The 288,358-nt window shown below is 42.6% G+C and overlaps 2 protein-coding genes and 1 long non-coding RNA gene across 23 annotated transcripts; 2 read left to right on the forward strand and 1 right to left on the reverse strand.

The window, feature by feature from the left end:
• Window positions 1-27,576: 27,576 nt before the first annotated feature.
• Window positions 27,577-52,521, reverse strand: LOC118649795. The gene is made up of 4 exons (XR_004965746.1): window positions 52,462-52,521; window positions 39,996-40,075; window positions 33,217-33,325; window positions 27,577-29,574 (listed from the first exon to the last, which is right to left on the reverse strand). It is a non-coding gene; the product is annotated as an uncharacterized LOC118649795 (long non-coding RNA).
• A 153-nt stretch (window positions 52,522-52,674) lies between these two features.
• POC1B (POC1 centriolar protein B) lies at window positions 52,675-193,180 on the forward strand. Of its 20 annotated transcripts, XM_036297174.1 has the most exons (13): window positions 52,675-52,834; window positions 53,429-53,513; window positions 81,603-81,774; window positions 85,815-85,994; window positions 91,025-91,099; window positions 100,844-100,951; window positions 101,081-101,196; window positions 102,306-102,439; window positions 104,850-104,918; window positions 105,592-105,744; window positions 113,782-113,862; window positions 152,802-153,020; window positions 157,102-158,604. In XM_036297174.1, the coding sequence occupies exons 1-13, from the start codon at window positions 52,820-52,822 to the stop codon at window positions 157,204-157,206; spliced, it is 1,512 nt and encodes a 503-aa protein (XP_036153067.1). In that variant the 5' UTR covers window positions 52,675-52,819; the 3' UTR covers window positions 157,207-158,604. The 20 variants fall into 20 exon arrangements, 14 of the variants coding, with proteins under 14 accessions (XP_036153067.1, XP_036153070.1, XP_036153057.1 ...); XM_036297177.1 differs by lacking the exon at window positions 91,025-91,099; XM_036297164.1 differs by lacking the exons at window positions 52,675-52,834; window positions 53,429-53,513; window positions 157,102-158,604 and adding exons at window positions 53,807-55,450; window positions 193,091-193,180.
• Window positions 193,181-226,703: 33,523 nt separating this feature from the next.
• Window positions 226,704-231,158, forward strand: DUSP6 (dual specificity phosphatase 6). Of its 2 annotated transcripts, XM_036298770.1 has the most exons (3): window positions 226,705-227,588; window positions 228,159-228,596; window positions 229,637-231,158. In XM_036298770.1, exons 1-3 carry the CDS (start codon window positions 227,189-227,191, stop codon window positions 229,942-229,944), a joined length of 1,146 nt encoding a protein of 381 aa, XP_036154663.1. In that variant the 5' UTR covers window positions 226,705-227,188; the 3' UTR covers window positions 229,945-231,158. The 2 variants fall into 2 exon arrangements, with proteins under 2 accessions (XP_036154664.1, XP_036154663.1); XM_036298771.1 differs by lacking the exon at window positions 228,159-228,596 and having other exon boundaries at window positions 226,704-227,588.
• Window positions 231,159-288,358: the final 57,200 nt, after the last annotated feature.

Raw genomic sequence — 288,358 nt, forward strand, 5'->3', positions numbered from 1 at the left:
GGAAAAAGAAACAGATGAAATAATTTTAATAGTATAGTTCCCAACATGTCCTAAGTATTATCAACATGCAATCAATAGAAAAGTTATTAAGACATTTTAAACAATGTTTTCAAAATCTGTTGGGTTTTTTTACACTTGGAGCATATCTCAATGCAGACATTAAATTTTCATTGGAAATAGATTTTTAGTTATTTAAATTTCATAAAATTAACAACTGAAAAGACAGGTTTACAAGTTGTTCCCAGTATATTAAAAATTATTTTTGAATAACAATTTGAAATAACTGAACCAAGTATCAGTTTTAAAAAATGAATTAAAGTGAAGTATCCCATTTTTTAGGTGCACAAGCCCCCATTTCAAGGGCGTCATAGTTACCTGTGGCTGGTGACTACCATACTGACAGCACAGAATGGTAACCTTGCTACTTAAATATGGTCCACAAAATGACAGCATCGGCATCACCTGGGGTTTTATTAGAAATGCAGAATCTCGGGCCTCCCCCAGATCTACTCGATCAGAATGTACATTTTGACAAGATCCTTAGGTGATTCATGTGCACAAGACAGTATGGAACACAGTGATCTATTTAACACACGAGGAAAAAATGGTATTGCACCCATTTTACAGATGGGTATACTGAGGCTCAGAGAGGTTATATAATGTGCATAACATCAGAGCTCATAAGTGTGGGAGGTGGAATTCAAACTCAAATTCTGCCCATTTTTTAGCCCACACACGTTCTAATATTTATCACTCTAAGCGTAAACAGGTACTACCAATGTTATAAAAGTTCATTTTAAATTGTGCCCAGAGAGCATTTTAAAAAGTACTAAAATACAAATTTTGAAAATCTGTCCGTCTCCCATCCTCTTTTAATTTTTCTAATAAGGATGAGTATAAAGTCTCTGTTTGGTGCTACTTTGTTTTCAGTAGCTAACACTTGCTAACAGTAGACCACAGCCCCAGGACCTTGGGCAAAGTAGCTAGCTAGATCAGAACTTTGTTTCATTTCATTGTAGTTATTCAGCTTTTACCTTCTGTGCATGGCCAGTGCTGCTGGCTTTCCATTTGCAGTTGTGATACATAAAACAGGTGTATTTAAGTCCGAGAGAGTGGCTAGATGTGAGTCCAGATGTGAGATGGCCACCTGGGGAAGGAGGCACAGGAAAGACGGCGGGAAACACTGTCCGGTTGAAGCTGCCGTCCCAAGAGGCAGTGCCAGCAGCAGTTCAAGCCCCAGGGAAGACTGTGAAGCACCAAAATACTGTGTTTTGTTGCCGGTGCCCCTTGACAGCACTTCACATTCGTTATTATTTTTCCTTTGTGCGTGTTATGGATACTAATTCGATTTAGCTGGTCGGTTGACTGTCCAGCATTTCCTACCTTCCAGCGCAGAAAACAAAAAGATCCTCCTTTAACCTCAATCCCACAGCAAGGCTGTGTGCATAAGGCTGTGGGCTCAGCCAACTGGCTGCTGCTGCTCATGGATGAATATAGAGCGAGTGCCATGAAGAAGCAAGGCAGCTTAGGGCTCGTGGCCACAGTGGTAGCGGTGCAGGGCCTGCACTGTCGCCTCGCGGTGGCAGTGACTCTGTAGAGGACTCAGTGTGGACAGCAGGAATGCCCTGACCGGGCTTTCTCCTGGTTCAGGGGCCCAGGCTCCCTTAGCAACACTCCATTTTCTAAGTGAGATGGCTCTCCAGTTTCCTATGGTATCCATGGGGTATGCAGCATCATTCCAAAACTGCCTCTTCCTCCTATGGTAGCCAAAGTTGGTTTCTGTCTTTTGCACCTATAAGCCATGATTGTTAGTATGGGATTATCTAGACTCCCAAATCCCATGAGAGGAGAATTGGTATGTGCCCATTCACACAGCATAATCCTTGGGGCCTGTCTCAATGCTTCAAACAAGGTTGGTGCTCCATACATAGAATGAATGGATGAATGAACAAATGAACAAACGAATGAACGAATGAATGAATGAGTTAATGTTGAGTATATAGTAGATGCCAATACACAATGTGAAAGTCATGCTTTTACTTTCTCAAAATCAACTAAATATATTCTATGACAAGAGCATCTATGGAAAAAAAACTTCAAAGATAACTAATAATAATATCTAAATTAAAAGAACCTTTGACTTCACAAACTGATTCACCCAAGATTCTTCCCTGATTTTTTAGTTTTGTTTTCTAACTATGAACTATTAGAGAAGCTTAAACAGAACAGAACACAAAGGTAAAAGTTAGTTTTTAGTATTAGGTAATGCTTTCAAAATTAAAAAAAATATAAATTATTTGAAAAATAATATATGCAGAGCCATTGGAAACACGACATGCTTCCACCGTGAACATCAGTCTGAAATAGAAATGTCAGTCACGGAATTTTCAGAAATTGGCATGAGGCGTGCTAAATCGCAAAGCTGTGTGAAACAGCTTACCAACATTATTAAGCCTCACAACAACGCAGGAGTTACCTACATTTGTGGCCTTTTTCCCCGCTGAGGAAACTGATAAATGCAGCAAAGAAACGAAGCAGTTTGCCTAAGGTCAAAGAGTTTATAAGAATCGCATAGCTAAAGGGCTAGAGTTTGGATGCCATCCTGACTCCAGCGCGTAGGATTTTCAGTGCTGCGCTCTAGTTATTGCCTAACAGACCTGCGGCATATATTTGTAATGAAGGCTCGGACCCCGCTTTTGATGTGTGACAGCTGACATCTTTTAGGTCCCACCCCTCCCCCTTCCTCCTTTCTGCTCCACATCTGAGCAAGCCTATATGGAAGCCAGTGCCTTCCTTCTCTTGCTGCCAGTGAGGAAGTTCACCGCATTCCAACCCTGCCTCCTAACCATGCACACACACAAGCCACCCCCCTCCCCTTCTCTCCAGCATTTTCAGCCCAGCTTGGGCGACAGCACTGTTTTCCCCAGAAAGCCTTGATGTGAGTCATATCTCTTCACATTCTCTGGGCGTTCAACTGTCAACATCCAGATACATTTTTGGGTAGGGGGTGTTATTCCCACGCTCCGTGGGACAACCGCAAGACAATATCAAATGTCAGCACTGTTCCTTGCCATAGGAAGCCAGAAACCTTCTATGAAGGCTATTATAACGAAATGGACTCTGTGAAACTCCTGACTGCATTTATTGCACAAAGTATTTATCGCCTTGTCTAATTTTTGTGAACATTCCTGGCAAGGGTGGTACTTCTGTCTTCCTCTCACTCCAAGCTTGCTTCTGTTTTTCCCTAAAAAATTTCCAACCCAAAGGAGTAAGAATCGATTACCTAATTGGTACAGTCATAAAACTGGATTTTCCTAGGGGACAAAGTAACCAGTATAAAAGTTAGACCTCAAATAAGACGCTCTTCTGTTCCTTGCCCACTGAGACATTCAATGATCCTACAAACATATTGTCTTTCACCCTCTGGACATGGCCTCACGTTCCTTCCTTATTCAGCTTAAATTCCTTAGCCAGTCATTATAATCACCCCTTTGCTCATATCCCCATCTCTCATTTCATAATGCCCTGGTTAAATCTGCCTCTGCCTACTCACACCTATGCTTGACGTGGATGGAGAAAACAGATCACAGTGACTGACCTCACTTTGAATGGGAGATGACAACCCTCAGGCCCCATGATGCTGACGGTGCTTCGCCAATCCATTCACTCTCCCATGCTGTAAAGTGCCTATTCTACAGCTTTTCCTCTGTTCAAATCTCCAATCTATCCTCCCTCATTCTCACTTTCAGCTGATGACCTTGCTTCCTTCTTCACTGGAAAAATTGAATCAATTAGAAGAGAATTTTAACTGTCCCCTCAACACCACATGAACTTGCCAGTACCTGCACCCGTACACTCTGGCTTCCTGCCAGGGAATTATATGTGTTTCTACTAACGCCCTGTGTACCAGACCCTAGGTCCCCTCACCTATGCAAAGAAATTGCTTCAGCAACTTGCCACCTCTCTCTTAACCACCAGCCTTTTATTTTTTTACTGTCTATTCCTATGGGCACATAAACCTTCTCTTGAACTCACTAGTTACCACACCACTCTTTTACTACTTTGCAGCCAAATTCCTCAGAGATAACTTTACTATCTCCAATTCCTTTCACATTCTCTCTCAAAGGCACTGCATTCAGCCTTTCAGCCCTATGATTCTATCCAAACAGTTCTTGTCAAGAAAAACTAATGCCCTCCATGTTGCTTAACCCAGTGGTCAGATCCTGGATCCTCATCTTACTGGACTGAGTGACCGCATTGGACAGTTGATGACTCTTTCCTCCATGACACACTTTCTTCACTTGCTTCCCAGACACCACGCACTCTTGGGTTTTATTGAATTTTATTTGCTACTCCCTCTCAGCCTCTTAATGCTGGGGTGCCTTAATTCTTGATTCTCTTCTGTATTTTCATTCATTTCCTCAGTGATCTCATTATGACCTGAAGTATAAATCTCTATACAATCACATACAAATGGATATTTTCAGCCCAGACTCCTTTCCTGAACTTCAGGTTTGTACACCCAAGGCTTACTTGACATCTCTAGTTTGATGTCTAATAGACATCTGGAAATCAACATTTCCAAAAGTAAGCTCCAGATTTTCCCCCCATCCATAGTCATCTCAATTGATACCAACTTCATCCCTGAAGTTTCTCAGGCCAAACTTTGAAGTCACACTTGATTTCCCTCTCTCCCTCATCCCATCTCTAATCATCTCTCTCTCTCCATCTCCCCATCCCTGTCTATCTGTTGGAGCACTTGCTCTTGGATCCAGCTGTCATGCTCTAATATGTCCAGTGCACATGGAGAAGCCTGGTATAGGTGTCCCAGCTGGCAATCCCAGCCACAGTCTCAAATGATGGCCAACATCAACCACATGTGTGTGTGTGTGAGGATGCCTCTGAGATGATTTCAGTCCCAGCCACCACCTGACTGAAACAGCGTCAGAAACCCTGAGTGGGAACTGCCTAGCTGAGCCTAGTCAACCCTCAGAAATATGAGAAGTAATAGTAATGAGAGACTGTTATTGTTTTATGCCTCTACCTTTGGGTGATTTATTCCACCACTAACATCATCCTACTTCCAAGGTTAGCTCTGCCCTGTTCTTTCTCCCACTCCCTGTAGTAGGGGAGGTGAGGAGACTCGGAAAATTTGGGGGAACCTGACTCCCTTTTATAGACACACTACATGTGCACTTTCAGGAGGAGAGTAGAGACCTGACCTCTGCTTCAAGCCTTAACTTTATGGCCAAAGTGGTTTTTACCAGACGGCCTTGATGTGTGGGAACATTGCATGGTGAGCATCTTTAATCAAGTAACAAGTTGATTCCCATTCTGCTTTTTTTTCTTTGTGTATCTAGGGTCCTGAAGAATGAGCTCTGAGTATTGATAGGATCACGTTCAAGAATTTCTGGGTTGTTGTATAATACACTAGAACTCCCCGCCCCTTATAAACTTGTTGGGGGGGGGGGGGCGGGGGGGAATATCTCCCTTGAGTCTCAATACCAGGAATTATGTGTTTCAGAGCAGCAGGTTTGCTTTTGCCTTTTGGACACTGAGACAACTATGTCTATAGTGACCACTCATTGGCTGATAGGAATTTCCAAACTGACTTTACAGCCCACTGCTAGCAAGCGGACCACAACTTGTACACTCTGCATACCCCCTTCTTCTGGCTTCATCTTTATTTTCTGTTGTATAGAATCCCCACTTAACCTATGTGTTTTCTCATAAGCAGCTTTATATTCCTGTTGGAAAGAGGCTATAAATAAAATAGACATACAGATACATAATAATTTCCTCTCACAGAATTAATGCTCAATAGATGAGATTCCTTGGTCTTTGCCTAGTACCTAGAGTTACTGAGATTATATTTCTTCAGCTTGGCCTCTCTCTCTCTCTCTCTCTCTCTCTCTCTCTCTCTCTCTCTCTCTCTTCCCCTCTCTCTCCCCCCCCCCCCCCTTCTCTCTCAATCTCATCTGTGCTGGTGGATTCTAGTAAATGGAGCTGGGAGCAGAATGACCTCTAATAAATCCCCTTTGCCCATTGCATTTCATTCCAAATAAGAGGTGAGCTCCTGCTGGGTGTGGAAGAGGACTGGCCCATTTTGACATGGACTACAGCTGAGTGCACAGCAATTGTGAGTACAAAGTACTTGTACCCTGTGAAATGCATCTTGGAGAGGGGCGTGAATGGGCCCAGTCCAGATCATATCACTGGTCACTTGAAGGCTTAAAAAAGGAATATCCACTTGCTGAATTGGTAGAGTGAGATCTGTAAATTTCTGTAACTCTGAGTCTTTAGTTTCTCCTAAAACAAATACATTATCAGCTTTAACAACCCCACAGAGTAAAGATTTTCTACAAAGTGGAAAATTTTCATAATTTTGTCAAGTTGCTTTATGAGAAAAATAAGGAAGCGTGCTCGGGCTGTCAGAATAATGTAAGACAGCTCGTGGGTTTTTGCCTTGAGTTTGCGTGGGCAGGAACTTTATTCTTTGCTTGGTACATCTTTGAGCTGCACACAGCTGTGTGATCCCAGTTCTTTACAAATTGCTAATAAAGAAGATAATGCCAACGTTTGCACTCTTCTCAAAAGTCAACCACTGAAGATTTAAATCAAGATTTCTGGATAGAAAAATCTTAATCTTTTGAGTCATGTTGCTATGTTTTTAAATTCACTTTCTAACTCTGAAGTGAACTAAAATTGGAATTTGAGATAAGCCAGAGACATAAAATAATTTTCTCATTCATCCATGTACTGACTATATGTATATGCATTTAGAAATTTTTAAAAATGATGACGTGGGTTTGGTCTATATCTACAAGGATTCTATTAAAGTTTGGCAAAAGAGGAAGAAGAAAATTAATATTTGTTGAGCTCTTACCATATGTCAGGCATTTGGCTTGGGTTTATACAACTGCTATGGTAAAAGTATTAGTGATCCCATTTTATATAAGATGCTCAAAGTACATAATCATTAAATAACAAAGTGGGATTTTTAACCTCAGACCAATTGATTCTAGAGTCCACTACCTCCCACTTCCTCCTGTAATCTAAATTATCTTGACTAAACTTTTTATTTTATTTTACCTTTTAAAGAATATTCTCATAAATATTTTAATTCACTTGAAATAAATTTGAATCAGTTGAAACAATAAAGAAAATAAATATATATTTCTGTGACATAATCTTTTATTTTTAAGCTAAAGGGATATTGGACGTGGGTGTGGGAGGTCCAGTGAAATGAAGCACTGAAGCAAAGGCATCTGGTCACCTTTAGCTTATTTGTACTTCCACCCTCCCATTCGCCTTTGTTTCCATTTATCTGCCCATCCATTTCCTTCAGCCCATACTTTGAGCTCCTAACATATTCTAGGTACTGGGGTAGGCATTGGAATGGAGAGATGAAAAGAAATTGACTTTGCTTCCAAATAATTTTCAGGCAAATGAGGGGAAAAGAAGATAAAGCAAGCAATGTAAAAATAACACATACCCTTGAATGAAGTACCAGCAGTAATAAGATATTAAAAGTAGATGTGTATTTGGAAGAAATCAGAAAGTGATGTTTGAAGATTACCCTTGAAGGAGGTTAAGAGATGAATGGAAGCCATTCTGATGGGATGACAAAGGAACGGGGCTGGACTAAACAACTACTATAGCAATAATGACTCACATGCTAGCAATCTGCATGGTAGCCTGAGGCTAACTGCTTACCTTTTATAATCCCAGGCCACATCCAGATGTCAGCTGGTAATACCACCAATTTATGTTTCTTATAGGTTCAAGAATATCTTTACACCCTACCCTTGTAGCCCAATTCATTTTTAAATGCAGACTGTGACATATCTAGGAGAAAGAAAAATCCTGATCCTAGAATATGCCAAGATTCTCCCAAATTCACAGGGACATCCAACCACACCACACCACCAAACGTGGTGATGGGGGAAGGGGAGACCTTTGGAGCTGAAGAGTCTATCTCAAAGGCTGTGCTTCTCAAGTTGGGTCTGAGGACCCCTGGCTCAGAATCCACTGGGGAGGCTCACTAAAAATAAAGTGTCCTTTTTGCCTCTGAATCAGAATCTTTGAGCAGAGGACCCAGAAATCCTCATTTAAACAAAGTCTGTGGGTGAGTCTCATGCTCCAAAGCCACCCTTGAACTGTATCACACTGAGTTTTTCAAGAACTAGTATAAGAAGACATTGAAACTACTCATTTGCACCATGTAAAATCGCCTGTTCCAAAAAAAAGTCAAGAAACTCATTCTGCACAAAATACTGTACCGAGTGTCATGAGGGATAAAAGAATTATGCGAGATGGAAAGTCTCTTGGGGATCGTATGCCAGGGAACAGGGAACTGGAGAGAGTTAAGAGTGTAAGAGAGATCTATTAGGGGCCATGCCTACTAATGATAAAGGGATGAGGGATCAGGAGCTAGCAGGTGAGCCTTTAGACCACACCTATGAGTGTGTGTCTGACATTATGAGAGAAGGAAGAACAGAGAATTGGGTAGGAAGAGCCTCAGGCTGAGGCTCTGAGACCACCCTGGCCAGCCCATTGGAGAGCTCTAGCTCATAGATTTTCTATAAAGGAGTCCCAGGTTGAACAGAAATGGCCAGGCTCTAGCACTCACGCCATGCTGGAACTTGCCTCAAACATGGCTTCCCACCCCGCAGGTTGCTGCAGCTGGAGGCTGTTGCCTGCGTGCATTCCTTGTGGCACTTCCCTCTTGAAGATAGTTCTGAGAGATGCACCTCCATTGCTGCCTCAGAACTTATTCTCTACCTGGAGATTAGAGGGTCTTAATCCTACTGGTGGAATGTTGGGAGGAAGGCATGTGGCAGTAGGGAGGAATCGGGCGTGTGTCCCTGGAGCCAGACAGGCCTGGATTGGAATCTCAGCTCTATCCCTTAGTATGGGACCTCAGGTAACTGACCTAACTCTAAATGACATTCCTCATTGGCCAGAGTGGGATGCTATATATAATAGGACATTTGGGCTGGCCAATGAGAGTAGAGACAATATACTTCTTATTCTCTAAGAATTCACCCATTCACTCACATTCACGTACACCCCCCGCCCTCCCCCCCCCCCAACTCTGCTTCTTGCTTTGCTTGCAAGTTTTGTTTTCTAACAAAAAAGAGAGACCAGAAAACAGGAAAGGCAAGCATGCCAGTAATGCACAATGTCTATTGTTGATCTGGTCCAAATTGGATTTGTATACCCTTGTGGTTGGCACAGGAAAGGGGGTTCATGTGGATGGCTAGATTCAGGACATGATGTTTTCAGAAGTTAATACACTGGGGTTCCTGAAATGAGACTGCTCAAGATTATCTCTAGCCTGTTTTTCTCAGTGGTTAGAGCGTTGGCACATGGACTGAAGGATTGCAGGTTTGATTCCGGTCAAGGGCAGGTACCTCAGTTGCAGGCTCGATCCCTGGCCCAGGTTGGGGTACATGTGGGAGGCAACTAATTGATGTGTCTCTCTCACATCAATGTTTCTCTGTCTTTCCCCCTTCCTTCCACTCTTTAAAAATCAGTGGAAAAAAATATCCTCAGGTGAGCATTAATTAAAAAACAAAACTGCTCAGGTTAAATGCCAGTGCTAGGGCTCCATTCACCCCGCCAGGTTGTCCCAAGTGCCAGGAATATCACCAGCCCTGTAACCGTTATGGTACACTTCTGTGCGGTAATGTGCAGTTGGAGAGCTCTACCATTAGTTCATAGATCTCATCAGGAGACTTGATGAGTCTCTGACCACATGAAGAGCTGCTAAAGGGCTGAGTTGACACAGAGGGAGAAGAGATATCCACTCTATCTCTTCAGCAAATTCAGAGATGTTTAAGCACCCTACCCCCTCCCTCAAGGACCAGACACTTTGTAGCATCCACAGGAAAGATCTTGAATGTAGGTATTGTCATTTTCCCAGTGTTCAGTGACATCTGTGAATGAAAAAAGAAAAAAAGAATAGAACAGACTATGTGGTGACCGAGGCCAACAGATTGGTTTATGGGAAAGAATGAGGCACCCCTTTGGGGACACCCAGAAAAAATGAAGGGACACTTACAGGGAAGGAACTTTTAAGCCAAGAGAGATCTGAGTCACAAGAAAACTGCTTCTCAGAGTGGTTGAGAGGATTAAACAAGAAAAGTCACGTGAAGTCTGGCGCACACACACTAAGTACTTTATTAGTTACATCTCTTTTCTGCAAGTAATAAAAAATAGCTCAAATGTGCTTAAACTGCCACAAAAAAATGTGTGTTTGTGAGTCTGGTGTTTACTGAAGAAAACAGAGTTATCTCATGGGACCTGAGGACAAGAATTTACCTGGCCCTCAGGAGGGACTGGAACCAAGGACTGAAAAACCATTCTGAAAGCAACAACATCAACAAGTGAATTTCTCTACAAACCACTCACTTCTGAGGCCACTCAGTGGGCAAAAATGACACACCACATTCCTGAGTTCATCTCTTCAGTCCACAGGGAGAGCTTCTTAATGCAGACTCCCCAAAAAGAATACCTGATGGCCCTAATTTGGGTTAGGGGTCCAAACATCCTTCCGATAAACCTTGACCAGAATTGTGGGACCCCAGAGCATAAACATAGTGCCCCTTCTGGGATCCAGGTGAGCAGATGCCCAGTGCTTCTCTGATAGAGGACTTAGCAGAGAACAGAGAGCATACTTATCTTACAAAAACTTGAGGAAACTAATAAAAAGACTCTTTGCAAAGGTGTGTGGAGTAAGAATAAGGCAGTACCCAAGCTGGCTTCTCTCCCCACACCCTAAACCCAACCAGAAGAGGAGAGGAAGATGTTATCAGAACCCAAAGACCTAGAGAAGTTGTGAAATTCTTGTGGGTAGTAGCGACCCAAGCTGACCCTGCAAGAAGGGAGCCTGAAAAATAAGTTCCCTCCTATCACCCACCACCCTCCCTTGGATCTCTTGCAAGCCACCTCATTGACCAACCCAGAAGGTAAGGAAGACCCTTGATATTGTAGTCTCCACTGGCTTGTCTTCCAGGGAGGAAAGCAGAAAAAGAAAGATGAAGAGTGTGTCTGGAGGACAGAGGTAACAGCAAAGGAAATTATTCCTCTACCCAATTTTAATGGCCCTCTTTAGAAGGCAAAGCAGCAAGTTTACAGCACTGCACCTGTCGGGGGCCCAATAGCCATAATTCCCACTTCAATCAAAATAGCCTATTAACCATTCTACCTACTCCAAACCCCCATTCCTTCCCACTCACACATCCAAGACAAAAATTCAAATCCCTCCTACTTTCTAAGACCTTCCATCTAACAATCTCTTCCTCCTCTAGTTTCTTTAAGCTGGAATGTTTGCAAAGTTGTATTGAAGAAGGTAGGAGGTGAATTTGGCCAATTGTGTTTTTCCTAAGGTGGTGTTCCTTTATAAAAATTGCTTAATGAATTCTTTAAGCTGAAACTTAGAAATTCACAGTTCAACAAGTTATAACATTTCTGAAAGGATTTATGTTTACCTCACAACACTGGCATGGTTCGCCTATTGCCTGGGGCTACGTTTGAAGAACTTTTATTTATATTTTGACTCCTTCTGGAAAAGTGTTGATATGAATTAGCACAGAAATAAATCATCTCCTATCTCTTATAAAGAGATAAGAGATGGAATTAGAATTATGAAATCCTCTGTGGATTGCATCTTGAGATAGTTAACTTAAAAATCAAGTCACACAAAATAAAATTGGAGGTGGGTATGAAAAATATACATACAGTATCATTTTACAACTTTTAACCTTATCCCAAGTATTCATGTATGGCCTTGGAAATTGCCCAAGTCTCCCTTTTCCAGTCTTATAATCTCAAGATCATCCTCAAGGCTCTGTGTTTATACTCAGACACCCTTTCCTGAATGTGTAGTTGCCACTTAAGGCCACAGTTGAGCTAGAGATTGTTAGCCCTTCCTGTTCAACCTGCCATCCCTCTGTCCTGCTACTTCTATTTTGAATGTATTATTGTTGATCCTCTGTATGCTTCTCTGTTTGCAAATGCAGTCCAAAACCACACCACATCTCTCCCATCTGCTTACAGAGCATGGAATTTTCTTGACCTCAGGATTCTTCCACAAATTGGTGAGTACTTAAGAAAACACAGTAAATCAAATAGGAGTTCAAAGACGGGGGAAGTAATAGCCGGAAAGTTTTGTGAGAAGGAGTAAATGAAGAAACGCACACAAAGCAGCAGCCCCTAGAAGCACATGGTAAATACAAAATAGACTCTAGCTCTATTGTTTGACAAATAACAAGAAAAATGGCCTTCTTCCCCAAGATTATTCATCTTTGAAAGCCAGACAAAACTGCTGTGGTTTGCAATAAGTACAATTGGTACCTCCTCTCCATCCTTATAGACAAGACCTACTTGGCTGATGAGTTAGCAAGTTTAGAAAAGAACAACCTCGGGCTCAGTGAGCTCATGTTCTTTTGCATCGAGCGATAGCATCTAGAAGACAACAGTACTCACCTCCTAAATTTCCTCATCAAAACACTTAGATGGTTCTTATTGACAGATTTCATCTCTCAGGGTTCTAAATTCTTAAACTTTTAAGGTCAAGTTTCTGATATAATCCTAACTCCTGCCTAGGCAACCCTCTTGGGAGGTAAGCAGTGCTTAAATGTTAAGCGCAGAGAGCGTAGCTAGGGAATTACCCCTCTGGCTTTGGTAACCAATCTACTTGGAAACGTACTAGGGACTACCGAAACTTTCAATCCTGAATTTCCAGCTGGTAAGATATTGTGTTTCTTCTCTCTGAATTCTTCAGAGAGATCAGTATAGCACTGATCTTATCTCCTCTTTTCCCATGCCCTAAAGTCCTGTAGTGAATTATAATAATAGCAGTAAATAGCACCAATGGCACCATGATAAACTTTGTCACACACTGTCTCATTCAGTCCTCAAATTAACTCTATGATGCAGGTATTAACATTATTCCTATTTTACAAGTGAACTTCTGAGGTTCAGGAGTTTAATTGCCCAAAGTCAAATCACTAGTAAATAGTGAAGCCAGAGCTTAAACCCATTTCTGAATCCAAAGTCACTACTTTTAATCTCTGTGACTGACAGTACCTGGGATCTTCCCCACGCTAACCTTCATTCTCACCTGGCCAGTGTTTTGGGTGATTCTCATGTAAAGATCTTACTTCTGTCATTTTTAGTCTAGGTTCAAATTTAAATCAGTTTAACGTTATGCTGAACTCTGAAACAGATACAAAGAGTCTGCCCTAATTTTCTTAAAACTTAATTTTCTTTACCCAAGTGAGGTAGGTGTCCATTTGGATAGCAAATCCTTATCTTACTTCCTCCTCTGCACAAAATTATGGGACACATTAGCAAAGCATTGGGACAAGGCATTAATTTTTTGGTTCTGTAAATAACTTATTGGTCAAACAAAGCCAAGTTTATTGTTTAGTGCAGTAAGGACAGCACTCTCTTGACATAATCTCAGTGTGACTCAGAGGGGTCTTTAAGGATGGATATGTATAAAGTGTAGATGGACTAACTTAAGGTGAGATTTTTCGGTGTGGAGACCTGCTGGCGAAGGGGCCAAGTTGTGCTATACTGGTTTAAGATCAGTGAACTCAGCAAGGCATGGGTTTTTAAGTGACTCTCCATGAGCACACAACCCTTTGATGAACAATCTGGTTTTCCATTGCATTATCTTTTTTTCAGATAAAGACATTTTCAGGATAATTTTGAAACTGATATATTGTACCTTTATTTTCTTATGCAAGAAATTCCAAGAATAGAAAGTTATGTTAATGTAGCTTTTTCATGTAGTTGCGAGCAGCTTTTGCTCAATTCTTTGTCTCTTGTTAGTACATGGAGATGATTATAGCACTTACTTCATAGAGGTATTATGAGGTTTACTGAGTTAATGGAGGTAAAGCATTTAGAAGAGTGCCTGCCACACAGAAGGTGCTGTGGCTGTACTTATTATCATGTTTTCAACCTAGTACATTTTAATTAGTTTTGGCCCTTGGCACACCGAGGAAAACTTTTAATCTAAATGCATTTTTCAAGAAGATTTTTATCTGGTAAAGTCAGATTTATAGCAATGATAGTCATTCAACAACTCCATGTGACTTTGATTTTTAAATCATTCTGAATAAATAAAATTTATAGAATTGCATATATTGCCCTAGCTTTATCTCTCCTGAATTCCAGATGTGTATTTCCTCTTTGTAATGAAACTCACTGTGGAACTTCTTACCTTTCCCTTCTAAGTATGATCTTCAGCATTACTGGAGCCACTTTAACAAAGGACTGAAGACAAAAAAAAACATCTCTAATTTATTCATCCTCCTTCCATCCAGGCTAATGACCAAGGTTTCATTCAGTACTAACAAACATTAGTTGAATACCTTTTATGTTCCAGGTGCTGTGACCAGTACAAGGAATAAAATGGTGAGCAAAGTCAGTATGGAGCTACCCTCACAGAGCAGCCTATTGGACATTAATCAAATTTAAAGTTGCAATTGCCACAAATGTTATTGGGGAAGAGGTGATATAAACACGGGTATATCATGAGAACTGAGACTGTTCGTATGTATATTCCTTAACTGGGAATACAGCCATTGCCATAACGTGACTTCATTATTTGGTCTAGTAATTCTTGCACAGGGAGCTAAGGCTCTATACCAATAAATACCTTTATTATTTGTTTAAGAAACTTCCAAAAAGTCAACTTATCTGAACTCTAACTGCTCAAATAGTCAATTTCTCAGGAAAATAGATCACTTAACTGGCAAACTGCTTACTCATCAAGCAATTGTTTGCTTCAAGACTTCCAATCAAGATGGCAGAGTAGGTAAATGCTGTGCTCACTTCATCCCAAATGACATCAAAATTACAACTAAATTATAGAACCACCCAAAGACTAGCTAAGTATAAATCCTATAAATAAGGATATAAAAAAGGAGCCATACCAAGACTGGTAGGAGGGACAGAGATGCAAAACAGGCTGGTCCACACCCAAGAGTGGCAGTTAAAAATTGGGAGGATATCTTGGCTGCAAAAATCCCCTCTTGACCTCCACAGACCAGGGAGGCACAGCCCCACACCAGGCCACCAGTGCCAAGAAAAGGAGTCCCCACAACATCTGGTTGTGAAAATCATTGGGGATGATAACATCTAGGTGAGATGGAGAACTTCTGGAGTCCTGGGTGTTCCTTTTAAAGGGCCCACGCACAAACTTGCTGATGAACTCACATGTGCTGAGCTCCAGCACTGGGGCAGCAGCTCAAAAAGCACCAGGGACATCCTGGGAGGAACTGAATTGTCTGGTCTCAAGGTGAGAGCTGGAGGGGCAGCTCTCCAGGTGCTAGCAGGTGTCATCGTTCTTTTGTTAACCACCCCCCACCCCACTCAGCCAGCAGGTGCAGACGGAAGTATTGGCAGGCACCATTGTTTCGTTGTTGAGCCCTCTCCCCACCCAACTTGCAGGTGCAGACAGGAACCAAACTTGCCCCACCCTGTCGATTCCCAGAGAACCCACCCTGCCCAACCTGAGCACCAGTGTCTATTCCTCAGAAGCTGCTGGCCTTGGCCCATGCTGTGAACTTTCCTAAAATTTCTTAACCATTTGTACACCGTAAGTGTCTATAGACATGAGCAGCGGACCTTTTTTAATTAAATTCAAAATATCGTGGCAGTTAACTGGTTAAAGGTTCACAAACCCCAAACAAACAGCAGCTGGCATTGGCATGCCTGTACTTCTTATTAAGTAGCCCTCGGTAGAAGTGGAAATCAGCCTCAGTTCACATTATAGACTTTCTCAGGTGCCTCCATGTACAGCACAGGCAGCTACCAACCACAGATCACTTTGTAGATCCTCCTAGGTGGCCTTGGGCTGGGCACGGGCAGTGGCTGATCTTGGCTGGCACTGGGGCCCCTACCAAGAGGCCCCAAAACTAACATACCTAGTGGCCAGCTTCAGATCACTGCAGAACACCACCCAGTTAGCTCCACAAGCAAAACACCAGAAGAGTGGGCTCAGCAGGCTCCAGAGCCTCACTAAAGTGAATCCCACTCCATGGGGTCAACCATAGCACAATAGCTTGTCCACTATAGTCACAGCTACTTCTCATAGCCAATCAACCTGAGACTAAATCCCATTCACTGACAGGCTAACAACAAGCAAAGCTCAACTACAATAGGAGGGCACACACCACCCACCCAAGGGACACCCCAGAGCACTCAGCTCAGGTGACCAGGGAGATTGCACCATTTGGACCCACAAGACACTTACTACATAAGGTCACCCTGCCAAGACTGTAGACACAGAAGTTCTACCTAATATGGAGACACACACACATACAGGGAAGCAGCCAAAATGAGGAGACAAACAAATACAGCTCAAATGAAATAATAGAATAGAACTGCAGAAAAAGAACTGGAGGCAAGCAATCTATTAGATGCAGATTTCAAAATGCCCATTATAAGGATTCTCAATGTCCTTAGGAGAAGTACAGGCATGTAGTAAGAACTTACACAAATAGAAACCATAAAAAAGAACCAGTCAGAAATGAAGAATACAATAACAGAAATGAAGAGTACATTAGATGGAATCAACAGCAAATTGTGAAGCAGATAATTGAGTCAGCGATTTGGAAGACAAGGTAGCAAAAAACATCCAATAGGAAAAGCAAAATAAAAAAAAATAAAAATTTTAAAAAGTGAGCATAGTTTTAGGGGCCTTTGGAACAGCTTTAAGTGTAACATCATTCACATTATAGAGGTACCAGAACAGTGGTTCTCAACCTTCTGGCCCTTTAAATACAGTTCCTCATGTTGTGACCCAACCATAAAATTATTTTCGTTGCTACTTCATAACTGTAATGTTGCTACTGTTATGAATCGTAATGTAAATATCTGATATGCAGGATGGTCTTAGGTGACCCCTGTGAAAAGGTCGTTCAACCGCCAAAGGAGTCGTGACCCACAGATTGAGAACCGCTGTACTAGAAAGAGAAGAGAGCAAGGGATTGAAAACCTATTTGAAGAAATAATAACAGAAAACTTTCTTAACCTGACAAAGGAACTAGACATACAAATCCAGGAAAAAACAGAGTGTCCCAAGCAAGATGAATCCAAAGAGGTCCACACCAACAAACATCATAATTAAAATGGCAAAGGTTAAAGACAAAGAGGGAATCTTAAAAGCAGAAAGAGAAAAGCAGTTAGTTACCTACAAAAGAGCTCCCATAAGACTGCCAGCTATTTCTAAACAGAAATTTTGCAGGACATAAGGGATTGGCACAAAATATTCAAAGCAATGAAAAACAATGACCTACAACCAGGATTACTCTACCCAATAAGGTTATAATTTAGAAACAAAGGAGAGATAAAGAGATTCCCAGATAAGAAAAAGCTAAAGGAGTTCATTACCATTAAATCAATATTACAAGAAATGTTAAAGGGACTCCTTGAAGAAGGAGGAGGAGGAGAAGAAGAAGAAGAAGAAGAAGAAGAAGAAGAAGAAGAAGAAGAAGAAGAAGAAGAAGAAGAAGGAGGAGGAGGAGGAGGAGGAGGAGGAGGAGGAGGAGGAGGAGGAGGAGGAGGAGGAGGAGGAGGAGGAGGGGGAGGAGGAGGAGGAGGAAGATTTAAAAATATAAATAACAAAATGGCAATAACTACACAATTACCAATAATTACTTTAAATGTAAATGGAATTAATCCTCTAATTAAAAGACAGGGTTACTGAATAGAGAAGAAAACATGACTCATACATATGCTGCCTACAAAAGGCCCACTTTAGGTCAAAAAACACATACAGACTGAAAATAAAGGTATGGAAAAAAATATTTCATGCAAATGAAACCCCTTAAAAAGATGAGGTAGAAATGCTTATATCAGACAAAATAAGCTTTTAAAACAAAGGCTATAACAAAAGACAAACAAGGGCATTTCATATATAAGATGGAAGCAACCTAAGTGCTTATCAATAAACAATTGGATAAAGAAGATGTGCTACAGTCATGCAATGGGATATGAGTTGGCCATAAAAAAAAGAAATAATAAAGTTTTACCATTTGCAGCAGCATGAATGAACCTAGAGGGTGTTATGCTAAATGAAATAAGTCAGACAGAGAAAGACAAATACCATGTGATTTCACTTATATGTGAAATCTAAAACACAAAATAAACAATCAAAACAAAAACAAACTGATGGTTGCCAGATGGAAAGTGGGTTAAGGGGCTGGATGAAAAGAGTGAAGGGATTAGAAAGTACAAATTGGCAGTTACAAAACAATCACAAGGATATAAAGTACCGCAGAGGGGATATAGTCAATAATGTTGTAATAAATATGTATTGTGCCAAGTGAGTACTAGCCTTATCAGGGGTATCACTTTGGAAGTTACATAAATGTCTCACCATTATACTGTACACCTGAAAACAATAGAATATTGAATGTCAACTACAATTAGAAAAAAAAAATTTTAAGATTTGTTTTAAGACTCTGACCTCTTTCTAACTTCACCAACCCTGAATTAAAAAACTTTGCCTGATATCCCTTAAAATCACTTGAGTCTAGACCTCTATAAATATCAGCTCCTGACTTTTCCCTTCTGATGCATTTCTAAGTTTTATATGAACAACGGCTTATGTTAGTGGTCTTTTGGACCGAGAAGATTTGACTTTAGGTGGTGGGCACATGGTGCAATATACATATCTTGTATCCTAGAAGTCCACACCTGAAACCTATATGTTCATGTTGACCAATGTCACCCCAACCAATTCAATTAACAAATAAATAGACTGATAGGTGTTAGGAAATCAAAACACAGGGACAAAAGTGGAAGACGGAGGGCCAATGCAGAATGAGAGTGGGGAAAGCTCTGGAGGAAATGATGCTGGACTGAGAGCTTACAGCTGAGGAAGAAACAGCTAGATAAGCAGTGAAGAAAGAAGTGTATTTGAGGCAAAGGCTGTGAGTTGGGAGAGAACCATATTTTTCTAGAATGGAAAGAAGGCTATTTGCCTGGAGCAGAGAGAACACAGAGAAGAACAGGAAGACATGAGGCTAGAGCAGTGGTTCTTAACCTTCCTAATGCCGCGACCCTTTAATACAGTTCCTCATGTTGTGGTGACCCCCAACCATAAAATTATTTTCGTTGCTACTTCATAACTATAATTTTGCTACTGTTATGAATCGTAATGTAAACATCTGATATGCAGGATGTATTTTCATTGTTACAAATTGAACATAAGTAAAGCATAGTGATTAATCACAAAAACAATATGTAATTATATATGTGTTTTCCGATGGTCTTAGGCGACCCCTGTGAAAGGGGGTTGAGAACCGCTGGGCTAAAGGCTAGGTAGGGGCCAGCCAGGTCATAAGGACCTTATATATGTTCAGAATCTGGACTTGTATCCCTGAAAGTAGAAGGAAACTATTGAAGGGTTTAAAACAGAAGAGTAATAGGATCTGATATGATACTGCAACAAGATCACTGTGGTTGGTGAGTAAACAGTGGATTGTCAAGGAGCAAAAGTTGAGGAAGAGACAGTTAAGACCTGCTGTAGAACTCCAGAAAAAAACACACAAAAACACACACTAGAATGTATTTGACCTTGGTATTGTAATCCAAACTCATTCAATGCTGCCCCTTTCCAGTGTAGGCTTTCACTACATCCTCTTAAGCTAGTCCACAGAAACCTCCAACTGCTCATTCTCTGATCTCTGTATCCTATTTTATTCAAATGGGGTAATAGCATACATGATCTTAGTTTCATTCAACAAATATTTTTGATCACCTGTTATATATCTAGCACAAGATAATTCTCTGAAATTTACTTGTGAGCAAGACAAACATATACCCAGCTCCCCAACACTATAGGATAAGTAAAATAATGGGTATGAAAGCTTCAGATTTTGAATGTAGTTTTCTTTTTCTGTATATTATGATGCTTTGATATCTTTTTAAAAAATAACGTTTCTGGCTGCCCATCCCAAGGTTAGCAAATTCTTAGAGAGAGCAAATGACCCAGGTTGGAACATGCCCTTGCATACTAACTAACCCATCCAGAGCTCAGACTCCTCTATCAAGCCCTATACCTAAGGTTCAATATTCCTTTGCTTCATCATTCTAGGCCAAGTGTCAGGCAATAAAAGACCACCCCTGTAGTGTAGAGCCCACCAAAATTAATCAAACTAGCCCATTCGAGACAGTTTACCCTGCACTGTCTTGCCTTTCCTACCCAAACTCAAAGAGGCTCTACCCTCAGCTTTTCCATTGCTCTAGTCATCTGCTTGACTCTGTGTGGCAAGCAGGGAGCTCCCCTCTAGACCTGTGAGTAAATGAACTTTGTTTTCTTGTGCCTCTCCTATGTCTCTTCTTGTAGTCACACTTGACTGACCATCACATAAAAAAACATAGAACGATGCATTAGAACTTTTGATTGCAAATAACGGAAACACAAATCAACTAGTATGAGCAAAAAGGAAATTTATTAGCTCTTGTATCTGAAAAGTCTAGGAGTAGCCTGGTTTGGGCATCTTTGGATGTAGGAAATCATATAATGACATCAGGGACCCATACATTTCTCTAATTCTTACATAGATTACTTCCACATGGTGAACAAATGGCCACATGGCAGTTCAAGGACAATCTTGGCAGAAAGAGTACATCTTTCGTGAAAGCACCGATAGGAAAGTTTGGGGCAAAATTCTGATTGTTCTGGCTTAGGTGATATGCCCACCTTTGTTTCAACCTGAGGCCAGTGCCAACCTTGATGTAGAATTCTGGCCGCGCCTGGATCATGTGCCCATTCTTGAAGGAAGGAATTGGGGAGTCAGTGCTCCTGAAATATATACACTAAACAGTGTTTCAGTGGGATGGTGTGGGGAACATTTGTTCCCCAGTGGAAGGTCTTTCAGGCAGATAACAACTACAACATATGCTCATAACAAAGATGTTGCAAACAAATATTAGACTTTATAAAAGACCCAAATATCTGATGTGTCTTTGATAGCCTTTATAGGTCTCCACGTAAATACAAGACAGGAAAAAAAATAAGAAGGGAAAAAGAAAAATGGACTAATAGCTAGAGGACAGCATAGCATAAGTCAAGTAGATGCACTTCAGGATGAAAGAGACCTGCAGATGCTTTAGTCTGAGAGAGGTAGAATTGAAAACACTGGAGAGAAAGAAAAAAAATCAATGGAAAAAGGTCAAAGAGGAGAAAAAAAATAAAGAACATAGAAAGAGGGTTTTAGTTTTGAGAAGGGATACTTCACTTTTTGGCAAAGGAAGGGAAGAAGTTTTGATGGGTGTGTATGTGCCATATTTTAAAAATTATTTGTACAGCATAGTCAATAATATTGTAATAACTACGTATGGTGCTAGGTGGGGATCACTTTGTAAAGTGTATGATTGTCCAACCACTATGCTGTACACCTGAAACTAATACAAAATAATATTGAATATAAACTGTAATTAAAATTAATGTTTTAAAATGATAACAATAATCATTAATTTTTCTACACAGTTTATTTTTACCATAAAACATCTCAAACAGGAACTATCTTAATATTGTTTCATAATATAATTGAAACATTTGTTAGGGTTATATGGGAAAATGGGGCTTCTTATAACCAACAGTCTTTCAGGTTTGATGAAATTTGGCTGGTAACTTTGTCAGCAATCTGGGGGCTTTCATGTTTGACCACCTCCACACTCTTGGTTTTCTGAGCACATGAAATAGGGGATGAGGAGAGGGGTTTGCCAGTACAGAGGAGGCAGAGGTTTGGATTAGGTGAGTACAGCCTGGCTCTGGATTGACACTTAGCTTCCTCAGTTACCAATGGGGTCCTTGGTCAAGTTGCTTGACCTCTCTAAGCTTCAGTTTTCTCATCTATAAAATAACAGTATCTAACCTATATGTTTCAGGGGAAAACTAAATGAGATAGATCTATGGAAAAAAAAAAAAAACCCAGCATGCTGCCTGGGTCATAGAAAGTGTGAATAAAAGTAAGTTGTTGCAGTTGTTGTTATTATTTTTGGTTCGGTGAAGTGTGGATGTTTGAAATAGCTGCCAGGCCAGTGGCAGGAGTTAAGAACAATAGCAACAGTGCTGAGTGAAAAGGCGAGTCATCGCGGGGCCTACGTGGGCCGGCCGCCAGGCCCCATGAGGCACAGCCTGACCACACTGCTGGCGGCCTCGGGCACCGACTCCCCAGCCCACGGCAGGAGCCCGGTGCAGGCCACCCGCCCGCCGCCCCCGGACCAGACCCACGCGGCAGCCAGCGGTAGCGGCGGTGGGGCGGGGCGTGTGCCCTTGCCCGAGGAGATGGAGGAGGAGGCGATCGCCGGCGCCCCCGGGGACAAAACGGAGGATGTGGACTTCCTGTCTGGGCTGGAACTGATCGATCTGCTGGACCCCCGGCAACCGGACTGGCCCCTGGAGCCCAGGCTCAGCTCGCCCTTGGTGGGGCGAGGACTGCGCCCTCCATCTTGCCCTGGGTCCTCCATTTTGGGGCAGAGCCATGTGCTCAGCGGGGGCTTTTTCCCAGAGGCCCAGGCCTCTGCTGGCCACGCCCAGGATTTCTCTGGACTAACCAATGATAATCAAGGGAAGTGCACGCCATCAATATGACCACATCCTGTGTAACAAGACCCGACTCACGCCTGGCCAATCGGCGGGGCCCACAGTCCCCTCCCCTGCCCTTACTATAAAACCCACAATCCATCAGGCCTCTCTCTCGCGGCCACTGGGCTTACTGTTGTTGCATCGGTGAGTGTGGTCGGGGAGCCGAACTAGTTCGAAATGAAGGACTCTGCTTTTGCATCGGACTCGCTGGCTCCCTGATGGGCTTTTTGGGAACCTTGAAATCTGGGCACAACACTGAGAACCATCCAAGAGTAGAAACGCTAGATCTCCAGTGCCGTGGTCTGCCTGCTGACATGAGTACCTCCAGCAGAGGTCGGCAATCAGGTGTAGGTGTAGCAGTGGCAGGTTGCAATTCGTGATGTTTGGTTGGGTGCGTGCAGCTACATGCCAATCATGCCATTTAACAAAAGACAAATTTAAAAAAGAAAAAAACCCACAAGATTTATTAACATTATATCTCATACATACATGGGGAAAACTTGAGGACAAGTAACTCAAGGAGGTGGTTTAGAACTTGGTCTTAAGCACCATCTTCAGCTAAAACAAAGGAAGGAGAGTGTGGGGAGGCAAGTTATGGGAAAGTGACCAGGAAAAGTGTGGTAAACAAGGGTAAGGTTTGTTATGCAGATTTAAGTAGGTGCCTTCTTCTCTGTGATGAGTCTTCTGTGATTTCCTTCCTGGTAGAGAGGAGACAAGCTTTACAAATGGAGATTTCCTTTATAAATGTGTCTCTTACTAAAGTGTATCTTTTACTTTTTCAGAGCTCCTCCTGTCTGCTGCTTCTCAAAATAATCAGCTCAAAATAATCCTATGTCAAAAAGGCATATTTTGGGGCATATTCTGGTTTCCTACAGTCACATTTTGGGATGGCACATGCTGGTATCCGATAGCATATAACATTAGAGTACATTTTTAGTTGTTGATGTATTCATTGCCCGCCTTCCTGTCAAGTAAGGAGATACTGACTTAGTTTTGTTGAAAGCTCTACGTCCCATTTCTGGTACAGAAGAGACATAAATAATTGTTGAACAGACAAATGAATAAATGAATGAATGAGGATGAGAGGGTAATTCAGGTGATCAATAGAATTTGAGGTTGCAATGGAAAGAAATGAAGTCAGAAGGCAGCTGGCACACACTTGCTTTTTTTCATTGAAAACAACTTCTTTTTAAAAAGTGTGTTTTTTTCGGCCTTGATCCTGGCAGCGAGCGGCCTCACCCATGAGATCCCTAGCCTGGGCTCCACGCAGGCCAGGAGGAGGCTCAACGCCCGCAGGAGGGGAATTGGGCTTCAGTGAGGACAGTACTGATGAGGACCCTGGCACTAGAGCACTTGGTAACTGTAAGAACATTTACTAGCCAGTGAGAAAGTCCAGAGCCAAGTGGGGCTAGATGTGCTAGGGGACAGGAGAGCAGGAACAGAATAGAGAATGCCCCTAAAAGAAGTGGGGTGAGTAAATAGAAAACTAAATGTGCCAAGCTGGCAGTTTAGAAAAAATTAATTAGGTCAAACTACTTGTAGTTAGGGGGCAGTACAATCCCCAAAACTAATAAGGATGAGTCCAAGATTTGACTCATGTACATAAAACCAGTGGGGAATGAAGTATGGAAGCAATCAACTCAGGTAGAAACTATAGTTTAACTTTAAACCTGCTGTTTGGTTTCTATACTTATTTGCTTGCTAAAATAATAGAAAAGTTATTTTGATTTTCTGAATTATATAAATCATCCCATTCGATTAAATACCCTATTGATTATAATGTGAATATTCCATTGGTTGTGATCATACTGGTCTTAGAAAGCACATTCTTCTGTACCTGGAAAGGACAGCACAATTATCCCAAAGCCCAAGGGCTCCAGATAATGTGTCCTTGTTGACTCAGTGGTCCCAAGACCCGAGGGCTCTAGATAATGTGTTTCTGTCAACTTAGTGATCCGGAGACCCAAAACTGTAATTTAGATAACATGCTGCTTTGCTTCTGTAAACTGATTTTTTGCAAACCAGGTTCCTCATTCCAAAGCCTGGATGTAATCAATACCTTTGTGATCTTTGCCTATATAAATCTGGTGTTGTGGCCATCTTATCACTATGAGATTTGGGAAATGGCCCCTCATAGTCCTGGATTGCAATAAATGTGACTCTTTAATTCGAAAAAAAAAAGTGTGTTTTTTTACTTTTTATGATGATGATGATGATGATGATGATGATTTCAGCTCAAAATAATCCTATGTCAAAAAGGCATATTTTGGGGCATATTCTGGTCTCCTACAGTCACATTTTGGGATGGCACATGCTGGTATCCAATAGCATCTAACATTAGAGAGATAGAAACATCAATAATGAGAGAGAATCATGGATTGGCTGCCTCCTGCCAACTGGGAATCGAGCCTGCAACTCAGGTATGTGAATGAATCAAACCATGACCTCCTGCTTTATAGGTCAACACTCAACCACTGAGCCACACCAGCCAGGCTTAAATATGTTTTTTATTGATTTCATTTTTTTTTCCTTCCCAGACATTTTATTTTTTTATTTTTTTGATTAGTTAAATCTTTATTGTTCAGATTATTACATTTGTTCCTCTTTTTTCCTCCCATACCTCCCCTCCACCCAGTTCCCATCCCACCCTCCTCCCTCACTCCCCACCCACTGTCCTCATCCATAGGTGCACAATTTTTTTCCAGTCTCTTCCCGAATCCTCCTCACTCCTTTCCCCTCCAAGAATAGTCAGTCCACTCCCTTTTTATGCCCCTGATTCTATTATAATCACCAGTTCATTCTGTTCATCAGATTATTCACTTGATTTTCAGATTCACTTGGTGATAGATGTGTATTTGTTGTTCATAATTTGAAATCTTTACCTTTTTCTTCTTCTTCCTCTTCTTAAAGGATACCTTTCAGCATTTCATATAATACTGGTTTATTGGTGATGAACTCCTTTAGCTTTTTCTTATCTGTGACACTCTTTACCTGACCTTCAATTCTGAATGATAGCTTTGCTGGATAAAGTAATCTTGGTTGTAGGTTCTTGGCATTCGTCACTTTGAATATTTCTTGCCACTCCCTTCTGGCCTGCAAAGTTTCTGTTGAGAAATCAGCTGACAGTTGTATGGGTACTCCCTTGTAGGTAACTGAGTTTCTTTCTCTTGCTGCTTTTAAGATTCTCTCTTTGTCTTTTGCTCTTGGCATTTTAATTATAATGTGTCTTGGTGTGGTCCTCTTTGGATTCCTTTTGTTTGGGGTTTTCTGTGCTTCCTGGACTTGTAAGTCTATTTCTTTCACCAGGTAGGGGAAGTTTTCTGTCATTATTTCTTCAAATAGGTTTTCAATATCTTGCTCTCTCTCATCTTCTGGCACCCCTATAATTCTGATGTTGGTAACCTTGAAGCTGTCCCAGAGGCTCCTTATACTATCTTCGTATTTCGGATTCTTTTTTCATTTTGCTTTTCCAGTTGGGTGTTTTTTGCTTCTTCACATTTCAAATCTTTGACTTGATTCTTGCGCTCCTATGGTCTGCTGTTTGGAGTCCGTATAATATTCTTTATTTCAGTCCGTGTATGCTTAATTTCCAGTTGGTCCTTTATCACAACCTCGAGGGTCTCATTAGATTTCTTGTAGGTCTCATTAAGTTTATTGGCAGTTTCTAGAAAATTCTTGAAAAACCTTAAAAGTGTGGTTTTGAACTCTATATCCAGTAGTTTGCTTTCCTCCATTTCTGTCATTTGTGTCCTTTTTCTTTGTCTCCGCATTTTTTATGCTTCCCTATGTTGATAAAGTGGTTTTCTGTGCTAAGTGTCCACTAGGACCCAGTGGTTCGGCCTCCCCAATTACCTAAGGAGGACACTCTTGGTGCACCCCCTTGTGGTCTTTGTGCACAGTCTTGTTGTAGTTAAGCCTTGATTGTTGTTGGTATCACTGGGAGGAATTGACCTCCAGGCCAATTGGCCGTGAGAATCAGCTGTGTCTGCAGTGGGAGAACTTCTGTGCTGGAGACACCCCTCCGGGACAAGACTTGCTTCAATGGGGCTTTGGTGCTCACTGAGTCTGCCCCCTGAGTGTGTCCTTTATGGTTCCACGGAGCTGCAAACTGGATGGTCCCACTCTGACCTCTGGGTACATTGGCTCCTGGATCTCTAGGGAGGTGCTAATCTAGCCTCTGCCTTAGGCTATCCAGCAAAAGCCTCTCTGAAGGGCTTGGGCGGGGCTGGTCCCACGGGATCAACAGGGCAGGGCTAGCAGTTATGGCTGCTCTCAGAGGCTCTGCTTCTCAATGTCCTGGTAATTGCTGCAAGCCCCTCTGAGAGAAAGCTGCCCTCGAGTTCTGACTGATGCCAGACAGTCCCGCTTCTCCCGTATGAGTCTGGGTCCCCAGAGACTCGCCCAGAACTGGAGCTCAGAGCCTGAGACTCCCTCCCGATTGAAAACAACAACCGTGCCCTCAGCCGCTAGCCCGCTCCGCACGCACCTCCGCACCTTAGTATTTGACTTCTGCACCACACCTCCTCTGAGTCTCGGTATGCTTTTCTTTTTCCTTCTAGTTGTAGAATTTTCACTCAGCCAGCCTTCCTGTGGTTCTGGATGATGTCCATTCTGTCTTTTAGTTGTATTTTTGAAGTGGTTGTGCGAGGCAGCAATCTCCGGTGTTTATCTATGCCGCCATCTTGGTTTTTGCCTTCCCAGACATTTTTATTGATTTTAGAGAAAGGAAGAAAGAGAGAGAGAGAGAGAGAGAGAGAGAGAGAGAGAGAGAGAGAATCTATGAGAAAAAGAAACATCAATTGGCTGCCTCCTGCAGGCCCCCTACTGTGGATAGAGCCCACAACCCAGGCATGTGCCCTGACAAGGAATTGAACTGTAACCTCCTGGTTCATGGATCAACACTCAACCACTGAGCCACACTGGCCAGATTCAAAGCAATTTCTTCTTGTGCATCTATTTCATGCCTACTCCTTTATAGGTGCTGAAGCCAGATCAATAAAGACAATAGACAAAAATCCCTCTTCTCTGGGGTTTATATTCTACTGTGGGAGAGAAAACATAGCAAGATCAATAATTAATTATGTACTGAGCTAAAATGGAAAAATAAAGCAGGGCAAAAGGAATCTAGCATGCAGGGAAGAAGGGGAGTGGTTATAATTTTAAACTGAGTAGCAGGGGAAACTACTGAGACAGTAATGTTTTAGCATAGACTGGAAGTTGATCCAAGAAAGAATCTTGAAGCTGTCTGGGTGAAGATGTTTCCAGACAGAAAATACAGCTAGTGCAAGGGGCCTGAATAGGAGGATGCCTGGAGTTTACAGGAATCGCTATGAGGCAGTGTGGCTGCAACAGAGCAAGACATGGGGGAAATCCTGGACATGAGGAGGTATATTTGTTCTGGGAGTTGCCAGCTTGTGTAAGGATTTGAGATGTAATTTTGCACAATGGGAAGCCATGCAGAATTTAGGTAGTAAAGATAACATGGTCTTGATTTTGTTTTAAACAACCTAAGCTAGAATTGTTCCCATTTTATAACTAAAAAAATGTGAAGTTCAGAGGGTGGGAGCTATTTATTCAAAATCACAAACCAAGTGGCCATCCTGAGATTAGAACCCACGACATCCTCACTCATGTTCTTAGCCAACCTGCCCACTGCCTCCCCAAAAGATACATGCAGCAGAGGCACCTCCCATTCTGGACAGCAACATTCCTGAGGGTGCCCAGCCAGCAGCAAGGGCCATATTCTGCCATCTATCTTTGGTAGTTTGTCTTTCCAGCCTAAAGAGAGCCAGTGCCCTTGTCCACCCTCCGTCTGCTGTGTAACATGAAAAGAAGAGAATCACTCAAGCACTATCAGCCCTGGCCCCCAACTCCAGAGGAACCTCTGTCCTGGAATGACAGCTCCTGCCCCTCATACACCCATGTGAAGGGAACTGCTCCAGCTCCAGCTTCAGCCACAGCCCCAGACTTTCGGTGGCACCTTTGTATCTTGTGATCCCAGGGACAGGCACGTATGACCCAAGGGCAGCCCATCCGTTGGCTAGGCTGTGACATATTACTATGACCCAGGAAAATTCCATAATCTGTTGGAACTAGAAAATTCTAAGAGATCTCTCTGTTTAGTGTCCCTGCTGCTCCCAGAAGCTAATACAGAAGCAGATGACCTTGTGGTGAGAGAGAGAAAAATGGAGCAAATGCTTGAGCGCAGCAGCTGTGCCGAGACGGTGCCGGTCTAGGCTGGAGCTGCCTCTGATCCTGGCTGTTTCTGAAAGTAATGCACGTGTAGTCCTGCAATAGCCCCTGCCTTTCCTGAGGTAACTTGAAAACTAACTAAACTAAGGTAAAGCAAGATCCAGCTCACTCCTGATGTTTTCAAAGTTTTTGCCTTTCGCCTAATGTTTGTGGCCATCTCTGCCTGCCTGCGCCCTCTTGGTGGCCCTCTGCTCTGTGATCGCCCCGGCTGGAGCCAAGGCCAATCCTCCTGACTCACGTGGGTGGAATTCTAGATGATGCCTCCCTTTTCTGGTCTGGAACATGATGCTCTAACCACGAGAAGCATTTAACCAAGACCCTCGTTTTTCTCCCAGGCATCTTACTCTTGTTCTTACTGTGACTGCTAACCTTGTCTGGAACTAGGGATCCTAAAACCATCCTAGCAAGTTAAAGCCACTCTCTAATATTCAATTCAATCCAGTAAACACTAAGTGAACGTCTATAATGTGCTCATATTAGGAACAACTATGCATAAGGCAGGTAAGATCTCTGGGAGCATCAGTCTACACCCCCCACCCCCGCCACTCCCAAATCAACAAACCTGTAGTCTTACTTTGGGCTTGGTCGTGCAGTCCTGTTGTATACAGAGTCTTGTTTTGAGGAACATAGAAAGGTAATGGTTCTCTTTCTTATACGCTTCAGAACGTGAAGTTGGCCATTTGCAGACCCAGCAGACCCTTGGAACAGAGTGGAGGAAAAGCGGATTAAAGCTAACGCATGTCTCCTTGTCTTGTGGACTGAATACTTCCATTAAGGTTTGAATGTCCTCCTTGTTCCTTGAAACGCTGGCGTCAGTCCAAGTCATTAGCTTTCTGATAGCCCGTCCCTTCCCCGAGCTATCTGATCCGGATCTGCACTTGATGACTCAAGTTGCAAGCATGCTTTGATGGACGTTGGGACTGAACAAACATGTAGAATATTAAATCTGAAAGTACATTGCCTGCACTGTTTTCTGTCCCAGATAAATGGGAAAGAAAAATTGAGTAAAATGATGATGTTCTGCCTTGCAATCTTTGGTGCTTTTTCTAGTCTGATTTTTTAAATTAACATAGAGTAAAATCGGCCTTTTCAGTATGTATAGTTCTATAAGTTTTAGCACCTGTATAAATTCATATAACCGCCACTAGGATTGAGATACAAAAGTTCTATCACCCCCAAAACTCACTCACTCAGGTTATCCCTTTGTCATCACACTCTCCCTCCAATTCTCATCTCTAAAAGGTCAGTAATCATTTATCTGTTTTCTATCCCTATGATTGTGTCCTTTAGTAGAATCATTTAGTATGTAACCTTTGAGACTGGCTCCTTCTACTCAGCTTAATGCCTCTAAGGTTCATCCAAGTTGTTGTATGATTCAGTCGTTGTTTCATTATATTGTTGAGTAGTAGTTCATTATTTAGATGTATCACAATTTATCTACTCACCAGCTAAATGACAGTTGGGTTGTTTCCAATTTTTTGTGATTATGGTTGGATCACTATATAAATAATTGTGTACAAAGGTTGTGTATTTTTTCAGAAACATATTTATTTCTCTGTGATAAATACCCAGGATCAGAATTGCAGGATCTGAGGAATGTAAACATGTTTGGCTTTATTAAACAGTTCCAAACATTTTCCAGAGTGCTTGTATCATTTTGCATTTCCACCAGCAAAATATGAGAATTCCAGTTGCTCTGCATCCTTGCCACCACTTGGCATTTCAGTAATTTTTATGTTAGTCATTCTAATAGATGTGTAATTGTGGTTTGCATTCGCATTTCCTTCATAGCTAATGATGCTGGCATCTTTTTATGGGCTTATTTGCCATCCATACATTCTCTTTGATGAAGTATCTAGTCAAGTCTTTTGCCAATTTAAAAAGTTGGATTCTTTTCTTTTAAAAAATTTTTAAATACATATTTTTATTGATTTCAGAGAGGAATGGAGAGACAGGTGAAAACATCAATGATGAGAGAGAATCATTGATCAGCTGCCTCAGCCCAAAACCCGGGCATGTGCCCTGACTGAGAATCAAACCGTGACCTTCTGGTTCATAGGTCGACACTCAACCATTGAGCCACACTGGCCGGACAGATTATTTTCTTATTGTTGATATCTGAAGGTTCTTTATATATTCTGGATAAAAGTTCTGTGCTGGAAATATGATCTGCAAATATTTTCTCTCAATTTGTAGCTTGTCTTATCATGCTCTTAATGTCTTTTGCAGAGCAAAAGTTTTTATTTTGAAGTCCAATTTATTTTTTTCTTTTACGAATCATGCTCTTGGTATCATGAGTTTTTCACTCTTTAGATTGTTAATATGGTGACTTGCATTGACTGATATTCAATACTGAACTGGAGTTGACTTCGCAGGATAAATTCCATTTGGCATGGTATATATTATTCTTTTTACATATATTAAATTTTATTTTGTTGAGGATTTTTACATTTATTTTCATGAGGAATATTGCTCTCTAGTTTTCTTTTCTTGTACTATCATTGGTTTTTGTGTCAGAGCAATGCAGGAAGTATTACTTCTTCTGTTTTCTGTAAGAGATTTTGTATAGTTGGTATTATTTCTTCTATAAATGTTTGGTAGAATTCACCAATGAAACCATCAGCACCTATAAATTTTCTTTTTTGAATGTTTTAAGCTAGAAATTAGTTCTTTAATAGTTATAGGACTACTTAGGTGATTTAGTTTTTCTTGGGCTTGTGTTGGTAGTTTTATTTATTTTTCTATGAATTGGTCCACTTTTATAATTATTTGTATATGTAGATTTGCTCATAGTATTCCTTTGTTATCCTTTTAATGTCTTCAGATTCTATAGTGATAACTTTGATAATAATGTCTTTTTTTCAGCTTGCTAGAGGTGTGTGTGTATATATATATATGTGTGTGTATCTTATTTTAAAGAACTAGGTTTGGATTTCATTGACTTTTCAATTGTTTTTCTGTTTTCAAATTTTATTGATATGTACTCTTACCTTTATTATTTATTTTCCTTCTGATTGCTTTAGGTTTATTTTTCTCTTCTCTAGTTTCATGAATTGGAAACTTAGATGGTTGATATGAAACCATTTTTTCCTAACATAAGGGTTTAGTGCTATAAATTTCCCTCTAACCACTGCTTTGCTGAATCTCATATATTTAAATGCATGTACTTTTTGAAATTTGCTTAGAATCAATAATTTACTGCTTAAAGTAGAATAGAGAAACCTGTCCACCACATGGAACACTTTTCCTCCCTGTTTAGTGTTGTAGTTGTCTTATGTACATTGAAAACATCAGCAAAAAATGTTATAATTTTTACTTTCAACCATTAAGCATGTTTTAAAAGTGTTCAATAAAAGAAGAATAGCATATTTTAAAAGATATTTCTTGTGTCTGTTGCTTTTCCTTTATTACTGATGTTATATGTTTCCTTTGGTATCATTTCACTTGTCTGAAGAAATCCGCTTAGCAGTTGTCTCCCCTCCTCTCTTAATTCCTGAAGAATATTTTCACTGGTTATAGAATTATGAATTGACAATTCTTTTCCTTCTGTGCTTTAAAATATTGTTTCATTTTCTTTTCCATGATTTCTGGTGAGAAATCTGTATTCATTCAAATCATTGTTTCCCTGTAAGTAAGGTATTATTTTTCTCTGATTTCTTTCAATATTTTTTATTGTCTTTAGTTTCTAACAGTTTGATTATAATGTATCTAGGAGTGGATTTATTGGATATTATCTTTCTTTGGAGAGAGGCTGCTGTAAGTTTATTTCACTTGTCAAATTTGGGAAGTTTTTAGCTGCTTCTTCTTCTAATATTTTTTTCTGCATCACACTCTTCTTACTCTCCTTCTGAGACTTTGAGGTTTCAAATGTTAAACTTTTTACATTTTTTCTTTGTTATTCAAAATGGATAATTTCTACTAAATTATCTTTAAGTTCACTTTTTTCTGTTAACCTCTTTTGCTGTTGAGACTATCCACTGAGTTTTTATTTTTAAGTTGTTATATTTTTCAGTTCAGACCTTTCAAATGATTCTTTATATATTCTATTTCTTGGCTGAAGTCATCTATCATCCCATTATACGAGTTAAATTCTTTACTTGGTGGAGCATGTTTACAATAGCTTCACTAAGCCTTTGTCTGATCATTCCAACATGTATGTCATCTTGGTGTTGGCATCTCTTGATTGTCTTTTCCTAAATGAGTTGTGGTCTTCCTGGTTCTTTATATGCTTCATACCTTCAGAGTACATTCCAGACATTTTGAAACTGTGATGAGTGAACACAAGAGACAGACAAGTGTGATGAGAGAACACAGAGACAGACAGAGCCGCCGCCACATACCTCATCCCCTGGGGACCACAGAACCCCAAGCGGAGAGCAATGTTCCCCTTCCTCAGAGTTTTTGCCCCTGCACGCTCTTGTTATTGCCACCACTGAGTACTCCTTGGGGCTAAAAGTGAATGAGAGAATTAAGAAAAGAAAAAAATAATTAGAATAATGGTTTTCTCTAGTCCAAGCATGTCAAACTCGTGGCGGGCGGGCCACATGCCTCATTTAAATAAATGAGTTTGACATGCTTGCTCTAGTCTCACCAGTGTTAGGAATTCTCTTTCCCATTTTTTTGAGTGAGAATTCAAGAAATTCTCCTGCAGTTCTCTTCACCTGTGCCTCAGTACCCACTCTGGGTTTCAGGCAGCTTCGAGTTCATGTTGGTCATCTCCAATCTACCTGCTACCATTTACTTTTCAAGTCCGCAGATGCTCCACAAATTCTATCCAGGTTTTAGAGCTGCAATTTAGGGGAAGGGGAAGGGTGGAATTAATGTGCTTTCTCTATTGTATCTACAATTGCACCTCTTCAATATTTTAAAAATTCCTTCAAGAGGCAACAAAATGATAGATGAAGTTCCATTTTCTAAATTTCCTGCCTAACTGAATGTTTTCAGACCTATTAATGCCAGGAAGAGGGAAGATGTAAGTGTGGGTGGGTGAGGTGGGACTATCATGTAGTCATGTGAAACATTTTAAAGCCAAAAAAAGAAAAGAAAGTCTTTCAAGCTTTACTTTTACAGGCTTATGTTTTACCCAGTGCCATCTGTGGGAAAGGAAATAAGAAGTGAAAGGCAAGAATTAAAATAAGTTTTGGAATCAGTAAAGGGCTAAAGAAAGTTTTGCTGGGCAAGTTAGTATGGATTTGGGAAAGAAGGAAATGCATTATACTTACTGAGGTTGTTTTGTCCCATCTCCAAGCCAGGGCTTGCCAGGAATTTTCCTTTTTCCATTTACCCTGCTCATAAGCCCACCACAAAGAGCACGTCTTGGGTTTGCCTAGGCCTACGCTTGAGACAGAAATAAAACCCTTTTATCTCCTAGCAGGGGACTGAGCTGTGAGACTCTGAAAGCTTTTCTTATTGCTTATCTTCTTATTTTTTTGTTCCTTTATAATGTTGTATACCCATAATATCATTACCTTTCCCCATACAAATAGCCGTTTTTGGCTCTCATGCTCATAATCCATGGAGTTAGGTCACAATAAAGATCAACCTCTACACAATGTGCCATTCTGTTAGCTGGTTTCAGTCTGAATGTATTAATTCTGGGGTGTGTGTGTGTGTGTGTGTGTGTGTGTGTGTACTTTGGGGACTTTTCAAAGTCAGCGTTTAACCAAGGATATAAGATCTTGAATTGGGAGTCTTCTGACAAGGGAGTGAGGGCTTCTCTCCAGACCCTTTCCTACAAGTGTCTATTAAATAAACTCCCGTTCTATAACTGGTTTGCTCAGAAATCCCATATCCGCTACACTTCAAGGGCCAAGGTTGAGGAAAGGATTGCTGGTTACGGTTTAGAAGACAAAATACAGACTATTCATCCCAGATGAGAAGCTAAATTTACTTTGAAAATCCGCTCTGTTTGCCGGGAGATGACTCTCACTGAAAACACCCTGGAATCTCTGCTAAAATGAGGGTTGTTTTTACGCAGAGCTCTGTCCTCTCTCAGGAGCCTAGCAAGAAACAGGATTTAGAGCTTTAGCAAGTGAACTGTCAGTCTTGCAGAGCAGCCTGACTCAGAGCAATCAAACTGCGGGCTTTTTGTGGACTGGGGACCACGTGTTTGTACTTTGACTCATGCTGAGCATAGGTCCTTTCACAAGGTGGGTAACAAATATAATTATTTAATTCGGTGGTATCTCGACCATATCTGAGAGAGCAGATTTATTCATTGACCTTTAATGAGTTGCCTGCAATGGGTGAGGCTGTGTTCTAGATCTATATAATGAAGATAAAGAATGAAAGGTTCCCTGTTCTAAAGACACTGTTTTAGTAGGAAAGGCAGAAGGTAGCCAACTGTATTAGTTAACTCAGACTGCCATAACAAAATACCACACTGGGTTGCTTACACAATAGAAATTTATTTCTTAAAGTTCTAGAGGTAGAGAAGTGTAAGGTCAAGGCGTTGGCTTATTTGGTTTCTTGGAGTATGCTCGCATGGGAGAGAGAGAGAGAGAGAGAGAGAGAGAGAGAGAGAGAGAGAGAGAGAGAGAACTGGCTCTCTGGTGTCTGTTCTTACAAGGACACTAATCCTATTGGACCAGGACTCCATCCACCCTTCTGACCTCATTTAGCCATAATTGCTTCCTCACTCTAAGTATAAAGGCTTCAACATGCAAATTTTAGGTGGGGTACATTAAGTCCATAGAACCAACCCAACAAATATGATAATATAACAGCAGGTATGGTCAGGGGTATAAGGAGAAAGATAAGTGGGAGACTAGTGCAATTTGAGGCCGAAGGATGGTAATTGGCTTCTCTGAAGAGGTGACTTTAAGCAGAGGTATTAGTGAAGGGAGGAAACCAGCAGTTCTCAACCTGTGGGTCACGAACAATGAAAATACATCCTGCATATCAGATATTTACATTATGATTCATAACAGTAGCAAAATTACAGTTATGAAGTAGCAACAAAAATAATTTTATGGTTGGGGGTCACCACAACATGAGGAACTGTATTAAAGGGTCGCAGCATTAGGAAGGTTGAGAACCACTGACTGTTCAAAGGGGAAATGGTCCAGACTGAGGGACCAGCAAGACAGAAGCTCTGGGGCAGAAGAATGTTTGATTACAGCAGAATAGGTGTTTAAGGACCACAAAGAATTGATTGAGATAGAGTTTATCAGGGTGGAAGAATATATGCTTTGGGGGAAGGGGGGGAAGTTGCCTACAAGCTTCCAGCTTAATCTCAAGTAGGAACTACTTGACCCATCTTCCCCCTGATATGCCTGGTGGCTATAAACGAGAGAAAGTCTAAATGTACTTATAATACCAAGTCTCTCTAATAAGGGCTCAAGCCTCAGGAGATTGTGGGCTATCCCCAGAGCCCTGAAATAATTCATTCAACAATTTGCAATAATTAGGAAGCTCTTCCTGTGTGCCAGGTACTCATGATCATGGCTTGGCAGAGAAACTGGAAAATGTCCTTGGACTTAATTTTCCTGGGAGGTTATTATTACAATGGTAAGTAGTGTTCAGTCAACTAGCCCTATTGCAAGCTGGGAATACCCTAGGACAGAACGGGCTGTCCCTTCTTTCTCCCTGGCTGGGTCCTTCTTACCACTATTTTATGCTCTCTTCTTGGTTATCTCACTCAGTCTTACAAATATAACTGTTGCACTTGCTTCCACACATTTATCCTGGACTCCAAACTCATCCATACTTAACTGGCCACTTGACCTCTCCCTTAGGATGTCTAATGGGCATCTCAAACCTAATGTGCACCGCACTGACCTTCTGCTCTTCCTCCCTAATCCTGCTCTGTGCACAGCCTTCCTCATCTGAATGGGTGACAGCTTCACCCTTGTTCAGGCTTCAAACCTCAAAGTCACGCTGCGCCCCTCTTTTTACTTGAATGTCATATTCAATTCATTCTTAAATTGTGTAAAATATGTTTTTATTGATTTCAGAGACAGAGGAAAGGAGGAGGATAAAGAGATAGAAACATCAATGAAAGGGAAACATAGGTCCGCTGCCTCCTACAAACCCACTACTGGGGATCGAGCCCGCAACCCAGGTGTGTGCCCTGACTGGGAATCAAACCATGACCTCTTGGCTCATGGGTCGATGTTCAACTACTGAGTCACACCAGCCGGGCATATTCAAATTTCTATCTTCAAGATATAGCCAAACCTGGGCATGTCTACTGCTGCCAGCCTGCTCCCAGACACCATCACTTTTCATCTGGATTAATGCAGTAACCTCTTGATCGGCCTCCCTGCTATCACTCTTCCTCCTCAATGATCTGTGCTCAAAATTGCAGACAGATATTTTCAAAATGTAAGTCAGCTGATGTCATTCCCTTACTCAGGTTCCTGCAATGGTGCTCCATTTCATTGAAAGTAAACACCAAAATCTTGCAACAGTTACAATTATCTTTGCCCTCATTAACTTCCTGCCCTCATATCAGCTCCTTTTCCTTTTGCTCACCTCATTCTAATCACACTGGCTTCTTTGCCTTGGTTTTGTCAGGTCCTCTTCTGCCTCCCAGTTCCCTCTGCCGGATTCTCCTCCCCCAGCTATACGCATGGCTAATAGCTTCTCCTTCAAAGCTTTATGAAGGTATCACCCTCTCAGGGATGCCTGCCTGAACATGCTATTTAAAATTGCAAGCTGGCCCCCACAGCACTTCCTATCTCCCTTACCCCGCTCCATTTTTGTGAGTAGATCTTATCACCTTCTAACATATCATGCAATTTACCTATTGTTTGTTGTTAATTGGGTGGCTGTCTCACTGGGCATCAGTTCCACAACGACAGGAGTTCTGCCTGTTTTGCTCACTCATGCAAGCAAACAGGTGCCTAGACTAGTATGCTCAATAAGTATTTGCCTTGTGTGGACATGTAGATATGTTCCCCTCCCCACAAGGCTATAGTTTATATCTAATGCAATTCCTTGCACCTAGGCCTTGAATAAACTATTTTGATGAGCTGACTGTTTAGCAGGAAAAATGCATTAATTGTGTAGCATTTCACAAAATGTTCTAATTTAGTTTCAAGTTCATGGAAACTTTAGCAAGAATTTTATCATTATATAAAATGTACTGAATTTTTTCTTCTCATTGAAGTATAATAGACATAGGTATAGAATAGTACATTTATTAGAAGTGTACAGCTTGTTGTTTCCCATGTAACTGATACCCAGAGGAGGAAATTCAACATTAGCAGCTGTTAGATGTCCCTTTGAGCGTCCCTTCCTGACTTCTAGGATCAACGGTTAGTTTAAACACATTTTATTTTAAAGACTCCATCATGGGGCCTGCCCAGCGTGGCTCAGTTGTTGAGCATCAACCTATGAACCAGGAGGTTACGGTTCGATTCCCGGTCAGGGCACATGCCCAGGTTGTGGGCTCAATTCCCAGTATGGGGCATACAGGAGGCAGCCTACAATGATTCTCTGTTATCATTGATATTTCTATCTCTTTCTTCCTCTCCATTCCTCTCTGAAATCAATAAAAACATATATATTTTTAAAGACTCCATCTTGGGATTTCAACAGTTTCAACAATGCTTGTATAAAACTGATTTTATAGAATTGATCTGATTTTACCCCTCACTGACAAAGAAAGCATAGAACTTGTTTTTAAAAGTACACACATGAGGAATTTATCAAAATTGTACATATCAAGATAGACTGTCTGGCAAAAGTCAATTAAGCAGAGATATCGGATGTATTTTTCTTTACCTCACATACATTTAAGGAGAACTATGAAATATGTTGTCAGAAATATATGTAGAATGCTGAGATATTCCTTTATTGCCTTACTGACTTGTGATATGGATGCTGTTATATCTATAAGGATTTTTCTCACATAAAGTAAGAGGAAACTTGCAGAAGAATCATTCTATTTAAACTGAAGGCTATAGAACTTGCACATATGTGGGTGAACTGCTACTTGTTATCCCCTCACAACCCCAGTTCTATTCTCATCACTTCTCTTCCCTGCAAAAGCAGATGACTCAGACTTTCTATTACTTCCCACCTTTCCCTCAAACTGGACCTCGGGCCTTATGGGGAATTCCCTGCGAGCAATTGATGAGAAGACGGGGGGCTGCTGGCCGGTTTAAGTAAGTGTTTGTATTGGGTGGCTCTGTAAGTCGGGGGGGGGGGGCTCTCCCAGGGAATAGAACTTTGGGCACTACATCTGGTTGGCCACTTAGCATGAAAGAAGAGAGAACCTGAATTTTCCTGGAATGTGCTGATTCATGGATGGTAGCTAATGAATTAGTCAACTGATCAGGGACTTGGTAAGTTTTAAACGTGATTGGAAGATTGGTGCCAAGATCCCCGGAAGGGAAATTGTGTGATGGACCTATGAGAATTGCTCCAGGATTAGAAGCTATTTGAACCTCAGGTAAATGGCCCCAGAGTACACTCGCTGTGTGGAAAGGCAACTAAGAGGTGGCCAAGACGGCCTGTGCTTTGGTTGTCAGTGAGCCTCCTTCCCTGCCCATCTCTGTGCTTGCACAGATGGCCCATACACCAAGAGCTATGGGGACAGAAATAGAGGTAATATACGAGCACTTCTTGTCACCGTGTTTGATCTGGTCACTGCTGTGAGTGCTCAACTTTCTAAAACAGAAGCCAACACTGAGCCCTTATGCAGCTGTTTCCTGGGGGCACCAGCCGTCCAGGTTGATCATCTTGGACCACTTACTATGGGAGGGGCAGTAACTTGCCTTCATAAGGATAGCTGCATATCCTGGAGCGTGATTTTCCTTTCTTACCCATGAAGCTTCTGCTAGCACTACTATTTGTGGTCAATGGATTGCCGTAGTCACCTCCATGGTATCACAAACATCATTATCATGGACTAAGGCACTCATTAACAGTTAAACAACTGTGGTTTGGGGGCTCATATCATAGAATTCATTATTCTTACGTCACCCAGAACCTCTTGGTTTGATGAAACGATGGAATGGCCTATTGAAGGCTCCATTTTGGAGCCAGCACAGAGACAATGTCTTATGAGGTTGGGGTGCTGGTCTTCACGTGGTCAGATCAGTGATCAATACAGGGTACTGAAGACATGGATGACTTCAGGAATACAAGCATGGAGGGAGAAATGGCTTACCTCACTTTTACACTTGATAACTCACTTTAAGAGTATCTCCTCCATGTCCCGGAAACATTGTATCTAGTGAATGGATCCTCCTGTCAAAGAGAGAGGAATATTTTCACCAGGAAACACTGAGAACGTCCCCTGGCCATTTTGATTGTTCGTGCCACTCATCAAGGACAGAGAATTGGGTGCCAGCAGGAGCCAGTGTGATTGATTCCACGTTCAAGGAGCAATTGGGACTGTTGCTACAACACTATGTCTGGAGCCCATGGGATTTATTACACTCCCGTGTCCAATAGCAACAACAGTCAGTGGGAAACAGCAGCAACTCAGTTAGGACAGAGCTGCTCAGCACCGGGGTCTGGTGGGGATGAGCTTTTGGTGAGAGCGTCTCCACTGCAGGGTGCTAGTGGGGAGTAGGGAATCATGGAATGAGTGGTGCGAGAAGGAAGTCAGATTACCGGATTAGATTTGCTCAGATGTGGGACTGTGTCCGCTACATTTTACTGTAACTTTCTTTTTCTTTCTTTCCTTGCTGGGTTGCAGCCTGGTGGTGGCAGCCATGACAGTGTGGCTTCCAGGAAGGCGTATGAGAGCTCTGTCACCCCTCCATGATGAGGCTGATTCCCAGTGTCGGGACCTGAGTTCTTCAGCTGAGTCAAGTGGGAGGGTGGCCTGGGCTGGCTATTCTAAGATCTCTACTCTGCCTTTTCTTGCCGCGCTCTGTGGCCTGGGGGGCTTACCGCTACCAAAGCTGTCGTTTCACTAAACCTGTCATTTCACTGCTTCTGCTTGCCATTTGGCAAGAGGCCAGAATGCAGGAGGCGGGTCTGGGCTCTGTCCTTTCTCCTCCCTCTTCCCAGCAGAGGCCCCAGCTCTGCTCTTTCCCAACTCCAGCTCCTTCCAGACTAGGACAGCACTCCCTCTCCTGGGCCCTTGGCCTCCCTCGGTGAGTGAGGGCTGATCCCTGGGCGTCTCCCAGACCTTGCTGGTTCGGGTACCCCTGCCCACGCCTCTGTAAATAATCCCTGCCTGGGATGCTTTTCAGTGAAACCCCTTTCAGGCTGCCCTCTGCTTCCTGCGCAGGCTTCCGTGGACAGAGCAGGAGAAATGCTGAGAAAGGAGAGAGGCTAGAAGGCTGGCCTGTGACAACAGAATACGATGCATTTTCACAGGCTGACAGTGGCCAAGATCAAAACAATAATCTCCACTGCTCGGAGTCTATGGTTTACTTAGTCATTTATTCTTTCTGAAAAGGTGTTGTCAGGTAGAAAACACTTGTGGCGCTAATTGGGTTGTGCTTCAGACGGAGGGCTTTCCTGGGATGCAGGGTTTCGGTGCTAACGGTTACCTCAATCGGTGACTATCATCAGGACCTACAAGTCCTGCCCAGATGCCCTGCTGATGTGAACTTCCCTGGCAAAAGAACACTGTTCTAGTGCGGCTCCCTCAGTCCTCCGTCAGTGGCAGACGTCATGTATCCCTCATTCTTTCTCAGTAATTCTACATGCAGTCTGCGGGTCTCTCTGAGTACAGTGGTTCAGGCAGCCAGAATGACTGATCACAAGGCCAGGCAAGAGCCTGTCAGTCCTCTCGGAATGAGAGCTTTGACCCTAAATGCAAAAGCTGAAGTAGGCCAAACAGAGCCTCCTTGTAACCTTGGGCTTTGCCAACCTAGCAGGCAGTAACGGCCGTTTCGGCTCCTTTGCACTTGGCCAGGACCCGGATCTTGTCCCCCTCTGTGTCTCTTCATCACGGTGCAAGCTTCAAAGGCTGAGTGTGTGTTATGACAGTAGCGGCTCATATGTTATCAACATGCCTGTCATTGCTCTAAGTGCTTTATATTTATTTATTCCCTGTATTTTAGGGATGAAGGAAACAGTTACATGACGTAAGGGACTGGCCCTGGGTCACACAGGTAGCATGTGTAGACTGGGCCTCAAATCCACTCAGTCAGGCTCTGAAACCTCTCAGGGGCTGTGTTGGTAGCGTCATTCCCCTGGTTCACCCGGGGATTCCTGGCATCTGGCTCAGAGTTTGCCAGGTGGCCAGGACTTGATCACTAAATATGTGCTTAACATTTTTAAATGAAGATAAAGCCTAGCATAGAGAGTTCACTCTCTTCTCAGGTCTCTTTTTTCCTAGAAACTGCATTTCCTTTTCTTTTTAAAAAAAATCCTTACGTGAGGATATGCCTTTTTAATTCATTTTTAGAGAGAAAGAAGGGGGGAGGGAGAGAGGGAGAGGGGGAGAGAGAGAGAGAGAGAGGCATCAATGTGAGAGAGAAACACCGATCAGTTTCCTGCCTTACGTGCCCGGACCAGGGATCAAACCCACAGCCATTTGGGGCACAGGCCAATGCTCCCACCAGCGGAGCCGCCGGGCCAGGACCCTGCCCTGATTCTGTCGGGCCTCCTAAGCAAAGGCAACCTTTGACCCCGTTGACCATACCAGGGAGAAAAAAAAGAGCAGAGAGTGGTCTAGTGTGATATGGGCTCAAATCGAGGCTCTATCAGTCCTAATCTATAAACTGGGAATTGCAATGGCATTTACCTCCAAAAGCTGTACTAAATGAGAATCAATAACTTCGCAGACAGCAATGCTTAGTGTTAGCTTTGATTATATTAAATGCTAGTGTTCTGAATCGATGCAAATGGAGTAAATCTAAGTAAAAAGGGGTCATTTCTCATTGCGGGAACCATCCCTTTCATCTCCTGGCCCCATCCCCTCGCGGAGGGCTCTTTCCTTGGTCGGTGTGGTCCTTAGCCTCTGAACACGTTCTCCTCGAGTGAAAGCAGAGAAGGAGAGAAAGCCTCGAGCGCTCTCTAGAGGCCAGAAACTTCAATGACGTCTCAGGACCACGGGCCGCTTTCTGTTCTTTTCCGCCCGTTCCTTCCGCTGTTGGTCCCTCCTCTGTGCTGGGTGTTTTCTGTGTGTCCCTGGACCTGTCTCCACTCCCTTGCACTCTGCTCTGGGCCTGAGCCCGCTGACCGTGTAGACTGCACTCGGGAGCTCCCTGCCCTCTGACCTCCCGTTTATTTTAAATAGTGGATGTCACCAGCCTTGGGGGTGGGAGGTGGACGGTGCATTTGTAGGTCAGTTTCCTTCCTTCCCCTGTTGGGTTTATGGCACCTCTTTGGGCTCTCAGGTTGCGACCTGCTCTCCCTCTGTCCCATGCAGCGCACATCTGCATGGACATTCCCGCACCTCCCCGCTGTCTTCGTGGGAAGCACTCTGCTCCGGGCAGTCTGGTTTCTGCTCTCTCGGCCCTCAGAGCAGCCGGCCACCCACAGGCCCTTGATTTCATAGGCGTGCGCCACCTCACAGTCACTGTGCTCAGCGAACGCCCAGGCGTGCGTGTCTGAAAGACAGTCTCATCTCTCAGCAGGCCCGAGGGGAGGCGACACAGCCCCGGGCGCGGGCGCGGGAGGAGGCCTGACGCACAAACACACCAATGGAGAGTTTACATTCTGGTGAGAGCTACGTGGTTATTTGTGTTTGTTTAAAGAAACAAAATTATTTTATTTTTAAGTATAAAAGGCAGTGGCTTTTAGTATATTCTTCAAGTTATGAAACTATCACCGTTATTTAATACCAGGCCATTTTCATCAGCCCCCAAAAGAGACCCCTTTCCCATTAGTAGTCACTCTTCATCCCTCTCCCATCCCCCTCCCCCCCAACTCCCTGGCAACCCCTAATCTACTTTCTGTCTATAGGTTTGTCTATTCTGAACGTTTAGTATGAATGGAATAGTGTCTGGCTTCTCTCACTTTGCATAATGTTTTCAAGTTTCATCCACGTTGTAGCATGAATCAGTACTTCATTCTTTTTTGTTACCAGGTAATATTTCATTGTATAAATGTACCGCATTTCATTTACCCATTCATTAGTTGATGGACATTTGGGTTGTTTGTGCTTTTGGCTATTGTAGTGCTGCTATGAACATTTGTGCTCAAGTTTCTGTGTGGCCATATCTGTTTACTTATCATGGGTACATGATAACTGAGTGGGATTTCTGGGTGATAGGATAACCCTATGTTTAACTTTTTGAGGAGAATCCACCTCTAGGTATAAAATAGCTGCATCAGTTTACATTGTCACCATCCACTTATGAGAGTTTCAATTTCTCCACATTCTCACCAACATTTGTTATTAGCCATCTTTTTTGGTCCATCCAGCTTTGTTGAGATGTAATTGGCATGTTATACTGTGTACTGGTATATGGTGTACATTGTGATGATTGATACATGGATATATTGCAAAATGTTTACCACAATAAGGTTCACACATCCTTTTTCTTACATAATTACCATCTTGCTGTGGTGGTGGTGAGAACATGGAAGTGTTATTCTCACAGAAACTTTCAAGTATACAGTATAGTATTGTAAATTATAGTCACCATGCTGTACATCAGATCTCCAGAACTTATCACTGAAAGTTTGTACCCTCTGACCAACATCTCCCCTTTTCTCCCACCCCTCAGCTCCTGAAAAATGTCATTCTATACCTCTCTCTAGCTACTTTTTATTTAATCTGACAATTGACATAGAATGGCTCGTTGATAGCATAAGCAACACACCTAGGAACTTTTTATAAATGCCTACTGAAACAGAAACTTGGGGTGCACCCAGTTGTTTCCACTTTAACAAGCCCTTCAGGTTTGTCTAATGCCCACTAAAATTTGAAAACCATTGTCCTGGCCAGGCGGCTCAGTTGGCTGGAGCATCGTCCCCTACACAAGAAGGTTGTGGGTTCCTGGTAAGAGCACACACCCTGGTTTCAGGTTCAATTTGGGGCATGTATGGGGCAGCCAATCGATGTTTCTCTCTCACATTGATATTTTTCTCTCTCTCTTTTCCCCTCTCTCTAAAATCAATTTTTAAAAATATCCTCTGGTGAGGATTGGGAAAAAAAGCATTTGAAAACCATTGATCAAGTCTAATCTGACCATTTTACTTTATGTTTCAATCTTTTTAAAGGCTTTTATTTTTTTGTTCCTTTTCCCCCCTTTTTATTGAATTTATTGGGGTGACACTGGTTCACAAAATTATACAGGATCAGGTACACAATTCTACAACACATCATCTGTACACTGTTTTGTACACCATCCCAAGTCAAGTCTCTGTCCACCACCATTTATCCCCCTTTTACCCTCCTCATCTCCCTCCACCCCACCCCCTCCAATCACCACCCGCTTGTCCGTGTTCATGAGTTTTTTCTTTTTTTGCTCAATCCCCCACCCCCTCAATGTCCATCTTTCCCTATAATATTGCCCATCTTCTCCTATAACCTTCTCTGATACAAGCACATCATCTCCAAGCACCTCTCACAGGTCTTAAGAATATTTGGCACTATAAAAATACAATCATATGTGCACAATACAGATATTTTGTAGCATTCTTGTGGTCATTATGGACTTGCTGCTTCACATAGTTTTTACGTTGATTCGTTTCACGAATTGTTTCATGTGGGAAGTCTTGTCCTCATAATTAGATTTTAAACTGTTTGAAGGCAAAGAGAATGTTTTCTATTTCCTTTGTAGCCTTTTATGTGAATACAGAGCTGGCCAACCAGAAAACACTGAGCCTCTGGGGTTAGGAGTTGTGGTGGCTGCAGTGACACCAAGATGAGTACAACACAGTCCTTGTCTTTATGGACCTTTCACTACAGTGAGAACTGTTAGAGACAAAAATAATATAGATATAATGTAGCAACATAAAACGTTGCTAAGGACCCTGGCGAGTGCTGCTCAGTGGTTAGAGCGTCAGCTTGCGAACAAAAGGGCTCATACCTGGGTTGCTGGTTTGATTCCCAGCTGGGTCAGGGTGCGTGCAGGAGGTAGCCAATCCACGTGTCTCTTTTACATTCTCTCTCTTTCTCCCTCCCTTCTACTCTCTCTAAAAAATTAATGAGAAAAATATCCTTGGGTGAGGATTAACAAAACAAAAGGAAGAAAGGAAGGAAGGAAGGAAGGAAGGAAGGAAGGAAGGAAGGAAGGAAAGAAGGAAGGAAGGAAGGGAGGGAGGAAAAAAATTACTAAGGAGAATTCTAAGTACATAGCATGCTATGAGGGACCAAAGGAAGAAATGTTATCTAGCTTATCTTATAGAGGGAATATGCAAATTGACTGTCACACTGTCACAAAGATGGTGGCACCCACAGCGGAGGCTGGGTTCCTATAACGAGCCTTAAAGAGCAATCAGCAGGGACCTGAGGCTGTGTAGTGCTGGGCAGGGGACCTGAGGCTGCGTCCCTGCCCAGTGGGGCTTGACAGGGGACCTCAGGCCATGCTTCCTGCCTGGTGGGGCTTGATGGGAAACGCCAAGGCACGCCCCCCGCCCCAGTGCCAGGCCAGGGGACTTCAGGCCATGCTGCCGCCCTGGTGCTGGGTCGAGGGAGCCCAGGTTGTGCCCCCCCGCCCCAGCACTGAGCCAGGGACCTAAGGGTGCACTGGAGGACCTGAGACTGCGCCCCCCACCCGGTGGGGCTTGACAAGGGTGGGGCCGACCGGGTCTGGGTCTCATGTGATTTTGAGATGCACAGGGGTGGGCGGGGACTTGACTCTGGTGTGCCCCAAACTCTGACAGGAGGAAGATTTTCACATACATTTTACTAATTTTCTTTCATCTCTGGCACTTCTATTATAGAGAAAGGGCAAATAGCAATATTAAAATAGTTCCTCTAATTAATCCCCTTTTAATGTGCGTGAATTTCATGCACTGGGCCATTAGGCCTCTCTAATAAAAGAGAAACATGGTAATTAGCCATACGTCCGCTACCCTTCCCATTGGCTAATCAGGGCGATATGCAAATTAACTGCCAGCCAACATGGCGGCCAGCAGCCAGGCAGCTGGAAGCGAACGTGAGGCTTGCTTGCTTGCTTCAGTGACAGAGGACTCCAACGTTCCCTGCCTGCCGCTGCCTCTGAGCTTGCAGTTTGAAACATTCTTACAAATATAGAAGCTAAACAAAACCCCAGAAACCTGCTTTCAGCAGCAGAGGTCTCAGAGCTGGAGCCAAGCCTCAGAGCTAAAGATGGCCCAGAATAAAAAAAAAAAGAAAAAAAGGAGCGGTTGGGAGCTTCAGTCACCCGCCAGCCTGAAAACAGCCCTCAGCCCCTCAGCCAGGCTGGCCAGGCACCCCAGTGGGGACCCCCACCCTGTCAAGGGTGTGTGACCAGCTGCAAACAGCCATCATCCCCTCACCCAGGCTGGCCAGGCACCCCAGTGGGACCCCCACCCTGATCCAGGACACCCTTCAGGGTAAACCAGCCGGCCCCCACACGTGCAAGAGGCCTCTACCCTATATAGTAAAAGGGTAATATGCCTCCCAGCACCGGGATCAGCGGAGTTGCGAGGCCTCCTGGCACCGGGATCAGCGTGACAGGGGGCAGCGCCCAAACCCCGATTGTGCTGCAGCTGTGTGTGACAGAGGGCGGGGCCACAACCTCCCTATCTGCCCTACTCTGTTCGTGACAGGGGAAGGCGACCCAACCCCCTGATCAGCCCTGCTCTGTGCCTGATAGGGGGGAGCTCCCCAACTTCCTGATTGCCCTGCGGCTCTGTGTGTGACAGGGTGCGGCACCCCAACCCCCCCCCCCCCCACGGGCCCTGCTCTGTGTGTGACAGGGTAGAGGCATAACCTCCCCATCAGCCCTGCCCTGAGTGTGACAGGGTGCGGTGCCCCAACCCCCTGATCCACCCCGCTCTGTGTATGACAGGGGGCGGTGCCCCAACTCCCCTATCGGCCCTACTCTGTGAGTGACAGGAGGGAGTTCCTCAACCCCCTAATGGGCCCTGCTCTGTGCGTGACGGGGGGGGGGGGGCAGGGGGGGAGCTCCCCAACCCCCTGATCGACCCTGCTCTGTGTGTGACAGGGTACAGAGCCCCAACCCCCCTGATGGGCCCTGCTCTGTGACAAGGGGCAGCGCCCCAACCCCCTGATTGGCCCTGCTCTGTGCGTGACAGGGGGTGGCGCCGCAACCCCCCCATGGCCCCTGCCTTGAGTGTGACAGGGGGCGGTGCCCCAACCCCCCAATCGGCCCTACGCTGAGTGTGACTGGGGTGGCATCTCAACCTCCGGATCCATCCTGCTCTGTGCATGACAGGGGGCAGCGCCCCATCTCCCCAAGAAAGGAAATAGCTCAAAATTATGGCATCTTCTCAAATCCGGATATAAGTTTCTTTGTGCAGAAGTTGGAGCTGGGAGTTATACAGGCATTCACACTATAGGAATAGTTCTAGAAAAGGCTCCAAAATGTGAATGTGTATAGTTGCCTGTAATGGCTTAAGAATCAGCCTGGGGGAGATGTGTGGTTGAATATGAAATAGGAATTTGTTTTAAGACTCAGACCATAAAGTGAGAAAGCGCATTTTAAAGAAGGCTTGTGGTACGATTTGCCCAATGGCTTCCAAATATTGACGCACATTATAACCACCTGGAAAGCCTGTTTGAGAACATACAGATTCCTAGTATTCACACCAGACTTTCTAAATCAAACCTCTGTGGTGGGGCCCAATAATCAGTACTTTCCGCAAGCTACTCTGGTGCTATTGGCAGTATGCACGGCAGACAGAGGTAAGTCTTGAAGTCAGAAGTAGATTAGGGATTAATGAAATCCCTCGGGGGGGGGGGGGGGCGGGGGCGGTGGAAGAAGAGGGCCTAGACTCTAGGCCCTAGAGAGAGCCAGCAGGCCCAGGAACAGGAAGATGGGAAACAAAATCAATTGTGAGGATATAGTTGATAGGATTTGAAGAATGACTGTTGATTGAAATAAATCATTGATAGTCATAATTAAAAAAGGGTATGATTTAGCCCTGCTGGGTGGCTCAGTTGGAGTATCATCCCATACACCAAAAGGTTGTGGGTTCGATTTCCAGGCACATACCTAGGTTACAGGTTCTATCCCCGCTTGGGGCACATATGGGAGGCAACCAATCTATGTTTCTCACATTGATGCCCCCCTTCTCCTCTTTCTCCCTTCCTCTCTCTCTAAAAATCAATAAACATATCCTTGGGTGAGAATTTTAAAAATAAAACAGGTTAATACTTCAATGATTCAAACATATCTGGAAATGCCCTGACTGGTGTGGCTCAATTGGTTGAGCATGGTCATATCAATGCATCTCTCTCTCTCTCTCTCTCTCTCTCTCTCTCTCTCTCTCTCTCTCCCTCTCTCTCTCTCTCTCTTTTCCTCTCTCTGAAATCAACAAAAATATACTTTTTAAAAAACATATCTGGAAAACTTTCTATGTACTCTCCTATATTTTGGAGCAACTGTGTCCAAAAGAGAGTTACACAGCCTGGAAACAGGCTACAAAATATTTTCACTCCAAGTGCCAAGTAGGACTATGGACAGTAGATGGCACTTTTGTGCTCTGCCTGAAATTTCAATGTTTGAAGTGAATTAATCTAGGAATGATTCGAGCTATAGTACAAACGACCCTTTTTAGTACTCAAGTATATATATCCAGGTTCTGATTTGAGGGATCTGTAAAAGGGGAGCTAATGAAAAGATCAGTTTGCCCTGCCTAGTACTTGGCTTTCAATGATACCTTGCACATTTTTAAATATTGTGAAATAGTGTGGCTCCCATATAGGTTAATAAGTTTGTAGTCTGAGGAGGTCCCTAATAATTACTGCAGCAAGTAGAATTACATGAACTCAAGCACCCTTGAGGTTAGGAAAAATATCCCAAATTTGGCCATATTTCCAAATGTCCATCTGAGCTTTTGCTGTTTGCAAAGGTGAGGGATAGCAAAAAGGAGTAAAATCAAATATGGAAAAGAACCATAGGAAGGGCAGTTTGAAGTAAGAGATGAAGACAGTAGAATGAAAACAAAGCAAAATGGTCTGGCTGGTGTGGCTCAGTGGTTGAGCCACCAGCCAGAGATGCAGGTCTGATTCCTGGTCAGGGCACACACCTGTGCTGTCAGCCCTATCCCCAGAAGGGGTGTGCAGGAGGCGGCCGATCGATGATGTTTCTCTCTCATCAATGTGTCCCTCTAGTCTTCTCTCTCTAAAATTAATAAACATATTTAGAAAATAAAGCAAATGTTACTTTTTTTCTTTTTGTAAAACTTACTCTTAGGCTAAGATACAGAATTCTACATATTTACAATATGGTTGCAATCATGCAAAAGGCATGATGACTTACTCAGTGATTAAGAGAGTGAAGTCTGGAGGCAGCTGTGCCACTTCCTAACTGTGTATGGGGCAAGTAACTCACTGTCTCTGCACATCAATTTCCTTGTCTATAAGATTGAAATGGCAATAACAGCATCTCTATAATAAGATTCTTATGAGGATTAAATGTCAGAATTTGTAAGGTACTGAGAGGAGTATCTGGCATGTAGTGAGCCTACAATGAGTAAATGATGAATTTTATAAAAGTCAACTTTAGGTGATGGGACAATAGGTGATTTTTTTTCTATTTGATTAAAAACATGTATTTTTTGATATTTGGAAAAACATTTAATATTTTTTACTAAAAGACAGAGAAAATCTGTACTTTTGTTTCCTTTTGAGCTAGTTTCTACATCTCCAACTGTTTCTTTTTCTGTAATCTTTTGTACCCCAAATTAGACATATCTTGGCTGTGAGAAATCCTAAGGTTTGGGTTATTCCTCAGAATTCCCAGAATTATTTTTTATTGTAGTTAAATACACATAACATAAAATTACCATTTTAATATGTTTAAGTGTACCGTTCACTGGCATTAAATACATTCATAGTGTTTTGCAACCATCACCATTATCAATTTCCAGAACTTCATCAGCTCAAACAGAAACTTTGCACCCATTGAACAATAACTCCCCATTCTCCCTTTCCCCAGCCCCTGGTAACTCCCATTCCATTTTTCATTTCTATGAATCTACTTATTCAAGGTACCTCATATAAGTAGAATCACAGAGCATATGTTCCATTGTGTCTGACTTAGCATGACGTTTTCAAGTTTCACCTATGTTGTAGTATGTGTCAGAACTTCATTCATCTTTATGACTGAATAACAGTCCATTGTATGTATGTATCACATTTATTTTTCAACTCGTCCATTAAACATGTGAGTTGTTTCCACTTTTTGGCTATGGTGAATAAGGCTGCTATAAACACTGGTGTACAAGCATTTGTTCCAAGCCCCTACTTTCAGCACTTGTTGGTACACATACCTAGGAGGTAACATTTTTAGGAACAGCCAAACTGTTTCCACAGTGCCATGCCATTGTATATTCCCACCAGAATCCAGCATTATTTTTAAGTATGTAAGGCTTAAAAAAAAAAAAGTCATACCTAGATTGGGAATAAATAGCAAAGCTGAGTCTTGCCACTTTGCTGACAAGTTGCGGGTATCAGCACTCTTGATGCATCACCTCCTCTAGACTAAGCAATGTTTCTCATTGTACACAGCTGAGACGCCCATAGCAATCATTAAGGGGCTTATTACATCTGAATGACTCTGATTCCACCCCATATATGATGAATCAGCATCTTTGGGAATGGGGTCCCCTAAATCATCGTAATGTGTGCTAAAATATGAGGCTCAGAAACCTAGATTGTTAAGTGGGCAGGGAAGATATCTCAGTCACCTTTTTATTCCTCAGATATTCAACAAATTTATATTAGAATTAAACTAACACTGCAATCTAAAGCTATTTCCTATCTGCCTAATTGCTCAGTACAGTATTCATTAAAACTAAATTCTATCACATTCAGCAGTTAAACTGTAATTAAGTTATGTAGTATACCTTTCATTTGCATAGAGTATGTATTTTACCAGCTGTGGTCTATTATGCCATCTTATACTGCCAAGAATTCTTATTTTGTATGTAATTTTCCGATGAGTCCTTCATGCTTTGAGGCTGGGTACAAAAGATACGGACTTGGAGTTGGAAGAGCTGTCTCTGTGATTTTTGACAATTACATATAAAATATCTAAGAATCAAGTTTATAATTTGTAAACGTTGGTAACATTTTGTAAGTCTATCACCTGCATACTGTTGCTGAAGTTCGAGTGATATTATGTGTAAAGAAGCTTGCTGCAGAAATGGCTGTAGCTACTATGTAGCCTTAATAATTTAAACAAAACAAAAAGGTTATTCCTACGTGTTGCTAAAGACTAGATATGCTGCTGTATAAGTTGGTTGTTCTAAAACATACAGAAATGAGATTAGAATAGAAAAATAGAAAAACATTAAGTGGATGCACAACATTCACTTAATTCATTCATCACCTTTATCCACAATCTATATTTACATCACGCGGGGCATTGTGTGAAAAATAGTAATTAAGTAAATTTCAATCTGTTCTCCAGAGGCTTAGTTCCTTTGCGCACATTAAAGTCTAGCAAGCTGCTCCCACTTTGATCAAATCTCCCTCCTCCGTCTTAACAAGCAATAGGGAACCCGCTAGAATTCGCGGGCGCTGTCTCTTTAAGGAGTAATAGAACTCCGATTGCATCGATCACAGACTCTTTATTTACCCTCTCGCTCCAAGCGGTTTCATTCCCATCACGGTGACTACTCTCCTTCTGGGTGTCAAGCCTGGAGGGGCGAGAGTGTGAACACATTTTGGCTTTGGCGTGTGGTCGCACCTGACCGTGGGGCGTCCGGCCTGTCAGCTGGAGGACGACCGGCGGTGCCCGGCGCCGCGGAACCTCGGGGCTCGGCTGGCCACGCCTGGAGCGCGGGTGTGACCGGGCCGCCGTTGTTGTAGTGACCGGGAGGCGCCGCCGCTCCCGGCGGACGGTTCCGGGCGCCGCATGGTCCCCCATCGCATCTCATCCCCTTCTTTTCCCCCGTTTCCCCACCCGCAGGAACCGGTAGCCCATCGTTCCCCCCATGGCCTGCGCCCCGGTAAGGACGGGCTGGAAGCGACTCTCCGGAGCCGGTTCTGCGGGCTGCGGGGCCAGGTCCGGGCCGCGCCCCCACCTGCGGGAGGTGGAGGCAGGTGTCCGCCGCCGGGTCCGCAACCGGCCCCTCGCCCCGGGCGCTCGCGTCTCCCCCGCTGCTGCCGGGGCGGCGGGAGCGTCCAGCCCTGGCCCGGCTCGGGACAGAGGCACCGCAGGCGCACCGCCTCCGGAATTCTCCGAGGTTCCCGTGGAGCGCCTGCGTCAGAATCACCGGGAGGTTTTCAAAAAGCGCCGAAGCCGTGGCCCCGCGCGCACCGGTGACCGCGCGCCGCCGGGGGGCCCGGGAGCCCGCATTCCCAGCGCGCGGTCCGGGCGGCTTCTCAGGCCCGCGCGGTTCTGAGCAGCGCGGACCGAGGATGTGGCCGGCTCTGCGGGGGACGGGGGCGCCCCGCGGCTCCCTGTGGGGCCGCCCGCCCGCGGACCCACCGCCCCTGGCCGCTCCCGGGACGGACCCCGCGGGAGGGGACCGCGCGCATCCCCGACCCCCCGAGCTCGCGCTCTGCACCTGCTTTCACACCTTGACAACTTTCCTTCCCAGGAGGACCCCGTTCTGGAGCGGTACTTTAAGGGCCACAAAGCTGCGATCACCTCCTTGGACTTTAGTCCCAACGGCAAACACCTGGGTAAGTTGTATTCGCGCGCGCGCTCTCTCTCTATTTATTTTTTCCTTTTTGTGACGGGCAACGCTCAGCTGGTTGGAAACCTTGCCTGCTGTCCACGCCGGGCCCCCGGGGGACCACCGCGGTCCTAGGTGGGGGGTTGAGGGCGGCCGGGAGCGCGGGGAGCCGGGGAGCGCACGGTCCCGCCGAGGCCCGCGGGCCGGGCCCGAGACTTTCGCGAACTCGCCGCCAGGAGGAGCGAGCGGGAGGGGGAGGGCTTTGTCCGCGCCGGGAGGGAGGGTGGGTGTGGGCCGGGAGTTGGTGAAAAGTTGTGAGCGGCGCGGGAGGAAGTGCGAACGGGACGGGAGCTGGGGCTGCGCCGCGGGCGGCGACGGAGGGCTCGGTGACCCCGGGAGGCCCCGGCCGCCGAGGAGCCGAGGACCTGCCTGCGGGGGAGCAGGGCCCTGCTGGGAGGTGCGCTCCGCCCCGAGCCGCGCACGCCTTGCCCTGCGCCGGCACCGGGGTCCGCGCCCGCGCCCCGGCCATGCGGATCCGGGTGGCCGCGAGGTGGACCTGGGCAGGCAAGAGCTGCCTGCTGCTGGCGCTCCTGACCGTGGCCTACGTGCTGGTGGAACTCTCGGTCTCCACGCTCCATGCCGCCCCGGGAGCGGGCCTGGCCTGGGAGCGGGGGCCGAGGCAGCTCCCGGACCCCGGGGCCGGGGCAGAAGATCTGTCCCGGCCGCTGTACGAGAAGCCGCCCGCAGACCCCCAGGCCCCGGGGGAGTGGGGCAAAGCCAGCCACCTCCAGCTGAGCGAGGCCGAGCGGAAGCAGCAGGAGGAACTCATTGAGAGATATGCCATCAACATCTACCTCAGCGACAGGATCTCCCTGCACCGCCACATCGAGGACAAGAGGATGCCCGAGTGCAGGTCCAAGGCGTTCCGCTACCGGCGGCTGCCCACCACCTCCGTGATCATCGCCTTCTACAACGAGGCCTGGTCCACGCTGCTCCGCACCATCCACAGCGTGTTGGAGACCTCCCCCGCGGTCCTGCTGAAGGAGGTCATCTTGGTGGATGACCTGAGCGACCGCGTCTATTTGAAGGCGCAGCTCGAAACGTACATCAGCAACCTGGAGAGAGTCCGCCTGATCCGGACCAACAAGCGGGAGGGCTTGGTCCGGGCCCGCCTGATCGGGGCCACGTTTGCCACGGGGGACGTGCTCACCTTCCTGGACTGCCACTGTGAGTGTAACTCGGGTTGGTTGGAACCCCTTTTGGAAAGGATCGGCGAGGACGAAACGGCCGTGGTTTGTCCCGTGATAGACACCATTGATTGGAATACTTTCGAATTCTATATGCAGACCGGGGAGCCCATGATTGGTGGGTTTGACTGGCGTCTGACGTTCCAGTGGCACTCTGTCCCCAAACATGAGCGGGACAGGTGGAAATCGAGAATCGAGCCCATCAGGTCGCCCACCATGGCCGGGGGACTGTTTGCTGTCAGCAAGAAATATTTTGAGTACCTTGGAACGTATGACACTGGGATGGAAGTGTGGGGAGGTGAAAACCTGGAGCTGTCTTTCCGGGTGTGGCAGTGCGGAGGGAAACTGGAGATCCACCCGTGTTCCCACGTGGGCCACGTGTTCCCTAAGCGGGCTCCCTATGCGCGGCCCAATTTCCTACAGAACACTGCTCGGGCGGCGGAGGTGTGGATGGATGAGTACAAGGAGCATTTCTACAATCGAAACCCTCCGGCCAGGAAAGAAGCTTACGGAGATATTTCTGAAAGAAAGCTACTACGAGAACGGCTGAAGTGCAAGAGCTTTGACTGGTATTTGAAAAACGTGTTTTCGAACTTACACGTTCCAGAGGATAGGCCAGGCTGGCACGGAGCTGTTCGCAGTATGGGGATCTCCTCTGAATGTTTAGATTATAATGCTCCTGACAACAACCCCACAGGTGCTAACCTTTCACTGTTTGGATGCCATGGTCAAGGGGGCAATCAGTTCTTTGAATACACTTCAAACAAAGAAATCAGGTTTAATTCTGTGACAGAGTTATGTGCAGAGGTTCCTGAGCAAAAAAATCACGTAGGGATGCAAAATTGTCCAAAAGATGGGTTCCCTGTGCCAGCAAACATTATTTGGCATTTTAAAGAAGATGGAACCATTTTTCATCCACACTCAGGACTCTGTCTTAGTGCTTATCGGACACCTGAGGGCCGACCTGATGTGCAGATGAGAACTTGTGATGCTCTGGATAAAAATCAAATCTGGAAGTTTGAGTACTAAAAGAGCACAGCAACACTTTGGTCCTGAGCTGACGGTATATTCAGGAAAGTCAAAGAGCCTCAATGGAGATTATATTTTATCAGAAATCACCCAGTGATCATAGTCTATGAGAGGGCTGTATAACCTGCGGTTCATCTTGGCATAGAACACAAACTGATGCGCAGAGAGCTGCTGTTTCACGTTTGAAAGTGCCTTACTTAGAGGTTGTTTTATTTCAGAGCTCTGTCAGTATGGTTTCTTCTCCTTAAAGAAGTTGACTGTGAATTGAGATATACAAAACATTTAGGTGCCAGATGATATTACAGACTGTAAAAATCCCAAGTAAAATAAGAGATGATTTTTGTGGATGGGTGAGTTCACTGCACATCCCCCCCCCCTTTTTTTTTTTTTACAAACTCTTAAATGTGCAGTTTGAGCTAAAGCTGTTTTGATTATACATAGAATTTGGATATCTTTAGCCAACACATTAACTTTTAGGGTTTGTTTATTTTTCCTAATTTTTTTTAAATGAAATAGAAATCAAAGAAAGTTGATTTTAAGGAGAAAGGCCTGGTTTGGATATGTGTGTCCTTAGAAGAGAGAATTAGTTTGAATGTGAGTTTGGAGGTCTTTTTTTTACATAATTGACATCTCAGAAAAATGTACCCACATTTGAATGAAATGGGGAGATCTTTACATTTCACACTTTGTAAACTTGAGCTATTGGACTTAACTGAGCTGTAGTGATACCTCAAATAGCTTTGATTTCATAACCTGTCCTGTCTGTGAACTTGCTTGTGTGTTAGGGCATTTTCTGATTGCACTTCCTTAAGTTATGAATGTACTGTAGAGGGACTCACTCAGAATACTGTACTTCTTCCCTTTGTTAATGCTTAATCACTTAAAGTAAATACAATTGAGGCCGCTCTGAAGTCAAACCCAACTGTGTTTATTGAAATGTGTGAAACCGAAAGTGGGCCCTGTTTTGCAAAGGCTGTGGAACTCTTCTGTGAGTTCTTGCTGCTTAGGGCATTTCAGGATTAATCTTAAGATAAGGAAAGAAGCCTGTCTTGACAATGGTGAATGCTGCTTCCAGCTTATTTCCACTGAGCCTCGCACTTAGGCAACTTTCCGAAAATGGGAAAAGGACTGAATGAATGAATGAATGGCTCAGCCCAGGAGTGTGACTGGTCAAGTCATTTGACCAAATGACTCAGTTTGGCCCTCACTTTCCTGATCTGTAAAATGTGGATGCTGGATTAGATCGATCCTGAAGATCTCTTCCAGCTCTGAAATGTTATGATTATACATTATATCCGTCTCAGTTTCAATCATTGTGCAATCTTTACAACACTTTTTATCTCTCCACTTTTAACATAGGTAATGTTTTTGAGCAACGTTCAGTCCAGTTATGAAGCTGGGAAAAGAAATGGTTTTATGTGAGCTGAGCTCACCTGCTGCAGTGGTTTATTTTTGGATTGAGTGGAAAGTTGTTGTATTCATTTCATTTTGACAATTGTTGAACCAATTTTTGTTTTTGTCTTTAATCTTTCAAACTGTAAGTAATCTTTTGGGGCAAAGATGTAAATATTTCCCAAACTAAATAATTGGAGAAGTAAACATACTTGAACAAAAGTATTTTTTACTGGTTTTATTGCAATGTTATATCTAGAAATCTAAATTTAGAATTAAATCTCAATTAGTTCACTTTGGCCTAGATTTTTGAAAAATACATGCTTGATAAAGAATTAATCTACAGGCCTTATATGAAAAGTTGTTTTCAGTGTCTACTTAATGACCTAGCAACTTTGCAAAATCTGAATTTAAGAAAAAATTTTAGGATAGTTTTTTCAAAAAGTAAAATTGCTCGGTGTCTTGAATTTTTTTTTTTTTATTTTGCTTCTTAAAATGAAAATGTGTTATTAACTTTCTGTAAGTTATCTGGCAACCTTAAAGTTTACCAGATCCCATGTGCAATTGTGCATGGCCCTGGGTATAATTTAAAGAGGACTTATCATAGTGCTCTGAATTTTACAAAAGGGTTGACTGACAACAGATATTCTCCTAAACCCACCCTCTCCCCATGCTCAGTCTGCTTTTTTTAATTATTAAGTTAGCTTTTCTTTTTTAATTTATTTTTATTATTATTCTTAGCCCCCTATCAAATGGGAGAACTAAAATTGATATATTCTGGAAGTACGTACTGGAATTATTTTTATTCTAGTATCTTGCTGCTCATGTCAAGAGGGAAAAGGAGCATTGAAAAGTAGAGTAGTACTTAATTCTTATTTACTTTTGGTCTAAATTTAGGGCTTTTTGGAAGAAATTTTAGGCTAGTGCTTTATTTACATCAATAATTTGGAAGAGTTAGGTTGTTCATTCCTTACAATCCTGTACATAACTGAAGAATGAGATTTTCAGTTTCGATGCATAGGCATTTCCAATTTAATTAAAAAAACACACTATAAAACTGCAAACAAAATATATTTGGATGCCCTACTTCTAATTTATTGGTACCAAAGCTCTCTTTTGTTGGGGGCAATTAAGAGTTGACCTTTTAAGTTAATTTACATGCTTAACAATAACGTTAGTAAAATATTTGCTAAACAAGTTTCAACTTTAAATGGCCAGTCACTATGTCATTTAGTATATGAGTCTCTGAATAGTTAGACCATCTAACTAGGCAATTTTATAAGTCATTAAAAAAAAAAAAGATAAGCTAGTCATATGCAGGACCTCTATAACTCAAAGTAACTTGTTAATAAAAGAAAATTTGTATTCATTATATGTTGGAAAATCAAGCATTTCTAGATTGAAGACAAGGTTATTTTTAAGTTGTGTAGTCATAGTTGATTTAGGATCTCAATTTGAATTGATAGAACAGTTCTCACTTGTTTGTCTTTTTGAGTTCCTGTTTTAAGAATATTTTTAAATGAGCACAAAGAATGTTGAGATTCAGCCAGGCATGGTTGAGCATCGACCTATGAACCAGGAAGTCCCGGTTCATTTCCCAGTAAGGGCACATGCCCAGATTTCGGGCTCAGTCCCCAGTGGGTGCATGTAGGAGGCAGCTGATCAATGATTCTCTATCATTTATGTTTCTATCTCTCTCTCCCTCTCCCTTCCTCTCTGAAATCAATAAAAGTATATTTTTTAAAAAAGAATGTTGAAGTTCAGATTAATCTGTTTTGAGTGATGAATTTTTTTCTGTGTGATGAGCAGTTTTCATCCTTTTTTTCCCCTTTGTTAATGTATTTGCAATATTGATTAAGACAAAATAAAATGTGTGCCTAATTATTTTTGCAAATGGATTTTGATTGTTATTTTAGTCTATGGGATCACTGTACCTGTATACACGTTTGTTGGTGGTGCAGAAGTAAGTTAAGCTTGTAATTCTTTAACTTAATTGGGAATGCAGACAGTAGACTATAAAAAAGTCAAGTTTTCTATATTATTTTGCAAAGTGTCGTAAACCAGCAAGTATTCTGAAATGGTGTTAGCACTATTTATGCATTAACTACTCAAACAAACTGGGAATAATTAGGGATCTCTCGGACCCACCGAGGGCACTATAAAAGAAAGCAAGTGGGCACCTGTGCACATTAGCACTAATTTCACAGCCCTGGGCTAAAAAAAAAAAAAGAAGAAAAAAAAGTCCTATAAACCTCATTATGTCACACTTTCTCAACCTTCTCTCTCTCATCATCCTGTCCGTATGGGCAATTCCTGTCCAACAGTAGCATCTCTTCTTTAGTGATCCCTGCCTAACACCCTGCCCTCCTGCCTCCACCCAGCCTGACACTGCTGAGAACTACTAGCCAAAGAATTGAGCTTTATGCATCAGGTGTCGTATAGCCACATTGAAGATATGTATAGTTGAGCTAAACATATTTTCACTGATCTCTTGTATTTTATACTGTTTAAAAAGTTGCTATAAATACGTGTGTTATAATCTTGCTTTCTTATGAGATGGCTACAACCCTGTGCAAATCATTTCATGTCTCTGTATTTGTTTCATAAATATGAAAAACAAACGGGAAAATCTATAGAGATGATACATTAGTGGTTGCCAGAGACTGGGGAAGGGAGAAATAGCAAATGATTGCTAATGAGCATGGTCTTTTGCGTTTTGTTTTGTTTTTTGGGGGTGGGGGTCGGAAAGTGGTGGTGATGAGAATGTTCTGGAATTAGATAGTGACAGTGGTGGTACAACTTTGGGCAAAACACTGAATTGTACACTTTAAAAGGGGGAATTTACAGTATGTAAATTATATCTCAATTTAAAAAGTAAACTTCAGGGTAAAAAAGAGGCTGGAGAATTTCATGTGTCCTAGAAAATATTTCTCTTTTCTGTGTCTCTCTGCACACTAGATTTTAAAACAGGCCAGCAGTATTTATTATTAATACTTGAATCATTTTGTGATTTAGTAGAATTGAGAACCTTATATATAATGTGAATCTCCCAGTTAAGTATTAGGCTGCAGTAGGAAATCAGTTGTTATTGGAGTTTCCCCTAAAATTCAGAAAAACCTCAATTAATCCTTTAGAATAGTAGGTAGAGATTATTATAAAAGGCGAATGAGTTCCCGAGGTATACAGTCTGTTCTTGGCAGAATTGAAGAGTAGGGAAAGAATTTGCTAGTAATCGGGTACTACTTTTCCTTTTTACCCAGCTTGGCCTTTCTATCAGGCTGGCCTGGGAGAGAGATCTGCTGCAGGCCTCCTGTCCTCAACTGTCTGGTGATCCTTCTAACCCATTTATTTGTACTTATCTAATCCTGTTCAAAGGGGAATGGGAGGTGCTGTTTTCACTCAGTACTCCTTTATTTAGTTATTGCCACTGTGCCAGGTGCTGGCCCACGCTTGGGTATAGGAAAGGAAGTTGACAAAGCAGGTGTGCCAGAAGTGGTATGAAGAATTCACAGTCCAGTGATAAGAGACAAAGAATAACAAGCAAACACACAAATTATATGCAGGTTCAACTTGGAAACGGGAAAATTAATTGAATGCTGCAAAGAAAAGGAACAAAATGCTTTGAGGGATAACTGTGACAACATACTTAAGTGTACGGGTCAAAAAACACTTCTCTGTGGAAGTTAGATTAAAGTCCAGACCTGAAGGAGGAGTTAGCCAGGCAGACTAGAGAGCATGGTATGGAATAGCATTTAGCAGAAGGATGGGAAAGAGCTTGTCCTCAATCAAGGAAATAAAAGGCAGCCAGCATGGGTAAAGCCGTGCACCAAGAAAGAGAGCTTTGGGAGATGAAGTTGCTCGGGGGAGGCAGAGGCAGCTTGGGTAAGGCCTTGGAGGCTAGGAGGTTATCGTGGGTTAAATGATGGCCCTCCAAAAGATATGCCCATGTCCTAATCCCCGGAACCTGTAAATGTGACAGTATTTGTAAATAAAGGTCTTTGCAAATGCTATTAAGTTAAGGATCTTGAGAAGAAATAATCTAGAATGACCTGGATGGGCCCTAAGTCCAATGATTAGTGTTCTTATAAGACACAAACGAAGGAGATAAGAGAAAGCCACATGAAGCCAGAGATAGAGAATTGGAGTGATTGAGCCACAAGCCAGGGAGATCCCGAAGGCACCAGAAACTGGAAGAGGCAAGGAATCTCTAGTCTTTAGAGCAGGGTGGGGAACCTTATTTCTGCCAAGGGCCATTTGGATGTTTATGACATCATTTGTAGGCCATACAAAATTATCAACTTAAAAAATTAGCCTGCTGTATTTGGTTAAACATTTAATTAACTCACTTCTAATGCGTTGGCAGGGCCAGACCAAATGTTTTCGCACATCTTATGAGGCCCATGGGCTGGACGTTCCCACCCCTGCTTTAGAGGGAGTGTGGTACTGCCAGCACCTTGATTTTAGACTTCCAGTCTCTAGAACTGTGAAAGAATAAATTTCTGTTGTTTTAAGCCTCCAAATTTTTGGTAATGTATTATGGAAGCCTCGGGAAACTAAGAGGCCATTTTTTAGGATTTTTTTCTGAGAGTTGTGGGAAGCCATTGAGAGTTTTAAATAAGGGAATAACATGATCTGATTTATACATCAGATCACTGTGGCTACCATGGGGAGACTGAACTATTAGCAGAGAAATTAAGAGCTATTGTAGTAATATCAGCAGGAGATGATGGTGGTTTTAATCAAAAATGGTGATCTTGAAAGTAAAGAGATGGTCTGGGAAAGAGATTTGGGAGTTATTAGCATACAGATGGTATTTAAAGTCGCGGGAATAGATAAAGTCACCTGGGAAGAACATAGCGCAATGAGGGCAAATGGCCCATATCTGAGTCCAGAAGATCTCCAACCTTTAGATCAGAAGAGGGAATAACAACAAAATCTAAGAAGGAATAATCAGAAAGATAGGAGGGAAAGCCATTATAGTAGGGTATCATGAAAGCTAGGGTCTAGAGTAGGGTAAAAATGTTGAAGAGAATGTAGAAGATACCAAATAGTCATTATTGAGCACTACTGGGCAGTGAAGAAGTTCATTGAAATTAGTGATCATGAATTTACAGTGTTCCCAATCTGTCTGGGGTTGTGTCTAGCATTTCTCACTGGCACAGATATAGTCTCAGAAAAGGCAGAATGATTGGGATTTTGCCAGGCTAGCCTGAAGGAAGGCAGGGTAGTCAAGGGATTGACTGTATGTGTAAGAGGGGAATTGTAAATTGGATAGTTAAACGAAGATGGTAAAAAGAGTCTTAATGGAGAATGTAGGTCAATGGATGAGACTTCCGGATGAGGTGAACAAGTGACCTCTAAGAAAAGCCGAGTTGTCAGAAGGTATGGCAAGTTTCAATTGGTGATATGAGATGTGTTCACGTTCTGCTGGTGACAAGATCCAGGGTGTGAGCACAGAGTTGATTATGGAGGCGGCAAAGAAAGCCTCATTACGCCCTTGGTCTGAAATGTTCTTCACCATCTCACTCTTTGCTTGACTGGCTCCTTCTTACCCTTCATACCCCCACTTAAAAATGCCACTGATCACTCCATTTGAAGTGAGTATTCTGCCCCACACAAAATTCTCATTATGACTTCCTACTTTATCTTCCTACTTGCTTGTTTGTTTTCCTCTTCTCCATGTGAATATAAGCTCAGATTTTGGCTGTTTTGTTACTTAGCACTTCCCCTGACCTACCCACAATGCCTTACATGTCATAGGGGTGAGATATCTGTTGAATCTTCCCTATAATAATAAAAGTGTAATATGCTAATTAGGCTGGCTGTCCTCCGGGGCTGCTGCCTCGGCCCTCGGAGCCCCTTGCATAAATTTTGTGCATCAGGCCTCTAGTGAACTAATAATATCAAGTTTGGAATGGAGAGGAAGACTGTCCTGCAGTAGGTGAGGTGTGAAAGAGAAAATAGTTGTTGCTTGAAAGGGTTTCGGCAATCTTGGTGTCACCAAGCAAGGTTAAGGTTTAAGTAGTTAAGGACAAGGAGGGTCTACTGGTAACTTTTGGGAAGGAGAGAAGGCATGGTGTCAAGTTCAGCTATGGAGATACCTAGCGCATTATGGCAGTGAGAGTACATGATCATTGATGACCAGCGGGGCTTAAGGCTTAAACTTCTGCTCATGATTGGAGAAAATAGAACATGAAGCATGATGGATTTTTAAAAAAACTTTAGTCTTTAGAGTTGACACACAATGTTATATTAGTTTCAGGTGTACAGCATAGTGATTAGATATGTATATACCTTACATAATATTACAGTATTATTGACAATATTCCCTTAACTGTATTTTACATGATTAATTTCTTCTTGATAGCCTTTTCTGGGTTTCACAGGATAGGTTGAGAGGTGATCAGAAGAGAGAGAGGATGGGAGAAAGCAATATCTGTGAAGTGTTATCATCCCTTTTTATGGATGCAGAAGCTGAGAGTTCAGTAACTTTCCTGAAGCTGTGAAGCAAATGAACAGCAGGGCCTGGCTGAGCCTTGTCTGGAGCCAGACTCTGGGGGCACACTCAAGTATACAAACATTAGAAGAGTTTAGAAGTATTTTCACAAAGTTTTCAGAATCCGAGCTGCACTTCAGAAGTTTCCATTTAAAATTATAAAATTTTAACATTGAAGTTGTCAGTTTCCCCCCTTTTTTTCCTTCAGAGTTACCCTGATTGATTCAGTCACTGTTTAACGTGCATGGGTTGTTTGTAGAAGAAATGATTGTAACAAATATGTTAATTTTCCCTGTTTCTGACTGAAAAGAAGCAGAATTAAATTTGGAATTTTTAAGTTATTTTCTTATCATGAAACCGTAATAAAAGTTTGCCAGAAATTCTTTTTCTAATATAGTTGTTGATGGCAGCCATGTAGTGCTTGGTTGAAGCTTCTCTTGTTGTTACAGTTTTAAAAATTACTCCAAGTGCTAAAGTAATCTTATGTTCTCACTGAGAGGTTGTAGCAGAGTGCAGTATTTCTCAAATTTCGGTAATATACACCCAAAGAATGTAAACAACTAGAAGTATGCATTTTCAGGTCCCCAGTAATTCTAATGGAGATAATCCGTAAGTCCCCAGCACTTTGAGAAACACTGATAAATGAGAAACATTAATAAATGCCCAGGCTTTGGAGTCTGATAGCCTCCAAAGTGGAGCTCTACTACTTTCCTTCTATGTGACCTTGGACAAGTTACTTAACCTCACTAAGACTCATTTCCTCATCTGTTAAAGAGGGATAATTATATCTACCAGCCCTGTTGTGAGGATTAAGTAAAAGAATGCTTATGAAGTCTTTAAAGGTACTTGGCCATAATAACAACTCAGTAAAGGCTTGTGTTGATATGATTATCAGTCCTCATGGAGATGTGGAGTTGAGTAAGTTAGATTAAATTTCTACGGATTGATTATTACTAAAGATTATTTTTAAAGTGCCTGTAGCTTCTTTTAGACCATGCTTAAGCTAGCAAGCTAATTACTTAGTGTGAGCTAGTAGGAAAACATGCTAATTATTCCCTCATTCAGGGCAGAGAATTTTTAAGTTTATGCCCTCATCTAATTATACTATTATACAGTTCTAGGATAGTAATAACTACTTCTGAAAGTATTAGGGTAGTAAAGTTTATTTAGTTACGATTAGAATATTGTCTCTTTATTGTGCAACCCTCTTCTGTCTAGGTTTGTAGATGTGTAAGCCTGGGGATTACATTTTATTATTTTTTTTTAAAAAAATATTTATAGAAAACTCCTCTCATAGTTTTCCTTAGAAGGCTTCCTTGTTTATTTTTCCCTGAAGAAGGTAGTCCGGGGCTCTTTTGTGACCTAAAGACTAGCATGAGCCTGGAAATGGAAATGAAAGTACAGAATCATGGTGCTTCAAACTAGAAAGCTGACATTAATTCTGGTAGGTGGCTTTTAAAGCAGGGCATAATGAGGGTAGAAAATATATAGAGGGACTTCTGAAATAACTGAAAATTCAGGAATTTTATATGAAGGTGATTGAATTATTAGGACTTCCTTGAATATGGGATGAAGACTTGAGGGGATATAATCCTGATTTATAAAGTTGTGAAAGATACTACTATATTGTGAACACAAACCTTTTTAGTAAATTCTAAAATGTTCTTTGACCCATCAATAATTCTTTTGGGAATTTGTCACAAAGATATATTGGCACATGTCAGAAATGACACATGTACATCACAGCATCGTTTGTAAAAGCACTGTAAACAACCTAAGTAGCCTAGACCAGCGGTCGGCAAACTGCGGCTCTCGAGCCACATGAGGCTATTTGGCCTCTTGAGTGTGGCTCTTCCTAAGCCTTAGGAGTACTCTAATTAAGTTAATAACAATGTACCTACCTATATAGTTTAAGTTTAAAAAATTTGGCTCTCAAGAGAAATTTCAATCGTTGTACTGTTGATATTTGGCTCTGTTGACGAATGAGTTTGCCGACCACTGGCCTAGACTGGTTAAATTAAGGTGCACAGTAAAATACTATGCAGCTGTTAAAAAGAATAAGGCAGACCTGCCTCGAGCTATGACAGAGTAATTGATTACCAAACTTGCCCTCCAGCTGAAAACAACTGTGAAATAAGACAAAGTATATGAGACAGCTGTTTTCAGAGCAACAAAGAGTACAAAACTGGTCATTTCAAGAAGGAAGGCGTAAGGTGAGCCCCCCATCACTGGGCCTTTTTCCTAGGGGCACTCCACCTGCTACACAGCAGAGAGGTGGAGCCTAAGCAGTGAGAGCCTGGCTGCACTGAGGCAGCAGAGGTATAGTTCTGGCTGCTGGGGTGACCTTTGTGTGGCAGGATACTTGAGATGTTCTTGCTGAGTCAGGTAAGCAGCCACAGAAGTCTGTGGGGGATTGTTACAGTTTTGGCTGAGGGTCCGGCACATTTGTGCAGATTGAGAATCTGTGAAGTTTAGCAAAGATTGCTTAATGCTGGGCTGGGAGCGGATTGATGATTCCAGTGACCATGCAGGGCTGGGTGTCCCTGTACCTCTGGCCGAGACAAACTGGGGAAATCTGGTCAAGCACCTCAGACATGTGGTGGAGACACCAAGGAGGCCAAACCTTAGGAATTAGGACCACACCTGATATAAAAGGCCTGCCCTAAACCTGTATTCAGAACTGAAGTAGATCCACTCCCAGAGAGTAAAACCAAGTTTGACAGACCAGAAAGGAGCAAGACTGAATTCTGAACTACCGATCGTGAGAGTGCTATTTGCAGAGGTGTGGGTTAGTGATGATCACCCTACTCTTTGTGTATTCTAGATTTGAGTAAAATATATTGAGCATAATGAGAGCCAAGTTTTTTTGTGGGGGAAGAGTTATGAAAAGAAGTGGGGCTAGAATGTATTCTGTAGTTTTAGGTTGGAATTGGAGTTATGATTATGAACTCATGGTTTTGAATATTTTTATATTTATACTAGGGTCCCAGTGCATGAATTCGTGCACCTTGAAAGGAACTGTTGGCCGCGAGGCTGTGGTGGGCATAGGGGCGGGTCTCGACCCATCCTCTGTGCCTCCACCCGGCCCCTCCCGCTGTGGTCCCTGGCCCCCTGCCTGCCGGCAGCCCCGCTCCTGCTGCTGTCGCTCCCACATGCTGACGGTGCCGACCCTGCTTGCACTCGCTGATGGTGCGGAGTGATTGGGGCCGGTGCCAGCAACGGGTGCGAGCAGGGCCGGCACCGGCTGAGGGTGTGAGCGGTGGCTGCCAGCCCCAATCACCCCTCAGGAGCAGGGGGAGGTGGAAAAACCTTGAGGGGCGATTGGGGCTGGCAGCTGCCACTTGCACCTGCTGACGGTGCTGAGCGATCGGGGCTGGTGCTGGGCACTGGCAGTGGGTGCAAATGGCGGCTCTAGTGCCGGCAGTGGGTGTGAGCAGGGCAGGTGCTGGCAACAGGTGCGAGCACCTGGCGGGACCGCGGTGCGCAGGAGCAAAGAATTTTCAGGAACTACCAGAGGCTTGCCCCAATGACAACAACCGGTGCCCCACCTTGTTCTGGCGCCCCCGCTCACCTGCTCCACCATCCTGCCTTGACTGATGCCCTCCATGTTCCACGCTCTGCCGCCTGCTGCCAAAACCTGCCATGTTCCGTGCGCACCCCCTGGTGGTCAGCACATGTCTTAGCGACTGGTTGTTTGGTTGTTCCACTGTTCGGTCTATTTGCATATTAGACTTTTATATATATAGACTAGAGGCCCGGTGCACAAAAATTTGTGCACTCGGGGAGGGGGAATCCCTCAGCCTGGCCTGTGCCCTCTCGCAGTCTGGGACCCCTCGGGAGATAATGACCTGCTGGCTTAGGCCTGCTCCCGTGTGGCAGAGGGCAGGCCCAATCCCTAGGTGCAGCCCCTGGTCGGGCTCAGAGCAGGGCCGATTGGGGAGTTGGGGTGCCGCCCCCTGTCATGCACAGAGCAGGGCAGATCGGGAGGTTGTGATACCACCTCAGTCACGCTCAGGGTAGGGCCGATTGGGGGGTTGGGGCACCGCCCCCTGTCACACTCAAGGCAGGGTCCATGGGGAGGTTGCAGCGCCACCGCCTGTCACGCACAGAGCAGGGCCAATCAGGGGGTTGGGGGACTGCCCCCTGTCACGCACAGAGCAGGGCCCATCAGGGGGGTTGGGGCTCCGTACCCTGTCACGCATAGAGCAGGGCCCATCAGGGGGGTTGGGGCTCCATACCCTGTCATGCACAGAGCAGGACCCATCAGGGGGGTTGGGGCTCCATACCCTGTTACGCACAGCGCAGGGCCCATCAGGGGGTTGGGGAGCTCCCCCGTCATGCACAGAACAGGGCAGATTGGGAGGTTGCGATGCCACCCTCAGTCACGCTCAGGGTAGGGCCGATTGGGGGGTTGGGGCACCGCCCCCTGTCACACTCAAGGCAGGGTCCATGGGGAGGTTGCAGCGCCACCGCCTGTCACGCACAGAGCAGGGCCAATCAGGGGGTTGGGGGACTGCCCCCTGTCACGCACAGAGCAGGGCCCATCAGGGGGGTTGGGGCTCCGTACCCTGTCACGCAAAGAGCAGGGCCCATCAGGGGGGGTTGGGGCTCCATACCCTGTCATGCACAGAGCAGGACCCATCAGGGGGGTTGGGGCTCCATACCCTGTCACGCACAGCGCAGGGCCCATCAGGGGGTTGGGGAGCTCCCCCGTCATGCACAGAACAGGGCAGATCGGGAGGTTGCGATGCCACCCTCAGTCACGCTCAGGGTAGGGCCGATTGGGGGGTTGGGGCACCGACCCCTGTCACACTCAAGGCAGGGTCGATGGGGAGGTTGCAGCGCCACCCCCTGTCACGCACAGAGCAGGGCCAATCAGGGTGTTGGGGCACTGCCCCCTGTCACGCACAGAGCAGGGCCCATCAGGGGGGTTGGGGCTCCGTACCCTGTTGCGCACAGAGCAGGGCCCATCAGGGGGTTGGGGAGCTCCCCCCTGTCACGCACAGAGCAGAGTGGATCAGGGGGTCGGGGCGCCGCCACTGTCACACTAAGGGTAGGGCCGATGGGGAGATTATGGCTCTACCCCATCACACACAGAGCAGGGTCCGTGGAGGGGGGGTTGGGGCACCGCCCTCTATCATCTACAGAGCAGGGCCGATCAGGGGGTTGGGGCGCCGCCACTCTCACACTCAGGGCAGGGCCGATGGGGAGGTTATGGCTCTACCCCATCACACACAGAGCAGGACCCATGGGTGGGGGGGGGGGGTTGGGGTGTCGCACCCTGTCACACACAGAGCAGGGCCGATCAGGGGGTTGGGGCACCGCCACTGTCACACTCAGGGCAGGGCTGTTGGGGAGGTTATGGCTCTACCCCATCACACAGCAGAACCCATGGTGGGGGAGGGGTTGGGGCACCGCACCCTGTCACACACAGCAGGGCCCATGGGGGGGTTGGGGCGCCGCACCCTGTCACACACAGAGCTGCAGGGCGATCAGGGGGTTGGGGAGCTCCCCCCTATCAGGCACAGGGCAGGGCTGATCAGGGGGTTGGGGCGCCTTCCCCTGTCACGAACAGAGCAGGGCGGATAGAGAGGTTGTGGCCCTGCCCCCTGTCACACACAGAGCCGCAGGGTGATCAGGGGGTTTGGACGCTGCCCCCTGTCACACTGATCCCGGTGCCAGGAGGCCTCTCAGCTCCGCTGATCCTGGTGCTGGGAGGCCTCACGGCTCCGCTGATCCCGGTGCTGGGAGGCATATTACCCTTTTACTATATAGGATACAGGCCTGGTGCATGACTGGGGGCCGGCTGGTTTGCCTTGAAGGGTGTCCTGGATCAGGGTGGGGGTCCTCACTGGGGTGCCTGGCCAGCCAGGGTGAGGGGATGATGGCTCTTTGCAGCTGGTCTCACACCCTCCAGGGTGGGGGTCCCCACTGGGGTGCCTGGCCAGTCTGGGTGAGGGGCTGAGGGCTGTTTTCAGGCTGGCGGGTGACTGAAGCTCCCAACCGCTCCTTTTTTTTTTTTTTTTTTTTTTTTTATTCTGGGCCAGCTTTAGCTCTGGCTCCAGCTCTGAGGCCTCTGCTGCTGAAAGCAGGTATCTGGTTGTTTGGGTTCTATAATTGAAACACTGTTTCAACTCCAGCTCTGAGATCCCGGCAGGCTGAAAGCAGGTTTCTGGGGTTTTGTTTAGCTTCTATATTTGTAACAATGTTTCAAACTGCAAGCTCAGAGGCTAGCAAGGTAGGCAGGGTGCGTTGGTTTCTTCCGTCACTGAAGCAAGCAAGCCTCATGTTAACTTCAAGCTGCCTGGCTGCCGGCCGCCATCTTGGCTGGCAGTTAATTTGCATATCTCGCTGATTAGCCAATGGGAAGGGTAGCTGACGTACGGCCAATTACCATGTTTCTCTTATTAGGATAGTACAGCCTTCTATTTCTATCTAATTTCTTAGTTCTGTCCACTGAAACTTCCATTTATATCTTATTTCTTTTTTTTTTTAAATATATTTAATTGATTTTTTACTGAGAGGAAGGGAGAGGGATAGAGAGTTAGAAACATCCATGAGAGAGAAACATCGATCAGCTGCCTCCTGCACACTCCCCACTGGGGATGTGCCCGCAGCCAAGGTATATGCCCTTGACAGGAATCGAACCTGGGACCCTTGAGTCGGCAGGCCGCCGCTCTATCCACTGAGCCAAACCAGTTAGGGCTATATCTTATTTCTTAGCTCTGTTCTCTGACACACTGGTAGCAATAAGCAAACATAATCCTCAGATCTCGGTTTCTAAATGTCATTCTCCACTAATAGGCATCAGAGCATCTTGGGGGGAAAGGCCAATTCTAGGGCTGGGGTAGGGAAAATGCATCTTGGAACATTTTGTAATTCTAGAAATAAGGAAATACTCAAAGAATGATGAATTTATATCAGAAGGTCAGCTTTAAGGGTGCTTACTAGCCAAATATAGAACTATATAAGAGTAAAAATAAATGTTAATAAGGATGGATTACAATCCCAGTAAAATAATCTTGAGTTCACACCGATATAAATAAGTGAATAAATAGATAAATGGATAAGGAAAGATTTTACCTTACAATAACAAATTAAGAAATTAAATATTAGTTCATTAAATAATTACTAATTAGTAAATTATAGAAATAATGATGGGTTGGAAAATTATTAAAGGATGCTAAAATTAGTGTGTGATAAGTTTGTTGAGGAAGAGGATATTTATAGTCTTAAAGTATGTCCCCACAAACTACTTATTAATTATTAACTTTACAAGGAAAAGCTCAACTAAACCATGTGATTAAAGTGAATCTCATCAATATTGGGACGGAGAGGTATCACATGCATCCTAATATGATGCACTGATAAGAGAACAACATAAACTTCGTGGATTTCTTATTAAAAAATATATCGTGAATCTGACCCACAAGGTAACATCAGGGGAAAAAATTGTTAAACATATTACAAAAATAACAGGTCTAATCTTCAAGAGCATCAAGGCCAATAAAGACAAAGAATGACCTAGGAAATCTTTCTAATTCACAGGAGACTAAACATTCATGGAAGTTAATGCAATGCATATCCTGGCTTACATGATGGGCGGGAAAATCGCTGTGATTGGCAAATCCATATATAGACTATGGATAATAAAAACATATTAAATAGTACTTAATTTCCTGACAGTTTGTTAATTGTACTATGGTTTATGTTAGTTAATGTCTTTGTTCTTAGGAAATACATACTGATGTATGTGGTGGTAAAAAAATGTTCCTAGCCCTAACTGGTTTGGCTCAGTGGATAGAGCATCAGCCTGGGGACTGAAAGGTCCCAGGTTAGATTCTGGCCAAGGGCATGTACCTTGGTTGCAGGCACATCCCCAGTAGGAGGTGTGCAAAGGCAGCTGATTGATGTTTCTCTCTCATCGATGTTTCTAACTCTCTATCCCTCTCTCTTCCTCGCTGTAAAAAATCAGTAAAATATATTTTTAAAAAAATGTTTCTAACGTTCCAGTTAGCTAAGGAAAAATATCCTATATAAAAAGCAGGGAATATGCAAATTGACTGTCACTTCATCGCAAAAGATGGAGGCTCCCACAGCAGAGGCAGGGTTTCTGTAACACAAGATGGCTGCACCCACAGCAGAGGCCGAGTTCCCGTATGAGCCTTAAGGAGCAATCAGCAGGGACCTGAGCCTGTGCCTCTTCGCCCTGGCAGAGCTTGACGGGGGACCTCAGTCCATGCCCCCCACCACAGCAGGGCTTGATGGGAGACCTCAAGGTGCGCCCCCTGCCCGGCAGGGCTTGACGGGGGACCTTAGTCCGTGCCTTCTGCCCCGGAGCCAGGCCAGGGGACCTCAGGCCGTGCCCCCTTCCCAGCGGGGCTTGATGGGGAACCTCAGGCCGCTCCTCCCGCCCCGGCACCAGGCAAGGGGACCTGAGGCTGCGCCCCCCCACCTGGCGGGGCTTGATGGGACCTCAAGGTGCACCCCCCGCCCCAGTGCCAGGCCAGGGGACCTCAGGCCACGCCCCCCACCTGGCGGGGCTTGACAGGGGACCTCAGGCTGCGCCCCCCACCTGTCACCGGGCCATGGGATCTTCGGCTGCGACCCCGCCGGTGGGGCTTGACAAGGGTGGGACCGGCTGGGTCTAGATCTAGCCCAATGGGGGTGGGGCTGGCCGGGTCTGAGTCTCGCGCGATTTTGAGGCACACATGGGTGGGCGCGGACTTGACTCTGGGTCCTATGGTGCGCCCCAGACTCTGACAAGGAGGAAGATTTTCATATACATTTTACTAATTTTCTTTCATCTCTGGCACTTCTATTATAGAGAAAGGGCACATAGCAATATTAAACTACTTCCTCTAATTAATCCTCTTTTAATGTGCACGAATTTCGTGCACCGGCCACTAGTGCATGTATAAAAGTGTTTATATAGAGAGAGAATGATAAAACAAATGGACAAAATGTCAACAAGAGCAAAATCTAAAGTAGAGAATATAAGAATGTTTTTATTAAATGTATTGAGGTACATTGGTTAATAACATTATATAAATTTCTTATGCTACATTGTAATTGTATTGTAAGCTTGAAATTGTCAAAATAAAAATTTATCAAAAATGGGGTGGGGAGAATAGGCAGCTCTATGTACTAGTAAAGCATAATCTCCAATCTATATATATAAAAGGCTAATGTGCAGAGTGTCCCCTCGGAGGTTCAACTGGGAGACTGGGAGTTCGATCGCTTGCTATGATGTATGCTGACCACCAGGGAGTGGCATGGAATGAAGGGAGGCCCCAGCCAGCAGTCGGCAGCTTGGGGAAGGAAGGCCCCAGGGACCCTACCTGTGCATGAATTTTGTGCACCGGGCCTCTAGTGTATTATATATTAAGCAGGCTGGACAACTGGAGGATGGAGAGGCCAAATGCAGAATGGCCAGAGTAGCATGCTGCTATTTGTATAAAGAATACATGTGAATAAACACACATTTGTTTAAGCATGTAGGAAGATACTCAAGAAAATGGTTAACACTGTTTGTCTCTAGGAAAGGAATCAGGGGCCAAAGGCTGGAAGGAGATTTTGATAAATACTTTTTAGTAACATTAGAATTCTGTACCATGTAAATGTATTTACAATTGAAAAGATAATTTAACTACAAATCCAAAAATGGGAGACAGTACCGTTTCTTTTCAGAAAATACTGGTAGTATTCTTGACAGAGCAGATCTCTAAGAAGTTGATTTTGGTTAAATTAACAAGTAAGAGAGCTTGTGTTGACTACAGAAAGTTATTGCTACTTAGGGTAATACAATAACTGTTGACTTTTTGACATTATGGAGAGCAAACATGTTCTCCATTAGTATGTTCCTTGTGCTATCTTCAGAGCCTAGTTGAACATTGTTTTGTTCTTTCTTTTGTCCTAATGTAGATGTCTTGAAACAATGAATTACTTCATTCAGACAATAAATGTTTTTTTAAAATGGGTAGTTAACCTTTTCTCTTAACTTCCCCCTTTGACATTTTATCTTGAAATAGGCCAGCCAGATGACGAATTGTATGCTTTGACATCTTAAATTACGTGGTAATGTTTACATAGGGTGTTACTCAATGGAAATGTATGAAAGCAAATTCCAAGTTGGCAGTATACAGCATTGACATTGGTAATCAAACACCTTTCATTATCATGGTATTAGGGTTTGGTGGAAAGAGATTAAGGAAGTAAGGAGGAAAATTCAGTGTTAGTTTTCACAGTTTTTAATAAAAATGCATTCCTGGGGTTTTTAGAGATTTTTGGTCTATTTTTCTGTTTTTCTAAAATTTTCAAAAAAAAAAAGTAGAGTCTACGCAGTTGTAGACTGGGCCATCTACAGTTGTAATTGGGACATCTCTGCTCCTGGTGTTTTATAATTAGCAGGCCTCTGGAATGCCACCTTACCCTAAGGTTAGGTTGTCTCTGTCCTTTAAACTATTTGTTCATCCTGCTCTCTGTCACTTCTCCTTAGCAGGCCTCATTGCTAATAATAGCAAGTATTGCTTTAATGTGGGTATGTGCTATCAACTCTAAAGTTATGTTTTGAGTGTCCACTCTAGGTCAGTTGCCCTTTTCCTCTTTTGACAACGCATGACAAAGCCCCTCTTCCATTTACATTTTACAGTAGACCCCACATTATGTAGATGGTCCTGTCCAGGCCTGATCTCAATAAATCTCTTGGCAGCATTTGACACAGCTCATCACCCTCTTGGAATACTTCCTGAACCTCTGGACACCACAATCTCCTCACTTTCTCCTACTTCACTTATGGGTCCAACCTTTGGTCTTTCTTCTCTCAAGGGTGAGTACCTTCACCCTCTTCTTATCTATACTCACTTCCTGGATGATCCCACTCAGGCCCCAGCCTTTAATATATTATCTAGACACTGCTGCTGCTAACAGCAACAAAAACTCTAGAAATCATGGCCACATGAGGCTGTTTTCTATGTGCCAGGTGTGAATTACAGGTGTTATTTCACTTGATACTTTAAATACTTCAGTTTGCAGATGAGTGTCCCAGTCATAGAAAGTTTGGATAGCTTATTCAAGGGCACACAGCTGGTAAGCCTGGATTTCAGTCACAAGTTGAGTTCTATCATTTTCTTTTTAAACCACTACATTGTACACTTAAAACCTCTTCCTGAGCTCCAGGTGAGTATGTCCAACACCCTACTTGGCATTTCAACTTTTAGGTCAAATGGGCATCTTGAAGTTTATATTCTAAAAAGAACTCTTTTTTTTTTTTTTTTTTTTATATATATTTTATTGATTTTTCACAGAGAAGAAGGGAGAGAGATAGAGAGAGTTAGAAACATCGATGAGAGAGAAACATCGATCAGCTGCCTCTTGCACATCCCCCACCGGGGATGTGCCCGCAACCCAGGTACATGCCCTTGACCGGAATCGAACCCGGGACCTCTCAGTCCGCAGGCTGACGCTCTATCCACTGAGCCAAACCGGTTTCGGCATTTCAACTTTTAGGTCAAATGGGCATCTTGAAGTTTATATTCTAAAAAGAACTCTTGATTCTCCACCCCATTCTGCCTCACTCTCAACCTTCTCCTCTTCTGGTCTTTCCAATCTCATTAAATGGCTCTGAAATTTACTTGGGTGGCCAGGCCAGAAGCCTGGTATCTTTGCTTCTTCTCTTTGCTTCTCCCTCACATCTAATCCATCAGCAAGCCTCATAGGCTTCACCTTGACCATGTACCTTCCCCTTCCACGGTCTCTAATCCAGACCACCACCTTCCCCTGACTCAATTATTGCAATAGCAACACCCAGAGAAGAGACACAAGATTACAGTATCCTCAGAGGCCCCTATTGTGTTCCCTTCCAGCTACTGTCCTCCCTCCCTGCCACTCAAATAATCTCTATGCGGACCTCTGACTCCATAGATCAGTTTACTACTTCTTGAACTTTATATAAATGAATTTTAATTACACAGTAGGTACATAGTATCAATGTATCACAATTTATGTATCCATTTTACTTTGATGGATATTTGAGTTTCTAGTTTTGGTCTATTTTTAACACATTTCGTACCACTCAGGAGTTTTCTCGTGTTTCATGCGCCATCTGTTAAGGACCACTCATGAGTGTTCTCATTTTTCACGCCCATGGAAAAAGGAGCGAATCTAGATACTTATGTAAATTTTGTTTGGTCCCTCTTCATAGAGGAAAATGTTTTACGCAGTACCATACGTTAAAAAAGTACTAGGAGCTTTAATTGTTTAATTGTTTTTGTAAATAAAAATGTTATAATTATTGAAAAACAACATCTAAAGTGCATTAAAATGATTTAAATAACGTGCAGTTTGCCCAAAAACGTGCTGTCCCTGGCATATGTCTTAGAGATTTCTATGCGGTACGCAATGTGTTAATAGTACTGCCACAAACATTACTGTACGTCTTTTGCTAAATGTATCTTCTATATATATCTAATCTAATAAAAGGCAAATAGGGTAATTAACCGTACCTCCGACACGCTTCCCATTGGCTAATTAGGGCGATATGCAAATTAACTGCCTACCAAGATGGTGGCCGGCAGCCATGCAGCTGAAGCAAACAGGAGGCTTGGTTGCCCCAGCGATGGATGAAGCCAAGATTCCCCGCCTGCCGCGCAGGGCTCTGAGCTGCACTCTAAGCAACTATGTTGCAATTATAGAAGCTAAACAAAACCCAGATCCCTGCTTTCAGCCAGCCAGGCCTCAGAGCTGGAGCTGCAACAGTGTTTCAATTATAGAAGCTAAACAAACCTCAGATACCTGCTTTCAGCAGCCGAGGCCTCAAGCTGGAGCTGGCTCTCAGCTCCAGTGACAGCCATAGAAGGTAAATAAATCCCAGAATTTAAAAAAAGAAGAAAAAAAGGAGAGGTTGGGAGCTTCAGTCACCCACCAGCCTGAAAACGGCCCTCAGCCCCTCACCCAGACTGGCCAGGCACCCCAGTGGGGAACCCCACCCTGAAGGGGGTGCGACCAGCTGCAAACAGCCATCATCCCCTCATCCAGGCTGGCCAGGCACCCAAGTGGGACCCCCACCCTGATCCGGGACACCCTTCAGGGCAAACCAGCGGGCCCCCACCCGTACACCAGGCCTCTATTCTATATAGTAAAAGGGTAATATGCAAACTGACCCTAACAGCAGAAAGACTGGGAATGACTGGTCACTATGACACACACTGTCCACCAGGGGGCAGATACTCAATGCAGGAGCTGCCTTCTGGTGGTCAGGGCACTCTCACCTGGGGAGCTCTGCTCAGCCACAAGCCAGCCTGATGGCTGCCAGTACAGCGGTGGTTGTGGGAGCCTCTCCTGCCTCCTCAGCAGCGCTAAGGATGTCCAACTGCAGTTTAGGCCTGCTCCCCGCTGGCAAGTGGACATCCCCCGAGGGCTGCCAGGCTGCCAGAGGGATGTCTGATTGCCATCTTAGGCCCAGTCCCCTGGGGAGCAGGCCTAAGCCAGCAAGTGGTCATCTCCTGAGGGGTCCCAGACTACGAGGGGGCACAGGCCGGGCTGAGGGACCTCCCCCATCCCCCCGAGTGCACAAATTTTTGTGCACCGGGCCTCTAGTATATATATAAAAGGCTAAGCGACCGCCTGATCATCCGATCGGCTGGTAGGTATGACGTGCACAGACCACTAGGGGGCAGATGCTTAACGCAAGAGCTGCCGAGCTGCAGTGACTTGGCAACAGCTATTCTAGGGTAACACACCCCGGAACCAGAGAGGAGGGATCCTGATTCTTCGTGGGGTCACGTGATTCCACCTTTGGCCGTGGGTTATGTTGTTGCTGGGGCACTGTCGGCCCTGATTCTGGTTTACTGCCGAGGTTTGGGGACTGCAGACGCCCTTCGAGCCACGGTGTTGCCCCAGGTACTGCCGGCCAGGGAGGGACTGCTGGAGGTTGGCTCCAGGGAGTGTCTGGACCCTTCTTGCTCAGTCCTGCTCCACAGGCCACCTTCTAATTAATTTCCTTTCATTGTGCACGAATCTGTGCACTGGGCCACTAGTATTATATAAGAATTTCTGTCAGGTATATACCTAGGAGTGGAATTGCTGAATCAGATGGTAAGTGTATATTCAGCTTTAGTAGATATTTCAAAAACAATTTTTCTAAGTGGTTATAACCATCAGCATTTTATGAGAGTTCCAATTGTCACATCCTCACCGAGATTTGGTATTTTTTTTTTATTATTATTATAGCCATTCTGATGAGTGTATAATAATATCTCATTGGGGTTTTAATTTGCATTTTTTCAGGTGACCAATGGAATTGAGTACCTTTTTATGTTTATTGGCCATTTGGATATCTTCTTTAATGAAGTGCCTTTTTAAGCTGCTTGCCTGTTTTCCTGCCTTTTCTAATTGATTTGTAGGAATCTTTAAAGATTCTTTGTTAGATGTTGGCTGTATGTATTGTAAATAACTTCTACTCTGTGGCCTGCCTTTTCAGTTACTTAGTGGTATTCTTCCATGAGCAAAATTTCTTAATTTAGTGTAGTACCAATTATTATTCTTTTCCTTTAGTAATTTTCATGTCCTGTTTAAGTAATATTTGACTATCACAACAGCCATGGAAATACCCTCCTATGTTCTTATATAAAAGCTTATTGTTTTACCTATTACATTTAAATCACATTTAAATGGGGGAAAAAATTTTTTTCCATATGGATGGCATAAAATGTATGAGTCAAGTTACTTAAAAAATATATATCCAGTTGATCCAACACTATTTTTTGAAAAGACCATCTTTTTCTCATTGTCAGTGAGGCAATTTTTTTAGATCAGTTCATGAGCTCTCTCTGCTTAAAATCTGTCAATGGTTTCCCCTTGCACTTAGGACAAATATAATAGTACACCTGTTACCATGGCTCCTTGGCTGGCATCTTGCTTGCTTCTCCGCTTCCATCTCAATGTTCTCTTTTCCTCCCCTCCATTGTGGACACCCTGGCCTCCTTACTGCTCCTTGGTCTTCAAGTGCATTATTGTATCAGGCCCTTGCACGTGGGGTGTCTTCTGCCCAGTGTGCTCTTTCTCCATTTCTTAGCCCAGATCACTCCTCCTTTCACTCACATGTCTGCTCATGTGTCCTTTCCTTGGAAAGGACCACTACCCACCCCTTGTAAGATTAAGACTTAATAATATCTAAAAGTCCTTTGAACATGTATGATATTACTAATGAACTTTCTCCCCTACAGTATTGTGATTCCTTGAGGATTATGTCCTATTTTCCTTTTGTAAATCTTATTTGCAACATAATACACTAGAACTCAAATAGGGCCCTAAGTATAAAGCATATGATAAGTCATTGTTTTCCCTATTTTGTCTACATTTGCCTCAGATATTTCAGACCCTGACATAAATATTTAATAATTTGATGAGCTATGGTGGAACATCAACTCTTTGTACTTTTTAAAAAAGGAATAGTAGACAGCATTACAGTTTGAAACTTATAAGGTCACTTTAATTATTTTATGTCTTACATGAAAGCTATGCATAGGCTAAGTAAGCCCAAATGAATTTTATCTGCAGCTAAAGAATTTAGAAGGTTTTTAGTGACTTTATATATTCCATCTGCAATAATATTAATTGCATCTAAATTTTATAAAGTTGCATTTTTTCTTAAGCATTCTACAGTCTAGATTTAGTGATTCTCATTGAGCTGGTTGCTATTATTGGGGCCATTTGGGGGGTTACATGTATATGTAAAATTTAGTTTTGGGCCAAGAGTTAGACCAAACTTTCATTTGTTTATTTGTTCTTTCTTTCTTTTTTTTTTTAATCCTCACCCAAGGATATGTTTTTATTAATTTTAGAGAGAGAGGGAGAAACATCGATGTGAGAGGGATATCAATTGGTTGCCTCCCTTACTCACCCACACTAAGGATCAAACCCACAATCTAGGTATGTGCCCTGACTGGGAATTGAACCGCAACTGTTTCTTTGTGCACAAGACGATGTTCCAGCCAACTGAGCCACCCGGCCACGGCTATTTGTTCATTCTTTGTCCAAGGCATCTAGTTACACTATTGATTGCATTTGTTTTCCTTTTCCTAAAGCCATAAGGTAATGTCTGACACATAATTCTTTTATTAATAGTAGAATGTCATAAACTAACAGAGCAGAAAGAGACTTTAAACTTAATCTTGTCTAGCTATAAAAGACATTAAGGGCCCTGGTTGGGTGTTTCAGTTGGTTGGAGAGTCGTCCCATGTATCAAAAGGTAGTGGGTTTGATTCCTGGTCAGGGCACATACCTAGGTTGCAGGTTTTATCCCTGGTTAAGGTGCTCATGGGAGGTGACTGATCAATGTTTCTCTTTCACATCAATGTCTCTCTCTCTCTCTCTCTCTCTGTCCCTCCCTTCCTCCCTCTCTCTATACATATCCTCACCTGGTGATTGCAGGGTTGGGTTGGGGGGTAGAGGTGGAAGAGGCCATAGAGCAGTGGTTCTCAACCTTCTGGCCCTTTAAAACAGTTCCTCATGTTGTGACCCCCAACCATAAAATTATTTTCGTTGTTACTTCATAACTGTAGTTTTGCTACTGTTATGAATCGTAATGTAAATATCTGATATACAGGATGGTCTTAGGTGACCCCTGTGAAAGGGTCGTTCGACCGCCAAAGGGATCGCGACCCACAGGTTGAGAACCGCTGCCATAGAGGGTATAAATGGTGATGGGAGGAAAAAAAAAAGACATTAGTGGGTCAACTGACAAAATTGGAATACAGTTGGTAGATTAAAGTATTGTCAATGATAAATTTCCTGAAGTTGATAACTGTGCTATGTAAGAGAATACCCTTATTCTTAGAAAAACACACTGAAGTATTTAGGAATCAAAGTGCCATGATAATGTATATACTTACTCCCAGATGGTTCAGGGGAAAAACCTGTGTTTGTGTGCATACTTGAGTAGAGAGAGAGAGAGAGAGAAAGCAAATTATAAACGAAACTAGAGGCCCAGTGCATGAATTCGTGCACCGGTGGAGTCCCTCAGCCTGGCCTGTGGGATTGGGCTGAAACCAGCTCTCTGACATTCCCCGAGGGGTCCCGGATTGTGAGAGGGTGCAGACTAGGCCGAGGGACCCCACTGGTGCACAATTGGGGCTGGGGAGGGATTCAGGAGGTTGGCCAGCCAGGGAGGGACCATGGAAGGGCTCCAGGGTGTGTCCGGCCCGTCTCACTCAGTCCCAATTGGCCGGACCCCAGCAGCAAGCTAACCCTACCGGTCGGAGCATATGCCCCCTGGTTGTCAGCGCACATCATAGCGAGTGGTTGAGCGGCCTTAGCATATAATTAGCATATTACACTTTGATTGGTTGAACCTCAGACCAAAGGACTGGACACTTAGCATATTAGGCTTTTATTATTTAGAATGTGTCAAAATATTAACAAGAGGTGGATCTGGTAGTTTGTATTTAATGTTCTTTCTATTCTTGTAACTTTTTATAAATGTGAAATTATTTCCACACAAAAAACCCACAAAACCAGTTTTAAAAGAATCATCTCATCCAGCCCTCTCCAGAAAACCATTCTGTCCTCGTGACAGAGAGGTTAAGTAACCTTCATCAGTAACCCTGGGAGTTGGAGACAGCACTGACTCCTAGTCCTGTGTTCTCTGTTATGCTGTGCTGTGTTCTCTGCTATGCTGTGCTGCGTTCTTCTAGTAAATAGTCATTGAGCTCTAACCCAACACAGGGGCAGGGACACAACCATGCTTGCATATTCATGGCGTAGCTTTACGTTTCTGTTAAAAATATTTTTGCCGTTACCTGGTCAGCCTTTCAACCTTCAGCCCCTCTATTACCTGGACATCTTGTTATTAGATACGCTGCCCATTGTAACGAGACATGCCTCCGTGTTACATTTTAACAAACAGTGTTTTTATTCTTCTGTTTCTTGATAGCTACTGCTTCTTGGGATACATTCCTCATGCTATGGAATTTCAAGCCACAAGCTAGAGCTTTCAGATACGTGGGTCACAAGGACGTTGTAACCAGCGTGCAGTTTTCTCCTCTTGGAAACTTACTGGCGTCTGCTTCACGAGACAGAACGGTTAGACTCTGGATTCCTGATAAGTAAGGAAACAAACACCTGGTATGCTCTGGATTTAGAAATGTGAAGGAAAGCTGGCCCCGGCTGCTCCTGGTGCACCTCTCGGGCCGGACAGACTCCCGGTTACCTGTGCTCAGTCCGAGTCACACCCGAGCTGTCAAGTCAGACTGCTCCAAAGAGCTTTGTTCTCATCTTTAACTCATAATTAGGTCTTCTATTTGAAAACTATTTCTAACCATGAAAATATGCTTAATATGTATTAAGTTACTGGGGGGGGGGGGGTAGTTATCAATCCCTTAGTAAATTTGATGTAAGCTTTGGACTATCTCCCCAGAGAGATACACATTGGCATGTATAACCAAAAATTGTACAGGTTATTAACCTCCTAAAAGCCCCTTCATGGATCTTCAGGAAACTTTGGATCCTCATTAAAAACCCTTGGGCCCGAACTGTTCTTTGATTCATATCATTCATTATTAGGCTCCAGAATGTTCTTGTTAAAATTTCCTACAAAAGTGTAAATCATTCTTTTGTTTTAAGGCCCAACCAATTATAACAAACCTCTCTGTAAGAGACTTTTCAAACCTTAGTTGATATTTTAGGCAATTATTATTAAGCCATGAGTTTTTTTAAAGTTTTAAAGTCTTAATTATGCATTTTTTCAGACATACTTGAAAAGAGAAACAATAGCACAAAGACCCCTAAACCCATAATCATGGATCAGATTCAACAGTTATCAATATTCAGTCAACTTTATTTCATCTGTCCCCACCCTCCACCCTCCACCCTTTTTTTTCCCTATAGTATTTTTAGAACAAATCCCACACATCACATCATTTCCCCCTGTAAATACTTCAGAGAGTAAGAATTGAGCATTTTCTGACAATTGTGGCAGGATTTGAGTGTTGGTTTGTGCCTGAACAGGCACTCCCAAATGAAAGAAAGTTCACAGGGCATTTCCCGTCCACCACCCAATGGAAACTCCATGCTCAGAAATCTGAATATTATCCTGATAGCAGCAAAAACTCTTGAAGAGAAATGACATGTTATAATGACACTGTGGATGACAATATAAAGGGAAATTGTAAGGGAGAGAGACTGGTTTGTGGTTTAAAAGGTAAGCATTTTCTAAAATCCTTAATTTTGGAAATTGAGAGCCAGCACAACACAGCCTCAGTTACCATTACTAACTCAAGGTAACCTCAGTGAACAAACTATAGAGGGGTACCTGAGCTAAAAGCACACTGCATCATTAATCTGCACTGGCTAATCTAAGTACAATGATTATGCTTGTGTAGCTGTCTCTTGTTCCTCTTTTTAAATCATAGTGGGGCCAGGGCAATAGCGGATCATGGCAATGGGAAGGGAACTCATGCATCAAGTTCTCTGTTGCTGCATAACAATATTCAAAACATAGTGGCTAAATACAGTAACTATCCTTTCTCACAATTTTATGGGTTGTCCGGATGATTCTTCTGCCCCATTTGGGATTGCTGTTAGTGAGGTTGGCTATTACTTTTGCAGCTTCACTAAGCTGACAGTAGGGCTGGCAGATCCAACACCTCGCTCATATGCCAAGGGCCTTGGTGCTGGTTATTGGCTGGGGCACCTTGGTCCTCCATTTGCCCTCTCCCTGGCAGGCTAGAGACTTCTGTATAGCATCGTAGGGCAATAAAGCAGAAGCTGCTAGACCTTGTAAGGGCCAGGCCTGAAACTTGCACAGTGTCACGTCTGCCCCATTCTGTTGGTCAAAGTAATTCACATCAGCCCAGATTCAAAGGGTGGACAAATCAGCAGATTCTACCTCCTGTGGGGAGGAGTGGCGTGTGTGTTCAGAGATGAAATTGTGGGCAGCCATATTTTCAGGCAGACAACTTCAGGTGACTGGGAGGCTAAAAAAGAATAGTGGAAGCAGGTCTGGCCTGGAGTTTGTCATGGTAGACAGTCAAGGGAATGTGGGCAGAAAGGACAGGTAAGCATGTAGGAGGCAGAGTGTCTACATTAAGGCAAGGTAAGGAACTAGAAACCACTTGAGCACTGGCACAATAAACAAGGCTCTCTTATCTCGTGGATTTTTTTCAAACATGCTTCCTGTTGAGACCGGATACAGGCAAGGCCAGCCTACACTGAGAGGAGGGCCTTTAGAAAGAAGGCACGCAGGCTAGCCTGCTGGAGTGCACAGTGTAGAACTAAAGAGCAGGGCGATTTTGATGATACTGGCTATCTCTTGGCTTCCTGGTCATAGCAGATGTCAAGGCTTTTCTTTGTTTTTCTCTGAGTCTTATACCTGAATTGAGCCCCAAATGTATTCTGACCTCTACTCAACAAACTTTCTCTGAAACCTAACTGAACTAGTCCCTGAATGCTACCTCCTATCTTTTTAAATACTGATTTTAGTTATTCCTGCTGTAGAATCATGAAAGTCATCTAGGCCACTAGAAGTATAAGCCAGGATGGATCTAAGGACCTTTAAGTATTGCCTCTTTGCAGTGGAATTCAACAAAACACATTGAGCTCTTTTCATGTGTCTGACAGTACACTAGATTCTGGTCTTATGGAGATGAATAAACCATCATTCCTATCCTCAAAAAACTTACTGCTTAATAGGAGAGAAACAGATCTATTAAAAAAAATGCTACATAATGTAATAAGCAAAATAGATGGAGGAGATGGGGCAATTCAGCCTGTCTGGCTGGTCCAGGAGGTCTGGGGTGGGGAACTAGTTCAGGCTGAGAAAGCAGTGATTTCAGGTGTGTATTCAGCGCTGTGGCTGTTCTCAGAATACAAAGTTCAGAGCAGTGGCAGGATGTCTGCCAAAGACCTTGAGTGCTGTGCCTTTTTCTGGAGGGTGGCCAGTGACACATTGACACTGGGATCTACTAGTCCATGCTTGGAGTTAACAAGGTAGTAAGTACAGTGTGTAAGTGACTGGAGGGGGATAAAAGATTAGAGCAGGGAGACCAGCTAAGAGGCTTTTGCAATAATCAAGGTGAAGGATATTGAGGGCATATCAACCTTAAAGCAAGCATAGCTGGGACCGAAAGAGGAGGAGGGATTCAAAAGATACTTGGGCAGTGACAGTGATAGCACTATCACTCAGTCGGTGTGTGGACCTACTGGGTGTGGGAGGAGAGGCAGTGGGTGGCACTGAATGTGACTTCCAGACTTCTACAAATTCTGTTCCTGATCTTTCTTAAACAGTTATGGTGATTATCCTTCTAAGGTATCACCTGTACAGATATGACTTTATAATGGAAAAATGACTCAGTCTGGATGTGGTGTAAAGTGAAAGTGCCTCGGAAACTTCAGAACACCGGCACAGAGTAGTATTTCCCAAATGTCACCTTGTAACTCCAGTGCTATCTACTCGCCTGCTCTGAGCTGTTTTAAATTTTTTTCCTGCTTCTTAAATGCCACGTGTTATTTTCTCCATCTGTTTTTCATACCCTAGCCAAGAAAAAAAAAATAGCACCTGAAATTTCAAGGTGTTGAGAACGGAAGTGCTATGTTGTTACCATTTATTCTTTGTTTTGCTTCTGAGGTAAGACTGGGCCTGAGGCCAGCCAGGCCTTACATCCACCCAGATCTGAGTTCTCATTGCTGGTGGTGGAAACAGGAAAGTTGGAGGCAAATCTCCCCCTTCCCAGACTTGTGACCCCAGTTTTAAAACATTGCCTTGGTGCTATTCATTTCATCAATCATTAGCTTTTTGAGGGTTCAGGTTCTTTAAACTATATATTGCTATTTTTAGTGGAACAGTGGAATGGCAGGAACTTAAAAGGCACAGTAGAGATTTGTTCACAATATTATTTTCCTAGCTTCCAATGAAAACATAAAGAGCAAATGCATTTCCAGAGTCTCTCTTATTAAGTAACAGTTGTGATCTCAGTTGACAAAAGCAGCTTGAAACGGTATTGAAAAGTGCATACAGTACAACACAACCTTTTCATACTGGTTTAGTTTTACAAGATTTAAGCTGTTTTATGTTTCAGAGTCTATATACTGGTTAGCTATTGATTATACTTAAATCAAATGTTGTAAATATTGAACTGTTTCTTTCCAGGAGAGGGAAGTCCTCTGAATTTAAAGCTCATACAGCTCCAGTTCGAAGTGTGGACTTTTCTGCTGATGGGCAGTACCTAGCTACAGCTTCTGAAGACAAATCCATCAAAGTATGGAACATGTATCGCCAGCGCTTCTTATATTCCTTGTGCCGACATACACACTGGGCACGCTGTGCCAAGTAAGTGCATAAAGTTTCATAAGATTTCCACATTTTCCCTGCCATAGTCTATGTTTGCCCTCCACCTCCCAGAAAAGGAGTTAGTTTTCCTTCTTTTCTTTCTCCCTTCCTCCTTCCCTCCCTCCCATCCAGCAAACATTTATTGTGTGCCTGGGAACACAGCAGGGATGAGGATAATGGTAAACAAAACAGTCACAAACTCGTGCTCTCATGAAGCTTACACTCTAGAGAGGGGAGACAGGCAGCAAACAAATAGGAAAATGGATGTGGTAGGTGAGATGGTGGTAAGTTTTAGAGAACAAAACAACTGGATTAGAAGGGAAGCTGCAATTTTAAGCAGGGTGTTAGGCTGTCCTCACAAAGGGCAGGGGCGGGGGGTGGGGGGGGGTGGAGGCGGGGAGAGAACTTTGAGCCGAGACCTAAAGGAAGATAGGAAAGGAGGCTTGGCGATACTTGGGAAGACAGGGTCTTGGATAGAGGAGCAAGTGCTATAGCCCTGAGGCTGGAGCCTGGGGGCTGGTTGAGGACGAGTAGGAGACTGGTGGGGGCAGAGCTGGGGAGGGAGTAGGAGAGATCCAGAGGAAAATCAGGCCGATCAGGAGTGGCTCTGACGCACCCTGAGAGAGATGAGATGCCACTGGACCAGATTCATTTTCTCAGTTACACTTTAACGGAATCACTAGGAGTGCTATATGAAGAAGAGACTCTAAAGTCAGGGCAGAAGCAAGGAGGTGTTGGGAGGCTGTTGCAATAGTTCCCATCCTGGCCTGGACCGTCCCAGCTGGTGGCACTGGAGATTTTGAGAAGTAGCTGGATTCTAGATGTAGTAGTTTGAAGGTACAGCCAACAATACATGCTGTCACTTTGGATGTGACAGAGAAAGAGAGGGACCAAGAATGACTCCATAATCTTGGCAGTGTTCTATTGGGAGAAGTGCTGCTATAGGTGTTACTGTCAGCTGACAGCCACGGACAAGGGGGACTTATATCCCTACCACAAACAATCATACTGCTGGGCAAAGTAAACTAAACAGCTGTTTTTAGACACTGTACAGAAACAACACAGAGTTTTGAATCCTGACACACGGAAACAAATGAGATGAGCACCAAATCCAAACCAGATTTCTACCTGGGTGCATTTTTCAGTCCATGGCATAAGGACATAGAGCCCAAGGAGACAGCAGCAATCTTGCTGGGCAAAGAAAACAGAAATTAGAATTCAGAACTGCTACCGGGCTGGAGTTTAGAGGGCAGGAAGTGAGAAAGACACTATGAAGAGCAGACCCCCCCGCCCCCCAAAAGATCTGCCTATGAATCCCACTGAGTCTTTGGTCAAATACAAAGCTGCTTATGCACAGGGGACTGAGGCTTGGCAGAGAACAATTACTGGGAGACTGTGAGCTGAACAGATTACATATAAGGGGAGTATCAATAAAAATGATCTCCACCTTCATATTAAAAAATGCAGCCGAAACCGGTTTGGCTCAGTGGATAGAGCGTCGGCCTGCGGACTGAAAGGTCCCAGGTTTGATTCCGGTCAAGGGCATGTACCTGGGTTGCGGGCACATCCCCGGTAGGAGATGTGCAGGAGGCGGCTAATCGATGTTTCTCTCTCATCGATGTTTCTAACTATCTCTCTCCATTCCTCTCTGTAAAAAATCAATAAAATATATTTTTTAAAAAAATGCAAACCAGAAGACACTGGGATGACATATTTAAAGTCCTGAAAGAAAAAGTACCCACTGAACTAGAATTCAACATCTCAGCAAAAATATCCTTTAAAGAGGATCAACAAAAAGTTGAAAGAATTTATTACCAATAGACCTGCGCTACAAGAATAGTAAATAAAGTTTCTTAGGCTGAAGGGAAATGATACCCGATGGAAAATTGGATCTACTAGTACACAAAGGAATAAAGAGAGCTAGAAAAGGTAAATATGGGGGTACATACTATTAATAGACTTTTTGTTTCTTATTTCTTTAAAAAATGGTTGCTTAATGTATTGTGGGCTGATATATAGATATAAGAGGTGGGTAAATGAAGTATATTTTGGTAAGTTCTAACATTAGAACTTTTACAAGTTCTGACATATATAAAATGTCATAAAATTAATTCAAGAGTACAGGGTGCTACATTAAGGATGTATATTATAACTTCTAGAGATTACCAATAAAAAAAACACACAACATGGACAAAGAATAAAGCTGAAAAGCCTGCAGAGGAAATAAAATGGGATACTACGAAATACTCAATCCAAAAGAAAAGCAGGGAAAAGAAATAAACAAATGAGATAAATAGAAAACAAAGAGCAGAAGAATTTATGAAAGGTTGAAAGGTCACCAATTAAGTGAAATTTTGGTCTTCAAAGTATTCCCTTAGGAAGCATAATCCCCAGTCTGTATCACATATCAGTGCTAGGTCTAGAGTTGAAAGAAACAGTATTAGCCTCAAGGAGCTTTTACAGTTCAAGGGTAGGAATAAGATGCCAAATAATTATAAAATGGTGTGTCCTATGAGAAGGTGATACACAAGATGATAAGGGAATCTCTGAGTGGGGCATTGAACTAGACTTGTGTGAGGAAAAGTCAAGGAAGGTATTCCTGGCTCAAAACTGAGGAAAGGAAAGGGGAAGGGGAGACAGCAGCTTATTATCAGATGGGAAGAGGGTGGTAAACCGGTTCATGGAAGGAATCAGCAGGAGTAAGCACTGTAGCCTGGGAGTTCAAAGTGTGCTCTGGGAACATGTATTATTCATTCAGCTATGGCTAGACACAGGAAGCAAAGTGGGACAAGGTCGGGGAGGAGGTGGAGAAGGCTCAGGTTCACTGGATGACATGAAAAGATTTTACTTCATTCTACAGGAAATACAAAGACACGAGGGCTTGGAATTGGGAAGAAACATGATCATTTCTGAGCTCTTTACTAATTGGTCTATTAACCAGCATGACTACAGTTAGAGGGTCCCTGCCAAGATTCGCATGCCTATCTGTACCGCCTTGTTACCACTGGGCAAGTTAGGTTATGGCTCTCAGCCTCTGCAGACTGTTGTGAGGATGAGAAATGCAAGTTGACTGTGTTGGGGACTGAGTGGAGCCCTAGGGCTGCCATTCCTCCATCTGGGCCCCTTTAGATAGGGAGCAGCTTGGGAATGGGAAGGAGCCACTGCAAATGTTATTCCTTATCTATTCATGAAAAGGAAGCGATGGTGGGACTCTTCATGGCTGTCTGCCTGGCATCCATTCCCCATAGGGTGGTAATGGTGCCCGAGTTTTCTCTGAAGAACCAGCCCTCACACACGGCCCATTCCTGTGTTACACCTGTGCTGGAGAGGCCCTATCTCCAGCTCTAGCAGTAGGCTTTCATCTCAGGCCTGCCATGCAGATCAGAGCATCTCCCTCCTCGAGGAGTTAGTCGTGTTGGGACGGCAGGACTTTCCTCTGGGATTGCTTTCTCTAGGCTCAGTTAAGCCTGTAGCTGCTGAGGGATGCCATGGGAATGATGCTGATTCCCAGGAGAGCAGAACTGTGAGATAAAGCAGAATGAATGGCTGTCTAGTTACATAGTGTAGTTTCTGGATACAGCTATACCTGGAATTATTAGCACGTGTGTTGGGGAAGGGAGATATGAGCCTGGAAAAAAATTTCCTTTTGCTTTTATTTTTTAAAGGCACTTTCCAGTTCTACCCGGTTTGGCTCAGTGGATAAAGTGTTGGCCCATGGTCTGAAGGGCTTCGGATTCAATTCCAGTCAAGGGCACCAGGCTCCATCCCCAGCCCCAGTCCGGACATGTGCGGGAGGGCAACCAGTCGATGTCTTCCACATCGATGTTTCTCTCTCCCTGTCTCTCCCCCTCCCACTCTCTCTAAAAATCATTGGAAAAAGTATCCTCCAGTGGGAATTAACAAAAAATAAAATAAAGGCACTTTCCATAGGAAGTGATAGTTTTGTAAAAGTGGGAGTTATCATGTGCACTCAAGACACCTGCTTTATCTCCAGGCCAACACCACTGCCTTAATTTTTAGCATCACTGGTTCTAGTAGAGACTTCTGCAGTGACCTCCTAAATGTTCTCCTTGACTACAGATTTGCCTTCATTCAGCCTTTCTCCCCACCCCCTACTGTTTCCAAAGAGACCTTCTGAAATGTAAATCCCATCATGCTGCTCCTTGGCTTAAAAGCATTCTGACTCCTTGGGCTGGCACATCTGCTTGCCTTTTGTTTCAGCCTCATCTTTTGTCCCTTTCACCATTCACCTTGTTGCAGCTGCCCACGTGTGTGAGGTTCCGTTATGATCTGTGCCTTTCCACATGCTGCCTGAAACACCTGGAATAACCCAGATCCCACCTTCCCTTCACAAGCCTGTCCTGCATCTCTTCCTCCAAGAAGTGTTTGGACTCCCCCAGGCTGAGTTTGTTGATTCCTTATGCTGCCACATTGCTCCGTTTATGAGGTCTGTCAGTTTAGGCCTCCCTTTCCTATTTGAATTACAGATATTTTATTCATGTTGTATCCTCTTTTCAGGCACTGGTCTAAATTGTATAGATACTACAGAGATCAAAGTACAAAATTCCTGTGCTCATGGAGCACCTTCTACCAAAGGGAGATCAGACAGTAAACAAATATACTAGTGATATGTGCTCTGCAGGAAAATACTGTAGGGTAACGTGCTAAAGAGTGATGGGGTGGTCTTTACAGATGGTGGTTGGGGAAGTGTCTTTTCTAAGGAACATTGACTGAAGTGAGGTAGCTAGTGAGGCAGAGTGGGGTATAGTGTTCCGAGGTAGAATCAGATACGGTGGAGGAGCACTGTAGAGTTAGTTATAGAGTGGGGAAGGCTCAGAGTTGTACAAAAACGTGGTTTGAATGAATCGATGAATCGGTAACCAGGTAGCTTTGGTGGGCATTCTCTTGAGGCAGGAGTCATTTTTGTGAATTCTTTGTATAAAATTCAGGATACTGCAGTACATCTTGCATGGAGAATGTTTACATGGCTTTGCTAATTTCTTTTTCCATTTTGCTCTACCTCTGTTCAGGTTGGTAATTTTTATACTCAGCACACCTGGTCTTAATGGAATGCCTGTATCTTGCTGGTACATTGTGGTTCTGAGGTTTGTTTTTAAAAATCATTTGCTTTCTTACTGTTTGGAGGGAGTGATTCATATGAAATACTCCAGAGAACTCTCTGGAAGAATGTTCTTAGATAAATAATTGGGTTAAATTGAATGAATAAAGATTTCATCTTCTTGGCAACTTTCCTTATAGGTGCTCTACAACAAGCTTAGAGATTCTTCTCACGTATTTATTACAGTGTTTTTTTTCTTGGCTCAACTTACTGCTGTGAGAAATAAAGAGAATTGAGAGGATCCAATTGACCGCTCAGGCTCAGCCTCTCAGAGTGTTTGTGCAACTTCCTGTGAAAATACAGTCTTGATAGGGTCATCCTAGTCCAGGACTTTCTTCCAAAGTCTGAAGGACTAGAAGTCCTGTTTCTGCTCTTTACCCAGAGATGAGAAAGCTCAGAGGGAATCTAAGCCCACTTAAGAAATTTAGGAAACATAAATCAAATATCAGTTTACTTATTTACAGTGACAGCACTAACTTTCAAGTGGACTAGAAGATTTGTGTGCCTTGGCCAGGGTCTTCCTTTGCCAAGAAAGTCACAATAAGACTTCAGTGGGCCCTGGAACCAAAGCAAGAGAGTTTGTTGAAAAAAATCATGATGGATGGTTTCCTCGGGTTGGGATAGTGAGGCGGACCTATCTTTGCCACATACACACCTGCCAAGGAATCAGCAGGATCAGTTCTGCTGGCCAGGTGCTCTCTCCCTGGGCCTGACAGGAGACATGCTGTTGCTCTGGCCTCTTGAGTTGCTGGGCACCTCCCTCTTTCAGGTAGTGCAGTTTTGTTGCTTCGTTTCAGCAAAGAGAGAGCAGAAAGTAGCTAAGAGCATGGACTCACCAGCATGTGATCATGGGAACATGACATAACCTCTCAGGGCCTTTGTCTGCTCTTTTGTAATTGAGTACAAAGGGGTACCTTACCTTCTTCATAGTCATCATGAATAAACAGGTTAATGAATGTAACTAATGTCAGCTATTAATTACCCTCACATTCCAATTTTTTCCTCCTCAGGTTATACTGGAGTCATGTTTAGGTTGTGTCTAAAAGTCATTTCACATATTTGCACATAGTTTTAGAGGTTGCTACTATATATAGTAATTACTATCCTCCTTTGAATGCATTTTATATATTTAAACTATTAGAGGATAACTTTATTTTCAAGTACTTGGGTCTGAAAGTCTCCGTCTTTTCATTGGTGTGTGTATTCTGTTTAACTTTATGTAACTAGTACTATGATTAGGTTAAAGTCTACCATTTTGCTCTTTGTTTTCTATTTACTTCATTTGTTTATTTCTTTTCCCTGCTTTTAGATTAATTATTTCTTAGTATCCCATTTTATTTCCTCTGCAGGCTTTTTAGCTTCATTCTTTGTCCATGTTATGTGTTTTTTTATTGGTAATCTCTAAAAGTTACAATATGCATCCTTAACATATCACTCTGTACTCTTGAATTAATTTTATGTGTCAGAACTTGTAAAAGTTCTAATGTTAGAACTTACCAAAATATACTTCATTTACTCACCTCTTAAATCTATATATGATATCAGCCACAATACATTAAGCAACCATTTTTCAAAGAAATAAGAAACAAAAAGTCTATTAATAGTATGTACCCCCATATTTACCTTTTCTAGCTCTCTTTATTCCTTTGTGTAGATCCAAGTCTCCATCTGGTATCATTTCCCTTCAGCCTAAGAAACTTTATTTATTATTCTTGTAGTGCAGGTCTATTGGTAATAAATTCTCTCAACTTTTTGTTGATTCTCTTTAAAGGATATATATTTTTTAAATATAGTTTATTGATTTTTTCACAGGGAGGAAGGGAGAGGGATAGAGAATTAGAAACATCGATGAGAGGGAAACATCTATCAGCTGCCTCCTGCATACTCCCTACTGGGGATGTGCCCGCAACCAAGGTACATGCCCTCGCCCGGAATTGAACTTGGGACCCTTGAGTCCACAGGCCGACGCTCTATCCACTGAGCCAAACCGGTTAGGGCTTTAAAGGATATTTTTGCTGAGATGTTGAATTCTAGTTCAGTGCGTATTTTTTCTTTCAGGACTTTAAATATGTCATCCCAGTGTATTCTGGTTTGCATTTTTTAATATGAAGGTGGAGATCATTTTTATTGATACTCCCCTTATATGTAATCTGTTCAGCTCACAGTCTCCCAGTAATTGTTCTCTGCCAAGCCTCAGTCCCCTGTGCATAAGCAGCTTTGTATTTGACCAAAGACTCAGTGGGATTCATAGGCAGATCTTTTGGGGGGCGTGGGGTCTGCTCTTCATAGTGTCTTTCTCACTTCCTGCCCTCTAAACTCCAGCCCGGTAGCAGTTCTGAATTCTAATTTCTGTTTTCTTTGCCCAGCAAGACTGCTGCTGTCTCCTTGGGCTCTATGTCCTTGTGTCATGGACTGAAAAATGCTCCCAGGTAGAAATCTGGTTTGGATTTGGTGCTTATCTCATTTGTTTCCATGTGTCGGGATTCAAAACCCTGTGTTGTTTCTGTACAGTGTCTAAAAACAGCTGTTTAGTTTACTTTGCCCAGCAGTATGATTGTTTGTGATAGGGATATAAGTCCCCCTTGTCCAGAACTGAAAGTTCTGCCAAAGGAATTTAGTGGAACCTCACTAGCTAATTTCAGTATTCATGAGGATGAGATAAATGTGCAAGAATAATCAAGAAACAGTGACAGGAAAAAAATTAGAAGGAACTCAGTATAAAACTATAGAAATTAAAATATGATGATAATGGTACAGGATTAGGAAAATAGGTCATAGAAAGGCTAGAAGCAGGCCCATATGTATTTTACATTGAAGATAGCATTTCCAACCATTGGGGAAGTGAATGGACTATTTAATATGTAGTTAAGATAGTTGGATTTCTATTTGGAAAAATATAAAATAGGATTTGTATTGCATACCATACATTTACAAAAATTGTAGATGAATTAAGCAATTAAATTCTAAAAATAGTCCAAGTGATACTGTTCTTTCTCCAAATGCATGAACATTGTATTTAAATGAATATAGAGGGTCATTAGAGCAATTGTTTCTCCCTTTAGTCACTGAATTTTGAATATATGCCATGAACTTAATTAATAAAAATTCTGTGTGCCCAGTACTTATGAGCTTTTCCCTGAAGTCCAGACTTACTCCATAGGGCGCAGAGGTGGCATGGTGTCCATTAGTGTAAAAAGAGATGAACAGTTATGTTCTCTGTACTAACCATTGTTTATGACCATTCATCTTAATTTACAGAAATATTTTTAAGATATGCCAGCTATTGGGAAATATATTAATGCTTTTAAAATATAAGTTAGTATAGTCTTTTTAGAAATCAGTGTGCAAAATATATCAGGAGTCTTTGTTGCAGCAATTCCACAACTAGAAATTTATTCTAAATATCCTTTTATATTCAAAGGAAAATGCCTTATACTAAAAAATACTGCTTTCAGTATAATTTATAAAGGCGAAATATTGTAAACAAGCATTTTTTTCTGAGTAAAGAAAACTGGTTAAATAGTTTAGATTATTATGTAGCCATAAAAAAGGGAAATATAAGCAAGTAATTACATTAAAACATGTTTATCTTAGGGGGAGAGGGTGGACAAAATTCAGAACTTATGATTATAATATGGAAGGAGTATACATGAACAAAGGTAAAGTACCTATTACACATAAAATATTAACTGGAACTTGGGTGATGGAACTATGAACTTTTTTACTTACTATATTTCCTAGTTTTTTATCTTTTTTTAATCTTTATTATTAAAAGTATTACAGATGTCCCCTTTTCTAGATTTTTAAACCAAGTAATTTTCCTTTAATGAGTAATGGAGAAAAAACATTTATCTTTTGAAATATATATATGGGTGAGAATTATTACCTATTTTGGGGGCAAAATAATGCTTTTAAAGGTTAGGATTCACAGACAGTAGAGGGGGTGAAGGCCTGTGCTGGGGGGTGGGAGTGGGCAGGGAGAGGTCAATGGGGGGAAAAGGAGACATATGTAATACTTTCAACAATAAAGTATTTTAAAAAATAAAAAGACTCTATTAAAATAAATAAATAGATAAATAAGTAAATGTTAGGATTATTGTAGCCCTGAGTTTTAAACAATAATGTATAATGTGAGATAACTTAGTTATCTTTATGGTATTCTTAGTCAAAAATAAGTAGAACTTAATGAGACTTTTCCAACATTATTGCTTTTACGGCATTAATTTTTAGGGGGAAAATCTGCCTTTAATTTTCAGTTGTTGGTAGTGTTACATGAGATCGTTAGCCATCTAAATTGAAGGTATTTTTGTTATTATGCTAAAATATATATAAGATAAAATTTACCATTTTCAATATATAGTTCAGTGGCATTAAGTATGCTCGTATTGTGTGACAAATGGCAAAGATTTTAAGTATACGCTCTCATTGGCTGTAATTCTAAGTTAGTGCGAATTCCCTTAGGAAGTTTTTTGTCTTGTGCCGTGAATGTTTGCTGAGAATGTAGTCAGTACCGTGCACTGTGCCTGGGGACACACTGTGAATAAGACAGATGTGGCCTTGGAGCTTACATTTTGTTAGGGAAGTAAACAGAACACGTGGCTGTAAGGGAGGCGTGTGCGTATGAGTAATGTTAAGAACACCTCCTGAGGAGTTAACCTGGGGGAGGGGGATATTCAGGAAGGCTTTTCATGAAAAAGTGAGGGGAGCAGAGACTTGAAGGAGTAAGATCCTTTTAGGTAATTCAAACTAGATAAAGAGTAGGGGGAGGTATTTGAGGCATAGGGAACAAACGTGTGTGAGGAAACAGCTGAGGCAGGAGCAAGGTCCTGAGAAAAAAGAGGGGTGTGGTGTCAGAAAGAGGGGGGTGATGAAGATGAAAAGACAGGAGGGCAGATCCAGAGGACCTGATAAGCAGTGGTAAGGGTGTCAGACTTCTTCCCAAGGGAAATGTGAAACCACCAAATGGTTTTAATTTGAAAAATTTGATTTCCAATTTAAAGATCACTTTTCTTGCATGCAGAGAATGACGTAGCGGGGCCCATTGTGGTTTGAAGAGATGGGGCTAATCATGGATTACAATGTAGGGGAGTGGAGGGGAAAGAGGAATCGAGCATGATTGCTAGGTTTCTAACTTCAGAAACTGTTTATTCAGGAAAGTAACACTGGAGAAGAAGCTGTCTGAGGAGGAAGGTGAGTTTAGATTTGGACAAGTTCAGAGTCAGGGGTGCCTAGGGCTATCCAAGAGGAGACACCCAGTAGGCAATTGTACTTAAGGGTGGAGATCCAGGAGAGAAGTCTGGTCACATAAATGATGGATGACCCAACAAATAATTAACATACTTAAATGTTTTTTTACCTCTTTCATCTGTTTTTTGTCTCTCAACAGTTGCAGGAGTGAATCCTGTTACTGCAACAGATGGTTTCTCTTCTAATGCTGACCAGCACTTAAAAAAACATAAATGTTTTGCTTATTGTCTTGAACTTCAACTTCCATATGTAAACACAACCCCATTAAAGCAAACTGAAACTGCTTGTTTTTTGAGTCTATGAAAGTTTGAGGTCTGAATGCAATCGAAAGTCTCACATTATCTAAATAGAAAGTGGTGGCCAGGGGGGTTATGAGTTTCACAAGGTTACAGAGCTGGGCAGTTGCAAAACTCTGTATTAATTGGGCAGTCTTATTTCCACTGCTTTTTGCTGCTTCCCTCTCCTGTTGAATACTGCTGACTTCAGAGTACCACGTACTAATGATTTGTTTCTTAAAGGACATGGACAATGCCCACTCTGGTCTCACAATCCCGAGGGCTAGAAATTTGTTTTTATAGAATACTTATCTAATGATAGAAATATTTAAATGAATATTTTGATTTCTTATGAAACCACTTTAAAACATTTCATGGTTCATGGGCCCATTTGGCTGTGTAATGAATGAATAACTGTTTATGTACATAGAGACATGCAGTTTTAATACAGTTTTGGGAAAATCCATAGATTCCAAGTTAAAGATCTATTATATAACTCTTAGGCTGCTTTCAAGGAAATGTGAACCAGTTTTTCTGGAAAGTGTTCAAGAATTTCCTCATTCTCTTAAATGAGTACCAATACATTTTAAAGGATTGAATAGTAACTAGTTCAATTAACTTTTCAAATGCCTTATAGACAGTCCACATCTCCTGATCCATTAGTCACCATTGACTAATATAATATCCATCTTGGTGACACAGTCCCTGGAAATTTTAAAAGGCTGTTGATGGTACTGAATTAGAGAATTAGAAATCTATTTATGTCTCAGAGCCCTGATCAAAGTCAGGGCAAAGAAAAGCCCATTTTATTGGTGCTTACTTATTTTTTTATGAATCTAATTAAAAGTGAAGGGGAAGGAGAAGATACAAGCCACCATCTTTACTTTTAACCCCTCCAAAGGCAAAAAACATATACAGAAAGCAGGAATTATAATATAGTGTCCAGAGGAGGGGCAGGGCCTTTACCCTGAGTGCCCCTCTGGTCATGTGGAGTTGGAGGTAGAAACCTCTCCCTCTGCTGCCAGCTTCTTCCCACTACCTCCTCTGTCCTCTATCGGATGTTTGCCCTCCCTTCCTTTCTTTAGCATGGGGAAGTTTCTCTCAGACTATAACCCATCCTGCTCTAGATAAATTTCTAGTTTGAAAAATGCCTCTTATTTATAGCCCCTCCTTAGGTTGAATTCTATCTGGCCAGTATACAGTGGGGCCTTGACTTATGAGTTTCCCGACTAACGAGTTTTTTGAGATACCAGCTGTCTTTCAGCCGATTTTTTGCATTGAGTTGATAGAGTAATTTGAGTTAACGAGCTCCTTAATGAGCTCAGTCTCGGAACGAATTAAACTCGTAAGTCAAGGCCCTACTGTACCTCCTTTCTCTTTTTCACAAGTTGCTTTAAAAACATGTTTCTTCGATGGAGTTTCTAATGATAAATTGGCACATTTTTTGTTTTATCACTGTCTACAACATATTATTTGTGTGCCCTCCCTTCTGTTAACTCCCTAGATTGAAAGTTTCCTGGATACAGGGATCTCCATTTCATTTGCCACTATATTCCTGTGACCCAGCACGTTGTCCAGTGCCTGGTTCTGGCAGGTGCTCAGTGAATATTTGAATGAATGAATGTCCTTCCTATAAACTTGTCTGGAACACTGACAGTGTATGGTAATGCAAGCGGATTTTTATTAAAGGATAGTCCAGTGGTTAGCCTGTCAGAGCCGATCACGGAGTGTCTGAGGAGCACTGCCTCAAGCCTCTCCACTTTAGGGCCTTCTGTGGTCACACAGGAGCCACACAGAACTCTATGTGTCCCAAATCCTTTGGCCAGTAGAAGACACTTCCCTTTCAGTAGGGACCCAGCAGAGTGACTGAGAGTTTAGCTATGTAACCAGATTGTCTGGTTCTCATCTTCCTGGTCGTGTGACTCTGGCAGTTACTGATCCTTTATGTGCCCCGTTTATACATCTGTAAATTGAAGCTAGCAGTAGCACCTGTTTTGTAGGGTTGCTTGAGGATTAAAAGAGTTGCTATAGGGTTAGCAGGATAGTGATGGTGGTGGTGGTGGTGGTGGTAGGATTTAGTCAATAATGTAGGGTGAGGATTTCTGTACTTTGTTTTTAATCTGATCATTCCATTTTATTACTTTTTTTCATCATTGCTCTCTTAAAATGTAAGAATCAAGTCATCTCAGAAATATTTTTACCATTTGAAGAAATATCCACATTAGGTAATATTTTTTAAAGATAGCTTCTTTTTTTAAAAAAATATATTTTATTGATTTTTTACAGAGAGGAAGGGAGAGGGATAGAGAGTTAGAAACATTGATGAGAGAAAAACATCGACCAGCCGCCTCCTGCACACCTCCTACTGGGGATGTGCCTGCAACTAAGGTGCATGCCCTTGACCGGAATCGAACCCGGGACCTTTCAGTCCACAGGCCAACGCTCTATCCACTGAGCCAAACCAGTCTGGCAAAGATAGCTTCTTAAGAGATGCAGTTTAATTCATTGAATTAGTTTTTTACATTATTATGTAAAGTTTATTTTCATGGGGATACTGAGTAGGCTTCTTATCCCCAGGGTCTGTGTAAAATAAATTTCATCTGTTTGGAGCATTTCTAGAATATTGTCCTTCATATTTGAATCTTCATCACATATTTTCTGCTGGAAAAGATTAATAATATATTACATTATTATAAAATCACCCTGAACTACCATCATGGAAGATATTTTCTTACAAGATTATTTTCTTGAATTTTAAAGATTATTTTATGTAGAATTTAATTGTGCTTCTGTGTCTTTTCTTTTTTTAATGGTGAATCCATAGGTGCCAGATCCCAAGTTTCTGTCAGGAAGAATTATTCTTAGGTCAGCCTTAAGAACAGGAAGGGAGGAGAGGATCAAATGAGAGAGAATAAAAAGAAAAGCCTTTAATTATAATCCACACCCACAATTGATGACTTATAGCAATCTGGGCCTAGAGAGAAATACCAATAAGATTGAAACATAATCAGTCTGTGACCTAAATTTGTCTTTTTGGGTTTTGTTATTACTAAAATATTAATGACAAAAATACTATTCATAATTTTCTAGTAGTCTAAAAAAAATTTTTTTTTGTCTTCCAGAAAGGCACTTAGGGTAGGGGGAAACTTTGAAAAGGATCTTAAAATGAAAGGAGAGCATAGAAACAGTAGACAAGCCATGTGGGAATTTAGTCATTTGTTTTTTAATGGGGCATGTGGATGATAGGTGTGTCCATGAAGGAGTTTCCGTTCCATGTTAATGAGTTGTCCTACTTTCAGTCCAGTGGAGCTCTCTGGCCTCCTCATGTCCAGGAACTTATGGGTTTGGGGAGCTGGTTCTTTTGTTGATGATATCATTTAATTTTAATTCTAAACACACAAGTCATTTTCTTATAAAAAAAACTTAACTACAGGGTTGGGGGGGTGAACAATAAAGGCTCTCTTGGGTCATATGGATAACACCAAAAAATGACAGATATAGGAGAAAGAAATAAAGATTTTTTAAAAAGCAAGGTACATGGCAAAAAGAAAAAAGGCAAGGTACTTGGCTTGGAAGGAGTGCAGAGATGAACCAAAAAACTACAACAGGTGCCATAAAGCTAAATTATTTAAATAAAAGAATGAAAGGAGAAGAACCTTGGTTAATCTATATCAGCGGTTCTCAACCTGTGGGTCGCGACCCTATGGGGGTCAAATGACCCTTTCACAGGGGTCGCCTAAGACCATCAAAAAACACATATATAATTACATATTTTTGTGATTAATCACTATGCTTTAATTATGTTCAATTTGTAACAATGAAAATATATCCTGCATATCAGATATTTACATTACGATTCATAATAGTAGCAAAATGACAGTTATGAAGTAACAACGAAAATAATTTTATGGTTGGGGATCACCACAACATGAACTGTATTAAAGGGTCGCAGCATTAGGAAGGTTGAGAACCATTGATCTATATGGTGTGATTTGATCTTTTAATGGACTATCAGTGTCCTTTGTCGTGCTTATTTTTCGTTGAAAAGATGGTGGTTGCAGAATAAGACGTTGCTGCATCGTGTGGTAACAGTGGTCTCCAATATTTAATATGTACAGCCTGACTTGTGTATGGTGGGAGTGGGATGGCTGTGATTGTGATTATCGGGAGCCTTTCACAGAAACAGTCTTCTTTCTTGTGCTTTCCAGGTTTTCACCCGATGGAAGACTAATTGTATCATGTAGTGAGGATAAAACTATAAAAATTTGGGATACCACAAGTAAGCAGTGTGTCAGTAATTTCTCAGATTCCGTAGGGTAAGTTCATTCTATTTGTGCATTTATGTGATGTGGTTTAATAAGGAGACATTTAATTTATTACAGTTCAAATAAAGAAATTGAAGTAAAGAAATCAAAATATGAGACCATCTTATCCTTTCCTCCTAGGTTTGCAAATTTTGTGGATTTTAGCCCTAATGGTACATGCATAGCTTCAGCAGGTTCTGATCATACTGTGAAAATCTGGGATATACGATTAAACAAATTACTCCAGCATTATCAAGGTATAGTTTCTATAACAAAAGAATTCAGTTGTTGAGTGGGCTCCGGGGAAACTCTTCAACTGAAAGACTACCCTTCTCAGTGTGGCCTGGCCCTCTTAATAAGAGCCACGGGCTGCCTTTGAACTGACTGAAAGACAGCCCCCTCAGCAGCATGGTCTGAGAAGCTGGGGTAGATGCCAGAGTGGAGAGGGAGGTGGAGGCACCTTAAAAATGATGCCAGGACTATAAAGAAAAAAGAAAGAGATTACTGTGAGACTTGCAAACTCTGGTTATTTGCTGGAGTAACTCTGATTATATAATTATGAGAAGTCGGGGATAGAAATTGGCACAAATACTTGTTATAACTGGTAGAAAACAACATCTGACTGTGCCTATGTATTAAAGTTAAAAGAGAAATAAATCAATTTCTTGGTTTATATTGGGTTTACATTAAGTCCACATTTCTCAGACTTAAGTGTAATATTTACCATGTAGCTACACTGATAAATCACAACAGCCCCAAGAGGCGGTATTATTATTATTACTCCCATTTAAAGATAAGGAAATTGAGGCTTATAGAGGCTTTAAGTGACCTTCTAAAAGAATTGAAAATTGACCTGGGTCTTTCTGTTTACACTTTCCATCACTGTGTTATACTGCCTCCTATTGGAAAGATGGTGAAATGAGAAATGATTGCTCAAACTGGCAAGATTGTGCCCTTCTCCAAATATATCTCCACACTCTTTACCCCTTAGTGCCAAGCTACTAATTGATTACTAAATTTAGCTTAAGGCAAGGTTGTATACCTTATGTGAACTGGTAATAATTAACTGTTGGTTATATTGGTAATATATCTGAAGACTTTTAGTTATGTGGTTAACAAGATCATCTTTCCATGACATATTCTCTTATTAAAAGCTATTCTTTCTCATTAGCTGGATACTCAAGCTATCTGATGCCAAACTACTTATTAGTTTTAGTAAGCTACTTAGAAATTTGGTGCTGTGGGGACATTGCCTCTAATTGATTTTTGTTTTCAACCTAATATTGCTAATAGATTCAAGGGGCATCTTTACCGGTAGAATTAAGAATTGTTCTCTAAAGTTTTTGCTTTATTTTCTACAAATCAGTTCACAGTGGCGGAGTTAATTGTGTATCATTCCATCCTTCGGGTAACTATCTCATCACTGCTTCTTCAGATGGTACACTTAAGATTTTGGATCTACTAGAAGGAAGGCTCATATATACACTTCAAGGACATTCGGTACTAACACTGAGATTTTTGTTTTTTAAATGATATATACTTTAAAGTTTTGATCCATTTTATTATATGCTTTTGTTACTTTTCCAAGTATAACATACATTGCTGCTGTCATAAAAAAATATTTTTGCCTCCAAGATGATGTTTTTATCCTCTAGAACAGGGGTGGGCAAACTTTTTGACTCGAGGGCCACAATGGGTTCTTAAACTGGACCGGAGGGCCGGAACAAAAGCATGAATGGAGTGTTTGTGTAAACTAATATAAATTCACAAAGTAAACATCATTACATAAAAGGGTATGGTCTTTTTTTTTTTTTTTTTTTTAGTTTTATTCATTTCAAACTGGCCGGATCCGGCCCGCGGGCCGTAGTTTGCCCACAGCTGCTCTAGAAGCAACTATTAGAAATAATATTTATTTTAATTCTTGTCAAAATCAATGTGTGTCTTTTATAGCCATTAAATTAATATTTCACTGTTATCTTCATCAGGATGTAGTTTAGGTTTAACTGGTTAAGTGGTGATAGATACATTTTTTCCCAACCTCTGATCTTTCTTCTCATGTGGAGGCTGTCCCACTAGCTCTGACACTCAGCCTCTCACACCCCCGCAGTCATTTCTTTCTCTAGTCTGGTGAGATTAAAAGGAGAAATTTAACAACAAGTAGAGCCCAATGACTTCTGCTCTTGGAAGTAAGCCTGCCCTCACTTTTCCTCTGATACTTATTGTGGGGAGGCCTGCCCTTGTCCAGTCTTGCCTGTGACTGGGCACTCAGATCTGACTCATTCTGGTATTCAGATCTAGAAAGCCCATTTGCACACATAAAGCCACATTCTGTCTTTGCAAACGTTTATCAGTATGAAAGGTGATATTTGGCTCTCATATGCCTTATTTTTTTGTGTTATTTCTCAGTTGGTTTATAACCCAGTGGGGAAGTGAGGTCCTATTATTGAGCTTGTTCAATTACACACACACACACACACACACACACACACACACACACACCCTGGCATATAACACACTAAAGAAAAACTTTTTTAAGTATGTAAACTAGTCCTCCTTTCTGGGTAAATATTCAAACTCCTCTAAATTTTTTAGGATGCATCCTTTTAAAAAAGTACTAGATACTTCCTTTTAACCAAGTATAAGCAGTTTATATCCAGAAATAGAAGGAGAGAAGGGAGAGAAGGTCTAGGGGAGAAGGGTTTTTTTCTGCCTTCATATATCTTGCTTGGCTTCCTGCTTGCTTTGTCATTTGCTCTGCAGCTGTATTAGTGTGAAGCAGAAATAGACACGAACCAGCTCATGTGTGTATTTAAGCTGAATAAATAACCAATAAAAGTAGCCAAGGATTAAAATACCCATGGAAATAGATTAATAGAAAAAAAGATAAACAATATTTTAGAAGAAAAATTTATACACAAAGGTGGAATTTTCACAATGTGGAGGAAAAAGATGTTTATGGGGCTACAATAACCTAAATCTGTGGGGTTGTCTACTTAAAAATATAAGGTGTTTTTCCCCAGAAGTTTTCTTGTATAGATTAAGGACACATTAACAGAACAGAATATACTGGTATTTTGAAATGAGAAATAATTACTCTTATCTGGATTGAAAAGTTCACCTAGAGGCTATGCATGTTGTGACTGTGCCAAGTGTAGTCTTGTCCAACTTCACAGTCATTGCTCAATTTCAAGTTCTCATTACCTCTCACCCAAATAATTGCAGTAACTTCCTAACTGGCCTCCAACCATTCATTCTTACTTCAGTCCATCATCTCACAATTGCAACATCAATTTTCACTCAATATTATTTTGTTTTAGTTTCAGGTACACAGTATAGTGGTTAGACAGTCATATGGTTTACAAAGTTTGTGACATCAGTTTCATCACAGCTCTCCTCCTGTCTATATCCTGCTTTTAAAACTATTAGTGGCTCACTGTTGCCCACATGAAGGGTGACTCAGTGAAGCCTGTTGAAGTCCGAAAATGGGAATATGGCCTTTTTTTCAAGTAGCTTCATTCTTAATCACTCTCAGAGTTATCATTAGTTTCTGCTAGTGATTTGTTGAATAAAGAGTCCAAAGCCAGAGAGTCTTAACAGAAATTCTGTAATTGGAAAAGCTTGTAATTACATATGTACAAGCTCTTCTTTAAAAAGGAAAAAAGGTGTATTTTAAAAATTTTATTAGAATTTCTTTTTCATTTAATATCATCTATATGTGTTTTAATATAATTGGGTTGGTTCTTTGATTACCTTCACTCTACCTGCATTAGTTGCTAGCAGTTGGATATGTTCTCTCAGACTTATTGCATCAATAGTCTACATAAATTAGAAAAAATTAGTATTTACAGTATCCTTGGCCATAAGAAAACATCACCAAGTAACTTTTTTTAAATTTCCATTTATATCTTAGGGACCTGTCTTTACTGTTTCATTTTCAAAAGGTGGAGAGCTATTTTCATCAGGAGGCGCAGATATGCAGGTTTGTACGTCTTTCAGCTCCCTCTTTGATTAGGTTAGGGCAAAGGAGTCCAAGACCTCAGCACAGATTTTCACAACCAGCTAGTTTGTATATGTTCCAATGAATTTATATTTTAACTTAATGCCAGGACGTCTGCTATTTCAGAGCTGAAATCGTGACAGTTTTGATAATTTTTGGAACTCAAATAGCAGTTATTTTCTTTGCTTGTCTCTACACTTATACATGTAACTGACACTTATTGTATGCCAAATATTAATGTGGCACTTTCACTTGAATTGTTGCCTAATATTTTGTCTGTATCTTGTGTTTGAAATGTTAAGATTCTTGAGGATTGTAAATATAAATTGTTTATGCAGCAATTTTGCATTTACTTAAAATAACCAAAAGTCATTCATAGTCAGATTTATTGAATATGGTGGACAACATGGTTTTGGGCTTTGGGGAAAAAAAGAGGATTTTAAGGTAATGTTATTTTCTTAATATGAATTTTAAACAACATGAAGGATGGGTAAATCTCTCACCCTTAAAAAAGTATTGAGAAGTAGTAATGTTGAAATATTTAGTCTTCCTATTTTGAGAGGCATTTTTGTATGTTCATTTTTTTAAAAAATCCGTTCTATTGCTTGTATATGCAAGTAAATAAATTGCCAACTTGTTTAATTTTTTTAAACAGATTTTATTATGGAGGACTAATTTTGATGAACTGAATTCTAAAGATGTTCTTAAAAGAAATCTCAAAAGATTACATTTTGATTCACCACCACATCTTTTGGACATCTATCCAAGAACACCACATTGCCATGAAGGGAAAATCGAGACTGTTGAAGTGAGTACTTTGTACCTATTTGTCCTGCTATTTGTAAGTGCAGATTTTGGGGCTACTGGTCAACTAGATGCTTGAAATCATACTTAATTATAGAAAACCTAGTTCTGCCTTACAACAGCAGAACTTTGAGAAACAATTATTTTTACTCGTAAAACTTTAAATATGACAGTATGTAATCGATCTAAAGGCTCTCATATTTGCTTCTTGAAGACTTAGAAATAAAACTTAAAAACTGTGTTAACAGTAATAGGAAATGACAAATCTAAGGCTTTGGTGACTAAAGTCTGAGCAAGTTTCTTATTCTAGGCATGTGTAGGAAGCTCATGTGATGGCTGCCATGAGAATAGTGCTAAAGGGCAATACTTATGACAGTTATTGAAATAAATATCTTGAAGTTCTTTCATAACAAAGAAGAAAATCTTATGGACAATAAAAAGAAGAGATTTGGGCATTAAACCTAATAATTGGTACTATTTTACTATTTGCTTACATATATTTTCAAATATATAATTATTTAGATGTATTTTTGTTGACAAGTTTCTTTAAGTGCTATAGATTTAAGTGTTCTCTCTTCAAAAAAAAAAAATCATCATTGTTCAGTACTTTCTATTTTGCATGATTCTACATAGCCCCTTTCTCTTCCAAGAGTTAATATTAAATCATTATTTCCCATTCATCTGAATTTTTTCTCACTAACAGAGCCTCTCTTTGGTTTTAAAGTAGCTATTTTGAGTTCCTAAGTGCAAGTTTTTAAAACTTTTAAGTTTTTTGGACTATTTTCTTTCTTTTTTTTTTTTTTTTAATATATTTTATTGATTTTTTACAGAGAGGAAGGGAGAGAGATAGAGAGTTAGAAACATCGATGAGAGAGAAACATCGATCAGCTGCCTCCTGCACATCTCCTACTGGGGATATGCCTGCAACCCAGGTACATGCCCTTGACCGGAATCGAACCTGGGACCTTTCAGTCCGCAGGCCGACGCTCTATCCACTGAGCCAAACCGGTTTCGGCTGGACTATTTTCTATGTTTTGTTTAATCTAGCCACATTTGGGGGTTTCTATCCTAGTTTTTCCTTGGTAATGTTTATTTTCAGTTCTTTGATATAATTTTGGTCCTTTCCAACTTTGACCTTCTTTTCAGTTCTTCTAAGTAAAGTATTTACATTATGCCTTACTACTCCTCTTATTTTTTTGAAAGTATATAATGTAATTTTTGGCTCATCGCATTTGTGTTTCAGTTTCTACAATGATAGATGTATTTTGATCCCCTGTGATTACAAGTATTCACATAAAATATATATGAAGTCTATTTTAATTTGCATTCCCTTTCCTTGTTTAACCCCAGCTGGTTTTGCTAACACTCTCAGTGTTTTCTGTTCTAGCGTTACTGTGGTGTGACTGAGCTAACCATCCATGTAGTTGCTGCCCTGTCATCTGTCCAGCCACCTTTTCACAGGGATGGCTGGCTGGGCTGCAGGCCAAGCTCTGCTCTCCTTACTCCTAATTCAGTGCTATTTCCATGACTCCACACTACCTCAGTGCTGGCACTTCAAGCCATTTTCTCTGTGATTTACTGCCAGTCCCAGGCCATTTAAGAGTGCTGACCCTTCTTCAAAACATCAACAAGTTGTCTGAATAGCTCTGCTCTGACTACAGCCAGAAAGTGAACTGTCCGGTTGCTCTGTATGGCGAGGTCAGGATGACCCAGGCCATGCAAGGCACACTCAACCGTATTTTTCACATACACACTTAAGAATCCTATTAAAAGCTGACTTTTCATCTTGGAATCAGAGTTCAGTTACAGAATGTTAAGCACTGTGGCTGAATTATATTTGTGGCATTAAGAAAGTCAGCCTGAGTGTACGTACTTTAAATTGCCTGTAAGCACTCATGGTTTTTTAAATTAAGTACACAATGAACATGTGTAAAATACCTTCATATTCTGTAATATAAAATACCAGAGAAGTGGTAGGATTCTGCATATGAACAATTGTTTAATTTTTTTAAAATCTCTTACATTGGCCCTCAGACTAGATGCAGTGATGGCAAACCTATGACACGCGTGTCAGAGGTGACACCCAAACTCATTTTTTTGGTTGATTTTTCTTTGTTAAATGGCATTTAAATATGTAAAATAAATATCAAAAATATAAATCTTTGTTTTACTATGGTTGCAAGTATCAAAAAATTTCTATATGTGACACGGCACCAGAGTTAAGTTAGGGTTTTTCAAAATGCTGACATGCCGAGCTCAAAAGGTTCGCCATCACTGGATTAGAGGGTCCTGGGTTCTGGCCAAGGGCACGTGCCATACCTGTGTTGCAGGCTCGATCCCTGAGTGCGGGAAACAACTAATTGATGTGTTTCTCTCTGTCTCTCCCCCTTCCTTCCACTCTCTACAAATCAATGGAAAATTTTTAAAACCACTTAAAAAAATCTCTTATAATAAGTTTTCTAGACAGAGAACATATTTAATATTATTAATAAATAATTATTAAATATCAAATTATTTTTAAACACTTTAAATATCACCTAGAATAGAATAGTATGAGTCAGACTAGATATTATGCAGTGTATTCACTTAGATTAAGTACGTTTTACTTTGAAAGACAAAATTTTGTGGATTGAAGTATTTTTCAAATCTTTAGGCAAACTCAACTTACATGTTACTTTGAAAATGTTTGAAAATTAGCAAAAAAACATTTTTGAGGTTGGAATTCATGATTAAAAGAACAAAAATGTATTATGAAAGGATATGGAATAAATGGCATCTATAATCTGATTAATTTCACTAACTTTTTCTTTCTGCAGTAACCATGAAAGTTTCCTTTCCAAGTTTGAAGCAACATTGCATTTCTGTGATTTAAATTTTATTCTGTTTTCCATGAAACTCATTTGAATTGCATAATTTCAATCTCCTGGGTGAGATTATTTGGCCTTTTTTGCAAAAGCCACCCATTTGCCAGCCTTAAGTGCTCCACTCCTTTGAAGGTGGGGGATCCTGTGGAGTCTTAGACCTTGAGTACCAGCTGACTAAATATATAAATTACTAATTTCTACATGGGTAGACAGGAAGATAGCAGTTTGCTTTTAGAATACATGAGAGAAGAAGGTCACATGAAAGAAGGTATGAGGCATAAAATCCTTACCCCGCTGTGTGAAGCAGGCCCCTCCTGTGTCCTCTCTGTTGATCTAACTGCAGATCCTTTGTAGCACTCCTGTCCTAGGCACTCCATCTTAATTAAAAACATGAGAACAACTTCTTTCTTTTTTTGGTGGGAAAGAAGCCTAATTTCTAAATAATGTGTCTTAGCCCTGCCCACACTGTGCTATGGCACATCACTAGGTCATGCTGACTTCAGGCTGTCAGGAGCTACTATAAATTGCCCAGCTCTGCTCCCAAACAAAAGCAGACTTCACATCTTGAAGAAGGAACTTAATGTGAGTGCATGACGCTTTATCCTGAGCAGTCCCCAACTCTTGTGCATATTTTCATTGGAAGACAATAGTCATTCTAAGGGATGGTGTTAGATCTTGGTGACATTAAGGCATCAAAATAGTTATTCTGGGAGAATTGTAGAATATTATAGGAAGGGATGGTGGTTAATCAGTTTAAGAGTATTAATAAAGTAATTGCTCCATTGGCCTTTAATTTTATAATGGCTATTTAAGACTATCTTAATCTATAAATTGCATTGGAAATTCTGTATGATATTTAGTAGGAAGGAAAACTTCTTTTAACGTAACCAAATATTTGTATAAAAATCTGGACATGATTCATTGTTGAAAACTACAAGTGATCAATTGAAGTCTTCAAGTCTGAGATTGAGCTTTATTTCAATCTTGTATAAAGGTAGAAAACATTATAATTTATGGTAAAAAAATAACATTTCTCTACCAATCTTGTATTTTAGTTCTAGCTGGAGTATATACGGCTATATTATTTTGTTCTGTATTATTGAATTGTTCTTCAGAGATTACATGATAATAATACTAATAATATCTAACACATACAACATTATTTTAATTCCTTCACATAAATTAAGTCATTTAATCTTCCTAAAAACTCTATGAAGTAGTACCATTTTTATTCCATGAGAAATCGAGGCAGTTAAATCATAAAGCTAGTAGGTGGGATCACTAGAATTCAACCCACGCACTCTGGTTCCATTCTGTACTTTTAACCATTTTGATGTAATGGCTCAATAATAATCAAAGTTAACGTATCTATGTGTTGGACATTGTAGTAGCTTTAGGGTGTGCAACAGGGGACAAAGTGGGCAGATTCCTTGCCCTTCAGAATTTGTTGGTAGTGATGTTTGTGTTCATGAATTCCTAAGTATGATGGATACAGAGAATCTCAGAGTGGGGTTCTCACCCTCTGCGGTCATATAGACTAACCTCTCCCTCTTGCATGAATCTCTCAATTATATGCCCTGTGTTCAGTGATAGAGCATTCAGCCTCTCCTAAGGGCCCACTTCATTTTGAGGCAATTCATTATTAAAGGTTTCTCCTTTTAATAAAAATGGAAAGGTAGAAGGTAGTGTTGGTATTCCTGAAGGTCAGCTAGCAAAGAACTTAACTGTGACTGTCACCTTCCCCCCTCCATCCCCAGCATATTTTCTTTATGGAGAAGAATGTGAACTTTTACTTAATAAGAATTTCCTGCTCTAATGTATATGTCAGTAACTTGTGCCACAATACAATAAAATGCTGTTACATCAACAGTTTCCCAACTTGTATCAGCTCAAGCATTTCTCAATGAGAGATGCTGACCATTTATTTCCACGTGATTTAGATTTTTAGAGCAGTTCCAGGTTCAGGTGGTAAAGCCAGATTGTATTTTTCATAGGGAAACAATTTCATATCTACACTAGGTGGCAGTAGATAAAAGAGAATAGAAAGTTTGCAAGAAATTTCTTAGGACAGCTTGTCTTAAGATGGAAAGGAACGCTGTCATCCGCAGATTTCTTGTCTTGCGCCTTAATTCTGGCCTCAGAACTCCTAGGATGGGGCTGTGTGTTCTGCTCTGTGGACAGCCAGGAAGGAGCATGGGTGTTGAGGCTAGTCCCCCTTCTCACCCTGAGGTTCGCATCTCTTCTTACTGTAGCAGGGCGATGACTGGGTGTGTATACCTCTGCCTCTAACACAATTGGCTGAATAACTATAAAAGTTTCTTCATGTTTCCAAAACTACAGCTATATCCTTCAAATAGGATAAGAGCTTTTAAAATCATTCCACTCCTCTAACCTCTGGCTCAGCCCTCACCTCCACTGCCCAGGACTGTTACAATAGTGTCCTCACTCTTATCCCTGCTTTATTCTTGATACCCTGCATGTCTCTGTCCCATTAATCTTTCTAAAGCACATTTTAGCTTCCAGTTTTATTGTGCCTTCCTAAATTCCTCCGCCCTTCACAATTTGACCTTTGCCAACCTCTCTTATTGCTACCCTGTGCAAAAGTCAGCATTCACCTCTCTGCCCAGAAAGGTTTCTTACCTCATTGCTGTGTTGTGTGTGTGTGTGTGTGTGTGTGTGTGTGTGTGTGTGTGTGTGTGTGTGTGTGTTTTCGAAACCTTCTGTAAAGGAGCCGTCTTCAGCTCTGTGTCCTCCATAGGAGGCCTTTCTCACCAGGTGCTCAGACAATAGGTTCTTCTTTGCAGTTCTTCAGTGTCCTTACTCCTATCATTCATTTCATAACAAGTTCTGCTGTCTTTGATGCCCTTTGTTCACTTCTATTCATAATGTGCAATAAATAGTTGGTGGTGATGTCGTTTAATTTTATTTTCTCAAATTCGGAAATAACCTCCCTCAAAAGTAGTCGCCACTCTAGTTAATTATTCCTTTGCTTTTTTTAAAAAAAGTATTATGTTTCACATAAAAGTATGGTTTGATGGTTTTAAACTTTATACAAATGAAATCATACTGAGTATATTTTTCTGTAATCTGCTTTTTAATATAATATTAAAATCCTGAGAATCATGTATGCACTCTGTATTTGTACATTTACATGTTGTTGCATGTAGTTGTAGTTCATTTCTTTCACTGCTGTGTGGGATTCTGATGAATTTATCACAGTAGTAATCTCCATGATTTATGTATCTACCCTACTGTTGATAAACATTTGGGGCTTTCGGCCATGGTTATTTTTTCTTTTTTGCATTACAAACAGTGCTGATATTGATGTTGGCGTCATTGAGCTTTTGAGTATTTTCAGTTTAATAGGTGTCAAGTACTATTTTCCTTTAATCTTTTCTAATTACTAATGTTTCTAAAAACCTCTTTATATGCTGGTAAGCTGTCAGGTTTTCTTTCCTATAATTTTTTTCTTGGGATTTCTGTCTTTTTAATGTTGATTTGTAGGTTTTTCTTACTTGCCCTTTTTAGTTTTAGACATCATAACTACCTCCTTCTGTTCCATCATCTGAGTGTTAACTTTGTGATGTTCATTGTTAAACAGAAATCCTTACTTTTGATATAATCAGATGCATTAATATTTTTTTTCTTTTTCCTTGTGGTTTTGCTTTGCAGCTTTTGTGTAAGTACTAGTAGTCCTTCTCGACCCTGGAGGGTATATAAGAATAAAGATATTCTTATATATTTATCTTTATTAACTTTGTAACGACATAACACTTAGATTTCTAGTTGATATGTTATCTACCTTTGTATGTAGTATATTAGTCAGGGGCCCATATAATGAGCCAGTTTTTTCAACTATAAATCACCTTTCCTCTGTTGATTTGAGGTACCATTTTCCTTTTATATTTATTTTCCGTACATACAGGGCTCTCCATCTGAGCTCATGTTAGAAATTTTTATTTTGTGTCTTTACATGAGTTTGATTATTTTTTCCTGTATAGGTCATATCCATTTTTTAAAAAATATATTTTATTGATTTTTTACAGAGAGGAAGGGAGAGGGATAGAGAGTTAGAAACATTGATGAGAGAGAAACATCGATCAGCTGCCTCCTGCACACCCCTTACTGGGGATGTTCCCACAACCAAGGTACATGCCCTTGACCAGAATCGAACCTGGGACCTTTCAGTCCGCAGGCTGATGCTCTGTCCACTGAGCCAAACCAGTCAGGGCTATATCCATTTTTATATGTTTACTAGTGGCCCAGTGCATGGATTCGTTCACATTAAAAGGGAATCTGGTGCAGCAAGCTAACCCACAGCTGATTCCATGAGGAATTGGGCTCCCTCCCCACTCCTCTCTGGGTCTGGGGTGCAGGTGAATCAGTTTCGGGGCCGACAGGGCCCCAGCAACAAACTAATCCACGGCCAATTCTGTGAGGAATCAGGCTCCCTCTCCCTCCTCTCTGGGTCCAGGGTGCGGTTGAACCAGATTCGGGATTGACAGGGCCCCAGCAGCAACCTAACCTACCAGTCGGAGCGTCTGTCCCCTGGTGGTCATTGCGCATCATAGCTACTGGTCGAATGGTCACTTAGGCTTTTATATATATAGATTCTGATGTATTTATTTTATGGTATTATAAATGTCTTTTTGAAATTTATATTTCTAACTATCTTGGTGCAGACATACAATTTATTTTCAATTTAGTAAACTTTCTTTTAGCTTTAATGATGTAGCAGTAGATTCTTTGGGGATTTCTCCATAGACAATTATATAATATATGATGACAATTTTATTTCTTCTATTCCAATTCTTACATCTTAACAACTTTTGTTTCCTTTTCTTGTGTTAATAAACTGGCTAGGATTTTTTCTGCATTTTGAGGTGGGTCATTTTATTTTGTTTTTAAATCCCCTTATTAGGTGAATTATATTGATTTTCTAATGTAAAATTAACTTTTTATTTCTGGAATAAATTCAACTTGGTCATGATCTTTTCTTATACATTGATAGATTCAATAGGCTAATATTTTTAAAATTTTTATATCCATGTTAATGAATATACTAATGTACTTTAAATTTAGAATATATTAGGAAATGCTCTCTAATTTTTACAAATGTCCTCCAGTTTCTTATAATATAAATTTCTAATATTAACTTTTCTTATGTATATACACAGATTAATCCAAAGATTGAGGTAACTGACTTGCGGACCTCTACTCCCCCTGTTGTGGACATCCTTTCTTTTGGTTCTACCACTGTAAGTTTTCTTTGACATTTAAGTGGCATTTCAGTATTTGGCACAATACATTTTTCTTTAAAAGAGAGGTGATAAAAAGTGGGCTAATAAGTAGCCTAACATTTTAGCATAGAAAAACTTTATACAAAAAGTCATTTCAATGTGTCTACATAGCCACAAGGGGGAGCAGCCCAATTTCTTAAAAAACCTTCATTTTGAGGACCTCAAACTCAGTCTAATCCATACTCACTGTTTCATCTCCTCTCAAGGTGCTACTCAGATGACATTTCACTTGCTGTCACAGAACAGACTTTCTTCTTTGTTAATTGCCTTTCAGAGGTGTTACACTTACTTGTAGTCTCCTTACAAGCAGTTGTTTACCTTTGTTATTTCCTCCTGGTAGACTAAGCAGACATTCAAAAGTATTCCTAATACTTGCAGTTTTGTTTATAAAAATTCCATACAGATAACTTATTTACTCAGTATAGCCAAAGTCTTCAAAAATTGAGTGTCTCAGCATATCAATTTGAGTCTGTTAGTCATTGCAGGGCTGATCATTGTTGATGTCAATTCTGCTAGTCAGTGCAACTAATCATAAGAACAAATGAGAGGAGAGGCATGGTCTTGGTGACACTCCTGTGATGGTGTCACTACTGAAAGGTGTGCTGAAATTCACTAATTCTGGTGAGTTGGGTTTGGTCCCTGTAGTGAGAGAAGGAAAAAGTAGGTGGTTTGGAGATGTGCTGCCTTCTTAGACTACAATTGGGCATTCCTGACTTAGCAGACAGTCCACACTTTGAGACTCACTCTTGCTGCCATTACCTTTCCAGCTTTGCAGAGCTTCATGGCCCGAGGAGTCCAGGTGTTCTCGGTGGACTGTGCTATGGAGGTGGCATAACTGCCACCTAGCAATTGATAGCAGGGAGTCATCCATCCTTGGATGGTAATCCACAGGTGCCAAAGTCAGCTAGTCTATGTTATAGGCAGTGATGGCGAACCTTTTGAGCTCAGCGTGTCAGCATTTTGAAAAACCGTAACTTAACTCTGGTGCCGTGTCACATATAGAAATTTTTTGATATTTGCAACCATAGTAAAACAAAGACTTATATTTTTGATATTTATTTTATATATTTAAATGCCATTTAACAGAGGAAAATCAACCAAAAAAATGAGTTCATGTGTCACCTCTGACACACGTGTCATAGGTTCACCACTGCTCTAGGTCCATGTTGTTACACATGTCACAATATCATTCTTTTTCATTGCTGAATAATTTTCTATTGTGTGGGTGTGTGTGTACCAAATCTTATTTTTCCATTCACCTATTGATGGACATCTAGATTGCTTCTGTATCTTGGCTGTTACTAGTAATGCTGCAGTGAATATAGGGGTGCATATGTATTTTCAAATTAGTGTTTTTATTTCTTTTTGATAAATACCCAGAAGTGGAATTTCAGGACCATATGGCAGCTCTTATTTTAATATTTTCAGGAATCTCCATACTGTTTTCTGTAGTGGCTGCACTAATTTACAATCCCACCAGCAGTGCACGAAAGGGTTCCCTTTTCTCCACATCCTCTCCAGCACTTGTTATTTGTTGATTTAGTGATGATAGCCACTCTGACAGGTGTGAGGTGATAGCTCATTGTGATTCTAATTTGCATTTCCCTAATGATTAGTGATATTGAGCATCTTCTCATATGTCTGTTGGCCATCTGTATGCCCTCTTGGTAGAAATGTCTATTCTGGTTGGATTGTTGGTTTGTTTTTGTTTTTGGTGTCAGGTTGTATGAGTTCCTTATGTATTTTGGATATTGACCCCTTATTGTATAATCATTTACAAATATCTTCTCACATCCAGGTTGGCTCTTCAATGTGAATATGTAATATTTTTAGCTCAGTAATAGATAATTGGTTAGAAAACTAAAGTGAAATCACTTTGAACTGTTTGCTTTCCCATTTATCTACTGGTGAGTAATTCATACTCTGTTGTCTGTGCCTTAACTGCTTTTCTTTGGCTTCTCCACAACAAATCAGACACAATTGTGAGGGAGATTTGTTTCTGCTCTGGCATGAAGCATAATTGCATTAAATATTTATGGTGTGGACTTTGCCTGTGATTATAATTTAAAAACTCAGAGAACTATTGGAATTCAATAAGAGCAGGGCTTACAGATGGGTTTGGCTTTTGTTATTGTGGTTATTATTTATTTTGCAATTTGTTTGGTTTTTGTAAACTGGAAGAAAGTTTCCTTAGAAATTTAATCAAGATGGGACATAAAAAGGTTACTCTTTAAACCTTAATTCGTCAAATTTCTTAGGACAAAAGCAGTTTGTTGTGGTATAAGAAACAGTTGGTTTCCATTTCTACCTTGGCTTGAGTTAATATTATGTGCAGGATGAGTTGAAGATCTCAGTGTACTGATATCTTACCTACACTCTGATGCCTTTTTGCTACACAGAAGGAATTATGGCATGCAGTGTGCCAATTGGTATTTTTGTGGCTTGCACATATGTCTCTAATGCCAGGCAGTAAATTTGATACAATATTTTGGGATCAAAATAAGCTGTTACCAGTCTGCATTTTTAAAGTGTTGTGTGTAAAATAGTGTTTCTGTAAAGGCATATACTGGCTGTCATATAGACATCCTATCTAATAAAATAGAAACATGGTAATTAACCATAACTTCGCTACACTTCCCATTGGCTAATCAGCGAGATATGCAAATTAACTGCCAACTAAGATGGCAGCCGGCAGCCAGGCAGCTGAAGCGAACAGGAAGCTTACTTGCTCCAGTGACAGAGGAAGCCAGGTTCCCCGCCTGCTGCCGCCGGCCTCTCAGCTGCTCTCTAAGAAACAATGTTGCAAATATAGAAGCTAAACAAAACCCAGAAACCTGCAGGGATCTCAGAGCTGGAGTCGCAACAAAGTTTCAAATACAGAAGGTAAACAAAGCCCAGGAACCTGCTTTCAGCAGCCAAGTTTGAGCTGAGCCTCAGAGCTAAAAATAGCTCTCAGCTCCAGTGACAGCCAAAGAAGGTAAATAAATCCCAGAATACAAAAGAAAATAGAAATAAAAGAGAGGTTGGGAGCTTCAGTCACCCGCCAGCCTGAAAACAGCCCTCAGCCCCTCACCCAGACTGGCCAGCCACCCCAGTGGGGACCCCCACCCTGAAGGGGGTGTGACCAGCTGCAAACAGCCATCATCCCCTCATCCAGGCTGGCCAGGCACCCCAGTGGGGACCCCCACCCTGATCCAGGACACCCTTCAGGGCAAATCAGCAGGCCCCCACCCATGCACCAGGCCTCTATCCTATATAGTAAAAGGGCAATATGCCTCCCAGCACTGGGATCAGCGGAGCAGCAAGGCCCCCCCAGCACCGGGATCAGCGGAGCCGCGAGGCCTCCCGAACCCAGGATCAGCGAAGCCGCGAGGCCTCCTAGCACCAGAATCAGTGGAGCAGCGAGGCCTCCCGGCACCGGGATCATCAGAGCCGCGAGGCCTCCCAGCATTGGGATCATCGGAGCCGCGAGTCCTCCCAACCCGGGATCAGCGGAGCCACAAGGCCTCCTGAACCCAGAATCAGCGGAGCCACGAGGCCTCCCAAACCCGGGATCAGCGGAGCTTCGAGGCCTCCCAGCACCGGGATCAGTGGAGCCACGAGGCCTCCTTGCCCTTGGAGCAGCGTGACAGGGGGCAGCGCCCAAACCCCCTGATCGCCCTGCGGCTCTGTGTGTGACAGAGGGCAGGGTCACAACCTCCCTATCTGCCCTGCTCTGTTCCTGACAGGGGAAGGCGCCCCAACCCCCTGATCGGCCCTGCTATGTGCCTGATAGGGGGGAGCTTCCCAACCCCCTGATTGGCCCTGCTCTGTGTGTGACGAGGTGGAGCTGCAACCTCCCCATCGGCCCTGCCTTGAGTGTGACGGGGTGGCGCCCCAACCCCCCAATCGGCCCTACCCTGAGCGTGACTTAGGGTGGCATCGCAACTTCCTGATCCGCCCTGCTCTGTGCATGGCAGAGGGGATCTCCCCAACCCCCTGATGGGCCCTGCTCTGTGGTTGACAGGGGGGAGCTCCCCAACCCCCTGATCGGCCCTGCTCTGTGTGTGACAGGGTATGGAGCCCCAACCTCCCTGATGGGCCCTGCTCTGAGCCCGACCAGGGGCTGCGGGGCAGGCACCTAGGGATTGGGCCTGCCCTCTGCCACCCGGGAGCGGGCCTAAGCCAACAGGTCGTTATCTCCCAAGGGGTCCCAGACCGTGAGAGGGCACAAGTGGGGCTGAGGGATACCCCCCCCCCCCCGCCAGTGCACAAATTTTTGTGCACCGGGCCTCTAGTAGTTTAATAATATGGATCTCAAATTTTTGAATCTTTATTGCAATTATGTTGTCACTTATATGCTGATTTTTTTAAGATTATTTAATTAAAGAATCCAGTGACACTTTTTAATGTTTTCAAATATTCAGTTACAATGAGACCAGGGTTTTGTCATCAAAATTGTACAAGGGCATTTATTGACACGATATAGCTACATAAGATGTTCTAGCATTGCCCCACACCACCTAAAAGGCAAGCAGCACATGAGAATTCCTCTTCTGTATCCTAATATAAAGTGTTTTAAAAAATACTGGCTGTAAATAAAATGTATTTTTAATACTCTGGGATTATTTAAATGTTTTTATATTTAGATAAACCATATTCCTAAGTTTTGAAGTATTAATTTTGTTATTTGTCCCATAAATGAACGAAATGAAATTGACAGTCTTGCCAGTGTTGCTCTGATTGTCAAAACACTGCAGTCTTCTAAGAGAACTGAAACAGTGTTCTCATCTTCATTATGGCCACTGTGTAGAGAATATGAATGTAATGTGTATACCTTTAGAATTAAGGTCAGTATTTCAGGTCAAATGAATTCTCTACAATAAATGGAGAATTTGCAATTACATCATAGAATATCAGTGTCTATATTTTTTTGCTGCTCATCAATCAAAATCCTTAAAGCCATACTGCATGAAGCAATTGCATGAGATGTGGAGTGGACTCAAGCTGACCACCTGACCTCAAGAAATGCCCAACCTCACCAGGCAGAAATCACAGTGTAGGAAACAAGTGGTAGTTTCAGTAAACTAGATTGCCACGTGTACGTGATTGTCAGTTGAAAGGTTGCTAATGGGAGTAGTCAGAAAATACCATTAATGGACTGGAGGAAACAAGGACTTCCCTAGAACCATGGTCGGCAAACTGCGGCTCTTTGGCCCCTTGAGTGTGGCTCTTTCTAAGCCTTAGGAGTACCCTAATTAAGTTAATAACAATGTACCTACCTATATAGTTTAAGTTTAAAAAATTTGGCTCTCAAAAGAAATTTCAATCGTTGTACTGTTGATATTTGGCTCTGTTGACTAATGAGTTTGCCGACCACTGCCCTAGAACCGTGGTCGGCAAACTGTGGCTCGTGAGCCACATGCGGCTCTTTGGCCTCTTGAGTGTGGCTCTTCCACAAAATACCACGTGCGCGCATGTACATACAGTGCGATTGAAACTTAGTGGCCCATGCGCAGAAGTCGGTATTTTGTGGAAGAGCCACACTCAAGGGGCCAAAGAGCCACCTGTGGCTCGCGAGCCGCAGCTTGCCAAGCCGCAGTTTGCCGACCACTGCCCTAGAAGAAAACCTTTGGCCAATTCTTGCCCTGACCAAAGATGGGTAGACTTTTGATAGGGGCATTCCTGGTAGGGACAGCAAGGTATAATTAGATGCCTCCAAAGCCATTGGGCCCTGGCCTGTGTGCTCAGTGGTTAGAGTGTTGGCCCTTGCACTGAAGATTCCCAGTCAAGGACACGTACCTGGCTTATAGGTTAGGTGCCCACCCCAGTGGGGTGTGTGTGGGAGGCAGCCAGTTGATGTGTCTCTTCCACCTCTCTCTCTCTCTCTCTCTCTCTCTCTCTCTCTCTCTGTCTCTGTCTCTCTCACCCCCCCCCCCTTTCCTCCCTTCCTCCCACTCTCTCTAAAAATCAATGGAAAAAATATATATCCTCGGTGAGGATTAACAGAACAAAACAAAATGAGTAATTGAAACTACAACGTGGTAGTAAAAGCGCATCAGTCTCGCTTGTGGTCTTTAGGTTACTTAACTCAGTGGGTGATGGATGTGGCAGACTGCAGGGAGCATGGCCGCTCACAGTTTTGGCTGGCAGTCAGCATTTCTTGAGTAACTATTCTGTGCCACTTACTGTTCTCGACTTTAGAAAAAGTGAACAAAAGAAAAACACCTGCCCTTGAGAAGACTACATTCAAATTCTGGTGGGGGAGGCAAGCAAGTCACAAATTTAAAAATAGACTGTGTAGTAAAGTAGACCAAAAATGCAGAGATGGAAAAAGCACTGCAGGCAGGAAGCGGGTGTGTTTTAGATAGAGGGCCAAGACAAGAATCATGTTGTGGTGACATTTGAGTAAAGGACTGAAGGAATGAAGGGAACAAGTCACGTGAATGTCCGGAAAGAGCAGGCAAGCAGGAGCAATGCTAGATGGCCAGATGGAGAGTGAGATAGGAGTCACCGAGGGTCACCTTCAGAGGAAGGACTGATCTGACATGTTTTAAAGCTTCATTTTGGCTACTGTGTGGAGAATTGGCTGGGGCGGGGGGAGGGGGGGGGGGGGCGGGTAGTGGACAGGGAACGAGGAGACCAATTAGAAAGCTAGTGAAATACTCAGACAGGAGGCAATGACCTGGGGTGCTCACAGAGGAGGTGATGCTAAGTGATGGAAATCTGGATGTATTTTGAAGGCAGAGCCAAAAGGATTTCCTGACAGATTGAATGTCAGCAGTGGGATTCCCTATGTCCTTTCCCCAGGGACAATACGGTGTAACCCTGAGTAATCTCAGGATGGCCCAGATAATCTCCTGGTTTGGCCTTGTTTGCCAGTGGGGTTGCTGAGAGAAAAAGAACTGTGATGTTTCTGTCTTCTTTTCTTGGATCAGTGAAGTGAAGAGCTGAATCAGTGCAAGAGGTACTCTGCTGTTTCTGTGCCTTTGGGAAGTAAAGTGGTAAAACACACCCCTTCCTAGATGTCATTTCACTTCGTATTTTTTAGCAAAGCGTATTGGTTTCCCTTTGGAAAGATTTCTGCATAAGTCTACTTTTAGGAAGAAAAGGGTTTTACATTTCATGGACGTTGTCATATGGAATATGCTATCTGAAAATATTAATGTGTTGACAAAACACAGGGACATATAAAGAGTAAACTTGCAGATACAGAGAGAATGTCTCCACGGATGTTGTGGCAACCGTTTGTCCTGGTTGCTAAACAACATTGCATAACTAGTTCAGTTATTCCAGTTCCCAACTGCTTATGTAAGCAAAGATTTGGAAAGACTTACTTGAAAGAACACAGTGTATGCAAAACTAAATGCCCTAAAACTAAAATTTATAACTTTGAAAGTGTAAGATGGCAATATGCAATTTATTGTCCCCAAACCTCTATTTCCTTTCCCAGGAAAATCAGTAAAAAAAAATGTTGCACAAACCTTTTGCTTTCACTATTTTTCTGTAAGCTAACATTCCTGATTTACATATAAACAGCCTCTAAGTTTGGAGGTAGGTGAGGTTCTTCCTTAATTTCTAAACTTTGCAACGGTTTATAAGGTGGCATTTAGGTTGTAAATGATTTCTGAAGCTGGGTATGTTTGTTTATAACTTCGTTGCTGCTTACTAAGCTTTGGGAAACATGTCTGTGACATCTTCAAGCATTAGTTCAGTGGCCCTGCAGTGGCTGCCTCCTGTTCCCACTCTGAGCATTTGAAAGGACATGAACATAGGCATTTGTAGAACCCATCTTTGTTGCCTTCCACAATACTTTTAGTCTGAATTTCAAACCATAGCGAATATGTCAAGCAATCAGACACAGTAATTTTTTTAATCCAGTGAATAAAAAAGTTGTGTTTCTAAAATGCTTAGTAGGAGTAAAAGAGGAATTCTTATCAGAGCTGAAAAATAATTTAAAACTGACCGGGAAAAAAAAAAAAGTGAGATGTTTAAATTAAATTATGGAGGCAGGAGCATGAGAGAAAGAGACAGAGCATTTAGGTGGTTTGCCTATTAATAACTGGGGACCAGCTGACAAGACTGCTCACATTCCTGTTTGTGTTGGAATTTTGAGTTAATTTCCAGGTGGCTATCTCCACAGTTATCTGAAAGAGAATAGCCAGGTGCCCCGAACCCCAGGAGTCTCAGATTCTTTCTTATACATGAACTTTCCAGGATATTGCCTGCAACCAGCCCAAAGTAGCAAGCACTTCTTCCTATGGACTCTGCACCAGTCCTGAACGCGCCCTCCTCACCTTATCCCATCCCCTTTTATCTGTAGCCAATGTAAATTATTATAGAACAACTTATATCTTCCTTCCCCAAAACGTAGTGTATAAAAGTGCTCCCCAACTCTGGGCCGGTGGGCATGTTGCCTTTTTCACCGATGCTGCAGCCACCGCCACTGGTGGTCTAGACCTTTTGGACCTCAGACCACTGGTTGGTGACCACTGGTCTGGACTTCATGCCCCTCGACCGGGTCCTTCCTGGCTCAATGAGCTCTTCTGAAAAGGCTTGCAGCAAGTTTAGAGGTTAAGTTTTTGTGTTTAACATATTATTGCCCTTTGAATTTTTAAGAAATGAGGTAATTAAATTGTCAAATGCATTTTTAAAATAAGACATACATGATAACAAAAGAAAAGATGAAAAATACAACATTTTCACAAATTTCTTACCATTTCCAAATGAGTTCTATCCTTGCTTTTGAAGTACATCAGGCCCCATATGTTCTAAAAAGTACCAACAGTTGTGAATGTGATAACTGACCTTTAAAAAAAAATGTTTTAGGATTGTAAAATAAAAAAAAAAAATAAAAAACACTAAAACTTTTTCGTTTCTTAAAGGGACATGTTCTTTTGTTTCTTAGAAGATAGAGATCTGGAAATCTATAAAATGTAATGTGGGTCAGAGCCTTTCTTATATTCTCCAAATAAAAGATACTTTTTAATAAAAATCATAATTACTAAGTTCCATGTTTGATGTAGCCATACTGAAAATTTTACTAATTTGAGCTTCATTCCCTTTAAGTCTCAAGGTCACAGGGGGGGAAAGCTTATGTTAATGTTTTCTTTCACTAAAAATTGTATGCTAATTCAAGTTTTAAAAATAACCCTAGTTATGCCGAAACCAGTTTGGCTCAGTGGATAGAGCGTCGGCCTGCGGACTGAAAGGTCCCAGGTTCGATTCCGGTCAAGGGCATGTACCTGGGTTGCGGGCATATCCCCAATAGGAGATGTGCAGGAGGCAGCTGATCGATGTTTCTCTCTCATCGATGTTTCTAACTCTCTATCTCTCTCCCTTCCTCTCTGTAAAAAATCAATAAAATATATTTTAAAAAAAATAACCCTAGTTAAATAATACTTTATACAGTAAAACTGTTACTGAAGTTAGCCAGCTATTAATAGGAAGAGAGCAAGGGGAGTCGGCATTGTTGAGCACCTTCAGCTGGGGAGCGGGGGCCTGTGTGCTTCACTAGGAAGCTACAGCTTCACACCTCCTGCTCCCCACAGATTAATTAGGGATGGGGGGCTGTGCAATAGCAGTCAAATGAGCACTGTCAGACGAGCCTAGGAAAAAGATCATTAACCCAATGCAAACCCGCAAAAGCTTGGGAAGATGATTGGTTACTTTGAAAAATCTCCTGGTTATAATCCCAGAACAAAAAGAGAGCACACACTCTCTCCCTCCCCTCTCTGTCTCCCTCTTTCTCTCTTTCTTTCTTTCCTCTTCTCCTCCCTCCCTCCTCTTTCTTCCTCTTTCCCCCCACTTTCTCCCCCTATCTGTCTCCTTCTCTTTCTCTCCCTCTCCCCAACCTACCTCTCCCCAAACCCCTTTTGCTTCATGACCCAAACTCACCTCATTCATTGGCAAACCTCCCTCCCTCCTGCCAGGAACATGTGACCATGTGGGCCTAACAGCTGGGGGAGGGTGGGGTGGGCAGGCAGCAGACCACATGGGCTCCAAAAGGACTAGCTTTAATATGAAGCAGAAACTGGACACTCACCTTTGTCATGGCCTTGCTTAAGACACAGTTGGACTTTTTTCATGGCCAGATGGATGGAGATTAGACATTGAAAATCCAAGAGGGGAACTCCTTTGATTTTGCATCACAAATAAACCTTACCACACCACAATCTCCCATCTGTAGATCAGTGAAATGCTCTTCTCACTATGTCATGGAAGAGCCTGTTTTCCATGAACAACAAAACTGGTCCCTATACTTATTGAGGAAAGTGATTGAAGAAAGTGTGGGGTCACTAGAGGCCCACTGCATGAAATTTATGCTCAGGTAGGGTCCCTAGCAGCTGCTGGCTGCTGGCCAGGGCCTCCCTTCCCTGGCTGCTTACCGCCACCAGCTGGGGCAGGGCCAGCCTGAGGAAAGGGCCGTGGGCAGTTGGCCAGCTGGCCCTGCCCCCTGGTCGAACTCCTAGTCGAGGGGACAATTTGCATATTGGGCTTTTATTATATAGGATGCTATTTGGGAGCCCAACAGAGTAGATACTTTTTAGAATTTCCTTTAGAAAATTAGCACATTTCTGGAAACTGGAAGTGTTGAAGTTCTAAGTATTATTTCTGCCTTCCAACTTCCTGCGATACTGTATTTCTAAACCGTGACTCCCAACTGCTGCCATAATCTCTATCCACTGCCCCAGGGCTGGGAACCAGAGCCGCATCCCCAGTTCCCACAGCTGAGGCATGCCGAAAATGCCTGACAGCTCTCAGCCCACACATCCAGGAACAACTGGTTCCTTCCTCTTCCTGGGGAAGAGCAACATCCTCTGAGATGATAAGAAATGCACCCTGAGGAATGCAGAACAGCAGTGAGCTTTTCACACAGGAAATTACTACAGTAGCACTCTGAAAAGTGTGTCTGTCTCCTGGACTGTCAGCCCGTAATGGGCTCCCTGCTGACCTAGAGGACGTTCACTGTGGAGCTAAATGCCATTTGCGGTTCTTTCAAATGTTGGAGTTTCTTGGAAAATAGTGAACTTAGCTTGCGGCTGTTCCGTACATCTGTACCCATCTGGTTTAGAGTTATTTGGTACTGCTTATACAGTGCAGCTAAGCTACCTGTGCTTTCTTTATTTAGACCCTTGGCAGCTAATGATTTGGTGGAAGTAGTCAGCAAGTCTGCTAAAGTGAATTTTTCAGTCAGTTCTTTGTGCTTTATGAAGTCAGGTTATGTCAAATATATTAAAGCTTCAGAAAGATTAAAAACCTCATAATCTGAGTGAACTGGCAGCCCAGTGTTGGTCCTTGCCTAGTTCTTTCTGTAGTTATCATTGTCTTTGTTTTTGCTTTCGCAGATTGTCAGATATCAGAAGATATCATATTGTGTACACAATCATACATGCTCAAGAATACATAAAGCTCTGTTGCTTTAAATCCACCAACCTCTGTCATTTAAAAGTTCAAACTGACTTTAATTGACTTACAGTTGAAAAATGGTCTGGTATAATTTGCCCTCCTTCCCGCCCCCCCCCCCCCCCAATTCCTACAGTATTTTCTTTTACTTTTGCTGGAGATAATGATGGCCACTACAAAGCCCAGGGTTTTTTTTGTATGTACTTTTTAAATTGCTTTTCAAATCTCTGCAGAATTTTGGTAGGTTTCAGTGTTTATGGTGGCAAAATTCTTTTTGTTTGGACTGCTTTACCAAAGCACATAAGAGTTACTTGTTGTTTGTTTTCTGTTGAAGGGGGGAAGGAGAAGGAATGCCAGGCATTTCCTCCTCTTTTTCAGAATGTCTTATTAATGTACATTCCTCTTTCCTCCTAGGAACAAACCATCTCAACTCAGTGCGGAGCCTTTAAGTGTCTAACTTCTAATATTCCAGCCTCTTTCCACCCCAGACCTAGAGAGGCAGTTGCTTCATGTGTTTACTGTTCTCACCTCAGGGCTCCCTGTTAACCTTTACAAACTTCCAAACCTGTTTGTCTGGTTCCCTGCATTAAATTCATTCTCTCTGTGAAAATAACTGTTGTGGTTTCCATTTTCCTGCTGGATCCTCAATGATCATCCTAAAGATCCTAAACTATCCTGAAGAAATAAGATGTACAGACAAAGACTTCTACTCAAGGATGCTTATTCTAGCATTATTTAAAATTAAGAAATGGACACAAATCAAATGTCCTTTAAGACAGTATTGTTATTGATGGGGTGTCCTCTTCGTCCCCACCCACCTGTTGCCAGTAGAAGTGGAACTCTTGGGATGCCACGGGAATAGGAAATTCCTGAGGCCTCTGTGGGAGGATGGGTATTGTGGAAAGCTTTATTGAATGATGAGGTAACATTAAGGGAGTTCCTCTTCAAGGTCCCATCTTCCTCCGTGCCCCCGCGGAAAAAGTCCCATTGTGTCTTCAGCAGGGCTAAGATAAAGCCACTGCCCAGTGTTTCGCTCCATACGTGCACAGTCCAGTGCAGCATCTGGCTAGGTTAGCTTGTGTTCCAGCTGCAGTCCATTGTGTATGGAGTCTGCATGGCCCACGTGTGGCTTCTAGGGCCACATGGCTGTGGAGACGCACACGAGGTGCATCATGGAGCAAGTGAGAAACAGGAACACAACGGCAAGAGAGAGAATTCCTTTATCTCTGGGGATTTTAACTAGGAGCTTATCCAATGAATTCAGTGGGATTTTTTGAGCTTGCCACCCTCTTTAGCCAGTTATCTTTTTCCCAAGTTAGACTGCTTTAATTAAAAAAGGTGGGGCGGGGGGGGGGGCGGTGGAGAAGACAAGTGATGACCTCCCCTACAGCACCTGGACTTCACTGCGAATGCATCCATCTTCCCCTTTGTTGGACCCCTTCCCCAGTGATTTGCAGGGAATGGACCTGTGAGCCCCTGGGGAGCATGAAGGTGTAGCTTTCTGGTGAAGCTGCCCAGATGACCATGCTTATAGTGTCTGGCCTCCCCTTTGCTCCTTTCCTATTATTAACACTAGAAAGGCTGAAATTTAGTATTTATACCTATATTGCCCAAAAGCAGTCAAAATGACTGCATCGTGAAAGAATAACTAATGTGTAAAGAAATTTGTTTAAAATTAATTTTTAATATTTTGTATAGTATTTACAGTTATATAACAAGGTATTAGTAAATATTAACAAAAAAAATGTACCTCACTCGGAAAAAAATAATAATTTATGCATTATTATTTGTACATTTCATGCAAATGAAAGTGGAAATCTTTTTATGTGTACATCTTCCGCAAACATACTTTTGACATTTTTCACATATATTATTTGTTTTGTTGTTGTGGCAAAGTCGTACTTGACAAATTTTGCGTTTCTTAGAATGGGTTGCATTTGATGATGTTGCAGTTGATCTTTGTGGGTCTTCATGTTCTGATGAATTTTTCTGTCTTGCAGCTCTGTATTCGGTGGAAAGCTGTTCTGCTAATTGAAACAAGAACTCTTTTCGTTGTATTTGTATTCCTGTCGTTTCTTTGTAAAGGATCCAAGCATTTATAGCAGCCAAATCTAAAATATTGAAAAATATTTGGAGGGGCCATCTATGAGAACTAGCTTTTACTGTGTATTTTCTGGCCATTTGATCCGCCATATCAACTCCAAATTTTGTGCTGTTATAAAATTGAATAGATTCCGGTAACATTTTTTTATTACTCTTATCAATTTTCACAAATTTATGCCTAGAACTTAGAACAGCTACTCTTTTATTTGGTTTGCTTTTATATATTGTAAGTACACAATTCTCTGATTTATATAGCAGAGTGGAAAAACGAGGCATGTTATCCTTTGTTTGGCTGCTTTGGGCAGTTCTCTTTTGTTTCCTCTAATAGTTCCAACTAGAGTTGTTTGTTTGGCCAATAATTTTGTCGCGAGTGACATGCTGATGAAAAAGTTATCGGTCGTGACATTTCTTCCACCGCCTGTATATGGCTCGACAAGTTTCAGAACAACGTGTTCACTGAGAAGCATTGACGATGGTTGCTGTTCATCTTTCCCCAAATAAGGAAAACCATTCAAAACATATTTGCTACTAACATCTGATGCAAGCCAGAATTTGATGCCAAATTTGTTGGGTTTATTAGGCATATACTGTGTAAACCTGCACCTGGCTTTTGACAGAAATAATTGCTCGTCAACTGTTATATTTTGCCCTGGTTGATAGCAAGCTTGACTCTTTTCAATGAACTTGTCCCATACTTCCGAAACCAAGGCAAACTTATTTGTTTGTAGGTGCCTACTTCTTTTGGTTCTTCTTGTCAAAAGGAATAAATCGTAGGATTTGCTTGAACTTTTCTCTGGCCATAGTTTTCCTAAAGAATTCGGGACCCCACTTTGCTGACCATAAATAACTGAGTTTTAAATTTTTTGCCTCGTAGGCTCCACGAGCATATAAAATCCCAATAAATGCACGTATTTCCGGTAATGTTGTTGTCCAATCGTTCCTCAAAATTCGGCGGCCTTTTTCTTCTGTGCACTTCTTTATATGTTTGATAATATAGTTATCTATTATCAACGAGAATGCACTGATAAGATTATCTGCCATAATGTTCCTTTTTGCGTAGCCTGTTGGCCCTTTCACACCCTTGAAAATACAAGTACATGGTAACCTTCCAGGAATACCACCTTCGTCAAATTTTGACCACACAGTACCATCGGCAGCTGTTTCGGTCTCCTGAACGGTGTGTTCAGTTTCTTCATCAGAGTCTGAACTACTTGGCACCCTACACCTTGTCCTGGGCATATTGATGGCACTTTCCTTTTCATCATTGGTGATCGACTCTTCATCGCTATCCTCAGTGTCAGATGTTTCACTTTGAATATAATCCGCTTCATTTTCAGATGATACTTCAGAATTTGCTGCATCTGATTCTATATCGGAGCACTCTTCACTTATGTTCGTTAGCTTTTCCAGTAACTCCCTTCTCTTCGACATTTCTTTCATGAATTTAGGGAGCAAAAGAAACACAATAAACAGCCTATTAGAACAAGTATCACTGCATAAAGATTCGAATACCAAGTACTAGTAGTTTACCTTATTGAGCAACTGCAACTTATCAAGTATCGACAATTTATCATGTACTTGTATGTTATCATGTGACGATAATTGAAAAAAAATGAAAACTGTTATTTTAATACAGAGCCGAACTATTATTACTCAATTCAATAATAAGAGTCATTTGATTATTTAAAACTAGAGGCCCGGTGCACAAAAATTTGTGCACTCGGGGGAAGGGGGGGTCCCTCAAACCGGCCTGTGCCCTCTTGCAGTCTGGGACCCCTCGGGAGATAACGACCTGCTGGCTTAGGCCTGCTCCCGGGTGGCAGAGGGCAGGCCCAGTCCCTAGGTGCAGCCCCTGGTGGGGCTCAGAGCAGGGCCGATTGGGGAGTTGGGGCGCCTTCCCCTGTCATGCACAGAGCAGGGCAGATTGGGAGGTTGCGATGCCACCCTCAGTCACGCTCAGGGTAGGGCTTATTGGGGTGTTGGGGCACCGCCCCCTGTCACACTCAAGGCAGGGTCGATGGGGAGGTTGCGGCGCCACCCCCTGTCACACATAGAGCAGGGCCCATCAGGGGGGTTGGGACTCCATACCCTGTCATGCACAGAGCAGGGTCAGTCGGGGTTGGGGAGCTCCCCTCTGTCATGCACAGAGCAGGGCCGATCAGGGGGTTGAGGAGCTCCCCCCTGTCACTCACAGAGTAGGGCCAATAGGGGAGTTGGGGCACCACCCCCTGTCACACTCAGGGCAGGGGGGATCAGGGGGTTGGGGCGCTGCCACTGTCACACTCAGGGCAGGGCAGATGGGGAGGTTATGACTCTACCCCATCACACACAGAGCAGGGCCCGTGGGGGGAGGGGGGGTTGGGGCGCCGCCCTCTAACACCCACAGAGCAGGGCCAATCCGGTGGTTGGGGCGCCGCCACTCTCATACTCAGGGCAGGGCCAATGGGGAGGTTATGGCTCTACCCTGTCATACACAGAGCAGGGCCCGTGGGGGGTGGGGGGTTGGGGCTCCACCCCCTGTCACACACAGAGCTGCAGCACGATCAGGGGGTTTGGGCGCTGCCCCCTGTCATGCTGATCCCGGTGCCTGGAGGCCTCGCGGCTCCACTGATCCCGGTGCTGGGAGGCATATTACCCTTTTACTATATAGGGTAGAGGCCTGGTGCATGGGTGGGGCTGGCTGGTTTGCCCTGAAGGGTGTCCTGGATCAGGGTGGGGGTCCCCACTGGGGTGCCTGGCCAGCCTGGGTGAGGGGCTGAGGGCTGTTTGCAGCTGGTCACACACCCTTCCGGGTGGGGGTCCCCACTGGGGTGCCTGGCCAGCCTGGGTGAGGGGCTGAGGGCTGTTTGCAGCTGGTCACACACCCTTCAGGGTGGGGGTCCCCACTGGGGTGCCTGGCCAGTCTGGCTGAGGGGCTGAGGGCTGTTTTCAGGCTGGGACTGAAGCTCCCAACCGCTCCTTTTTTTCTTTTTTCTTTTTTTTTTTTTATTCTGGGCCAGCTTTAGCTCTGAGGCCTCGGCTGCTGAAAACAGGTTTCTGGCCTTTGTTTACCGTCTGTATTTGATACAGCGTTGCGGTCCGGCTGGCTGAAGCCCCGCTGAGTAAAGCAGGTTTTTGGGGGTTTTTTAGCTTCTATATTCGCAACATAGTTGCTTAGAGTTGCAGCTGAGAGGCCTGCAAGTCAGGCGGGGAACGTTGGAGTCCTCCGTCACTGAAGCAAGCAAGCCTCCCTGTTCGCATCAGCTGCCTGGCTGCCGGCCGCCATCTTGGCTGCCAGTTAATTTGCATATCTCGGCCCTACTCTGTGAGTGACAAGGGGATTAGCCAATGGGAAGGGTAGCGGTCGTACGCCAATTACCATGTTTCTCTTTTATTAGTGTAGATTTCCCAAGCAGTCAAAGTGACTGCTTTTGGGCAATATAGGTATAACACACATATATATATACCAGAAATGGAGGGAGAGGTAACTACAATTATTAATAAACGCATTTATATGTTGTACAAAAAGTCACAAAATTCTAAGACATTGTGTCCTTATATACATAATTGTTTTTCTAATTGAAATTAAAAAGCAGTCAAAATGACTTCCTTGGGCAATCTAGTGTTAATACATAGTGAGTTACAATGGTAACAGTACTAGTTAAATAAAAGTATAGTATACGAATAGATGGAATATTATGTAGCCATACCATCTTGACCAACAATTAAATGCAATGTGTGAGATTCTGGATTTGACCCTGGGTCAGTGGAAAAATTGATAGGAAGAAAACCATAGTACCCCAGGTTGAGGTTGTGGATCAGAGAGCCTATACAGCGGTTCTCAACCTGTGGGTTGCGAACAATGAAAATACATCCTGCCTATCAGATATTTACATTACGATTCATAACAGTAGCAAAATTACAGTTATGAAGTAGCAACGAAAATAATTTTATGGTTGGGGGTCACCACAACATGAGGAACTGTATTAAAGGGTCGCGGCATTAGGAAGGTTGAGAACCACTGCAAGAGAAGAGGCCCTGCCCCCATCTGCTGCAGCACAGAGGACAGACTTCATGGGGCTGGACCTAACCACTGAGGAGCCTGGGCCAGCTGGTTCTGGTGTATTTGAGGAGAGTGAAAGCTGTTGCTGGGAGTGGCTGACAGGAGCAGCAGCAAACTTGCAGCAATTCCATTCTGGGCTTCTGGTCTCCCTCTCTGTGTCTTCTATTGACAGAGCCTAATAGAACCAACTGGCAAGAGAAAACTGTAGATTGCAGAGTCCAGGTCTCCATATCACAAAACAGATTTTGAAGGGTAGATATGGAACAAGAAGAATTATTGAATTAAAGGATAGAAACTTTTTTTTAAAAGGCTTTATATGGCAAATTCACTCTAGAATATATAAGCAAATATATTTTCTACATTGTAATATATATATGTATATATATTGAGTGTTATATTTATTTAGTTATTGATTATTTAATTTTTTAAAGCCTTTAAAATGTAATAAGCAAGAAATATTAAGTTAATATATTTTTAGTGACTTGTGAGCTTTAACCATTTTTGACAAAATAAAAATTGGATCTATTTAAGGTATATAAAGTAACTTGTGTAGATATACCACAGTCCAAATAACATATCCATTACCTGTTATTGCACTGACTTGTGAACTTTGACTTTTTCTCATAATTGCTGTTCCTTATATTTTTGAGCCTATTTGTATATTCTGCTCATTTTTCTATTTTGTTTATTTTAAAATTGAATTTTAAACTATCATTATAATTTAGAAGGTTAACACCCTTTACCATATACGACAAATATATTTTCCTTGTTTGTCATTTTTCTTGATTTTTGTTTCTGATTGTTGATCAATTTAGTTGCATTCATTTCTTAAAAGATATAATTAAATTTATGACTTCATTGGAGTCTATACAAAGAAAATCCCTTCCTACTCCCCAAAGATATCTTCAACTACTTTTCCTAAGGTTCTATTTTTTACAATTAAATCTTAAATCTTAGATGAATTACTTTTAGTTATAAGGTACAGATTTTTGGTTAACAAAGTACCCTCAATTTGTGTTGTTTTTTTCTTTACTTGTTTGATTTACCTTCAAAAAACATTAAATTCTCATGTTCTTGTATATGTTCAGAGACTTTTACTTCTGTCTTATCGATCCGCTTAATCCATTATCATACCTTGTTAATTATTGTAGCTTTAAAATATTTTTTTAAAATATAGTAAGTACATTGCCCTGGCTGGTGCTGCTCAGTGGTTAAAATGTCAGCCGGCCCGGGCACTGAAGGGTTGTGGGTTCAATTCCCGGTCAAGGACACATACCTGGGACCTGGGTTGCAGGTTCATTCCCCAGTGCATGAGGGAGGCATCCCATCAGTGTTGTGTCTCTCTCACATCGATGTTCTCTCTCTCTCTCTCTCTCTCTCTCTCTCTCTCTCTCTCTCTCTCTCCCTCCCTCCTTCTCTCACTCCCTCCCTCCCTCCCTCCTTTTCTCCATCCCTCACTCCCTTCCACTCTCTAAAACAAATCAATGGAAAAGAATATCCTCTGGTGAGGATTAAATATAGGTGTGTGTGTGTGTATATGTGTGTGTGCATGTGTGTGTGTGTGTGTGTGTGTGTGTGTGTGTGTGTGTATCTTAGAGGCCGAGTGCATGGATTCGTGCACAGGTGGGGTCCCTCAGCCTGGCCTGCACCCTCTCACAGTCCTGGACCCCTTGGGGGGATGTGGCAGTGCCAAAGCGGCAGGTGGCTGGGGAGGAGCCCTAGCCAGGGCCAGGCGCAGCTCTGTTGCCACTCATCCTGGCCCCACTGTGCCGTTGCTACCGCCACCTGGTAGCGCTGTCACAGAGGCAGGAGAGGTGCCTGCTGCCTCAGCTGTGCTTGCCAGCCGTGAGCCCAGCTTCAGGCTGAGCAGCACTCCCACTGTGGGAGCGCACTGACCACCACGGGGCAGCTCCTGCGTTGAGGGTCTGCCCTCTGGTGGTCAGTGCACGTCATAGTGACCGGTTGTTCCGGTCATTCAGTTATAACGGTTACTTAGACTTTTATACACACACACACACATACACACTCAAGTTTTCTTTCAAAAGTTTCTTGGATAGTTTGGCCTATTATTTACCTGCATGAACTATAGAATTATTTTTTCATGTTCTTTATAAACATTGCAATGTTGATTGGCATTGCATTAGATTTATAAAATAATTTGAGAATTGCCAACTTTATTATCCTGCGCTTGCTTTTAAAGTTTAACTGAATCAAATTTAGGAGCATTCTCATTTCATGCCTATGGTTCCCATAAAATAGCCACCTTTTTTAATACTAGTACTACTAAGGAGGTATACTTTACCTCCTTACTAAAGATGCACATAGATTCCACAAGTTAGCCTTAAAGAGGTAAGGTAACTTGCCCAAAGTCACACCAGCTAGGAAGTGATAGAGGCCAACTAGGGCCTAGATTGGACTAAGTTCAGAGCCCAAACCATAAGCCCCTGCACATACTGCTCCCCAGATGCCTAAGATGCCTTGTCTCTGAATGCTGGCTTTAGCCTCCTTGTTATCTGCATGGCTTAGCCTAAGGGAATATTTCTTCACCACAGCATAGTACAGTAACCAAAGGGGCTTGATCAGTATCTCTGCTTAAAAAAAAGAGAGAGAAGACAAGGAATGACCAATTTGGGAGCACATGAGGAAAAGGCTCTAGAGTCAGTACTTGCGATTGGTTGTAGAGGCTGCTTTGGGATTTTGTACATTGCCTGTTCCCACTTGCCAAGTACTCAAATCTTTGGCATGTACCAGACTTTTGTAAGCACAAATCCTTTTTTAAAAATTCATCTTTTTTAATTGATTTCATTAGGGTGACATTGGTTAGTAAAATTATAAAGGTTTCAGATGTACAATTCTATAATACATCATCTGTATATTGCATTGTCTGTTCACCACCCCAAGTCAATTAGTATTTATGATCCTCATAAAAAAGAATTGTGTTTAAGACACATTTGTCTCTTACTGATTATCCAGAAGGTGTTCCATATGGTGTGTTCATCATAGGTTGTTCAAGCCTAATTGTGGGGATATGGCTTCCTCATATGAATAGTTATTTGATCTATCATATCTGTAAATCCGTTTCTTAATGATTTAATGGCTTTACCATCTTGACAGGACTTTGTCATTACTTTTCTTTCACTGCTCCCCATAGACCTCCAACCTCACCCTCTCACTAATTTTCAATTTTTGTTTGTTTGTTTGTTGTTGTTTTTAATCCTCACCCAAAGATATGTTCCATTGATTTTCAAGAGGGAGAGGGGGAGAGAGAGAAAGAGAGCAAGAAACATTGATGTGAGAAGCAGCAATCGCCCCCCCCCCCAGCCTCTTGTATGCACCCCGACTGGGGATCAAACCCACAACCTAAGTATGTGCTCTGACTGGGAATCGAACCCGCAACCTTTTGGTGTACGGGGCAACACTCCAACCAACTAAGCCAGGGCTGTTTGTTGTTTTTAAGAAATGATATTCTTTATAGCAAGAATTGTGTGGGCTTGCGTTTTCTTTGGTGGTGTTACTGTTATTAGTTCTGGTTTGTGCAGGCATTATTTCCTTTGTGGTATAGATGATAACATACATTTTTATCAGATTTGGTTACAGTGTGATTTTTACAAAGTGAGTTCTATTTTCCATTGGCTTTTATTTTAAACGGAGCTATGTTTGGGTTTGTGTGGGGGGTTTTTTTTTTGGGGGGGGAGTGTTGGTAAATATTCTCAATATAATGGGCTAGAAATCTTGTGGGCAAGGTTCAAAAACATAGCCAAACCCATAATATTTAGGGGTTTTTTTCTGGTGATTTGAGACAATTTTATGGTTATGTGCCTATTTGCAAAATCCAGGCCATCTCCTCCAACCTTTCTTTCTCTCTTGATATTCCTCAAATCACGAGTACCCATAGTCCCAGGGGACCCAGTCCTCCATGTTCATGGCCCCGCAGACTCAGTCCCATCTCTTTGGGAGTGATTATGTAGTAGAGCTGTGTTACAGGGTAACACCTTGTCCCCGTAAGTGGAATGTTCAAAGAATTTTCGTAGTTCGCTTGGACAGTTCTTCTGTATGAAGCTTCATGTTCAGTAAAATGAATCTGTGCACTTATTCTCTAAGGCTGACGCTATGTAAAATAAATTTATTTTAAACGACATCTGGCATTAGACAAAGTACCATGCTGACTGAGTAAATGTTATTCTAGATCAGTGGTTCTCAACCTTCTGGCCCTTTAAATACAGTTCCTCATGTTGTGACCCAACCATAAAATTATTTTCGTTGCTATTTCATAACTGCAATGTTGCTACTGTTATGAATCGTAATGTAAATATATGATATGCAGGATGGTCTTAGGCAACCCTGTGAAAGGGTCGTTCGACCGCCAAAGGGGTCGCGACCCACAGGTTGTGAACCGCTGTTCTAGATTCAGAAATATGCATGTTGGGGATGATAATTTAATGAAATTTCAGGATATAAATAACTTAAATAATTATTCATTTTAAATAGAACTAGAAATATATTATTAAGATAAAGTGAAGGCAATTGTGTGCTTTGGAAAATCAGTTGAAAAGTTGAATTTAACCAAGAAATGTACTCCCCCAGATTTGTACTTTTAGAAGATTCTGTGTACTTTTTGTACAATTCAGTACATAGTAAAGTTACTGAAAAAAAAATTCATGACATTAACACTATTTAAAAAGTTATTTTGTCCTTTTTTTAAGAAATCATTTATAAAACGTAAGTGTTCTATGAATTACAAATGCCATAAAACTCTGACTGCTTTACATTTTGGGGACTGAAGTATCAGAGGGTCAATATCCTCTTTCTCCCACCTCTGGAAAAAACCATCTCTTTCTGATATATCATTAAATGACATGAAAAATTTCAAGCAAATAAGATTATGTGGAAAAAATAAATGTCACCATTTTTTGAGTATACTGATAGGTTTGCCAAACACAATTGAGAAAAAAAATTTAACTTCAGAATAAATGACCTGTCCCCTTAAGTATACTTAAAACTTTTTGTTTAGAGAGCAGTTTTCTCCAAGATATTACTAATATTTTAATCAAGTGTTAAGATCTTTTTTTATTTCTGCTAATATGTACTGTGACTATTTTTATGTATTTATTAATCAAGGAAAATGACATTTGTGGAGTTTATATCTCAAACTGTGTTTTATCTGTTTATTTTTAGTTTTTGCTTTGGCACTCTTTGCAGGCAGTTTTCTTGGCAACGGTGGTATTGCTTCTGCCTGTCATGTGGTTTTTGCAATTAATATCTTTCATTATATTCCCCATCACAACTTTTTTCTTTTTTAAAAAAATATATTTTATTGGTTTTTTACAGAGAGGAAGGGAGAGTGATAGTTAGAAACATCGATGAGAGAGAAAGATCCATCAGCTGCCTCCTGCACGCCCCCCACTGGGGATGCGCCGGCAACTAAGATACAGGCCCCTGACCGGAATCGAACCCAGGACCCTTCAGTCTGCAGGCCGATGCTCTATCCACTGAGCCAAACCGGTTCGGCACAACTTTTTTCTTACAGATGTTCTAGCTCTTGTATCTAGCCCTTAACTTATATATTTTTCCTACAGTATTTTAGTCAAAATTATTTTCCTAAACATAAAAGTATGTATTTTATGAGAATTTTGGCAATTAATTTTGAATAGAAAAATATCAGACTGTACTAGAAGTCTGTCTTTTCAACCCACCTCTACCCTTCCTGGTGTCATTTCTTACACCAGGGTGGGAGATTGGATCCCACTCCAATAACCAGGATTTGCTTTTTATACTATGTTCCTTGTATACCTGGCATAAGAGAACCTGGAGTACCAGGGGCCTTCCAAGGAGACTGTGGCCAACCAGCTTGCTAGAGTAGGAAAGCCAGTACATATGGAACCAATTTCTCTCTGACCATAGTTCTACAGCCCCCAGATGAGTGAATCTTGGCAGGAATAGGAAACCTCTGGGAGTGCTAGTCACAGATGAGCTTGGGTTCTGCAGGAGCTTGTGCTGTCATCATGAAAGGAAGTGATTCGACCTAATTTGGAGGCTGGCTCAGCAGACATTGTTCATTCATTTCTCAAAAATGAACATGCCAGGCGCTAGGTCGAAGCAGGGGTCAGGGAAGGAGGCATATGGGCTGTAATGGTAAGCAGAAGCCATCATGGAGATATACATGGTACAATAAGAGTGAATTTGGGGCATTTGACTAAATCAGGAGTGTGGGTGAGGTGGAATCAGAGAAAATTTCCCTGAAAAAACATTTGAGCTAAGATCTAAAACCTCGATATTCAAAATGTGGTCCACACATGGATGGTTTGTCTGGGCATCACTTGAGAAGTTGTTAGAGATGCAGATTCTCAGGTATCACCCCGGACCTCCTGAATCAGACCCTGCATTTAGTATAAGACCACCAGGCAAGTCATGTGTACACTGAAGTGTGGGAAGTGCTGATCTAAAGTCCCAGTAGGAGTTGCGGTGAGGGGATGAAAGGGTGCTGGAGTGTCCTAGGCAGAGGGAACTGTGTATACAAAGAATGTATCTTACGGGAGACCTGGCTATGCTCTAGGGACCCAGAAGATGGGAGCCCAGGGATGGGAGAAGGTGGTGTCATGGCAGCCAAGAGAGGAGTGTTTCAAGAATATGGGAGTTGTCACCATTGCAAGAGCCAAGAGAAATGTCGAAAAATGGTTGGTGAATTTAGCAGATTTGTAGTTAATTGCTGAAGAGCTTTTTTGGTTTAGTAATACAGATGCAAGCCAGTATGTAGTAGGTTGAAGGGGAGAGGTGAGCAAAAGAGACAGCTAAAATTCTTTCTTTTATTCAGTACATTTGCTGAGTATCTTTATATGCTAAGCAATGAAAATGTACAGATGAAAGAATAAGCCCTGTAATAGTGATATATGTGTAAGTAGCTATGGGAGTACATGAGTGAAATAGTTAAATAAGGAGTGTGTGTGTGTGTGTATGTGTGTGTGTGTGTGTAGATAAATTATCATGATTCTTAACCACTCTTTTTACAAAGCTGTGAATCTAGTTCTCATTCTCTTTGACTCATGGCATCTGTGATAAATATTTTTTTAAATTTTATGGTAGTATTTGAATATTATTTCTCCTGGACCATTATTCCCCATGGTAATTGGTTTTAAAAAAAAACAATATTTATAAACACACTGATTGTTTTTATTACCTTTGGTTTCTGAGTTTCTTTCACCAGCAAAATGAAGAGGGGGAAATCCCTACACTTTTCTGCACACAAAAATGTAAGAAAGAAAAACCTAGTATCACTATCAAATAGTATACTGTTATCATAGCATCTTATTTTCAATTATTTGTAATGATCTGTTACTGATTTTCTACTCATAAGCTATTCTTCCTGGAGAATTTATGCCATAATTCTCTAACTATGTCCAGTTACATAATCTTTATCAAGGGGTTAAGTATTTTAGTTGAGATTCATAGGTTTAAATGCTTGATGTTAGATTGGCCTCCTGTATGATTATTAGAAAATTATTTTTCATCCATTAAAATAAGACCAGAATTTTTAAATAGATGTTGGGTCTTTGTCTACTAAGTACTTTTAAAAAGTATTACATATATTTTTCAGGTAGTTGTCTGAAAACAGAAACTTGTTTTCCTTTTAAAAACTACATCTGAAAATGTCTTTTAACATTCTGTTTTGGATTGGTTCAACAGCAAATTTCATTTTAAATGTATAGTTAGTATATACGTATTCATTTACTAGTTAACATTTAGTACAGCTGATTCATTTACTCATTGAACTGCCACCTACCATTAAATAGCTTATTATTTAATGTGAGAAATCAGATACAGAATGGGGAGAGTTTTTAAAAACTTAGAATATAAAGGATAGAAAAATATTTTTAATGCAAAAATGTGTTAATTACTTTGAATGCCTTACACATAGGCATGTTGTCAACTCTCTGAAAGAAGGTAAGCATTGGCTTCTGCCTTCTAGAAAGATGCAATTTAGATTTCAGTGGCATAGATGTAGGACACAGTATGATGATGATAGGTAATTGAATATAAACTGTAGATTAAACTCTTATATTCTCAGAACAACCTCATAATATAGATCAGAATTATCTTCTCCATTTTTAGGTGAGGAAATTCAATTTAGGTCAAGTAATTTGTCCAAGGTCACTTAGTTAACACAGGAAAAGACAGGATTAAACCCAAGTCATTGTGACTTGATGTGCCATTCATATAGCCACCATATTATATGATAACATAAATGTATGATATCACAAATAGCAGAAATGCAACAAAAAATTGATAATTGCCTTAAGAAGTAAAATTGAATTTTTATAGAGATTTAAATGAGTGGTAAATTGCATCTACTTAGGGAAGAAAAGACTTCATTATTCTGCAAATGCAAATTAAAGTCAACTAATATAATGTACACTGTATACTGCATTCACATAGAAAGCTTTCACTCTCCGTTTCATGAATGGTTTAATGAATCATAAATAGACAGAAGGGTGGTTCTCAGCACCCAGCTATGAATATGCATTACTGTTTTAACCACAGTTATCATTAATCAGACTAGAATATTCATATTATTCTAGATGGTGACTAAAACAATGAATATAATATTTGCCCTCTAAAAGATGTTTCCTAAAGCATGCCAGTTTTCTGAATGTAGCTTTGTTAAATGACTGGTTGAATCTTTGCCTTAAAATTGCTTCTTCGTGGCATTAAAACAAATACAATAAGGATGCTAAAGTCGTATTCAAATGAGGAAACCATGATTTACTTTGTGTGTATAATTTAAAATAATTATCTCATGACTTTTAATACACAGCTTATTTCATTTGAACTTGGAATTTGAAGTTTCAAGCAACAGAAAATAGTCTATTAGGAAGACTAAAGAAAGGCATTATTTATCTCAGAGAATAAGCAAGACCAGGAAATAATTTTTCAGAAATGTTAAATATGCTTCTGATTCTGTGATAATTTTATGTTTCACAAAAATAACAAGGATCATTGTTTGAGGATGTAATTTGACTCGATTTGGTTGGCTTTCTGTATATATACATTGTTATGATACTAAAATAGTGGTAGTGTGTTTGCTTTGGAAGTACATATATTAAAATTGAAATGATGCAGAAGATACTAGAGGGGCCTCAATGTGAGGAAAACATGAAATTTGTAAAATAGTTCACATTTTTTTTTTGGAATTTTATATTTGTAGATAAGGAAGCTCAATGTCATCAAGATGATAGTTCTCCTCAAATAAATCAACAAACCCAAGGCAATTCCAATAACTTCACAGTAAGAATTCTAATCACACCTAAAGAGTTCATTTTAAAGCTTATATGAAGGATAAAGGGCCGAAAATAGCCAGGACAATTTTTAAGAAATTTGAAGGTTGTGGATTCGTTAAACACTAAGTGTGATGGTGTTACATTTTCTGTCCATAATTTTGTTAAAATTTGAAATGTCTAACAATTGAATATTGTTGACTTTGTAGGAAAGGGGAGATTTTCTTCTGCTCATAGAACAAGTTAATTCTACCATTTTGGACAATATCTGGTAAAACTATGACTTAACTATTCCATGCTAGGGAAACTCATACCTGTATGCAGGAGACATTTATGAGAATGTTTACTGTAGCATTCAATACTAGTTAACAGTAGAAGGGACACACAAATTGTGGAATAGTCAATGGAATCCTATCTGGCAGTGAAAGTAAATGAACTAGACTTACCTGCATCACTATGGACAAGTCTAAAAATGTTAATTAACAGAAAATACCAAAGGGACCTAATATAATACTAATTACATGTTCTTAAACATGTAAAAGCAATACTACTGTTTAGGGGTGTCTACATGTGTGATAAAAGTAAAGGGACATAGATTGCAATGATAGGTACCGTATTTGAGATGTGGTATGATTTATGAGGGAAAGAATGGGAGATCAATCAGAAAATGGTACACTTTATAACTTAGGATGGAGAGAGGATTGCTTTATTATTCTTTATACCTTCTCATTGAATTTTTTCAGTGAATAAGTATAATTGAAACTTTAAAAATCAGTTGTTATTAGATTTTTTTAAAGTATTGTTGATTCATTCAAAATTGTTAGTGTTGCAGTGAGGTTGCTTTTCTTATTCACTCATAAATTTCACTTGATAGCTCTTGTACATGCAAAGAAGGCGCAGCTTTCTGAGAGGTGCACAGATGGCTTTTTCGAGATTTAACGTGGGTGAAACTAAACCAAATATGGCTTTCAAAGTCTAACTTCCATTTTTTTCATGAGGTAGTACTTACTTGAATATAAAATATTATTTTAAAATATTATTTTATGTGATATCAGCTATTAACTGTGTCAGAATTTAGATTCTCACACACATACACCTTTTTTGGGCAAAGAGTGAAGTATAACTGTTTGTTTCCACCCTAGTCATGTCAGCATGCTGCATAAATTATTCTTGTTGAATTCTATAAGAAAGAGATCATAAGAATGAATCCCTTAGTCTGTACCCCTTTGAGGCGTAACAGTAGGATTCACACAACAATTAATAGCTACTTGTTTTCCTTTTTTAATTTACAGAAAGTTTTGTTATTATTATATTTGACTAGACCAGAGGTGGGGAACCTTTTTTCTGCCAAGAGCCATTTGGATATTTATAACATAATTTGCAGGCCACACAAAATTATCAACTTAAAAATTAGCCTGCTATATTTGGTCAAACATTTAATAAACTCACCCCTAATGTCTTGGCATGGCCAAACCAAATGATTTTGTGGGCCTTATGTGGCCCATAGGCCAGACATTTCCCACCCCTGTTCTAAACTATCAGCAATAATACATACTTGTAGCATTTTTAGTTTAGTATCAATACAAAAGAGAAAGCACTAATTTTATTTCACTGATTACCTACTCTACCACTCATCCCCCAACAATTCTGGTCAGAACTTTATCATTAATCAAGATTTGTCTGATGGAGTACACTATTCTAGATTAGCGTGGGGCATTAGGAGACAGAGCTTCTTTAAGGAATTTATTGTTTATGTTTGCCTAATTATGTCAAAAGTGAAACATAGAAAGCCATTTTTGTACAGATCTTATTTGTCCTTGTCGTGTCCTACCCACTCGTGACTTCAAAATTAATAAGCTTCTGTAGAGATAAGAATAAAGATTAAAGACAAAGACAGACAGATTTGTGACCTCAGCTGTCTTTTCCAAGGGGCGTGAATTAATCATTCAGATATTCCAGTTGATAGCTGCATAGGGATGTGTTTATCAAGTCCTGACAAAAATGAAATTTCTAATGTTGTTTGAAGAAGAAAAATCAAAGCTCTATGTAAAACCTTATCCCCAAAGCCTGAAGGTTTTCTCTTTGAGAAAATGATTCTTTATTTCTCCCAGGAACAAACAGAGGCTTTCTTAGTTCTGCAAATTTAGTTTGGGAGACACAGATTTCACATGACATTCTCTCATTTTATCCTAGAAAACTTTTGAACCAATCAGACTTGATCAGGTGGATATGTCCTTAGAAGGATACACCATGCACTGTGGCAATATACAAAATGGGAGAGATGGGATTCTCTCCTTCAGGATCAGCAGCCTTTTGTTCCTAAAAATTTTAGAAATAGAAAATGAATTCTGTATGGTGGGCCTGTGATAACCCTGTACAGATGACTCTAGCTCTTGTTTCTATTTCCCCCATCTGTCTATCCACTTCTTGGTTAGCACTGGCGTTTGATCTCAAGGAAGGAACCAAAGACAGAGCAACACTCTGAGTCACTTCTGAAAGACAGACATCCTCTCCCTGTCAGGATTCTCAGATGAACTCAGTGACTGTCTGAGTCCTTTGTGCTAATGGTAAACTCAGTGTAAAGCCTCCCACTCTTTGGCCACCACTTCCTCTAGTTCTCCAATTTTGATAATTCCTGAGAGGCTTCTAATTCATTGCGTTTCCTGCCTTTTTACTGCCCACCACCTGTCTGTGTCTCTCCTTTATGTGGCTTACATTCTATATTTCATCAGTACAGCCATGCTCTTGCCTCTTTCTTCCGTTATTGTACTCACCAAAAAAAACTTTAACCTGCTTAAATCTGTGTCTCTGCCTCATCTATGCCTACACCTAAACAACTGATTTTGACTAGGCAGTCATGCTGACTGATCTCACCTTAAATTTATTTACACAAAGCTCCATGGCACTCAGTATTGCCTACCCAACCCGTTTACCTAGCAGTTTTTGCTCACTATCTTGTGACATCAAGACTCTCTCTAGTCTTCCCATCATACACATTTGTAATGTATTTCCCATCATTAAAAAGGAAAATGACATTTGATCCCTCTTCCCTTTCTAGCTCTTCTGTTGCTCTGTTGCTCTGCTGCTCCCTTTTATAGCCAACCTAGAGGCCCGGTGCATGAATTTGTGCACATTGAAAGGAAATTAATTGGAAGAAATATTTTAATACCGCTATTCGCCCTTTCTCTATAATAGAAGTGTCAACCAAATTCACGATCAACAATGACAGATGGAAACACATGCGTGTGATTGGCGCCAGCGAGGGCTTTATATATATAGATAATCTTGCTTAATTAGACGTGCTTTCTGATTTAGCTAAACCTTTTCCAGCCCAGTGAAGCACCCCAACTTCTCTTTCTGGGAATTGTCAGCAACACAGCAGTAAATATCAACACGAAGCAGATTATTATTGTAGATCACACAGGGAGAACAAAGGGTAAAATATGTAACTGCAGCAGTGTTTGACTATATTCTGCATAGTGAGAAAACCTGAAGTCATTTTCAAAGTCCATCATGTCTTATTTCTTTTCATTCGGGTCAAGTTTCTAAATCTCCGTTTTCCAGCTAATGAAAAGAAAATAGGATTCCACTGAGTCTCCCATCTACCTACTCCAGGAGTTCTGTGAGGATCAATTGAGATGAGGCACGGGAAAATGCTTCACAGACATTTGATTAAAGTGTAAAATGTTTGTACCTGGCTATAAAGCAAGTCGTGTTCCTAGGCTAAAGAAACTGCAGGGAGGCTAGTCGCTAGGGAGAGGAAGCCGGGTGTTGATACGTGGTGTCATTACCCAGCACTCACAGCAACCATTTCCTGGCTAGGCTGGGTTGCATTTTGTTCCATGGGGTCTCGGCAGCGTTGGCTGCAATTTGGTGGGGTGTCGCTCTGGGGTGGTGGTGGGGCCTGTATCCCTCTTGGAGGAAGCCGAGTGTTGCTTTGTTGGTGCCAGGTCCATGGTGCCGTTTCTTTGTAAATGGCCAGCAGCTCCTGCATTAAGTGTCTGCCCCCTGGTGGTCAGTGTGCATCATAACAACCGGTCAGAGGGACACTTAGTATATTAGCCTTTTAAATATCGATCCCCCCCAAAGAGTTGCCAATATTCAGTCTTCATTTCTTCAGTTTCCACTTTTCTGAATTAACTTGAATTAAGCTTTTGTCCCCACCAACCTACTCACGTCAAGGTCCCAGTGACTCATCTGAATCAGCCTCTCTGTACTTTGTGGTCCTGGTGATTACTCCCTTCTCCTTGTAACTCTTTTCTCACTTGGCTTTTGGGCCACTACCCCTCCTATCTCACACACCACTAGTCACTATTCCTGCTCCTTCTCTCCCTGTTTCTAAAGTCCTTGCAACTCTTCTCTGTTTGCCTCCTCCATGGTTGACCATAGACCCATGGCTATAAATGTTTATATGCTGAGCACCCCAACTCCAACAGACAGAAACTCCTGTACTTGGGATCTTTCCAAACCTTGTCCTGTGTACTTCTTCATCTGGCTAGTTATTTGTATCTTTTATATAAACTAGTGTATATATCCTAATAACTCTCCACAACCTCACCACAGAAATCTAGAATCCTATATTTCCAAATACATTCATGACTTTGTCCCTTGGAAGTTGAATAGGCATTTCAAATTTAAAATGCCCAAAACTTATTCTCCATCTTCCCATTAAAAAATGCATCATCAATGGAGCTACATCTTAATATAACAACTTACCCAGCTTTATTTTTCTTTATAACCTTTGTCACTACCTGATATTGCATCACATATTTACGTATTTATTTTTCTACTTCATCCACTGGAATGTAACCTTATGTCAACAGGATCTCTTTTGTTTATTCATTCCTTATAGTAGGCAATAAAGATGGCCATGTCCCCATCCCCCAGAATCTCGGAATATGTTTCCTTTTATGGTGAAGGAGACTTTGCAAATGTGATAAAGTTAAGGATCTTGAGCTGGGGAGACAATCTGGATTACCCGGGTGGACCCAAGGGTCCTTATAAGGGAAATACGGAGGCTTGGGAATTAGAGAAGATATGACAATGGAAGCAGGGATTGGAATACATCCATGAGCCGAGGAATGTGGAAAAGGCAAGGAACACATTTCCTCTAGAGCCTCTCAAACAGTGGTTCTCAACCTGTGGGTCGCGACCCCTTTGGGGGTCGAACGACCCTTTCACAGGGGTCGCCTAAGACCATCAGAAAACACATATATAATTACATATTGTTTTGTGATTAATCACTATGCTTTAATTATGTTCAATTTGTAACAATGAAAATACATCCTGCATATCAGATATTTACATTACGATTCATAACAGTAGCAAAATTACAATTATGAAGTAGCAACGAAAATAATCTTATGGTTGGGGGTCACCACAACATGAGGAACTGTATTAAAGGGTCGCAACATTAGGAAGGCTGAGAACCACTGCTCTAGAAGGAACACAGCTCTGCCAGCACCTTCATTTTAGTCCCATAAAACCTGCTTTGGACCTCTGACCTTCCGAACTTGAAGATAGTAAATTTGTGTTGTTTGAAGCCAGTAGACTTGTAATTTGTTATAGCAGTGGTAAGAAATTAATGCACTTCTGTATCTCTGGCACATAGAATTTTCCTGGCATGTAGGTGATGATTCTGTCTTAAATGCCTCTGCAGAGGCACAGTAGGGGAGCAGTGCAAGTGGTTATCACTTAACTACAATGATTCTGTTTGAATGAGTGGTAAATCATCATTATTTTAGTATAGAGATTATTGAAGTTTCTAATCCCTATTTTAAATGTTATTTTTAAAAATAAATGATCCATTCTTTCTTTGAAAAATAATATTTGCTTTTATTTTTCCTAGGCAAAAGATATTTTTTTGTTATCCTAGTCTATTTCAGGCAGGCATTTTATAAGTCTCTCTGTGTGTAGTGATTTAGAAATCTCAGAATGTCAGGAATGGAAAGGACTTTAAAGGGCATTCAGTTGAATTTCCTGATCTAATGTTTGTGTATTTCTCACAATATCCCTGACAAGTGACCATCCCAAGTCTATTTTAGAACCTTCAATGCTGGGAAACTCACTTTAGCTGGAAGGGTCAAGACCACTCTGGATAGACTTTTCTGACTTTTGTCTGTTTTGTTCCCTACTTAAAGAATTAAACCAAGAATAGAAATGTGAGGTTTTAGCCAACACTGACTTATTTAAACCCATTTATTAAAGATATGTCTGATATTTAAGTCACTGATTATCTTTACATGTGAAATGCCTACTTTTGCCTTCACATTTGTCAGGAAGCCCTGATGCTTTTCGATCAGAAATCATCAAATATGATTTTAGGGGATAAAAACTAAGCACTGATTTGTAGTTAAGTGATAACCACTTGCATTGCTCCCCCTTTGTGCCTCTGTGGAGGCAATTAAGACAGAAATTTTTAGTAGAGAATGATAGTGATTTCACCTTGGGTTTATACTTCTCTCCAAATACTGTCAGTTATTTCTATTTTGTGAATGGCTCAGCTGATGTAGGACGTCCATTGAACAGTTCAATAAATGTTGAGCCCTGTCTGTGTCTCATGCACTATGTTATGAGAAAAAAAGATGATAAACGTTTGGCTCATGCTCTGTAAGATAAGAGAGTATGCCTTGCTACTATAGTTTAGTAGGGAATATAGACATGTAGACACAAATATAACAAGGAGTTATAAATGCTCTTCTGATGGCATGAACAAAGACTTCTGGGAGTCAAGGGCAACAGTGATTAGTTCTGCCATGCCAGCCCTGACAGTGGGAGGGTTGGAGGGTAGAAGAAGGAGCAGAAAAGAGAGGAAGAAAGGACATAAATATAACATGTGAGTGCGCATGTAATTGAGCCCCACAGTATCTTGAATGGACCATTGTTAATCATATAAATACTAGTAGTTTACATGTGGAGACCCTGATTACAGTGTTGAATGGTTAATTTCCTAATAAAAATTTGCTTTCAAATGCCACAATTTTCACTTTCTACTGATGCATTAAAAGAATTCATTCTCTATTATAAGTGACATATGAAAAATTATTCATTAAAATTAACCATAGCATTTAAACAACCTGTTGAGAGTCATTTGTTCACAGAAGGTCACAGGTTTTATATGTAGCTCTCAGGATTATCGGAGCTGTTTGCATCAGTCAGCTCTGTATTTTTTTACACTATTTCGTATGTTCAGATGGAAAGGGAAGCTTTTTAGCCTGCAGAGATAAGGATTTCTCAGCCACTTAGACTCATTCCTGCATTTGGTGAGGGTGCGTTTCCCAACTTTGAGGTGGCAGCCATGGCTTACGCAAGAAGAGCTGACTTGCTCTCCACTGTAAGTTGAACACCTGCCATCAGAGGCCTTTGTTGCATAAATTAATGAATGAATTTTTTTAATATATTTTATTGATTTTTTACAGAGAGGAAGGGAGAGAGATAGAGAGTTAGAAACCTCGATGAGAGAGAAACATCGATCAGCTGCCTTCTGCACATCTCCTACTGGGGATGTGCCCACAACCCAGGTACATGCCCTTAACCGAAATCAAACCTGGGACCTTTCAGTCTGCAGGCTGACGCTCTATCCACTGAGCCAAACCTGTTTCGGCTTGAATGAATTCTTGGTACTCCACTGTACTTCAAGTGTCAACAGTAAAAGTAAGAGATGAAGGAACACAGTGTGATTTGGCTGCTTGTGTTTCTTGTTCATGCAGCAGTTCAGTCGGTATGCCAGGCACCGGGGATCTCAGCCTTGTTCTGTCTTCCTTCTCTCACCACAGCAGAGAATGCGCCAGTGCAGGCTTCACATCCTGTTCAATCTAACCCTGGCAAATTCTTCGTATGATGGCATACTCAGTAAGCATTCACCCAAACAATGAGTATTAGCAACTTTGAAATTGGGAGCAGCAGGTACTGAAGCCTCATTTGCCGGATCCCGAATAATAGCCCAAAATTTTAAACATATTTTTTCCTTCCTCAGTTGTTTTGTGTTGTTGTTGTTTTTATGAATGAGCGCATTGAAACTTCCCAAGGTTCTACATCTCACTCCTTCCCTGTATAGACAGGATGTAAAGGCTGGGTTGGTTGGTGAGAAAGAATCTCCTAATATCTAGATTCCAAAACCTTTGAGAGACAGAAAGACAGATATGTCATTTGGCTAATGTGGGGTGGAGATCTATCCCCTTTTCTTCTCTCTGCCTATACTCTTTCCCCTTTTTTCAACTCCATATGTCATAAGATATTAATGTATTTGTTGTTGGTCACAGCAAATAAACCACTATTACGGTGTATTGAAGTTTAGACTGTGATCTTAAATCTTCTTTTTGCCCTTCCTTCACTAACTGCCCTGACTGCAAACCACAGAGTTTAATAGCTGATTGTTAATTAGATTGGGGGTTTTCCTAGGAACAGCTGCAGGTGCTACTACAACACGACTATATTTGCAGCCATGTGTGCACATACTTAGGTATGTTGTGATTGTGTAAAGAAAGACTGTCTTGGTTATAGTTTGGTTTTCGTATGTGAGAGTGGTAGTAAAATCTGCATGTTAGTGGCTAACATATTATATAATTTTCAAGTTCCTGCTAAGTCCAGAGGATCAGTGTTGAGAAGAGTAGGTGTAGCTCAGTCTAGTGAAGGAGACAGTAAGACAAGGAACAAATATATAAACACAAACTCTGATCAGCTCTGGCAGAAGCATTAGGATGCCTTGGTAGAGAAGGGAAAGGCTTCAGGAGGGGGTCAGGGACTGCTGTTCTGGAGTTGTGACAATCATGCTGAAATGGAGCGAACAAAAAGATGCAGTCGTGCTAGGAAGGCAGAGAAGGCCAGTGCAGGCAGAGAAGAATTGTTTGTTTTGGGGGATGGTTGTGCATGGCCATCCCGGCATTGTTCACAGGCAGTGAAGTGGCTGCTGGGATCAAGAATGCAGACAGTGATAGTGAGGCAGGGCTTCTTGGCGAATCCTTTGTATATTCTGCGCTCTATTTAAACCTGCTGCTGTTTCAGTCTTTGCCACTAGCCAGTAGCTGGGCAGGTAAGTAGGTGCTGTATGTTATTTCCTGGTTCCTTTAGCTCAGAGAATGAATAGGTAGAGGTCATGGGTGCTTCTGGGTATGTCTGATGAGAAGCATCTAAAATCCTTTAGGGTAACTTGTGTTTTCATGATCCTGTGCTTGATGAGATTCTGCTTCTGGACATTTTAAGGACAATGTTAGCTTTTCTTTCTCATGTGGAGCTGAGTAATTGCAAGTGATAGTAATGGGATTGTTTTGGGGTGTGGGTTTTAATGAGTGCTTCATCCTCTAAAAAGGCATTCTCTCACAGATATTTTAGGTTCACCCTCTAACATTTCAGGCATATCACAGATGTGGAAAATTTGGGAGTACAAAGCATAACTTCTAAGAGACCAGGATGAATTTTAGAGGTAAATATAGCCTGCTAGACAATAAAACAAAAATATAAGTTAATAAATCTCTGAGGAAGAAAAGATATCAAAAGACTGAAGGCACCAGAAGCTAAACTTCGGGGGAGCAGGGTCTAGGGTTGTGCTGCCCACTGTTAGGTCCTCGCCACTCAGAACAGTACCTGGCACGGAGCCGGCTCCAGAAATGTCCATTGAGTGAACAGACTAGAAGACCCTGATTAGATGAACGTGGCTAAGTAGACGTACTAAAATGCATTTTATACATATTTTAAAATTAAGCTTGAATTCTGAATGTGGATTTTGACTTTGTTTTTATTGTTGTCAACAAATGGTGAATTAATAAGATTATGAGAGAGAGAAACTTGAAAGTTTTTACTTTCATAAAAAATGATTAGAATGATCATGGGGAACAGTGGTGTGATCCCAAAGTTACAGTACCCAGAGTCCTAGCATCTATCTCTGTTTTCTCATTTATGAAGTGGGAATAATAGTAGAACCTTCCTAATAGGATTATTGTGAGGATTAAACCAGTTAAGATGTGTAAAGCAATTGAAATAGTTCATGTGCGCATATATGGTAAGCTCTATAGCAGTGGTTCTCAACCTTCCTAATACCACGACCCTTTAATACAGTTCCTCATGTTGTGGTGACCCCCAACCATAAAATTATTTTCGTTGCTACTTCATAACTGTAATTTTGCTACTGTTATGAATCGTCATGTAAATATCTGCTATGCAGGATGTATTTTCATTGTTTCAAGTTGAACATAATTAAAGCATAGTGATTAATCACAAAAACAATATGTAATTATATATGTGTTTTCTGATGGTCTTAGGCGACCCCTGTGAAAGGGTCATTCGACCCCCAAAGGGGTCGAGACCCACAGGTTGAGAACCGCTGCTCTATGTACTCTAAAGAAGAAAATTTTACTTCTGTGTTTTCTTTTAATACTTTTATAGTCTTTTCCTTATGTATAAGTCTATGATCCATTGTATTATATGGATAAATGAATTAATTTTGTGAATGAGTTAACTTTGTATATGATGTGAGGTAAGGGCCCAAATCCATTCTTTTCCCAGCATCATTTGTTGAAAAGACAACGTTTGTCCCATTAAATTGTAAGGCACCTTTGTCAAAAATCAAATGACCTTCAATGGAAGGTTTTATTTTTAGACTCTGAATTGTAATCCATTGATCTGTGTGTCTGTTTTTATGCCAGTGCCACACTGTCTTGAGTACTGTAGTTTTGTAGTAAGTTTTGAAATTAGGAAGTATGAGTTCTCTAACTTTGTTATTTGGTTCTATGGTGGCTATTCTGGGAACCTTGCATTGCCATATAAATTTTAAGATCAGTTTGCCAATTTCTTTTAGAAAGGCAGCTGGGATTCTGATAAGGATTGGATTGAATCTGTCTATATTAATTTGGGGAGTATTGCCATTTTAACAATACTAAGTCTTGTGGTCTATGAACATGGAATATGGGATGTCTTTCCATTTCTTTAGATCTTAGTTTCTTTCAATGATGGTTTATAATTTTCAGTGTACAAGTCTTGTACTTTTTTTATTAAATTTATTTCTAAGTACTTTTTTATGCTATTGTAAGTGGAATTGTTTTCTTAATTGTATTTGCAGATTGCTCACTGACATATTTTGAGGGTTTTTTTCTGCATCTTTATTTTATTGTGGTAAAATATACATAACATAAAACTTACCATTTTAACCATTTCTAAGTGTAACTCACTGGCATTAAATATTAACAATGCTATGTAACCATTCCCAGTATCTATTTTAAGAACGTTTTCATCATTCCAAACAGAAACTCTGTACCCATTAAACAATAGGTACATAACTCCACATTTCCCTCCTCCCAGCTCATAGTAACCTCTACTCTACTTTCTGTCTCTCAATTTGCTTATTCTAGGTACCACATGTATGTAGAATTATACAGTATTTTCTTTTGTCCTGGCTTATTTCACTTAGAATAATGTTCTTAAGGTTCATCCATGTTGTAGCATATATCAGAATTCCATTTATGTTTATGGCTAAGTAGTAGTCTATTGTTTATACATTTATCTGATGATGGATATTGGGTTGTCTCCATCTTTGGCTATTTTGAATAATGATACTATTCACATTAGTATACAAATATCTGTTCAAGTTCCTGCTTTCAATTATTTTAGATATAAACCTAGAAGTGTAATTGATCATATGGTAATTCTAAGCTTAACTTTTCGAGGAACAGTGAAACTGTTTTTACAGGAACTGCAGTATTTTATATTCACACCAGCAATACATGAGGGTTCCAGTTTCTCTACATCCTCACCAATACTTGCTATTTTCCACTTTTTAAAAATAATAATCACCTTAATGAATGTGATATTTGATTAAGGATTAGAGTGCATCTTACAATCTTTTAATGATGGAATAGCTAATCTCTCAGACAAATACATGCAAAATGCAGTCCATTGAAAAAAAAATCAAGGAAAATTGTGAATTTTCTGTGTTTATTTTTAGCTTTATTTCCTTGTTATAATTGTAATTTCCATACTTTGTCATAGTTGAAGATAAACAATTAAAGGAAAGCTGGGCTTTTAGGAGAATATTGAAAACTTTTACGTATATATCATTTTAAAGTTTGGGCAATGTAACAGTTTCTCTTCTTTCTATGATGTCAAAGACAACGGACACTGTTGTTAGAACTCTACCAGACAAGGATGAAGAGCTGTGCAAGTATTTCTTGAATCCTTCTTTAATGTCATCAGAATATCCACGAACAACCTTGAAAAAGAAATCAGAAGACATAAGCGACCTCCCTTCTGAGAGTCAAAGAAGCATACCACTCGCTGTGACTGAAGCTTTAGAGCATATTATGGAACAGCTCAATGTTTTGACACAGGTGAATTGCTTTGCTTTGTACTGGAGGGCAAGAGATGAGGAACATCCTGGTTACAGCAAGCTGTAGAATTAGCAGAGTAGGGGAAAATTCTTTTTTCTTAGAAAGGCAAGCTCAAGGTGGCAGTCAGTATAACAAGGAATGCTCTGCTGAGCTGCTCTAGCAAGATCTTGTGGAGATAAAGTCAGAGCATATCTCTCTCTCTCTCTCTCTCTCTCTCTCTCTCTCTCTCTCTCTCTCTCTCTCTCTCTCTCTCTCTCTTCTCTCCCTTTCTTCTCTCTCTCCCGTATCTTGCATCCAGGGGCCAGAAGGGAGCAGTAGAGACTATGAAGAATAGAGGTGGCAGCATTTTGATCTGGGCAGTAGAAGTTTTGATATGTTCAGATTAGGACATTTTCAGTGGCATATTTAGGGCCATAAGACAAATGTATTGGGATTAATTATTTCTGGTTAGAAAGAACTATTGGCAGTGTTTACAGTTCTTCACTCTGAGGATATTCTTGCTATCCCCTATTTCCAGAGCTGCTTGCATTGATGCTGAGTTCTTCTGCAGGTGATGGGGTTTGCATTCCCATTTTAGAATCTTACCAGTTTACCTTTGCGAAGAAGGAACACCATGGATGTTAATATACCAAAGGTCTTCCAACTCTTGGTCAGGAGATATAGACGTCATTTAAGGGGAGTGTTGTGTGGAAACCACCAAAGGTTTCTCTTCCAGCTTTGCTGATTCAGTGTTTCCTTTGAAGAAGTTTTCTGTAGTTCCTCTTTGATACATAGACTAAGAATACCAGTATTTGTCAGAGCGGACTTGTCACAGTTATAAGAAAGGAGGCTTTAATGTGATCTAGAGATGTCAATTACTTTTCCAGAATAGATATTTTAAGTTGTAATAGGTCTTACATAGAAATAATCTAATTCTGTTCTCAGCCCTGTCTGTACATTATAATCACCTGGGTAGTTCATAAGCATTCAGATGTCCTATTCTCATCTCCAGAGAATTCATTTACATTGGGCTAGGATAAGGTCTTTCAATCACCCCATATGATTTTGAATGATAGCCAGGGTTTAGAGCCACTAACTACAGAGTAAAAACATTCAGCTCCATGCAAAGTCCGTCCGGCTGGTGCTTGTTCCCACATTGCCACGACTGCCTGAGCTACCCTATTGCGTGCAGGGTGGAGTCCTTAGCATCTCTCCCGCGTGAATCCTTTCATTCTCCACGCTTTCAGCTTCACAATCCATTTCTACTTCCTTTGGCCTGATTCACAGATAAATGATTCACTTTCAGCTTTATTGAATGTCTGAATGATTTTTTTATCTTCAGTTTTGAAGAGCTGGATGGCTTTTACGTATGAAAGTGGTTAAAAGCAGGCACAGCACACTTGCAAAACACGAACAGTGAATCTGTGGGCCAGTACCAAGTAACACAAACATGTTCTTACTCACTTTATTTACAGATGACTGGACTTCTAACTCAGCTGCAGTGTTACTAACTATCTTTACTGAACTATAATTAGAAATAAATTAAAATGAAATTATGTTTAGATGGTAGATAAATGGAGTCTATTGTTAAAGGTGTTGATAATATTTTTAACAGCTTTAGCATGTGGAAATGTGAAAATGTATGTAAAGTATCTGATAAAATGCTTGACTCAGTAGGCACTCAAGAAATAGCAGAATATATTACCAGCATCACTGTTATTTTTAACTAGTCATGATCTGTAGTATCAAGTATGAAAGCAAAAGTTATAAATAATGACAGTTTTAAAAATTGGTTACCTTCAAAGGATAATAGGGCACTAATTCATTATCTTGAAACTTGCTGCTGAAATAACCAAGCATTTACCCAGCCTTTCCCCTATTAACTCTACCACTGCATAACCAAATAGTAGATGAGGGAAATGCCTCTTATTTATAAATTATCCTAACTAATATATTTTTATCTTTTTTTAAAAATATATTTTATTGATTTTACAGAGAGGAAGGGAGAGAGATAGAGAGTTAGAAACATCAATGAGAGAGAAACATCTATCAGTTGCCTCCTGCACACCTCCTACTGGGGATGTGCCCACAACCAAGGTACATGCCCTTGACCAGAATCGAACCTGGGACCTTTCAGTCCGCAGGCCGATGCTCTATCCACTGAGCCAAACCGGTTAGGGCAACTAATATATTTTTAAAGATGGAATTAGAATATCATCATTTACAACTCCCAAGAATTAAAGAGCTCTCAGCATTGAGTAGTTACTAACATTATGAAAAGACAAACAACCAAATCTTAGTAATGTGCCTTCTAATGAAAGAACAGACCACCACTTATAGTCTTACCAAGGGATCTAGCCCAAGTCTTATCAGCCTTTCTAAAGTCCAGACTGGTGGGAACTCTGCCTTCACATGGCCTGAGCCTGACAGAAAACAACTTGTAAAGAAAAGGAGGGGAAGGGATAGCAGCCTATCCTATATAATAAAAGGCTAATATGCAAATTGTCCCCTCGACCAGGAGTTAGACCAGTTCAACCAGGGGCGGGGCCAGCTGGCCAACCACCCTCGGCCCCTCCCCCCAGCCAGCCCCGCCCCCAACCCCCCTTCCTGAGGTCAAGGGCAGGGCCCTGATTGGTCCCTCCACCCTGATTGGGGTGGGCTGGCCGGACCCCACCTGTGCACGAATTCATACACCAGGCCTCTAGTTGATTAATAAATGATGAAATGCATATCAACTCTTGAAAATAGGTAGGACAAAATTAAAGTGTCTAGGGATATACACCCAAAAAATAAAATGATAAAGAAATAAAAGAAAGTAATACTGTAATGGTCAGGATAGTAACTGTTAAGAGGGTAGGCAGGAGTGGTGATTCTGACAGACACCTGGAAAGGCACCTGGGTGGTTGGCAGAGTTCTAGTGCTGGACCTGGGTGCTGATTAGAAGAATGTTTTTCTCATGAGAATTCATTGTAACACGTGCTTTATGCGGCTTCCTGAATCTGTTTTATCCTGTATAATAAAAGGCCAATATGCAAATTGACCAAACGGCCGAACGACTGGTCGCTATGAGGTGCACTGACCACCAGGGGGCAGATGCTGAATGCAGGAGCTGCCCCCTGGTGGTCACTGTGCTCCCACGGGGGAGCGCCGCTCAGCCAGAAGCCCTGAGCCGGGCTCACGGCTGGCGCAGCAGTGGTGGCAGGAGCCTCTCCGTCCTCTGCGGCAGCACTAAGGATGTCCAACTGATGGCTTAGGCCCGCTCCCCACTCCTCATGGGGAGTGGGCCTAAGCCATCAGTCAGACATCCCCCAAGGGCTCCCAGACTGCGAGAGTGCACAGGCCGGGCTGAGGGGACCCCCCCTCCCACCCCCAAGTGCACAAATTTCGTGCACTGGGCCTCTAGTTTTATAATAAAAGTTGTTTTAAAAGATGTAAAAGACTGAAGATGAAGTCAATATCACAAAAAATTAGATTTCCCAAATTTAAGAGTAGTCATTGTGTGTGTGTGTGTGTGTGTGTAGTCATATACTTATTTATTAGCTGAAGGGGTTAGACTAGCTAAGATTCATCATTTCCTGTATGCCCGGCACTAGCTGAGGCATTTTTGATGCATCTTTTCATTCAGTCTTCCTAACAACCCTTTGAAGTGCTATTATCATCTTTGGGGCATGAGAACTAGAGGCAATCATTATGGTTTTTTCAAAGTAAACTAGGTAGTCAGCTGTCTAAGGTGGTATAGATATGATCTATCATTGACTGTGATAGAATGACCAATGATGGCATTAAAAGTAGCACCTGGGCTAGGCATGTGACATTGTACCCCCACCCCACTCCCCATACCACTTAGATCTCCACATGTGGCCTCTTTCCTGGCATCGATGCTTTTCTGTTTTTCCTCAAATGCATCAGTTTTTGTTTTTTTCTTCAAACTACTTGACAGTGCTTTGCCCTGGAGTAGAGCCAGAGGCAGAGCAAGTTCTGGGGCCCATTTTTGAGCCAACTTCCTGGCAAAAGGGTAGGCATTCTAGTTCTAAAAGAATCTCCTCTGCAGAGATTATCATCATTGTCCTCATCATCGTTGATTACTTTGCTCTTTTTGCAGACTGTTTCAATCCTGGAGCAGCGATTGACTTTGACAGAGGACAAACTGAAAGACTGCCTTGCAAATCAGCAGAGGCTTTGCCACGCCATGCGCCACAAAATGTAACAGAAAAGTGTGAGCAGAGGCACGCTGAGTGAGCGCCTGCGCACAGGAAGGCAGTGCAGGGTCTCCATGGGACACAGCCATGCGCTAGTCATCGTGGCGTTTCTTACAAGAGTGAGCAACAGAAGAAAGGGCGTAATAGATGACGAATTAGATTCACAAATCAACGTCAAGGACTGTTTCAGATCATTACCGTTTATGATTGCAGTAATAAAGTGATACGCATTCAAGTGGCTCTGTATTTTCCCCATATTATTCTAAATGTCAGTTTTCATTTGTCGTCTAAACCCCACCAGAAAAGTAACCAGATCTTTGGGTTGCATTGTTAAGTCATTTCAGATTAACCATGTTCATGCAATTCCTTAAAGCAATTAATGTATTTTTTTAGTGAGCACTTTTAGGGTGAAATAACTCACCTCTAAAATAGCATCCTATATGTTCAAAGAAAACATTTATCCTTTCTTACCAATACCTTGAAAAGATGACTGTATAAATATTTCCAAAATACAGAATTTCCACAGCAAGAGTACACTTATTTTAATTAGCAACAGTACAGGTATGACATAGGTCAGTGGGCTTTTATTTAATGTATGCTTTATATTGTTTATCTTTGACCAACCTGAAAGAAAATGAAGTTAAAAATATGTGGTGAAGCACACAGCTTTCTTTCATAGCTGAATGCAGTGAATGATTTGAGTTGTATTTTAACTTGTAATCCCAGTTTACAAAGATTATGTTACTGTGATTTCATTCAGCTCAAAAGCCAGAATGATGCAGCAGCAATACTTACAGATATACACCATGTATGTTCACATGCTTCAGAAATGTTGCTTAGTATGATTTTGGCAGCTGAATAATAGGTACTTTAAAAAATACGTTCACATCATCACAGTTAAATGATTTGTGATTTGAAACTAAATGAAAATGAGCCAGGTGTGCTAAAAGATCTTGGATACAAGTTAAGAATTTTGTTTTAGCTTAAGCAAAATAAGAGATTAAATTGGAAAAAAAAGCAACATGAATTTTAGCTTGCTTTTCTGTTAACCTATATCAAGGACAAAGAAGGTGTGAGAAGATGGTCTGTAGGCAACATGGGGAAAATGCTATGTATGTGTTGGAAAACAAGAAAAAGTGAAGTCCTATTTATGTAGGAGTCTGTCTATATGTAGAAATTTTTCTCAAATCAACTTCAGTTGTATCAGTGAGGTGGTTTTTTATTATCTCATGTTTTAAGTGCCTTTTTATATCATATATAAACTTCTAGACATTTTCAAGAGTCTATAGACTAAGTGGCAAGTATTTTTATAAGCTCATTGAGAAGACTAAGAAATGAAATGTCATACTGGCTTTGTTCACTCTTTTTTATGCTTCAAACAATAAAGACATTTTACCCATAAAAAATGTTGTTCCTTTCTTTTTTGTTTTAATGATTGAAACCTAGAAATACTAAACTTGTTGTTATCTGGCTGATTCCATTTTAATGTGCATAACAGCCTCCTGGAAAACCTGTCAGAACGGTTTCCTGGGCCGCATTCCCAGAGTTAATGATTCAGTAGGTCGCTGGGGCCAGTAACGTGCATCTCTAAGAAGCTCACGGGTGAGGCAGATGTTTGTTGGCCTGAAGCCCACACTTTAGAAACCATTGATCTAGCTATAGCCACTGTTTACAGCATGCTGCTGCCACACAGTTCACAGTCATCACAGGCCTTTATGAGTAAAATGCCTTGAAACTTTTTCAAGAGAGTCATTTAATTCCCACCCCCCCCCACCCCATTTTTTAAGCTTTTGCAGATTCTCCTTGCTGTTTACCGGATTCCAGCCTCTCATCTTTTCTGACTTGTATATTCAGCTGCCTGATGAACATCTCCACTTAGATTAGTAGGCATCTCTAAATATGTCCAAAACTAAACTCTACTGCCCACAGTCCCGCCTCCTCCACCAGCCAGTTCCTCTCTAGTCGTCCCATCTCAATAAGTGGCAACCCCCCTTCCTGGTGCTCAGGCTGAAGACCTGGAAGTGAGTCATCCTCGACCCTTCTCTCACCCCACGCTCCACTCCTTCAGCCTATCTTGTCAGAACAGATGAAAACCCACCCACATCTCACCACCTACATCACCCACCATCACCTCTTACCTGAACGACTGAAGTTACCTTCCAGCTGGTCTCCCTCCTGTCACCTTGCACAGCTGGCCAGAGTGGTTCTTGAAAACCCGAGTTAAAACCGTGGCTCTGTGCCCCCAAGCCCTTCAGGTGTTCCCATCATAATAGCCCAGAACGTTGTAGTGATGTGCTCCCTTTCCAGCTCCTCTTGGACCTGCACCCCTCCCCCTGAGTCACCCTCACTCCCTCACTGACCTCTGGCCATAGTGGCCTCTTTGCTTCCATTTGAAGAAGCAAATAAGCTCCCATCTGAGGGCATTTGTGCTTGCTATTTCCTCTGCCCGAACGCTCTGTTCTCGGGTATCCCTCACAACACTCCAGCCTGCTCACCGTGGCCGCTCACAGACTGCCTTTCCAGCAGGCTCTCCCAATGGCCCTGTGTGAAACAATAACCCTCCGTCCGCTCCCTGCGGATCAGGTACAACAGATTGCAATAGAACACAGTTCTGCCTCTCCCACTGCGATGTGACCTCAAACAGCTGTCACCTAACTGTCATCGTTAGATTCCCCACCTCACACCTTGCATCACCCATAGGAAAAGCTAAACAAATTGTTGCATAAGTGAGGATTTTCACTTATTCAAGGGGCTTTAAAACATTGCTCTCTACTTCACTTAGAGCCAAAAGCAGTAAAAACTAGACTGAGTGGACTAGAGGAGGTGACATGTCTACGTTAGATGCTTTAGATCTAAATTTAGATGTAAATTTTAGATGCTTGGTGTTGGGGGCTGAATGGGCATGGTTCTGGCCTGCTATTTGTTTTATAGATCTTGAGTGCAAATTCCAGCTTTGCTTTTCTGTAGTAGTGTGATTTTCAGGGAAGATACAAAGCAGAAATTAGGTGAAAACAATAATGTGAATTGTGTCTGTGAAATGATTAGCACAAGTTCAGTAAGAGTTAAGTACTCAATAAATGTAGCTATTATTACTATTAATCATTTTTGTTTACTGGACTGCATTTCTAAATAATATGATTTCAACTATAACTATGGAAAAGATACAAAGACTAATATTAAGTGGTGTGGACAAAAAACGGGGTGATTCTGTGCAAGGTGACCTCATAGAATGATCTGTTGATACATTACTAACTGCACAGGTTTTGGTGGATAGTCATAGGCATATAACTTCTTTATTAAAAAGCTTGTCTTTGCCCAGCCAGTGTTGCTCAGTGGTTGAGCGTCAACCCAGGAACCAAAGTGGTCGCCAGTTCGATTCCTGGTCAGGGCACATGCCCAGGTTGTGGCCTCAATCCCCAGTAAGAGGGCATGCAGGAGGCAGCCAATCAATGATTCTCTCTCATCATTGCTCTCTCCCTCTCCCTTCCTCTCTCTCTAAAAATCAATAAAAAATATATTAAAGTGCACTTTCTTTTAACCTTATTTTTAAAAAAAGAAAACACCTCATCTTTGCCTTAAGCAAGCCCTGTCCATTGTTTCTGTGCATCTAGGTTAAAACACCTTTGAAATGGCCCCTTTCAGACCTTCCTTCTTATAGTCCAATCCTGGTCTTGCTTTCCCCCACCCTCATGCAATCTGCCTTACATTCCCTCTTTAATTTCAAATTTTGCATGAAGGAAACTGCAAAACTTCTTCTCCAGAGCATTTGAGATCTTGCTCTCTTGCATGTCATCAGCTTTGACTCAAACTCATAAAAATGCTCTACAAGTTTGGAAATTCTTACACTGACAGTGGTAACAAATGAAAGCATGGTACTTAATCCAAAGTTAGTATTTTATTTTTAAAAGTTCAACAACAATAATAAATCTATTAGGAGATTAGGCTTTCATACACAGAAAACTGAAAGGTTCAGGCCAAATGCTGGCCATTGAATGACTCCAGCGGAACTCAACCTGAGAATAAATTTGCTATAATTATATATGTAAAAGGCTAATATGCTAAGTGTCTGACCGTCCAACTGGTCGCTATGATGCACACTGACCACCAAGGGGCAGATGCTCAACGCAGGAGCTGCCAAGTTGCAGTGACTTGGCAGCAGCAGTTCTCGGGTGACGCACCCCAGAAGCAGAAAGGAGGGAGCCCTATTCCTTGCAGGGTCACTCGATTCCACCTTTGGCCGTGGGTTAAGTTGCTGGGGCACTGTCAGCCCTGAATCTGGTTTACTGCACACTTAACGTTTGCATTCCACACCCTGTACCACAGCAACTTTGCAGAGTGCCCTCTAGCACTCCGGGCCCCTTTGGGGGATGTTGGAGAGCCAGTTTCGGCCTGATCCCCTCAGGCCAAGGGACCTCACCTGCTGGAGGGACCCCGCTCACTCCGCAGACGCCAGGGAGGGACCATGGGAGGTTGGCTCCAGGGCGTGTCTGGCCCATCTTGCCCAATCCTTCTAATTAATTTCCTTTCAATGTGCATGAATCCATGCACTGGGTCACTAGTCCTAAATAAAGATAAGGCAAAAACAGGAAGTAGGAGAACCGGCTTACGACCCCTACCATCCTGGCCCTTTGGCCACTTGGAGAACAGGTATTATTATTATTATTACTGCCTTTTCTCTAAAGACAAGGCAGTCCAGATCCTCACTTAACTCTTCATTCATATTTAGAGCAAACTTGGGAGTTTATTATTCCCAAGATAAATTCTATATATCTAAAAGAATTGGGAGCTAAACCATCTATCCCTGGGTAGCTGAGGAAAAAAAATTACTCTAATATTCAGAAGTATTGACAAATAATCATGCTCAATTCAATCGCAAATTTAATTATTAAAACAGATGGATCTATCTTAGTATTCACATGGAATTATACCATCAATACACTATATGCTTCATTTACCCTTATGGCTTACTCAATGTTTTGCCTTAGCAAGTCACGAGATTTCAACGTCATGCACCAGAGGATTTATGAATGTACACTGAGTCTAGGAACACAGTGTGATTGCCAGGTTGTCCTCTATAAGCCCTAACTGTGACTCAGCCAGGTACACAATGGTAGCCTGGGTTTAGGAAAATAGGTCGATGTTTTGCCAAGAGGCAGAGGTTAATGGAGGTGAGGAGAGTGTGCACAGCTCCTTTTTTCTTTGTGGAATACTACAGCCATTGCATTTTCTTTTGGGTTAAATCTGAAACTTGTTCCTATTAAAAAATAAAGACTCTGATTTAAGATTTTGTTCATATTAAAGTAGATTTCACAACAAAAGCAGTAGGAGAAATAACTTGATCAGCTAAAACTTCTAAAGGTATAAAGCAAAAAGTACATGAATAGAAAAAAATGTCAGAAATGCAACACATAATTGGGAATATCAACAGTTTATAAGTAGAATTTAGTTAATCCATGTGATATAAAATTACACAAAATTAATAAGAGATTTAAAATGTATAAAGAACAACATGGTGCCCTGGCCAGGGGGCTCAGTTGGTTGGAGCATCACCCCATACACCAAAAGTTTGCAGGTTTGATTCCCAGTCAGGGAATACATACCGAGGTTATAGGTTCGATCCTGATCGGGACACATATGGGAGGCAACCGATCAATGTTTCTTTTCTCTCTCTCTCTCTCTCTCTCTCTCTCTCTCTCTCTCTCTCTCTCTCTCTCTCTCGTTAAAAAACAAACAAACATATCCTTGTGTGAGGATTGAAAAAAAAACACACACCTACGTGGTAATATGAGTAAATATGCTTTTTTTTTGCCCAAGTATATTATGAACAAAAATTTTCCATGTTCTGGACCACACAATATAAGTAAGTCATAAGTCTATCCTCCATATATCCAGAAAATGAAATGCTCAATAATATAGAAAATATGGGAAAGAAAACTTAATATCCACTAAATAATATTTGGGCCAGAGACAAACCCCCAAAAGGTTGTGATTTTTAAATACAAATAGAAATGCAATGTGTCAAATTAAACGGAATACAGCTAAAACAGTGAAAGTATGGCCAAGCATCTTCCTAAAAGTGTAAAGTGTAGTCATAATAAGCAAAAGCAAAATATAACAAAGTTAAAATAAGAAATATGAAAAACAGTATCCCTTTGAAACTTTTAAAGTTAAAATTGAACCAAGAAACTTGTTTTACTTCAAGAGTAATTAATAAAAACATCGTTAACTTAGAATTCAGCCATTCGGGTGAGCACTGAACGTTTTAAAAGTAAATCTCAACCGCAAATCAGAATGTAAACATTTCAGAAACAAATCTAGTAGAAATGCGACTTATGTTCCTGTTTATTTCAAGATTTTTTTAGTAGTTCTGGAGTAGTACCTATTAAGTAGTACTTTGACCTCGCCCTGTGTGGACAGGAGATGCAGATGTCAGGTGAGCACTGGCGTAGCTGCTTTGACACAAACCCTTTCCCTCTGCTGCCATGCCCTCATCCTTCTGCGGACTCCCGGTGCAGAACAAACGTCTGTCCTAGTCCGCGAACAGGGAACGCTTCACTCTCATCTCAGTCTTTGTACAGCTCTGTCATTAAGAACATGTATCATCGGCATTGTTCTTGGCCCCTGTTCATTCCAGTGACTCCAAACCATGGCTTGGCAGGATGAGGATGGCTCCTGTCAAAATTTAAAATAGATATTTCAAAATGATGCAGTGTTGACAAAATAAGACTTGTAAAATTATTTGAAAAATACAAAGAAATAGGAAAAAAAAAAGCATGTATAACTTTCTCATCCCTTTTGGATCACTGCTCTGCCTACTCAAGAAACCACCCTGTTTGCCCAGGTGCCCCTGGGGCTAGGAGGAAGGGCAGTGAGGATGGAGCTCCCTGCTGGACAGGCCCTGGGCGCATCCCAGACAGAAGGGAGCATCTTGCTGGGCCGACTTCAGGACACTTGTGTATCCCATAATTCTAATGAAACACTATCGCTACCTTAGGCTGTTTCCCCTGCTTAATCCCCAAAGGAAATCCCTTTGCTTTTCAGAGATAAAAGTTAGTAGAACAAAGAGAAAGTCAGGGGAAGCGCAGGGCCTTTTGCTATAGAATTTCACTGAAGCCGGTCCAAGCCCGCAGGACGGAACCCGAGGGCTATACTGTTTATTCCTACACCTGGATTGAATATCAAGGTCTGTGAGGAGATGAATCATTTAGAAACCTGATGTTCTTGTAGGGACTGCTGCTTTTTCAGAACTCTTAATGACAGCTGTGTCAAAGGCAAAAATCACATAAAGAGTTCAAAGTTTTTAAATCCTCTTTCTGCACCACTTTCAGCGAGCGAGAGTCAGAATTGCCAAGACCAAAGGCCACGGTGCTGGGCGATTTGATCACTCTTGAGAAAGAGAGAGCAAGGACGTAACATTCAAGGCAGAAGGCAATAAACTGCTCAAGGTGAACACCTTGTTCTTGCTCAAGGGAACACCTGTCTAAGGCTTTCATCATTTTCACCTTAAACTGAGTGATGAAGGCAAAAGACGCAGGACTTGATTTTGAAGCAGATGGGATCATGAAAAATACACATAAAAGGGGCTGTGTCTTCAGAGGTCCAGACTTAATTGTTTCCAACACAGTACATGCTTATTTAAGCTCAGCTCAGACCTGGGACATTTGGAACTATAGACAGGAAGTAATTATACTGTCAATGTAAAAACCCAGAGTTGATAAAATTCTGGACTGTATTCATCATTAATATAAGCATTTGATGTTTCAACTGTAATAACCCAATTGCTATAGAGCCAAAATGTCTTATGAGCAACTCTTCTTTAAAATGTTATTAATTTTTAAAATCTTTATTGATGAGAGTATTACAGATGTTTCCCTTTTTCCCCCCATTGCTCCTCTTCACCCAGTTCCCACCCGCCCCAGGCCTTTATTACCCTACTAGAGGCCTGGTACACGGATTCCTGCACCAGTGGGATCCCTCAGCCTGGCCTGCACCCTCTCGAAATCCGGGACCCTTCAGGGGATGTCAGAGAGCTAGTTTCAGCCCAATCCCTGCAGACCAGGCTGAGGGACCCCACCGGTGAGGAATCCATGCACCAGGCCTCAGTATGCATATTAAGATCTTTGGTTAATCTCTTTCCACCCTCCCCCTTCCCGCTTCCCTCTGAGATTCATCAGTCTATTATTCCATGTTTCCATGCTTTCGGTTTCTGCTCCTGCATTGAACGTCTGCCCCCTGGTGGTCAGTGTGTGTCATAGCTACCAGCCATTGGCTGGTTGCTTAGGCTTTTATATATATACTAGAGGCCCGGTGCACAAAAATTTGTGCCCTTGGGGGGGAGGGAGGGTCCCTCAGCCCGGCCTGTGCCCTCTTGCAGTCTGGGACACCTCAGGGGATGACCACCTGTTGGCTTAGGCCCGCTTCCCAGGGGATTGGGCCTAAGTGGGCAATCAGACATCCCTTGGGGGATGTCCACTTGCCAGCGGGGAGCAGGCCTAAGCTGCAGTTGGACATCCTTAGCACTGCTGAGGAGGCAGGAGAGGCTCCCACCACCACCACTGTACTGGCAGCCATCACCCTGGCTTGTGGCTGAGCAGAGCTCCTCCCATGTGAGAGTGCCCTGACCACCAGAGGGCAGCTCCTGCATTGAGCATCTGCCCCCTGGTGGTCAGTGTGTGTCATAGTGACCAGTCATTCCCAGCTCTTCTGCTGTTAGGGTCAGTTTGCATATTACCCTTTTACTATATAGGATAGAGGCCTGGTCATGGGTGGGGGCCGGCTGGTTTTCCCTGAAGGGTGTCCCAGATCAGGGCGGGGATTCCGCTTGGATGCCTGGCCAGCATGGGTAAGGGGATGATGGCTGTTTGCAGCTGGTCACACCCCCTTCAGGGTGGGGGTCCCCATTGGGGTCCCAGGGGGATTGGGCCTAAGATGGCAATCAGACATCCCTCTGGCAGCCCGGCAGCCCTCGGGGGATGTCCACTTTCCAGCGGGGAGCAGGCCTAAACTGCAGTCGGACATCCTTAGCGCTGCTGAGGAGGCAGGAGAGGCTCCCACCACCACCGCTGTACTGGAAGCAGAGCTCCTCCCATGTGTGAGCACCCTGACCACCAGAGGGCAGCTCTGCATTGAGCGTCTGTCCCCTGGTGGTCAGTGTGTGTCATAGTGACCAGTCATTCCAAGTCCTTCTGCTGTTAGGGTCAATTTGCATATTACCCTTTTATATAGGATAGAGGCCTGGTCATGGGTGGGGGCCGGCTGGTTTTCCCTGAAGGGTGTCCCGGATCAGGGTGGGGGTCCCACTTGGGTGCCTGGTCAGCTTGGATGAGGGGATGATGGCTGTTTGCAGCTGGTCACACCCCTTTCAGGGTGGGGGTCCCCACTGGGGTGCCTGGCCAGTCTGGGTGAGGGGCTGAGGGCCGTTTTCAGGCTGGCAGGTGACTGAAGCTCCCAACCTCTCCTTTTTTTCTTTTTTTTTAATTCTGGGATTTATTTACCTTCTATGGCTGTCACTGGAACTGAGAGCCAGCTTTAGCTCTGAGGCTTGGCTCCAGCTCTGAGACCTCGGCTGCTGAAAGCAGGTATCTGGGTTTGTTTGGCTTCTATAATTGAAACACTGTTGCAGCTCCAGCTCTGAGGCTCGGCTGGCTGAAAAGCAGGTTTCTGGGGTTTGTTTAGCTTCTATAATTGCAACATTGTTTCTTAGAGTGCAGCTCAGAGGCCGGCAGCGGCAGGCAGGGAACCTTGGCTTCCTCTATCACTGGAGCAAGCAAACCTCCTGTTCGCTTCAAGCTGCCTGGCTGCCAGCCGCCATCTTGGTTGGCAGTTAATTTGCATATCTCGCTGATTAGCCAATGGGAAGGGTAGCGAAGTTATGGTTAATTACCATGTTTCTCTATTATTAGATAGCATATAGATCGTCTATGTCCATAGGTAATGCATATATATATATATATAAGATCTTTGGTTAATCTCTTCCCACCTCCTCCTCCCTCCTTCCCTCTGAGATTCCTCACTCTGTTCCATGTATCTATGCCTCTGGTTCTATTTTATTCATTAGATTCCTTGTTCATTTATTTTAATTTTTAGATTCAATTATTGATAGATATGTATTTATTGTCATGTTATTGTTCATATTTTTTATCTTTTTTTTTTCCTTTTTCTTAAAGAAGAGCCTTTAACATTTATTGGTGGTGGTGAATTCCTTGAGCTTTTTCTTGTCTGTGAAGCTCTTTATTGACCTTTGATTCTAAATGATAGCTTTGTTGGATAGAATAATCTTGGTTATAGGTCCTTGCTTTTCATCACTTCGAATATTTCTTGCCACTCCCTTCTGGCCTGCAAAGTTTCTGTTGAGAAATCAACTGACAGTCATATGGGTGCTCCTTTATAGGTAACTAACTGCTTTTCTCTTGAGCTTTTAAGATTCTCTCTTTGTCTTTAACCCTTGGCATTTTAATTATGATGTATCTTGGTGTGGCCTCTTTGGATTCCTCTTGTTTGGAATTCTCTGCACTTCCTGGACTTGTAAGTCTATTTCTTTCACCAGGTAGGGGAAGTTTTCTGACATTATTTCTTCAAATAGGTTTTCAATTTGCTCCCTCTCTTCTCCTTCTGTCATCCCCCCATGATGTGAATGTTGGTAGCCTTGAAGTTGTCTCAGAGGCTTCTTATACTATCTTCATATTTTTTTTCTTTTTGCTCTTCTAATTGGGTGTTTTTTTGCTTCCTCATATTTCAAATCACAGATTTGATTCTCAGTGTCCTCTACTGTTGATTCCCTGTAAATTATTCTTCATGTCAGTTAGTGTGTGCTTTATTTTTGACTGGTCCTTTTTTATGTCTTTGATGTTCTCACTAAGTTTCTGGAAATTCTCACTAAGTTCCTTGAAGCTCTCGTTAAGTTCCTTGAGCATCCTTATAATCATGGCTTTGAACTCTGTATCTAATGGTTTGCTTGCTTCCATTTCATTTAGTTCTTTTTCTGGAGATTTCTTCAGTTCTTTTATTTGTGACATTTTTCTTTGTCTCCACATTTTGGCTGTTTCCTTGTGTTTGTTTCTATGTGTTAGAGCTGCTATGTCTTCTGGAATTGGTAGAGTGGCCTGGGGAAGTAGGTGTCCTGTAGGGCCCAGTGGCTCAGCCTCCCTGCAGAGGCTGACTGGCAGACCCTGAGCAATGGATGAACAGATTGCTCTGACACATGTTTCTGTGAAAGAGAGGGCTAAGGGACTTCAGAAGTAAAATGCAGTCCTGTTCGCCTGCCTTCTTAGGCTTTTATGGTTACAACAGCTTGAACTAAAATGAACCTCTAGATACAATCAGCAGGGTAAGTATCCTTGGGAAAGTATATGCTTCTACAAGGTCGGGTTTAAAAGACTAAACATAGAGATTCTAGCAAAACACTCCGGGGGATTGGACTTATTTGGAAAAGTCAAGGTAGGGGCTGCCACCTTCGGCAAGGTCCCCTCAGAAGCCCCCGACCTTTTGGAGAATCCTCCTTACAGGCATTCAAACCAAGTTTCATGCTTCCCCACACCTGAGCTGGGCTCTAGGTGCACCCCTATGTGGGATGTGTGCACAGTCTTGTTGTAGCTGAGCTTTCATTGCTGTTGGCGTCACTGGGAGGAACTGACCTCCAGGCCAATTGGCTGTGAGGAACACCTGTGACTACAGTGGAAGAGCTGCTGTGCAGGAGGCACCTCTGTGGAGCAGGACTTGTTTCAGTGAGGCTTTGGTGCTCACTGAGCCTATCCCTTGAGTGTGCTGCTCGTGGATGTGTAGAGCTGTAATATGGCATGATTTGAAGCTGCCCACCAGGTGCACTGGCTCTGGGGCCTCCCAGTAAGCAGCTCTTTTTAACCTTCTTCTGTATACCCTCTACCTGATGTTGATCAACTTGGCTACTGGTTTAGCTGGAGAGGCAAACGGGCATTCCACACACGTGTGTTTGGCCTCTACAGTATTTTGTTTTTCAAATCAGGTGCCTATATTTAAAAATCAAACAATTTTACACAAAAATCCAGATTTTTTTGCTTCTGTTGAAAAATTGGAAGAGCCAGTATATATTGTTGCCATACATGACATATTACATATTGTATGTTACAGTATTATATGTTGGACATCAATTTCACACGGCAACAACTTCAAGCTCATAAGTAAAACACAGTCCTGTTCGCCTGCCTTCTTAGGCTTTTATAGTTACAACAACTTGAACTAAAATTAACCTCTAGATACAATCAGCAGGAGGATTGGACACATTTGGAAAAGTCAAGGTAGGGGTCTGCTTGTCTTGGTGGCTGTGACCTGCTATGTCCAATCATTATCTGAACAGTATGGCTTTGTGTGTCTCAAAGGCACAGTTCTCATAATTTTATAGTCTTGGAACTGATAGAACTAAGGAAAACACACGTCTTTATTTATTTTTATTGATTTTAGAGATAGGAAGAGAGAGAGAGAGAGAGAGAGAGAGAGAGAGAGAGAGAGAGAGAGAGACCCATCGGCTGCCTCCGGCACTAGCCCTGACTGGAAATTGAACCACCACCTTCTGATTTCTGGGCCGCTTCAACCAGCTGAGCTACACCAGCCAGAGCACTTCTTGATTGTGAGGAAAGGGAGATATAGTGACAGATTAGTGTCAGGACCTGGGCCATAAGAACAGTCTCATCACTCATGAATCAGCCCTCTACTATGTTGTGCTGCCTCCTTTCATTTACATTATATCTCAAAATGGTAAATCTATTTCAAAAACCATACAGCCTTCATCATACGTTAAATGGAAAAAAAGAACACACTATGTACAATACGACGAAACTGTTAAAATAGTGCATTGAGAGAAGACTTTGGGTAGTGGCCCTAAGGAATTATTTTTCTGTGTTCCAAACTTTCTTTACTGTAGTAAAATAAAACCCTATTTTTAAACACATTGAAGCAGACGCTTTGCTTGGTCATGACAATCCCAGTTTTCTTTGCCAGAAACTCACTTCCTCACTTCCTTTGTAGCTCAGGTTGGCCATATGCCTGCATCCTGACTAATGAGACGGAAGGGGAAGTCTCCTGGTGGCTCAAGATATTAGACTTTCAGTCTTGAACATAGTTTTATGAAAATGCCAAGCAAAATTCTGAAGGCAGAAGTACAGATTCTAACCTTGAATGGAAAAAAACATACAAAAACATAGACCTTGCACCTGGTTTTAAATACCTCATTAAATAATATTTTATAGTCTTACACACTACTAGGTTTTCTCTTACTTGCCTCCAAAAAATGGCTGCATGTAAGAACATTTACATGTTCTTTCAGTTGATCAACTTAATTTATAAGTTCTTTCAGACAATCATGTTCTTTCAGATAATCATGTTCTTTCAGATAATCAACTTCAGAACATTTACATGTTCTTTCAGATAATCAAGTTGAGTTTAGTTTTCTTTCTTTCTTTTCCCAATAGTGCCAAGTAAATTGAAATGAAAGCTAATACTTTTGATTATTTAATCCAATGAAGGGGTAGTCAGGAGATCAAAAGAAGACTTCACACTTTTACCTTCAAGATAGTCATCCACTTTAGTTCATTTTCACACATTTGTTCTAATAATTCTTGGGTTCCCTGGGGCTGATCAGGCAGGGAAATCTTTAGTCTAATCATTCAAAAAAATGGAAAGAAATGTGTGTTTCATTTCATAAAAGTGTTCTGTTTGTGCTGAAGATGCAGAGCACATGCTTAGCATAGGTTGCCATTTCATCTACTTCACTTGTGATGCTGATCATTAGGTGTGAGAAGGTGGGACTGAAGGATTTAGAGAGAGGAGTTGGGCATGAGAGGGAGACAGAGAAGCGGAAGAGACTGGAAGCCATTTCATCATAATGAGGTAAATGTTTAGAGATCTTTAATCTGGAGAAAAGAGACTTGGAAAACGTGAGAACTCAGTTTAATTTTTATGGGTTCAATGATTAGAGAGATTCGTTTGGTTTATTTCAAGCAATGCAGGAAATTTTGGAAGAATATATGTAAAAATAAAAAAGGCAAGAATCTTGCCCAGCTGGAGTGGCTCAGTTGGTTGAGCATTGTCCTGTGCACCTAAAGGTTGCCGGTTCAATTCCTGGTCAGGGCACACACCTGGGTTGTGGGTTCAATCCCCGGCACATGCGAAGACAGATGATTGGTTTCTTTCTCACATTGATGTTTCTCTCTCTTTCCCTCTCCTTCTCCCTCTCCCTCTCTCCCTTTCTCTCCCTTCCTCTTTCTAAGCATGTCCTTGGGTAAAGATTTTTTTTTAAGGTAAGAATCTCAATTACAATGCCAGGAAGAGCTCACAGTTAAATTTATTGGAAAGGAAACGAATCATGGTCTAACTGGGCCCATCTGAGTCTAGAACTAGATTTAGAGCAGAAAACCATTAAAATTATTGAGAACATCATCAGAAATAGGTGGCCTGGTTGCTATCTCATCGCCCCAGCAGTGGGTCTCAATCCTGGTGCTTCATTTAACATTACGTGGCTATTTTGATTTTGTCTCTACTTTGCAAATGTTACTAACGGACCTGGCCCCATTTTTCTAGTCCAAATATTGATTGAAAGAACCTCATTGATGCATTTAATTATCATCATCCCTAGCAAGACAGACATTTGTGCTAGGCCCACTCACAAGACACAGATCAGTCCACAGGTCAACCAGGATGGTGGAGTCCCAAGGCCACTTAGGTACAAGGAAATACATTGCTTCCCTCAGCTGGGAATGGTGGGCATGGCGGGTTCACCCCCTCAACCATAAGATTCTTCCATAGGGAATAGCTGACTCTGGGTATTTAAAAGTCTACCACATAGAAGTTCTGGACCTTTTTTATATTGTTCCAGGAGGTAGAAGAAGGTTTAAGAAATAGTAGAAGGGTAGACTTGAACCAGACCTAATGAAAACTTTCAGCAATTAGTACTATCTGAAGTCAAAAAATGGTCCTCCTTTAGAAGTAGAGGGTAGCTCATCCCTACGAATGTTTTAGGGGAGGCTCCATTACCAGTTGGCCAGCATTTGTAGCTTAGAACAGAGGATAGAGTCTTTAAGGTCATCCCCTACCCTAAGACTCCATGATCCTGTGGTTTATACCTGCTGAGTGGGTAAGTGTCGAAGTTGTTCTGGGTCTAAGATGGCCTGGAGGGGAATTTGGGCTTCAAGAAACTCTCAGAATTGTCAGGCTCTGACTCTCCCATGAGGCAGATAGTTGACAGCAGGCTTTAAAGGGTCACTCGTGCGCCAAAGTGACCCCCCAGAAACGTCAAGCTCCTTTCTCTTCTCAGGTTGATTTAAGAGAGTAGCCCCTGATGGTGAGGAGAACGATTCTCAGCTCTTGTCACTATTTTGAGATGAGGCATCGAAGACTCACATTGAAAATGTGTGTGTGTGTGTGTGTGTGTGTGTGTGTGTGTGTGTGTGATACACTTTATCACATAGTAATTTATCAAGTGAATTAGGCAGTAACCTAATGGCTGCTGACTTGGGCAGAGCAACAAGCAAGTAGCTGTAGAGGGTAACGCCTCACATTGATTTTCAGGAATTTCTTGGGGGGTTTTTTCTGGGGCAGTGTTTAGGAGAAGGAAGAAGGGAAGGAAGGAGAGAGGTAACTCTTAATTGGACACCTGCCCTGGGACAGGTGCCAGGCACTTCCCGAGGCATCCAGCTGTGAGCAGGCCTAAGCCTTAGAATCCCTCTCTCATCGCCTTTGGGTGAGAACTGGGTGTGCCTACGATATTTCCCGGGCTAAGAGGGAATCTCCATCCTGTATGATTTCTGTTCATTGTTTGAACTAAAGCTCCAGTGTTAAGCCAGCATTGGAGTCTTCTTCGTGGCGGCCTGGCTGGCCCATGCAACGTCACTTACAAATATTTGCATTTGCCAATGCGCTTCAGGAATTACTGCAAGTGTAATGACGGCACCATGTTCAGTTCTTAGCACTTGGAGAAGACCTGTCTTGAGAAGGATTTTACTTCAAAATTCTGAGGCAAAAGGTCTAGATTAAGGCTTAAAGAAAATAAACAACCTTTGGAACTCAAGATCCAGTGGAAGAACTGGAAGCAATCTGTGTTCACTGTTTTTCAGGACTGCCTTGAATGTAGGTTTGCTCCTGGAGACCAGGACTTGCAGGAAATTGGAGTGGGGCTAAAGGAAAAGAAAAATCCAGTCGTGGAAAGCATGAGAATAAAAATAAAAAAAGAAGAAGGCAACTCAATATACTGGTTTTCTCATCTGTCTCTCAGTTCTTGCCTGTGCCTCTGCCCCTGCCCTCTGCTCTCCACCTCAGAGGAGGGGACTGCGCTGAGGAGGCCCCTTCCTAGCCGAGGACAGACCAGCCCCAGGTGAAGAACGGGCTGAGGAAACAGGGTCACCTGGGGGCCTGGTGCAGAAAGGCTTACCTGAGCCAGAGAAGGCCTTTCGGTCTCTGCTGATTGGAATTGCACATTGTGGAAGACATTCCCCTCAACCCCCCTGCCTTCCACCCCTTGCCCTCTGGGTAGCCACCGTGGATGAGTGAGACCCTCCCAGCTGGTCCACGCTCACAGGGCAACCTGTTTCCCTGGACCTAGTGCCAGGCTCAGGGCAGTCTAAGCAAGATGGGCACAGCTGTTGTCTGCCTGGCTGTGAAGGGAGAAGAAGTAGATCCTGCTGCTGCTCACAGCATCGTGAACACTCCGAGGGAAGACACCCTGCAGGGAAAGCTGAGACATGCAAGAAGGCAGAGCTGTAAGGACAGCAAAGTACTTGAGGGCCACCTGCCTTTAGGTGTCCCCCTTCAGTATCCCCAGTGATTCACACCACAGCCTCAGAGAGTAGGTGAACCCAGAGAAACATGGCGTCCCTGGGTGAGCCGGGATGGGAAAGCACCCCACGGCCAAAAATATTTGCAACATACGGAATTACACAAAATGCATCCATTTGTAAACGAATGCATGCTGCAAATGTCCAGAATCAAGTTGCTATATGACTCATTATAATGGACTCACTCAACCCAAGAACCAGATAGGGTTTTTACTTTTGTTTTTATTTGTTTTCAGAGACCACATTCGAGTTTATACACAGGGATGGGGAACCTTTTCTCTGCCAAGGGCCATTTGGATATTGATTGATTGATTTTTAATAGTTTTATTGATTTCAGAGAGGAAGCAAGAGGGAGAGAGAGATAGAAACATCAATGATGAGATAGAATCATTGATCCGGCTGCCCCCTGCATGCTCCATACTGGGGATTGAGCCCACAACCCAGACATGTTGACCTCTTGGTTCATAGGTTGACACTCAACCACTGAGCCACACCAGCCAGGCCCATTTGGATATTTATAATATCATTTGCGGGCCACACAAAATTACCACCCTAAAAGTTAGCCTGCTATATTTGGTCAAACATTTAATTAACTCACCCCTAATGCATTGGTGGGGCCAGACCAAATGGTTTTGCAGGCCTTATACCTCCTTGGGTCGGACATTTCCCAGCCATGGAGAGGAACACAGCTTTGCCAAGTCATTATGTAATATTTTACACCTTCGTGTGTGAAGTAGCAAGAGAGAGGAGACAGTGGGTGCTGGACTTAGAACGGGAGAGAAACAAGTGCAAGAAGCAGACCTACCCAAGACCTCCTGGAACTTAGAGGACCTGTTAGAAGGGCTATGTGTGTACTACAATCCCCTCTGGAGCTTCTAGGAGACCCTCCCCCATATTATAATTCAGCAGGTCTGCAGGATCCCAGGCAAATTATATACAGTTACATATATAAGATAGAGACTACATATCATATATAAAAATACATACAGATATTTGTAATTTGTTTTAGGGTGATAGTGAACATTCTTATTTTTTGAAAATATATTTTATTGATTTTTTACAGAGAGGAAGGGAAAGGAATAGAGAGTTAGAAACATCGATGAGAGAGAAACATTGATCAGCTGCCTCCTGCACGCCCCCTACTGGGGATGTGCCCACAACCAAGGTACATGCGTTGACTGGAATCAAACCAGGGCCCCTTCAATCTGCAGGCTGACGCTCTATCCACTGAGCCAAACCGGCTAGGGCTGAACATTCTTATTTTAATGACTCTTGCTTTAAGGTAGTCCTTAATATTTCTTTCTCTTTTTTTAACTTTTATTTTAAAACTAGAGGCCCGGTGCATGAATTTGTGCACGGGTGGGGTCCGGCTGACCTGCCCTGATCAGGGTGATCCAGCTGGGCTGTCCAGGAGGAGGGGCCATGGGAGGTTGGCTGGCCTTCCCCATCCCAATCAAGGTTGGGGGGACCGATTGGGGACTGGCCCAGCTGGGGGGAGGCCTGGAGAAGACCCACTGAGCTGGAGCTGAGCTTGGGCCCCAGGCTTCCCAGGGAAGACAGCCTTGCAAGGAAACAGAAGCCACCAGAAGGCTCTGCAAACAGGCCCTGAGCTCCCTTTGGCCAGGCGGACTCGGAGCTGGTGTCTCCATGTGAACCTTAGACACAGCCCGGCACTCACCTTTGTCTGTTGGTCAAATCCATTGCATCGAAAAACTTGTTCCCCTTCTTCTCTTTGACCCTTACAGCAAATACGGCCAATAGGAAGACATGGGCCCCAGTGGCAGAGCCAAGCCCCACAATCACCTGGGATTTAGGCCTAAGACAACTGGGTAGCAATCTCCACGGAACAGAACACACTGTTTTAGAGTCTTAATTCTCCCTTAAATGTGCCCAGCTGCTCCTCTTTAGCCGGGATAGACTGAACTGAGGAACCAAAGACCGAGTTTCCTTTGAGGTGGGATCCACCGGGAGCAGGCTGGTGGCAAGGCCCCTCACAGGCGGCTGCCTTCCCCCCAAGCTCGGTGTGCTCTGAGCAGTGCCAGGTCCTGAGCTGCTAGTCAGGCAGCAGGTCCACAGAGTTTCTCTCCACCGCCTTCCTGGTCTCCCGAACAGTACCCTCCTGCCCCGAGATGGACAGCTGGGCTGTCGCTAAAGCTGGGACTCAGAGAGCAAAGGAGCTGGCCGGCGCCAAGAGGGACCCGCTGGTGGCCAGGCCGCGCCCCCTACCCTGCTTCTCAGCCTTGCTCCTGTGGATCAGGCCAAAGCCCAGCTGCTGGAGACTGGCACCATGTGGGGAGGGTCGCAGCGGGGAGAGGGATGCCCTGACCGCCAGCCTTGGTGACGATCATCTCAGTGCCCAGCTGATTAAATTCGTCCCACAGAGCCTCCATCTCAAGCCGCACGCTCACGCTGGCCACCTTCGCGTTCTTCACCGGTGCCTTGGCGGCGGCTGCACAACTGGCCCTCGGCCCTCGGGCTCGGCAGCGGCACTGGTGATTGCCCCTGTGGAGGGAGCGTCATAGCCACCGGTCGTTGGGCTTTTATTACATAGATAATTTCAAACTTACAGAAAGTTTAAAGAATAATATAAAGAACTGCCATATAGCTCTGGTCAGTTGCTCAGTGGTTAGAGCATCAGCCTGTGGACCCAAGGGTCTCGGGTTGCATTCCCGATCAAGGGCTCATACCTAGGTTGCAGATTTGATTCCCAACTCTGGTTGGGGCACATGTGGGAAGCAACCAATTGATGTGTCTCTCTTACATTAATGTTTCTCTCTCTCTCTACCCCCCTCCTCCCTCCCTTCCACTCTCTCTAAAAATCAATGGAAAAATCTAGTGAGTCTTAACAACAACAAGAAAACCTGCCATAAATTTTTACCCAGGTTCCCTAATTGTTAATATTTTGCCACTTTTGATATATATCTTTCTATTTTCATCTCTCGTCTATTTTCCTGAAACCACTGAAAGTTACAGACATAATGCCCCAGTCCCACTGGAAATATTAATGTGTGTTTATTAAAAGACAAGGACATCCCCAGCTGGTTTGGCTCAGTAGATAGAACGCTGGCCTGAGGACTGAAGGGTCCTGGGTTCGATTCCAGTCAGGGGCATGGACCTTGGTTGCAGGCTCTATCCCCAACATTGGTCAGGGCGAGTGCAGGAGGCAACCAATAGATGACACATTGTTGTTTCTCTCTGTCTCTCCCCCTCCCTTCCACTCTTTAAAAAAATCAATGGAAAAATATCCTTGGGTGAGGATTAACAACAATAACAACAAAAAAGGACATTCTCCTACAGAAACCATAGTTCAGGCATCAAAAGCAGGAAGTTGACATTTATACAGTACCACCATGTAATTTTACCTATTGTAAAGAAAAAAATTTTTTTCCTTCTGTTTCTGGATCCAACCTAGGATAAAGCACCTCACTTACTTTTGATGTCTCTTTAGTCTCTTTCAACCTGGAATGATTCTTCAGTCTTCTCTGTCTTTCATGACCTCAATATTTTTGAGGATTTCACACCAGTTATTTTGTAGAATCTCCCTCATTTTGGGTCTGTATATTTCCTTAGGATTTGTTGATGTATTCTGCCGGGAATATCAGGGCAATGTTGCTGTGTTCCTCTCAGCCTGTCATATGAAAGGTCACACACTGTCAATCCATCCCATTCTTGTGATGTTCATTTCGATCTCTGGGCAGAGTCAGGCAGATGTACTAAAAATCATGACCTTGAGGTTGAATGCCACCACTCCAGGTATGAAGGTGCCTTTGCTTCATTCAGCCCCGCACAGGAAAATGGAAAAAGAACAAGGACACAAAGAAAAGCTCAAGAAAGTTTACTACCAAGGGCAACTGGATTTTCTCTGTTTCATAATATCTTTGATTATGAATGAGAGAAAAGCTTTTTCTTTTCCTCCCTTCTAACAGAAAAGTGTGTGTAATGGTTGACACATTCAGGAAGTACCAAGTTTGCTGTTACACAGATTCCAAGACGTGTTCATGCAATATCAAACCAGGAGATTATGCTAGGTCATGTCTCTATTGCTTATTCATTCATGTGCATGAATCGATTCTAACCTCCGGAATTATCCAATGTAATCCAAACATTAATAGTGCATAAGTTGCAAATGGGTCAGAGAAACACCAACTTGGGGCTGGAAATTCAAATTCTGGAGCAGCCGATTGAAAGTTAACAGCACATTGTGGCAATAAGGCAGGTGGTCTTTTAAAGAATATTCAGAATCCCTGTGGCCAGGAGGTGTGGAGGGAAGGGGAGATGCCAGAATCTCTATAGAGCAGAGCTTGGGGCAATAATCTGGTTAAAAGAGGGATGGCAAAGGTTGTCTTAAAGCTATGTCATAGGTAGCACAGTTTTTAAACTTAAAGTATAGACATCAGATCAATGAAAGTAATAAAATTGCTAAATATGCTTTTGCACTCACCTAATATACTACTGAGACAACATCCATTATACCTACCAAAGAATATGATTATTTTTATTTGCAGCAAATGGCCTAACCCAATCTGGCCAACAGATGGTTGCAAGGTTCTTCCTAGTAAATTTTCGTAGTTTCTTCTAACGGGTCGGTGGGCATTATTTGTTCCAAACCAGTTGCTGTATCACAATCCAAGCAAGTGTGAGCACAAATTGGCCAAACATATGCACACATTTTAGCAGACAGGAGAGCTCGTGCTTTGCACAGCTCCCTCTCTGCTCCTATGTTGTCAAATGGCATCCTAAAGGAAAGACATAGTTCAAGGTGGACTTGCTGGCATACTCCCAGCAGGACTGTGCAGGTGACATTTGAGTTGGATCAGGCAAGAGTATCCTTGGAGTGGAGGGACCCAGGGCTAAGAGACCCCAGACCTGAGTGGGTGTGGGCCACTGGGCTTTGCCCATGCAAGGTCAATGGCTCCTGCCTCACCACTGCTAACTCACCATTTCACCATAAACATTGTTTCCAACATTTATGCTAATTAGTGTTGATTCATGTAAGTGTACTCTGCATACTAAGTAATCAACCGTAAGATGTAGATTTCGATTCAGACCCTTCATATGCTAATTAGAGTTACTGCTCACACACAATCTCCCTATACTAAAGTAGTTTAAAAATAAATTATCACAGATATTTTTATTTGGGGTAGTTTTAGTAGTAATGGTGTGGATGGTGGAGATTTTAGGTAGGGATGTAGCCATGCTGTGGTGTTAGCAGGGTTTGCTTTATATTTAAGGACATTCAGAGGAGGCTGAGGCAGCATAGAAAGCAGGCTGCCGGGCACCTTGAAAATCACAGTAAAAACCCAGAGGTGCCACACAGTACAGAAACAGTGAGCAGGTTCTTTTTTAAAAAAAAAAAAAAAAATCCTCACCCGAGGATATGTTTACTGACTTTGAGAGAGCTAGAGAGACAGAGAGAGAGAGAGAGACATCGATATGAGAGAGAAACATAGATTGGTTGCCTCATGTATGTGCCTCAACTAGGGATCGAACCTGAAACCTAGGTACGTGTGCTCACCAGAAATCAAACCCTCAACCTTTTGGGTGTAGAGGGACGACTCTCCAACCAGCTGAGCCATCTGGCCAGGGCAAACAAGTTCTTATGTTGTTTTGCAATTACAAATTTCTCATTCTGCTTATTATGGAAAAACCAGAAAACATAATGAACAAAAAGAATTGGCAATCGATAATTTAGTTTGGCAAGGATTATCACTTTTACACACCTAGATACATATAGATAGAGACAAATATAGATATACAGATAAATATATTTTTCTACAAACATGGGAACTTTCTTTTTCTTCTAAATATATGGTCAATAGCTTTCAGGATCGATGTATACTGATTAATAAATTGATTAAATGTAACCCATGTGCTATTGTGCAGCTCTTAGATTGTTTTTAACTTCTTGCTCTTACAGTCTTGCCAGAGAACATTCTGGCAAAATTCTTTAATCATTTCCTTAAGAAAAATTCCCGGAAGTGGTTTTGCCAAATGAAAGTTCATGCATATTTAAGTTTTCTTTCTTTCCTTATTTCCTTGTCCTTCAGTAATATCTGTTCATCGCCTTACTACTTCTCAGTAATCATGTCACATTTTCTTTTCTTTTTTGATTAATCCTCACCTGATGATATTTTTACATTGATTTTTAGAGACAGTGGAACGGAGGGGTGGAGGGAAAGAGGAGGGGAAGAAATATCCATGTGAGAGAGACACATCAATTGGCTGCCTCCCACATGTGCCCTAACCAGGGGCAGGGATTGAACCTGCAATTCAGGTATGTGCTCTTGACAGGGAATCGAACCTGAGACCCTCCAGGGCTCGGTCAGACGCTCTAACACTGAGCCACACTGGCCAGGGCTCACATTTTCTTAGTTGATTCATTCTCCCAGTCTTTCTGATTCCCTATTCTCTGCTGACAGGATTGCTCCCTATTTGGTGAGAAAACAGATGCCACTAGAAGATCATTCCTGTGATCCCCACCACCACTCCTGCCCACCTTTCAATGACTGTGACCATAGCCCTGCCTTCCCTTTCCTTGCAGTAGAACTGGCCTCACTCTGGGCATTGGATCCCAGCCCCTCTTGCCCATCCATGGACGCTGCTCCAGCAAGTCCCTTCTCTTCTTCCTGCACCATCATTTTTCTCTCTCTCCTGTGAATACAAACAAACCTTACTTTTTCCACCTTAAAACCAAATAAGAAAAACCCTTCTCTTGGCCCATTTCCACTTCTAATTACAGAACTGTTTCTCTTCTCCCTTTGCAACAGAACTGAAAAAGTTGTCTTCATTCACGGTTTCTAATGATTTCCTTTTTTTTTTTTTTTTCTTAAACCCACTCCAATCAGGCTTTCGTCTGCACACTCTGCCAAATCCATTCTATTCAAGGTCACCAATGACCTCCCACCTGCTATAGCCAGTGGACAGCTTTCAGTCCCATCTTACCTAATCAATCAGCAGCAGCTGGAACAGATCATCAGGTCTCTTCCTTGAAAGAATTCTTTACTAGGCTGCAGAACCTCATGAGCTCATGGCTTCCTTCTTCTGTCTCAGCACCTCATGCTGCCTCCTCCTCCTCTCTGTGGCCTTAACTCTAGAGTGTTCCAGGAGGCAGGGTACCTCTTCACTGTTTAAACTCAGTCTCCTGGTGATCTCAGCCAGTCTCTTGGCCTTAGTATCAAAGATATGGTTACAAACTTCCAAATATAACCCTCCAGCTCCAGGCTCCTTCTCCTACTGCCCCTGACCTCCAGATCCAATTGCTCCTTCACATTGCAAAAATGGCATGTCCCAAACTGAACCCCCAGTCTGCTGCCTCCCCAACCTGCTCCTCCTACAAATGTCCCTATTTCACTCGATGGAATCTTCCTTGATCTCTCTCTGTCTCTCACTTTGAGCCAGTCCTGTTGGCCACACTTTCAGAATATATGTAGGGCCTTATGACTGTCACCATCACTCTGGTATGAGCCACCAGAACATCTTGCCTGGATTATTGAAATACCTCATGACTGGTCTTGCTCCCCTGGAGACTTTTTCCAGTGCAGCCAGAGTGATACCATTGACACACGTGCCAGATAATGTAACTCTTCTGCTCAGAATCGGCCAGTGGCTTTCCATCTTACTCAGAGTAACAGCAAAGCTTCTATAAAGGCCTTCAGGCCTCACACGATCGGCCCCCTTGCCTTTCTGACTTCAGATCTTGTTACTCCACCCTTCACTTGCTCTTTCCTCCACCTCAGGGCCTTTGCACATGTTATTCTTTGAGGAACTCTTTCTCTACAAACATGTCAGAGGCTCTCTCACCTCTTTTTAGTCTGCTTAAACAACACCCTTCTATGAGGCCTTTTTTGACACATTTACAAATCACTCCCCGCTTTCCACCCCTAGCATTTCTTACCTCCTTCTCCACTTTGTTTTTCTCCATATTCCTACACATTGTATTTATTTCCTTTGTTGCCTAGATCCCTCCATTAGAATCTGAGTGCCTTGAGGTTTGCTGCTGTAGCTGGAACAACCCCCAGCATGTGGCAGGTGCTAAAAAATTTTTATTGTGTCAGTAAATTTTTTCAAAAAAATTAGACAAGGAAAGAATTAGAAAAAAAATCATTCCTATATTAAAAAATGGGATATTATTCAGCCATGAGAAAGAAGGAAATCCTGCCCTTTGTGAGGACATGGATGGACTTTGAGGGCATTAGGCTAAGTGACATAAATCAGGTAAAGGCAAATACTGTATGACATCATTTATATATGATATCTAAAAAAGCTAGTAGAAGAAGGAGTGCATTGGTGGTTACTAGGGGCTGGGGGGGGTGACGGGTGGGAGAAATAGGGAGATGTTGGTCAAAGGGTATAAATTTCCAGTTATAAGTTCTGGAGATCTGATGTATAGCATGGTGACTATCTATACTAATAAAAGGGTAATATGCTAATTAGACCAGACAACCATCCAGATGTCCTTCCTGACAAAGCCGGGCCCAGGTGAAGCTGCCCGCCCCATGGTCCCAGGAGCCAGCGCCTGTGGCTGTGGCCTAGGAGACAGAGAAGCCTCCCACCCCGTGGTTCTGGATGCCAGTGCCTGTGGCTGCAGCCCGGACGAAGCTGCCTGCCTACGATCCCCTGCCGCTGGGGTCGTCCCAGGGGAAGCTGGCCTGGGTCCCAGGTGCCTGTTGACAACTGGAGGAGGGAATCCTGGGTCCTGGGTGCAGGGCCGAGGCAGAGGCAGTTAGGGACGATCAGGCCAGAAGGGGACCAGTTAGGGATGATCAGGCAGGCAGGGGAGCAGTTAGGGGTGATCAGGCAGGCAGGCAGAGGTAGTTAGGAGTGATCATGCAGTCAGGCAGAGGGGTGAGGGGCAATCAGGCAGGCAGGCAGGCAGGCAGGCAAACAGTTAGGATCTAGAAGTCCCGGACTGTGAGAGGGATGTCCGACTGCCCAGAGAGATTGGGCCTAAACCAGCAGTCAGACATCCCCTGTGGGGTCCCAGATTGGAGAGAGTGCAGACCAGGCTGAGGGACCTCCCCCGCCCCCCCTCCCATGCATGAATTTCATGCACCAGGACTCTCGTAAGTCATAATACTGTGTAATCATTTGAAAGTTGCTCAGAGAGTAAATCTGAAATTGTTTCACCACAAAAAAAATGTTAATTATGTGATGTGATAGAGGTGTTAGCTCAAGCTATGACGGTAATCATTTTTCAATATGTATGTGTATCAAAGCAAAACACTGTACTTCTTCATCCCTTCACCTTCTTTTATCCAGTCCCCCAACTCCCGCCCCCCAACAGTTGACAGTCTTCCTGTAGACACAGACAACAGCATGGTGATGGCCAGAGGGAAGTAGTGGTGTGTCTGTGGGGGGTTGGGTGGAGGTGGGCAAAGGGGGAGGGGACATGGGGACATCTGTAATGGTGTCAACAATAAAAATAAAGTTAAAAGAAAGAAAAATAAATAAAACGTATATCTTAAATTTATACAATGTTAATTATATCTCAATAAAGCTGGAAAAAATTACCCATAACCATACTATCCAGAGAACCAACATTTACATGTATATAATCTCAAATTATTTTTCCTATATTCATATATATTTTTGGTGGGGTCACTCTCGACATAGTTTTAAAACCTGCTTTAAATTTTTTAATATGCATATAAATTAGACTTTGAATATATACCTCGCCCCACCCCCACCAAGTCTCCATCAGAAATACCAACTTACATCTTACTAGGAGTGTATGAGAGTCCAATTTGTATCTTCTGCCCCCAAACTTGGTCTTAATAGATTTGTTTTGTATATAATCCAACCAATATAATAAGGTTGGCTGCAATCTTGAAATTTTTCTTAGTATTACTTTCACTGTCATCCCAACTTCTTGTCACCTAATCATTTGTCACTAAGCATACACACACCTCCTTCTTCCCTAAGAATTTCAGAGATTCCAAAGAATGAAAATTGCTCCTCCTCAAAAACATATTGAATGCTCTTGCTAGAGAAAATTTTAGAATGTGAGGAGCCAGACTGTTAAACCTGAGAGAGCCTGATCATTTGAATGAGGATGCATGAATTGGCCAAAAGTGAGACAAGCCATTATTTCCTACGGGATATTTAGGTGACTGTCATAAACTGTTGCTTTCCTGCGTAGTCAACTGGTTGTGCATTGCTGACTCCAGGGGGTGCCACTTACCTAGACTACGATGAGAAGTCACTCCCTAGAGTTGTGCAATATGGCCTCCCTCAGAGAGCTCCGACTGCATTACACTTAACTCAGTTTTAGGAATCATTTCTAAGATGTTTTCTTTCTCCGGCTCTGCCCTTCTTCCTCTATTGAGCACTTGTCTAAGGAAAGAAGACTTTCTGTCATGATAAGTCAAACTTTAAAACAATATTCTTTTAGAGTTAGACCCTCTCTCTGTTGGACAAAGAAGGGGATGCAAACCTTTTGGTCCAGTAAAATGAGCAGATATGTCTATTGAATGAGTTTGCTAATAGAGCTCTAGAGGGGGAGTTTGGAAGGAAAGCAAACAGCTGAGCTCTGACACGCGTTCTGTCTTTGCTGGGCCAACCAGCATCTGGAATGCCCACGTGCAGTCCCATCCTCTTCAGGCCCTGAGGCCTTGCCTGCTGCACCTGCTTTCTCTGCCCCTGAACCCCTATTCTTGAGTTGAATGATGCCCGTGATGGGCCTTGTCTCTTTGAAACTAATCTTATCTCATTGCTGGAAGAGTTTTCCAAACAGTGTTTAGACCTGAGGATCCTTTCTACCAAACTGGGAATACAACAAACCCTTATACAAAATGCTAGCAAGCAAAACCTATTGAGGCAGAACTGTTGTAGCTAAAAAGGTCCTACCCCGCCCTATGGGGCACTTGAAAACCTGTAAGCCTTCTAGAGACAGAATCTGAAAACCTTGTGCCTCTACTGGAACTCACACAAAGTACCCCTCCCTTTCCTCCCACCCCCATAGGGCCTCTGTGAGGTTCCCATGAGACCACTGTGAGGCCCGGGCCCAAGGCACAGAATTTTAGAGAGGAGCACCAAAAACACACAGTAATCAAGATGAAGAGTATTTTAATGTAACATGTTAAACAATAAAAATTAATGCAAAAAAATCCACAATGAACAATGTTAACATGGTAAATAAAGATAGGATTGACAACCATGTCTGCTGAGCCATATTGGATCCTGAGCCAAAAGGAAAAAGCAGTCATGCCAATACCTGCTTGATCTTGATTGCTGAGTTTCTGGTGTCTCTTTAAATTTTGATCCCAAAGTGAGCGCCTCCCTCTCCTTGCCTGGCATTCCTAGTCCCCTTTACATCACCCTAGAACTGAAGATTTCTCTTGCCTCTCATCCTTTCTTATACTATGATCCCTGAGTATTAGGACCATGTCATGCTCACATTCGGCATTTAAGAAACAATTTTTGAATAAATGAAGTGGACTATAAACCATTGCTCATAGGTTTTTCCATCAGGCTCGCCCTCTAGCCTTGTGATCTCTGGTTTCAGCACACTCATCTGGGAAATGAAAGACTTGGTAATCTTGAATGACCTTCTGTAGTTTTTATAGATGTCATCTATGATTGGAAGTCCAAGCCTCCCCAAACATTCCCTGCCTGATGGTTGATGATATCAATAAGGCAGCAAGGGTGCTGGTGTTTCGCAACCGGTTAGAGAGCTGGGTTCAGTTATGAAGTTATCTGTAAAATGCCCTCTTGGCCGGATCCTTGCTTTGATCTTACATTTTGGTGGGGCTGTACTTAAAGAGCTAGAAGGTCATTTTTCCAGTAATGCTGTCCTGCTTGGGAAAAACAGGCATTGTCCTTTAATTACAGCAGCATTTGTTACATGCTTTTCTCCTAATTTCATTCCTGTTGGCCGGTTATCTTTAAAGGTAGAGAAAGGCCATAGAAGTATTGAAAGGCATTTTATGGGTCCCCACCATCCTTTGTGTGTGACTGAGAGGGAGGAAAATCAGACAACAGTGAAGCACTTTCTGGCAGGTCTAAAAACATGTACCCACTGAGCACCTACTGTCTACCTACTATGTGTAGTCCTCTGCAGGAAGTGCATCAGACAAGGTCGCAGATCCTTCCAGGAGAGAAAAACGTGAATAAAGAAGCACCCCAAGTTGGTCATGTAATCAACTTCCAAGATGGCAAAAACAGTAGAAGTCAGAATAGTGGGAGAAAAGGAGGAAGCAAATCAGCTTTAGGTGCCTGCTCCGCAGGACTTGAGAACTGTATCTTGTGAAATCCTTATGACTACCCTTTTGAATTGGACATTACTATCTCTAATACACTAATAAGGACACTGAGGCCTGGAACACAGGCAATTTGGAAGTATCATTTGCTTTCCCAAAGTGTTCAAGTACAAGTTCTTCTAATGTGTTTGAACTGGATTACTTGATCTGGGAACTGTGTGTGGAGTTTAACCCGATTAGGAAATATGGCTCACCTTTCTCCCACCTCAGTGACTAGGCCTTGGGTTTGGAAGTGGCTTTCATTTAACTATCTCATCCATGGAGTGTTTGACTTGTGGGATATCCCCAGGGTTTGAAAACTCTGGTTGGGGGATGTAAAACAGCCATTAGTTTCATTTCACACTAAATATGATTTCGGCCCTGCTGCTGGGCCATCAGAAACAAAGGCTTCCCCCGACCATTTGGCAGTTCCGAAAGCTCTGTGCTCAGTGACCGCAATTCCCCACCTGGCTCTGTGCTCCGGGATTTCTCTTTCTTCTTTCCGGAGGCAAGCTAGATCCTGCCGTTTCCATTAAGGAGGGCTCAGGTGGACAGCTGCCTCTCGTTATTCTAAAGCCGTAATCTTGAAATGACAGCTTTGAAGCAGCAGAGCCTGTAAAACTTGCTTAGTGCCTTTTTCTAGTCTTTTTTGGGGGGATGAGTTTATCCTGCTGTTGATGTTCTACCTCTCTCCCTCCACCCCTGACCCCAGGCAGTGGGAGAAGGGGTTGGGATTTAATCATCCATGAAAGACGGCGATTTGGCAGCCTCAGAATGTGGAGGTCTGTTTACCCAGGGGCCAAATGCGAGGCCGGAAACAGTGAACACATCCCTCGCCTCCTTCTTGGTCTGAGAGACTCAACAAAGCTCTCAGAGGTTTGTAAGACCCTGGCCTGTTTGCCCACTGAGTATATCTACCTTTAAATAAAATCAGATGAATCAAGGGTTCGGCATTTGCAACTTTTGAGGTAGCAACATCAATAAAAAAGGGTTTAATTTTTTACATGATTATTTTCTGTTTCTGTAGGATGATTAGAACTTGCATTCTGCACTTGCTCAGTGTCATTTTTTATTACCTAATGAAATCTTGTGTAGAAATATTGTGTAGAACTTTTTGAACATAAGACGTAAGTCATCATCACAAAGACTAAGAAGAGGAAACAGCAGAGAGATGGTATTTGATGGGGACCATGGAGCTCCCCAGTCAGTGGGTTGGATGGCCCCTCCATTGAGGCAGCGTGTGCCTGCGTGGAGTCAAAGCCATGCACACCCTCCTAGGTCTCAGCTTCCCGCTGAGAGCGTGGCCCATCTTTCCATGGCCACACAGAGCCTTGTGAGCAGGGCTGGACCGAGTGGCCAGGAGGTGGCCAGTGAGTTGGTGGTGTTTCCCAGGATGGTGGACCCACTCTTTGGGAAATAGTAGGAACTCTAACAGGCCCACAAGGAAGAAGGAGAAATAAATAGAAAATATGATTCCCTGGAAGAGATTGTAATTCAATTGTAGGAAACAATTCAGAGACTTCTCATCAGCAAGTGGAAGATGACTAATGTATCCGGGCACAACATGGCACACGGGACATCATATATGTTCCCGGCCTCCGCCACCTACTGCTCACACCTTCTGCGCCTCCCCCTCCCTCCCTCTACCCGCACATCCTCTCCTCCCAGAAGTCTCCATTCTGGTGTCAGTTTTTCCAGGAAGCTTCTGACTCCCTAGGATGAATGTCTTTGCGCTTCCGCATGCCTATCTCAGTCACTGCCCTTATCATCACATTTTATGAGATTGTTTGTCTGTGCATGTGGACTGTGACCTCCATGAGGGCAGTGACTGGGATTTACTCATCCTGCAGCTCTGGGACCTAGCCCAATGCGCAGCTATAGTTAGAGAGCAAATAAACACCCAGCGATAGTTAGAGAGCAGACCTACTGACAAAGAGCCGCTGAGGGTTTGCAATGATAAGGAATGACAGGGTAATCAGGGAAAGCTTCTCGGGGAAATGCTGAGTCAAGTTTGAAGAAAGCAGAGCTAATTGGATTGGGAAGAGGACTGGGCATATTATTTGGGGGAAATGTAGGCAGCTGCATTGCGCTGACCTCCTGGAACATTGTGCGGGTGGGAGGGGGGGCCGGTGATGAGAATGAAATGCATAAAGGAAATGCAGGATCGTTGGGTGGCTGGAAAGCACTTTATATTCTGGATTTGACGAGCAGACCATATAATTCTGTCCACTACTGTCCAGAAGTGAGCCAATGCCAGCAGTGCCCTGATGGAGTTCTCACCAAAGAATGCATATTCAGCTTATTTAAATCCAGTTCAAGGCAGCATTCCCTTCATTTCCCCTCTGAAATCCTTATGTATACTTCAGTAGTAGCTGTGGATTACTGCCAGGTACTACAGTAAAACCAGTTCAGGTTTTTCCTTAAGGTTGTAGGCTCTTTATCTTTAAGCAATTGGAATCTCACTTAAGCATCATTTCTGATGTATTCTCGTGTAGCGAAAGGCCTTACCTGAGTCCTGCAATCAGAGCAGCACCATCAGGAAGAGGAAATGGTCAGGGCTGTTAACCAGAACATGCTGAACCTTTTTAAACATTAACCACTGTTCAGGTCTGCAGACCTGGCTGCTAAAGGCAGTGATGGGAATCGGGAATGACAAGCAACACACTGTACCAATGGAAAATTTTAGAGTTCCTATATCTTCCTTGATCCACCAAAGTTTTATATTACATTAGATTATATTAATATATATATATAATTTTTTTTTAAAAGAACTAGAATTACAACAAAATTGATCTACCTCTCATCTGAAAGTAGCTCTCCCTGACCCACGTCATTCAGGAGAGTCAAGTCATCCCATCAGACAGCATTTAAGCTAGGATGACATCATGTCATCTCTATGGAAGGAATTTTTGTTCCGTGAAGAATTTTATGTTGGCAAGTAGAAGGAACTTGATAATCTTTGCTCTCTGCTATCATAGAATGGGCATGTATAGGTTATCATTGATTTTTATAATTCAAGGAGTGCTTTTTGTTGCTCTCTTGATTTTATTTATTTATTTGTAAATGTGAATCATGGAAGCCAGCAGTTAAACGATTCTATCAGAAACTCGATGGCTGCAATCATCATTGTCATTGTCAATTTATTATTGAGCACTTACTATGTGCCAGGTAGGGAGCAAGTAATTTTTATACATTAGCTCATAGAACCTGGCATTTACTTCTACTATTGTACTTCTCAAGGTGCATTAAGATATGTCACATACGCATCTCTGTCCTCTGTATCCTGTCTCCATTGTAGCTCCTGAGTATAAGAGCTGAGTATAGGACTATATCTTATTCATTTTGGTCTCCTGGCACCTGCACATACCAGGCACCCAGTAAATGTCTGATAAATAGAAACAACTTGTAACAAAATCATACCTTTTCCAAGATCTTTAAATTTTTTTATGGTAGTAGTACCTTGATACCATGGTATTTCTAATAACAAAAATCTAGAAACAACCTAAATCCCAATTATAGGGGAATAGTTAAATATAAGCAACAGTATAGCTACAATGTGATATTAGGGTACCCTAGAAATAAAGATTTTTGAAGAGAAACCTTGTAACCCTGAAAAAACTTGTGGTAATGTCAGGTAAAAATGTCATGATACTAAATGGGATATATATATAGTTTGCTTGCAACCATGTTAAAGAAAGAATATTATTCATAGAGATGGGTAAAGTACCTGAAAAAATATATACCAAAGTTTTTTAAAGGTAGAATACTTGTGGAAGCTTTTTTCTTCTTTTTCACATTTTTATTAAACTTTTATATTGAAAAGATATAAGTAGAACTTCAAAAGTAAAAAGAAATAGCAAAGATCAAATTATCATTGGTTAATGACATAATGGGTGATATTTATTTATTTAGCTCAGCATTTCTCAACCTGTGGGTCGCGACCCCTTTGGGAGTCGAACGACCCTTTCACAGGGGTCACCTAAGACCATTGGAAAACACATATATAATTACATATTGTTTTTGTGATTAATCACTATGCTTTAATTATGTTCAATTTGTAACAGTGAAAAGGGGGGGTCACCACAACATGAGAAACTGTATTAAGGGGTCACGGCATTAAGAAGGTTGAAAACCACTGATTTAGCTGGTCCTCACTGTCAAAATTTTTCACCATAAACATGAGTATTTGATTAAAAACTTTTCTAAAATAATACAATTTTAATAATAATGCAAAATGATAGCAGTAAAATCATTAAAATCTATGTCTCCCCCTCCACCACCACCCAATGGCTCAGAAGACCCTGAGGGTCAAACATATAAACATCTCTATGGAATTCCTCAAAATCCTATTTCGTCTAAATGATGGCTTGCTTGACAGCTGTCACTGTCATGTTGTAATGCAGACTGTGAATGACGGTTGGTTGTTGACTTCAATGCTGGTTTGGTTGACAGGCAGAAGCTTTTGTTTATATCAGTCAGATGTAAACTACGGTCCAGCAGGCACACTGCTGGGACAAGGCCAGCTGTAACACACACACTGACACGCTTAGTCTAACGCAGACACATTTACCGTGTAGGTGCTGCCATTCAGAAATTCGAATGGCCCGTGTGCCTGAGTCCCCTGCCCGGGTTTTGGATTGGAACTTTCTTCAGCATTTTCATCCTCAGATGGTCTCTGTATTGAGGCTTCTCTTCCTGTTCACCCTGCCTGGGTGCTTTGCCTTTTGTTTTTTTACTTTTTGCTTCCTTTTCCCCACCACTCTTAGCCTCCTCAGGCACCTTGCTTCCTAAGTATTCATTCCCACAATTCCAGCGAAGATTCAGTGGCATCTTTTGCAAGGCATCCTCTTTAGCAGACAGTTCCTGTCTTATTTTAAAAAATCCTCTGTAGGTGTCCCACTTCTCACAGGTCCTGGCCTCCGTTAACCTTCCATGTCCAGCAAGAGAGCTGCTCAGACAGTTTCTGGTGGGATAAAATTGGGCCTTTCCACTGAATAACAACAAACAATAATAGATATATACCCTAAAAGAACATTAAGTGCTTCTGATTCTGCACAAAGCAGAAGAGGTTATTTGCACAATGCAGGATTAATGATCTATGAATTAGCAGAATTTGTGATCCTATTAGAAATGCTAATCTCATGAGAACAGAGAGAACCGTTTGTGAGAGGGGCTGAGCTACCCAGGCTGTGCCTGTCCCCGCTGTCCTGGTTCTGTGAGAAAGGAAGGAGGAGGGGAGGGGAGAGAATATCTGCTCAGCACCTGCTACATTCCAGACACTGGGGAAGGGGCTCTCACAGCCTCCATGTAGCTAATCCTCCCAGCAATCCTTCAAAGCAGGATTATTGTTCCCGATGGAAAACCTGGAGATCAATGAGATCAAGTAGTAGCCTGACCTGGGCCACACAGCCGAGAAGTGGCAAGCTTGGAAGTGAGGACTTGAACTCAGGACTTTATGAGTCCAAAGTCTGTCATAGTGTCATTACAGCAGCTGCAGAGCTTGGTTAAACAGCTGGCAGGAATGTCTCGGGTTATTAAAGGTCAAAAAGCAAGGTACAGGTCATCTTTTTGAGGCTGGCTGCAGTCCCCTGTTATCCTGGACTCCAGGACTCACTCCCACACTGACTGTATCACACGTACCTGCGATAAGAAGTCACGTCATCCTTGATGGACTCAGGGAAGTCACGACCTTAGGAATCAGGATTTAAGACTACGGTGCTAATCCTGACTGGCTGACCTTGTGTCACTGGAGTGCCTTGAGGACCAGTGGAGCCATTCTCTATCCCTAACCAACTGCATCCTTTTTTGGACGTTCCACCCCTATGAAACCATTGCTTAGAACCATTGCTTTCCTCTCTCCAAAATGTCTACTTAAATGCATAGGCTCTCTTTTTCATTTTAATTTTTATTAAATTGATTGGGGTGACATTGGTCAACAATTGATTGGTTTCAATACTCAAAACTCCTTTATTTCCCAGCATCCTGGCTGGATAGAAACCATAAATAGAAACCTGAAGGAAACTCAAGTGAGTGGTTTTTACAGAACCATGAACCAAACTAACATTTGCTTTATAATAAACACCTAATTTTATTTTATTTTTTTAAAAAATATTTTATTGATTTTTTACAGAGAGGAAGGGAGAGGGATAGAGAGTTAGAAATATCAATGAGAGAGAAACATCGATCAGCTGCCTCTTGCACACCCCCTACTGGGGATGTGCCTGCAACCAAGGTACATGCCCTTGACTGGAATCGAACCCGGGACCCTTCAGTCCGCAGGCTGACACTCTATCCACTGAGCCAAACCGGTTAGGGCAACACCTAATTTTAGAATAGTTTTAGATTTTTTAAAAAGAGTTGTGAAACAGCACAGAGTTCCCATGTATCCCCTATTGGTGATGTCTTACAAAAATGGCACATTACTGTTCACCTACGCCCGTCCTTACTCAGGCTTCCTTGGTTCTGACCTCAGGGCCTTTCTGTTCCAGGGTCCCATCCGATGCCAGTCTCCCTAGGCTTCTCTAGGCTGTGACAGGGTCTACACCAGGGGTGGGCAAACTTTTTGACTCGAGGACCACAATGGGTTCTTAAACTGGACCGGAGGGCCGGAACAAAAGCATGGATGGAGTGTTTGTGTGAACTAATATAAAGTCAAAGTAAACATCATTACATAAGAGGGTACGGTCTTTTTTTTTTTTTAGTTTTATTCATTTCAAGGCCCGCGGGCCGTAGTTTGCCCACGGCTGGTCTACACGTTCCTGTTTTGGATGACCTTGACAGTTTAAGAAATACTGGTCAGGTCATTTATAAAATGTTTTTAATTTGGGCTTGTCTGATTTTTCCTCGTGTTTTTACAGAGATTATGGGTTTGGGGCAGGACAACGACAGAGGTAAACCCACCCTTCTCGTCACATCACATCAAGCACAGGTGACACTGACCTTCAGAGAAAAGAAGTCATGTGGTAAGTCTGTCCAAACCAGAACCGGACCTGTACATTTTCTAAAATAATTAAACTGGCACGAACTCAGATTGCCAAACTCTCTTGGAACAAAGGAATGTTCCATTCAGCCCAAGTCCCTGGTGGTAAGGTGTATGCAAACTCACGTTGCAGGAAACCTTTGGAGTTCCTAAGAAAAAGCGGCTGCCTTAAATATAGACTGCAGCTAGGGTGCCCACCTGTGTGAGGAGTTACTGCACTGAGACGAGCAAGCGAGTCCACTGTCCTTACAGAACCCCAGCTGTGGAGCCCGGCCTGCTGAACCCGCAGGCCTCACGTCCCCGGAAGACAGGATTAGCAACGAACTAGACTTTCACATTGCCTGCCTCCCTGAATTCATAACACTTCCAAACTGCGGGGCAGCTCCGAGGCGTCTGTACCACGCATTGCCTTGTAGGGGAAAGCGCTGGCAGAATCACTTTTCATTTGGGTTGCATAAGAACAGCATCTCCATCTCACCGACTTAACCCTGACTGAGTGCAGCCGTCAGCCTTTACAGTTCTCTGAGCGAGAAGAGCATGGCGGCAGGTTCTCTGCAGCCTCTCCCCTCCCCCTTCTTTTGCCAGCTCCTTCCCAAGCAAGGAGGTGAGGCCCAGTGTCATGAGAGAGCAACCCCTCCTGCCGCCCATGGCTCGGGTCGGGTGCGGGTGGCATGTCTTCTCCCCTCTCCAGCCCTACCAGGCATCATTCTGGTTTAAATTGCTTCCTTTTTGTTTCTTGCGTCTCAGGTAAAATACAGCCTGTGGTTTGGGCTTTTTTAATTTCTTTTTTCCCACTCTTTTTCAATTTTTTTCTCTTGCCAAACCATTTTGTATTTTTCCTCTTCCTGTTTTGTCCCTCCCCTCCACAGCCCTCATGCTTTCGCTGCGCACCTAAAGTTAAACACCCATATGCAAGGGCCTTTCCCCTAGTGAGTGGCTGTTCCTGTGCGTGCCACTGCCTTCCAGCTGTTAGGGTGAGTGCAGGAGGAGGGGGCGGAAACGGGGTGAGCCCAGCCTTCTTCCCTGCAGAGAGGGCGAAAGTAGGCCCGCCTGGAGGCGGCATGCACAGTTCCTCAGGCCTCCTGACACATCCCGTTTTACTTGTTGTTTTAACAACCCTAAGGGTCCTATTGCTGCAAATCGCATGTTAGGGTTTTCATCTTGTGCTTATTGTGTGTCCACCATGCGGAAAACTACGTAGAACTACAGAATAATGTAAAAAGAGGGCATAGGAATCCTGGGAGTGTCTTATGGCCAGTACAGCTAGCACTGCCTTCCAGTTTATCAGAACTCTAAAACAGCGGTTCTCAACCTGCGGGTCACGACCCCTTTGGCGGTCGAACAACCCTTTCACAGGAGTCGCCTAAGACCATCCTGCATATCAGATATTTACATTACGATTCATAACAGTAGCAACATTACAATTATGAAGTAGCAACAAAAATAATTTTATGGTTGGGTCACAACATGAGGAGCTGTATTTAAAGGGCCAGAAGGTTGAGAACCACTGCTCTAAAAGGATGTAGAAGCAGGCATGTGTGTCAGGCTTGATTGATTATCAGGACAGATCTGAGATGTTATGAATCCGCAATTGCTTTGATCTTCCCTGTTCTCATCAGCATACCCAGCTGGATAAATAACATTAGTCCAAGCATAGCTTCCTGAACAAATGGTAAAAAAAACAGATAATGTCCGGCATTTTTTAGAAGCACAGGTGCTGCAGATCAAGGCAGGTAATCTTGTGGAAACAACTGCTAAACCTTTTTACAAGACAAAATGCTTTTGTGTTTACAGGTTCAAATTTGGGAGTTAAAATGAATTTTCTGGGAGCTAAAATTGTTTCCTTTAGAACTAATGGATTGTTAACATTCAGCGTGTTTTATTGAGCTCTTAAAAGAGAAAAAAAATAAAGGAGGAAAAACAGCCAAAACAATAAAAGTAATAAAACCTGCCGCCTCACCATCAGTTTATTGCAAGTTAAGTTTCTCCTTATGAGTTTTTCAAAGATGACTCCCCTGAAAGCTTGAGATAAACACACTATTATGAAACAGATAATTGTTCTTCAGGTTTGCTCTTATCAGATCAGATCCAGGTGGAATTGGAGACTCCTACTGGAATATGGCTCGTTTACAATTGTTTAGAAATGTTTCTTGTAATTGAACAGAGAGCCTTGTAATTGAGTCCTTGGGTATGAGTCTGTCAATATTACACTTTAAATGGCACGGGTATTCTCAACTCAAACTCTCAAAAAAATATATATATTTCTCTGTAAATTGACAGGCAAAAGCCGAGACTCATTCTAGCTTTTCTCCAGCTGGGAGAGGCAATGTAGAGACAGGCCTCACTCTGATGGTGGAGGCATACTGTGTCTTTCAGCAGATCCTTAATCTGCTAGGGCCTGTGCTCCCTCTCGCATAAAATAGCGGACTGTGATCTGAGTCTAATAATCTGTTCTCCTAATTAGAACAGTGAGCAGAAAAGAGGGTTCTGCAGGCAGACAGCCCTAGTTTCAAGCACTGGCTCCACCTCTAAGTAGCTGTGTATTGTTGGGCAAACAGTTTACCTGCTGGGACCTCAATTTCCTCATCTATGAAACGGTTATAATAATAGCACCTACCCACTTCCGGTCAAGATGGCGAAGTACATAATGTGGTGCTCGCCTCCTCCCACAACTACATTAAAATTACAACTAAATTTTAGAACAATCACCCTTGAGAACAACCTGAAGACAAGCTGAACAGAACTATAACTAAGGATATAAAGAAGAAGCCACATCAAGGTGGGCAGAAGGGGTGGAGATGCAAAGCAGGCTGGTCCCACCCTCATGTGTGGTGGTTGAGAATCGGGAGGAATGTGTTGGCTATGGAGGTGCCCCTGAGGAGTGAGGGGTTCCAGCTCCATACCAGGCTGCACAGCCCAGGGCTCCGGTGCCAGGAAGAGGAGTCCCCATAACATCTGGCTGTGAAATCAGTAGGCATTCCCTCTGGGTTAGGTGGAAGGCTGCTTTAGACCCAGATGTCCTATTAAAGGGCTGAGCACAGACTCACTTGCTCACACTTACCCTAAGCTCCAACAAAGGCGCAGTAGCTCTAAAAGTGGCAGGGTCATACGGTAGGCACTGAATTGTCTGACTTCAGGGTGAGGGCTGGAGGGGCAGCTCTGTCTAGGACAGAGGGCTGGCAGGTACCATTGTGCCTTTGGTGACCTCTCCCCTTTCTCAGGCTGCAGGTGCAGGCAGGCACCAATTCTGAGTCTCCATTACCCTGGCTAACACTGCTCACCCCACCATAGTGATTCCCTGAGAACCTGCCCTTTTCAACTTATGCGCCGTCCTGAACTTCTTTTAGTGGCTGTTCCTCATAAGTGGCTGGCCTCAGCCTGTGCTTTGAACTTTCCTAAAAATCTCTCCAATGTCCACCAACCCCTAACAAGCAGTAGCTGGCCTCGATGTGTCCTGTACCCCTTTTTAAGCAGCCCAAGCCTGGCACTAGTGGCACCTGGTCTAGGTTGCAGCATAGCTTCTCCCAGGCACCTCCAAGCCCAGCACAGGTAGCTCAATTGCAGATCATTTTGTAGCTCCTGCCAACTGGGTCTGAGCTGAGCACAGGCAGTGGCTGACTTTGATTGGCACTTGAGACCTTCCCAAGTGGCCAACACACGTAGTTGCTGGCTTCAGACCACAACAGAGCACCACCCACTTAGCTTCACAAATGACACACCCAAAGTGTGGACTCAGCAGGCACCAGAGCCCCGCTACAACGAACCCTGCTCCATGGGGTCAGACCCAGCACAACAGTTCATCTCCTGTAGTCAAGGCCAGCCTTCCACCAGTCAGACTGAGCATCCATCCCACCCACTGATGCGCCAACAGCAAACGAGGCTCAACAATAACAGGAGGGCACATACCACCCAAACAAGAGACACCCCTGGAGCAGCTGGGTGACCAGGAAGATTGCACCATTGGGCCCCAAAGGATACTTACTTCATAAGATTACACTGCCAAGACTGTGAGATGTAGCAGATCTATCTAATACAATACAGGGAGGCAGCCAAAAATAAAGAGACAAAGAAACATGTCCCAAATGAAAGAAAGGGGAAAACCTCCAGAAAACACTAAATGAAATGGAGGCAAACAATCTTTCAGCTACAGAGTTCAAAACACTGATTATAAGGATACTCAATGAACTTAGAAGAACAGATCAACTCGGAATTTCAACAAAGAGATAGTAAACATGAAAAGTGACATAGAAACTGTAAAAAAAGAACCAGTGAGAAATGAAAAATACGTTAGATGGCCAGAGTTTCTTAGTGGTTGGAGTATTGGCCCTAGCACCTGAGTGGTTGAGGGTTCAATTCTGGCCCAGGTCATATACCTGGGTTGCAGGTTTGATTCCTGGTTGGGGTGGGTGCAGGAGACAACCTACCGATGTGTCTCACTCACATCAATGTTTCACTCTTTCTCTCTTCCCCCCCCGCTCCCTTCTACTCTCTCTAAAAAGCAATGGAGCCCAACTGGAGTAGCTCAGTAGTTGAGCATCAACCTATGAACCAGGAGGTCATGGTTCGATTGCCTGGTCAGGGCACATGCCTGAGTTGTGGGCTTGATCCCCAGTGGGGGTGTGCAGGAGGCACCCAATCAAGATTCTCTCTATCTCTCTCTCCCTCTCCCTTCCTCTCTGAAATCAATACAAATACATATTTAAAAAATAAAATAAAAAGCTATGGAAAAAATATCCTTTTGTGAGGATTAACAACAACAAAAAAGAATACATTAGATGGTATCGACAACAGATTGATGAAGCAGAGAATCAATCCATAACTTGGAAGACAAGGTAGGAGAAAACCCCCAATTGAATCAGTGAAAAGAGAAAAGAATTAGAAAAAAATGAGGATATTTTAAGGAACCTCTGGGACAACATCAAGCATAACAACAGTCTCATCATAGGAGTACCAGAAGATGAGAAACAGCAAGGAATTCAAAACCTACTTGAAGAAATAATGACTAAAAACTTTCCTAACCTGATGAAGAAAATAGACATATAAGTCCAGGAAATGCAGAGTGAGCCTGGCTTCTGGCTGAGCAGTGCTCCCCCTGTGGGGAGCAGCTCCTGCATTGAGCATCTGCTCCCTGGTGGTCAGTGCGCGTCATAGCGACCGGTCGTTCCGCCATTCAGTCGATTTGCATATTACATATGATGAAATATTACTTAGCTATAAAAAAGAATAAAATCTTACCATTTGCAACAACATGAATCGACCTATAGGGCATGATACTAAGACAAAGAAAAACAAATACCACATGATTTCACTTATATGTGGAATCTAAAAAACAATAAACAAACAAGCAACACAGAAACAAATTAATAGCTATAGAGAAAAAACTGATGGTTGCCAGATGGAGGGGTGTTGGAGGGCTGGGTGCAAAAGGTGAAGGGATTAGGAAGTTCAAATTGGCAGTTACAAAACAGTCATGGGCATATAAAGCTTTGAATTTCCTTGACTGAAGTGTTTGTCTAATCCGTGGTCGGCAAACTGCAGCTCGCGAGCCACATGCGGCTCTTTGGCCCCTTGAGTGTGGCTCTTCCTAAGCCTTAGGAGTACCCTAATTAAGTTAATAACAATGTACCTACCTATATAGTTTAAGTTTAAAAAATGTGGCTCTCAAAAGAAATTTCAATCGTTGTACTGTTGATATTAGGCTCTGTTGACTAATGAGTTTGCTGACTCTAACTAATTGCTACTTCACACAACCATTTCCACCTGGAAAGTAAGGACATCAGAATCCCTTTCTCCCATTCGTTAGACCCACAGGCTATCTTAGTGGGTCCAGCAGATCTGAAATCCTGGTGTTTGTTTCTCCCTCCATTACAATAGCAGCTCCTTGCAGGCAAGCACCATGCCTGCCTGCCTAGTTTTCCGGTACAGGGTGTGGTGCCTGGCACTTCATAGCTACGCATCCAACAAAGGTTATTGAATAAAACAATCTATAGACGTTCGTCCGCATTAGGATGCTGGAATGGCACCCACAGCAAAAATATACAATAAAAGAAGAAAAAGAAATGTCAACAGGTTGAGGTAAATGGTAAATGTTTAAGGAACTATGCACCTCTGTCTCCAACCCCCTCTGACTCCCTCAGCTCCTTGAGGAGAAGGCTGCTTATTGCTGATTCCTATTGCTTTTCAAACCAAAGCTGAAAATAACTTCAAAGGAGTGTGACATCTTAGGGTTACAAAATGCCATGAAGAGGAGCTGCTGCTTACAGGAAAGTAAAATCCAGCCTGGTTCTTTTTCAGTTGCTGTCGTGCTGAATGAGTGGTTCCAGCTGACTTTAAAATTGCTGCCTAAATGAAGGAATGAGGATTTTCTGGGAAATGTAGGCTCCTAATGGAAGGTTGTGGTTTGAAAGGGTTCCCACGCAGTGATTTCGTAAATGCCGATTGACCTAACTGCAGTGGCAGCTTTTCCATTATCATCTGTCATTTAATTATATAATTCGGCTCAGGCGCAGCCTCTTACAAGACCCATTTAAATTCACCCACCTAGACCAACACCGCTGGCATTTTTCTAGAATTTGTGGGGCTTATTTGAATTACATTGGCTGAACTAGAGAATCTGGTGTTTCAGCCAAATTTACCCCGGGAAAATGGACTCAGGGGCTGCTTTGCCTTCCCAGGCTTGTGTGGGATGCCGTAAAGCCAACATTTGGGACTTGAGTGGCTTAGGAAAAACTGAGTTTGGTGCCTTAGTAAATGTTTGACCCCAAATGACTCTCTCCACCTCCCAAATTCTGACCTTTAGCATTGCCTATTGGAACCTGCAGCATCTGAGAAGCTAAATTCTGCAAAGGATAACAGAAGCTGAGTCTGAATACCTCAAGCAAACAAATGAATTAGGTTCGCACAGAACAGAAGGGGAAGCTGAGAATCTGCTGTATAAGCGTTCAAGGGAAACTTTAAGAATTCAGTTATTAAGAATAACTCAGTTTCTTTAGGGCCCCGTGGTCGGCAAAATGCGGCTCACAAGCCACATGCGGCTCTTTGGCCCCTTGAGTGTGGCTCTTCCTAAGCCTTAGGAGTACCCTAATTAAGTTAATAACAATGTACCTACCTATATAGTTTAAGTTTAAAAAATTTGGCTCTCAAAAGAAATTTCAATCACTGAACTGTTGATATTTGGCTCTGTTGACTAATGAGTTTGCTGACCCCTGCTTTAGGCCATTGCTACCAGAGTAAATTACTTAGAACAATTTTCAGTGATTGTGTCATTTCTCTCAACATCAAAATTCCAGGTCCAGAGCATCTGATAGGCCTAGCTTCAGTTAGGTAGCCAACCTCACCTTGGCCAGGATAGGGGAAGGCACCATGATTGACAGTCATCTCTCCCACAGAGGAAACGTAGTTTTCCAAAGGAAAGCCAGGCTGTCTCTCCTCAGGCTGTCAGGGCAGCGTGGCTTCGCTGTGGAAGGGAAGTAGTGGTCCGCTCTGAAGGCAGAGGCCGGAGGTGGCGTACACTATTTTTAGCTCATTATCTCCAGTTCTTCCTCATGCCTTCCCTCTCCTCCAAACCACACATGAGCACCCCGGGCACTCCCACACCAGGACCGCACAAACTCCTCCCCAGGAACAACCTGGGCTGTGCGAGCAGCTTAGAATTTTGGAGAAGAGGAAAATGGGTAAAAGGCGTGACGTTGGAGACAGGAGTGGGCGTTGTGGCCTGCTTTTGAGCTGCCAAGTTGGTTTCAGTTCTTTTCAGGTCAACACATTTTTATTTAATTTGAGAGAAACTCCAATAATATATCTACTGCAATACCTTGAATCTTCTACTTGTGATATGCTTTAATGGGAAGAGAAAACAAAGGTACAGTGGTTGCCAAAAATGTTTCTTTAGTTCTTTTTTTCTAGAACTGGCCTCTCTAAAAATGTTTTATTATAGAATTATATGGGTGTGATTAATTTTAAAAATTAAAAAAAAAAAGAGTGCCAGAGAAGAGGAGAAAAGTTATTGGGCAGAAATCCACACCCAACACGTCTTCGACAACTCGCTCATTGAGTGCTTGCTGACACTCCAGTCCTTGATCTATTCTGTCTCAAGGTTTCCTATAAGCTAACAACTTACAATGCCTCCAAGCTTGGGGGAAGGCTTGAGGAAGAACTGGAGATAACAACTCGTAATGCACCCAGGATTTCATCCCCATGCGTCCTGGAGAGGAATAGAGTACAGCACACACTAGAAAAAAAGTGTCTTCCATGTCAATGTTATGCTTGTGTAAGTTCTAGTTTAGGGACTATCTAATTCTGTTGCTGTTTTAGAAATATATATATAGGTTTATTTCTCCCTTAAGCCCATCTGCTACTTTTTTTAAAACTTTGGTGTGTTCTATAGAGTTTGGTTTTTAAAAAGTCAATAATTGACTTTGATTCATGTTGGAGCAGATTGGTATGTTCACTCTGCTTCTTTCTCTTTTTCCTTTCAGTTCAAATTACCTACCCTACCACTGCAATTTCCCTCCTGCATCTATCAGTAAGCTACAAATGCATAACGGACTTAATGTTCACTGGCCACCTGTTACATGACAAGCATTGTGACAACTGTCTGTCATTGCATATATGTTTTCATTTACACTTGTAGTATCTTCAGTGAACATATGTGTAACCCGAGACCCAAAGAGATTTAAAAAAGTATCCAGGGGCACAAAGCTAGTAATGGGTGGGTTTGTAGAACCTACATCTGATTTCAAAGCACATTCTTTCTATTATATTATGCCAAATAAGATAGTTTGACATTATCTTATGAAGAACAACTAAGTATCGCGGGGATAAATGCTTGTGAAGAGTTCCCGAGACCAAAATGGTCCTAGAAGAGATAGGTGAATGGGAACTGAACGGATCTGTATCTGGGATACAGTCTCCTGGTTCTCCCTCTCTCTCTCTCTGTCCCTTGGGAGCACCCAGAAGGTGAGTGGACTGAGTTCAGTGTTGAGTATTTTAGGTCAGGGAGGATCACCAAAGGCTGGGGCTGGGATCCATAAAGTACTTCTGAAAATGTATAGCTTTCATTTAAATGGATATTAGCTTATTGTTTTATACAACAGATATTTATTGTGTGTATATATGAGTTTATGAAAGGCCATGCATACAAAGATATATAACACATGGTTTTTCTACCAAAGACGTCAATGCCTATTGGGGGAGAGAGATAAGTTAACAAGCTATTTGAGTACAATGGGATAATATATATCATCTGCTGCACTTAGATGCCCCTTCTATAATCAACATATTATGAACACATACTGATTTTTAATCACTCGCCATCCATGTCACTTTGATTTCCTTTTGAAGGATTACTTCTCTTCCACTGGAAGTCTAGTGAGACTCTTAAATCCAGGTGCCCTCACCCCACTGCTCACCAACAGCCACCTGACCCGAGTTGGAACAATGCTCACTCCCTATAAATGGAGGACAGAAAGGTAGAAAAACTTCCCCAGAAATGAGAGCAGATCATTCATTCTGGGACAGGGCACATGGCTCCTAAACCTGTCAGATCTCCGTCCCCCTCAGTTTCTATCCATTTCCAAGTCTTTCGGTCCATCCTGAGGCCTGACAGAAAACCTTCCCAATAGATTTCCATTGTTCAACGACAAAAAGACATGAAAGGTCCTTGCTGAGATATGGGTTTAGCGGGGCAAGACTGAAAGCAGGAAGAACAATTAGTAGGCTATCGTAGTCATCCAGGTGAGAGATGTTAAGAGATTGACTTTGGTGCCTGGAGAGATGGAGGACAAATGGATTCCAGAATCAGAAGAGATAGAGCTAGCTGGGTTTGGAGACGACTGGGTGCAGAAAGCCAGGAACATGAAGAGTAAGGTGAGGAGTTTGTCAGTGAACTACGTAGGGCAGCTCCCCTCACCTCTTGAGGGTCTGCTCTAACCTCGCCTTGGTTTTGGCAGCATTTTCTGACTTGTTTAGGCTGCCTACTTCCTTCTCCATCCTCCTAGCCCTAAGATGAGCACATCACTTCCTCCTAAAAAAATCATCTCCATTATTTAGGAAACTTGGCAGGGATACCAAATTCCTCTTTTCACCGTGTCTCCTAAACCCCAGGAAAACATGTTCAGTAGATTCTTGGAAATAGTCCTGGACGGCACGTAGAACTCCAGCATCAACAAGCAAACTCTAGTGATGACTGTGTGTCACAGGATACATATTACATTGTGATGCCATGGACATTCTCACCTGTGACCACAGCCCACGCAGTTCACATAGCCTCACCACTCCTTCTCTGTGGGGATGCCAAGGGTGCTCTGTGTTATCTGCTCAGGAAAGGGGTTCAGTCATGGGGAAAGAATCCAGCAGTGCCTGGGAGTGCAGAGCTGGACTTGGTGAACTGTGCTCTCCCTCAAAAGGGGCACATGGGGCACAAGCAGACAACCGCCTCTATGAGTCAGTGCCGCTCTGCCTGCCTGACCTTGGTACCAGTCTCTTGAACCGATAAATACAGTAACGCTCATATCTGCAACCTCTTATCTGCAGGAAAGTAAGCAGTAGAGAAGTTGTGCAAGATGCTGAACAAACATCTAGGAGAACTGAGGCCCCACCTGCCTAGAAAGCCCCTGAACCCTGAATCCGGGGGCTCACTTTTGAGATGGAAAAGATGAGTTGACAATGGCTTTAGTCTTTTTCTAGTTCCTCTTATTTCAAGATACCTTAGAACCTGAGTATCTTTAAAAATAAAGATGAATAGCATTTAACAAATATACTATTGGTACTTGGAATACATCATTTCTTGGGTGAGCTTCTAAAAAAATAAAAGCAAGGTATTGGTATGTCCTAATCACTTAGGAGTCCCAGCTTTTTCAAAAGCATATATAAGGTTGCCCCAGTAAGCAATATGCTACAGATACTCAGATTGTGATGGAAATCTTGATGGGTAGTAGAAGGAAAGGAAACAAAAACATCTCAGTTACAATTTATGCTCCCAGGACATTTTTGCTGAATGATTAGGTTATTGTATTGGTTATAACATGATCACCTGTATTTCGTTTCAAATAAATTTATTTTAGTTTCTTTGCCAACAAAGCACACTTGATAGAAAGGCCCCAACATCAATTTATACTGCTTCACCAGTTTTATGTATTTTAAATATAAGGAAACAACAATTAGGATATTTTTGATGATGAAAAGAACTTCATTAAGATGCCACAAATGTCAAAGTTCCTGGCTCTGCTAACACTTATGTAATTGTTCTAGAAACCCCACGCACCGGAATAGACCTACAACAGCAGGCATGACTCACTGAATATTTCTATGCACGTACTCTGTCTAAAATGCTCTCCAGTTGCGTTAAAAAAAAAAAAAAAAAAAGACAAAATGTAATACATCTCATCCAAAAGTTCTTTCTGTAATTTTTTGGAAAGTACTGCCTCACACGAGAGCATTAGAAGTTACTGCTGTTTTCATTAATAAAGTAGCCAGATGGGCTACATTAAAACAGGTTGAAACTTTGAAATCCTTCCTGGAAAATAAAACCAAAAACGGAGAACGTGTGGGTTCTCAAATTTCCAAATGGCCCTCATTTCCTCTTGTGACTTTATTCTCATTTGTTTTTTGAAAGTTGTGGCTGGTAACATATGACTGGTGTCCTAATCTCCTGAGCAATGTTAAGGAAAATGATACATGCCGTGACATGCCAATCGGCACGCAGGCCTGGGCCCAGACACCGTGTCTCACTGGTAGCATACACTCTGCTAGTTTTTATTGGACGTCTTTCCATAAGTCCAATGCTTGTGGGGAATTTACTAAACCATATATGGCAGAAACTATATCCCAAAAAGCATATGTTTGGCACCACTTTCAATTCCAAGGCAGTGCATTTTTCATTAGCAATAGACAGGATGAAGTTTAGGAATTCAACCGATGGTGAGCCAAATGGGGCTTGTTGAGCGGTGGGTTCCGGGGGCAGTGCTCCCTGGCAGTTGACACAGGTTGTGAATAGGAGCTTTTGCTTAGGCAGTAACAGGGCAGGTCAGCCAAATGGCTGTCATCGGAGACTTTCAACAAGAGGTCAGCAGTCTGTGTGGCTGGACACTACCCACAACAAAGTCCTCATGGCTGCTGGTCCTGTACTGCCTCCCTCCAGCCCCCAACTTTATTCTTTTGTTTCTGCTACCTGAAATCCCCAAGCCCAAACTCCTCTGGCTGCTCATCCTTCAGGATCCCATTCAACAAGCCTCTTCTCTAGGAAGCCCTTTCCTGGCTCCTGGCACTCACCACCCCGGGCTGGTCATGCTTTTCTTTACACCTCTCTCTCCCCTGCTCACCTCCAAGCTTCTTGCCAAATGAGCCTTGGCATCTCCCGAGGCCAGCCTCGTCCCAGCCCAGCATGAGATCTCAATCAATATTTGAAGATAAATAAATGAATGGGGTGACTAACAATTCAGTTCCCTGAATGAGTGAACAAGCATTTATTAAATGAAAATCCATCAATCAATAAGCAGGTTAATAAACAAAAGTAATTGTTAATTCCATATATTGACAAGGGAGATAAAATAATAACCGGTGGTAATATTTATGTACTGCTTGCTGACTGTCCTGGGCTCAAGGCTCAGTCCTTTATAGATTATCTTATTTCATCTTCACAACAGCTCAAGATGTGCTATTATAACACCCATTTTACAGATGAAAAAATGGAGGCATGATGCTAGAGTTTTTAAGACTCAGTCTGATCTGGGATCTGTATATTCTACTCAGCAAGAGGATTGCTCACTTCTTGAGCCCTTCACTTGCCACAGGGGTCATAGTGGCTGTTGGGGTAGGAGAAGAAGGTGTCATCGGGTTCTGCTTTTCTCTCTGCCTCCCCCCCTTCTCCTCTGTGTCTTGCATTAACAAGGAGCATATGCCCCATGCAGTTCTGTTGCCAGGTTCCATGTGATATCTGCCCTTCCTCTCCTGGTGGGTGAGGCCATACTCGAAAAGGCCAAAGCCCCAGTTCTCCTTTGAGTTCTTGACTTTGCTAGCCTAAGGATACAGGATGTGGCAGAAATTGTTTTTCACGTGATATTTGCATAGCTCCCTCGTCCCAAGGACCACATGAAGTACTTTACATACGTTATCCAGTTCAGTCCTCACCCCAGCCTGTGAGGTAGGTGTCCTCATATCCCAACCTACAAACGAGGCGCCTAAGAGTCCAGAGGTTTCGCAACTTGCCTGATATCCCAGAAGCTGGAAGCAGAGCCAGGATTTGAACTGAGGCCCATCTGTGTCCACTCTGGAGCACTTCCATAGTGGGACATGCCCGTTCCCTTTCCACACAGCATGTTGCCATCGATACCCTTGGTGTCAGGGACACAGCATTAATCGCCTTCTCTGGCTATTGGTTAGGATCGCCTTTAAAGCAGATTTGGGGGCAGCTTTTTGGTCGGCTGATTAGAAACAGCCACAAAGATCTCATTCATTGGTGTAAAATTAGAGACGGGCACCATCTCTGATCGTGGGTAAGATGAGCAGCGTCTTCAGTTAGAAAATCCAGCATCCTTCTCTTGGCTTGTGCTGTTCTGTCCTCTTCTGCTCTTTAGCAACTCATGCACTCATAGTTTACTTGCAGTTGTTTTGTTGACCTGGCCCTGCTGGCTTATGATAACCTGTTAAGAAATGGTGTGCCAGGAGGAGAGAGTCCATACCTGCACTGTTGATTTTGTGAAATTCCAGTCTCTTTAATCGGCTCTACCTCATCCTAAGAAATCCAGATTCCACTTTTCTTAATGATATTCACCTCCTTAAATGACTACACAGTTATCTTTGAATGAGAAAAAGAATAGATGAATCACTGGCAGGAAATGGGGGAGGGGGAAGGCATGTGGTTGGAACAGCAGACGGCTGAGCCTGTGGGCACATGGCTCTCTGTCGTTCCTCCCACCACCCGCTGGAAGTGTACACTCACTCCAGGGGTGGTGGCGGTGGGGCAGGGAGCTGGGCCCGCGTTCAGGTACTAACATGTAATCCCACATCCGCTGGGATACTTCTCAGACATCTAAACTCCAGGGAAAGAGGAACACTCAGCCTAGGCCCAGATGGGGCTATTTCTTCTCTCCTTGAGTTTTGACATTAAAGCCTCTAAATATAAGGCAATAAACTACTTTTAATTCATGGCAACAGAATTTCTCATGCTCTCTTCTGTCTCCTGCAGGATATGAAGTAAGTACGTGAATATTCTTCCTCTGTCACAGTGACCTCATAAGGGCTTGGCAAATGCCTAGAGGGAGACTATATTCAGATGAAAATATACATTAAGCAGGAAAACAGGAATTGTTCTTGGTAGGGCTTTTGATGGCAAGGACGAGGAAACGACATAAACAACATACTAAGATCTCTGGATGAGGGGACCAAAGATTTTCCACCCCCAAATTGATTTGAAGCTGGTTATTAAGGAACAAAAGACTCAGAAAGAAACTTTGACCCTCCCCCTTTACCTGCCTAAAGGAATTTAAATAAAGGGCCTGCTCCAGGAAGGGAGATAACTTTATTTTAATATAAACTAATGTGTGATAGACAGAGGGGAACCTAGTAAGGCCCATTTGTTCAAAGTCCTCCAGTGTCCCATTGTTCAAGATGGCCCAACAAACATTTATTTACCAAACATTTGCTTTTCTGTCTCCATGAGTATTGCCTTCCTGCCCTTTGAAATCCCAAACCGCAACCACCCCTGCACCCCACCCCCCCTTTCTTTAGCTCCGGAATGCCATAGAAACCTCAACCGCCCAGTACTTCTTTGGACCTTTTATGGCACCCCTGAAACTCTGGACAATTTTTCCTGTTAATCTGTCTCTGTTGACGTGATTATTAGCCCAGCTAGAAGGACTTAGAAGATGGGAGGAAAATTATTTTTTAAACCCTCACAGGGCATGTGCCCCATTAGTTCCCAAAGTTAGTGTCTTGCTGTATGTATGGAGATGATATCAACTGTTGGTGGTTTCACTTGGATAATTGAGATATGTTTCTAAGATCCCAAGAGTACGCACATGCTGAAAAACTATGACTTCTTCCAGAAGATTTCCTTTAGGCCCCCCTGTTACTTCACATAAATTTCCGAATGTCATCTGGATGTGTATGCTAGAATAAGTAATTGTTGCTATTTTATTTTTAAATGTACGAAACACATTTTTCAACAGACTCTCTTTCACTGATTTTTTTCTACTCCCATCACCACCATCTGCCCTCCCTCCCCTAGACCCATACACATCACAGGATGCTGCTAGGAACACACAACTGTGCAGAAAGAGCTGTTTTTTATTCCTCAGTGCAATAGGGGTTTTGGAAAAATATGAATCTAGAAGTTGAGATATGTTTCTTAGCACAAATTATTACACAGCATTTGGAAACAAAGCATTGTGGTTAAGAGCATTTTTTATTAATGGACACTCCTTTAAAAATCAACTTTAATAAAAGTCATCAGATTAAGAATGAGTAAACTTACCCCAGAAATCAATCTGAATAATCATGAAAAAATATCTCAGCAATCATAAATCTTGTTAATAATAGAATTTCCACTCTCATGTTCATTATGATTTAATGACTCATTTATTTGAAAGTCATTCATATTAGTCTTCACAAAAGCACTACTTCTTGGATTCTAAAAGATCTTGAAAATTACTATTATTCATAATTTAAAAACTTGGCTGTATTAATTTCTGTGCTTCTCAAGAGTCCTTAGCCCCACTGGCACCCCCAGCCTCTGGCCTCTCCCTGAATGGACAGCCTCCTGGGGGGCCGGGCTTCGTGAGAGCACATCTCACTACTGCAGAGGCAGCAGCCTGAGTCTCCAGGGCCCAGCAGTGACCCAGGAGACTCATGCACCTTATGGATGACTGCTCTTCTCCCATCTCTTCCAGGCAGGGAGGTAGGATGTGGAATTGGCTTCCCTAATGGCTCCCTGAAGTGGCTGAGTAACAACCCAAAGGTGCTGGAGAGTTAAACTTTGAATCAAGGGATTAGAGGCCAAGAAGATAAACCCTTCTTCCTTTTTCCAACCCCCCACCCCCTGCCCCTGATGGATTGCTTCAAGGTGATATGCAGAATGAGCAACTGGCTTGTATTTCCTTGTGAAATTACGGCCAGCTCCTTAACACACCACCTGGCATCAGAATCCTTTCTTTCCTGCCTTATCTCTCTTTCTCCCTCACTTTTGCAGGCCCGGGATTGCACCTTCCAACATAGCCAGCCTTAGCAAGTAATCTTTGCCTCAAGTTTTATTACCTAGGCCCTAGGTCCTAGGGAATTTGGCTAAGACAATGATTAAAATAAAATCACATGTTATCTCTTCAATATGGCCTCCTGCCTACAATCTATTTTCTTCTTAATAAGAAAGATGAATGGAGATCTATAATCCCTGTTAAGGTTAACTAGCATTGCTTCTGGTGAAGTGTCTCTGGGTTGAGTATGTTTTTTAAATCTCATGGGCCTTCCCTGTGGATTTTACGTCAACAATGGATTGGACACGAGCAGTTCTTTTCTGTAGTGGTCACTTCTGCCAGTTGGGTGTAGTGAACCAGGACCACAGATAGCAGCTTTTCCTACCTACAGCCTGGTATTTATAAATCTACTTTCTGATCTCCATCTTCTTATGTTTGATGCTAATGAAGTATGGTAGCAATCATCTCAGGTAGAAACTGTAGTTTAACTTTAACCCTGCTGTTTGGCTTCTGTACTTATTTGCTTTGTTTAACAATAGAAAAGTTACTTTGATTTTCTGAATTGTATAAATCATCCCATTCGATTAAATGCCTTTTGATTGTAATGTGAATATCCCATGGGTTGTGGTCATACTGGTCTTAGAAAGCACATTTTCATTTACCTGGGAAGGACAGCACAGTTATCCCAAGGTCAGAGGGCTCCAGTTAATGTGTCCTTGTTGACACAGTGTTCCAGAGACCCAAAACTGTAATTTAGATCACATGCCTAACTTTAACCCAGGTTCCTCATTCCAGACCCAAGGGCTCTAGATAATGTGTTTCTGTCAATTCAGTGACCCCGAGATCCAAAACTCTAATTAACATGCTGCTTCTGCTTCTGTAAACTGCTTTTTTGCAAACCAGGTTCCTTATTCCAAACCTTGAGATGTAATCAATACCTTTGTGATCTTTGCCTATATAAGTCTGGTTTGCCACCATCTTGTCACTATGAGATTTGGGAAAGCAAAATGGCCCCTCATAGTCCCAGATTGCAATAAATGTGACTCTTTAATTCGACTTCTTAAGGCGTCCTTCTGTGATTTGCGGGGTACATTATAACACTATCAGCTTCCTTCTCAGTGTCCTTATCTCCCATTTCTTCCCTCATTGAATTCCTGATAAGTACTTGCAATAAAGTCAGTTCAAAGTAATGTTCAAAAGCTTTTTGAATCAGGGTATTCTATTTTATGTAAAATATGTATTTTTTAAAACCCTTCCCAAGGATATATTTCCATTGGGGGGGGGGGGGGAGAGAGAGAGAGAGAGAGAAACATCAACGTGAGAGAGAAATATGGACATATGCATTGGTTGCCTCCCATATGTACCCTAATCGGGGATCGAACCCAAAACCTTTTGGTTCGTGGGACAACGATCCAACCAACTGAGCCACCCTGCCAGAGCTATTGTGTTTTTTAATCAGCAGCTACAGAATATCCACTGCTAAAAGCAAGGCGATATTTGGAATGGTAAGGTACTTTAGTGACACCAGTCTTTCCCAGTCTGAGAAAGAAGGGCCTTTTTCATGTCTCTATTTAATGGGTCATCTAATATCTTCTTATGGAGGGTGGGGTGAGGATAAAGGCTTTCAGACATTTAGTGGTATCACTCTCTTTGCTGCTCACATGAAAGGCAGGGACTGGGATATCAAGAAGAGTGTTATGTAGGCTGTTATTTTAATAAGTTAAAATTCCTTATTAAGTTTGCATAGATAATAGTGGCCTAGACAGAGTTTAAGACAAATAACTCTTCTGGGATTAAAACAAAACAAACAAAAACCATGGCTTTTTTTTTTTTTTTTTTTTTTTTTTACTTTGAGCAAGCCTAAGGAGTAGGAACAATTTTCATTACCGTGTGAGATTTAGAATGAGTTGCAAAGGAAAAGTCAGGCATCAATGAGTTATGTATCAAAGTGTGCTTTAGGATTATCAAGTGATTCTACATTTTTTCTACTCGAAACTAATGATTGATTAATGTTATTTAAGTTCAGTGGCTACAGTGAACTTAATATTATTGTTGAACTATAAGGTATAAAAATAAAATAGGATTTTAATTTTGTTTACCAATCAAAAAGTTAATTACTTAACAAATGCGAATAGACAGTTCACAGGAAAGGAATTCAAGTAACCTTTTAACATATGAAGAGATGCTCAATCTGTCTCTTACTAAGAGAAATGCAAGTTAGTCACCATGAGGTATCAGTACTCATCTATAAGACTGGCAAAAGGGTGAGAGTACTCCATGTCAGCTAAGATTTGGGGATGCACATTCACGGTGGAAATTCAAACTAGTACAGTCTGTGAAGGGGCACTTTGGTAATATCTCTCAAAACTATAAATGTACACACTCCAAGCAAGTCCATATCTAAGAATTTTTCCTACAAACAACTTTATACTGTAATAGCCTAAGCAACTTTTACAGCTGAACAACCAGTTGCTATGATCTGCACTGACCACCAGGGGGCAGATGCTCCACGCAGGAGCTGCCCCTGGTGGTCAGTGCACTCCCACAGGGGGAGTGCTGCTCAGCCAGAAGCCGGGCTCAAGGCTGGCAAGAGCAGTGGCCGTGTTGGGAGCCTTTCCTGCCTCCACGGCAGCGCTAAGGAGCAGCAAGTTGAGTGGTAAGGAGCCTGCCGCTAAAGAGCAGTGAGCCGAGCAGTAAGGAGTGAGCAGGTGGGCAGTAGGAACGAGGGATCCCAGATTGCAAGAGGGATGTCCGATTGCCGGCTTAGGCCTGATCCCCGGGGATCAGGCCTAAGCCAGCAGTCGGACATCCCCCGAGGGGTCCCAGGCTGTGAGAGGGTGCAGGCCGGGCTGAGGGACCCCCCTGCCCTCCAGTGCATGAATTTCATGCACCAGGCCTCTAGTACTCATATAAAAAGTAGATGAATGTGTCAAGGTATATTCACTACAGTCATTTCTTGCAATAGCAAAATAAGATAACAAACAACCTCAATGTCCATCAATAGGAAGCCTGCATAAGTAAATCTTGTGGTGCAATGGAATACTATATAGCCATTAAAAAGCATGAGCCTGGCTGATGTGGCTCAGTAGTTGAGTGTTGACCTATGAACCAGGATGTCATGGTTCGAGTCCTGGTCAGGGCATATACCTACGTTGTGGGCTCCATCCCCAGTGTGGGGTGTGCAGGGGGCAGCCAATCAATGATTCTCTCTCATTGTTGATGTTTTTTTTATCTCTCTCCCTTTCCCTTCCTCTCAGAAATAAATTTAAAAATATACATTTTTAAAAATAATTAGGTAGTTTTGTTTTCTGATACGAGCTGATCTCCAAAATGCGTTCAGTGAAAAATCAAATTGCACTCTGTATTTTAGTCTGCTGCAATTGTGTACTAATAACATCAATAATATTAAATGTACATGCTTGTCCATTCATAGAAAGTATACACAAAAACTAACTAACTGGTTGCTTCTGGGTGTTAGGAGAATTTTTACTCTATACCACTTTCCTTTTTGTTGTTACTTCATGTATAACTCAATAATGTTTTGTTTTTTAAGAGAAACAAAAATTGAATAATAATAATAATAATAAAAAGGGCTTTCATCTAATTCATGGAAAATCTATATTCTGTAGTTCTAAGTCACTGTGCAACAGCATACACATTTGTTTGTTTTTAATAATTAAAACTTTATTTTTTAGAGCAGTTTTAGATTTAGAACAAAACTGAGCAGGAAATACAGAGATTTGTATGCACGGCCTTCCCCATTATCAACTTCTTGAACCAGAGAAGTACACGATCAATGAACCTACATTAACACATTGTTATCACCCAAGTCCATGGTTTACATAGGGGCTCACTCTTGCCGGTTAACATTCTATGGGCTTTAACAAATGTATAATAACATGTATGCACTCTTATACAGAACAGTTTCACAGCCCTAAAAGTCCTTTGTGCTCCACCAATTCATTCTTCCCTTCCCACAGCCCTGGTAATCACTGATGTTTTTCCTATCCTGAGAGTTTTGCCTTTTCCAGATGTCACATGGCTGGAATCATACAGTATGTGGCCTTTTCAGATTGGCTTCTTTCACTTAGTAATATGACTTTAAGCTTCTTCCATGTCTTTCATGGCTTCAGAGCTTATTTCTTTTTGGTGCTGAATAGTATTTCATTGTCTGGATGTACCACAGTTCAGTTATTTATTCACCTACTGAAGGACATCTTGGTTGCTTCCCAGTTGTAGCAGTTATGAATAAAGCTGCTAGAAACATCCATGTACAGGTTTTCAACTCCAAGGAGCATGACTGCTGGATCGTATAATAAAGAATCTGTTTAGTTTTATAAGAAGTTACCAAACTGTCCTTCTTCCAAAGTGGATGTACCATTTTGCATTTGTTGTCAGTGTTTCAGATTTGGCCAGTCTAATAGGTGTGCAGTGTTACCTCATTGTGGTTTTTATTTGCTTTCTGATGACACAGGATGTGGAACTTCTTTTCATATGCTCCCTGCCAACTGTATATCTTCTTCAGGGAGGTGTCCAACCTGGTCCATTATTTAAACCAGATTGTTCATTTTCATATTGGTGAGTTTTAAGAGTTCTTTGTATATGTTCGATAACAGTTCTTTACCAGATTTGTATTCTGCAAAATGTTTTCTTCCAATGTGTGGCTTACACATTTTTTTTAAAAAGAAGTCATGCCGAAACCAGTTTGGCTCAGTGGATAGAGCGTCGGCCTGAGGACTGAAAGGTCCCAGGTTCGATTCCGGTCAAGGGCATGTACCTGGGTTGCAAGCACATCCCCAGTGGGAGATGTGCAGGAGGCAGCTGATCGATGTTTCTCTCTCATCGATGTTTCTAACTCTCTATCTCTCTCCCTTCATCTCTGTAAAAAATCAATAAAATATGTTAAAAAAAAAAAGTTTATAAAAAAGAAGTCACTTTTAAATATTGAATCAGAAATTAGAATTATTGGCCCTGGACAGGTAGCTCAGTTGGTTGGTGTGTCATTCCATGCACCAAAAGGTTGCGGGTTCAATTCCTGGTCAAGGCACATACCTAGGTTTCGGGTTTGATCCCCAGTTGGGCCATGTATGGCTACATATCGATGTTTCTCTCTCTCAAATCAATTTTAAAAAATTAAAATGATCAGATGGCCATATTATTATTATTTTTTTTATTTTATTGATTTTTTACAGAGAGGAAGGGAGAGAGATAGAGAGCTAGAAACATCGATGAGAGAGAAACATCGATCAGCTGCCTCCTGCACATCCCCCACTGGGGATATGCCTGCAACCCAGGTACATGCCCTTGACCGGAATCGAACCTGGGACCCTTCAGTCTGCAGGCCGACGCTCTATCCACTGAGCCAAACCGGTTTCGGCAGATGGCCATATTATTAATAAACTAGAGGTCTAGTGCATGGATTCATGCACCGGTGGGGTCCCTTGGCGTGGCCTGCGCCCTCTCACAATCTGGGACCCCTCAGGGGATGTTGGACTGCCAGTTTTGGCCAGATCCCCACAGGCCAGGCCGAGGGACCCCACCAGTGCACAAATCCATGCACCGGGCCTCTAGTATGCATATAAGATCTTTGGTTAATCTCTTCCCACCCTCCTCCCCTCCCCCTTCCCTCTGAGATTCATCAGTCTGTTCCATGTTTCCATGCCTGTGCATTGAGCATCTGCCCCCTGGTGGTCAGTGCGCATCATAGCTACTGGCCAAATGGTCAAACAGTCCGGTACTTAGCATATTAGGCTTTTATTACTTTATTAATAAATGCATAAATCTTTATTACTTCCCTTTATAACTGATACTTTGTTGTCAGCACAGCCAAGAGTCTGGTTGTTTTCCTTGAGTTCATTGCAGTAAAGGAATCTAACAAGTAATGTATGAGTACATGCAAATGCAGACTGTGATGGTGTGATATTTAAACTGCCCTTAAGATAAAAACAAATTTGCTTAAGGATTAAAAAGGCTTATTCTTCTATAATCTCCCAGTTGCTTTGTGAAAAATTCCAACAGTTAAGTTTCCCAAGAGATGTTATATTAAGAGAGAACAAATGAATCAGAATCATTTTCTGTACCAGAACACTATTTCCATTTGAAAGAACTAATCATTACATAAATGTACCTCAGAAAGTAGCACATATTATCTTTCTTGAATGTATTCCTGACATGTCTCCTTAATACATACACTCTTTAGTTTTCATGTAGAGTTCGTTGTATGTCTACATTGTCCTATCCTGGGATGGAAGAACCATCAGTCATCTAACATGACTGCTCTTTTGGATCTTGAACTTTGATACTGTTCTAACAGCACACCGACTGCTGCCTTTGTCACATTCCCTCTTAGGTGATTGACCCCACCTGTTGACTTCTTCAGGGGAGTGTCCCCAAGTGATTTATCTTTTTATCCCTCAGCATAGCTTGCACCAACTGAGCAGATATATCAAGAATAGATTTTTGTTTCAGTCTATAGTACATTCTGTGACAGACACCAATGGCCTTTTTTTCAAAAAGAGGAGAGTCTTCTGATGTGGTTCTGGGTGAAGCAACGGAGATCTCTCTGTCAGAAAGGACCAGGCAGCAGATGGCACAAGACACCACCAGCTGCCCCTGGCTACCAGGCAGACTCTCAGATCCAACACTCAAGCACCAGCTGAGGCATTTTGCCCAACTCTTCACTTAAACGACTGTTTAACTTCTACTGTGATGCCCCCAACCCATTTCAGCAGCAGGAGCAATAGGAGTAACTTTCCTTACACTTTTATTTGTAATAAAAACAATGGGGAGCCCTAACCGGTTTGGCTCAGTGGATAGAGCATCGGCCTGCGGACTGAAAGGTCCCAGGTTCGATTCTGGTCAAGGGCATGTACCTTGGTTGCAGGCACATCCCCAGTAGGAGATGTGCAGGAGGCAGCTGATCGATGTTTCTCTCTCATCGATGTTTCTAACTCTCTATCCCTCTCCCTTCCTCTCTGTAAAAAAATCAATAAAATATATTTTAAAAAAAACAATGGGGATATGGGCCTTTCTTGACAAAACCTCACTTTATGGAACAGTGTTTGTAACCAAACGTGTTGCAATGGCATTTCCATCCTAAAGCAACGGACGCTTGAATTAGAAATGCTACTTCTGGGGTAGTGAGTGCTGGCTACTTTGGCAGAAGCTCGCCTCCAAAGAGTGTTTCTGGTGCTTCTACTCAACTTCAACTTTTCTGTAGGTTTGAAATTTTTATTATTAAAAGTTAGAGACAAAAGGCAATTTCTCTCCCCAGAAACGGATTGCACCACTGGCATTAGAACAGCATCTCCCCCTCTTTTCTGGCTACAATTACAAGGATCTCTCAGTGCCTCCTGTGTGAGTGAGGTAAGATAAGTATTTTGTCATCTTCTATTAATAGGGAGGGACTCTGAGTCACAGCAGAGGTTTTCCTCGCCCCAGAAGGAAGAAGTGATTATTTCAGGAACAGGACAATTGTGGTGGCGTGGCATCATTTTCCTAGACAATTGCTTCCTAATTGGATTCTCTGCCTCCAGTTTCTCTTTCCCTTGCAGTCTACTCACTTCTTTGTTACCAGAATCATATTCTGAAATCATGTCACACCCCCGTATAAATATTTTTGATGACATCACTGCCTAAAGAAAAATTCCAGACTCTTTAGCATCACATCCAAAGCCCATTTTACCTTTTTAAAAACATATTTTTAGTGATTTCAGAGAGGAAGAGAGAGGGAGAGATAGAAACATCAATGATGAGAGAGAATCATTGACCAGCTGCCTCCTGCACGCCCCATGGGGAGAGGGAGAAGTCTGCTTATTCATGAGGATCTAAGTGGGACACTTCCCAGCACCCAAGGTTGGTGAACCATTCCCTCTTCTAGCCTGCATTTCCTTTCTATAGCAATTACTGTACTACATTTGTTCGGTCACATTCTAGCTACCTGTGCATGTGCATAACCTCCCCAATGAGACTTATTTTTTTGTGTGATAAAGGGTCCGAATCTTACTCATTCCTATATGTCTCAACAGTCATTTTAGTTCTAGACCCACAATGGGTGCTCAAACACCATGGTGTTGTCAAGAGAAACTTTCTTTTAGGCAAATGCACATGAGGACTGTGTACGTGAGCCAGCATCATGGTGGAGGCCCGAGACGCCCAGGATGAAACACCTCAAGCTGCCTCCACTAAACAGGGGGAGGTGGAGACAACTAGAAAAGGCTCAGCCCATTTTTTGTAAATGGCCCAATAGGAGACAATAAGACCTGGGTGACATAGGACACTATTAACCCCACAGTGCTCAGCCAATGAGGAACCAGAGGGCGGACTCTCACGCCCTAGGGCCTAGGCCAGTGATGGCGAACCTTTTGAGTTCAGCCTGTCAGCATTTTGAAAAACCCTAACTTAACTCTGGTGCCGTGTCACATATAGAAATTTTTTGATATTTGCAACCATAGTAAAACAAAGACTTATATTTTTGATACTTATTTTATATATTTAATGCCATTTAACAAAGAAAAATCAACCAAAAAATGAATTCGCATGTCACCTCTGACACACGTGTCATAGGTTCGCCATCACTGGCTAGGCAGTGGTCAGCAAACTCATTAGTCAACAGAGCCAAATATCAATAGTACAACGATTGAAATTTCTTTTGAGAGCCAAATTTTTTAAACTTAAACTATATAGGTAGGTACATTGCTATTAACTTAATTAGGGTACTCCTAAGGCTTAGGAAGAGTCACACTCAAGGGGCCAAAGAGCCGCATGTGGCTCGCGAGCCGCAGTTTGCCGACCATGGCTAGGGGATAAACAGCCTGCGATCACTATTCTCTGTGTGCCTGTATAACCAGAGGGGCACCCACTTTGCAAGAACATATCAAAAGGCTCATTTTTGCCATACTTATGTCTCCGAGTTCATTATTTGAATTCAGACAGGTGAGCATTTCTCACATCTCTACCCTCAATTCTTTGATTGACAGCACCTCGCAGAAAGGGCCACACTGAAGGAAAAGCCGCAGGTTCCTAAAATCAGAACCGGCAGTTTGGAGTCTCACTGGGGGCAGGATCCCAGCTGCCCCAAGTCATGGAGCAGCTGAAGTGAAGGGTGGGAGGCTCCGCGGTGCTTAGAGGCTATGTGGTTCCACATGCAGGTGGGCTGGCTGCCTTCTGCTATCTGGGTCCTGCAAGATCCACAGGCCTTGCCACACCTCCTCTAACAATCACACATCAGAAATGCCACCCATTTCAGCAACAGTAATATTTTTTAAACATCCTTTATGCTAAATTTTAAAAATCCTGCAGGTCACCCAGTCTAAGGCATTGTTTCAAATTAAAGAATGTCACAGCTAATTACCCATCCCTAAAGCATTAGAGTACTAGGATAGTTATACTCAATTACTTAAAAGCAAATTACCATACAGACAATGTAGCAAAAGGGCAGAGAAATTGCACCATAAAGGCCTTTTCCCAGGGAAACTGGTTAGGAGAGGGTAAGGGGGAGGGAGAGCAAGTGGGTGAGGAGGAGCATGACCTGGCAAGGTTTTAGGCTTTGGAGGATGGGAATACTACAAAAGATGCATACTTGTCAGGCGTTTAATAAAATAAACTTGGACTCATATATGTGCAGAATTACTATATAAACTGTTAGCAGGCGGCCTGTTTACTCAAGGTTACAATGTGGCCTGCAGCACAGCACCCTTCACCCAGGAATGCAAGATTCCTTCCAGTCCCGGAGCATGGCACTCATCCCCAGTGGCTCTGACACTCCCTCCTTCTCCCCCATCTGAAAAGTTCCTGCTACGCAGGAAAGTCAGCGGAAGGAAGGAACTTCCCAGAGGATGAGCCTTCTGAGATGAGTGCATAAATGGGAGCTCCCATCAGCAACTGCAAACCCAGATCACTGAGAGAGAAAGGGACACTAATTGCTAGGGCCAGTAGACTTCCAATTCCCTCTTTGTAGGATATGCAGTCAACCGGAATGGCCGTGAGCCGGCAGCGAAGGGGAGAAAATGCCTGCTGCTTCGGCCGGTGAGCCCCAGACAGCTGGGATTTCCCAGCTGTCAGCATCCCCTATGCCCCCAATTTGTCCTGGTCTCTTGGCACACTGAGACAATGTGATTTCTGGGCTGCTCACATCAGCAACTAAGAGGACTGGTAAAGCAATCTACTAAAATAATTTTTCAAAATTTTGCATGGATTGTTTTTCTGTTCCTGAGAACAAAACTGACATGTAGAGTTTTCTATTATATAATCCCTTTTCAGCAAGGTCAAAAAGATTTAGAGGTATGTATATTCGTGTGTGTGTGTGTGTGTGTGTGTGTGTAACATAAAAATAGGTAACTGTCAATTATTATTGTTTCAGGGCTGTTCCTACCCCTTTACAAATCTGAGTCACTTATTACAATAGTCCTATGATATGTTATCCCCATTTTCCAGGTGAGAAAACTGAGGCATAGGGAGATTATGCAACGCCTGCAGTCACATGGCTGGAAAGCATTAGAATCCAGGTTAATTTAACTCCAGACCTAACAGTCTTGACCAGCAATATAAAAGTTAACAAATTAGCCCTGATCTGGCTGGTATTACGGTGTTACTCAGTGGTTAGAGCATCGGCCCGCAGACTGAAGGATCAAGGGTTCAATTCCTGGTCAAGGGCAGGTACCTGGGTTGCAGGTTCTATCCCAGGCCCCCATTGGGGGCTAGTGTGGGAGTCAACTAATCAATGTGTCTCTCTCACATCAATGTTTCTCTCTCCTTCCTCCCTCCCTTCCTTCCACCCTTTCTGAAAATCAATGGGAAAAATACCGAGTGAGGATTAACAAAAAGAAAAAGCTAAATTATGTTGAAGCTGCCATTTTATCAGGTCAAATCCATAACTGGCTGCGTGAAGGCGTGTTTTAGCCACTCTTACTGAGTAGTGGGCAGAATACCTAGAGAGGCTTCCAAAGTTCTGAAATGTGAGCTCGGGTTCCAGGGTAATGACCTGACATTTGAGCTCAGCCTTCCCCACTATAAAACTGTGGCACACCTGCTTTGCAGAGTTACCATGGCATTCACATGTTCAAAGTTTGGTGTAGATTAGATTATTGCCATTAAGTTGCTATTTTCATGATTATAGAAATATAACTGTTATAATCACCTATCAAATGGCCTAAAGTAGTATTGCTTAGACAGGAGCGTGGAGGCCCCTGGGGTTCCACCAACATATTCTTGGAGGATCTGTGAGTTCTTAATAAACTGAGTTTATTAAGTTTGATAAACTGAGCAAAAGCGTTCCTTGTGATGTGGACATGCATTTCCACTGCTCGCTAAGGCAAAAATGGGCTGACAGGAAGCAGTCCCTACTTTGAAGCATAATTAGTTCTCTTACACAGCAGCGATTTGTGCTGCACGTATCTGAGCAAATAAAGGAACACGAGAAAAGTCACCAGAGAAAACAGGGCTCACATATGGAGGCACAGACAAGTAATGTGCATGTAAATGCACCATGGCTAATGCCAAAGAGGCCGCACACATGACGCTTCATGACATGACCAGGAAGGTTCTGGAAAGATGAACATATAGTCCCTGGCCTCCCTGGACGGCAACATAAGCCCAATTTCCCACTAAGGATCATCCCTGGGGCTTTGGAAATGATACAAAGGCAAGCAAAGTGCTGTAGTCTGTCCTCCCCGCCCCCTCCCCCCCTTGGCTGTCCTGCAGAGATGCAGCTTCCTGGGGACTCCTCGCACACATTTACATGTGCTTTTACATTTCCTACTTTGTGAAAATAAAGGATTAGAGGGAAGAATCAATGTTTTCCCGCTGGAATGAAAGGGACTAAAGCTTTTGAAAGAAGAAATCAACATTGTTATATTTAAATTAAATTTCTTGGTAAAGACTTCAAAAGAATCTTCTAGATAAATTCTCTATGGGATCCTGAATGTAAATTACGTGCATTCCCTCAGGTGATGGAAAACAGAAACACAAGAAAGCGGATGAAGACCATCATTTTTGAAAGCTTAGCCCGATTGGGGCCACGGTCGAAATTTCACATTAGTTCCCATTTTTTCTGCCGGTTGTATCATTCTGGCAAGATGATCAAGTGCCATGTCGTCTATAGGAATGCTCCAACCACGCCCTAGATGTGCCTGTGGGTGTGTGATTCTGGCACTGCTACCGACCAGCTTACCTGTTTGTGCCATCTAACCTAACCTGCCTTGCCCCCACTCCTGAACTGTTTAGGAAAAGCGTTAACCCTGCAGCCGCTCACCCTGGGGCAAGCTCCCTAAAGCTGCCAGTGAGAAGCTGTTTGATTGCAAACCCGGATCTGCAGTTGTGCTTTTCATTTGGGGCACATACTTGAAACTCCTTTTGGTTTTCTCTGTGCACAGCCTATCCTACTGTCAGCCCTTTGGGCCTCTTCGGTCCCTGTTGATCAGACATAACTCGCTGTCTTTTTTGAGGAATCTGCCAAGAGACCTCACCAATAGTTCTGCACCCCAGATGCCCTTTACTTCCAGGCAGCCCATTTCAAAGATATTTCTCAAATGCAGTTAAATTCCATTCTGAGGTCTAGCCATTCTGAAAGCCACTGTCACTTTGAGGGCTCCCTGGGACTTCTAAAAGTGAATCTTGAATATGCCACATGCCTGCACTTTAAGTCAGACCTTCCAAAACATGCTCTCCCTATTAGCTGAAAAGCTGTGTAACTATTTTCACACGGCGTGCTAATAAATGTACTCATAGCGATTATTCCAAGAAGAAGATTAGCGGTCATGCTAACCCTTTTGGGTCACTTAAATCCCAAGTGTCCTTGAGGCAGGAAAATTCCTGCAAAGCTGGAATGCTTCTTCAATTGTCAAGCAAACATTCACAACCAAAAGACACTTTTAAGCAGCTTCCCAGGGGGAAGAATTCAAGCCTGGGTTCTAGGTGCACGTGCACGCATACGCACATGGAGAAATTAGATCTTGGGAAATTGCTTCCCTGCACATAGACACAGCCCTCTACACACGAACCACACCCTAAGCAGGGAACCCAGGCCTCTGGAAGTAAGGAAGCCTGTGATTCTCCCAGTTGTTAGAACTCTTTTGAGAATGTTTCCCGGGAGGCTGGGTGACAGGGCCAGGAAGAGGAGATTCAAGACAGGAGCATCAGCAACAGCAAGTCAGCTCTGTGCAGGAATAAAGCAGTGAGTTTTAAAAAGTCATCATTTAAGTCCCCAAATTGAGTCCCCAATACTTTTTGTATGTCACCTAGGTTGTCTCTAATCCTCACAGTCCTTTGAGGATTATAACTAATCCCAACTTTGCACACCACTGAATTCCCTTCCTTGCTTTATTTTTCTCCATAGCACTTTCACTTTCTAATATACTGTAGAATTATTTCTGTAATCGATTGTCTGTCCTCAATAGGATGCAAGCTCTGGGAAGGCAGGCATTCTTTGTCTTGTTCACTGCTGCTTTCTGGAACCTGGAATAGATGAGCGAATGAATGCATGAATGGAGGCACAGAGAGGTTAGTAACTGCTCTCTGTCAGACCACAAGTGAGTGGTAGAGCTAAGATTTAAACCCAGGCCCATGTGCTACACAGACTAGGTAAGTAGTGGTAGTTGTGACGATCCAAAACACACTGTGAGGAGGAACAATGTGCAACATTTACTGCGTGGTTAACTAAATGAAGAGGTGCATACAGTCAAAGAAAACCACCAGATGCAGAAGGAGCAGGAAAGTAAGCCTAACTTTTGATCCTAACATGTGTGGGGAGGGTGCAACAGATAATGTGACTCTGGTGGTCAAAATCCAAAAGGCAGACCTTAATCCTGCACATTCCAGCAGTGTAGTATGATCTCTACAACATCCTGTATTACATACATTTATGTGGTTAATCCTGAAAGGTCTGGTCTCAAATCCTGGCCCCACCATTTCCTAATCTGTGACCTCAGGTAAAGTCATTCCTCTGTGAATGGAGAGAATTTACATGGGTTTTCTGAAGACTGACCAAAGTTAGGAACTTGGAGAAATCGGGACCATGCCTACCGTGTAGTAAATGCCCAATACGTATTATTTCTATTAGGTCGTTTTGGTGTGGTTGGAGAAGAAACAGGGTGTTTTAAAAAGGACCCCTGAGGGAGAAGTTAGAAAGGTACCTGGGTACTTCCTGTCCGTTAACCCAGTTAAAGGGTTTTGACCCTGGTCTGTAACAGCACCTGCTTTGCTTGGCAGCGGGTTGGGATGGATTCAACTGCTCAGGGCAGTTCCGCAGAGGGTTTCTCTGTAGACCAGCCGATTCCAGGCGAGCTGTGAGGCAGCCCGCGAAGGGGGTCTTTGGGATGGAAAGGACTCAGGCCTCTGTACAGGTTCGGAATTCAGAGCGATAAAAATAGTATCAACAGCTAACAGCACACCATGTTAGGGCATTTCGCTTTACCCATCCAATCATCGCAGATATTTTTATCTTCATTTTGCCACCGTGGGAGACTGCGGCGTAGAACAGTTAGATTTAACCACGGTCGAATGTTTAGGAAGCGACTGGGGCACAATTTAAACCCGGGCCGCCCGGCTCAGAGGCGGTTTACGGCGCCTGTTTTTGGACCTAGCGGCCCGACCGGTGGTCCTCGGGGGGCCCCGCGCCGCAGGGGAGGGCTCTGCCGTTTTGGAAAACGCGACGGGAATGACAGACATTCGGCTGCGATAGCCTTCAGAAGCACGGGTCAGACTAAACGTTTCCATCTTCGAGTTTGCAAAGTGTTGCGATTATCCTCCCAAATTTATGGCCAGGTTCAGGTAACTGCGTTTTTAAAATAGCAAAATAGAGCCCTCGCCAATTTGGTTCAGTGGATGGAGCCTGGGCCTGCAGCCTGAAGGGTCGCGGTTGGATTCCGGTCAAGGGCACACGCCCCGGCTGCCGGCTCCCAGTGGGGGGCGTGCAGGAGGCAGCCAATCAATGATTCTCTCTCTTCATTGATGTTTCTCTCTCTCCCTTCCTCTCTGAAATCCATACAAAATTAAATAGAAACCAGTGTTCCTCCCTCCTTTCCTGCGGGAGGTCCCGGCTGAGAGTCCGCTCTTCTCAGTTCTACAGCAGGGCCCGGCCTCCCCCTTCCTCGCCTCCAGGCCCCAGGGACTGGAACGCCTTGGGTTGGTAACGCCTGTAACAGGTGGGGGCGGATCGGAGGCGTCAAACCCAGCGCAGGCCTCCCCCAGCTGGGACGGGGGACTATCCAGTGAAATATGGGGGTTTTGTTCCAAGGCATGCCCAAAAAAGGAGCGGGGAGAGGAGCTCGGCCACCCCCGCCTTCGCCGCACACGCTCCTCCAGGGGCCGCCCGCCCGCGGCAGCGCTCCAAACTTGGCAACCTGGGCCTCGCGAGCAGCCTGCTTTTTTTAGCTTACATTCCCCAAACCAGGGGAGAGGCGGGTGACTGCAAATGCAAATCGGAGCGGGGCGTCAGCAGGCTGGCCCGTGGGTGCGGGAGTCTGGCTGAGGGAGACCCCACGACCTCAGGTGCCCTCCGTTACACTTGCGATGGGCACAGAGCGCCGGGAGGGGCGCTCGGAACAGCCGCTCCCGGCCCGGCCAAGCCACTGCCCCCGCTTCCGCCTCCCTGGCGGCGGCCGCACAATGAGCGGCCTCTTCTCCGCCCGGGGTTAGGGAGGGGAGGCCGGATTAGGGCCCGCGCCTTCCGGCCTCGGCCCCCCCTCCCCGCCCCAGCGCCGCCGGCCGCACACAGGTGGTTTTCCGCTCAGGAGAGGCAGGCCCCGGCGTTTTTATATTAACAATGGAGCTCTGCGCTCAGGACTGCGCCTCCCCGTCGCCGAGGCCCCGGCCGGGCCCCGCCTCCATCCGGCCCCCAGCTGGCTCCCCCCCCCTCCCCGCCTGCGCCCCGGCGCCTCGGCCGAGCGCTGCTCGGAGGCTGCGCCAACACCGCCCGGGTTACCTGTTGGCTCTGCAGAGCTGCAGAGACGTCCCCCGGGACCCCCAGCCCTCCTTAGGAGCCGGGGGATCCCGGCATGCACCCCCTCGCCCTCCCTGGGCCGCTACGGAACCCTCAGCCCCGCACCGTCAGCGGAGTCGCCCCCACTACGGCGCCCACCTTGCTAGGAGACCGGGGTGACGGGGGTGCTGACAGGAGTGCAATGCGCAGGCGCGGCCCGTCCTCCGCGAGAGCCGTGACGCAGGGGAGGGGGCTGCGGTTCACGCTGGGAAGAGAGGGTGGTAGGGTGGGGGGTGGGCAGGCTCCCCTTGGACATGCTGCTCTGTCTACACAGTCACCGCTCGCCGAGCCCAATTTATCCCTGCAACCTGCAGGCTTGCGGGAGGGCTTCCCCGAGCCTCCACGATGGTGGGCCAGCCCCCAGGCTCCGAGCGCCCTAGTGCACCTCGCGCGGGCGGCCCCGCCCGAGCAGCGCCTTTTTCGGAAGCCGAGCTTCCTGCCCAGAAATAAGTAACGAGCGCGACCCCCACCCCCTCAGCGCACGGTGGGTGACCGGCGCGGGGGCCAGGATCACAGGAACAATGGCTCTGGCTCCTTGCGCCCCACGCCGCTGGAGGGGGATAAAAGCATCAGACTGTCCAACAAGTTTGTTTCTGCAGTCTCCACTGTTTAAAAATAATAATTAAAACGCTATTTTTTTTAAAAAAAAAAAGTTTGATTCCTATTATCTGGACAACAGGTATTTGTTTGCTTGCTTTAAAATGTTTCAATATAATCCTGGTTTGTTTCCAAAGATGTTGGATTAACATTTAACACCTCACCGGTCACTAAAGCCCAGGCAGTTCAGCAGCCCCAACACAGCCTCGGCTAAAAGAACATCAGAGCCAACAGAATTGGGCTTTTTAAACAGGAAAACAAAGGTCACACCGCCGAAAGGAGGGCGGGGGAGGAGGGGTAAGGCGAACTCCAGTCCAAATGAGTTTAAAGGGAATAAAAAGAAAAAAAAAAAGTCAGCGCAAGTTTTCCTAAAGCTCGCTTGGTCACGAACAAGGGCTTTTGTGCCTGCTAATTGCACCATTTGTGCGCAAAAGTTCCGACGCGAAGTGTGAACTCTCAACAGAAGGAAACATGAGACAACTGAAGTGCCCTGGTTTATGTGCCCTGCTCCTCCGCCGCCGCCTCCTCTTCTTTCTCCTTCCTCCCGCCGAGGCCGCTGTTGCAGCTTGTTTGCACTGGGGCTTATCCGGAGCGGAAATTCCTTTCCGTTTTTGTGAATGACAAACTCATTAACAATTCATCAACACAACCTGTTCCAGCCGGCCCGTCTCCACGGCAACAGCCCCTTCCGCAGCTCGCTCATTGGCTGACGGGGAGAATGTATCCATTGAGACGCTCGCTGTTTGTATCCATTGAGGAGCTGCCTTGCGCTGGGGGTGTGCGAGGGCTGAGTCCGAGGGAGACAGAGAGTGCGAGGCTTGAATAACCTGAGGAGAAAGACGCTCGGGTGGATTTGAGGTGCAGCCTTGGAGGGAGGGATTAGGAGCCGCTGGACTTTTTTTCTCTCCCTCCCCTCTCAGTAGCCCGGAGTCCAAATTAATTGGATTTCATTCACTGGGGAGAAACAAAACTGTCTGGGCAGCTTCATTAAGAGCGATTCATTGACACCGAAAGCGAGCGGCTGCAGCCGGGTGCAGAGGAAAGAAACCACCCGCTTCACTTCTGTCTCGCCTTCCCCAGCCTCTTAACCCTGTTTGGGAAGAGCGAGGTGGAATTCAACCCCGCTCCGTGAGCGGCGGCTTCGCGTGGCGCGCTCGGCCTATGCCTGCCCCGAGGGGCGACTGCTAGGCACCCCACCCTCTCTCGCAGCTCGACCCCCATGATAGATACGCTCAGACCCGTGCCCTTCGCGTCGGAAATGGCGATCAGCAAGACGGTGGCGTGGCTCAACGAGCAGCTGGAGCTGGGCAACGAGCGGCTGCTGCTGATGGACTGCCGGCCGCAGGAGCTGTACGAGTCGTCACACATCGAGTCAGCCATCAACGTGGCCATCCCGGGCATCATGCTGCGGCGCCTGCAGAAGGGCAACCTGCCCGTGCACGCGCTCTTCACGCGCGGTGAGGACCGGGACCGCTTCACCCGGCGCTGCGGCACCGACACCGTGGTGCTGTACGACGAGAGCAGCAGCGACTGGAACGAGAACACGGGGGGCGAGTCGGTGCTGGGACTGCTGCTAAAGAAGCTCAAGGACGAGGGCTGCCGGGCCTTCTACCTGGAAGGTATGTGCGGGGGAGCAGGGCAGGGGGTGCGGGCTGTGGGCGGCCGGCGGGGCGCGCGGACTGGAGGTGCCCTGGCTGCGCGTGGCTGGCGCTTCGGAGCCGCGCTGCCCAGCCAGGGGTCGTCCGCTCGCTCGGGGCTGCGAACATTGCGCGCCCCGCACCGGGGAGCCAGGCCGGCGCAGAATTCACCCGCTCCCGGGGAGCAGGCACCCGCAGAACATCCTCCACCTCTTCTTGCTTTCTATCGTTCGATTTTGAATTAAAATTTGCAGGGTGGGATAGGTAGGTCGTTGGGGTGCATGTTGGCATTTCCTAGCCCCTCAGAGAATATTCAGGAAAGTTGCCATTTTGTGCATTTCCGGATTCAAAAGAATAAGGGCTCCCAGGGGAGGCGGGGCCCCGTTCGTTCCATTTCCAGGGGTGCACATTGAAGTGTCTTTATACATCTGGTTCTGTGTGTAGGGGGGTCGTAAGGTGCTGTGGTGTTTCCAGCGCCCGGCTGCGGCTTTCAAAGCTGTGAAAACTACTACGGGATCTCGAGTTACACGATTGCTTTTCTCGTCCTGGCAGGTGGCTTCAGTAAGTTCCAAGCCGAGTTCGCCCTGCACTGCGAGACCAATCTAGACGGCTCGAGTAGCAGCAGCTCGCCGCCGCTGCCAGTGCTGGGGCTCGGGGGCCTGCGGATCAGCTCCGACTCCTCCTCGGACATTGAATCTGACCTTGACCGAGACCCCAATAGTGCAACGGACTCGGATGGCAGCCCGCTGTCCAACAGCCAGCCTTCTTTCCCGGTGGAGATCTTGCCCTTCCTTTACTTGGGCTGTGCCAAGGACTCCACCAACCTGGACGTGTTGGAGGAGTTTGGCATCAAGTACATCTTGAACGTCACCCCCAATTTGCCGAATCTCTTTGAGAACGCAGGAGAGTTTAAATACAAGCAGATCCCCATCTCGGATCACTGGAGCCAAAACCTGTCCCAGTTTTTCCCTGAGGCCATTTCTTTCATAGGTGAGACTAATTAACAGCACTCGCTCACTTTTACATGCCAAAGTCTTAGCTCACAGAGTTTTAAGCTTTCGATCTTTCTTGCTGCTTGCCAATTTGTCAGTCTGCAGGTCTCTAATATTCCGAGGGCCTTCTTAATTCTGGTTCATCTTCTTGCTAAGGAAATCAAAAGCCCCTTTTGATAAGGCTAGTGACCACAGGTGTATTTGAAATGCCGGCTGTTTCTTAACTCTTTGAATTCAGTCATTTGGAAGGGGAGGGGTGGCACTCACAGTCAGACCACAGAATATTCCGACAATCTTTGGAATGGGAGAAGGCTAGAAAGAAGTACTTAGGGTAGGCAGGAATTCTAGCATTGCTGTAGAATTTTAAAAGACCTGGGAGCTATTTTATGACATCAAGGCCGTTGTTGGAAAGCCCTATGAGTGCTAGATGTTAAAATCCAGTTGAATGTTACTGTGATACCAGTGAACAGTGAGACAGTGCGGGTAACCTGAGCCCAGCAGGAAGGACTGTGGGCTGGAAGCCTGGAGAAGCGAATCTCCAGGCATTGTAATGCATTTCCTATTACAAAGGAACTCATTTTCAGGCCATGTCGACATCCTGTTCCTCCTAATGGGCTGTCCCCTGTGACTTCCCTCTCTCTTTTAAAATGCCTGAATACCTCCATTGTTAGCTGCACAACAGTTGGAGAATAATTTAATAGACCCTTGCCGGCTGCTTGTCTGTATAAAAGGCATTCACTACCATATTGCAGGGTTTCTGGTATTCACATGCTGAGGCAAAGAATGCACACATTAAGGAGTTTTTTGTTGGCAGAAACTTAATACAAAAGCTCCCTTTTCAGAAAACATCTGAAATATGTAATTGTGCCCAGTGTACATGTTTTATCGAAATGATACATTTTTTTTTTTGCTGCCTGCAGGGCTCAACTGCCACACACGATTACTCTCTGAATCTTTTAAAAAATTCATCTTTGAGACTGATCATTCATAAAGGGTGGTTTTCGGTCTATTGAAAGCTTGCCTTTCTTGTGTTTACAGATGAAGCCCGGGGCAAAAAGTGTGGCGTCTTGGTGCATTGCTTGGCCGGCATCAGCCGCTCAGTCACCGTGACCGTGGCTTATCTCATGCAGAAGCTCAATCTGTCCATGAACGATGCTTATGACATTGTCAAGATGAAGAAATCCAACATCTCCCCCAACTTCAACTTCATGGGCCAACTGCTGGACTTCGAGAGGACGCTGGGACTCAGCAGCCCCTGTGACAACCGGGTCCCCGCGCAGCAGCTCTACTTCACCACCCCCTCCAACCAGAATGTCTACCAGGTGGACTCCCGGCAATCCACGTGAAAGGCCCCACATTCCTCCGAGCTGGGATGTGTCCTTTCCTTCAGCAGTTTCTCTTGGCAGCATCGGCTGGGCTGCTTTCTTTGTCTGTGGTCCCAGGTGTGCAAATGACACCCGCTGTCTGTTAGACAAGGTTATCACATGTGGAATTGGTTATTACAGAGGGAGAGATTTGCTCCATTCTCCATGGGAAAAACAGGACTTGCTGTATAGATACAGGCAGTAGGTCTGGTCCATACCTATGTGTACAGCCTACCCATGCAGGGACTGGAATTTGAGGACTTCCAGATAAATAGGGTAGGACCAAATGGTAGGATAGGAGCTTGTGTTCTCTAGGGCTTTGTACCACTGTTTCTTTTTGCATCTGGAACTGACTATGTTGTCTTCAGTGAAGACTGATCAATTTTGCATATAGAGGAGCCAAAGACAGGTTTCAGCTCTGTAGTATCAGTTTGCAAAAAAAAAAAAAAAAAACCCACACATTAATAATAGATAAAAAAATCTGATACTCCATTTGATTATTGTAAATATTTGATCTTAAATCACTTGGCAGTGTTTGTTTGAACTGTGTTTGTTTTTTCTTTGATGGGTTTAAAAGAAATCATCCAAAGGAAGAAAGAGCGCTGTACCACTTCTTGCAACAACAACAAAACGGAAACTTTCGCTCTTTTCTAATCCAAAGGATATATTTGCAGCATGCTCAACTTTACCAATTCTGAATGACATGTTCATGGACACTATAGTCGCTGAGACCTTGTTATGGTGCAGTCCTCGGTATCTTTCATATACCTTCCTTGTGATTTCCCCCACCCCCTTAATGTAGTTTGACTATGCCTTACCTTTGTAAATATTTTGGCTTGTGTTGTCTTAAAGGGGATACCTTGGAAAAGGCACCAAAATCAATGGGCTCACTTTTTTTTTTTTTTTTAAACTTCAGCTGTGCTAAAACAGTATATTACCTCTGTACAAAATTCTTCAGGGAGCTTCACCTCTAATGCAATACTTTGGGTTGGTTTCTTTCCTTTTAAAAATTTCGTATAAAACTGGAAGTGTGTGTGTGAGCATGGGTACCCATTTCATAGGTGAAGTTGCATATGATTGTGAAGAGGGGGAGTTAGGTTGCTTCATTATGTTCATGGTGTAAAGTTTTGAGATGCAATTTATTATAAGAATGTAAAACCTTAAATTATTAATAAATAACTATTTTGGCTATTGAATGTGTGTATTTTTTTAAAAAAAATTCTTAATTGTATGTAAATGTGAAGTGGCACATTTTAGGTACTTTTCACTTAGGGCTGACACTGGATTGTAAAAGCACAGATAGGCCTAGCAGGGCAAAGGCCTCATCTTTTGAGCTACTCCAAGAATGTTTTTTAGGTGTAGTTTATGAAATTAATCTTTTGCTTTAAATAAGGGTGGCATCATAGAATGGACTAAGTATATCATGTGTATGGACAATATTTTCTGTATATATAGTTCCGTGAATATAGTTCTGGCTTATAAGAATTTATATTGGGGTATAAAATGCAGATATTAATGAACAGTCAAAAAGGGAACCCCCAGGGTACCAGAATTAAGATGACAGTAACAGCGTTAACCTCTCCTTTCTCCATCAGGATCTTCTCAATAATGCATATGCCAAGGAGAAAGAAGGGATTAATTATTTTTCCAGTCAGTTACTATCTGGCAATTCTACTTGCAAATTAATCTTAATGCTGGAATAAGGAGTGAATCAGGAGTGTGTGGCTAAGTATATCCAAGCTTTCTCACTTGAGCCTGGATTTGGCTTTAACGTTTTACATTGGCATTTTAGTTGAAGCTTTGTCACTCCTGTTCTAATGTACTTGGTGTTTAACTGGTTTAGAATGTAGGTCAGAAACCACAATTGACCCTGATGGAGGTTATTTTGAACAGTTTCAGGTAAAGGTTTACTATCCTGTCATTTTCTTGGGACATCCTGTCTCTTTGTCCCAAGTGTAACAGAACACAAGCCAAAAATAAAAGTAAAGGGCAGGCGTGTGTAATCAAAAGAACTAAAGCCTAACTACATTTTGTTTTCTCTTCAAATGCGCTTAGTCCCTTTATCTGCAGTTGGGAAGAAGCTGAGCTTTTCACCCACATGGCACATGTCAGATGCCAATTGGGTGGTTTGGTAATTTTCATGATAGGCATGTGGCCCTGACTTTATGGCAACCATATCAAACTGTCCAGTGGGACTTTTAGTGAGTAAGCATGTATAAAAGGCAAATGCACAGAAAACGACCAAGCCAGTCTCCCATTCGGCTTCCCCAAGTCAGCCAGAGCTCAGAAAGGAGAAGTGGGTTGCAGTTCCACTTGGCCCGTGTTAATCCAGTTCTGAACGGTTTCCGCTCCTGGCATTCCCTAGACTGGCTGTTCAAAGTGGGGATTTGCAAGCAGCGTTAGCAATTTCCTGTCCAGCTGCAGCTCAAGTAGCTGTGTGCTTCTCCCCCCCCCCCCCCCCTTTCTTTGTTCTGGATTCTTTCTCTCTCTTTTTTTCCTTTCTTTTTTCTTTAACATGGGCTGTGGATAATTTTAGTGCATTTCCTCTCTGTGGATTATCATCTTTCCTCCTCAAACTTGCATACATTGAGTTCCTACTGCTCGGCTCAAGCCGACAGCTGGCCTCCCCAGCACTTCCTCTCCGTTCACTGTGGGTTTGTTGTTTGTCAGTCCACTTCTGAAATTAATAATGTTTTCTGGCCAAGTGCCACAAGCCATTACCACAAAGGGGAAGTAACACATATGAATAGCAGGAAGCCATGCAGGGTCACAGTGTGAGCTGAACCTGCGGAGGGAACATAATTGAGCCCGGCCCATTCAGCAAGTGTCTGACATCGATTTGGGGAGCGGGAGCTCCCTGCATTTAAACAGCTCAAGCTGTGAAGAAAAAATAAAAGTTTCCAACAGATTGGTAGCAAATGGTCTTTGTCATCAGTCTGAGTAAAAGAGGGAGCCAGAAGAGTTTCGGGCCCCCATAAAGTGGCAATACTTGGGGTTTCTCCCCCTCCCTCTCCTGGTATATTGTTTCATAAGGCTGGTGAACAGAGGGGGGCCTGCCTCCCTCTATGGCCACAAAAGAACTCATGTGAAATGGGTGGTTTTTATGGTTCACACAAGTCAAAAGATTCAAAGAGCTATTCTCTCTCTTTTTTCTTCTGTGGGAAGGGGAAGGTTGTAACTGACAGCACGGGCCTCCACCTCTTCTTGGCCTCCCCTCCTGGCCATCCCTCTGTTCCTGTGGTTCCTTTGTGTTTGTAGGAGCCGCGTGAGGCGATCATTTTGCATCTTGGAGTTGGGCTCACTTCCTGAATGGAGCCTGCAAGCGGTTACTAGGGCAACCTTAGCCAGCAGCCCAGCTCCCGCTCCCTCCTCACCTGCTGTCCCCATTGGTGGCTTCCTCAGGTCTTGGAGAAAGTGTTACCTTTCCTGGCCTTCTGGGGTTAGGGGGCCTTTCCGGAAAGGATGTTATCTACAGGTTTTGGGGGGCGGTGGGAGACTTAGGGACTGCACTGGTTGATGGTATACACTGATTTTAGGGTTAAAATCAGACTGAGAAAGAAAGATCTGGGGATAGAAATACCAGCACAGCCTTCAAAGGAGTGAAAACGGAGACTTGCCCAGACCCAACAATTAGGGGACCTGAACTCTAACTCTTGCTCTCTCACTAATGAATCAGATAGCCCTGGGCAAGTCACCCAGCCTCACTGAGTTTCTTTTTTCTTGTCTGTAAAGTGAGAGAGTCTTTGCCTTTCATTCTAGGATTCTCTTATGATTCCAGCCTTCTGGTCATGGGTGGGTGACACAGATGAGGTAAAATAAGGTGCAGAGCAGGTGAAACAATTAACATTTATTGACACTCTCAGATGCTATACTTCATGTACAGTATTATATCTTTTAATCCTCAAACAGCTCTGTGACATAGATCCTATTATTATCCTTATTTTTCAGTGAGGAAACTGAGGCAGAGAAAGGCCAATAACACCTAAAGTCACCTAATGGGAAGTGGTTGAACTGAGCTTTGGAACGTTAGCTCTTCTTGTAAACTGCCTGCCATAAGTATCTGCTTGTCTTTGTAAAGTCCCGTGATGTTTAGTAGGAAGTGATGACCCCATTTTACAGCCGAGGAAGCGGAGGAAGCAGAGGTGAAGTGACCTGCCACATCCAACCCCAACCCCAGCCAACTCACGAGAGAGCCAGAGGGCCCCAGCTGGTGAGTTGCCAGAGAGATGTCATATCTGTCTGGAAACTTCCATTCTCCCTTCCGCAGGAAAGTTGCCCTTTCTTGAGCTCATGAGCACATAACTTACAAAACTGGTTTTCCTAAGGATCTCTGAAGTGACTAGCAGCTATCCAGCCGGCCCTGACCCTTGCCCACACTCCCCTTTTAGGATTACACCAGTGAAAAGGCCCCAGAGAAATTCAATTCCTCAATATGATGCCTCTGGAGAAAAGGTGGGGGGCGGGTGTTCAGGTGGGGGAGAAAGAGAGAGAAAGAGGTGGTGGAGGGGCCGGGGGGGGGGGGGGGGGGATGGGGGGCGGGGAGAGAAGTAAAGGGCGGATGTGATAGCTGGCTGTAAGTAAATATTCTTGAAAAGTCATCTAAAAAAAAAATTAGTGTTTAGACCTTAAGCGGTTTCAAAAGAATTACTTTGAGTATACATTTATATGCAGTTTCTCACGCAGTAATAATCATTTTCCAGAAAGGTCCTACAGACTGAAATTCCAAATACCCTTACTCTTGTGTTCTTATCACAACTGGCCCCAAATCAGTTCAGTTTTAGTGACAGAATCTTCAAGCTTCTTTAGTCCAAAATTGATTTCCTAAGAGTATTTAAGGGCATAGAACAAAGTTCAGACAACTCGCAAATATTTATCTGAGCCTTGATCTGTATTGCACCGGTTTGATGAAACAAGGTTAAAGTAAAAGGCAACAGAAGACTTAACAAGCCCTCAAAGACTGAAGATAATGTGGTGTTTCTTAATCACTTAATGTGATTAAGTGTAATCCCTTAATCTTTCTGTGTGTGCCATATCAGAATGGAACCTTCAAGGACCTATTGGGCAAGTCCTTGCCTGCCTCAACAGTTAAAATAACCTATATTTTGGACCCTATATTTGATTCTTTTATGTAGGAAAGGATGAATAGCCCACATGCATGCAATTTGGCCAACTGACTTCCCAGTTTTGTCACGGAAAATACCTTTAGAGGATGTGTGTGTATCCGTGCCTTTTAGTGATGAGACATTTTGGACCACCATGCCGCCAAAAATGAACTCCCAGACACACAAGGAAAAAAGAGAAGAAATATCATATATTATTTGGTGATGACATCCTAAAATGCACTAAGCAAGTGTGAAAAAAGTTGCTTCCTGTAAGCTAGAAGTGTTTTTATCACTTGGACTAGTTAATTCTTACTGCAAATACAAACAGAAGAAGGAAGAAGAAAGTGGGAGGGGTGCATAAGGGGATTGTTGGAAAAGCACAGCTCCCAGGACAAGTGTAGCAGGAATATCCCTTTATCTTATGTTCTGATTATTATTACTGAATGACAAACCACCCCAAAGCATAGTGGCTTCTAACCACAACAGTCTTAAGTGTGAGTCTGGGCCAACCTCCGCAGGGGAGGCTTGTGTCTGCTTGGTGCCCTATTGTGGGGGTTCATTCCTTTCCCAAAAGGGGTCACTCACATGGCCCACAAGCTGGTGCTGGCTATCAGCTGGGAGCTCAGCCAGGTTTCAGGGCCAGGGACTTAGGTTCTTCTCCATGTGGCCTAAATTTCCTCACAGCATGGTGTCTGAGTTCTCTGGGTGAAACCCTGTCAGGTGGAAAGGATTGACCTTCAGGTCGTAGGCTCAGAAGTCACTTCTGCTGTAAACAGAGGTCTATCAAGGTTGAAGGAGATGAGATGAAGGAGGAGCAGATTCTGAAAGAGCACCTGGGAAAGAAAATATTGTTGCAACCCTAGCCTTTTTGGCTCAGTGGTTGAAGTGTTGGCCTGCAGATGGAAGGGTCTTGGGTTCAATTCTGGTCAAGGGTAAACTACTTCAGTTGCAGGATTGATTCCTGCATCCTGGCGCGCATGAGGGAGGCAACCAATCAATGTGTCTCTCTCACATTGATGTTTCTCTTCCTCTCTCTCCCTCCCTCCCTTCCACTCTCTCTAAAAATCAATGGAAAAATATTCTCTGGATTAATATATATATATATACTAGAGGCCCAATGCACAAAATTCGTGCATGGGTAGGGTCCCTAGGCCTGGCCGGCGATCAGGGCTGATCTGTGGGGCAATTGGCAGGGAAATGGGCAGGGTGGGGTAGGAGAGGGCCTCCTGCACCCGCCTTGGCTGACCTGGGGCTTGTGGGCTGGGGGCAGTTCCTGTGTTGAGTGTCTGCCCCCTTGTGGTCAGTGCATGTCATATTGACCGGTCATTCCACCAATCGTTCTGCTGTTTGGTCAATTTGCATATTAGGCTTTTATTATATAGGATAGGATTGTTGCAGCCATTTTTGGAATAAACAGCCTACCACTTCTTAACATGAAAGCTGCTTGAGTGGAGGGCTCAAAGAAGTAGTGATCCCCAATATTAATATCATGTTACTATCTTGAAAACACAATTGTCAATAGCTGCTGTAATTATTCTTTTAATTCAACTATTTTTTAATCTATCTCTAATGTTCACCATAGAACCTGCCATCAAAACAATCATTAAGAGAAACCAAGATGGCGGCATAGGTAAACACCGGAAATTGCTGCCTCCCACAACAACTTCAAAAATACAATGAAAAGACAAAATGGACATCATCCAGAACTACAGGAAGGCTGGCTGAGTGGAAATTCTACAACTAGAACAAAAGAGAAAAACACACTGAGACTCAGAGGAGCTGCGGAAGTGAAGTGCAGAGGTACAGAAGCTCAAGCGCTCGTGGAAAGGGGCTGGCACCTGAGGACGCGGCTGTCTTTTTGAATTGGGAGGGAGTCACAAGTCCCTGACTGCTCTGAACTCTGGTTCTGGGAAGTCTCTGGGGACCCAGGACTCATACGGGGAGAAACTGGAGTGTCTGGCAGCGGGCAGAGCTCAGAACCTGAGGGCGGCTTTCCCTCAGAGGTGCTTGCAGCAATTACCGGGACACTGAGATGCGGGGCCTCTTAAGGCAGGGCTGAGGATCAGACATAGCTGCTTGCTCCGCCCTGGCCCTGTTGATTCCCTGAGACCCTGCCCCACCCAAGCTGTGGCAGAGGCTTTTGCATATGAATGCCCTGGCCCTTTGCAATCTGAAAATTACCTAACAAACTGCAGCTGGGCCAGACAGAACTTCCAAGAGAAGGCCCAAGGCCCCACAGCACCTTGCATTGCTTCACAGCTGGGCCTCATCTGGGCACCTCCAAACCCCCCAAAAAGGAAGGGGAATCTGCAGATCTCTTCATAGCTCCTGCTGGGTAACCTCAGGCCGAGGCTAAATTAGCACCTCCTTAGATCCAAGAGCCAGTGTACCCAGTGGTCAGAGTGGGACCATCCAGATTACAACTCCTCAGATCCATAAGGGACACACTCAGGGGCCAGACTCAGTGAGCACCAAAGCCCCACTGAAGCAAGTCTTGCCCCAGAAGAGTGTCTTCAGCACAGAAGTTCTCCCACTGCAGACACAGCTGATTCTCACAGCCAATTGGCCTGGAGGTCAATTCCTCCCAGCGATACCTACAACAATCAAGGCTTAAATACAACAAGACTGTGCACAAAGCCCACAAAGGGGTGCACCAAGAGTGTCCACCTCAGGTAATTGGGGAGGCTGAGCCACTGGGCCCTATAGGACACCTAGCACACAAAACCACTCTATCAACACAGGGAAGCATAAAAAATGCGGAGACAAAGAAACAGGTGACAAGTGACAGAAATGGAGGAAAGCAAACAACTGGATATAGAGTTCAAAACCACGGTTATAAGGTTTTTCAAGAATTTTCTGGAAACTGCTGATAAATTTAATGGGACCCTGGAAGATATGAAAAAAAACCAACTAGAAATTAAGCATACACTGACTGAAATAAAGAATAATATGCAGAGATCCAACAGCAGACCAGAGGATCCCAAGAATCAAGTCAAAGATTTGAAATACGAAGAAATAGAAAATACCCAACCGGAAAAGCAAAATGAAAAAAGAATCCAAAAATACAAAGATAGTGTAAGGAGCCTCTGGGACAACTTCAAGCATACCAACATCCGAATTATAGGGGTGCCAGAAGATGAGAGAGGGCAAGATATTGAAAACCTATTTGAAGAAATAATGACAGAAAACTTTCCCTACCTGGTGAAAGAAATAGACTTACAAGTCCAGGAAGCGCAGAGAACCCCAAACAAAAGGAATCCAAAGAGGACCACACCAAGACACATCATAATTAAAATGCCAAGAGCAAAAGACAAAGAGAGAATCCTAAAAGCAGCAAAAGAAAGAAAATCAGTTACCTACAAGGGCGTACCCATACGACTATCAGCTGATTTCTCAACAGAAACTTTGCAGGCCAGAAGGGAGTGGCAAGAAATATTCAAAGTGATGAATAGCAAGAACCTACAACCAAGATTACTTTATCCAGCAAAGCTATCATTTAGAATTGAAGGTCAGATAAAGAGCTTCACAGATAAGAAAAAGCTAAAGGAGTTCATCACCACCAAACCAGGATTATATGAAATGCTGAAAGGTATCCTTTAAGAAGAGGAAGAAGAAAAAGATAAAGATAAAAATTATGAACAGCAAATACATATCTATCAACAAGTGAATCTAAAAATCAAGTGAATAAAAAATCTGATGAATAGAGTAAACTGGTGAATATAATAGAACCAGGGGCATGGAAAGGGAGTGGACTGACAATTCTTGTGGGGAAAGGGCTGTGGGAGTGCAGGAAGAGACTGGACAAAAATCGTACACCTATGGATGAGGACAGTGGGAGGGGTAAGGGCAGAGGGTGGGGTGGGAACTGGGTGGAGGAGAGCTATGGGGGGAGGGGGGAAAGAGAGGAACAACTGTAATAATCTGAACAATATTTAATTAAAAAAAACACAACCATTAAGATTGACCCATAAAATAAAATAGAAAATAATTTCACTAAAGAATATTAATGTTTTCATTTTGGCAGAGAAATAGATTCACCCAAGTTATTAAAGTGATAGTTTATTATTTTCATGCAAAATGGTATTTCATTGTATTCCATTGTACTAGACCCGTGGTTGGCAAACTGAGGCTCGCGAGCCACATGTGGCTCTTTGGCCCCTTGAGTGTGGCTCTTCCTAAGCCTTAGGAGTACCCTAATTAAGTTAATAACAATGCACCTACCTATATAATTTAAGTTTAAAAAATTTGGTTCTCAAAAGAAATTTCAATCGTTGTAATGTTGATATTTGGCTCTGTTGACTAATGAGTTTGCCGACCACTGTACTAGACCATCTTATATTGATAGACAACTGGTTTTTCAGTTTTAGCTATTATAAACAATACTACTAAGAACACTTTGTGCATGTATCCTGATACACATGTACATACATTTCCCTGTGGTGGATGAAGGAAAGGAATAGGTACAGGATGTGCAGACATTTACTTTCAGATAATGACAAATTATTTTCAAAGTGGTTGTAGCAATTTACATTCCCACCAACTGTATTTGAGGTTTCATATATTACCATATTTTTGGCAACACTTGATATTGTCACATTTAGTTTTTGTTTTTCTGGTGGATGAAATGGTTGTTTATTATGATTTTAATTTTCATCATTCTGTGTTGACTGATGATAGGGTATTTTATTTTGCAAAGTGCCTATTTAAGTCTCTTGCTAAGTTTTCAACTGGATTGCTTCTGTTATTTGTATTAATATAATGAGTGCTCTGGTATTCTAAATACTAGACTTTTATTGATTACATGCATTGTAAATATCAGTGTAATGCTTTTCAATGCTTGCTTCCTCTGGTCCTTCCCAGGGAATCTACCTTGTGTCTATTTTGGGGCAGGTTGTATACCACACAATTCTAAAAGGTGTCAACCAGAAAGACAATGATAAGAATGGCAGTGTCCAACCTGCATAACCTTACTTAGAGGCCTTAGGGACTCCTGCTTTTGGTTTTTGAACCAAGGGACTTATGGCTAAAAAGGTATGAAAACCACTGATTCAATCTCTTTAACAAACGTGGAAACAGAGTCTGCGAGACTGAGTTAAAAGAATGACTACTTTTGATTATGTAAACTTAAGTGGATAGAAACTGGTCTAGAAGCGTTTGTGGAATAAAGTAAACTAGAGGCCCGGTGCACAAAAATTTGTGCACTCGGGGGGGAGGGGGGTCCCTCAGCCCGGCCTGTGCCCTCTCGCAGTCTGGGACCCCTCGGGAGATAACGACCTGCTGGCTTAGGCCTGCTCCCGGGTGGCAGAAGGCAGGCCCAATCCTTAGGTGCAGCCCCTGGTCGGGCTCAGAGCAGGGCTGATTGGGGAGTTGGGGTGCCGCCCCCTGTCATGCACAGAGCAGGGCAGATTGGGAGATTGCGATGCCACCCTCAGTCACGCTCAGGGTAGGGCCGATTGGGGGGTTGGGGCACCACCCCCTGTCACACTCAAGGCAGGGTCGATGGGGAGGTTGCCGTGCCACCCCCTGTCACGCACAGAGCAGGGCCAATCAGGGGGTTGGAGCTATGCCCCTTGTCACGCACAGAGCAGGGCCCATCAGGGGGGTTGGGGCTCCGTACCCTGTCACGCATAGAGCAGGGCCCATCAGGGTGTTGGGGAGCTCCCCCCTGTCACGCACAGAGTAGGGCTGATAGGGGAGTTGGGGCACCGCCCCATGTCACACACAGAGCAGGGTGGATCAGGGGGTTGGGGTGCCACCCTCTATCACCCACAGAGCAGGGCCAATCAGGGGGTTGGGGCACCACCACTGTCACACTCAGGGCAGGGCCGATGGGGAGGTTATGGCTCTACCCCGTCACACACAGAGCAGGGCCCGTGGTGGGGGGGTGGGTTGGGGCGCCGCACCCTGTCACACACAGAGCAGGGCCGATCAGGGGGTTTGGGCGCTGCCCCCTGTCACGCTGATCCCAGTGCTGGGAGGCATATTACCCTTTTTCTATATAGGATAGAGGCCTCGTGCATGGGTGGGGCCGGCTGGTTTGCCCTGAAGGGTGTCCTGGATCAGGGTGGGTGTCCCCACTGGGGTGCCTGGCCAGTCTGGGTGAGGGGCTGAGGGCTGTTTTCAGGCCGACTGAAGCTCCCAACTGCTCCTTTTTTTCTTTTTCTTTTTTTTTTTTTATTCTGGGCCAGCTTTAGCTCTGGCTCCAGCTCTGAGGCCTCCAGCTGCTGAAAGCAGGTATCTGGTTTGTTTGGGTTCTATAATCGAAACAATGTATAACTCCAGCTCTGAGATCCTGGCCAGCTGAAAGCAGGTTTCTTGGGTTTTGTTTAGCTTCTATATTTGTTACAATGTTTCTTAAACTGCAAGCTCAGAGGCCGGCAAGGCAGGTGGGGAATGTTGGAGTCCTTTGTCACTGAAGCAAGCAAGCCTCATGTTCGCTTCCAGCTGCCTGGCTGCCAGCCGCCATCTTGGCTGGCAGTTAATTTGCATATCACCCTGATTAGCCAATGGGAAGGGTAGTGGTTGTACACTAATTACCATGTTTCTCTTTTATTAGATAGGATTGTGGACCATGTTTTGAAGGGGGAGTGATTTTGCACAGATGTATGAAAATGATGTTATAGGTGTAGGTGATAAATTATGCCTACTTTTGGAAGCAGTAAGAGACAAAATCTTTATAAGGCATGACAAGAGTATTTTTCAAGTTGTAAAACAGAGAGCAAAAATCAGGATGCCCAGAGATATGGGGGGTGAAATTTAGAGAATGTGTAGAACATAGAAATAACTGTCTGTTGAGTCTCCCTTCACAGTTACATCTGGTACAGAAGGATTCAGTTCAGAAACCTGGTATAGAGAAATAAAACTAAAACCCATTAAAACTCATGAGGGTTTATTCTACTCTGTAAAAGTGAGGAGATGGGAAATCCTGGCCTAACCAGGCAACTTTGTAGAATCATCTGAAACTCAGACTTATTCTAGTTTTAATTCCCAAGCTTAAAAGATGGTGACTCCATCACTAGTCATCATATTCACATCCCAGGCAGTAGGAAGGAGAAAGAAGGGAAGGAAAAGGGAAGAATCAGTTCCCTTAAAGAAGCTTCTTGGAAATCCTACACCAGATTTGTACTCTGTGTGTTCAATGTTCAGAATTAACCACATAGCCATAGCTACAGAGCCTGGGGATGTAGACTTCCAGTTGGGCACATGCATCTTCTAATATAACTAGAGGCCTGTTTCTCGGATTTGTGCACCAGTGGATCCCTCGGCCTGGCCTTCGCCCTCTCGCAATCCAGGACCCCTCAGGGGATGTCAGATAGCCAGTTTTGGCCCAATCCCCACAGGCCTGATCCAGACAGGAGGGAGCCAGATCCTGTGTGTTGAGTGTCTGTTCCCTGGTGGTCAGTGCGCGTCATAGCTACCAGCAGGTCGTCCGGTCATAATGGTCACTTAGGCTTTTATATATATAGATTAAGGTTCTGTTACTTGGGAAGAAGAGGAGACTGAATTTTAGTTACTCACTTTCTTTCCTGGGGGGAAACCCCACCTGCATCAGAGGGGAGGTTCATGATCCAGGTCAGGCCAAGGGGTGTGCCTGGCTTGCCCATCTCAGTGATTGGTTCAGGGATAAGACATGATTCAAGTTCAGCCAATCAGATTATGCTCTGCATTTTCTATGGAAAAGACGATCTCAGTGTGGCTAAATCCCAGAAGTACTGAATCAGAATTATTGGATATGAGGCCTGGGAATCATTTTTTTTTAAAGAAAAGGTTCCCAGGTGATTCTTTTGATTGGCCAGTTTGGGAATTACCAGATATACCACATGTATTAAATCAGCAGTTAATTTAATCTAGCACTTCCTTTACCAGGGTCTTCAACAAATAGTGTGGAGGGAGCTTGCTACATCTTCCATAACATGGAACATCAGAAGGCTGAGCATATAGTTTAGCTATAACTGCACCATAAGCTATTATGAGCTCACTGCTACAGACTCTCTTAGAGCTATGATTTTTTTTCTATTTTATTATCTGCTCTATAAACTAGCATTTGAAAACACTCATTGTCCTAAAATGCTTTAATTTTACCAGGGCTTCTAGGTCTGCTTTGCTGGAATTTGGTGTCACGATTTGTGTTCACTCAATCGATACCCTCTGTGATTATAGGTTCTTGCGCACCAACTCTCCTGTTTTGTCTTTCCAGACTGGAGTCCTTTAAAGTTCCTGGTTTCTTCACAAACCTAATAACTGTAAGTGACCTTCTTTGGATATGTTCCAGTTTCATTGTGACATTTTTGAGGTTTAATGCCTGGAACTCCACCCAGCATTTCTGAAGCAGATGAATACTAGTGTCCCTGTGTGTATGTGTATGCGTGTGTGCGAGCACTCATGAGATTGTGCTTTCTATTTTGTTTTTTAACATCCTTCCTGATGATGCTTGCTTTTGTGACTGTCACAATGCTTTGGACTGACTTCTTCAGGGGATGGTCTACAATGATGCCATCATCCTTTTCCTGGATCACGTCTGCACTCAGAGGCCGTGGTCTCTTGAGAACAAGGTGGGTTCCCTTTTCCTGTGGGCATGATGTATGGCTGTCTCCCCAAAGCGTGAACGCTCCCTGCCCACTCACATAGCTCCATCTGAGATTTTCTCCATATTTATTCTTGTCTGGTTAGTATTTCAATTGTCAGAAAATCTTGATGTCATTTATAAATTTGAGACTTCACTTTACTGATGTTTAAATCACTTTTGCAAAATGGTAAGCAAGACTAGTTCAGGTACAGAATCATGAAACACACAATTTTATCTTCACCTGAGGACATGCGTAGAGAGAGGAAGAGAGAGAGAGAGAGAGAGAGAGAGAGAGAGAGAGAGATCAATTGCCTGCCCTCCATACTTGCTGTGACTGACGTCCTAACCTGACACTCAGGCATGTGCCCTGCCCGGGAATCCAACCAGCAACCTTTTGGTGCACAGGACGACGCTCAATGCTGGTCATGAAACACTCCCTTTAAAGTGCCCCTATAATATCTATTAGCAATCTGCAAATAATAATAGAATCTGATTAAAAATTACCAAGTTGCCTCTGAAAATATAGCTTTACGATAATTTCCCCCAAAAAATAAATTAAAAAAATCCTGTGTCCCTCTTCCCCCTACCTCAATTCCAATGACATTGCTATTTCTAAACCCTTCTTATAAGGAATTTTGGAATTGCCACTAATTTCTATACAAAGCTTCACATTTTAAGGGCCCTTCTAATTCCTTTAAAAAAAGCCATTGAGAGTTAAAAAGTTTTGAAAAGAGAGATGCTGCCTGAGTGGGCCACAGAATGTCTGTGGTTTGGTGAGGCCATCCCCTTTCAGATCTGCTTCTCAGCTGTGGAGTGATGATTGCAGACTCAGTCAGAGGGTTCAGTCTTCCCAGATGGGAATCCAGATCTGTAACTTATTAGCCTTGGGCAAGTTACTCATCTCTCTAAGTCCTGGTTTCCTTATCTGCACAATGGAAATAATAACAACAAGCTGGTGGAGTTGTGAGCATAGAATGAGACAATTAATATAAAGCATTTAGTGCAAATAAATTAAGATTAATAAGACTCTGAGGAGGGGAATTATGGTATATAATCATTCATTCATTCATTCATTCATTCATTCATTCATTCATTCAATAATAGACAACCTGTGTGTTCAAAGAACATCCTTTGGAACATAAAAATATAACTGACATACAAATCTTGACCTTTTAATCTTAAAATGAAAATGATAATGGCCGGGTGGTGTGGCTTAGTGATTGAGCATTGACCTATGAACCAGGAGGTCATGGTTCAATTCCCAGTGAGGGCACAGGCCCAGGTTGTGGGCTTGATCCCCAGTGTGGGGAATGCAGGAGGCAGCCAATCAATGATTCTCTCTTGTCATTGATGTTTCTATCTCTCTCTCCCTCTCTCTTCTTCTCTGAAATAAAAAAATATATATATTTTTAAAAAAGAAACTGATAATGAACATAAATCACTATAAGGTATAGAGGGACAAACAGCATAAAGTTAAGGACATAGGCTCTGGATTTAGACGCTTGTATTAGCTTCATCACTAGCTACCTGTGTAACCTCAGACCAGGTACTTAGCTTTATTAAAATTTTTGTCTTCTCATCTGTGAAAAATGGAGATAATTATATTACTTACTTATAGTGTTGTTATCAGGATTATATGAGGAAAATGCATGTAAAGTGCTTAGCACTTTGGCTGGCACATACAAGGTAAAGTTACCCATTTCCACACTAGAGATCCAGAAGAAACCCTGCAGGACTTCAGAGGAGCAGGGGACATTTTTTCTGTTTGGGGAAGGAAAGGATCATGGGAGACTTTCTGCAAGTAGTTGATAAGTCACAAAGCCAATTCATAAATTTACTAAAGAATACACATTGAGCTATTACCAGGAGGCTGGCCCAACTATGCTGTGAGGTAGGTTTTATAAGGATGTTAAATCTCCATCTTTCAGGTGAGAAAACAGAAATCCATAGAGTTTCAGTTAAGGTTGCTGAAGGTTTGCCAGGTAACTCCTGGTAAAGCTGGTTTTTGTTCACAGGTCTGTGTGATGCTGACACCCCGGTTCGAACATCTGCTTTATGCCCTCTGCAGTGATGTGGACATTGCTCATTCCACTGGCCACTCCCTTCCCAGGATGAGGATGAGGGAAACAGGATAGCTGAGTTTCTCACTGCAAGATTGTTGATGAGCATGGAAGTGGTGGGAGTTTGTGGCATACCTCATCCATTTTATATCAGAGCTGAGACAATGTTCCTGCTCTGTGATCAGACAAACAAAACCAAACCAAGTCCATACTTTTTAGTCAGCAGACTATTGGGGTCCATGGGATGGTGCTAGATAAACCTGACCAAGTTTTCTTGTCTGGCTCTGTCATATTTGTCTGTTTTCAGGAACTCCAACACCATCCACACGGACTGTCAAGCACAGTTTAGATTCCTTGTTCTACCCTAACCCTTGATGAGAGTTAGGAAACAGTCTAGTTCATCAATAGCACACTGTTTTTCTAATAGTAAAAATGCAATCGACATTATTTGAGCCCTTCCTTTGTGCCAGGCTAGATGTTGTATGTAGGTTATGTCCTCTAATTTTTGGTACACCCTTGTGAGGTAGAGGTTACTCTCATAAATGCAAGGATTCTGGAATTACATTGCTAAGTTCAAATCCTGACACCACCATTTTCTAGCTGTCTGATTTTAAGCAAGTTGGTTAACCTCTCTGTGCCCGAGTTTCCTTATTTCTAAAAGGGACATGGTGGGAAACAAATTAATACATTTAGTGTTTTTAAAACAGTGTCTTGTTCATTGTAAGTAACTAATACATGTTTGCTCTGTTGGAGAGAAAAAACTCTTCCTTTAACTTTTTAATAGATTCAGGGATTGGAAGTCTGTGGATTAAACTGACATAAGATAGATTGGCAAGAGAAAAGACAAACTTTTATTCACATATGTTTGCCAGAATGGACAGAAAAATATGACTCAAGGAGAACTGAATGCTTATATACCATCTTAATAAGAGAAGAAGAGAGATAGAAGGGCATTTAAAGGAAAACAATGACTTTTAAGAAAGATCAATGGGCCCTTAGGAGATATGACAATATCTGTTCAGGTGATTTCTTTCTTTTTTTAAAAAAATATATTTTTATTGATTTCATAGAAGAAAGGAGAGGAAGAAAGAGATAAAAAACATCAATGATGAGAGAGAATCATTGATTGGCTGCCTCCTGCATAACCAACACTGGGGATGGAGCCCACAACCAGGGCATGTGCCCTGACCGGGAATCAAACTGTGACCTTTAGGTTCATAGGTCAAAGCTCAACCACTGAGCCACCCCGGAGGGACTAGGTGATTTCTTATTATAGTGCTGACTTCTCTCTGGTAATAGGAGTCATACATACTTTCCTGGCTGTGGAATTCCCTGGGAGGGCATTTATGACGGTTGAATTCTTTTGGGAAGCTCAGCTTTTAAGCAGATAGTGGAGTTCAGAAAACAACAACCAAAAACTCTTCATAGTGGTACATTCTGGATCCTTCAATTCTTATTATTTCCATTTTGCAGATGGGGAAGCAGTGGCAAATTTACCTAAGACCACCCAGAGGTAAATGGTGGAGCTGAAATTTGAACCCAGGCTAATCTGACTTCAGAGCCTCAGCTCTTTCCACGGAGAGAGATCAGATAAGGAGATACTCTAATCTTATCTCAAAACCTTAGAGAATATAAATTCTTTGGAATGAATTTATACCTGGGCCTCATTGTCATTCTTTGCTAAATGAAGTGTTGAACGATAAGTCTTTAAGAGCCTTTTTACCTCCAAAATGATTATTTGCTTTTTGTGTGTTTTAGCATAAACCACCACTGGAGAATAAATTATGGTCACGTTTCTGAGAATGTACAGAGGACTCATGGCCACGCATGGGCATGTGCGTGAGTGCGTATGCACTCATCCATGAGTGTATACCTGCGTGTGTGTTTCAATTGCTCTAAAAAGAACGATTGTCTTTGGACGGAAAAGGGAAGATCTTAAGATGTAGATAGTGTAGTTGTTTATTACCACCACACAGGCTGCTGACCTAGGATTCTGCACGTCCTCAGGGAGTGTCTCTCCCAGGCCTTTTCCACAAGGTGATTGGCAAGGGAAGTCATTCCAAAAGAGATAAGTGGCTCCTTAAAGTAAACTCAGAATAAACGGAGTACAATTTCTGTTTACAGAATATTTCCTGGTTGACGTGCAGCCCAGCATGGCACGTTCTTGGAGGAATGGAAGAAATGAGGTTGAATTCTGTTGCTCTATCATTTGGGAAAGGCATGTGTAAACTGCCCCAGATGGAAGATAACATCATTTCAGAGCAGAAACTTAATTCTATAGAAATAGATGCTACTGTGTGGGAGATGTGTTTACTCTGGAGACCACTGAGAGATGTAAGAGGCTTTTGAAAGCTAGTTACAAAACTGGTTAAATGCATTCTTTGTAATTGATGAAAATTGCAAAATTGTTTGTGCAACCACATTTTCTGTGCAGCTTACGTCCATTATGCTAAATACACTTTGTATTTTATGTGGTTATATTTAAGAACTGCAGGGTCATTCTTTTCACCAAAGGCCTTTTCCTTACCCCTCTGTGGCCAGATAGGAAGTCTATACTCTTGAGCAGCTGAGTCAAATATTTTCCAATCCTTTTTTCCCCTCTTTTTAAAAAATATTTTCTTTCTTAATATATTTTCTTCAGATGGTGGGCCCTGGGGATGTTATTTTAGTAGTATGATTGTTGCATTGTTCGGACTTTTTCAGGGTGATTTCTTCAAGCTAGGGATAGGCCAATTAAAGTCCGATTGTCCAAAATAGTGAGGCCTGTAATTATACTAACAAACAAAGGCTAACATAGGAAGAGAAGACAAAAGATTACTAGTTGACACCCAAAGTCTTAAGGTAGTGAAAGGAAAACACAATTTGGCTATTTACCTCACATGAGAAGGAAAAACAAAACAAAACAATCAAAACAACCAAACAAAACATAAGGACAACTGAAAACAAATCAATCACCATCAACCCAGGGAAGAGCCTGCCTGCTGAGGAGGAGAGATGGGCTATTGCCCATAAAGGCCAGAGAAACAGGAAAGGGAGCGGGTGGACTGCTGAATGAGTTAGGTTCTGAGGAGTCATTCAAGCGAAAGGGAACTGAATCCCACTGATGTGTAGATTGAGCACCTGAGCGGCCCTAACCAAAGTGGGGAAAACTCCCAGGTCACCAGGAGGTCACAAAAAGGCAGAGGAAGCTCAGGCAGCCTCTCAGGTCATGTCTTCCAAGGGAAACTAGAGTTAAGCCAGTCTTTCCGACAGGTAAGGCAGGTGAGTAAATCAACCTGCAGGGAGGAGATGAGGAGAAGGGAGGTTTAAGGCTAGAAATGTAAAAAATATATATTTTGGAGCCTATTCCTTAATTTGGAGTGAAGGTCATTTTTGTTTGTTGTTTTTTTTTTTTTTAGGCATGCAGACACTGGGGTGGTGGGGGCTTGCCTGGAGTGGGAATGGCTGGCGGGGGGCGGGGGGTGGGGGGTGAGGGGGTGGGTGTCAATTGGGGAAAAAGGAGACATATGTAAAACTTTAGGCAATAAAAATTTTAGATTTTAGATACACCTGAGTTTTATTTTGGTGAGAAGAACGAAATTCTTGATATGAGCCTAAGTAAATAAATTTTCTCCTTTTTTCCTAAAATCACTCTTGTCTTTAGCACCTAAGATTTTGGACACTCATAATCCAGAAAACTTTTACAGCCCCTACATCTTGGACTTGGGAGTCTGGCTGAGATGGGAGCATATCCCAGCTTCACTACTAATAAACGTGATGTTGCCAAGACCTAGGCAAGGCCCAGTGGCAATAATATTGGTGGCTGGGCAGTCTCAACCTCATGACTATTGTGAGCCCAGTGGCCAGGAAATGCTTGTCACAGACCCTGACATGTAGCATGTAGTCTATAAATTACTCATGAGGAGTGTTCAGATCTGTGACTTGATTATAAATTGTATCTGTCTTCCACTAATTCTGTCAATTTTTGTTTTGTGTATTTTGAAACTCCGTTATTAGGTCATACTCTCAATTCTTTTATTTGCCAGATGAGAAAAGTTAAACCTTGTAGCACCCTTAAAAAAATGAAGAAAAATGTCTATTTTGTTTGGGTGATTATAAATGTATACAAGCTCAAATTACTAAATTCATGCCATGCTTAAGTTTATAAACTATCTTTTGAAAGTACTCTTATAATCCTCCCACCAAAGATAATGACTTAAAAGTTTGACAAAGCATACTTTGGGTTATAAGATGCTTAGATAAATATATATAAGAGATTTTTATATTTTTACATAAACAGAATTATATTCACATATTTTTCTGCAACCAGGTTTTTTTCAACTTTAACAATTTATAGAGAACTTTTCATTACATGTTGCATAACTTTAGTTCATCTTTAAAAATGATTACAAATATTTTCAATTGTGTGAATGTAAAATAATTTATATGATCAACTTCCAATTGAGGAACATTAGCTAGTTTATAATTCTTCACTGTGATCAGCACTACTATGATAAAATTCATTGGTTTATGCTTGCTTAATTATTTCCTTTGGATAAATTCCCGGAAGTGGAATGACTGGGTCAGTGACCTCACATTTTATATCTGATTCTTATTGCACGCTTGCCTTCTTTCAGATTTGCCACCGTCATTTCACTGGGTGTTGTTGCTCTTTATATTCTTTCTCAGTCAGCAGGGGGGAAACACCCATTTTAGAAGTTGGGTTCTCTGCGCATTAGAAGATCCTACAATGCCAGGCCAAAGCTGCTGATGGCAAAAATACTGAAGACATAGGAAGCACGGGAGTGAGGAGAATACAATGAATTTTCTGCCTCTAGCTCTCACCTCTCCTTCGTCTCATGAGCTAGAAATAGAAGAAACAATGCAGAGGAGAAAAATCAAATTTTATTAGAGATATGGGGGGGGGGGGATAGATCTGGTCTAGAGTATTTTAACTTCAGATCTCTGTTATTTTCAACCCATTGCTGCCAAGAAAATGAGGACCCCTGATTTTGCACCCTAACTTTAGGAGACAGATTGCAGAAGACTATTCCGTACAGGAATGTACAGGGCAGGGTGGCCGTGGGAGATGGGATGGCTATTTATTGAGGGCTTGCTCTCTATATTCTACATGCTTTACATACGGGGGATAGGGGGAGAGTTAAAAGTAGGTCTACAGTTGTTCATATGGGAAATAATACAATAATTAATCAATAATAATACAAGAATAAACTCTGTGTTTTGTGGACTCACAACTGTAAACCTACTTTTCCCACTCCAGGAATATTGTCTCATTTAATCCTCCCACAGCTGTATGAGCTAGGTAGTGGTGTTATTAGAATTATTCTGTGTTTACAGATGGGGAAGCCTATACCTTCAAAGGGCAAGCACACTTGCGGTAGAATCCGGTCCATCTGCATTCAGGAGCAGGCTCTTCCATCTCTGCACATTGCCCAGGGAATGGGCCAGTGTGTGTGGGAGCAGGGGGGAGGGGCGGGGAGGAGGAGGGTAGTTGGGAGGAGCAGGAGGAGGAGGGTGGGGCAGACAGTCTCCAGGGGACAAATGCCTTTGTGAGCCTCAGGGAATCTGCTGGCTGTGTCTCCCTGTTCATAGATTAAGACTCAGAATTGTCCTAAACTGACCCTTGCTCTTGGCAACAGTAGGGCCTATGTTTGTTTCCAGAAATCGCAGTAGCGATCATAATGAGGCTGTGTTCATATGTAATCGGGTTTAACAGAAATTAATTTTTAATAAGAGGTTCCATTCAAACAACTGCCTTGGGGGACCCCTGTCAGGATCATCCAGGGCTGGGGCCTGGCACAGCGAGTGCCCTTGGCTGTGGCCGGGGGAATGTGGACGTGTGTGATTGGAGGGGGTGGGTAGGGGGGGGAGTGGGTGTTTGGACAGGGGGTAGGGGAGAGGGAGAGAAGGATTGGGGGGTTGGATACAGGCCTCTTAGTTAGAGTTTAAGTCAGGACCAGGCGTTGGTCAATTGGAACTGGAGGAGGCAACTGGGCCATTTATTTGATTGTTGAGAAGAATATGAGCGCACCCCCAGAAAACCCCTTCTGGTTGCTCATACTAAGTGCCCTTTCAACAAATTCGAGGTCTGGCAGATGCTCAGGATGTGCCCTTCACTGTGGTCTTATTAAATGCCATTTACTCTGTGTTATTTTTTTCAATTAAATTTATTGGGGTGACATTGGCTAATAGGATCATATAGGTTTCAAGTGTACATTTCTATGATACACGATCTGTATATTGCACTGTGTGCCCACCACCCCAAGTCAAACCATCTTCTGTCACCATATATTACGCCCCACCCCCATCCTCTTTCCTGTGTCCTTATTTAATCCTAACAGCAACCCTCTACGGTACAGTGTCATCAGGCCCGTTTTATAGATGAGGAAAACTAAGGTTAAGAGATGTTAAATAACTGAGATCACACTTTTAACTAGAAAGTTGGGGAGTGGGAGTCCATAATCTCTCTGCTGAATCATGTTGTGTTTCTCCCTGTAAGATGAATCTCCATCATCATCATTTCTCTGAGGACCCAGTATTGGAGTAACCGAGGCCCTACTATTCACACTCTTACCATATTTGGTCCATGTTTCTCATTGGAATTACTTAAACATCCACATTTATTTATGCACCACTACTAATTTTCTTCCATGTTACTCAAACTAGACATTACTCACTTCTCTTGCTTGTTACCAGCACCAAAAGGGGGCATTCACACCAATTCTTGAAGACTTGAGGGCTTCTACTGGTTTTCTCTTCGGGGATGCTTCTCTTTACTCAGGAAATGCATAATTAAAAAAAACCATATCTATATATTTTTTTTTACTGATTTCTGAGAAGAAGGGAGAGAGAGAGAGAGAAACATCAACGACGAAAAAGGCTCATTGATCGGCTGCCTCCTGCACGCCCCCACTGGGGATAGCTCTTGCAACCGGGCATGTGCCCTGACCAGGAATTGGACCGTGACCTCCTGCTTCATAGATCGACACTCAACCATTGAGCCATGCCTGCTGGGCATGCACATGGGAAAAGGCAGAATCGCAAGGCTCATTTCCCTTGGTGTGGGTAGCAGGGCCATTTCCAGCGCTGCAAAAGTAGCCTTCAGCAGCCTCCAAAAGCTGTATCAGGGGACGTGGTGACTCCTCTCCTACATGACACAGGTTGGCTTAAAAATAGAGTGCAGGGTTTCCCTCGCTTGGAGCGCTGTCAGGCTGCCCGCTTTTGACAGCCGCTGATGCCTCCCTTCTTTGGTACTTGTCAAAGCATTTTTATTTTAAACATGTTCTGCTTAATTTATCTGGAGCCCTGAAATTATGCAAGAAGGTTTATTTAAAGCATCTAAGAGTGCTTCAAAAAATGCTTCAGTTTCCTGATTAAAAATCAGGCACCATTTGATTTGCTATGCCTCACCATCTTTGCAGGGGCATTGTTAGTATGAAATGAGTTTTAAGAATATACTGTCTTGGAGGCGAGCACCCTGACCTGTAGAGAATTCTGCTCTGTGTGGGAGTGACTTTGGTGGGAAGTATACAGATCGGCTTGCATAGTGAGCTCAGCAAAAGGAAATGAAAAATTAAACAAATAAATATAAGTTGAAACAAATAAAAACAAAACAAATTAACACAACAAAAATAAGTTCTGGAAGTAAAAATGAATAAAAAACAACCCATCCCACACAGAAATACTGGGAAAGAGGATATCCCGACACTTGGATAGATAAATATTCTCTAGTTAAATTTTTTCCAAAATTATAGGCTTTTTCGAAACATCTTGTCCTTTGTGTGGAGAATGTACAAATCTCCATATTTTTCCTGTAACCTCTGCCTCTCCATTCCTCTCCTCTTATCTGCACTGTCTGTTCCTCCCTTATATGGCTGTTCTCGGAAGTCCAGGAATTTGAATGTTATGTGAAAGGTTAATTCTAATTGGGCTCAGTGACATTCATGTCAAATGAGAGATGTATGGGGCTCGCCCTGTGAAAGATCAACAAGGACCCCAGCATCTGCTGCTTTGCATTGCTTCTTTCATTCCAGTCTCTCTAAATGCCAGTCGTGGCTAAATGGCCCAACAGCCCCCTTATCCCTTCCACGGGGCCTCCTCTCCTCTTACTGTTTCCTTAATTAGCAGGGCAAATACAGTTCCCTAGCATTTCTTTAACATTTCAGCCTGTTTACATTTATTATCTCATTTATTACATGCAAAAACCTCTGAGATAAGGAGGGCAGGTATTGTTAAATCATGATCGTCTTGTAGCAAGAGGCTCCAGGCTTTAGTGGGGTCTAGTTACTTCTTATGATTGCACAGCTCATTAAAGGCAGAGTCCGCTTCCCCTCTCTCAGCCCCAGGCTGCTTGGCGCCTGAGTTGGGTGGTTTTCCCTAAACAGAATGCTTCCTGACTTTGGACATCAGGCACCATTTGTGGATTCAAGTTAGAGATTATTTTGTAATATATAAAAGTCTATCCAGCTTTATGCCTCCATATTAAATACACTTTTCTTATCTCAATCTAAATAACTTCAGACTTTAGGAAGTGTATTAGCATCATTCATTCAACATATTTATATTGTTTAAGTTTGAATATATAGCAGTGGATAAAACTGACAGTCTTCACCCCCATGTAGCTTACATTCCAGTGGATACCAAGATTTTATTTTTATTTTTCTTAATCCTCACCTGAGGATATTGTTCCATTGATTTTTAGAAAGAGTGGAAGGGAGAGAGAGAGAGAGAGAGAGAGAGAGAGAGAGAGAGAGAGAGAGAGAGAGAGAGATATCGATGTGAGAGATGTACATCGATCGGTTGCCTCCCGTACATGCCCTGTCCAGGTGCCAGGGATAGAGCCTATAACTGAGGTACATGCTTTTGACCGGTATAGAACCCGGGACCCTCTAGTCTATGGCCCAAAGCTCTATCCACTGAGCCAAACTGGCTAGGGCATATACCAAGATTTTAAATACATACATACAAGATTTTAAATAAATACATACATACGCATATACATACATACATACATATGAGAGGTCTGGTGGTGGAAGTGCTAAGGAAGAAAACAAAGCAAGGTGAGTGAAGTATTGCTCGTTTATAGGAGGTGATCAGAGAAGGCTTCTCTGGCACAGTGACATTTGATGAGATGCCTGTGAATGTCAGAGAAATGGGCACTCCAGATATCCTGGGAGCAAAGTGTTCTAGGAAAAATGATGGTATATGCAAAGGCTCTGGGGTGGAAGAATGTCTGTTAGGTGGGAAAATATAAGTAGGATACCCTTGCTGGAGCTGAGAAGGCTGGTGAGTGGTGGGAAATGAGTTCAGAGAGGTAGGCAGGGAGGTGTTGGTGGGATAGAGCCATGGTGAACATTTTGGTTTTAACTCTGAATGAGATAGGATGTACTGGACAAGTTTCAATATAGGGTTCTGGTGTCAAAGAGACCTGGACAAATGTTTGCATCCTGCTGGGCTGTGGCCCAGCCCTGACCTCTTCCAGCCCAACCTCGGTCCCACTCAATCTCTTTTCATTGTTTATCAGGGGTGGCTACATAACTCACATGACCCAGAAAATATGGGGCCTCTTGTTCAAATAGAGGAAAAAAGATACAGTTAAAGGCACTAAAATTTAAATCTTTTTCCTTCCTTTTGCAGACTATTTCATAATGTTTTAAATTTGCCATTTTATGCAACTCTAAGTAAAGAGACATTGACATTTAAACTTATGTCAGTGATTTTACCATTCATCTCTATATCATGTAATGCCAGAATTAAATGCAAATGTTAGAGCATTTTGCCTATATGTGGAATCACCAAAATTGTACATTTCATGTTTGGTAGTTCACACAACAGAAGAGTGGAAATGCTGCATAAGACTAACTCAACTGTTTATATTTCTTAATATGCAACATCTACCAAAATTATACCTTTTACTTACTGATGAGCAAAGAAAGACTGAAAGGAAAAGGAACTATTATCTTACCTTTTTAAAAAATATATATTTTTATCGATTTCAGAGAGAGGAAGGGAGAAGAGAGAGACAGAAACAATGATGAGAGAGAATCATTGATTGGCTGCCTCCTGCATGCCCCCTACTGGGGTTTGAGCCTGCAACCTGGGCATGTGCCCTTGACTGGAATTGAATCTGGGACCCTTCAGTCCGCAGGCCAACGCTCCGTCCATTGAGCCAAACCAGCTAGGCCCCCTTTTTTGTAATGTCAAAATTTTCAGGGTAAGTGGTAGGCTAATACAGGGAAATCCTAGGAGTAACAAAAGATAAGTTTTCTTGGGTGTTTAGATTACTTAGAATGCCACTGCCTTCTTTTTGCATTTGGAGCAGGTTCTGGGTAGAGTGGAAAGTGTAGCTCCTACGTGTGGTCATACGCCACTTACGCAGCCATAGATGTAAGTTGCCATGTACTTGCTTTCAGTCTTGCTGCCCTCCCAAACTTTGTAGACCCACAGGAATTCTGTGTTCGCGGGGCTTTGCGAATGCTTTATGTGAGGGAGTGGCATGGCGTGTGGTTCTCTTCTTCTCACCCACATGCCCAATTGTCCCATTGGACTTTGTTGTAACGTACCCCGTGAATCACAGAAGGACGCCTCAAGAAGTCGAATTAAAGAGTAACATTTATTGCAATCTGGGACTATGAAGGGCCATTCCCCAAATCTCATAGCAACAAGATGGTCGCAGCTCCAAGGTTATATAGGCAAAAAATCACAAAGGTATTGATTACATCCCAGGGTTTGGAATGAGGAAGCTGGTTTGCAAAAAAGCAGTTTACAGAAGCAGAATTAAGCATGTTATCTAAATTACAGTTTTGGGTCTAGAGCCCTTGGGTAACCTGGGCTAAACTTAGGCATGTTATCTAAATTACAGTTTGGGGTCTAGAGCTCTCTGACCTTGGGATAACTGTGCTGTCCTTCCCAGGTGAAGGAAAAATGTGCTTTCTAAGACCAGTATGACCACAACACATGGGGAATTCACATTACAATCAATAAGGCATTTAATTGAATGGGATGATTTGTACAATTCAGAAATCAAAGTAACTTTTCTATTGGTAAGCCAAACAACAGGATTAGAGTTAAACTACAGTTTCTACCTGAGATGGTTGCTATCATACTTCAACTTCACATAGAAAAAGGTTTAAAGATAACATTTTAAAGAATTTTAGGAAGATGACAAAACATGAAACCAAATGAAGCCTGGGATGCAAACCCAGGAAGTCAGCCCTGTTCTTCTCCGCAGTTTTTCTCAGTGCAGTGGAGCTCAAAGAGCTGATTGAAAGAGCATAGCCTGCCAGCTCTGCCAGCTGAATATCTTCCCTACGCCTTGGCCTGGTGACAATGCACACTGCCCATGCGGAGGGCTTTTTAAATTTTATTTTTAATTTTTAAATATGTTTTTATTGAATTTTTAGAGAGAGAGGAAAGGAGAGGGATAGAGAAATGGAAACATTGATTAGAGAGAAACACCGATCAGCTGCCTTCTACATGCCCCCTACTGGGTATCGAGCCTGCAACCCAGCATGTGCCCTGACTGGGAATCAAACTGGCAACCTCTTGGTTCATGGGTCGACACTCAACCACTGAATCACGCCTGCTGGGTGAGGAGGGCTTTTAATAAATCCCGTTGAGAAGATGGTACTTGCTTAGAACAGAGAGAGTTATATTGAAAAAGCACAGAGAAGTATGAGAGAAATGGACAAAGGCGAGAAAGCTTAAAGTGAGTGAAAGAGGGAAGGCAGGTGAGGAGTGGGATGCGCATGAGGCAGAGAAAGTGACTGCTGGTAAAGGCAGCTGCTAGTGAGGGCTCCCTGATTATCTTTTGTGCAGAGGAATGAGGAGCACCCGCTGGGCCTAGGGAAAGGGGTGCCAGGATGATCACTTTGGTTTTGGTTGAACTGATTTCAGCTTTAGAGCTATTGGTAGGGATAACCTCAAAGAAAGGGAATTCTAATAAAATTAGGAAACAATCAAGGCCCAGGGATAAAGACACAAAGTTAGATATGAGTAATTATTAATTTAAAAAAGGAATTGAGCACTAGTCTCTTATGGGAAGTGGGGGAGAAGCAATGACTTTAAGATGGTCATTGTCCCCATGGTCATCTGTATTCCCCATTTTCCCCTTGGGGGAAGGGTGATTGAACAGAATTATTCTGGGGCAGGATAAAATGTCAAGAAAAAAAAAACAAGCTTTCTGAATTTGGAGAAAATGAGGAACTTGGACTGCAGTTTCAGATGAAAGAATAATGTCAGGAATGAGACATTAGAAAGAAGCTGGTTGGCTGACATTTGTTTGCGATTTATGGAGAAGATTGTGAGAGTGGAGGTGCCACCAAAAAAAGCTGAAGGGCAAGGAACTTCTATAGAGGCCATTTGACTGTGGGCGAAGGTGTGAGGAGGAATCTCGCTACGGAACAACCCCTGGGTGGAGGACTGAGAAGATTCTGAGGAGAGGCTCCAGTTGGTGTGGCCCTTAGACCAAGGCAAGAGGCGTCCCTGTCCTGGGTCCCAAGCTCAAAGGGGCCCTGTTCTGGTTTCCTTGGGATATACTGGGCAAGGAGTCTGGGAAGCCCAAGGTTACATACACAGCTAAAGTCCATGCTCTCTTTCCAGACCATGCCTGGATGCCTGGGTTCCATGAACTCCCTAGGCCAGACTCTAGTGCAGCAGTTCTCAACCTGTGGGCCGCGACCCCTTTGGCAGTCGAACTACCCTTTCACAGGGGTCGCCTAAGACCATCCTGCATATCAGATATTTACATTACGATTCATAACAGTAGCAACATTACAGTTATGAAGTAGCAGCGAAAATAATTTTATGGTTGGGTCACAACATGAGGAACTGTATTTAAAGGGCCAGAAGGTTGAGAACCACTGCTCTAGTGCCTGTGTGGGCATCTGCCCTGAGTTTGTTGTGACCACAGACTATTGTGCATTTATTGTGCATTTCTAGGCCTTGGGGTTGCCAAGCACCAGCTCACCCTCAGGGTTTGAACTGCTTGGATGTGGGAGCTGGGTTATACTCCACTGTGCTTTGAGGCTGCTGCGGTGCTGGGTAGAGAAGGAGTGAGCAGGGGTCAGCGTGACTCAGTGTGGAACTGAGGAGTCCAAGAAGACTGGATACGAAGCTGCTCTTCCTTGTTATTAAGAAGATAGAGTTGTCAAAGCAGGAGGATAGAATGTATTTTATTGACCCATTTATGTACTTATTTTTATGACTTTTAATTATTGATTCATTTGGTATGTGGGCACTCACTCGTCCTCCTGCCCGGGCCCTGCCTGCATATAAATTCTTCTTGGACTGACTGGCTTAGACAGAGTGCAGGGTGCTGAGATTCCCCATCCCCCACTCTGCTATTGTTTTGTTATTATCCTTTGCAATTACAATGCAGAGCCTTAAAGACTGAATAGTAGATTCTTCTTGCTGTTTAACTCTCTATTACTTTTCATTTTGTGAATGGACAGAGTTGTTTTTAGTTGAAGAATAAAACTACTTTGATGCTTTAGGTGTCATTTGTTTTCCCCTGCACACGGGGGGAAAGAGGGAGAGATGAGAACTGTGGTGAAGCTGAGTATCCCGTTCCAAGCCGATGACTGGGAAACAGTCTTCACTTTTCGACCTGGGCTGGGAGCTCCACCGCGAATCAGGGAAGAAGTCAGAGTTAGTCTGCACAGTCTGCTGTTCTCCTCTCCTTTCAACTCAGATCCCAAATCTCTTTTTCTTTCTCAGACTTGAAATTGAAAGTTTTTTAAAAAGGGAAGTAAAACAGCTTGGGCAGGGAGAGCATAGCTCTAGAATGTTCTGTGGAGTCTGGAAGTTCTACTTCTGCTTTTTCCCCAGGACATGCAAGCAGAGCTGAGGTTTGGGTGATGGTGAGAGGGGCAGCTTTAGGATTCCTGTGTGGATCATGTGACCTGACCTATGTATTTGATGACAGTGTGGACAGGACTAACAGACATGGTTTAGGACCTTTTGATTCTAACTTTAGGTTCTTGTCAACAGCATGAAGACGCATTTCCTGAGCACCTCCTCATGTGCCAGACATATGCTGAACATACGAGATGCATTATCTCCTAATTAGCAGAGTCTAACACAATTATTGTTCTCATTTTACAAATGAGGACACTGAGAATTTAAGATACCTGCTCAAGATTCTACAGCTGGTCAGTGACTGAGCTGGCCCCCAAACTGGTTCCTTTTGATAACAAAGTTCATGCTCTTGACCACAATGCTACACTGACTGGTATGAGGTTGAGTCAGTTATTTAATTTCTAGAAGAGCAATATTTAGGTAGGTCACCTAGTCTGACCCTTTCAATTAACAGTTGTGAAAGCACGGACCCAGATGGGTCAACTGATTTATTTGAGCTCAAATAGCTGGTTAGTGGCAAAGTGAAAATGTGGGAGTCCTCCATTCGGCGTCAGCATGTATTCTGCTACCTTCTGATGAAGACCTAGTTCGGAAACGCAGCTTGAGTAGTGATAGGTGGGGAAAGTGGAAGTGTTTCCTTTTATATTTAAAACTTGGAACAGAGTTGCCAGCCTGCTTTTTTTTTTTTTTCTTTTTGACTTGGAATCTGTTCTATGAATTCTGAGAGCTTTCATAAGGACATGCATTGCTTATAGTTTGGCCTTAATATGTCACATTGAGGAGAAAAGCACATGGCGGTTTCTCCTACAGTGTTTCTTAATCAAACGTGTGTTTTGTTTTTTGTGGTTGTTTCATTAAACCCTCTTCCTTCTCTCCATTGGTGAGTTGGTGTAGAAGGGGAAGGGGAGGAGAGGCATGCCCGAATTTTCCAGTACCTAATTTACACTTGATTTTCATGTATGAGCAACCCTCTGTTATCTATCTTGCTTAATAGAAATGGTGGGGGGAAGTCACCTGATGTCTCTAATCTACTTTAAAACAATTTAAAGTAAAAACAAATAAGGTGAGTTTTAAAAAGGAAACTGGAACGATATTGGAACTTTTAGCTACTGTATAGATTCAGAAGTTGTTACAGTTAGCTTTTGCAGTACAACCAATGTCCTTAAAAATTTGTGACCTAAATGGCAAGAATTTTTTCCTCACAATTGCTGGGTCAGCAATTTGTGCAGGGCTCCGCTGCGACAGCTCATCTCAGCTGTCCCTATGGCCAGAGGGGGAACAAAGTAGGTGGTTTGCAAAGGTGGGGCGTGACAGTCCTTTCCACCCCTACACAAATGTCCCTTTGCAGTGTGACTTAGCCACCCCTCTCATCAAACAGGGGAGCTTGTTTCGCTACCCCTTGTTACTGAATTTGACTGTGTGACTTATTTTGCCCCATGGGACATGAGCAAACACCACCCAGAAGAAACCTAAAATGTCCTTGCATACTGGGGCTTGCTCTCTTGCTGCTGGGAACCAGAAGAACACCTTTTGAAGAAGCCAAAACTAACTTCCTGGAGTAGGAGAAACCATGTGGGGAGGGGCTAAGCCTCCCAGCTGTTCTAAGGCCCCAGACAGGGGACTGAGGCCATCTTAGACTTTTCAGACCGTATCAAGTCGACTGAGACCGGAAGAACTGAGAGAAATAATAAATCATTGGTCCTATAAACCACTTAATATTTACTCTTTTATTTATTTGTTTAAAATATCACATTTATTTTTCTGGTTGAAAGTCTTATATACTATAGTGTTTTTTTATAAATGTATTTTTGCATGCACAGTCTGAATGACTAGCCAGCAATCTAAGGCAATTTTAATAAATCTTGTTCCAGAAAATGGTTATTGATACTGTTGCCCAACATAAAGTTTGTGAAACTGTTGTTGCAAGACAAAAAGTCCTTGTTGGGAAAGCAATTTAATTGATGAAAGGGAAGTAAGAGTGAAGCACAGTACCGTGGATTTGTAGAGTGGCTCTAAGTAAACTGTTTCACATTAAAAGCTAAACATACCTTCAAAAAATCAAACAGCACCTGCAACATGTTTCCAAATGGGTAAAGGTCAAGTTTGCAAACTCGATTAACAGTGGTCATGAGTGAAAGAATTAAAAATAAAGATGCAATCTGGTGACTCTTTACACTTCTTCCTCTTGGGATATAGTTTTTCCTCACGTGAAACCGGGAAAATCCATTCATACCCTTTGAATTCCTGGGTTAGTAGATGTTGTACAATATTATTAGGTCTAATCACATCAATATCTTGAGAAAAACGTTTCATTTTACTTTCAACAGATGTTGTTGGTGCCTAAAACTCTACAGAGAAATACTCTCTGGTATTATGCCGTTGACTATGGATGGAGATCAAACCAGAAAGTGCGAGTTTTGCTCAGGTTTTCCCAGCTCCTCACTATTTCTCCCGTGTCCACTGGGACCTGGCAGTCTCTGGGGGCTCAGGATCACAGACAGCACTAAGCGGGGCAGGCCTGAGCACACCACCCATGGTTTGGGATGGAGGCACCCCCGGGACACAGGAGGGCGGGGCTGGTGGGACAGGGACCATCGGATTACATGGACTGCAGGGACAGTGCAGGAACTGATGGGTCGGGAGGCTCCTGGATCCTTAAAAAGCTTACGCCATTTAGTTTTGAAGTGGTTTGTTTCACAACAGAAACTAACAGATGTATAATAGAGCAACCTTAAGAGACTGTTTGGGACAGAATAATCTTAGGAAAATATTACTAATTATGATTGAGGTAATGAAAAACAAAGCCTACCAGATGAGAATAGCATAGCATTACTATTATTATTTTTAATTGAGATATAATTGACATATAGAATTGTGTTAGTTTTAGGTGTACAAAATAATGATTTAATATATGTACATATTGTCTAATGATTAGCACAATAAATTTAGCTAACATTCATCACCACACATAGTTAAAATTGTTTTGTTTTTTTTAATCCTCAACCACGTATATTTTCCCACTGATTTTTAGAGAGAGTGGAAGGGAGGGGAGAGACACAGAGAGAGAAACATTGATGTGAGAGAGACACATGAATTGGTTGCCTCACGCATGTGCCCCAATCAGGGCCAAGGATTGGGCCTGCAACCCAGGACCCTTCAGTTGACAGGCCGGCACTCTATCCCCTGAGGCAAACCAGCTAGGCCCATAGTTTCAATTTTTGTTTTCTAATTGTAAGAACTTTAAAGATATTCTCTTTTAGAAACTTTCAAATATAAAATACAGTATTGTTGCCATAGTCACCATGATTCCCAGGACTATGTATCTCATAACTGGAACTATGTACCTTTGACACCTCTCACCTTCCACCCCCAGTAAAGACCAAAAGTTATTAAAAATTATTATCATTAAAACTAACAATGGTGAAGATGATCCTGACAATGGAAATGTCCCTTATTTCTATAGGAAAGATCCAATGTCTTCCATAGAATGATCTTACTTAAATATGAGCACTTGTTCTACACATCCATTTGTAATGCTGACATCCATTCTATGCTACCTTGAAATAATTTGAGTGGACAGTGTTAATAGAAATATTAAAAAGGTATAATATCTGTAGGAATTGGAGATTTGAAAGATTGGAGATTTTTCACACATGAAGTGACAAAATTTATTCACATTGCTTTCTTCTGGACATGCCCAGATGTTTGGAGGGAAAGGGAATTTTTATTTTAGATAGGAACAAAGGAAGGGAGCACTTTGATTGGAAGATGAGAACTTAGTGAGTGCAGCTAAGGGGTGTGGATCAGCATAAAGGTGATGAGTTTGTGGGGCACCTACAGGAGCTGTGAGGGTTCCAAGACAAATTCTCTGGGCTAGTCTTGACTTCAGGAATTGCGAAAACTTCTTTCCTCTTTTTCAAAATCCATCAAGTTGGAGCATAGTTTAAGTATATTATGAAAAATAATAGTATTTTCCCAAATATGTTCTTTGTGATATTAGTTCCTCAAGGTGCTGTGTGAAAGAGATATGCAATCAATATATATTAAAGCCCACTTTTTGTCACAATGCACATTAGGACAGTATATTGAGCACTCCAAGAAATATTGTAGTAAAAATATTATTCCCTGTTTTAAAAATCCAGTGATTGTCAATACTAATTGAAGATAGAATTTCCTTCCATAAATGTTTTACCATCCCACATAACTGGCATTTACTTGAGAAATACTGAGTTAATTGCCTAAATTGAACCAGCACTTATGTATATGCATATACATGTACTAGTATATACCAGGCACCTTGGGCAGATACAATGATATGTTAGATACAGTATTGGTCTCAGAAAGTTAATAGGTATAATAGAAAACATAAAGCTGGTAGACACATATATTGTATAAAGTAGGATGCCTTCATTGGAGGCAACAAAACCCAGCTCAATGTAGCTTGCAAAATAGGAGGGAATGGTTGGCTTATGTAATTGGAAAGTTCAGAGGTTAGTCAGGCTCAGGGAGCTGGCTCTATCAGGACCTGGTTTTGTTTCTCTATGAATCCCTCTGTTCTGCCCTCCGCTGGGTGTCAACTTCATGTTGGCTTCCTTCATGAGAACAAAATATCAGCCCATAGCAATGTGAGCCATTTAATCATTAACTTTCAAATCCAGAAAGAGAATGTTCCCTTCCACAACCATTGGTCAAAAATCTTGAAGTTTGTGCTGATTGGATCTTCCCTGAATCAGTCCATGTGGCCAGGGACATACCAAAAACCTATTGGATTACCTGAACCGATGTCTAGGTCAAGAGATGGGGTTATTCTCATTGGCATAGCTTATGCTCCAGGAAATGGGGTGGACTCAATCTCACCTCCACAGGCAGGGAGGGGTAGAACAGATGTCGTAAGAAATAACCACAATATCCACCTCAGAAGGGTCATGACAAGTACTTTAGTTCTGGGGATCTAGTGATCAGTTCCATCTGTTGAGAATCTTGGTAGAGTAACATCTGAGCTGGCAGTCAAGGACATGAGATGGCATTGGATCTGAGGGGGAGGAGGGGTGAAGGGCATTTCAGAAGGAGGGAGCTGTGTGATTCAAGTTGGAAGGGCAGATATGGAGGAGTGTGAGTGAAGAGCTGTTAGGCAGACCCATTTGGATGAAATAGTCACAACAATGTTTCTATGGAAAAATGTATCCTGTGTTCCAAATACTTAGGAAATAAATTTTGAAATACACAGCCCGCTAGTAAATTGGGAACTCCCTGTCCTCTTGGTGATAGTGGTAGTCCTACTACAGTTGATGATGTTTATGTTCCAAGAAGTGTATAGCTGACACATCCATGCAAAATCTTCATAGAAAAACATCACGTTTGTTTGAAAAGATGCCAGGTTAGTGCAGAATTGACCAATGACACATTTTATGGCAAAATATTTGTTCACAGGAAGGAAAAGAATTTATTTACTCTCTCTAAGTACCCTTTGCTTGTCTATTATTATAATACCTAATTTAGATTAGAAATAAGATATAATTTCAAAAGTCAGATTTTGAAAGGAATGCTATGAATTTTCCTGTATTATTACTTTATTTTGTGTAACTAAAAAGACCATCATTTTAGTAACTTAATGCAAATCACCTAAACAAATTTCAAAGCTGTTACTAGATAGAAGTTCATCAGCAGTGTGAATTAATTAAAAGGGAAAGGCATTGCTGCTCTGTACAGAGAAACCGGATGTGCCATTAACTACAGGAAGGCAGACCAGTGGAGGCTCTCATATACGTTCAGCCTTTTAAAATGTCTCCCTGACTTTGTTTTTCATTTTTCATTCATTTTAATCTATGTATTTCTCCTTTTCCTTAAAAATCTAGCTTAGCGTTGTACATAACCTCCTGTGAAACCGCAGAAGGGCACTTCTAAGGGACTCCAGTCAAGCCTGATCGTTCCCTTTGATGCACAGTTTGATCCCTTCCTAAACAGCTCCAAGCTTTGCTAGTGGTCATTCTGCTTCCTCGCGGGTTGGTTCAGAATACGTAATTACCTCTAGGTCCAAAGGAGAGGATTAGCAGACGTTACCCTAATTGCTTGTTTTTGCAGACTTGTTAAAAAAGATTTGGGCTCCAGAAACAGAGGATGTAGCCAGACAGAAGGCAGCCTGGAGTTCAAAAGTCTTGTAATCTTTGGCTCCACAGGCCTATAAAATTGAAGTGTTGACTGAATGCAAACAGCCTGCAGTCTGAGCGGCGAGGCCCAAGAAAGGACGAGAGACTTTTGAAAAGTCTTCATCGGTCATTTGAAAAGGCGTGGGTTTCATAAGGATTCTGGACTGGCCTGTTAATGGATCACCCCATTCGATTTCCCCTTCCCCATGAATGCCAGGCCTGGAACTCTCCAGCACTCAACAAAGCTTTTCTTAGCTCCTGTGTTCCTAGAATTTAAGAATAAAGAAGGCCTCTCGCAAAGGCCTGCCATGAGAGGAGTAAATTGGAAATATTAAGGGATGATGGTGCAGTAATAATGTACTCTTGTTTCCTGGTGCCACTCTTGAGGTAATTGTTATAGGCTTGTAATTTGTGAGCAAGAAAATTAAGTTCAATATAAAAATGTTATTATAGGGAAGTAGAAGCAGGGGGCCCTTTTGGGAAAGTGCAAGTGATCAGTCACCTGTGAGTATTAAAGGTTACCGGAGGTTATAAGGTTTAACAAGTGTGAAAAGTTTTGCTGGGTGAGAGGGTGTTTTAAAAACTTAAGCTGGACGCTTTTTCAACTGACTTACTTAATAACAAATCCTGCGTTCTCACTCTCCATAGGGTTCTTAGGAATTCATTGGGTATCTCCACAAAGGAAAACTTTAGTTTGTTAAAGTAAGTAAATGACATGTTATACTTGATTGATTTGTGGAATTAATGATAGATCTATTACTTCATTTAAGAAAATGTAATGTAATATCTCATTAAAGCTGGCTATAAAAAGGTATTAGGGGAACAATGGAGACAGAACTTAAGAAAAAACACCTGGGTTATGCCTCTGTTTCTTTCTAAAGTGCATTTTTGTCTGCAAGCTAATTTTTACTTATTTTAGCAGAGATCTGTTTTATACAACTTTGAAAAAATGCAAATAAATATTTGGGTTTTCAATGAATCTGTTTTTTTTTCTTCTTCTTCTGAGGAAGAATCTCTTAGTCGTAGAAAAATTTTACTTTATATTATTCATATTGATGGATCAGCAAGATGGCGGCGTAGGGAGTGGACCTGTGCGTGCTGCTCTCTCACAGCATCATTGAAACTACCAACTATGAGGCCAACAACCACCACTCAGAACCGTGGGGAAGTTGGCCCAGTGGGAGATCTACAACTGGAAGAAAAGAAAGAAGCGCAGTGAGGCTGAGTGGGAGCTACGGAGACGCCAAAAACAGAGGTACGCAGTCACACGCCAGGCGGGCTGCAACTGGATTCGCGGTTTTTTTTCAATAGGAAGTGGTTACGAACCCTTGAATCCTCTGGGCTTGCTCAGGGCGGGTCTCTGAGGCGCGGCTGTTCACCGGCACTGAGGGACGGGAAGTCCTGGTGTCCTGGGGAGGCCAGGGGCTTGGAGACAAAGCCAGTGCTATTTCCTCCATGCTGGCGACTCCCTGAGACCCCGCCCTACTCAATTTACATCCCCATCTGGGCTGTGCCAGAGGCACAAGAGGAAATGACTGTGCTTTTACAAACTCTCAAATCCACTGAGCTGGTTCGGGCGGGTCTCTGAGGCCCCAGGCCCCACGGGGAGAGAGGGCACGGCCTTGCAGCGGTCAGAAAGCGAGGGAGGCTCCGTCGCACAGCTGCTTGCCGGCACTGGGGGACGCGAAGCCCCGGTGTCCCAGAGAGGTGAGGGGCCATGGAGACGCAGCCAGTGCTATTTGCTCCGCCCTGGCGACTCCCTGAGTCCCAGCCCTAATCCATTTACATCCCCATCCAAGCTGTGCCAGGTGCACAAAAAGACCCACCTGCGCTTTTGCAGCCTAGCCCAACAAATTGCAGACTTCAACTGCTCTCTGCCATGGGAGACACACTCAAGAAGCAGACCCAGGAGAACCAAGATGGCGGCGTAAAGAAGAGACCTGTGCGTGCTGCCTCACACAACAACATTGAAACTACCAACTATAGGACAAACAGCGATCATACGGAACCATGGGAAAGTTGGCCCAGTGGAAGCTCTACAACTGGAAGGAAAAAAAGAACATTGAGACTGAGTAGGATGTGCAGAGGCACCAAGTACAGAGCCCAACCCAACAAACTGCAGATTTCAACTCCTCGCATAGAAAGAAGAGCACTGAGACTGAGTAGGATGGGCAGAGGCACCAAGTACAGAGCCCAACCCAGCAGGCTGCAGATTTCAGCTCCTCGCATCTGGAGGGACGCAATCGGTGGGGGGCAGAGTCGGGTTTGTGGCAGGCCGGGGCTGGGCCCGGCTGGGCCGGCGTTGCGGAACCGCTGTACCAGCAGGCGCACAAACATGCCCACCGGTTCCAGTCTCGCGTGGGGCGCTGGGGGATGGCAGATGGGCAGTCTGTGCACTTGGTGGAGGGCGTAGTCCCAGCAGGAGTGCTGGATGTTCAGCCACCAGGAACGTCTGGAGATTTTGTCTGGCAGGGAGACGCTCGGCAGGGGACAGAGGGCCAAACTTCGTGTTTCCCCGTTGAGGCTGGGACGGCCCCGGTGAGATCGGGACGGCCCCGGTGAGGTTGAAACAGCCCCGGTGAGGTTGAAGCGGCCCCGGGGAGGTCGAGACGGCCCTGGTGAGGTTGGGACTGCTCCAGTGAAGTTGGGACAGATAATGGGGACCAGTATAGACTGATGAACAGGGGTAGATGCAGAGGTAGAGCAACATTGAACAGACTGTCAAACTACAGTGGGAACCCTGGGGAGGATTTGGAGGGGGGGGGATTAAGAGATCAACTGAAGGACTTATATTCATGCATATAAGATTAACCAATGGACACAAGACATGGGGGGGGGGGGGTAGGGGCTGGGGGAATATCAAGGGGGGGAATAAAGGAGACATATGTAATACTCTTTGTAATACTTTAAGAAATAAAAATTATTAAAATAAAATAAAACAAAATGGAAACAAATATTATTCATATCTTACTTTAAAAATAGATACATTCAGATACATTCATCTTATTTTATCTTAGAATTTGGACTTTTATAAAGTCAGGAGATTTCTTAAAATCAAAACTACATCACTAACTCCCACTCATTATTATATTTAAATTTATCTTCAAAAACCCAGGGCTTGATATTTGAGAGCACATTTCTCATGCATGTGTTGAACTCATTTGTGATTTTTTTAAACTAAGAAACTAAAATAATTGGAGGCACACATTTATGGAAAAAGAGACTTCTTATGGGAGCTTTGATAATTTCCATCTATTTTTTCATAAACAAACACTTCCAAATCTATTGTATTTCCAGAAGGCACTGTCTCTTCAATGATGTGCTTTGCATTGGCAAGGTTCTAGCTTTCTGATCTCTGGAAAATTTCCAACACCGGTTAAACAACTAGGCCTCAGAAAGTAGTTCCTGCCTTATTTATTTAGAAAAAGCCTTCTTAATTGAATTCTGAATAGAATGATTAACTACCCTGAAAAGAATTATATCAGTTTTGCATAATTTAGACTCAAGTCTCTGGCAGCAGCTCTTTCTCCAACCCCAGTACATCGACCCCATAGAGGGAGAGAGAGAGGAGAGAGAGAGAGGGAGAGAGAGAGAGAGAGAGAGAGAGAGAGAGAGAGAGAGAGAGAGAGAGAGATTGGGTAAAATGTCAGGGTTCAGCATTTAACTCATACCACTGTTTAGATGTGTAGAGAAACACAGCTTCTTTATTTTGTCTATAGATTGTCTCCTTCAGGAGCTCCCACTTGCTGGTTTGTGGGAAAACTTGATTAAATTTGAAGTATGTTTTTAAATTGTCCACTCTGATAATTTAAATAATCCCTTTTGGTTATACTTAGTCTCTTATAAGAATAAAAATTATTTTGTGTCTCAGTTTCTATTTCCTCTTGCTCCTGTGTAATACTGAGCTCCTGTGAGCTAGGAAGTGAGTCTTACTTAAGCTTGTGCAGTCCTCAGGCAGGGAGATTTAGGGGTGATATCTTCTGAGCTCCAAGGTCATGGCCAGTGTATCTTGACTGTTGAATTCTCTCCTGGCTTTCGGAGCTTAGTACTGCTAAAATTATAAGCTGAGGCTGTGTCTCAGATTGGATGCTCTGCTAAGCAGTTCCCTTCCAGAATCTCATTTGGGGTAGCTAATCTCATTGGCACTGCTCTTGTGTAACCTGTCACCTCTTTTCCTGGTGGGAGCCAAAATGGAAAGATTTGGAGGCACATGTTTACTTGTTTTTTTTTTTTTTTTCTTTTTCCTCTCTTCTCTCTCTTTTTCACCAATCTTGTGTCCAGAAAAGACAAACTTTCTTTTACTTCCTTTATGACACATCCTCTGTCTCCCATAGAGATGGCCGAGTTGTGAGAGGAGGGTAGGCATCGCTTCTACACCATGGTAGAACTCTATGATCTAAATCACCCAGATCCAATTTTTGACATACTAAGGGAAAGAATAAGTGACCTGGAAAGTCTTCTCTCAGCGCAGTCATGTAACTGACAAGACTTGTCTCGGCAGAGTATCCTATTTTGCATCTCAGAAACCAGTTGTTACTTTACCATACCCTAATTTTCTCTTTATGAAATACCAGTCTCTGTCTTGCATGAAGAGTATTGTAGATTGATGTGACATCGTTTTGGGGATTTGGGGGAAACTTGGGGAGTTGGAGCTGAGACATGTTGGATCCATTCTTTCTTTCTGTGGCCCACTTGCTTCAGCAATATTCTTGGTATTTTGCTAATTAAAATGAAAACTAAATGTAACCATGTAATGTGTGTGTGTGTGTGTGTGTGTGTGTGTGTGTGTGTGTGTTCTTGTGTTGCCAAAATATAGCTTGCTGAGATATTCACTATCTATTTTGCCTCCAACTCCTTCAATCAGTTTCTATTATCTTATCCTACATTATCTTTTTATCACTTAGTCTTAGTGAAATTATATATTTTTATTTGTGTGCCTGTTTATTTTGTCTTTCCCATTAAAACATAAGGTTAAAGAGAGGAAGATTTTATCTGTTTTTTTTTTTTTTTTTTCAGTATGGTATTCCAATGCCTTAGGACAGGATACACTCATATTAGGGACTCCATGAATATATGTTTGAATAAACAAATTTATAAGTAAATGCTTAAATGAATGAATCCTTATCCAGATTCTTCAGGCAACTGGCTTTGTCTTTTTCCTTTTAGGTTCAGGTTCTGTGAATATTTTGATATAGGCTTACCAACAATGGCTGATTGTCAATGATCCCATATAATAAAAGGCTAATATGCAAATCAACTGAAAGGCTGAATGACCGGTCACTGTGACGCATACTGACCACCAGGTGGCAGACGCTCAACATAGGAGCTGCCCCCTGGTGGTCAGTGTGCTCCCACAGGGGGAGTGCCGCTCAGCCAGAAGTTGGGCTTACAGCTGGCAAGCTCATAGGCGCTGGCGGGAGCCTCTCCCGCCTCCGAGGCAGCACTAAGTATGTCTGACTGATGGCTTAGGCCCATGGGGAGCTGTCACTTGGACATCCCCCAAGGGCTCTTGGGCTGTGAGAGGTCACAGGCCAGGCTGAGGGACCCATGCCCCCCCCTGCAAGTGCACAAATTTCATGCACAGGGCCTCTAGTATTACTATAGGTGCCTAAGCAATCATATTCATTGAGGTTAACTCTTAGCGTTGTGTCTTTTTTTCAAAATTTTCTTGAGGCTGAAAGTTTCATTAGTTCATGGAGAGCCTGTTTTCTGTGGTTGGAGAAGTGGTATTCTAATTGTGAAATCAATGGAAGACAAATTTATACAACATTCAACAAGTGCTACATATTTTTAATAATACCCTGCTCATTTGTTCATCATTATATCTTGGTGTCCATTCCCACTCCTTGATGTATAGTAAACATTTATTACTGTTTGTTGAATTGGCTCAGTACAAAGTGTGAATTTGAAACTTCCAATTTTACTTGAAGTCTCTGTATGAATGATCCTGAAGTCACTAAATCCCAGATAAAACTATTCAGTTCATGTTGTGTTTATTCTGAAAAACGAACAAGATATTTTATGTTGTCCTAATTTAGGTCCTGTTATTGAGCCACTTCACAGCCATACAGAGATAGGCACTGCTGGAATTGGGTTTCCAGCTTGGGGGAAACCTCTGCTAGTAATTTAATAAAGATAAAAGAGAACGTTCCTTAGCATTGATATTTCAGTTTATGATATCAAAACTGTGCTTTGCCTCAGCATGCTAGCCGGCCTTAAAGCAGCAGAGCAGAACTATTCACAGGTTAATCAAGAAGCCCTTGCATTGTTATGGCAGTTGAGGATTTGCACAACCATTGTTGACAGCACGGGATGGCTGATCACTTAGATCTCTAAAGCTTGGCGAGATTGACCACAAGAATCATGCTGCTATCCAGGAATAAGTGGTTCCAGGCCTGTTCCTACAATAAACACAAGAGCCCTCTGCTTTTTAATGATCATGGCTATATCCCCAAGCTGTTTATTTGGATCACTTGGAAAGGCCTCACCTGTGTTCAGGAACTATGTGTAGGGAACTGAGATGTGGCCAAATCACCATGGCCACAGGACTGTAGGCATACTTAGCTCTTCAGCTGTTCAAGGAAGTGATTAAATTGAGTTACCTAACTCACTGTTGGTGCCAGTGGTACAGTTTAGGGGACATTTCAGGCCCATAGATTGAGACATAAAGGTATAATGTGTTGTTACTGGCTGTTGATATTTTGCTGGCATTAAGGTTAACTAATTTTCCATCAACATAGTGTATAGTTCATTGATAATAGGCCACTTAGAGCAAAGAAAGGCTAATGGACAAAATTCACTCTGGCATGAATGGATTAGACTCAGAGGGTATTCGGCTAAGTGAAATTAATCAGACAGAGAAAGACAAATACCACGTGACTTCACTTACATGTGGAATCTAAGGAATAAGCCAAATAGAAACAAGCTCATAGATACAGCGAACAGAGTGATGGTTGCCAGAGGGAAGAGGGATTGGTGGAACTTGCTAAAAAGGTTAAGGAATTAAAAAGTACTTATAGGTAGTTACAAAATATTCATGGGGATGTAAAGTACATAATAGGAAATACAGTCAATAATATTGTAATGACTATGTATGTACTTGAAATATTGGGAGGTTCACTTTATAAACTACATGATTGTTTAACCATGATGCTGTACACCTGAAACTAATACAAAATAATATTAGATGTAAACAGTAATTGAGAAATAAAATAAAATAAATATTTGTTGTAGTAAGACAATGTATTATTATTTTCATTTGCATATGGTATAGGATAGAGAGATATACTCGCCTTAGACTGCAGCCTTAAGAAAGATTGATGATTGCTCTAGCCAGTATGGCTCAGTGGATAGAGAGTCAGCCTGCGGACCAAAGGGTCCCGGTTTGGTTCTGGTCAAGGGCACGTCCCTAGGTTGTAAGCTCCTCCCTGGCCTGGGCCCTGGTCAGGGCACAAACAGGAGACAACCAATCAATGTGCTTCTCTCACATCCATATTTCTCTCTCTTCCACTCTCCCTAAAAATCAATGGAAAAATATCATTGGGTGAGGATTAACAAAGACAAAAGCAAAACAAAAAAAGAAAGGTTGATGATTGGTAACCTTTTATGTTTCTAGTGTTTTGGCAGATATAGCATTTCCTAATGCTTTTTTTGTTTGTTCAAGTTCCAGAGCCATTAAAAATAGCATTGAACATTACAAAATAGAAATGAGGGCATGTTACTGAAACAAACAAACAAACAAACAAAAAACCTAAACAATAAAACATATGAATTACCAAATTGAAAGTTTATGTATTTTTAACATTCTTTGACATCTATTTTTATTTTCTTTGAATTTTTTTCCCTGTCTTAATGTTGAAAGTACACAGAAAAAAATCCTACCAATTGAGATTTATTTTATGCTTTGCTGAAGCCTGCACCATTTTCAGAGTTCTTTTTGGTTACCAATTTAATAAGGATGACAATTTAAACCTCAAATTCTTGATGGTTATTTCTATTTCTTTGGCAAATCCCTTTTTTCACTCTTCTTTACTGCTCATCAGTAGAGAGAATGCAGCACCTTATAAGTCTCCTTCCTCCTACAGCATGTTTCATACTGCTAGCTCTCTGCACTTCAGCTTAGCTTCCAAATTTAATTCTTTGTTAGGCCTATTTTTACCTTGAGACATGAAATCTGAATGTGTTGCTAAACTATCAGAGAAAGTGCTTTTCTTTGTAGCTTCCATATAAGGCAACGTGTGCTTTCCTAACGGTATTATTTATAGCAGTGGGCTGTGAAAATAGAGCGCAGGCAGGCTGCCTACATCCCATGTCACACTTTCTTTTTGGTTGTTGTTGGAGTGGTTAGTCATTAGTACTAAATTGTTTGGTCACGAGCAGTGAGGGAGTGAAAAATATAAAATTCTAAAATGCTTCATTTCCATGGTTCTGGTGTGAAATCTGTGGTGGAAATTCCTGAGTCGGGTAAGCCCCAGGTACTTACCTGATGAAAAGTTTACAGGCATATGGTGTGTACTCAGCATTCTTTGAAATCTGTGTTTGTGAATACCTTAGTTAGGATAGGCTAGTTTGTGCTGCAGTAACAAACACACCACCCCCAAACTCAGTGATTTATTGGCTGAGTTATCTTCTACACCATGTCCTTTCCATATTGCTGTCGCTCTACTTCCTGTCTTCTCTTGGATCAGCCCCTGTCCAGAACACTTGGTCATCGAACAGAAGGATAAGGAACAAGGAGAGCCGCTTGCTAATTTAATAAGATCTGGAAGCTTCTTTATGGAAGTAACATATATCATTTCTGTCTACATATGCTACTGGATAAGCAAATCATATGGTCACTTCTAAGTTCAGCAGAGCAATGATATATGTTCTTCCCCCAGGGAAGGCTACTGCAAGGAAGGGCACCAGAATACTTGGTGAACAAACTACTGCAGTAGGGATTCACTGACAATATGTCAACATAAAGTAAAACAATTTCAGACAAGGACTGAGTTTTATGACTGAGTTGGCACTAATGTCTCCCTTTTTCTTTTTCTTTTTTCTTTTTTTTCAGGGAGGCTAGAAATAAAGTAGAAGGCCCCGTTGTTTAGAACACTAGACTCTTGAGGACCACTTTCTTTTTTTAATAAATATATTTTTATTGATTTCAGAGAAGTAGAGAGAGATAGAAACATCAATGATGAGAGAGGGTCATTGATTGCCTGCCTCCTGCACCCCCCCCAATGGGAATAGAGCCTACAACCTGGTCATGTGCCCTGACTAGGAATTGAACCATGATCTCTTGAGGACCACTTTCTAATGTATTTGCATAGGTTTTATGTGTTATATTCATATTTATTATGCTTATTTGATCTACTGAGTTAAAATGGTAACTTCAGGGTGTTGGATGTCTCGGTGACTATCCAAGGCTCTTGCCTCTGTGTGCAGGCTCATCTCTCACCACACTCCTTGGGCTCTAGATTCTAGCTGCAATAAACTATTTGTTATTCTAGAACTTGCCTTTTAGTCTTTCTTTGTCTGGCTAACTTCTCTTACCCTTTAGGGTTCAAAGTCAATGACACTTTTCTTAATTTTGGGTAGGTACCTCTATGCCAGTGATGGCGAACCTTTTGAGCTCGGCATGTCAACATTTTGAAAAACCCTAACTTAACTCTGGTGCCGTGTCACATATAGAAATTTTTTGATATTTGCAACCATAGTAAAACAAATACTTATATTTTTGATATTTATTTTATATATTTAAATGCCATTTAACAAAGAAAAATCAACCAAAAAAATGAGTTCGTGTGTCACCTCTAACACACGTGTCATAGGTTCGCCATCACTGCTCTATGCCATAATATAAGGCTGTCCATATTTATTTCTACCATAACATTTATCCCATGGAAGTATTATTATTTGTTTATCAGTTTTTCTACAAATACTAGAGGCCCGGTGCACGAAATTCATGCAGGGTGTGTGTGTGCGTGTGTGTGTCCCTCAGCCCAGCCTGCACCCTCTCCAATCTGGGACCCCTTGAGGGATGTCCGACTGCTGGTTTAGGCCTGATCCCACAATCCAGGACTGCTGGCTTCCAACTGCTCGCCTGCCTGCCTGATTGCCCCTAACTGCTTCTGCCTGCCAGCCTGATCACCCACAACCACTCCCCTGCCAGCCTGATCAACACCTAACTGCTCCTCTGCCTGCCCTATTGCCCATAACTGCCCTCCTCTGCCGGCCTGGTCACCCCTAACTACCCTCCCCTGCCAGCCTGGTCCCCCCAACTGCCTTCCCCTCCTGGCCTGGTCCCCCCAACTGCCCTCTCCTGCAGGCCTGGTCCCACCCAAATGCCCTCTCCTGCAGGCCTGGTCCCCCCCAACTGTCCTCCCTTGCAGGCTTGGGTCCCCCCCAACTATCCTCTCCTACAGGCCTGATCGTCCACAACTACCCTCCCCTGCTGGCCATCTTGTGTCCACATGAGAATGGCCATCTTTGACCACATGGGGGGTGACCATCTTGTGTGTTGGAGTGATGGTCAATTTGCAATCACCGCTTTATTAGATAGGATAATTCATCATTGCTCTGGGAGGTCCACAACTGCAACCTCATTTCTTATCTTTCTCCTCTTTTGACTATGGTGCTCCAGCCACACTAGCTGTCTTTCCATTTTGTGACTAAGCCCAATTTGACCACACCTTTCCACTATCCATCCTGCTGCCTGTTCTTCTCTCTCATCTTTAAAACACTGATTTTATTTTGTCACTTAGGTCTAAGCTTAAATAGCACTTCCTTAGAGATGCCTATTTTGACTACTCATTCTAAAGTAGCCACCAGACTCTGGCTGTCATATCACACTATCTCTTGTGTACACCTTATCACTATTCAGTACTTTCCTTAGTCATCCATTTGTTTATCACCTGTCTCTTTTTGTTAGAATATAAGCCTCAAGAGAGAAGAACCTGTCTGTCCTACTTCTCTATTACTGAAGACAGTGCTATTTATTATTATTACTAGTTAATAAAGAACTTAATTTTTGAATGAATTAGTAAAATTATGGCAGTTCTTTAAAATCAAGATTAAAATGTTTATTGTTGTCATTTATTTATTAATTATTAAATAAATTAATGAATTTCTAGAGTTTCTTCAAAGTCTAGATAAATCTCATTTTCCATTTGATAATTTCTACCCATATTACTAATCTTTCATTGTACTTCATATTTTGTAATCTAGTCACAATATCTTCCTATATTAATCCTATATTAAACTGATTTATGTTATGCTCCTGATGATGGCAGTATCTTTTACTTTAATTCCCCCTGTAGACACTTAGCAAAAATTTGGAAAAATGTAGATTTTGGGATAGATTTCATTGTCAGTAGATTTCATAAGGAGATTCTGTTAGGTAAGTATTATTGCCATAGATTACTCATATCTAAAATGAATTTACCAAGATTCAAAGACGCCTACAAAGATCTTGGGTCACTCAGGCCAAAATTTCATGACCTTCTATGACTTACCAGTAAGCCTGAGTAGTTAATTTCCATGACCCTTTGAAATTGCTTGGGATGAACTGTTAAGAAAATTCCATATGATTGGTTAATCACTGAATAACCATTTCCATAGTTGGATTCAAGCATAATATCTAACTCCTCAAATGAAAATCAGCCAAAACCGGTTTGGCTCAGTGGATAGAGCGTCGGCCTGCGGACTGAGTGGTCCCGGGTTCGATTCTGGTCAAGGGCATGTACCTGGGTTGCGGGCACATCCCCAGTGGGAGATGTGCAGGAGGCAGCTGATCGATGTTTCTCTCTCATCGATGTTTCTGACTCTCTATCGCTCTCCCTTCCTCTCTGTAAAAAATCAATAAAATATATATAAAAAAAATCGCATCAGATTATAATTTTAATCTATTTCTACTTCACAAGGTATATGAATTTGGACAAATTAGTTGATATCTCTGTGTCTCAGTTTCTTCATTCTAAGCAGGGAATAATAATAGTATTGCCCTCTCAGAATTATGAGGGTTAAATGTGTTAATATATGTAAGCATTTAGAACTGTCTCAGGAAAAAAAGATGGTGCTACATAGTTGCTTTCTATCATCATCTTATCTTCATTATTTTTAATAATCTAAGTTAAACATCAATGGTGAAATTTTAAGAAATGTTTAAAATTTAAGTTTTTAGCTAAAACAAACACAAAAACCCCAACACAATAAAACAAACCCTAAAAAGTATTAAGCTTGTTCAACTTTCAAGGCTCTGTTAAAGCAGTGGTATCTTATTCTTTGTCAGCCTACTGTAAAATTTACCTTTAGAGATTCTAGTATTCAGCACAAAAGTCTAAGCCAGTGGAGTTCAAACTGGCTTCTAAGGGACTCCTTTTGAGGTCATTATGGAGTGTTTGGAATGGAGAGGAGCAGGGAACCTGACTGTGTGGGATTCACCATCCCCCCCAACCTGTTCCATCCATTGGCCATTATAACTCCAGAACAACTTTTTCTGATTTAAAAAATTAGGCTTTTACATAAGATTTTAAGAGTTTATGCCATAAAAAAAGGGGGGTGAGAGGTTTGAAAACTATTGGTCTAAGTTATAATTTGGAGTATTAAAGGTACATGCATAGAGACTGGGAACAAAGAATAGCAGAAACCAAGAAATCTTTTGGTTCTCAGAGTGGCCCAGAGAAGTAAATATATCAATGGAGGGATACTACCCTTGTTCTCATCTGCTCTACCCCATTGTGCTTTTCCTCCTTACCCCTTCGTTCACTTCCATGCCTTTGGCCCTTACCTGCAGACCAATATCCAGTATTTGGTTTACTCATTTTTTTTATCTTATCTTTGATCGCATGGAGATCACTATATTTTATTTTGAGAGATGGGGTGTTGAGTATCCAATAGAACCTCTGTGTACCCCAAACAGGCTAATGTCAAAATATCCAGTCATTTAGATAAACAACCTCAGGCTAATCGTATATTGTGTAGAACAAACAATATTAGATGTTATACATTTTAACTGGTTGTTATATTGTCATATAGAAAGATTCTTCATTGATGTGGTGAATTCCTTGTTTCTCTGATGCAGATTAGTATGTAGGGAGATTGAAAGTAGGAAATACAGGAATATTCTGCAGGAGTCTTTCTGGAACTCATCTTATCCAAGGAAAGCATTAACACGATCAAGCTTGAAGAGATAGCATCCTTAAATTTTATTTTAGTAATATCCTGCCCCACCATTTTGATCCTATTGTTTTGATTATTCATATGTGTTGCCCCATCTTTGTTTTTGTTTTTTTGGGGGGAGGAGGGTGGTGGTGGTGGTGAGGTCTCTATTTTTCTTATTCTCTCTTGCTTTCTCCATCACCCATCCTCTCTCCCTTCTTTGATTTCTTCCCCATTCTTTCTTTTAAATTGCTTACAATTTTATATGGATTAATTGAGAAATAAATATATGTGCATTAAACATTACCAACACAAATAATCTTTATAGAATAAAACTGATGTTTTAAATTGTACATGGAAAAACTTATTGTTAACTAAAGATTAACACAAGAATAACATCTCTTGACAGTGTTTAGAACAGTAGAATCTCACTCAAGAATATTAAATTTGGTAGAAATAGACTACAAGAGAAACTCACAAGGACAGAAAAGAATCCATAAAAGTTGATATGACAAAATACTTACTGATTAATGAATTATAATTTTATAATTTAAGTGGAAAATAACTAATGCCAATGAAATAATCTCAGTTAAATAAAGAATAAAATTGAAAAAATATGGAGAATGTTTATGATACTATTTTGATCAAGGAAATAATTTGACTCATTGGTATTTGCTCTAGGAACTAACTTCTCGATAAAAAAATTTATCAGTACTGGCCCAATCTGATGAAAATGTTTGTATTATACTAGTAAACATCCTCAAGGTCAAAATTTCCCCAAAGACAAAAAGAGCTGGGTAAAATGGTGAGGCTGAAACATCTTGTAAATATTATTTTGTAATTTGATTTTTATATAACAATTTATCTTCTGGAACTTCCCATATCATTAAATATTTGTCTATAATATTTCAAGGCCTACATATTCCATTTTGTACAAATACAAAATTTTATTTAACTAGTCTTCCGTTACTACACGTTTAGATTGTTTTAAACTTCGTGTTCTTACAACCCTGTGAACAATACCTTTGTAGATGGGTGGCAAACTTTTCATAAGAGGAACATTTCTTGAATCTTTCTAATTCTGAATGGGTTTTAGAAATAGATATATCTGAAAAACTGCTGAGAAGAAAAAGAGAAGCTATGTGTCTTTCTTTTTACTTCATTCAAGTTCCAGTTATCTGGCATTAAGACTATTTATTAAATAAGAGTCTTTTAGACTAAAATTAAAGCTTTTTTTTTTTAACCCTCTAATGTTGCCTGAAACTGACAAAATAAAACACCATTTGATCTTGGCTTTTAAAATAAGCAAACCCAAAATACCTCAACTCAAATAGCTCAAAAACAGCATGAAAGGATTGAAATGGCATATAAGAGCTGCTAGGATTTGATCAGCAGGAATTTATTTGACTTGTGCTTATTCCAGTGCTATTTATAGTCAAAGGTAAATATAATTTTAGGTCTCTTTTTGAAACCACAAAGCAGAACCAAATGTAGTTTTTGTAAGAGGCTAGAATAAATAAATCGGGGATAAACTAACTTCATACTCACTGTTTAGCATAGTGAACACAATTCGGGAATAGTCATTTAATGAATGAATAAATTATTGAAAGTGAATATTAATTTCATACTATGTGACAAGTTAGATGTCTATGAAGCCTGCCACCCAGCACCTCGCAATGCAAGTTCAGGCATTCAACATGAGTTCTCGCCAGATGAATGAAGAAACAAGTACACTCTTTTGCTGACTTGAACTTCATTGAATATTTACAAATGTCTGAGACCAAATTGATCACATTGTAACACTGGTTCCACTGAGTAGCCAATGGTATGGACATGGGCTTATGGTGACTGGCAATGAATGCTATGAGGAGTTAATTTGCTCTGCTGAAAGTGTATAAAAGCATCTGCTAGGCTCCAGGCACATTCCCATTTTGTAGATGAAGGAACAGAGGCCGAAAATATTAAAAACAAACATGTATAAAAGACAAAAAACCCTTCAAGGTTCTACAGGCAAGAGGTTTAGCAGGGATATCTACCCACTTTATGATCCCAAAGCCTGTGAACTCCATTACACCCATTGCCTCTCTTTTAAGTGTATAACCTAATAATGCTTCTTAAAACCACTCATAATCACAATACAGAGATAGTACCCGGTATCCTCTAGAATTTTAGAAATTCTATCTGTAAATTCAAAGAAAGACATTCGGAATCATACTTCCTGTTCTGCATTGTAGTTTCCTGTTTCTTTCTCTTTTTCTTCACAATGTATTTGAATATTTTTTCATGATATTAAGTATTGTTCACCATTTACATTAGTGGCAACTTCTGCTGTCCCCCTGAAAACCAGTTAAATTGTAAGGTCTTTTAGAGCAGAGACTTAAAAAAATACATCTACCACAGTGTTAAGAGTCATAATGGACATGAAACAGATAATAATAATTATAATTATAGTGAAATGATATAGTGTTTATTTTGTGCTAGGCATCGGTTTAATCATAATGTGAATTAATTCATTTAGCTTTTAAAAAAGATCTATTGCTATTACTATCCCATTTTCCATATGAGGAAAGTGTCTAGGTCACTTGTGGTTAGTAAGTGGTGGAGGAGGGTTCAAACTTGGGCAGTTTGGCTCTGGAATTCATGCTTCTAACCACTATGCTCCTCTACCTAAAATAGATATGCAATGAATACTTGTCAACTCCAGAAATGGAGAGTACAGGTAATTATGGGTATGTCTTGACATTTCGCATGTGTAAAAAACACACAATTCACTCCCGTTGCTGTACTGCTTAAATCCTAGACTCTTCTGCTAGGCTTTTAAATTAACTTGGAATGCATGGCCACACCATATTCACCGCCCCCCCCCCCCCATTTTTTTTTTTTTACTGTATACAAATTCTTTCCACCATTGAAAGCCTAGCTCAGTTCGTCCTCCACGAAACATTCCCTGTACCCTTCAAGTTTGGTTGCTTGTCTCTCTTTGGATTTTCTGGTCTAATATTAAGCAAAGATTTTGTCTTGCTCATCTTTAAATTTCTTTTTTTCTTTTTTTTTTTTAAATCTTTATTGTTCAGATTATTACATTTGTTCCTCTTTCTTCCTCCCCCCATAACTCCCCTCCTCCCAGTTCCCTCCCCACCCTCCGTCCTCACTCCCCACCCACTGTCCTCATCCATAGGTGCACGATTTTTGTCCAGTCTCTTCCCGCATCTCCCACACCCCTTTCCCCCCCAAGAATAGTCAGTCCATTCCCTTTCTATGTCCCTGATTCTATTATGATCACCAGTTCATTCTGTTCATCAGATTATTTATTCACTTGATTCTTAGATTCACTTGTTGATAGATGCATATTTGTTGTTCATAATTTGTATCTTTAACTTTTTATTCTTCTTCCTCTTCTTAAAGGATACCTTTCAGCATTTCATATAATCCTGGTTTGGTGGTGATGAACTCCTTTAGCTTTTCCTTATCTGTGAAGCTCTTTATCTGACCTTCAATTCTGAATGATAGCTTTGCTGGATAAAGTAATCTTTTTTTTTTTTTAATATATTTTTTATTGATTAAGATATTACATATGTGTCCTTGTCCCCACGTTACCCTCTACCCCCCCGCCCGCTCATGCCCTCACCCCCCCATTGTCCATGTCCATTGATACGGCCTATATGCTTGCATATAAGTCCTTTGGTTGATCTTTCCCCCTTACCCCCACCCTTCCCTACCTTCCCTCCAAGTCCCGACAGTCCAATCAATGCCTCTCCGTCTCTGGATCAGTCCTTGTTCATCAGCTTATGTTGTTCATTATATTCCACAAATGAGTGAGATCCTGTGGTATTTATCCGCTCTCCAGTTCCATCCATGCTGTGGCAAATGGTAAGAGTTCCTTTTTCTTCTTCCTCTTCTTAAAGAATACCTTTCAGCATTTCATATAATGCTGGTTTGGTGGTGATGAACTCCTTTAGCTTTTTCTTATCCGTGAAGCTCTTTATCTGACCTTCTATTCTGAATGATAGCTTTGCTGGATAAAGTAATCTTGGTTGTAGGTTCTTGCTATTCATCACTTTGAATATTTCTTGCCAGTCTCTTCTGGCCTGCATGGTTTCTGTTGAGAAATCAGCTGACAGTCGTATGGGTACGCCCTTGTAGGTAACTGACTGTCTTTCTCTTGCTGCTTTTAAGATTCTCTCTTTATCTTTTGCTCTTGGCATTTTAATTATGATGTGTCTTGGTGTGGTCCTCTTTGGATTCCTTTTGTTTGGGGTTCTCTGCGCTTCCTGGACTTGTAAGTTCATTTCTTTCACCAGGTAGGGGAAGTTTTCTGTCATTATTTCTTCAAAAAGGTTTTCAATATCTTGCCCTCTCTCTCCTTCTGGTACCCCTATAATTCTGATGTTGGTACGCTTGAAGTTGTCCCAGAGGTTCCTTACACTATCTTCATATTTTTGGAATCTCTTTTCTTTTTTCTTTTTTGGTTGGGTATTTTTTGTTTCTTTGTATTTCAAATCTTTGACTTGATTCTTGGGATCCTCTTTTCTGCTGCTGGATCTCTGTAAATTATTCTTTATTTCAGTCAGTGTATGCTTAATTTCTAGTTGGTCCTTTTTCATGTCCTCCATGGTCTCACTATACTTATTGAGGGATTCATTAAATTTATCGGCGGTTTTCATAAAATTCTTGAAAAACCTTATAAACGTGGCCTTGAACTCTATATCCAATCGTTTGCTTTCCTCCATTTCTGCCATTTGTGACCTGTTTCTTTGTCTCCGCATTTTGGCAGCTTCCCTGTGTTGATAGAGTGGCCCTGCGGGCCAGGTGTCCTGTAGGGCCCAGTAGCTCAGCCTCCCCAGTTACCTGGGGTGGACACTCTTGGTGCACTCTTGGTGCCTTGGTTGTTGTAGAATCACTGGGAGGAATTGACCTCCAGGCCAATTGGCTGTGAGAATCAGCTGTGTCTAAAGTGGGAGAACTTCTGTGCTGAAGACACCCTTCTGGGGCAAGACTTGCTTCAGTGGGGCTTTGGTGCTCACTGAGTCTGCTCCCTGAGTGTGTCCCTTATGGATCTGAGGAGTTGCAGTCTGGATGGTCCCCCTCTGACCACTGGGTACAGTGGCTCCTGGATCTAAGGAGGTGCTAATTCAGCCTCTGCCTGAGGCCACACAGCAGGAGCCACGAAGAGGCTCAGCTGTGAAGCAATGGAAGCCGCTGCGGGGCCTTGGGCCTTCTCTTGAAAGTTCCGGGTCTGCCTGGCTGGGCTGCAGTTAGGTACATTCACAAGCAAAAGCCTCTGCCTCAGCCTGGGTGGGGCGGGGTCTCAGGGAATCAAAGGGCGGATCAGGGAGCTATGGCTGATTCTCCACCCAGAGTCGCGGGTCTGACCCGCTAATTGCTGCAAGCACCTCTGAGGGAAAGCCGCCTTCAAGTTCGCCCTCTGCCGGACAGACCAGCTTCTCCCCGTATGAGACCTGGGTCCCCAGAGACTTCCCGGAACCGGAGTTCAGAGCAGTCGGGAGTTTGTGATTCAAAAAGACAGCCGAGTCCTCAGGTGCCACCCCCTTTCCTCGCGCGCGCGAGCCGCCATACCTCTGCACTTCACCTCTGCAGCGCCTCTGGCTCTCAGCGTGCTTTTCTTTCCTTCTAGTTGTAGAATTTACACTCAGCCAGCCTTTCTGTTGTTCTGGATGATGTTTGCTCAGTCCTTTGCGGTAATTTTCAATTGTTGTGGGAGGCGACAATTTCCCGGTGTTTACCTATGCCGCCATCTTAGTTTCCGTCTGGATAAAGTAATCTTAGTTGTAGGTTCTTGGTATTCATCACTTTGAATATTTCTTGCCACTCCCTTCTGGCCTGCAAAGTTTCTGTTGAGAAATCAGCTGACACTCGTATGGGTATTCCCTTGTAGGTAACTGAGTTTCTTTCTCTTGCTGCTTTTAAGATTCTCTCTTTATCTTTTGCTCTTGGCATTTTAATTATGATGTGTCTTGGTGTGGTCCTCTTTGGATTCCTTTTGTTTGGGGTTCTCCGCGCTTCTTGGACCTGTAAGTACATTTCTTTCACCAGGTGGGGGAAGTTTTCTGTCATTATTTCTTCAAATAGGTTTTCAATATCTTGCTCCCTCTCATCTTCTGGCACCCCTATAATTCTGATGTTGGTACACTTGAAGCTGTCCCAGAGGCTCCTTACACTATCCTCGCATTCTTTTTTCATTTTGCTTTTCTGGTTGGGTGTTTTTTGCTTCCTCGCATTTCAAATCATTGACTTGATTCTTGCGCTCCTCTGGTCTGCTGTCGGGAGTCTGTATAATATTTGTTATTTCAGTCCGTGTATGCTTAATTTCTAGTTGGTTCCCCAACATAACATCGAGGGTCTCATTAGTTTTCTTGTAGATCTCATTAAGTTTATCGGCGGCTTCTAAACAGTTCTTGAGAGACCTTAAAAGTGTGGTTCTGAACTCTATATCTTCCACTGACAATTTTGTCCTGTTTCTTTGTCTCCGCATTTTGTTATGCTTTCTTGGTGCACCCCCTAGTGGTCTTTGTGCGCAGTCTTGTAGTTAAGCCTTGATTGTTGTAGCTAATACCAGGGAGGGTTTGACCTCCAGGCCAAGTGGCTGTGAGAATCAGCTGTGTCTGCAGTGAGAGAACTTCTGTCCTCTAGGGAGGTGCTAATCTAGCCTTTGCCTGAGGCTATCCGGCAAATGCTTCTGTGCAGGGCTTGGGAGGGGCGGGTCGCACAGGATCAACAGGGTGGGCCGGAGAGAGCAGTTATGGCGGCTCTCAGTCCTGTCCCCAGGGGCTCTGCCTCTCTGAGTCCCAGCGACCGCTGCAAGCCTCGGAGAGAAAGCTGCACTCACTCTGACTGAAGCCAGACAGTCCCGCTTCTCCCGTTTGAGTCAGGGTCCCTAAAGACTCGCCCGGATCTGGAGCTCAGAGTCTGCGACTCCCTCCCGATTGAAAACGCCAACCGCGCCCTCCGCCGCCAGCCCGCTCCGCGCACTCCGCACCTCAGAATTTGACTTCAGCACTGTGCCTCCTCTGATTGTCCGTATGCGTTTCTCTTTCCTCCTAGTTGTAGGACTTCCACTCAGCCAGCGTTCCTGTGGTTCTGGGTGATGTCCGTTCCGTCTTTTAGTTTCACTTTTGAAGTAGTTGTTCAAGGCAGCAAACTCCGGCGTTAACCTATGCCGCCATCTTGGTTCTCCGATTTTTTTTTTTTTCATCTTTAAATTTCTTAATGTCTCAAAAAAAAATGCTTGATTCGTGGTAGGCAGGAAGTTGATATTTCTTTTTTTTAATCCTCACCCTAAGATATTTTTTGATTGATTTTAGACAGAGAGAAACATCGATGTGAGAGAGAAACATCACATCACTCAGTTGCCTTCTGTACGCCCCCGACCCACAACTTGGGTATTGTGCCCTGACCAGGAACTGAACCATGATCTTTGATGCTCCACTCAACTGAGCTACACAGGGCAGGAAGTCAATATTTCTTTGTTAAATGAGTAAATACCCAAATGAATAAATAAGACACTGTTTTGCAACTGATTGCATGTGCAGTAGTCTTATCTCTGTAAATAGACTATAAATTCTTGGCAAAGAAGGGTCAACTTTGACCATGTCTTCATGCTGAGTTCCTGATAGAATCTGAGTCAGCATGAAATCCTCACCAGTGCCTGCAGTTGGTGTTTCATCTTGGGGCACATGCATGGTGGAGAAGATGGGGGGTTAAAACCTACCTGCCCTCTTATTCAATGCCCTTACTTTCTTATTTGTTTGTATTTTCTCTTTGCTTGTTAAGAATATCCTATATAATAAAAGCCTAATACGCAAATTGTCCCCTTGGTTGGTCATTCGACCAGGAGACCAGGAGTTCAACTGCTCACTATGACATGAGCTGACCACCAGGGGGCAGAACATGGTGGGCATTGGCAATGTGGCGCTGGCAGTGGGCAGCAATGGAGGCGCTGCCGTCCCTGATGGGCCCCCAATGAGAGTGGGACTGTGGTGGGATGATGGAGCAGGTTAGTGAGTGGCGCCAGGCCAAGGCGGGTGAGAGTGGGGGCCAGATCACCCTAGACAATTGCCCTACAGATGGCAACCAGTGGCGGTGGTGGGGGGCGAGGCCGCCGCCCAGCTCCCAGGCAGGGGGCCCGGGCCCAATCGATCGCTCTGTAGGTGGAATGGTGGAGCTGGTGAGGGGGCAGCGCCAGCCCACAGCGGGATGCCAGGCATGGCTGTGGGGCTGCGAGGCTGGGGCACAAGCTGGGGCTGCGAGCCTGCGGGTGCAAGCTGGGGCCAATCCCCACAGGCCACCCTGAAGGATCCCACCTGTGCACGAATTCGTGCACTGGACCTCTAGTCTATATATATAAAACCCTAATATGCAAATAGACTAAATGGCGGAACAACCGAACAACTGAACAGCCAGTTGCTGGGATGTGCACTGACCACCAGAGGGCATGTGCAGAACATGGCAGGCGTTAGCAGCAGGCAGGATAGTGGAGCAGGTGAGCAGGGGTGCCAGACCAAGGCAGGGTGCCAGTTGTTGTCATTGGGGAGAGCCTCTGGTAGTTACTGAAAATTCTTTGCTCCCATGCACTGGGCCCGATCGTTCAGCACCATCAGCAGGTATGAGCAGTGGCTACCAGCCCTGATTGCCCCTGAGAGTTTCTCCACCTTCCCCTGCTCCTGAGGGGCGATACGGGCAACAGCCGCTGCTTGCACCTGCTGCTGGTGCCAGCCTCAATCGCTCCGTGCTGTCAGTGGGTGTGAGCGAGGCTGGTGCTGTCAGCGTGTGGGAGAGGCAGTGGTGGGAGCAGGGCTGCCTGCAGACAGGGAACCAGGGGCTGCGGCAGGAGGGGCCGGGTGGGGCACAGAGGAGGGGCCAAGACCCGCCCCTGTGCCCACTACAGCTTCGTGGCCCACAGTTCCTTTCAAGGTGCATGAAATCCTGCACTGGGCCCCTAGTTTATTTATAAATTTAAAAACCATATTAAATTACAGTTGATAAGAATATTTATTAATTAATGAATTGTTTTGAGTGAATCACTATTTTTGGGGTTAATAAAAATGAATCTTTAAAAAATTTTAATTTTAACTGTTCATTGCTGGTGTGTAAAAATACAATTAACTGTTGTTTTTTTTGTATTCAGCAACTATTTTAACCTTATATAGTAATTTTAATGACTATAAATTTTCTTGGATTTTCTATTTACATAATTATATTGTCTGAGAATAATGCAGCTATGTTTTTTCCTTTTTATTCCTAAAGAAGCTATCAATTTTTATTGCTATATTTTATTGGATAATATATTTAATTAATTGTGGAGTGAAAGTGGTATTAGGAGCCATCATTATCTTGTGTCTTGTCTCAGAAAAAGCTTTTGTATTGCACAGGTACGTGAGAATTCTTGAAACCTTGGTTTGGTGCTTCCAGCCATTATCCTTTAAATATTGCTTGTGTCCCAACTATCTTTATCTTCCTCACACATCCTATTATATGTTAGAGTTTCTCACTGCATCAACTATGTCT

The sequence above is a fragment of the Myotis myotis genome, unplaced genomic scaffold (assembly GCF_014108235.1).
Source record: "Myotis myotis isolate mMyoMyo1 unplaced genomic scaffold, mMyoMyo1.p scaffold_m19_p_3, whole genome shotgun sequence".
NCBI classification, from domain to species: Eukaryota; Metazoa; Chordata; class Mammalia; order Chiroptera; family Vespertilionidae; genus Myotis; species Myotis myotis.

What these genes read in the sequence shown, in the direction of transcription:
- POC1B (XM_036297163.1), top strand. Translation starts at nt 54,034, where the DNA reads ATGCGGATCCGGGTGGCCGCGAGGTGGACCTGGGCAGGCAAGAGCTGC. An exon ending in CAGGAGGCGCAGATATGCAG is followed by an intron (nt 104,919 to 105,591) that starts GTTTGTACGTCT and finishes TTTTTTAAACAG; the next exon opens with ATTTTATTATGGAGGACTAA. An exon ending in GGAAAATCGAGACTGTTGAA is followed by an intron (nt 105,745 to 113,781) that starts GTGAGTACTTTG and finishes GTATATACACAG; the next exon opens with ATTAATCCAAAGATTGAGGT.
- DUSP6 (XM_036298770.1), top strand. Translation starts at nt 227,189, where the DNA reads ATGATAGATACGCTCAGACCCGTGCCCTTCGCGTCGGAAATGGCGATC. An exon ending in CCGGGCCTTCTACCTGGAAG is followed by an intron (nt 227,589 to 228,158) that starts GTATGTGCGGGG and finishes TCGTCCTGGCAG; the next exon opens with GTGGCTTCAGTAAGTTCCAA. An exon ending in TGAGGCCATTTCTTTCATAG is followed by an intron (nt 228,597 to 229,636) that starts GTGAGACTAATT and finishes TTGTGTTTACAG; the next exon opens with ATGAAGCCCGGGGCAAAAAG.